Source organism: Melanotaenia boesemani, chromosome 11 (assembly GCF_017639745.1).
Source record: "Melanotaenia boesemani isolate fMelBoe1 chromosome 11, fMelBoe1.pri, whole genome shotgun sequence".
NCBI classification, from domain to species: Eukaryota; Metazoa; Chordata; class Actinopteri; order Atheriniformes; family Melanotaeniidae; genus Melanotaenia; species Melanotaenia boesemani.
Window position 1 is genome coordinate 22,510,529 of NC_055692.1, and position 251,309 is coordinate 22,761,837.

At 38.8% G+C, this 251,309-nt stretch overlaps 12 protein-coding genes and 2 non-coding genes across 21 annotated transcripts; 5 read left to right on the forward strand and 9 right to left on the reverse strand.

Annotated features, from left to right (window-relative positions):
• Window positions 1–3,551: 3,551 nt before the first annotated feature.
• Window positions 3,552–3,624, reverse strand: trnaf-gaa. Its single transcript has one exon. It is a non-coding gene; the product is annotated as a tRNA-Phe (tRNA).
• Window positions 3,625–3,668: 44 nt separating this feature from the next.
• On the forward strand, window positions 3,669–8,148 carry LOC121649019. Its single transcript, XM_041999554.1, has 3 exons — window positions 3,669–3,932; window positions 4,503–5,223; window positions 7,129–8,148. The coding sequence occupies exons 2-3, from the start codon at window positions 4,562–4,564 to the stop codon at window positions 7,805–7,807; spliced, it is 1,341 nt and encodes a 446-aa protein (XP_041855488.1). The 5' UTR covers window positions 3,669–3,932; window positions 4,503–4,561; the 3' UTR covers window positions 7,808–8,148.
• Window positions 6,224–6,297, reverse strand: trnai-aau. The gene has a single exon. It is a non-coding gene; the product is annotated as a tRNA-Ile (tRNA).
• A 198-nt stretch (window positions 8,149–8,346) lies between the features above and the next one.
• ttc37 (tetratricopeptide repeat domain 37) lies at window positions 8,347–22,420 on the reverse strand. Of its 3 annotated transcripts, none has more exons than XM_041999590.1 (41): window positions 22,379–22,420; window positions 21,859–21,951; window positions 21,594–21,737; window positions 21,269–21,360; window positions 21,040–21,115; window positions 20,754–20,900; window positions 20,455–20,553; window positions 20,026–20,134; window positions 19,216–19,356; window positions 18,990–19,088; window positions 18,670–18,794; window positions 18,091–18,177; window positions 17,803–17,906; window positions 17,570–17,696; window positions 17,209–17,388; window positions 16,956–17,080; window positions 16,611–16,861; window positions 16,381–16,483; window positions 16,091–16,273; window positions 15,747–15,897; window positions 15,567–15,645; window positions 15,434–15,495; window positions 15,287–15,343; window positions 15,121–15,189; window positions 14,737–14,811; window positions 14,390–14,531; window positions 14,178–14,271; window positions 13,959–14,036; window positions 13,738–13,862; window positions 13,510–13,633; window positions 12,540–12,764; window positions 11,957–12,029; window positions 11,769–11,822; window positions 11,443–11,554; window positions 11,062–11,190; window positions 10,858–10,982; window positions 10,612–10,776; window positions 10,119–10,271; window positions 9,375–9,505; window positions 8,697–8,826; window positions 8,347–8,487 (listed from the first exon to the last, which is right to left on the reverse strand). In XM_041999590.1, the coding sequence occupies exons 2-41, from the start codon at window positions 21,946–21,948 to the stop codon at window positions 8,410–8,412; spliced, it is 4,713 nt and encodes a 1,570-aa protein (XP_041855524.1). In that variant the 5' UTR covers window positions 21,949–21,951; window positions 22,379–22,420; the 3' UTR covers window positions 8,347–8,409. The 3 variants fall into 3 exon arrangements, with proteins under 3 accessions (XP_041855524.1, XP_041855525.1, XP_041855526.1); XM_041999591.1 differs by having other exon boundaries at window positions 21,859–21,948; window positions 22,379–22,409; XM_041999592.1 differs by lacking the exon at window positions 22,379–22,420 and adding an exon at window positions 22,080–22,285.
• Window positions 22,421–22,680: 260 nt separating this feature from the next.
• On the reverse strand, window positions 22,681–26,334 carry arsk (arylsulfatase family, member K). Its single transcript, XM_041998313.1, has 8 exons — window positions 26,106–26,334; window positions 25,789–25,918; window positions 25,536–25,695; window positions 25,027–25,309; window positions 24,743–24,914; window positions 23,974–24,198; window positions 23,637–23,852; window positions 22,681–23,530 (listed from the first exon to the last, which is right to left on the reverse strand). Exons 1-8 carry the CDS (start codon window positions 26,211–26,213, stop codon window positions 23,259–23,261), a joined length of 1,566 nt encoding a protein of 521 aa, XP_041854247.1. The 5' UTR covers window positions 26,214–26,334; the 3' UTR covers window positions 22,681–23,258.
• Window positions 26,335–28,057: 1,723 nt separating this feature from the next.
• On the forward strand, window positions 28,058–35,487 carry arrdc3a (arrestin domain containing 3a). The gene is made up of 8 exons (XM_041998836.1): window positions 28,058–28,590; window positions 30,304–30,385; window positions 30,499–30,646; window positions 30,896–30,998; window positions 31,148–31,404; window positions 32,009–32,165; window positions 32,267–32,409; window positions 32,515–35,487. Exons 1-8 carry the CDS (start codon window positions 28,311–28,313, stop codon window positions 32,581–32,583), a joined length of 1,239 nt encoding a protein of 412 aa, XP_041854770.1. The 5' UTR covers window positions 28,058–28,310; the 3' UTR covers window positions 32,584–35,487.
• An 18,092-nt stretch (window positions 35,488–53,579) lies between these two features.
• Window positions 53,580–138,499, reverse strand: adgrv1 (adhesion G protein-coupled receptor V1). The gene is made up of 95 exons (XM_042000315.1): window positions 138,314–138,499; window positions 137,639–137,788; window positions 135,186–135,281; window positions 134,897–135,001; window positions 134,622–134,735; window positions 134,006–134,236; window positions 133,509–133,846; window positions 133,134–133,404; window positions 131,179–131,505; window positions 130,540–130,716; window positions 130,176–130,399; window positions 128,893–129,019; window positions 128,433–128,618; window positions 128,016–128,196; window positions 127,575–127,738; window positions 127,351–127,474; window positions 126,967–127,227; window positions 125,964–126,090; window positions 125,550–125,773; window positions 124,661–125,395; window positions 122,528–122,901; window positions 121,491–121,661; window positions 120,892–121,072; window positions 120,487–120,680; window positions 120,242–120,371; window positions 119,865–119,945; window positions 119,171–119,310; window positions 118,721–119,086; window positions 118,339–118,582; window positions 117,998–118,213; window positions 117,675–117,890; window positions 117,333–117,577; window positions 117,025–117,206; window positions 116,409–116,907; window positions 115,960–116,269; window positions 115,645–115,854; window positions 114,848–114,978; window positions 114,520–114,619; window positions 114,217–114,396; window positions 113,932–114,095; window positions 113,584–113,671; window positions 113,352–113,375; window positions 112,562–112,640; window positions 112,337–112,475; window positions 112,043–112,184; window positions 111,512–111,777; window positions 111,182–111,357; window positions 110,895–111,022; window positions 110,629–110,810; window positions 110,370–110,516; window positions 110,213–110,293; window positions 109,849–110,113; window positions 109,007–109,129; window positions 108,004–108,226; window positions 107,717–107,921; window positions 107,427–107,573; window positions 107,039–107,294; window positions 106,315–106,517; window positions 106,047–106,223; window positions 105,656–105,838; window positions 105,356–105,535; window positions 105,090–105,254; window positions 104,839–104,959; window positions 104,587–104,710; window positions 104,331–104,469; window positions 104,050–104,235; window positions 103,694–103,929; window positions 103,328–103,476; window positions 102,958–103,156; window positions 102,642–102,861; window positions 102,301–102,540; window positions 102,038–102,187; window positions 101,694–101,914; window positions 101,337–101,607; window positions 101,051–101,194; window positions 100,188–100,359; window positions 99,807–99,948; window positions 99,137–99,705; window positions 98,775–99,038; window positions 97,371–97,488; window positions 97,073–97,244; window positions 96,673–96,915; window positions 95,289–95,696; window positions 94,984–95,156; window positions 94,628–94,874; window positions 94,325–94,464; window positions 93,332–93,492; window positions 93,060–93,160; window positions 79,130–79,246; window positions 75,521–75,699; window positions 72,262–72,419; window positions 66,311–66,432; window positions 59,953–60,138; window positions 57,305–57,482; window positions 53,580–54,076 (listed from the first exon to the last, which is right to left on the reverse strand). The coding sequence occupies exons 1-95, from the start codon at window positions 138,497–138,499 to the stop codon at window positions 53,958–53,960; spliced, it is 18,630 nt and encodes a 6,209-aa protein (XP_041856249.1). The 3' UTR covers window positions 53,580–53,957.
• A 13,233-nt stretch (window positions 138,500–151,732) lies between these two features.
• On the forward strand, window positions 151,733–156,263 carry lysmd3 (LysM, putative peptidoglycan-binding, domain containing 3). The gene is made up of 3 exons (XM_042000231.1): window positions 151,733–151,858; window positions 153,331–153,606; window positions 154,765–156,263. The coding sequence occupies exons 2-3, from the start codon at window positions 153,340–153,342 to the stop codon at window positions 155,464–155,466; spliced, it is 969 nt and encodes a 322-aa protein (XP_041856165.1). The 5' UTR covers window positions 151,733–151,858; window positions 153,331–153,339; the 3' UTR covers window positions 155,467–156,263.
• A 100-nt stretch (window positions 156,264–156,363) lies between these two features.
• polr3g (polymerase (RNA) III (DNA directed) polypeptide G) lies at window positions 156,364–159,565 on the reverse strand. Its single transcript, XM_042000232.1, has 8 exons — window positions 159,286–159,565; window positions 158,998–159,129; window positions 158,065–158,194; window positions 157,495–157,560; window positions 157,340–157,399; window positions 157,193–157,257; window positions 156,628–156,747; window positions 156,364–156,518 (listed from the first exon to the last, which is right to left on the reverse strand). Exons 2-8 carry the CDS (start codon window positions 159,106–159,108, stop codon window positions 156,429–156,431), a joined length of 642 nt encoding a protein of 213 aa, XP_041856166.1. The 5' UTR covers window positions 159,109–159,129; window positions 159,286–159,565; the 3' UTR covers window positions 156,364–156,428.
• Window positions 159,566–159,691: 126 nt separating this feature from the next.
• On the forward strand, window positions 159,692–162,936 carry mblac2 (metallo-beta-lactamase domain containing 2). Its single transcript, XM_041998300.1, has 3 exons — window positions 159,692–160,276; window positions 161,690–161,904; window positions 162,205–162,936. Exons 1-3 carry the CDS (start codon window positions 159,835–159,837, stop codon window positions 162,376–162,378), a joined length of 831 nt encoding a protein of 276 aa, XP_041854234.1. The 5' UTR covers window positions 159,692–159,834; the 3' UTR covers window positions 162,379–162,936.
• A 1,209-nt stretch (window positions 162,937–164,145) lies between these two features.
• rtkna (rhotekin a) lies at window positions 164,146–214,629 on the reverse strand. 6 transcript variants are annotated; one of them, XM_041999598.1, is made up of 12 exons: window positions 214,137–214,628; window positions 171,824–172,085; window positions 171,297–171,350; window positions 169,654–169,771; window positions 169,083–169,307; window positions 168,862–168,956; window positions 168,198–168,304; window positions 167,894–168,025; window positions 166,857–167,022; window positions 166,574–166,678; window positions 165,921–166,017; window positions 165,316–165,404 (listed from the first exon to the last, which is right to left on the reverse strand). In XM_041999598.1, exons 1-12 carry the CDS (start codon window positions 214,245–214,247, stop codon window positions 165,398–165,400), a joined length of 1,479 nt encoding a protein of 492 aa, XP_041855532.1. In that variant the 5' UTR covers window positions 214,248–214,628; the 3' UTR covers window positions 165,316–165,397. The 6 variants fall into 6 exon arrangements, with proteins under 6 accessions (XP_041855528.1, XP_041855527.1, XP_041855529.1 ...); XM_041999594.1 differs by lacking the exon at window positions 165,921–166,017 and having other exon boundaries at window positions 164,146–165,404; window positions 167,894–168,022; window positions 214,137–214,629; XM_041999593.1 differs by lacking the exon at window positions 165,921–166,017 and having other exon boundaries at window positions 164,146–165,404.
• Window positions 214,630–223,087: 8,458 nt separating this feature from the next.
• Window positions 223,088–228,362, reverse strand: smn1 (survival of motor neuron 1, telomeric). The gene is made up of 8 exons (XM_042000571.1): window positions 228,227–228,362; window positions 227,774–227,845; window positions 227,571–227,690; window positions 225,322–225,513; window positions 224,942–225,121; window positions 224,359–224,433; window positions 223,678–223,785; window positions 223,088–223,441 (listed from the first exon to the last, which is right to left on the reverse strand). Exons 1-8 carry the CDS (start codon window positions 228,272–228,274, stop codon window positions 223,385–223,387), a joined length of 852 nt encoding a protein of 283 aa, XP_041856505.1. The 5' UTR covers window positions 228,275–228,362; the 3' UTR covers window positions 223,088–223,384.
• Window positions 228,363–228,369: 7 nt separating this feature from the next.
• hspb11 (heat shock protein family B (small) member 11) lies at window positions 228,370–231,786 on the forward strand. Its single transcript, XM_042000572.1, has 5 exons — window positions 228,370–228,582; window positions 228,731–228,837; window positions 230,397–230,465; window positions 230,559–230,602; window positions 230,694–231,786. The coding sequence occupies exons 1-5, from the start codon at window positions 228,491–228,493 to the stop codon at window positions 230,793–230,795; spliced, it is 414 nt and encodes a 137-aa protein (XP_041856506.1). The 5' UTR covers window positions 228,370–228,490; the 3' UTR covers window positions 230,796–231,786.
• Window positions 231,787–234,683: 2,897 nt separating this feature from the next.
• lzts1 (leucine zipper, putative tumor suppressor 1) lies at window positions 234,684–250,739 on the reverse strand. Its single transcript, XM_041998296.1, has 9 exons — window positions 250,422–250,739; window positions 242,076–242,422; window positions 241,849–241,977; window positions 239,690–239,849; window positions 239,207–239,598; window positions 238,933–239,106; window positions 238,700–238,831; window positions 237,051–237,245; window positions 234,684–236,794 (listed from the first exon to the last, which is right to left on the reverse strand). The coding sequence occupies exons 2-9, from the start codon at window positions 242,304–242,306 to the stop codon at window positions 236,249–236,251; spliced, it is 1,959 nt and encodes a 652-aa protein (XP_041854230.1). The 5' UTR covers window positions 242,307–242,422; window positions 250,422–250,739; the 3' UTR covers window positions 234,684–236,248.
• Between the last annotated feature and the right edge of the window lie 570 nt (window positions 250,740–251,309).

Below are 251,309 nucleotides of genomic sequence, written 5' to 3' on the forward strand. Positions count from 1 at the left end.
AGAGGTCCGCCACAGCACAATAATAACCACCTATGTATTTCACTATTTCTTGAAGAAATAAGGGTATATCCTAAAATCAGAAAACCCCCGTTCAGAGACTACTTTGACAGCTACAGCTGCATTTACAGTATAATTGTTCGGCGTCTGCATAAGGTCATTTACGGCATCACCATAAATTACCTATGAGATATATATATATATATATATATATATATATATATATATAAATACACTTTATATAACTGAATAACTTACTATACTCATAACATCACAGACATCAGGGAGATGTAATAAGAAACACACTGACTGTTAAACCAAGAGCAAAATATTTGCCCTCTTTCACCCGTTACCTGTTTCTCCATATTGCTCTCTCTTTCCTCTCTCTCTTCGAAGTTCAGTAAACCCTGATCTCTGTTCAGCAGTTCTTCTTATTCTTTATGTTTTTTGGCAGTAATGTTGCCGCGCCTCCCCAGGGGGCCTGCCCCCCAGTTTGAGAACCACTGACCTATGAGCATAGGTCAGAAGAGGCTTGACACACACCTCTTCCAGACCTGATGTGCACCCCTACTTGCAGCACAGTTGCGAGGAAGTACTCCCTTCTGATTGGTTAGTTTTTGATTATGTGTTGCTGGATTTCTGGAGCTTCTCTCTAAATTCATGCAATAACCACAAAAGATAAACCACAACACGATGGTGTAACTCTACCCAAGAGCACATTTCCCCAGCACCGGCCCTACTATATGCAGATGCTGCTTGAGTATAAATCCAGTTTAGTTCAGCAAACAGTTAAGTAGATGCTATCCAGTCAGGATAGCTGAAGAAGAAAGCGAGAACATTGGACACTGGTCTGCAGGCACTTATAAAGGGTGTTGGTGCCTCCATGACAGGCATGTAAGTGGTCTGTTTTTGACAGACTTGATGGTAATGGAGCTTCTGTGATTGGTCATGCCAGAGGGCGCTCACCAAAGTGAAATACCGAACTAGGTTTGAAAGGGAAGATGTTTATCTGCAGCCTATTGATTATTGTCTTAACTGATACCAGGCTCAGCCAATCAGATACTTAAAACCCATTTCTGTGCCAGTGAATGCAGCCTCCTGTCAGAATGGAGGAGAGAAAAACAGAGGAGAGGTGCCAAGAAATTGTGCAAAAGAAAAAGAAATGATTGACATGTTTGCCACAGCAGGACCTTCATCAGCTATTGTTAATTTATTTTTATTTAACCATTATTTTACCAGGCAGATGCGTGAGAACCAATTATCTCTTCTATGAGCATGGCAGCAGTAACACAAACAGTGGCGTTTACACAGTACAATACATTACATAATCCCATCAACATGTTTGTGACAAGACTTTTAAACTGATGAAAGCTAACATGGTCTGAAGTTTAACTGTTTTTTTTATTATTATTCCATTCCAGGTAAAGGGAGCAGAGTACACGATTGCCCTCTTCCCAAACTCTGGGCACTAAGGCATATAGACAGACCTGGGATCACAGATTTTGCATTAAATTGTATTTAAACGCAAGACAAAAGCAGAAATCTGTAGGGAGTCATCCAATAATAGCTTTATAAATAAAAATGTACTAGTGAAGAAAGCTGTAGTAAGCTGCAATGCTTTCCCATCACTGAGGTTCTGTTCTGAGTAAAGAGACACATTAAACCCAATACCAGACAGTTTGCAATAAACACACTAGCTGTTTACAAAGTTACCATAAAGTGATGAAAACACGATAATAAAACAGCTGTTTTATATCACCTTAGCCTGTTTTGTTATATTTGGGAAATTGTTATGTTGGACCAGACAGGTGACGGTTTCTAGACCCACAGTGCAGACACTGAATAGCCAGGAGGCAGAGGATGATTAAGTAAAAGGGTTTTAATGCAGACGTGAAATGAACAGGAATCCCTGTTCCAAATCCGAGGACCAGAGTGGGAAATTGCAGATTGGACGGCCGGGCGAGCAGGCAGAGTCAGACGTGAGGTTGGTTGGAGCCAGAGACGAGGAAGTTGATTGGAACGGGGGAAAGCAGTCCAGGAAGTTGGCAGTCAGGCAGGCAGGAGAGGCAGGATCGGCAGGATCCAAGACACCAGGAGTCTAGACACAGGAATGGAATTATTAAACACAAACTGGTTTCAACAGAGAAACTAGAACAGCCACAATATACCAGATGGGTAACTGGAGGATCTGGCGAGGAGTGGAGAAAAGCCCTGTGTTTAAATACTGTGGTGGTGATGAGAGGATGAGGTTCTGGTGTGATGATCTGCCCAGGTGAGATGATTGCTGCTGCTGCTGCTGAACTCTCCAGGTAGGAAACAAACATGACGCACAAGACAGACAGAGGGAGCCAGACGCACACTAGAATAATCTGGGAATACATATACACAGGGGAGATAGACAGGAACCCCAACAGAAATAAGTTGATGATGTCAGTGTTTCCAGCATTTCCAGCAGGAGAACAGCTAGTTACCTGGTTGTGGTCACTAGTTAAAACAGATGATCTTTAATCTATTTCTTTCATGTCTTCCTGAGCTAAATTATCTCATTAAAAATGCAAAAAATATTTTTAACAATCATTCATCAACATTAACTGTGATGAACCGTGTGTCAGCAGGTTTCTGATTTTCTTTATTAGCCTTTTTGTTATTGGTTGTGGGCTGATAGTGGGCTACTTTTGGGTCAAAAGTATAGTAGGAGTTTATGGTCAATATACAGAAACAAAAGATTTAAGATTCACTGTTTTTTGTTATATATATATAAGTTAATTTACATGTCTGTTCTTTCTATTTTCTTTCCTTTCTCCCTCAAACATAGTAGGATTAAAACTGATCCTCTGATTGTGACCAAGTGATATTTAACCTAAAAAAAAATAATAATAAACGAACAAGAGAGTACTATGCTCGAAAGATCTATTTATTTACATCAGTGGTCTGAATGTTGGACATATAAAAAAAAAGTGTAATCAAGATAAAAGAAATTAACAAAAAAAAAAAAAAAAAAGAGAGAAAAATTACAGTTTCATTGGCTCAATGTCAAAAACCAAACTAGTAGCATGGAATTACCAAACATGACTTTCCACCAGACAACTACACGTACAACCCTCCATTCCACACCATATTCATCACTGTGCTGGAGTAGGCCCATAGATGTTTACTCTTTTTAATTAATTAAACTCTTTGGAAGTTGATAATGTCTCCCCTCTCACTGATCCCTGCTAATTCGCTGCATGGTTTTACTGGTTTTAAGAAGGTGCATGGTTGATATTCACATTTAAGGGAATTCAGAGATTTGTGGTTTGCGTGATCGCATGAGCCAATCTAGGTCCAAATGCCGGGACTTATTTATTTAGTTAGTCCCAGTCCGCCCGTGTTCAACATTAATTTTCATTCATCCATCCATTTTCTGTAGCCCACCACTTAGTCCAATTCGGGGTTGCGGTCAACATTACCTAAGCGTGTGTATTGTGTACAACATAGAATACCAAAAACATCAATTGCTCCCACGTCAACTTGAATTAGCTCCCATTTCAGCAGAGGGAACAGGAAAAACAACTTGCCGAAACCCGGGATCGAACCAGGGACCTTTAGATCTTCAGTCTAACGCTCTCCCAACTGAGCTATTTCGGCTCGTGACGTATGAAGGTGGCAATACTCAATCTCACACAAAAATTTCACGATGGTCATCAGCTCATTTTTAGTGGGTAATATGTAAAATTGCCTAGAGTACACATATATGAATCATGACTGATTTACATTTCTCGTCAGGTGTTGTGCAAAGACCGAGAAGCCTTTGCGTCATTAGCACCTGCTGAATAAATCATGAAGGCATGTTCTTCCGCATGTTATATTGACAGGTGGAAGCGAAACCAAAGAACAGAAACTGTCATAGGCTAACAAAGAACAGAAACTCAAAACTAACAAACAACTCAAAGACGGTAAGTTTATTCTTTTTTATTCAGAGCCTCGTGCTTTAATATACGTAATGAAAAAAACGAGAACAATAATCACCTATGATAATTAAGTTCTAAAGCCTAAAATCTGATAGACAAGCTAAGACAAGACAGTGAGATTTGATTTGATTTCGATTTTCTTGTCAGATAATGCGCCTGGTGGGACAAGACATGTCTCATTCACCTGGAGGGACATACAGGGGGACAATTCTCTTTCCAATAAAAGCTTAGCAGTTAGACGTTAGGCAGCCTGTGGAGGAATCTATTACAATAAAGAAACCACTGGTGTTTCCACTCAACAGTAATGTGAGGAAACAACTAAACACACAGGGCGAGGCTACCTCTGACACCATAAACAGCAAAACAATTCAGCTTGAGTAAAAATTAAACATAAATTAGTAAAGGAATAAAAGGTGATTATAATACACATAAATGTGTTTTCAAAAGAAAGGAAAAAAAATGTAAAGATTCATAATTTATTATAGTATACTAAAGTATGTGTTTAAAAATGCTGAATGCTTGCATTAATAGTATCTTTGTTTACCTTTCTCATAGAACTGCAGATTTTGCTGGACCTAAACAACATTCTTTGTCAGCCACATTCCTAGATCAGGATGTCTGTGCAGTTCTCTGGATGGGAGGTGGTCGATGATGGGGCCTCCTTTTCTGGTGTGCTATTAGAACCCTCACAGAAACCTCAAAACCAAGGCGTCTACACCATGTTCCATGGGACCAGCATTGCCAGTGCACGGCGCATTATCGCTAGTGGTTTTAAACAATCGTTAGGTGGAATGCTGGGGAAGGGTGTGTATGTTAGCCGTGATAAGAAAAAGGCGGCTAATTATCCACTAAAAAGTAACCCTTCTGACCGGGTGATCCTTGAGCTGCGAGTCCGTGTTGGCCGTGTCAAACGTATTGATAAAGATAAACATCCGTTTCAGTTCACCTGGAGCACGCAGGGCTATGACACTGCTTGGGTGCCTCCCAAATGTGGCATGAAGTCTGTGCCCAGTGGTCTAGAGGAAGACTGCGTGTTTGATCCCAAAAGAGTGACAGTGGTGGGCATTGCAAAAGCACCAAATCCCACCATACAGAAGGAACTGCAGCAGCTTCTAGAAAAAAAAGACAAGAAACCCACAGGAGGAGCTGGGGGTAGTACAGATGTGTGTTCCTTGTGCAACAGAGTGACTCAGCAGGGTTCTCCTCACATTAAGCAGCTGTGCTGGAAGTGTGGTAAAGACATCTGTATACTCATGTCCAAGCACTTCTGTCCATAGAGACCCTGACAGCATGAAAGAGGAAGCTTTAATTAATCAAGTTGAATGATCCTGATGAAGGCACAAAATTATCTCCTGTTTGATAAGATTTTATGCACATTGTTTCTGGTTGTATTTGACCTCGCTGTTGTCTATCATTGTTGCAATCATCGCATGGAAAGTCATACATTTAATGCCAGAATAATAAAAAAATAAATTTACACAAATAGTAGTGTCATCATTAAAGCTCCACATTTTGCCATCCTGCAGTTTTACTCTGCTAACTGGATATTTAAGAGAATGACAACTGAGGGACCAAAAATGACTAAGGGTCCCAAAAATGCACACAATAAAACAAGAACTAAATAAAAAAATAAATATGACAATAACACACTATGAGGATGCCAGTTCAGCTTTTTAAATTTTTATGTGTAAAATGTGTAAAAATATTAATAAATGAAAAATTATTTATAGTTGTTTATATTTTATACAAGCTTGCAGAGCTTAATCACCTGTTATATCTGCCTTATCGGCAGGAAAACGTGGCCTCGACAAGATAACTATTAGTGGAAACAATGGAAAACATGCTTTTTTTTTTTTTTTTACAAGAAGCTAATTCAATCCAGAGTGACGCATAAGATGTTGGTTCTTCCCAGTTAGCTGTTGCATCATTTAGGTACATTGCACTATGTAATCCTTTTCCAAGTTTGTGTCTGGGAACTTCATAATAACCCCTGCCTGAACCATGTTATAATGTTATAATTTATCTTATACCCAAATACTATTTCAAAGTTGAAGCAAGATAGGATGGCACTTCAACTGTTGTTTATCCACCCTTCTCATAACTAAATTGACTTGATGTATGCTAGCAATGCTGTGTTGCCTGCACAGACATTCAGTTTATGTAAAGAACACCACACATGTAGGCTTCTACATGTTTAAAATGAAAGAATTATTTGTGCTTCGTGGAACAAGAAAAAAAAAATCTGCGATCTATGGATTCAGATGAAAATAATCTTATGGCCCGTACGGGGATCGAACCCGCGACCTTGGCGTTATTAGCACCACGCTCTAACCAACTGAGCTAACCGGCCATATAAGATAACGCTCCAAAACTACTCTTCTCAAGTCAACACTGACGATATATATGCGTCTAGACACGGAGTCTGAAAGCTAGTACTCAGGACACCTATCACATTTCATTAACAGAAAGTGAAAGTTGTGCTTCAGGAGAACTGACCAAATCCCTGTGCACAAAGTCGGCTTACGAACGACGTGAAGTGGGCGATCGCAACTCAAACAATTCACATTATGTAGGTATCACAATATATGTAAGTAGATTGATGAGTTAAGAGCCTACAGACATGAGTCTCATTTTGACGTTCACTTTACAACATGGGTCTACGCCGTTGAGGTAAAACCTAGCTAACAATTTGGTTTGTTATTGGTTCCGTGTTGGGATTTTTTCCTTTTATAAAACGAATACCATTAGTTAAGGCTGTGAGACCTATTGTAAAGACATGAGTTTCTAAGAATTTTATCTGGCAACGGCAACTTTTCATAGCTTTTCTAAGCAATATATACCAAAGCTATGAATATGCCACACTTTGTACCACGTAGCTTCAGTATAAAGTAAGAGGTTTTATTCTATTTTATTGATTTATTATGTTGCGATTTCTTTTCTTTTTTTTCTGTAAAAGTTTTAGTACTTTGATAGTTACAGACCTTGAAAATTCAATGTCTCAGACACATCAATTGCTGCTGTTAGAACTATCTGTGAAGGTATGATAAGGCAAGCAGTGTATTCAAACGTTCGCACATAAAAGATACACCCAAGAGCCCTCGGATGGGTTCAAACATGACATTTCTGCCTTTATTCTTCACAGATCTGTTGGTCAGGGCCTGGACACCAGTAAGTACTGAAGCAGGATGTCACTGCAGTTTCATGGCTGGGAGGTAACCTATGATGATGACTCTCCTCGTCTGGAACTGGGAGCCTCACAGGAGCCCAAAAATCGGGGGGTTTACATCATGTACCATGGCACAAGTGTTGTCAATGCACGTCACATCATTGCCAATGGTTTTCAGCAGTCATCAAGTGGCATGCTAGGGAAGGGTGTGTATGTAAGCCGGGACAAGAATAAGGCAGAACGGTATCCACTGAGCAGCAACCCTTCAGATCGTGTAGTACTAGAGCTGCATGTTCGTGTTGGTCGTGTCAAACGTATTGACCAGGATAACCATCCAATGCAGTACACCTGGAGCACACAGGGCTATGACACTGCTTGGGTGCCCCCAAATTGTGGCATGAAAGCTGTACCCAGTGGCCTAGAAGAGGATTGTGTGTTTGATCCAAAAAGAGTGAAGGTAGTGGGCATTGCAAAGGCCCCAGACAATGCACTGACGGAGCTTAAACAGCTTGTAGCCAACAGTCTCAAAAACCCAAGTGGAGCAGCATCATATGCTGATGTTGCTGTGGTCGTGTGTTCACTGTGCAATAGAAAGGAGAAGCAAGGTTCTCCACATCTGCGGCAGCCATGCTGGGGATGTGGGCAAAACATCTGCACACTCATGACCAAGCATATCTGTTCAGCTAGAGTGTAAGAAATTGTAATGGTCTGAAAATTTGTACCACTAGGACAAAGATCCACTTCCATGTGACTAGGCAGTGTGAAAGGAAAATCTCAGGATATTCTCTGGAAACAGGGCTAAAAGTTCATCTATGCAGTATGTTAAACTAGTTACTGTCTTGAAGATCTCTGTAAAGTTTTTTTAAGAGCTAAAATGATGAAAGATCAAATGAAATGTCATTTATTCTTGAGTATGATTTTTTTATCAGCATGTGCTATTGTTATGTGCAATCAAGATTACACAATCTTTCTACTGAGTAAAATGTTTTTATTTATGCCATAATGTGGACCTGATTACATTAAATTTTGAAATATACAATACTTTGAATCTTTTTAAACTAATTTCATTTCTTGAACACAATGTAAATTTAAAAAAATAATCACAAAAAGACAATAAAATTATTATTCTGTAGTACCAAGCCCCACAATGCCCAGGTTGATAGTATTTCAGAATTGGCTGCAACATGCATTAAATCTGAAATGATGGAAAGTGTATTCTTTGTACATAAATTTGCTTTGCTTGCCAATCTTATAATGCAGCTGTACAGCAGATGCACGGTGATGTGGCTGCAACATTCAAGTTGAAGCGTTAAGCAGTGAATGAAATTCCAGCAGTCTTTGATCTTCATTCTTTTTGGCATTCTGCAAAAGGACCTGCGCAGAGATAAGATATTATGTTCACTATCAAACACAGGAAGACCATACAAAAGTAAAAACCAAAAAAAAAAAAAAAAAAGTAAAGAAATAAAAAAGCCATTTCCCTCGAGTCATTATAGGAAATTGTCCCTTAAAATAAAAACCTCCCAATGATACTGTTCCACTCTGGTAACAATGCAGTTATAAGGCAGCAATAAGGCACTCACATCAATGAGTTCCGGATCGTTCTTAGCATGCAGGTGTCTGAGGAGGTACCAGCTGGCTACCTGCACCACTGTCACTGGGAAGTCTTGGGATGGAACATAAACCAGCCTCTCCAGCAAGCGCCTAGTTTCCCTACAGAAGACACGATGCAAACGTCAGTGAATAGAATTATACTGCCTGTTGCAACAAAAAACATTTGTTTGGATTACTCCTTATAATTTAGAATTGGAAGCTTTCTGAGGTAATTTGTCAAACAGCTGTAGATGTCTGGTCTGATACCTTCACTGTGTCCAAAACTCTTAATATCATACTTGATACAGAAAAGGTTCTGTACCTCATGATGGGTTTATTAGTTCTCAGCTCTCCTACAGATGCACTCTAAGTACCTTGACAGGATTTTAGGAGGTGACCGAGCAATATGTCAAGGGAGGAAAGGTCTGCTTTGCAACTTTCTATGCAGGTTTAAAACAAAACCATTCTGACAAGACAAATGGAGGTATAAATCTGAATATTTAACATTTAGATTTATTTATCCACCTAAATGGATTAATTACACATGCCAAAATGATAGTAACAAAAACAAAAGGACATCTTAATAGAACAGCCACCTTACTGGATATGTGTACTTCGATTTGTACCATTGTCACTTCAGTGGAAACAGCACAGTGAGCAGCACTGACCTAGCAGCCATCTTGGTCACAAATTGGAGCAGGGCCTGGAACAGGAGGGCCACAGGGGAAGAGTCCAGCTTCAAGCTTTCAGTAGTGGCTTCCATCACCAGTTCCTTCCAGTCATTTCCAGGGACACCCGCCTTATAAGTCAGATCACACAGGACTCAGTATAAAATTTACTAGAAAAGCTTACGGGTACCATGACAAACCTCTGTTTCTTTAGAACAACATCGATTTAATCTCTGCATAAGAACCTTCACAAAAACAGTAGCTGTCATAAAAATGTAGGTAATGTTTACAATTTACAAGAAGGGAAGAAAAGAAATATTTCCCAGTCAGAGGTAGATCAGAGATTTGTTGTCCTGTGAGTAGTGAACTAAAAACCATATGCTGCCAGTAAAATCACAAAGGAAGCTTTTTGTCTTCTTTGAATTTTTCCTTGCTGACAGTATGATTCACAGCTAAACCTTCACTCATCTTTTATCTTTTTTTCTTTGCTTCTGCCCACTTGACAGGGATGTAGAAAGGAACAGTCTCAGGCTTTAAGTGTGTGTGTGAAATACTAAGCAACCACTTGTTCCTATAACTACAACATAACTTTTGGGGATAAAATAAAAACTTGCACTATCCTTTAGGTCTTCAAATGTTCTTTATTTATTAAAGTAGCTGTATTGCTTTTCTATTAAACTTTTTGGACCTAAAATTCTAAACATTTAGGATCTAAATTTCTATTTAGAAAGTGCAGATACTCACCATACAGGGTCCTAGAGCTAGCAGGGCAAGTCGAAGAAGACTGGCTACCTGGAAGCTGTGCATGCCGAGCTGCAAGGCTATCTGCAGACTCTGCCGGTAAGACATTACTCCCTGAACCAGCAAGCCTTGGCTACGATACACTCCAGCCAGCCACTGAGTAAAAATAAAAGAACACATATTGATGCAGTTATTTAAACAAGACAACATGATGTTGGCTTATTATAACAACATTAAGAAGCAAAAGTACTTTCATTTTGGGTAGTAATACACTGCTGTATGACTATCTGCAATAATAAAGACTCAGAAATATAATGTATATAAGATTGTTGAGCACATTCAGAGATTACAGTGAATAAATGTTTTTACAGAATGGGATATTACATATGTTACATATTATGTTTGTGAAAAGTGTTGTTTTTGAAGTTTAGCTAATCAGTTATCTACTGGAATAAAATGCTAGTAGCACTGTTTCAAAAATGTTGTATCCACTTACGTGCCATGCCCCAATGTTAGTGGGATTCATCATCACAGCTTTGTTGAGCTGCTCCAACACAGGGTCTGGCAGAACAGCACCTCTATTAGCCACGAGAAGACGCTGGTACTGTACCTGCCTTAATGACAGCATCACTGCAGGGTGTTCGGGGGACACGTTCAGAACCTGGAATTAACAAGTTAGAGGGAAATGAACATTTCTGTGAAATAAGGTTGCATGCAAATGATGTGCTTGTTTATATTTCACCTGTGTACAGAGGGCTTCTGCCTTATCCAGCTGACCATCCATCATGAGACCAGCAACAGCCTGTTGCAGTACCCAGCCTTCCAGAGACTGGGCTAGAGGCCGTTCTATCTCCTCAACGCTATGCACTATAAGCCAAAAATAGATCAGCTTTATACTCACATACACATGGAAAAAAAAACAACTACAACCCACCAGTGAACGCACCTTTCTCAGAGACTATTGACATGAGGATCTCCTCCAGGGACTGTCTGCGAGGAGCAGAACCAGAAAGGTAGCAGGAAGTGTTTTCAGTGTGACAAGCGGCCATCAAACCTGCCCACGTTGCTGGATCATCTAAAGAAAAAAAGCAGACTCATAGCCATCATATACATACAGGCATTCCCTGTAATGACACACTGGGTCCTCCCTCCTGTGGCCAACCAACTGCAGCCCAAATATTTGTGAGTACACACAGACTGTGAATGCCAACTATGGAGGCACCTATGCATGGAAAGAATTGTGTGTGTCTGCAGAGATCCAGTCGGTTTGAAGATGTGGACACAAAAACAATGAATTCCCATAAATGAGTTTTGTGTGTTTCTTTACCAGGACAGAGCAGTGTGGCTCTCTGTATAGTCTTCAGTGCATTCCTGTGACTGTCCTCTCCAGAATGTCTCCCACTAGCCAGCTGGTTCACTCCACTGTACAATAATGCCCTCTGCAGTCACACAAGTTAGATAATTTAGCTAAGTATGCAGACACTAAGTCAAAGATGCCAAGATCAAAAATATATGATGTTTTTTAGCTGCGAACATATATGACATTTAAATTTCCAACATACATTTTGATTCAACATAATTATCAATCATTAAAACAGTAAGTTATTCACATAACATCATAGAATAAAATAAGACAAATGATCAGGCTTCTACCTTTCCTTGGGTCATACTAGAGAGACAAGCAATGTGGCCAGCAACTGCACCACCCTGTTAAACCAAACAATAATAATTACAACTGTTCAGAAGCACTGCAGCAAAGCACAGGTAAATGTGTGTCAATATAGCAGATTTCTGGGTTTGTGCTAGAAATGCATGTCCTATTTATGTAAATACAAACTCACATTTGCCTTTCTAGGATAGTACTGTGGTACCACTCTAGACAGAAGAGCCCAGAGAGATGGGTTTCCAGGATTTCTGTAAAATAGCATCAAATAATAAAATAAGAGATTTGTATAGTTATATTATACATAGGTCCCTGTCCAGGGAACTGTGGACCCAACTCAAAGTGCAAAGGGGCAAAACAGAATTTCAGGGCTTTTATCAGTTTAATAAAAATGCTTAAACTACAAGCACACACTTAGTGCATGTCAATTCTTTGTCTATGTTTACATAAATCTTAATAGTATATTGTGTGGACAAGTTCATTTTAAGCCACAAACTTCATTTGATGTTCCTGCACGATTAGCAAAGGCAACTACAAGACCAGCAATTAAAAAGACCAAACAAATGAATAATTATAAATCCATACATGCAGTCATGCTTACATTTTCATATCGCCAACAATTTGCACAATCATCCACACATACACATGTAAATGTGACAATATCTCTTTTTTCTTCAGTGTAAACATGTAGTTTGATTTTTTTATTTTGTTTTTGTCATGAAACTAGGTAACTGTAGGGTACAGCACATTAGCAAGTATACCTGTGCACAGCTCTGGACGCCTCTCTTTGTACAGCACTATAATTTCCCTGCAGAGCCAGCAAGGTGCAGGTGAGCAGACACTGCTGCTCCACAACACTCCCTGAGGCTGATCCTTGCTTTAGCAGCTCAGTCAGGGCAGCAGCAGCAAGTGTAGTATCACCGTGGACCAAAGCAAGAGCACATAAACAAAGCAAAGACTCTGGGATTGGCTCTTTCAGTGCTGAGCTATAGACACAGAACAGACAGGAATATAACTGATAAATGTAATCATATAGGCAATGTGAAAATATTTTTTTAAAAGCTTATTGCATTTAATTTATCACAAGGATTTGTTTTTCAACAAAAAAAACAACAAACAGTCTTTTGATGCAGCAGATGGAAGGACCTGCGCTGAACCACTTATCGTTAACACTACACTTTGAGACAGTGCCAGCAGTGTGGTGGGGGAGTGCTGGTTTGTTCGGGCACTTCCAAATCCATAGACAGTACTGTCCACTGCAGTAGTAGCCGTAGCTGGAGCAGGCTGAAAATCAATTCCCAAACCTACTGCAGATTTCTCGATTTTTTTAAGGCTATTGTAGTGGACAACATCTATGGCAATCAAAAAATATGTTTCAATATTTACAGTGTTTTTGAAAAATGTGGTTTCATTCTGATTTTGTCTAATTCAGTAAATATAGTATACAAATAAAATAGAAAACTCACAAAAAGTAAACAAGCAAGCTGAGATTTTCTTTTCTTACAGTGTAGTTTGCATGTTATAGTACTTCTAATGCTGGCAATGCACTTTTCTAACTCAATGAAGGCATTAAAAATGAATAAAAAGGCTGGTTTTAACCAGCTTTAATACTAAATGAAGACTGGTGAAGATAACACACATCCATTGATCTGTGAAAGGTATTTTTCATTTGTGGAAAGAGATAAAAACAAACAATAATTTGATACCATCCAGACAACAAAGTGAGCTCACCATTTAAAAAGCAGAGTTTTGGCTGAGTCCAGGTTGCCCTGCCGGTGTTGCAGCATGGCTAGAGCAGTCAAAATGTAAGCCTTCTCCTTCTCACTGGAAGCAACAGCCAAGGCACGCTCGTATGCTTCAACACACACACACACACACACACACACACATTTATTTATGCCATCTTTAATGTAAAGCATAAATCCAGTCCCTGGGTTCCACATGAATCCTAATCCTTACCACTTATGCTTTCTGGAAGGAGTGCTGCCCTGCAGTAGGCCAGAGCCAGACCAACCAGGTCACTGAGCTCCTGCAGAGGAGTGGAATTGTAAACATGCACTGCCTCTTCCCACTGGCCTGAGGTACTGCAAACACAGAGTGAAATTTTGAGTAAATGGTGAGTTTAAAGTAAGCAGTAAGTAAGTACGGTTAAAGTACAACATAATGAGACAATGAGTTACCACAAAGCACGGCCATAGTTGGCAAGAGAAAAAATCAGCTCTCCTGGAGAAGACATGGACTGAAGCAGTTCAACTGCCCTGAGGAGAGAATTCGTATCAATTGTAAAACAACATGTGTAAAATTATGTTAATATTAGATTAACTATTATCCACTGAATCAGTTTCATTTCTTAAAGTTCTGGCTTATCATCAAGCAAGCAGATTCAGTGTACTTCATACCTTTGGTACGCCTGTAAGGCCTGTCTTTTTAGCTGCAGATGCTCATTAAGGTAGCCCAGCATAATAAAGGCACCAGGGTCTGACTGAATTCTCTCTGAAAAGGATGCATAAGAGATTAAAATAACATCATTTCCCTCTCAACACATGACCCAATACAGAACCAACACATCTGCAGTCCCGTGTGAACATCAGCAAACTAGTATATGCTGTACCTGTGTACTTGCTGAGTGCAACATGAGCAGCAGAAATGGCATTCATCTGAACAATGTTGTAGGAGTACAGTTCAGTGTCTCTATTGCTCTTATCCAGCAGGGTGGAACAAACCCAGTAGGCATAACCTTTTACTCCCTCCGTCTGACAAAAAAATATTAGAAACATTTTGGTGATGACAGAGCGCCAAGCTGTGAATACAGTCTTAGAAACCAAGGAAAAAACAGCATGATGTTTAACAGTATGGTAGCAGCGAAAACTCTGAGCCAAAAAAGGTGAAACAAAGGCTGTTATCATTTAGATAATTATGTGGGTATTACAACAGGAGTGGCTTTGATATGTCACATACGTGTGTGCTAAGTTCAGTGGTGTGCCTAAAAAGATCCATGGTGTCATAGCTTCCCACGCTTTCTGCTATCAGCGCCTGGTGGATGACAAAAGCAAAACACTATAATTAAGGCCGATAAGAACAAAGAGGGTAAAAGAAATCCAACGGATATGCCGGTTCTTTCAGTTTCACTAAACTCACAATTCCAACACTAAACAAACAGCCCTATTTTTTTGTCTTTAATTTTTAATCTAATGTACTTTTTAATATTTCCCCCCAAAGCATTGTAATGCTTTTAATATTTTATGTAAAGCACTTTGAATTTTTTTATACATGAAATATGCTATACGAATAAACTTGCCTTACAACATTACCGTATGATGTGTTTAAGTGAGGGAAAATTACCTGTCCAATCCAACAGTGGACATACAAAGGCTCCAGAGATTGCGCAATCTTGAAGGCCTCATGTGCAAGCTAAGACAAAAATACACATTTTAATAATGGAAATGACAGCTTGCAATGATGAAAACAAAAAATAACATCTAAGCATGTACAGAAAGTGATCACTTACCTCTATATTAGCCTTTTTCAAATACAGAGCTCCAAGGTTCGTCCAGGCAACAACATTCTGAATAATAAAATTAAAAAGCTCATGTAAAAACATCAAGACATATTTGAAAAATAGTATTAACTAATAATACAAATGCAAACAACATACATTTGGCTCAACTTGTATGGACTTGATGAAGCAGTGCTGAGACAGAGCGTAGTTTTCCAGACCTGATGGAACAAGATAAAACTGTGTTGATTTCTCTTGCTTAATTCAGAATATTTTATATTACTGTTGTTACCTTTGGTCATGGAAATCACCCCCAGGGCATTCCAGAAAGTATGGTTGCTACTTTTCATCATAACAGCCTTTTTGAAACACTGCAGAAGAAATAGAAAAAATAAAAAACAAACTAACTCATTAAGAGACTATTTCTGGGAACAAGCAAAGAAAATTTGTCATGCAGGATTCTTTGAATTACCTGCTGGGCCTTCTCTAGGTCCTGAGATGGAGAGTTCTGGTCTCCTTCTGTGGGGCAAGACATGCTGGTGGCCTGGTGGTAATAATTGAGCCCAAGATCATACCAAAGGCTGGGAACCTCTGGCATCAGCTTTAAAGCATGAACATAGCACCTGAAACAGAAACACATGCCCTTACTATTTAGTGTTTAATTACTCTGGTTATGAATATGGTACCCAAGGGCAACAGGAAACCATTACGTTATTATGACCACAATTATTCAATGTCAAGTTTGTCATAGTGTACAAATCTAATGGATGTGTGATTTGACAACAGAACAATAATATATGCCAATACTGGTCATACCTCTGGCCAACTTTAAGCATCTGGGCCTGGTTCAGTGTGTGGCTTTGCATGTTGGAGTCTAAACCAGCCAGTAAAGCTGGCACCAGAACTTGTACTCTCTTTGGTGAAACAATGCTAACTGCTGTGCAAGCATCTCCCAGCAGCTTCCACAGACAAGACAGGTCCGGTCGCAGCTGCACAGCTCTGAAGAGCACAGATATGAATGAAATTAAGGAGCAATGTCTGTAATTACCAACTAATAATTTATTTTTTTATATTAAGGTTTATAAGTAGACTAAATATCCAGTTACCTGAAAAGGCTCTGTATAGCTTGCTGAATGAGGTCAATGGCTCCTCCATCTCTGCAGTCCTCCAATAAGCTCTTTGCAAGAGCTAGCTGGCACTCCCCAAGGCCTTGACAAGACATCATAGAAATAAAACTAAATTTACAGGTTTTGAAGGATTAGTTGGCTGAAATATATGACAAAATGCACATCATAACAAGTAAAGCACGTGTTAAGTACTCTGAAACAACACTCACCTTTGAGAGCAGGAACATAGTCCTTGTGTGCTGTGATTTGCAGGTACTCCGCAACTGCCTCTTTGAACTTGCCAAGAGTCTGCTTAATCGCAGCTGCTTGGTAGACGCTGTAGATGGAGCTGGGCTGCAGCTGATGGGCCTTGCCAAAGGCCTTCAGAGCTGCTGTGAAGCTCCGCCGGTTTAGGTAGGCCTCACCTAAACACTCCCAACACACCCAGTCGTCAGGGTCTGCTCTCAAAGCAGCCTGCAAGCTATAAACATAACGTACAAATAATGCTGACCTCTTACAATAAAATGTCTAGACAAATGCCATAAGTGTATATGTCTCATTTTTTAAATGCTTACTCAGCTATGGCCTGTTGATGTTCTCCAGCTTTCAGGTAGTATAGGCCTCGTCTCATCCAGGCCCATTTAGCAGAACCTGGAGTGGCTTTCTCTATTACTGACTGAAGAATTGTTAAGGCAGTGTCCTGTGGCATTTTGGGTGAAAGGAAGAGAAAAAAAAATAAAATAAAAATCAAGGAAGATGAGAGAATGAGAGGTACACTATAGAAACAATACAACTCAAACGGTGGCTTTTTCCCCTAAGAGCACTTACCATATCCCCCTGTCCCATGCTGAGATCCACTGAAGCAGCTCCAGACTCTGCATCATCACTGTTCAATTGAAAGGCCTTCTTATAGCAGCCTTGTGCACGGCCATTATCATGCGCTACCTCCCGATAATAATTCCCGAGGTAGCGAAATGCACAGCCAAGGTGTGGATCTAATTTTGCAGCCTGAAATAGACAAATAAAGCTCAAAGTGAGATTATGTTGACCATTGAGATCAAAGATAGTTAGAATTTTTTTTTTTTTTTTAGATTAGTCGTTTAATGCTATTTTGTCACATGACGAACAACACAGTTTTACAATTATCTTTACAAACTATTCCAACATTTCAAAGGGAAATCATTATAACCTTTAAAAAGTGTGTATGGGCTTTGCTCCGGTCTTTACGAGTCTCTTCCCCCATGTCCCAGTAGAGTTGCCCAAGCAAGAAAAAATATTCTCCACTGTCTGGATTCTGGCTTGCAGCCTTTAGGAAGCTAGCAGCAGAGGAGCAAGAAAAGACAAAGTAATTTAACACTGTTGTGCCACACAAATGGACCATTTACTTGATGTGAGAAGAATGTGACACGCTTTAATGTTTACCTTTGCTCTGCCAGCTGCTGCTGACCTTCAGCTAAATGTACCAATCCTTCCAGAGCCAGTGCCTGGCCCAGGCTCGGGTTGGAGGCCACCAGCTCTGAAGACAGCTATGAAAAGCATAATAATTTCATTTGCACTCCTCAATCCTTAATACAATACTAGATGCATGCTCACCTCACACTGTATTCAGAAGCTTAGTATGCTTTCAGATATATACTTGATGAAATACAGCATTTTCTATGGTTACCGTTAACTAAAATATATTTATTTAAGTGTGCAAAAACGTTCAACCTTATGTGCTTGATCAGTCTGTCTTTTGTTGAGGTATGCATGTCCTTTGAAGGCTAATAGTACGGGGTCTTTGTCCGCTTCTGGAATCTAAAAGGAAAAAACAAGAAACAATATATTACAATAAAAATATTAAAATTTTTACATTATCAAAATACCTTAATAAGTCCCAGACCAACACTTTTAACCGAGGAATTCTCTTAAGTGGCAGCAGAGAAAACATGTCACTCCCACGTGTTTCCAAGAGTTTGACTGTTAGCAATGATGTTGACAATCGTTTACCATTTTCCTCAAAGCTTAGCAATTACCAACAGCATTTAGACATCTTCACTTGAGAGGCACAGTCAGTTTTTTTTATAATTTGTCTGTTATCTTGTTTTTTTTAAGTATATGACTGCTCAGTGTAAATGGCCATTAGATACATTTGTTAGCCCAGACAGAGATGCATCTGTTTTGCATTGTATATCAAGTAACTTAGCATTTAATTTATAATGTTTAGGTTAGAGCAAAGTTTGTTTAATGTTTAAATCTAAAATAAGAATTCAACAATATACTGAAGAAAGTATTTACCAATTTCATTACCTGTGAAAAAGTCTCCAAAGCCTCATCTGCAGCCTTCTCTTCTCTACTTCTCACTAAGGCCTCTAGCTTCAGTTTAAGTAGTTTGACTCTCAGCTTCTTGTCTTCAGAAGAACATATATTCAAACCTAGGAAAACGAAACACACAGAAGTTTAGTAAATGTTTCAGGGACTGAAATTCGAACTGCCCCTTAAGGTCAGACACTGAAAATGTGTCCACTCAAACCCCTAAGTTGCTTGTTATGGACTTTCATCAAAAATATTCTTTGCAGACAGGAATCAAATAATAACTAGAGATAGCATGTATATATGGTTAAACACACCTTGAGAGCATGATGTAGCGCTGTCAGAGTATCTGTGTATTTTATATTGCGCCTCGGCCAGAGCGAACCACCCTGCTGTTGAGCTTGTTGTCTGTAGTCCTAATGAACACACAGAACACACAAATGACCACAGTTACCACTAAATTAAAAAAGGACATTAAGTGTGTATTCAAATATGTTTTGCATCAAAAGCAGAATGCTTTATTCGTGAATTTTAAAAACTAACCTTGTGCCAAGTCAGTAATGGCATCTTTATATCTCCCTTCTTGCAATGCTTTGGTCCCTAAACCCAAGTGACCTAATCCATTGTCAGGGGCCAAAAGCAGGAGCTGAGAGAAAGAGCTGACTGCATCCTCATCCATGTTACCTTCAAAAGATAACACAGCACTGACTAAGTCATCTACCACCATGCAATTTGACATTATTTTTTATTTAGACTTTTGTAACTTTAAATAAAAGAAGAAAAAAAAGAGTCAGCAATAATTCAGTCTTTGCTTTTTTAATCAACATTAGCAGATATACTGTCATTTATATTATATTGTAAAATTAATAAAAGTGGCTTGGACTGATCCACACAACACCATTCCAGCCAACCTGCAGTAAGGATTGGTCACACACAAGACATCAGACATTTTCCAAGGATAATAACCACCTCTGGAAGCCAACAAACACAACAGAATTGGCATTTTCCTCCAAATCTACTAATATGTTCTATGTGGCTTCTATTAAGCCTGGAATTAGAGTTTAGAAAGGAAAAGCTGTATTTATGTGTTGAGTTTTTAGTGAGTTACCCCACCATTACCAGAAAGACAACAATACCTATTTTTAAACTTTAATTTTCTGTAATGTGCAACACCATAGTGGCATACAATATACTAAATAACAGCAAAAAGATAATAACAGAAAAAACTAATATATATGAAAAAAACAAACATTAATCCTAGCTTATACATGGAAATAGAAAATAAAAGGAATAAATATATATATATATATATATATATATACATATATAGCATGCAAGGCAACAATGTCTTACCTGTTTTGAGGTAGTGAAAACAAAGCATCTCTAGAGGATAACTTTGGTCGGGGTAGAGTGAAAGCATGGACTGGCATGCTTCTTTCATTTTAGCTTCTTTCTGTGGCAGCTACAGTAAGAGCAAACTTTCATTAAACAAGCCATTTAAGAAAAACAAATGTTTACATGAACAGAGCAATGAGGCGCCATATTTTGATGCTACTTCAGTTGTTCTGAAGATAAAACTAGAATGTGCAACATGTTGGACTGGCAACAGAGATGAACCACATTAACCCCCCAACTGCTCCTCAAGCGCTGAAATATGTCAGCCTACTGCTCCCTAGTAAAAATAGAGATGGGTTAAATTTCCCAATTTGGACAAATAAAGTATATACTATTATTATTATCATTACCATTATATTCATTATTATTATTAGAGGCTATACTTACTTTAGAAAGACATTTAATATAGTCAGATAAGACCTTCTTGTGTTCCTCTCCTGGTACAGGTTTGATGAGAACTATGGCCTTCTCAAATGCTGTGATTAACTGGTGATTGCAAACAAACCAACATGGTATAGAGACAAGTACAATAAAAGCAACATTAAAAATTTTCAGTTTAGGGGGGAAACTTGACTAACTGAATTACACAAAATATACAAACTAAGAGAAGTCATATGTTTGTGATCATAAAGAGAAACATTACTGAGGAAAATTACAATGTTCAGCCCACATTTGGAAAATCTTACATTTTTTTGAATTTCATTGTCCAGCTCCTCCCCATTAAGGCAGTTTGATAGAAGCTGGGTCATTTCTTGCAGCAGCTGCACCAGCTCTTTCTTATCAACCGCCTCTTCCTCTTTCAGCTGAATCAGCTGAATCCAAACCTTTGCCAGCTGTGTTCAAATACATATATGAATCAAAATATTGTGTGAAAAAGCACGGAAAAAGTCAGTTTTTATTATTTATAGATGTTTGTCTTCATATGAAAAAAATACTTTATTAATCCCAAAGGGAAATTCAATATGTACATACCTTTAAGTATTCCTTGTCAGACTGATAAATATCAGACAGTTTTTTAATCACTTCATAACATTTGTTTTTATCTGAACTGTGAATGGAGAACAGAGTGAAAATCAATACAACCAAAAATTAATTCAAGAAAAAAAAAAAGCCTTATGTAGCAATAACAAAATGCTATGAAGAATTAATCAGATTTCATTACAGTTTCAGAGTTGTGTTATAATGAAAATGTTTATCTTACCTTGCATGCAGCTCTACCAGCTTCTGGTAAACATTTGGCAGTTCATCTTTGAAATCCCACTGATCGGTCTTTTCATATAGATTTGCTAAGCCCTACAACAATATATCCATTACTGACACATAGTTTAACTTCTACAATTAGGGACCCAAGTAGCAAAACATAAAATATCATATTTAAGAACTGTCCCATTTTCCAATAGCAAGCAGTCAATAACACTTCCGCTTACTGTTCAACTTAATATTATTAGCAATTTACTTACTTTTAAGTGTATTGCATTTAAAGATTAGTGTAAATTACAATATACCTCATGAGACCAGCACCTTACCTGCCAAGCCAGCAATTGCTCTGAATCCAACTCCACTGCTTTCTTATAGGCCGTCTGTGATTGATCTGGCTGATCCAGTTCACTGGCTGCCAAGCCAATGAATACCCATGCATTGTAATTATTCTTCTCAAGCTTTAAAACAGCCTGAAAACATATTGAAGAGAGCACAGTCAGCCATACAATATCCATCTATCAACCAATTTCTTGAGAACAGATATACTTTGAGTCCACTTCGTGGAAAATTTTAGTGTGAGGAAATGTTTACCTTGCAGTGCTTTAGAGCCTCTTTGTATTCTTTGTTTTTTATAGCTTCTCTAGCACTTTTCAGTGCGGCTTTGACTTCTTTATTAGACATCTTCTGGAAACAATAAAAAAAATATTTCAAGTTAATACGGTGACAACACAAGCATACATAATGTATATCAGCCACAGGCTACGACTACATAAATTTCCAATTCATCAAGAATAAAATATCACCTTACTTACGCTGAACGTTGTTATTTTATTTAATACAAACGGTTAAAATTCCCGATTAGTTCTTCCGCATACTCATTATTCATTTAACAGGTAACAAGAGACTTCAGTATTATTTTAGCTCGTTTGTGGCAGTTTTGCTAGCGTTCCCCATAACTTAGCTTCAGCTGTTACTTTGTCAAGGCCAAAAACTAAATTTGTAGGGAGAAATAGTTTAACTCTATATTATATTAATTAGTTGTTCAATTCTGCTTATACATCTGTGACACTTGTGCATTATGATGAACGTGTATAAAACTGGAACCACTTACTGTTTACGTTGATCACTTGTGCTGCGGGCTCTGGGATGACCCGGAAGTGAAAAACAAGCACCTTCATACTTTCAAAAGAAAGTTATTTCCGGTTCAGTTCACCGAAGGTACAGATAGAAAACAGCTATGAATAAACCTTCATATTTTGAGAACAGAAAAAAAAAACAAATGTTTTATTAAAATATTTATTAGTTTACAAAACAAACTTTGAATGACAAAAAGGAATTGAATTTTTCCTGACTTTGGATAAAAGTGCCAGTGAAACTGCTCATTGTCTGCATGGAGGACATGGAGGAAAGATGCATTAATTTTCTGTGGGGCTTAGTCCAATTCAAGGCTGTGGGGAATCTGGAGCCTATCCCAGCAATTAGCAACCAAGAAGCAGGGTACAGCCTGTGTTGGCCCTGCGATAGGGCCAACACAGAAAGACAATCACATACGCTTCTCCTAGGGAGAATTTAGAATTTCAATTAACCTAACATACATGTCTGGGCAGAGGGAGGAAGCCAGAATACCTGGAAAAAACCCATTTATACACAGCAAGAACATGCAATCTCCAAATAGAAAGGTTCAAAGTAGTGACCTTCTTGCTGTGAGGCCACAGTGCTAACCTCCACACCACCGTGTGGCCCAGGTCAAAGATGTGAAAATACAAATTCAAGTTAAACTACGAGTTATGACATTATAAAAGATACTCTGGGATCATCCACTATTTAAACTGTTACACAGAAAAAGAAAGAAAAAAAAGATACAGGCAGTAAAACTTTGCAATGACTCTCTCAATTTTAAAAAGTGCATGAGTAAAATTTTCATAGTGCAAATCCATTTTATTGAAATAGAAGGCTTAAAGTTAACCACCATGATAACCCTGAAAATGTCCTTAAGAGCCATAGAGCCATTTATCAATCGCTTTCTCATTGTTTAACTTATCCTTCTGCCAATCCACATGCCATCTGAGGTTAGCAATGGTCTGGCTGTAGTTTCTCCCCAAGCTACTGCGCCATTCACCAAATGCTTTTTTATTGTAGAGATGAACAGCTGTAGAGACATTTGGATAGTCTACAATGCTGCGCAATATCTTGTCCAAATGTACCTGCACATGTGGGAATTTAAGAGCCACATTGTGAAGTTCATCCTTGTCCAGTGTTAGATCTGCAAAAGTGAAGCAGAAAAATCATAGGGCACAAAAATCGAATCATGGTGTCTCCTTCTACAACTGAAAAGTAATTGGCATTTGTGTCTGAAGCTTAGGACTCACCAAAAAGTTGAGGGGGGACACTTAGGCCATCAGCATAGGTAATATATTTCCATTTGCCACTTCTAAGCATATATGTAGAGGCATTGGCATTACAACCATGATATTCACTCAGTGCCCAGTCTGGATGTTGCTTCTTAGAAAAATCAGTGGATTTGGACAGCAGAGGAAGAAGGGAGTGGCCACTTAGGTTACCTGTAGCTGAAATACCAGCGATTTCTGTAAAACAGACACATGTATTATGTAGAGTTTAAATACTAATGTCAATATCCTCTATTGCTTTAGTAATATTACCTTTCATCAGATTATTTCAGAATTTTTAATAGATGTACCTCCTTACCCAGGATGGTTGGATAGAGGTCAACTAAAGAGACAAGCTGGTTGACTTGCAGGCCAGACATCAGCCAAGGTGCCATGATGAGCAGGGGAACATGGGAACTGCCTTCAAACATTGACATTTTATAGAATTGCCGGTGCTCCATGGCTAACTCCCCATGGTCAGCTGTAAAGATCACAACTGTGTTGTTAAACAGGCTAGTCTCTCGCAGTGCTGAAATCACCTGGCCTAGTGAGACAGAGAGGACAGAGGACAGAGAGTGGTAAACAGGAGCTCACCTCCAACAGCTCTAGGCAGAATATACACATTGGTATTAATATGCCTAATAAAAAGCATAAACTTTTTTTTATCCTAAATGTACTTTTCATCACCCAGTGATCTGACACATTAAGCCTTGAGACAGAGTTAGCAGTAAAATAAGCCACTGAAATTTGTCATGTACATTTTGGTTCCTTTAAAACACTGTATTCCCTATAATCCATCTCAGTTACTGATGTCAACAGCTTTTTCTGTCAGCAAGAGACACAAGTAATACTTGTATTTTACGCCATAACTGGAGCTTATAAAATGCTTGTGTGCATTTTTTTGTGAACCTTAATGAAAACTACTTCTTGCTCATTTGTTTTGCTACTGTAGTAATCTTGTGAAGATAACTAGCCAGAAGTTATACCATCTCTAGGACAAAAGAGCAAGGCTGAGCTTGATCTTGTCTAATCATCAAATCCTTACAGAGAAGACCAGCCTCTGGCCAATTGTATTTCTGTCAACTAACCCAACATGGCATCTGTTTCAGCACACATGGCATAATAGAAGGCCCGGATGCTTTTAATTTCCTCCTCAGTAAAGTCACCACTGCAGTTTTTTGTGAATGTGGAGTAGTAGTCAACAGGGTGCATGGCAGCCATAGGCAGCCACTTGGGAACAGAGATGAGGTCAGAGGATACCTGTACATATGTGAAAAACTGAAATTAAAATTTCACCACAGTCTAGACCAACAGATGTAAATGTTGCAACAAGTGAGAGAGAGCATGAAAAAAAAAGAAAAAAAAAGCATACCTTTTTGAGCCAGTATGGAGAGCTACGGAAGGTGGATCCACCTGCAGTGGGTCCCAGAGATTCAGTTTTATAAGGATGAGGTAAATTGAGGCCAAGATAAAGAGCAAAGGGCTGGTGTGAGAGAGCAGCTGTCTGATGGATCCACTGTGTAGCTTTATCTGTGTTTTCCCAGTCTTGTTTCATGATCCTCACAGTTGACTTATTACCAACAAGTTGAGAAACAGGCCGGCCCTCTTGTTGCAGGAGAAACGGAACATCTCGTGTCCATGCCTCAACACGATTACTGCAAGATACCCGTGAAAAGAGGAAGTGGAAAGAAACATGCAAAACAAAAGCCAAGACAATGATTCACAGTTCAGGAAAAAGACTGCACACATAAACAGTGTTTCACAATGTTTAAAAACATTATTTTTAGACGTGTAATATTGGGTATAGTTTTGTTAACAAATATAGGGTAAGACTAAAAAAAGGTACTTTCTTTAATGAGACAAGTGACAGTGTCTTCCTACCTGACAGAGTGACTCCCTGAGGTATAATCCAGCTTGCCCAACATCTTTGTGCGATAGCCATTCTTCTCCAGCAAATCCATCCATGTAGTTGTGTTTGCATCTAAGCACTTGTAATTGTTCCATGACTGAGTGAGGTGGACAAACTGACCGCTCCACATTGCTGTAAACAAAGATTGAGCAAAAACCTTTGTGTCTTCAGTTACATCTTCAGTCACATAGATGTAACGTGTATTTTCGTACTAAATTCACCTACCTGCTCTTGAAGGACAGCAGATGGGTGAGTTGGTGTAAGCATTAACAAAGGTTAAGCCAAGCTCACTGAGGTACTTTATGTAGGGAAGTTGTACAACTTTGCTGCCTGGATCAAAGGACAGCCGTCCATCCTTGAGAGAAACACATATAAGAACATGAAAAGTCTAAACAACTAAGACTAAATACACAACATTAAGAAATCAGTCAATTCCTTCATTTAATTATGATTTAGCTTTGTAAAAAAATTATAAGTCGCTGCTATTAATGCCAAGTTATAAAGTTCTAATAAACCTGTAGTTGAATTGAATTCATACTTACAAACGCATCACTCATCACCATCACAATGTTGGGTCTAGTAATATTTTGACAAACACTTTTAGCATAACTTTGGAGAAAGAAAACCAAAGTCCACAAAAACGTATTCATGACTTCTATTTACTCCCTGCAATTTAATATACTTGCTGATTTAAAACTAAGCACTTCATAAAAGGAGCAAAAGTTCAACTCTTCTTTTCCTGCCGTTGTCTACCTAGAAATGCTGGTTACGGCAGAGAGTAGCTCACTGTGATTATCAACATCCGGGTTCAGCCTTCAAATTAAAAGTATCCTAAAATGAAGCTGATCTAATACAATATCACTAGAGGAGAGACCAAACTTTTAACACACGTCATCTAAATCAATGAAAAGCATTGTAGGTATAAGCTCATGATCATGGTTGGTTTCTAACATGATCATGGTCATGGGCTGAAGACAGATCTGAACAATCGTTATGTCCTTAAGTGCCTCCCGATGTGTCAAACCCATTACAGAAAAAAAATAAAAAATAAAAAATAAAAATAAAAAGAATTAAATTCAACAAGCTGGACATGTAGTAGCATCACTGGGGGGGAAATGCCTCTTGTTTAAAAGTGGACTGTTAATGATGCAGACAGACCTTACCAGGGCTATGAATCAAGACATTAACATGTAATGACCACAACAACACTCTAGGGGGCGGGATTTATCTATGCATCTTACAGCCTGCAACTATCGCTTATTTTGCTGAGCAAGCGCTGCAGTGATCACAACTGTTGATATTTTACATTAAAAATATCACAAGCATGCATGTCTGCATATTTGATAGCAGCTAAATATTTAGTTAAGTTAACAAATAGTGAAACAGCATCACATTGTTTGTATATCACAGCATCTGGAGAAATGTAATTATAGGAGGATTCATAATATATAATATATAGCATTATTATGTTGTAATATATAGCTTTAAATATCACTCATTCAATTTAGATTTTAAAGTCTTTTAATATAGACGTTTTATTTTAACGAAATACCACTCATCTTTAATTAAATGGTGTTCCTAGAATGATCTAACTGTGGACCTATTGCTATAGATACTTTTGTATTTTAAATACCCGCTTGGCTTTACAGTAGTATTACTGACTATGCATTGCAACATTTAATCAATTAAAATGAAAACACAACTATTTAGCATAATCAAATGTTCGTTAAAAGTAATGAACATATATTAATGTGACATTCAACAGGTGATACTGCAGCAAATGCTACAGTGACATCCACAGGGTGGCGTTTTGAGCCACAGAGTTGTTTTTCTGAAAACTGGGAGTTCAACACAATGAGAACAAAATCCTTACTATGAGCACTGCTTATTTTATGCCACCACAAAACAATATATGCGATATCTGAATATATTGGAACATTTTTGCGCCATAAATCAGAATTTGTATCCAGCAATTCTGCATAGTTCTGTGATGCAGGAATTATGCAAAATGCAGCTTTGCTGGTTGTCATTGTACAGACATTGCAGTGATTCTTGATGTGATACCATCGTGTAAAACAAAACTGAAAGCTGTATGGGGTATGGTACGACTGTGAAGCAACGTATGATTTGTGAGTCGTTAATCATGCATTAAAAATTACAGACAGGGATTTAGTTTTCCATATGTTTATAGCATAGTTGTTAAATATAACACATATCTTTGGGAGCCATATTTTGTTTATTCTCAAATTTACGACTTAATTAATTTTACGGATTTTCAATAAAGCCTCTCACATAAAAAAAAAAAAAAAAAATTGCGGTGAACAATTCTTTGTGCAGTCTTTCATCTGTTTAACCCTAGTAATCTGTCTGTGGTCTACACTCCTCTAACAGCCTTGTTCCAGAAGGCGGAAGAGGGGGGCAGTGCATGGCCTGCGCATGCGCCTATGGTTGTTTTTCACTCCGGCTGTCGCTTAAAGTGAGCTGAGCTACAGGGGTTTCCTTGTCTGTGACTAGAGACCATCAAGGAAAGAGGCGGATGATAACAGCATCTTTTGCTGTTACTCAGCCTTCACACAGCTCAATGAACTGCTTGCAAAGAATCCACTGATCGTGCCTCTACTGCTTTTTGCAGGGCAGAGATACTGATCAGTGTCTAAAAACTGCATTCTTTTTTTCTATGAGATTATTTTTTCATAGACTCCCTTTTTTTTAGTTTTCAAGGTCTCTGTAGCCTATCTCCTTCCGCCATGGTGCTAGGAAAGGTAAAGAGCTTCACGGTAAGCTATGACTGTCTTAATGACAGCAATGTCCCCGTCTTCTCTAGCGGGGACTGCGTCTCAGGGAGGGTGATCATCGAAGTCACGGGAGAAATCCGTGTGAAATCTCTCAAAATCCACGCAAAGGGATTTGCAAAAGTTCGTTGGACTGAGTCAAGAAACGCTGGATCCAACACTGCCTACACGCAAAACTACACAGAAGAAGTGGAATACCTAAATCACAAAGATATTCTTATTGGACACGAGAGAGGTAAGACAATGTGGTTTAATATTTTCAGCTTAGATTTTGTAGAAACTGATTATCTTCTCGCTGGTTGGGGTTCATGTTCACTGAAAGATCTAGTTGTCTGTAATAACAGAATAATAACCTGTTTAAAAGATGGCAAACTACCATATCGTTACCCGTCTTTAAGTAAGGGTTTGGTATATATTTTGTGATATTGTCAAAGTACAGCTCCATCGTTGTTTGTTTGTGGTGAAGGTGTCAGAATACGTGACAGCTGCTGAGTCTTTCATTGTAATTCAACAGTAAACTGAATTTAAACATTTTCCAGACAAGGTGGGATAACGCTGATACTTTCAATGGCGTGTGTGCAGGTTTATTTGGAGATTTAGTCGCATAACGGCATCATATTGAGTACTTCTTTGTAGCTTCTCTTAAGTTTCCACCTATTGTTCAAAAGCGGTTCAATCCTGTTCAGAAAACTGGACCGGGAAGGGGCGGAGTAAAGCTCAAGCTGGTCCCTCGCGCGTTATGTGATTGGCTAAGGTGCTCATGTGTGGTCAATGACATCATTATCTTGCAGACTGACAGAACATTCTGCAACTTTTTAATTACGAAAACACCTGCAGAATCAGAGATAAGAGAAGCACCTGCAGCTCAGCTTTGATCGAAAATAAAGAGATGCATTGCTGATACGTTGTATTCTTCTTTGACACATTTTCCTGTGTGTTTTGTTTTTATGGAAATATGATAAAATTGAGGCCCACTGTCAGTAGCTTAGTATCTGATGCAAATGTCCTCCGCAGTTACAAATTTCATTGATATACTAGGTTAGGGACAAGTTTATATTCGACACTTGGTTTTAACTAAAGAAAACTTGGGGCGGAATAGCTGATTACCCTAAGTTTCGGAAGAGCTGTTCAAAATGAAATGTCGCTAACTGCTTTCTGTTGAAGCTTCTTAAATGTAAGTAGACAAAACGATAGCAATGCATTTTATTGGCTGTCGGAATATTTTTGAGGCTCGCTTTGCAGAGCCTTGCCTTGTAGTATTGTCTGCGGCGTCGCACAGTGAATGCGTAATGAGCTCTACGCGGCTGTGGGAAGCTGCTTGCACCGGTTTCGGCCGGTCTCCTCCTGCTGGAGTCTGCAGTTTGACTGACAGCTCCGCACTTGTTTACCACACGGCTGCTGCTAGGGGGAGGGAGTGCTGAGCTGGCAGAAGCCGCACACCCGCTCTGTCACCCAGCTTCATAGAATAAAGTCTTTATATTCCAAATAAAACATATTTTACACATTTACGAGCAGTTTTTCAGTTTTTTTTAATACAAAATCTGAGTAAAATAAGAAACAATTAAATAAGTTTATTGCTAAAGAAACCGAGATACCTTCCAAGTAGGATTTTAATTTCGGTCTTTTGATCAAGATGCCCCTTCGCATCACTTTCTATTTATTATTTTTTAAATTTTTATCTCTTTGATGATCTTTTTCGCACAAAAGCACAATCCTGTTGGCTCAGTCTCTGGCATCTCAAGCAATCTTCGTTAGTGTCCTCTAAATATTGCCCTTCTGTTTGTCTTAATACATACATTTCTCAGACACATTTTTAATAGTAAAATCCGCCTATTCTCTTTTTGTCTCCCCCACCCTGTGTTTTTTGGTATGACTTTCAGATGCCTTCGTAGAGCATTTTGTCCAGGTATGGTATACATGTGTTTGGAATATTATCCTTGTTTTTCAGACGATGACAACTCTGAGGAAGGACTCACCACTATCCATTCAGGAAGACATGAGTACGCATTCAGCCTTGAGCTTCCACAGACGTAAGTGCACTAATATTAAACTTGAACTGGATAGCATACATTGTTATTTGAATTGGGAACTTATCGCAACCTTTGTTGTTCTCTCTCCATCCTCTTTCCCATCCTCCTTGCAGACCTCTTGCTACCTCTTTCGAAGGAAAGCATGGCAGCGTGCGCTACTGGGTGAAGGCAGAACTCCACAGGCCATGGCTCCTGCCCATGAAGACCAAGAAGGAATTTACAGTCTTTGAGCACATTGACATCAACACTCCAATATTGCTGGTAATCTCCTCAGAAGTGGCTTTTTGTTTTTGATAAACATTGCATGAAATAAAGAAAACTGTAGTATAACTTATTCAAAACTATTTCCTAATTACCAGGCAATTCTGGTTGTAACTTTGATATTTTAATCTTGAGTAGCCTATACATAGTTCTCAGTCTTTTGGTTTTAGTGTTTATATATCAAACAATTTGAAATTTATTCTTTTTTGTACACATTTAAAATAATGCCTTTTCCCCCTTCTCCTTTAGTCACCACAGGCCGGCACTAAAGACAAGACACTTTGCTGTTGGTTCTGCACCTCAGGTCCTATTTCCCTAAGTGCCAAAATCGAAAGGAAGGGATACACCCCAGGTGAGAATATGTGAATGTTAACCTAATTAGTCATTTATTAACCTGATCAAGTATCACATCCTGTGTATTAGTACGTTCATTAGTGGTTATACACGTTACAAATATGAGCAAACGCATCAGTTAACGCTTCTGTTCTTTTAACTGTGTAGGAGAGTCAATCCAGATCTTTGCAGAGATCGAGAACTGCTCATCCCGCATGGTAGTGCCAAAAGCAGCCATCTACCAGACTCAGACCTTCTATGCCAAAGGGAAGATGAAGGAGGTCAAACAGCTGGTGGCCAACCTGCGGGGAGAGTCTCTGTCCTCTGGCAAAACAGAAACCTGGAGCGGCAAAATGTTGAAGATCCCACCAGTCTCACCCTCCATCCTGGACTGCAGCATTATCAGAGTGGAGTACTCTCTCATGGTAAGTCTACTCTCTCACATGCTTTGTGAACATTTAACCTCAATCCCTTTTTCTTTTTGTTTGCCTAGTTCTATTTGTCCAGAGATTAGTGACACAGAAACACAACAGTTTCTGCTTTTCATTACAGTTTCTTCCCCATGTATTTAATCATCGTGAAATATCTTTACAGAATCAATATTTCCTAGTAAGCCAATACTACTACGTGTAATGGGTCAGGCTGACTCAGCTCACTTAGCCAAATCTAGTCCTGGGATTCCACCAGGTGTTATCTCCACATGCTACAAAGAGCATTAGCCCAGAATATCTGTGGCAGCACCTGCCTTGAGGGTGCTAATAACCTCTTTATCATGTGAACAGACACCTAGGCAATTGCTCTACCTCGCTTTAAGCAGTCGACCTCAAGACACTGACCCATATGCTCTCATAGAGTCCTGCAGAGAGTACATTCGCCATAAGTTATTTGACAGGATGTTATATTTTATACTGAAAGCTCAACTTGAGCCTTTCATTAGTTCATACGTGGTACCGTAACTGATTTTTATTTTATACTTCTGAATGCGTCATGAACCCTAAATTGCTGTTGTGTCCTCATTTCTGTGCTCAGGTATATGTGGACATACCTGGGGCAATAAACCTGTCCCTGAACTTGCCCCTTGTCATTGGAACCATCCCTCTCCACCCATTTGGATCCCGTACCTCCAGCGTCAGCAGCCAATGCAGCATGAGCTGGTTGGGCATAGGTCTGCCAGAGAGGCCTGAAGGTAGGTTGGACCTTCTTCTCATGACTTTAATATATATTTCTCCTTAAATAAAGGCAAGGTTTCTTTCCAGCAGCGCTGAAATGGTTGTTATTTACTTGCAGCTCCTCCAAGCTATGCAGAAATCGTGACAGAAGAGCAGAGGCAGAGCTGTGTGGATGCTCCTGCAGTTCGAGAGGAGCTGGACGGACCTCTTTTTGCCTATATTCATGAGTTCCGCTTCCAACCCCCTCCTCTGTACTCTGAGGTAAGCACCAGATTACAGAGTAAAACCTGTTCGTTTGCCTTCTATTACAGAAATCAGCTCTTCAGAAATAACCCCATGCTTTTGCTTTTCTTTTCCACATTCCAGATCGATCCTAACCCAGATCATGCCAGACGTACAGAAGAGCGCAGGATTGATGCCTGTCCATCGCGCTGAGCACACCCTTGAAATTCCCCTGATTGATTTGGGGAGCCTAAGGAAACCTGCTTGCAAGACTCAGCTTCAAACTTTTTTTTTTCTTTCTCTCAGAAATAGGTATTCACACAATGCTGTTGATATCGAGAGAAAAACATCCAACCAGTCAACATAAGACTTGCTCACAGTTGAGTTGGCTAGGACAAACATGTTCTGCCTTCCTTCTGTGAGAGAAATGGGAGTCTCTAGTTCGGGGTATGACTTCCTTTCTGTGTCAGCGTGCTGAGGGTGGGATGTGTGCAGATGAACAGATTCAGTCCATAGGGAAATCTCCCCCACTAGTAACAAGAGCCCCGGTGATGGTCTTGACGAGGAAGAATCATCGAGGCTCGCCAAGCTCCTCTTCACCCTTGATTCTTCTGTACTTGTGGCACATAAGGACATGGCTCCTGACAGAAAGGGTGGGACTAAACATGTCCAGCTTTCAGCAGAATAATCTTAAAAATGGGATAAAGAGATGGAGAGAAAAAAAGTAACAACCTTCTAACCACCACAGTCTGTCTGACTGCTTTTAGCAGCAGCAGTCAGCAGCGCAAAGACTAGGTCCTTCTGCCTCATTTGGGATTTTGTTTTGCACATTTTATTCTTTACTTGAGTTGTGTGCCTCTGTTTAATGAGAATTCTTTTTTTTTAAATCACTAATAGGTTGGTTTCAGCTTTGCAAAATACCACACTAAGAATTTTACATAGCAGGCTTAACCTTTGAGACATTCACCTGCACAACTTTAAGCAATGCTGAGTACAGGATTTGATTTAAAAAAAAGAAAAAAAGACTGAAGAGTAAGAAAAATGCACTGAATTTGTTTAAAATGTTAACAGTTTTTCATTTTCTCATGAAGCAGTGACTAAATAAGTAGTGTGGAGTTTTGTTTTGCAGCACACTCTCCATGTCAAGGCTGTTGGTGTTGCCTCCTTAGCTTTGATTTAAGTGTGGCTTCCCTGCTCTCGTGTAGTTCTGTTATTCAATTCTTGTATTTAGTTTCAGTCATAGAATAGCTTTTGGCTTTTTTTTTTGTATGTTTTGAGGTTGCTCTGGATATGGACTAGGAGGGGTTGCAGCCCTGCATTTGCCACTCAAACAGAAGCTAACAGGAAAAGCATGTATGTGCATGTGACACAGGTTTGTACATTGTGAAGGGACTTGCCCTAAATTGCCTGCAGCCCCTCTACTCCTTATCTTAGAGCAAGCCAGGCTAGCATAACTGCCCAAAAAGCACTGTCTCAGGTGGTTTTCTCACTTGCCAAGCGGTTGGGGAAAAAAAGAGGAAAAAAAAAAAAAAAGTTAGATTTTTTTTTTTAAGTTGCACTGTTTAAAAACAATAATTTCTTTCTTCTTCTTTTTAACTACCAAAATGAGAAAACAGACCTAAAGAGAAGCAAGGCAGCTTTCTGAGATGAATCACATTCCCTTTTTGTCCTGCTGCACTTGCCTACTGCATCCAGCCAACAGACAGATTTTACCAGACCAGTGAAACCAGAATGCTAGTTAAAAAAAAAAACCAAAAAAAAAAGACAGGAAAGGAGAAAAAGATTAAGAGGAATGACAGTGCTTCTGCTTTAAAGAAGCAAGCCCAGCATAAACAAAAGCTGGAAGGGGGGGCTGAACCTCTGTTCAGGCTGGTCGGAACAAGTAGTAGTAGGTTGAAATGAGTAATACATTGGTTTTCTAACTCATTCAATACAACAGACCACCTGTAACAGAGGTTTTACGTGGTCAGGAAAAAGACAAAAAGCAGCACTTTTTTGATAAGAAAATGTTTAAAAATAGCATTCATTGGTGAAGGTCTGGAAAAATTAGCAGGTACTAACATGTAAAGGAGAGGTTTTCAGTAAGGCAGTGTCGTGTAGGACGTTAATGCATTATTCAGTCTTTTTAATATTAGTAACGTTTTCAAGTTTACATTTTGAAACGTAGCTAACACAAGCTTGTGTGTGCACGCTCTTATCAAGATCCTGCTGGCAACTAAATAAACAGCTTCTGACATTAATCAACGAACTGCAGATTATTGAAGTGATCTTATCTTAGTGGCCTTGACACAGAAAAGACCTGATCGTGAGTTGTTTTTTTTCAGTGTCTTTACTAACTCATGTTCGTGTTTATATCAACACCTATATGTTTTTGACCTTTCTGTGTTTATTCAAAAGGACAAAAAGGGAAGATAAAAAGTCCTTTAAAGCAAGTGTTGTTAAGCAGACATCTTGAAAAGGCCTCTTGATTGTGTTTTTTTGTGAAGCCGATGAGGGTCGAATATGATTTTCCATTTTTCATTTTTGGGCATTCATGCAGGTTGTTCTCCAGCAACCTTTAGAGTTAGTTTCCTTGACTAATCCTGATCCCCACCCCTCAGGTGTGGGGATGACGGCTGTTGATCAGCACACCCACCCCCTAACTCCTGAGAAATTTAGGTAACATGGGGTAGTAGACAAAACAGTTCCTTGGTGGTAAACTAATGTAATAGCTGTTTGCAGTTATTTGTTTTGGATTTTATCTTAGGGAACGAATCAAGCTACGTGGTGATAAATAAGCTTACATATTTGTTTCAGGTTGCTCAATTCCATAGTCCACTCGCTTGGGCCACAGAGTAGTCCAGTGTCAAAACTAAGCTAAAGTCCTGACCTAATAATAAAGGCAGGAGTTGAAATGTTCAGAGAACCTGGGTGATGGGATCTGAAACATTTTAGAAGCAAAGTGCAATATTACTCACTGAATTTTCTTCATTCTCCATTTTTATATTTTATCTTATTGTTTTGTCTGTTAATCATCACAATGTGTAGATATTCTATGAATATACTATGTTCTAAATGATTTAACCTTTTGTGTAGTTCTTCCTTTTGATTTAAATAAACATTTTGTTCCAAATTACAGTGGGCTGTGTTATGGATTTTTTTCTCTTCTTTTGTATGAGACTGAAGATAAGCTTTGAAATGCACTACATATCCACATAAGCTGATGTGTGTTAAATAAGTTGGAATTAGTGTAAATACAGTAAGTTAATCTTTGACAGAATTAAACAAAGCATACTTTAAACTTAAAAGCAAACAATGTTAAATTAAAATAATAATTAATCATTATCCATTGCGTACGTTCTAATAAAAATATTTGAAGTGGGTTAGTTCCCCAAGTTACTTATCAACAGGACAGATCATTTCTGAAATTTAGTGCAACACTGCCCCTAGAGGTGGTTTAAAAAATGGCACCTTGTCTAGCTGACAGGCGAAAGACAGTAAGGCTGTAAGTGGATGTGCCATGCTATTGTCATAAAAAAAACGACATAATAGAAAAGTACAGATATAGAAACTATGGCAGATATTACATATTATATTCTCTGTCAGTGTCATATCAACATTTAAAGCATTTAAACAACATTTGCAGTTTATTTTCAAAGAATAAGATTTGTAATCCCTCAGACAAAAACTGAGACACGGTCTAGAACTGTGATGCTTCAGGCTAAATAAACTCTTCAAGAGTTAATGATGGAAATGAGAAGTTTCATGTTAGCTTAAAATCTATTTACTACAAGTGAATTACAGCTACTTTGTGTCAGTAATTCAAAGAGGTAAATGATTTACTCTGAATCCTGTGACATTGCATTGAAGGTCCACTTACACAGCGCAAAATATTCTACAATTCTTCTTCTACTTCACTCCTCAAATCTGGTTTTTCTGCCCCTGAAACCAGCTATTTATGAAGTGGCAGACTAACTGTGGAAATCTTATTTTACTTAAACATTTTCAATAAACCAGACTCAATGCTCTAACATAAACAAATAAGAAAAAAGACAATTGATTTTTTTCCCTGAGTAAACTCCAGAAAAATAATTAACTCGCAAAACTATTCTTAAAGAGTCTGAGTCTGAAACAAGTTTTTGTCTAATCTGCAGCCTTGCATCGCATAACCCTTTATTAATTGTCCCTTGTTGAATGATGCATGGTCAAGACAGGACATAGTGTTCTGTTTCAGAAGTATCTGCATAAGACTTAAATGCCCTGGCCTTTTTCTATCTTTATTATTATGTTTTGTAATCTAAACTCATAATGTTCAAGTTCCAAATAAATACTTTGTATTTAACCTGCTTTATGTTGCTAATATCTACATTATATCCTGCCTTTGTCAAGCTATTTTGTACTGATAAGGCCTATTTGTAAGTTTATGTTACTTCTTTATGTTACTGTCACTGTGTAAGGTGCACTTAGCTTTTTGAATAGATTGCCAATCTCAAGTGGCCTTAAAAAGCTTTGATTGTGTCAGACTAAAGTAGATGTTTAACTCATATAAGTGACAGCTCTCTCACTTTAAATAGGCTTTCTTTCTTTCTGTTGATACATGATCTATTGTTTTGTCCGCTTGTCTGTTTTGTAAGGAGTCAATCAATTTCACTTGTAGTTCATTGACTTACATATTATGTAAGGCCCATTCTACACTAATTTATTTTTTTGTTTGTTTTTTTGGAAACTACATGCATGCATGCTCAAGTGAGTTTAGTAGATTCGATCATGCTGGCTGTGAATGACTGTTTTGTCTCTGGGAGACCATGAAAGTTGCATAACTGAACTTTGAAGATTTTAGCTTCTTAATTTTCTTGAAACAGGAAACTGTAGGAATTCTAGTCTAAAGAAATTCTATCTGTTTCTGAACTCTTATCAAAATTGGTTTTAAACTCAAAACAACAGCTCATACACTTTCACACAATTTCTCTTTTTTTTTTGCCAATTATCATGTTCAGACAGCCTCAGTGATGACTCAGCATCCCTGTTGGCTTTGACCAAGCACTTGAGTTTGCTTTGTTCACTCCTAGCGTCAATCCCCTGGCCCCTTTGTGGGTGTCTGAATCCCGTGGACTGAAAAAAGGGGAGGAGGGCATATATTGTGGCAACGTGTGTGCATTGAGGGTGATCTGCAAATGCTGACACTACACAGGCCTCAGCTGTTTCCTCTCATCAGTTAATCCTGCTATCCAGAAGCCCCAGTGATCCAAAGGTTCTCAGCAGCTTGGTGTGACCAGGCACATTCAGTATGGATGGGGAAGTTTGGACATGAGCCCCCTGAGTTCCTGCTTGCCAGTGCCACATCATCATTCTGATATAATAGAAAAATATACGCAAACCTCTTAAGCACTGAAGCAAAAAGCACTCAACATGCCTAAAAAATGTTATCTAGGAGCAGATAAGTCTAATCAATTCCAGAATTTGTAGATGCTTAGATTAAGTTGCAATATACTGTCTTAGTGATGCAACACAGCAAATCAAATTTTTTATATGCTCAGAGGTATGGACCAAGGTAGCTGGTGTATAAATTGTCATACAAGTGCAAAGATATACTAAACTATGGCACAATTCCAGTATTTGGAATGGAAGAAATCAGTGCATTGGCAGTACTGGCATTCAAGTGGCATGCACAGTATAGGAGATAATGTAACAAGCTGAACACGTTTTACACTCAGTAAATTTTCATAGAACCACATATTGGATTACCTGAGTATAGCACAGGAATGCCATGCAATTTAACTGATTTACTAGTTAGATATGATCTCTAGTGCAAAATGTTCATTATAGAGAAGCCTGTTAACAGACTTCAAACTGGAAAAAAAGGCTGTAGATTTTGATTAATTTGGTATTAACCTGCCAGTATCACACAGTTTAGAGGTGTGTACTTAAGCTAAACCATTAAACATGTGTAGGTCCAGGTTACTAGTGTGGTTCTATGATTTTATTTTATTCCTGTCTGTTATCAGACAGTTCCCAAATATCAAAGGTCCTTTTTTGATATTGTTATTGTTTGACTGATAAGGTGGTAGCTGCCCTATGGCTAAATACCTAAAAATAACCACTCATAAATCCTACAACAAACAAACAGCAACTGTGGCTCAAATGTCTTTGCAGGCAGCACAGACAGCATGCAAGAAATCCAAGGAAAAGTTGCAATCCTGACCTCACGTACATATTCAGTTAATATAATTATCAGTCATATCTCAAGGTGCAAATTATTTTACATAGATGGGTTTGTCATTTCAGTGGTTTTCTTGCCAGTCTCGAGCGATGTTTTTGTGCTCAGTACTGGAAATTTGTAGCTTCAAATACACACTCTTTGCTAGTTGTTTATGCAACATACAGACGTGGACAAAATTGTTGGTACCCTTTGGTTAATATAAAGAAAAACTTACAATGGTCACAGAAATAACTTGAATCTGACAAAAGTAATAATAAATAAAAATTCTATGAAATTTAACCAATGAAAGTCAGACATTGCTTTTTAACCATGCTTCAACAGAATTATTTAAAAAAAATAAACTCATGAAACAGGCCTGGACAAAAATGATGGTACCCCTAGAAAAGACTGAAAATAATGTGACCAAAGGGACGTGTTAATCCAAGGTTCCACTAATTAGCATCACAGGTGTCTACAATCTTGTAATCAGTCAGTGTACCTATATATAGAGCTACAGGTAGTCACTGTGCTGTTTGGTGACATGGTGTATACCACAGAGTGTACCAAAGAGTTGTCTCTGGCGATTAGAAAGAAAATTATAGACAAGCATGTTAAAGGTAAAGGCTATAAGACCATCTCCAAGCAGCTTCATGTTCCTGTGACTACAGTTGCACATGTTATTCAGAAATTTAAGATCCATGGGACTGTAGCCAACCTCCCTGGACACGGCTGCAGGAGGAAAATTGATGACAAATCAAAGAGACAGATAATACGAATGGTAACAAAAGAGCCCAGAAAAACTTCTACAGAAATTAAAGGTGAACTTCAAGCTCAAGGAACATCAGTGTCAGATCGCACCGTCCGTCGTTTGAGCCAAAGTGGACTTAATGGGAGACGACCAAGGAGGACACCATTGTTGAAAACAAATCATAAAAAAACCAAACTACATATTGACAAAGCTTCTGTGAGAATGTCCTATGGACAGATGAGACAAAAATGGAACTTTTTACCAAGGCACATCAGCTCTATGTTTACAGATGGAAAAATGAAGCATATGAAGAAAAGAACACGTCCCTACTGTGAAACATGGAGGAGGCTCTGTTATGTTCTGGGGCTGCTTTGCTGCATCTGGCACAGGGTGTCTTGAATCTGTGCAGGTACAATGAAATCTCAAGACTATCAAGGGATTCTAGAGAGATAAGTGCTGGCCAGAAAACACCCAAGAATGGCTAAGAGGAAAACATTGGACTATTCTAAAGTGGCCTTCTATAAGCCCTGACCTAAATCCTATTGAGCATCTTTGGAAGGAGCTGAAACATGCCATCTGGAAAAGGCACCCTTCAAACCTGATACAACTGGAGCAGTTTGCTTATGAGGAGTGGGCAAAAATACCTGCTGAGAGGTGCAGATGTCTCATTGACAGTTACAGGGATCATTTGATTGCAGTAATTGCCTCAAAAGGTTGTGCAACAAAATATTAAGATAAGGGTACCATCATGATCATTATTTTTTTAACAATTCTGTTGAAACATGGTTGAAAAGCAATGTCTGACTTTCACTGGTTAAATTTCATAGAATTTTTATTTATTACTTTTGTCAGATTCAAGTCATTTCTGTGACCATTTTGTCCACATCTGTACACAATAAACAAGCCGCTAATCTAAATAGTCCCACAGCCATGCTTGTGCCATAAAGAAAGACCTTATAAAGACTAGTGTGTGGAGGTATTTAATTAATATTTTTTTAAGAAAGAGGTACAGTAAAATCATTTCTGCAGTATTCCAAACATCTCCCCACCTTGCTCAAGAGTACAAAGAGAGGAAAACAGACTGAACTACTGAGAGTCTGGGTGGAGGCAGAGATAGGGGTGATAACTTTTCCTCCTTTATTTCGAAGTAGGGATTTTTCCTGGCAGTTTAAAGCTCTTGTGTATGAGAAGGCAGACAGAAGAGGTTGCTTCTTTTCCATCACTGAACTAGACTGTTTTTCAAACTTGCCAGGAGCAAGTTGTGTAACACTGGACAGCTGAAAGAGACAAACTTACCATGACACAAAGCAGGACCTACCTCTGTCTGTGTTTACCTGATTTTTGCTTTAGCAGAGAGATAACATATATTGCAAGGAAACTATTTGCCCTTGCATCCAATCACCATTAACACGTGCACACAACTTCTCAGTCAAAAAATTATTTAAATGATAGTGCATGCATCAATGTGTCAAAAACAGCAGCTTTATATGAACAGTATATGTCACTTGTTAGTTTTTAGACAGCTTGACTCTAAGTTTGTCCCTACATGAAAGACAGATGTCAGATTCCTCTTCTAATTGCAGCCACAAGTCTCACCTCATCTCACGGATAGTGTCACGCTTTCTGTAAGGGCAATGAAAAGGAATTTATTCTAATCTGTTATATGAAAATGATAGCCATCCCTGTAGTCCAGCAGCCTGAATACAAGCACTAAGTATAATTTATGATGATGGTGCTAATTGAAAATCCTTAAAGAAGTTCTCAGTGGAGCTGTTTGGTTGTTGTGGACTCACCATGTTTAGTGTGGACAGAAAAATGATAGCCAGAGTGATAGTGTGCTATGTTCCCATGCCAAGACTCAAATCCCAGTCATACCACAATCTCAGCATGGTGAGCATTCCACCTCCAGCCATCCTTCACACGCACCCCTGCAGTTACTACAGTTGGCAGAGGCCCTGCAAAGTTTGCTACTCTTTTTGCTCTTAGCAGAGATGTGGCAATAGCCACAACAAAAGTTGTTAAAAGCACATTTCCAGAAGGTCAACATAAAGAAGTTAATATTTGGTGTCCTTTAGCTGTACAAAAATAAATATTGTAATGAGGTCAGGTCATGTGAATCTATAAATGTAGTTGTGCATGCAACACTCATAACTTAGGGACATGGGCTTGTGCAAGAACAAGAAGCTTAGTAAATACAGTAGAATGCCAGCTTGATTTTTGTTATTCAGGCTGCAGAGGGATTAGAGAGCCCACTGCCATACTGTGGCATAGGTAGAATGTCAGCGATGCTCATCAGCTTAAAACTTCATTCTGGCCAGCCAGCAAATCCCAATGAGAGCCAGACCACAACAGAAAAGAGTCATCCAGAGTTCATTTTTAAAATACTGGCTTTTGGCAGATTCCTTCCTTGCTTGTTTTCTCTGTCCAGCATTTGCCATTTGCAGCAATTCATGCATCTACATCCACATTTGTATCATCCATTTACCTTCTACTTTAAGTATAATCTCATTGCCAGATGTGTTTGTAAAGCTTTGCAGACACCAAAATTACTCTGATGGCTGTGATTTTTATTAGGATGAATTTGTCAGAAAGGTTAATGGCTCTGGAAAAAAGCAAGACATGAACCCAAGGAGAGAAACAAAGTCAGCCTGACATGATTATCACACTTTTATATGTTCAAAATGCACACATATACATATACTTCAAATCTCATGTTACTTGGTTTCCTCACCGTAGTGAGCAGTGCTGCTCTGCTCTATTCTAAGGACTTGAAAGGGGGACAAGAGGATATCTTTACTTGCGATACCCTACCTCTCCAGTTATGTCACCAGCATTTAGCAGGTGATATTTTGTAGCCCTAAAAAGGAAACTGAACTGTTGCCACATAAACCATAAGTATGTTGAAGTCTGCTTCATACAGTGTCTGCAGCCTCCTTCATCAGTGCATTCAGTTATAAACTATCTGAGAACACAGAAGCCAGCAAGTATGCAAGTTAATGTCAACACTTTATGGAGATTAAGCTCTCATGTGGTTTAAATGTCCTAACATCCCTTTTTAAGGTTTAATATTAAGTCCTGTTTACTCCACTGGAAGCAAGTCAAGCATGATGTGCAAGGTGAAAAGTGACATATTTTTTTAACTCCCTCCCCATAATCTTTGGTCACCTTATGTTCTGTTTCAAGCAGATGAAAGGCTGGACTGAGGAGTGCTGTTTCACCACTTGTCTTATTTTACCCTGCTGGTCCCCAGTGGAAGTAGCTCAGCTTCCTTTTTTAGCCACGGCTGACTCATAGCATAGCTCCCATCCCCCCTCACGGCTCTTTTGCAAAGTCCCTGCTCAGCTTTAACCCTCCTTCTCTGTGGCTGCTCAGATTCTCCTGAGTCACAGGGAGCAAAGACAACTCCTCTGCCCACACCCCTTGGGGTTGTCGCGCTCCTGAAAAACAACAGGTGCAGCAGGGGCCTTCAGAGGGCGGGCTGTCTGCTGGAAAGTGTGTCCAGGCCTTCCCGTCATTTTTTTTGCTGTTATTATCCCCCTCAGCCTTCAAGCATCTAATCTCTCACCTCCTCCCTATCCTTCACCCAATCTCTCTAAACTCTCTCACCCCACATCTGACCATTCATTCACCTCTGTCCTTGAACTTGTTCCACTTCTGCCACCTCAACTGTCCTCTAATTCTTTTTATCTTCTGCCACTTGCCTCCCAGCTAGTTGCACATTCTTTCCAGGTAAATTATATAATGTCCTCCACAATACTGCTTAATATGAAGGACGACCTTCTGCTTAGAAATGACCTGTTTAATGTCAGTTTCTGAAACAAAATTTCAGTGTATCAGCGTGTTTTTTTGCTTTTTGGCACATATTTTTTAGCACTTTTTATGACTTTTACTGTACTGTCCATGTATCATCTCAGATTTTTACATCTACAGTGGTATGTGTTATATTCCTTACAAAATGCACGATTTATGAAAGTTGTTGCTTTTCCCCAACTAAAAGCTACCCTTTTGTAGGAAACTGATTTGTTGTTTGCATACAGCCTGTATGGTTTCTAGGTCATCTTTGATACTGTGCTCACAGTAGATCCAAACATCACATGGCCTTCTCTAACCTAGATGCCTCTGTTTAATATCTTGTGGGTGGTGACCCAGTGACTTCCAAAATAGCCTGGTGCCTTTGTCCACATAGTAAAATGGGATGAGTTGTCAAATATAGCTTCAAAGGGGGACACTACAGATGTATATGAGTCTAAAAACGGTTTTAGGTGGGTAAATGGAGGGTTTTTGCAGAATGTTTTCAAGTGTATCAACCATGAAGCTGTGGTAAAATAAATAAGCACCATGTTATTTTCTTTTTTTTTTAAAAGTACATCAATTAGGCATAATATGTTTGCTTTTGTCTACTTCTAATAAATATTGCATGTCCCTCTGTGCTCATGTCATAGTGACATTTTCCAAGAATGCTGATGGGCTTTAAGTAAAATTCTGTCTTGCTCTTTTAAGCTTATATTTTTATGTAGCCTATAATCATCTTTATGGTGTGTATAACTCTATAAAATATTCTCTCTGACTACTCTGAAAGTGGGCCACACCTGCTCATGAGCAGTTTGACAATAGCCTAACTTGTAGAGATAAATTAGAGCGTTGAATAAATATCTACATTAGCTAAGAGACAGCAAATGACACAAGTTCTGTCCTTATCAAACAAATAAGAGGGTTAATGAACTTCCAGAGGAAATCTCTTGCTGGGATCAAAATGTTCCGATGATGCTATCTTTAACTTAGTCACATTGTTTTAAAGCCTTCCTCTATTAGTAGAGCACAATATAAAAAAAACAGAAGACTTAAATTTCGTCTCCTGAAATTTGTTGCCAGATATCTTGGGACTTCGGCTCATGTTCCATAAGTTTCCGTCTGGCTGGTCTGAGCTCAACTGGATACGTCTGGAATTTCTCCCAAGTCCTTGGGTTTGCTCCTTGGGTTATACCGACATGTAAGCTACATTGTCTTGCATCGCAGAAAGTGCCTGTAAAGCAGAATCCAGGTGAATGGACAGGAATGACCAGGTGGCTAAACATGGAGCAAGCACACATAGACTGCTCTATTTGCACAAGTCTGCAAGCACAATCCAAACTGCATCCACATGACAATTTGATGAAAGCCACAAAAGATATTAATCATAAGAAAATGAGAGCTGCTGAAATGTTAAGGGGATTTGACCTGGCTCTATGACAACAGGGAACAAATCAGAGTTACACAACAAGTAGATGACCTGTGACAAACTGTTTCACAAAAACACACTTTTTCTTATTCTTCTTTAGATATGCATTGCATTCTCCATAAAAGTGAGTACAAAAGGTGATGTTGAGATTTGAAAAAAAAAATTCTCTTACATCCTATTTATCATAGTATGGATGGAGGCTGAATGGGTTTGTCAAGCAGTAGAGAAAGAGGTTTCACCCTTCTCTGGAACTTTCTGAGTCTTGCCCAAACACCCCAGAATTCATGTTTCTTTTCTTTTAAACATGTCGTGGTGACGTTTCAGTTGATCTTCTATTGTCAGTCAATATTAAAAACTCGTCCTATTCTTTTATTCTACTTTCCTATCTTTTTATTTCTCAGTTGTTGACTGTTCTATCATCTACACCAATCAACACTGCATCATAAGGGCCCTGTTCTGAGGAGAGGTTTATTTCAGCTGACAAATTTCAGCCAGTAAGAAAAAAAGAGGGGGAAATAACTTTCTATCTACAACCATGCTCCATCACATTTCATGTTCTGATTGCATATACCTAAATAATTTCTATTACACATGGCACAATTTAATATTTAGTGTGATTATTTTTTAAGGAACACTGTATTTAACAGAGCATTGGCCCTTTTGGTGTCAAATCTTATTTATCTCTATAATTTAAAGTTAATCTACATTTCTAAAAAGACACGTTTGTGTGCTTATTTATCCTGTGTTTACAAAAAAGACACACATGCACACAACCACAAGAATCACATTAGGACAAGGGCAGCTGACTCTGGTTTACACCAGTTCTGTGACTCATTTTAATCATACAGAGCGACTGCCCAGCATAAGAAAAAAAAATCAACACTAAAAGGTCTCTCTCATTTCATCTGAGTCAGTTTTTGGCAGCTGATCCCTTTTCCTTCCCAATGAGGAGAGCTACAGCAGTGAGCGCTGAGCAGACAGAGAGGAATGTGTGACACATAAGTACAACCGTCCTCTGACCAGCTCACTGCGCTCACCGTATGCTCAGCCTTTCCTTTTTAAAGCAATCTGGATGAAATGAGTGTTTGGTAAGGATCATCTATGAAGCAACTTGTCTATTTAATTTTACTCCTTAAAACACCCTTACTCTGTAAAATGTAATCCAGTAGCTCTATTAAAATAGATCTGTACAGATTGAGTGAAACTGGGTCAATACAGCCTAAGATGAGACTTTACCAAAGCAGAAAGCTACATAAATGTCTTTTCTTTCAAAAGGTAAGTGGCATGCACAAACATAAATCTGTTTTCATGCCTGAAACCAAAAAGTGGTTGCTTTACCAACAAACATGTACACACTAATTTAAATGTTTGCTGTGTGTATGTCTGTGTGTAGTCTGTATGTGAGTGTGTTTGGTAACTTTTTAAAAAAAGCTTGAGGTTATTGTGTTGCTGTGCATGTCCCTGTCAAGTAAATAAATTCATTCATTCATTCATTCATTCATTCATTCATTCATTCATTCATTCATTCATGTATATAGAGGCTGAATGCGCTGATAGAACACAGCAAAACCAGTTGTTTGGAACAGCTGATGCAAAGTTTGTGCAACTGGTGAAGTGACACTGCTCCATTTTATTTTCCTGTGTCTGGTATCCCTATTTTGTTATATCATGTCTGCCATCTTTTAAACTATTTTCTATTTTTAGTCATTAACATGCAGTGATAATCCATGTTAGATGATGAGGTGATTTGCAACCTTAATTCAAGTAACACTTACAGTTCGACCTTGACAGATTGTTATGGTCATTTTTACCTGCACATTCCTGGACGTAAAGTTTTTTTTAAACTTTAATTGATTGTTTTCTTATTTTTTTAATTAAGTAAAATGTATGAAATATAATTTTACTTGCTGACTCCAATAAAGGACAAAAAAACAAATCTGTTGTTATTGCTATTATTTGAAATACACCTACACAACTAGTTGTAATGCTATCGATAATGCTTTCCGTTTTTTTCTGCTCATGCAAGTATGAAAAACATAGGTGGGCAGCTGCAAACATTATGATCTGTGAAGCATGCTGCATTTAAAAAGATCACATTAGCTCAGATTAAATGCTTCCTGGTAGAGATGTTTATTGTACTCTGAAATGTTGAAGTGAGAGACCTGTTTGAAATTTGTGATAGAGAATGGCCAGGAGACAAATAAGTCACCTCTGCTTTTGTGCTTTATTTCTATCTGAATTAAACACTATTTGTACTCGGACTGTAACTGAGCATGTAACAGTCATGTGAATTGTGGGACAGAGAAGATATAATAGATATAAAACTTAATAAAAATCTAAATTGAATTTCTGCTCAGATCAGGCGTGTCCTGCTCATAACAGTAACTTTGTTGTCTGACATAGTCCATTAGCTTCCCCACTTCCAACCCTTCCATCCCACCCTAACTGCCTTGTATTTGACATTTCATTGCAAAAGCACAACAATAACTGACATTGTTCAGAGCCTAACTGAGCCAGTCACTCAGCCTCATGACGTGTTGTTGCTGCTTCTGCTAGAAATGCTGGATCAAACCAGTCGAGTCTGGCTTAATGCACCCAGGGAAACCAAAGTGACATAATGACTTTCTCCCTTTGATGTGTCACTTCCTTTGGTTTGTAAAGGTCATATGTCTCTCCACTGAGGTCACAGGTCTCCGTCTGAATCTTGTGACTTCAGCAACTATCTTCCTGATATTCTCTCTCTTCTGCTTTGTAGATGTCCTTTTCCAGTGGTCTGACATATGTAAGGCGTGTATGTAGATGATAACTGCTGCAAACAATATCTGCCTGCCTGTTTACCCACATGTCCACTCAGTGTGTTTATTCTGTGGTATTTGTGAAGTGTGCACCAACTGCTGAGGTCAAAAAGTGCTGTTCTACTCCAGATAGACAGCATTTATTCATTTGGGTGGCAAGTCAATTTCTCCTGATTTATTTGCAAGTGTTATACACAAGTTTGAACGGAGATGAAATGAAGAATTTACACTTAGTGATCAAGGGTAATGTATGTAATGTTTTTGAGATGGTAGTGGTTGTTACTGTAATCACAAAAGCATGGCCACGTTCCACAAAGCATGACAGAATGGCACAAAATTTCCCCACAGCTGCAGCAAAAGTTATTTGTGGGTGATAAACAAGAACTGGTCAGTGATCAGTGAGAGAGGTTGTGACAAAAGGTAATAGTTGCTCATCTGGCTCTTTATGCTTTTAACAAACAACTCATTTGCCCAGGCCTGATGATTCTTTAAGTCTGCTAGATTAGTTAAAAATATATGCTACTAGTAGATCATAGCAACAGGCTTAACCACAAGCACATCAAAATATATTCACTACATAAACTCTTTCATGCAATGACTTTTACACTAAAGTTATGCATACATTTAAGTGCACACACACATACCAAAAAACAAACATGCAAGCAAGCAAATACATGTATGTTAACATACTCAGTGCTAATCATGTGCAAATTGTTTTCTTGCCAAACAGGATGCATAGTGATAACAAGATAGATTGTCATCTGCAGACATCAGTTCACTCCTGCTGGCTGAATATAGTCCTGCATTGCACCCTGTTTTCAGCTAGACAGCAACTAGAGTGAACAGTATTGCCTTTCACCTTTGCAGAATCACACCTCATAGAACTGCAATAGCCTGCAGAAACTGTAAAACACAGTGCCCACTGCAGTTGGGAAACAGCAAAAGACACACACACACACACACACACACACACACACACGCACACACACAGAGAGAGAAACCGGCTAGAAGATAATAAAACATAATGCTTTTGTTTTTAACTTTGTGTTCTGTCCTCACTGCAGCTACTGTGTCATTGGTCTATGATGTCCATCTCTATAGCTCATAGAAACCCATACTGCCAGCTACATAGTCTGGTAATCTGTCTGACTATTGGAGACAGTGGATGGAAATAGTCAAAAGTCACAGCATATGATCTGGGTATCAGTTTTCAGATTCTGAATATATGAGAGGTAGCCAACCACTTAAACAAGTCAGTTTGCTTAGCAAAGACTAATTGTGACTAAGACTGTCTATAAATACATTAACCTATAATTTTCTTCCCATATTTCAGTATAAAATCAAGTTTTTACTGACCCATCATAATAAAGCCTAATATATTATTTCATATACATCGAATGCATGAAATTCTTGTTAGTGTTGAGCTTTTTAGCCTCTGGATATTAGTTCTGATTCAAGTATGTTGTATAGTAAATGTGAGCCACTAGAGCAGTTTGGTTGCAGACTTTTTGATTTCAGTATTTTAAGCCATTTTTTTTGCCAGTTCATGTAGCATCAACACAATCATTAATGAAGAAAACTGCTTTATTAACTAATTTGTCAGCTTAATGCTGGGTATACACCAAACGATTTTCACAGTCGCAGACTAAAAACGGATGTCTTTAGGAAATTTTAGGAGTTTTACTGGAGTCACAGAGCTCTCCCGTCATCTCGGTCTTTGGGTGTAAGCTGGTAATCTGTGCTGTTTAACATCAGTCTTTCCCTAGTCTTGGATCTATATCACAATATCAGACATGTTTGATATTATCGCAAGTCGCAGTGACGATACACGATCAACAACCAATAGGTGAGCTCTGACAAAACAGAAACAGGAATCCCGACAGTCAGAACACTGGCAAAAATTGAAGTGGGGGGTGAACAAGAAACTGCAATGAAACGTCATAGGTGGACCGTCCAGAAAGAGGAGCGGATGGTTATTAAGAAGTAAGCGTCTGCTGTGGATCATTTATGTGTTACAGTATAATGATCTAACAAATGAGTGGAGATGCAAAGACCCACTTAATGATGATGTGTAAATCGATCCTGGAGTGAAATTCTCCCCTTGTTTGCTTTACTGTGGGCAGATCAGCCTTGTTCCATATCAACTGTCCAACATATCACAAAAAATGCTAAAATAATCTAGCTGTAGTCTTGTAAATAGTGATTCACAGTCTTTGTCAAATCTCAGTCTGAGACTAGGATAAGACTTAAAACTCTAAACATTTGTCTTTAGGTGTGAGCAGGTGTGAGCTGGTAGTTTTCTAGAGTCTTTTGTAAATCTTTAAAAAGTCTACTGGTGTAAGCCCAGCTTAAGTCATATCAGGGCTGAAGTTTAACTCAACTATCAGAACTTCAGCCGTCCTTAATATACAGAGACATCAGATAAATGTGAAGGCTTATATGATTAATGAGGACAGAATGAAAAGGAACATTCTGATAACACAAGCCTGTGTAGGATATTTTCCTGTTTTTTAGTTTAGTTTTTTTTTTTTTTCCTTTTTTTCTGTTTCAGTTGAACATTTAATGAGTGAAAGAATACAAGGAGTTTTTAAGGAAAATTACTTTTTGGTGGTACTGTTAACTCATAGAAATGTGAGGATAATTACAAAATGTAACTGGCTTAGACATATTTTTTTCATTAACCTGTGGACCCTGTGAGAATTATGCAGATGGAGTTCAACATTTCCATGTATATGAATTTGTACATTAATGTAGGCTTGAAGTACCTCAAGTACCATAGTAAACGGACTTGTAGCTGACTGCAGTACACTTTTCTCCAATTTTGGAGAAATGTGTAGGCCTTAGTCTTCAGCGAACCATCCAAAAATAAACATATATTCAAAGTGTGACTCTCTTGGCACTGCTGAGGCCACAAGATACCCGCCGGGAGTAGTTGGTGATGTCAGAAACACCAGTGTGGTGGTGAGTGCAATGTAGTGAAAGGTAGATGACCAAATGGTTTAAGTCTCTTTGGCTTGTGCAGAAAGAGAAGCCCTCTCTGATCTTGTTATAAAGGTCATCATTTGCCATGTTACTGAAGCGTGATATAATGTGCCCATGTATGCTTGTACACTAATATTTGCATCCTGTCCTCAGAGCTTATTGTCTGTCTTTGCTTATAGATATGTGGAGGGATGGGTAGATTGCTTAAACATATGCAAACACATGTACAATAGAACCCTGTCCTCAGCTGCTTCGTTTAAACATGTTTATTACCAAACCTCTATGAGGCCCTCTGTCCTTTATCCTCACATTATTCAACTGTCGGTGCATGACTGAAGCTTCTGCTGACTCTGTACCCTACCTGTTTTTGCTCTGTGTGATTCAGGGAAGGCTGACACAAGCATGAGGAATGCGGTGGGAGTACAAGCGTCATGTGCACAATACAAGGATTCACAAATGCATACTAGAGACGCAAATCAATCGTTTTTGACCTGGACTAGATTCTCAAGTTTGAATGCTTGCTCAGCATGAGCTCTGTGGGTTATAGAGAGTGTGTTAGTTAGTGGGAGCTAGCGTTGTACTCGCAGTGTATCTCTGTCTGATGCAATTTCATTTCTCAAGTTGATCTTGGATGGTTTTTATTAACTTCCACAGTGAATCAAATGTCTATAATCAGCTTCAACACCTTTCAAATAATCTTCGAACATGCTGATCGGTTGACCAAATTTCACCTATACTGCCAAGATATTTTAATGAGACAAACTTCGGAGAAATTTGATTGAGACATTTAGTGGACAAGATGCACAGACACAGCAATAACTTGTTGAAAATTACCATCCTCTACATAAAGGCTGAATTATGTTCAGCACAATTTAATTTAGGGATGTGGAAACACTCAGACAGAGCAATTAACCACGGCAAGCGTGTAACTTCTCTGTAATTTTTTCTTACCATCTTACAGCAGAATGATGACAATGACCCCTGTTTTGGCTGAGCAACAAAGATGGAGCTCATCTTGTAGCCTGAGATGAGCTGTAGTATATTCCAATAAAAGGTCTGACCAACTTGTATTCAACTAAACTGCACTTTTTCAGAGCCTATAGAATAAAATGAAGGGATTTATTACATTTATTATGTTGCAGAGAAAAGACTGATGGAAAAAAAGAGTTAGCGGGTGACATTATCAAGTTTCAGAAGCTCACACCCTTCCATTGAATTTAAAGAAGGATATATTCCATGGAGATCGATGTTGTCATATAAACTAGTGAATATCATAGAAAGCATACAAATAAGTACAATACCATTTGTTATGCCTTTGTGGTGCAACGTTACCATGTGAATCTTATTTATTGGTGGATACTGTGAAAGACAAATACTCTCTAGCTTGATACACCTCTCTTAGAGAATTATTTAGAAGTGCAGCCTTATCACCGGTGTATCCATACAGAAAGATTGTGAGAAATTTGTGAACCAGTTATTGTCTAGTTTGCTCTTATCATATCTGTGTCACTTCTCTGGGCACGGACAGAGAGGGCCCCAGTATCTCTGGATTTCAGGCTGGTTGGTTGGAACATTAGCATGCGTTTACTACCCCTATGGTTAAAATCTCTTTCTTTAGATAATTTCAACAATTTTACTTAATATCCATTTGAAAATTAATTTTCTTTTATGAGCCACAAAATCATTGACTTAAGTTTAAAAATGTCACATCTTGTCTCCTCAGGAACATATTACACATTCAATCAGACTAAGTCCATGAGTTGAGTTTAATTTCTGACCCCCCATCATACATCACACTGTACTTGTGATGAGCATGCAGGAGCTGTGTAGATTATGTCAGTTCATCTGTATTGTTACTTGTAAAAGAGAAGATAAGACGTCTTTACTTTTATCATGTTTTACAACATGCTTATCTTGAGAAGCATGGCTCTTAAACACTTGACCCCTCTCCAGCTTAGGACTGGAGTATGGCTGCATATCAGTGGTTTTTACATAACTAATATATGCTATAAATATGCCACAACACAGGTCTCCATCAGTAAGTCTGGCTGAAGGTCAGGTGTGACCTTTGCTGCAGTTCCATGTTCCTTGTACTCTGGGAAATGAGTGATGTTGTTTGCACCATATTGCATTAACATTGTTGACATTTTACAGTTTACACTAAAAACAATAAACTCCAATGGATACATAATGAAAGTAATGTCACACTGATGACAGGCTGCATGCATACAGCATGAAAATCAAATGCTCACATTTTCATTGCTTTTCTTAATAAAACAAGGCCCACGGAAATGTTAGATGCCAATTAAAAGTGTACCAAACTTTTACAAGCTCAGCTGCAGATGGAGAAAACAAACCCAGAGGCTATTGCGGTTGGAGAACAATGTTTCTGTGCTAACAATTAAAGGGTGAGTCTCAAAGTGATGTAATAATTACCCCGGGTCAGTAATGTATAGGTGTCTGTGATAACTTTCATAACCTTCCATTGGGGTCAAAGTTTGCTTGCTGCATCTCCTTAAGTCCTGGAAAATTGCTCCAGAGACAAACAAACAAATAAGTGTGTGAAAAATTCCAGCCATTTCCAGCCATGACGCATCTTCCACTTTTGTTAGCTGGATCAATTTGTTTTATAGATCTCAGAGGATGGAAACACTGGCTCTGATTCACATCCTCAATAAAATGTATCTGCGTAACAGTGGAAATTCCTCCACAGCATCATTGCCATGTGCCTGCAGTAGAGAGAATTTGTCCATTAGGCAATGTGAAGGAGGTTTATTCAAACACAGCTTTCTTTAGCTGGTTCTTTAGTGGTAAAAGGAGTACACTCACATCCCGCTGTTGCAGCTCTCTTAATTGGTTGGGATTGTGACCTCAAACCTCCTCCATGCACCTGGAAGAGCAGCTGTGATGAGTAAGTTGCTGTTACAGTGGCTATGAGTTGTGGGTCTTTGCTGTTTGTTATATTTTTATGGAAAAAAAAATCAAATGCAACCCTTTCCTTGAATATATACTTTAAAATGGAACAGATAAGAATAGCAAATAGAGCATTTAACATAGCTACATTTTGTTTTCTAGCCATATTTGCAGATGTCTTCTAGGTGTGGAACCAGTTTGTGAAATTCCTGTAGGGTGATGATCATCCTCACAAACCATCCCTCAAGAGGGTGTGACCTCTGACCCCTAGTGAAAGCTACTTACGTAACCTTCAGAAAAATTTCCCTCCCTTGGTAAAAATCTGTCTCTGTGAAAGATTATGAGCTGTAAAAATTAAATCAGCACCTCCTAATGTAAAATATGTGGTATATTATTTATTAACAATGTTACACAATCTCCATGCTCAGCAGCAGAGGTTGTGCTTATGGAGCAGGTCCGTTTCTCCAGCTAAGCAGCTACTGGAAAAAAAAAAAAAACCTAAAAGAACAATATATACATTCAGAAAATTATTTTAGCAAGGATTTTTTTTAAAAAAAGAGATCTAGTAAAACATTTCTGTATGTAAACAGATGTGCGGTAAAAATAACATTCAGTATCAAAGATCTATATGAAACTGATCTATTAAAAAAACAGTTTTAGTGCAAAGAATTTTCCAATATAAAAATACTGTCTTGTAATTTATCTTTCTCAAATGAATAACAGAGGACACGGTATCTGTGTGAGGTGGGAAGGTTAGAGGTGTGTGTCGGCGATGGGGATTCGTCTGAGCTCAACTATCTGAGAGTTGGTTACACTCCCTCCATCGTGGCTTCCAGGAATGGATTCATTATCGCTGACATTAAGGCCGGTTCCTGAAAGAAATGAAAGCAGCGGCATTATAGTCAAATCTAAACACAGTGAGATATAAATGCAATAGCTGCAAGAATTTCTGTACATTCATTTTTCTTCACATATTAACCCCTTGAGACTTGTGCCATTAGTTTAGGCCTCTGCTCAAAAATTGCATACCATAATTAAATGAGTATATCTCGGCAACCACAAGTTCTGGTTGAATAGTTTTGGAGTCATAGCAAAGGGAACACTTGTGAGACTTGTTAAGATGTGTAAATATCAGTAAATGTGGTACTGGTGAAGAATAAATGAATATGTCACATAGAACAAATGACAGAAGCCGTATAAAAAACTTTCAGGATGAATATAAATATTCCTTTGGAATTATGCAGCTGTGGCTCTACAGCTGTATCATGTATGTGAACAGTATATCTGTAAAGGCCAACTGTGAAAAAGTGAAGTGGAACAAAATTAGAGAGGTTTTGGTACAGACAGTTAAGGAGAGGCCTCCAAAATGGCCATTTTGGCACAGTTTGGTATAGTCTGTTCTCTTCCGATTCTAAAAGATTAAACCCAGTATATCAGTATGTTAAAGAAATGTACAGCATTATCAGTTTGGTGTGTGTCTTTTGTGCTATTGTGGTATTATGTCATCAAACTGACATCATCCAGCACAATGTTTGAATGGGCACAGAGATTTGAATGTGCAGACTAATAGACTCTTATGTACAGTGAAACTAAGTGACTCATTATATTTCAAATGAGAAGTTGTTAAGCAGTCCCGCTGGTAAAACATTAACAGTGTAAATGATAAACATGTTCAGTTTTGATATTTTAAATGATATTTTTATATTTGCCTGCAGCCCAGAATTTCTGTGTAAATGGTGCAAATACTTGCAATTAAATCATGAAGTCATCTTCTTTTCTTTTTTATTTAAAGTTTTCAGTTCAGATGACTGAACAAGAGCTGTTTGGCAAGTTTAAATATTCATGTATTTGCAGTTAAGCTCATAAAAAACTGCACTGTATAATCAAAGTTGTTCTGCTACAGATTTTCTGTTGCACTGACAGTAGTATGCATGCTCTAAGCTGCTGGTATTCAGTATAAACAAACACTGAAGGTACCAAGAAAGTTACTGTACTGTATGTTTTTACTTTTGATTTGTTTTTTGTTTTTTTTGCAGGATACCTCAATAGCTCATTGTGTTCCAATGGTAAGTCAACAGACTAAGGAACAAGAGATTTTTGTGCAGAGCCAGCAAATATCTGTGACATTAAGTGGCCTCTTTCCACAAGTGTGTTAATGATCAGCTATCAGTGGTACTACAGCACATGTGTTAAGAGAATGTGTGAGCTTCTGTTTGTGTTTTAATGGTTCACTACCAAATGAAGTGTCTGAAGACCCTCATTACAACACTGATTACTGACCCTTGTCAGGTGGTGCTCCGTTATGTAATTCTGATTAGCAAATTATCTTTACTGCTGTTGAAACCAGGGAATACCTTCAGCGTGGCATGTTTGAAGAAAAGGCAGGTCAGATGTCACCAGGGAAAGTGACTAAATGGGAAAATGTCCTTGAATGTGAAGCATATGGGTGATTATATCATTAACTGAAAGTTTCAGAAGATTTCAAGAAGTTTAAAACTTGCTTTCTATTTCACACCTAACAAAGATCAAATACTGGCTGGATTTATCTTCTCGAGGCCATGCCAAAGACCCGAGAAGAGCATTAATTTAATCTTGTAAACTTGTCTCTTTGCCACTCTGAGTAATATGAATGATTACTTCGTAGTGCTGAGTTTGCCAATGATAAATTCCAGGATGCACTGGAAGGTTGAACACAACTGCAGCTCAGGGTAGCAGGTCAGAGAAAAGCATCCTGCTGCTTCACCTTTCAGTTTACTTGTGATGAAGAGCAACATGGACACACATCTCTAGTTCTGACTCACCCTGTTAAAAGAAATAAGAGGGTACACACATGTGTTTTACTGGGTGTAACACTACCCTCTCAGCCTAATCAATTTATTAACACATGCAAATCTCCCAAATCCACTCCTGCCATGAAGGAATTTCAATTTGACTATCTCCATCGTTAAAAGCTGTGTTTTATTTTCTGGAATGCTAACAGATCTCTAACAAGGTAAAATGTGTGCTGTATCTGAAGCAGTTGGCTTGGGACTGCAGTGTTTAATGTTTACCCAATATCTGTTAATAATTTCAATTTCTTTGGGTTATTTATCTTCCAAAGTCAAAAAGACATTAACTTTAACTTGAGTTGCCACAGTCATATTAACTTCAGGGTCTAAACAGGTCAGTCTTCCCCATATATACATATCCCTTATCGTTCCTACAGCAATCGTTATGAGGGCAAGACCTTTGCTTTCTTCATGAATGAGAGACTTCATGCTGGCAATAAGCATCCGGGTTTTGAAAGAATAACACATCCATTGTATCAGTGACATGCAGATGCCCAAATCACACTTAACAATATCTCAGAATTATTTTATTTCTTGTAATTAAAGCTGTGGACAATGGTTACTTATTTCAAGTAATACAGCCAAACTACATCTGCAACAAGACACCTTCTCTTCAGAAAATTTTCAGATGTATAAAAATGAGTTTACTCAAAGCAACACAGTTATTGGAAAGCATGCATGTGTGTGTATGTACTTGTAGTGGCTAAACATCAGTGAGCATATTGGGCAATGAAACATTAGAAGTCTGACTTCCATAGCAGCAGAAAACATTTAAGGTCAGCAGAGGAATGACCGTGTGTGTACTGTGTGTATGGACACAATGAAATGATACACACGCACACACGCACATGTACACATGGATATTTTGTCATTCAGACACAAAACGATTACTTCATCTCTATTAACTAAACCCCAGCTGGTTAAACTGGTTTTATTTAAAAGGATATCGTGACAAAGAGACGGGCTGGATTGCAGTGACCTTTTGCTCAATGCTTTTATTTATATCTTGTGGAAATGTCGTGCACAAAAATGTTAAATGGAAGTTTCTCATTGAATTTGGCATTAGGTTTCTGATTAACCAAGAATGTTACACATTCATTTAGGTAAATGTTTTAACATTCAAAAAACAAATGTAAACAGCGCCACAGGCGATTTTTTCTTTTGATTTTATTTTTTGTCTTTGATTAACCATTTAACAGTTCAAAGAACTGGAACCATAGAAGCAATTAGAAGCAATGCCCAAATTAAACATTATACTGTAATTATTCTTACCTGTTTTTAAGGCAAATATGAGGTCATCAAACTCCTGCGACTCCTCGTCTGCGGTGACCAGGTTGGTGTTGATAAAACTCCCCTCCGCAGTGTATGTCCCCATCACAGGACTGGGCTTAAACACGCTGCTGGGCTGAATACTGGGCCGCAAGGAAGTTCGCTCCCAGTCTGCAGATATCTGACACACATACACATCATTATACAATCCAACCAGTACTCAATATCCTGTCTGTACTCCTGCTGCCACAAACCTTGACTGAAAAAAGTAGTTTTTTCTTGTTATGAATAAAAAATCAACTTGAAATTATGCAGTATTTGGTATATATGAGCAATGTTACACAGCAGTTAAACATAAACATGTTAAATTGAACAACAAATGTATTCAATGGGAAATATATGTACATTTAAAGTCTATTTTTTGTGTGTAAAAATTAACCTGAAGATTAATGTAGCGCAAAATGAGGTCACATACACTGGAAAAAACTATAAATGTTTAATTAAAAAAAATAGCTGCATCTGTTAGCCGCGTAATCATGACTGTCATGAGTTAATGAGGCAGAGTACATGCTATCCAAGTACCTCTAAAGGTTAAGGCTTTCTCAGGGTCAAAGGGTTGCACGGGGTGAGAAGGAGGTCAATGACTTTAGGGGTTCATACTGAATCTACCACACATCATATAATTATGCTGCCAGCAGAGTTAAGCAACAGCCTGTATTTTATTTGGTGTGTCTTTGATGGAATGCATTTATGACTTTATAATGAAAAAGGGAATGAAAAGACAAAGATGGTGGATATAAATATCATAATATTATGTTTATCTCTCTGCACAAAAATGTATTTTTTCACTGTTCATTCATTATGAATGCTTCACTTGTCCATGTACATTTATAAATGTGTGTGAGCGGCTCAGTGTTGTACAAGTGTCTGAAGCCTTGTCAGGTAGTGACCGGTACAGAGTGTCCCGGTGTGGTGAATTAAGCACCACCAGGCACCTCAAATCTGTCACATTCTTTTTGAAAGCATGGATGGCTGTAATAAATGAGTCTGCCAACATGTTCTACTTATACTCATTCAGCCTCTTATACATACCTGAAATACTCACTCATCTAAAACTCTTTTCATAGGTATCTCTGCCTGTACTCTAATTTTATCTCATAAAAAAAGAAGACTATGAGGACTATGTGTGGAGTAAGATGGAAAAAGAGAAATTGAGGGGTGAGTTCCCAAGAGTAACAAAGGTAAACCGGCCTCTGTCTTCTTCCCATTATCTCTCCTTATAGGGTATTCTCCGGGGAAAAGGGTGCTGAGGAGTTACTACAGTAGTGCCGCACGTGTTTGTACAATGTGTTTTCAGTGTTTGCTCACATGCGACGTGCCAGTTTGAAAGAAAGGTCAAAAGAGGTGGAGCTGATGTGAGTGTCTGTGGGAGTCATGAAAACTGCCACACACACATGAATTTGCACAGTGTGTTACATAAGGAGATCTAGTGTGAAGGCAGTCTGAGTGAACAAGTATGAATGTTCTTAGTGGAATCACACTCAACTGATGTGAGAAATGTATGATGGAGGAACAGGAATGGACAAACAGAGCCATGGGAATGAGGGCATGGGAAAAAGAGAGGAGAGATGAAAACTGACCGAGAGAGAGACACAGAGAAGGTGAAACAAAGTGAGAGAGAGTAAAATAACAAATTTGTTGCAAATAAATTTGAGATTTTGCAAGCAGAATCTAAAAATATTTATATTGGTCTGCATTTCCATCAAACCAAGCTGTTACCTAATGAGGCAAACCAATAAGTTCTGCAGGCTGAGAAACAGATTGCAGAAAACAAGAATATATAGCAGGGATGGAAATAAGCAATCATTTTTGCCTGTAGATTGTATGTTTATTTGAATATATTCTTTTTACTTTGCCAGAATTTTAATTGCTTTCATAACAGAAAAAGAAAGAAGAAAAAAAATTCAAGGAAAAGACGTTATGTCCTGTGCAGACAGCGATTTAGCTGGTCTGTCAAATGCCAGGCGCAAGCAAACGAGATGAATCCAGACCTGATACAATATCAGATATCAAATATCAAATATTTGACACATTTGAGGGGCCAATTCAGCCGTTAGGACAAGACAGATAACAGTATTGTTGGGCATTTTTCCTTTGCTTACCAAAAATAGTGACACATGAAAATTGTTTACAATTAAGAACAACAAATGTTATTCGCTGTCAGAATAAAGCTGCAGAAAACACAATCTTTTAACAAAGGAACTGAAAACAATTTGAAACAAGTTACTATTTTCTTAAAATTTTGAATATTTTTACACAAGTGACTCTATTTTACTTGAGTCCATTGTCACCTTAATAACAGTGCTTTCCTTTTAGTTTCAGTTGAAGGCACTCCCAGTTCGGCTGTGTTTTCTAAACCGCATACCAAATTTAAAACTGTAATTGAGAGAGTAGAATACGCCTTTCTTCATCCATAAGTGTACAGAAAACTTGGATCTAGCCAGAAAAATAGGAGCTACAATTTTAAGAATTACTACCAGCATAGATGTAAGCTATAAAAAAAATGAAAGATAAGAGATTTCATTAATCTCTATTATATTGGCTCATCAAGCTCTATGTGTGTGTGTGTGTGTGTGTGTGTGTGTGTGTACCTCCTCCATGGCACTGATGAGATTTTGAGTTGATTTGCTGATATCGCCTCCTACAGTAGTGGGTCCCCCTCCCTGGTATGTAGAGTCAGGACCATCATGGCCACTCATCTCCACAGTGTAACTGGCTTTAGTCGGCCAAAACAGCTGGTTGTGCATTATGAAGTAGACCGCAAACACATACAAGCCCTGTAGAGAAAGCATTAATATGCATTAAGAATTGCGTCGCCCATGGCTCTGCCTGTTGGTTGCACATTAAACAGCTTAATTGGCCTTCTGTCATTATTTCTGTGACTGGAAAACTTATTTGACCCAATTATCAGTAGCAGCAACATCCTCTAGCATGTTTACTAAAGAATTACTTCATTGCTTGGCCATGACATCATTGGCATTTCTGTTTCCTCCACTTCCTTGTCATTACCAAATCTACTCAGTCAACAGCACCAGGCTGTGAACTACCCAAAAACACCAAGGTGCCAAATGCCACACAGCCATCCCGCATTTCACAACAGTCATCACCTGGTGATGACGTCAGCTGCAGACAGAGATGGAACGATCAAAAGAGCAAAGCACAAATGTACAAATGTGTGTGACTACAGGTGGACACAAAGACTGAATCCATACATCCAGATCATGAATTCTTTATTGTCCATGAGGGGAAATTCTTTTCCAAAGACTGAGCCCCTTGTCTCCTATCACCAAGTAGCCAGTATTGCCTACTATATAAAAAGACTGACTTAAAATGCCAAGAAATGGGTAGGAAATGGGTTCCTGGACACAACTACATGAAATTTATATTACAGTTTGCCTTCAACAGAGGGCACTTAATGCAAACTAAACCAAACTACTCTAAAGCTTAAATCTTAAGTTTGACTTTAAAGTTACATCTTCCATCAGAAACAATAGATCACATAAAGAATAAACCTGCCAGACAAAAAAAACCAAAACAAAAAACAACAACAACAAAATAAACACCACCCATTTAACCAAAGCTTACTCACACAGAACAGTGTCCGAAAACAGGATTGATGGTTGCAATCAACATTACAAGAGAGACAACTGGAACCATAACTGGAAACTGTGTGTTTATAGGTGTAGTGTAAAACTGCAGCATCTGCACCATGAAAAGGAAACAGGGCTTAAAACAGGTGAAAAACACATAAAACATTTCACAGGTCATTAGTTGTCTTTTAGCTAAATTCTTTTCTAAAACTGTCACATAAACACAAACTACAAAGACACACTGCTTCGTATCTTGCAATGTGTGAGTGTGCCTCTGAGGACAGGTAGGTGAGCTGGAACTGCAAAATGAAAACTTTACACCACGTCCCCTAGGAGAAGAGATAAGTCACTATCAATGCAAGAGGAGCTGGGTGTAGTGCTGTGCAAAGTGATTGCGCTGGCTAGGACTTTTTGTTTGTTTTTTTCTCTTTAATAAGTTATAAAAGGACAGGTACCTCCCTTTGTATGATAAGAAGCCAGGTGTGTATTCATATCTGGGCGTGCATGTTATCTACGACTACAGCTCCATCACAGTAGCACTGTGGGTGATTAGCACAGAACATGATCAAGCTGCGCAGCCTGAGAGACAGACTTTACCACCATAGTCCTGTTATGTAAGTGTTCCCTGATCATGGGAGAAGCCATGTCTCTGGGGATGGAAAGCACTACTCTGAGTAGAGCACTAAGGAAAGGGAAGGTGCAAAGGGAAAAAGGAAGCTCCATGAAAAGAAGCATTTGAGGTCAAGAAAAAAAAATTAAAGTGAATGACATTTAGATCATGAATCTAGAGAAGAAGCTTAGAAAAACACACCTCAAGACAAAAATCCCTCAAGTTTTCAAAACAGCTCTTAACAGAATACTTGACCCAAAATCTGCTATAATTCTTGAATTGGAAAAAACAAACTTTATGTTGTGTGCAAATGATTTTCTCTGATCAATAAACTATTTCTTTTAAGTATTTCCAGGTTTCACACAGCTGATGTTTGCGTGGGCACTCTTGCGGCCCTGGATATTCTTTTCCACATTAACACACACATATCCTGTGCTCTATTTTTAGAGAAGGAAGGGGGGGTGGGGGGGTGGGGGGGGGTGGGGGGGTTGTAATGAAGAATGGTTCTGTTTTACAGCTGTGGATATTTTTAACTGTTCCAATATGATGAGGTAAGGCTTATCGGCACCAGGAGGAGATAATGAGGGGTGGTGCTGTGGTGATTTAATTATTGTTTCCCTAATTCAGGTTGATGAGGAACATATGTACAACAGAAAAAGGAGCGATGGAGGTAGTATGGGTGGAAAAAAATTATTTAGGTGTTGGATTGACAATGAGTTTTTCTCAGGGTAACTTCAAAGGGGATCTGCTTTTAACTGTGGTTTTCTTGAACATGAAGCTGGAAACTACAGGTTGTTTTAACAACACTCAATGAATTAAAGAGTTCTGCATGCTGTGCAACACAAACACAACCATGCACAGCTGTAACATCTGCAACTGTTTAATATTGGTCAGCAATTAGCAGCACAGTGGTATGCCACACAACTACATCAACAATAACAGCAAGGTAAATATGGAAAATTCTTCTAACGGAAAATTCAGTGTATGAAGGAAAAAAAAAACACTTTAGATTACCTTGAAGCAGACACCTACACTGTAATAACTTCCCACTTCAAAGGGATAAAACTTAATGGAAAATGACAGCATTAAAGACCTCAGTCAAGGTTAGGAATACACGTTTAACAGCAGCAAGTGCAACAGATGCTGTGACAATGAGATGATCTTGTAGCATAAGCCTGAGCTTTTCCATACAGTGTTTGCTGATTCAAATTTTTAACACAGCTGACTAGCAGTTTAATCAGAAGGCCGTTCTGTTGCACCAAGACACATGAGTACAAAAATTCTCTTTGTGTCTTTAAAGTCCTGCATCTGATCATGATAAACATTTTCAGGCTTGTTTATCAGGATTTTACTTGCTCTCATTAAGCTTTCATTCAACTTCTCTATAAATAACACAAAATGTAACTATTCCTCATTACTGTGACAAAAATTAGGTTTGCTCCTAAAAAGCATGCACACATACAAAAATACAAATCTAATTCTAACCCTGCTTAGTGCAACACCATCTCCACAGAGTCTCTTTGTTGATACTTTTTATAAACTAGGTCAGATGAGTGTTTTGGTCTTGCTAATCAATGTCCTTGCACATGGTTAAGCTTTGGTGCTCCTCTCCTGTTTTCACGCTGATGAATCCTTTCTTATTCCTACTGCAGACCCCAGAGGCTCCCACTTTAATCACAGCTTTGAGGTTGCAATGTTCTCATCTGGACTGATAATCAATTGCTGTAGTTCTGTTCTATATTTTTTTTATCTCTCTCTTTCACAGTTTGGAAAGTTTCCTGATTAGGACAGCTTGTCATGCTTTGTGCAGGAGGATGGGCAAACTGAAAGCAATGGGAGAAAATCTTTTAGGTTTGCCTGATCCCATCAGGTTTTATGAAACTACTGTCGACCATCTGCTGTGGTGTGAGTGCACGCATGTGACATCTTTTTCATTTCCATAAAACTTGTGATATCAGTAGAGATTAGCTGTGCAACATGGTAATATTTATTAAACAGAAATGCAGATGGATAAGTTAATGTGTAATATACAGTTTCACCCACATGACCAATGACCAGGGGCACCACCAGGCTACTGATAAAGTGAGAAAACTGACCACATGATGTCACAGAGTGGGATAAACCTCATTGGAGCTGGCAAACAAGTGCTAAGTGCGACATTGACCATTGCCGTTGACATCACTTCGCTTCATTTGTCAGTGCACCAACAGGATGAGTTTACTTTGGAGCAGCCCTGTTGTCTTTGGCATGTGGATGCCACATATCACCACAGGTTACCACAGACCTTTCACTTTACAGACAGATGGTGTCTCCAAGATGATGACAGAGGAGACCACAAACATTTGCTGTCTTAGGATGATAGAAAAGAATGTATTGTGCTAAAGAAGGAGAGCCCAGAGAATTCCATGGACACCTTTATAAGAAAGACATTATGTCACTCCAGAGAAAAGGCATTCCTATACTGCATTTGGAAATTCATAAAGTTTGCTTTGCTACCAAGGCCCAGATCTTCAGTAGGAGGTACTCTTCAAAATCTTAAAAAAGGATCATGCATTCAACGGGTGGTTAAGAGGTTTCAGAGGTTTCAAAATTTTAGAGGCCTCAACAATGTTGCATTTACATCAAAACTTATAAGAGACTGTTTAACATGTAAATATATAATTATGTTTTGATCACTTTGTTAAACTAGCTAATCGAAAATTCATCAATAAACAGAAAAATTATTAGAGTGCTGAGGTGAATTGTTGTCTTCAGGTCTCGATTAAAAAAGTAAAATAAATAATTTATTTAGTCAGTACATGGGAGAAATTTGTGCTCATTGAATAAAAATCTGTTGGAGTCAGAGATAATTTAGAGCTAGTCCCTTCCTTTAGTCCAATTACATTTCAAAGATATGTCAGTCTATTATGTACTTCCAGTGTTGTGCCTGAAAGAGCTCATTGAACAATTGTTCATGAACTTGTTCATATTTTGGGGGAACGTGAACTGAACTTACTGTATTTCTGCCTGATGAACGTTATTGTGAGCGCGCTCATTCGCGCTTGTTTAAAAGAGTGCCAGGTTACCATGGAGCCCTCTAGGCAAAATCCAGCCTAAAACACATTGTAAACAGACCTTAATATATAAGTGAAAAACACCAAATCTGGGAACACCAACCACCACAGAGTCGTATGCGTCACCAAATGGCGAAGGAAGAAATCTTGCCTTTTTGTGTAAACTTTGCCCACCAGGTGTCAAGAAGCAACTCCAGAACGCCGGACATCGACAATATTAACAGCAAACCTGAAAAGGCATATTGAAATAAAGCACCCGGCTAGCCTTCCAAGGTATGTAAACTAAATATCACTAAAAACAACCTAAAGACTTGGCAATGGTGTGCTAAAGCAGATCCTCTACCACCAAAAACTAAATAACGGCATACACCAGGTGAGGTGTTCCGGGCATGTCCCACCGGAAAGGAGGCCTCGGGAAAACCCAGGACACGCTGGACGGACAACATCTCTCGGGTAGCCTGGGAACGCCTCAGGTCCTCCCAGATGAGCAGGTCATTGGGGTCAGGGAGAGGGAAGTCTGGGTTTCCCTGCTTAGGCAGCCACCCCTGCGACACGATTCCGGATAAGCGGCAGAAAATGGATAGATGGATGGATGGATGTTTTGCACTTTAAATATTGGACTTTGAAGTACATGCTTTATTCCTACTTCTGCCTGGTTCGTACCTCAGTTATTTTAATAATTCCTCATCAAAAAAAACCATTCAGGCATCCAAGCAAGTTTTTCCTCATTTTTTTTTTAGCTTTCTGCTTCATAAATGGCAACCACACATTGAAAATTAAGAAATCAGATGTTTTCCAGCTTGTGGCATCGCTTACTTTATCTTATGGAACACAGTGTTAAAGTAAAAGAAGGAGCAACCAAATGAGAGTTCGATCAAAACCCCTTCCCACACAGCTGTCACACCTCATTGCCATTAAGGAGATACTCTTGTTAAGTCACTGTTGTTCCCTCTTATAAACTCACATTGAACAAATAGTGCTGCATTAATGTACACTTACACACAGAAAGGTGGCAGTGAAAGATGTGCTGACCTAAAGAAACACCAGTCCAGCTACACAACCACCTCCACTGCTGGCTCAGAGGCATTAAGAGGGTGCATCAACTTCAACCCCTTTTTCTAATTTGTAAATACGCACGCACGCACACACACACACACACACACACTGTTTTTGCACAACAAAAACAGTCCTAAAATAAACACTGTGAAAAGGGCTAGGGAGACCACAAATAGACAAAAATGCAACTGGAAAGTAGAGACGACAGGGAGGCCTAGCTTCGCTCTTCTGAAGAAATTGTTGCTCTTTAAAGTTGGAAATCAAAGGCAGGCTGATGTTTCCTTGCCTTCATGTAATCCCTTGCCCCCACTCTTATGTCAGGAAAACACCAACACTTATGCACACACAATCTACAAAATCAGTCAATCTTACATTTCACAATCATTCAGAAGACTGCAACACTCTAGTCAAATTTGAACTCATTTTAGAGCTTACAGGCACATTTCAAAACAACTCTATAGATTGGCCACTAATTTATAAATCCACATTAGGTACTTGCCTCTCATTGCTACATTGTATGAGCACAGTTTTAATACAACAAACTTTTGCAATGCAAAGTTAGAGATGGTTGTATTTGAAAAATGCTAATAATATTGAAAGAAAAAGATAAAGCATGCACAAAAAGTAAAAATGTTCTCACCAGCATGAAGTTAAAGATGACATAGAGGATGAGCATCCACAGGTACCTGTAGCCCATATGGAGTCCTGCCCATAACCAGACCAGTGAGATGAGCAGAAACAGGTAGAGGACCAGGGGAACCTCTGTAGGACCAAATAAGACATAATACTTAAAAGCAAAATCAGTAGCAAAAAACATAAACACTGTGTGTCTGATGTGATACTAACAGTTTAATACAGATTTGTAAAAAAAGAATGAAAGCTTCTAAAGTGTGATAAACTCAAGAGCAGGGCAGTAAGGAGAGACTGAGGGGATGTTAGAGTGATTAGCAAGCCTCAGGAGCTGTTTAATGAACCAGCTCTAAAAGCCTTTATTCAACAGTGGTGTATGACTTTTCTGCTCCAACAGCCCTTTGAGTCCATGTGGTATTAATGCAGACTCATGTGGACTGAGATTAAAGCAACAGCTGCTGGAGAGGAGACACGCAAGGGCAGCTGAGAAAACCTCAGCTGCACAAACATACTTATGCATGACACTCTAGAGCTGGACTGTCCACTCAGAACTCCATCTGCTGAGCTGTTATGGTGACACTAATGCAGTGAAGTGAATAAGAAGTGCTGATACTGATCTTGCAAACAGTGAATATAGTCATTTTGCTTGTGGAAATAGTGGCAACAACTGAGGTGTAAGCATGTTTAGACTCACTGAAACAAACTGCAGTGGTTATGTGCAAAATTGAGCTGGTTATGAAAATGGTGACAGATGAACATTCTTCCAAAGCTGTAATAATTTATATTTTTAGCTTAATAGGCAACCCATATGTGTAACACGTGTGACACTAGTTAGCAAACTCTTGTAGTCCATGTTTCTGCTCTGGTGTGTGGCTGTGGTGGGAGAGCCCGTTTCCCCAACAACCAGGATCTTCACCTGCACCTTATCCATCATCAGTATTTATACCTGCTTGACCCTCCAGTCATGGCCAGATTGTTGGTTTACCCAGGGCTAACAGCATTTGGCCATCACTACATTCTGCTTGTTAGTCTTTTCCCTCAGCCTGTGTATAATTGTTGTTTGATTGCTCCTATCAGGAACCCAGGCCTGCCTGCCTACCTTCACACCATCATCATTCCTCTACTCATCTCCAGTCCTTTCCCTCTGCCAGTGGATTACAATAAACCTTTTCACCTATACTCAGGTCTGTGTCCGTGCTTGTATCCTGGTATCATCCTGAACACACAACATAAACAGTACATGGAACTCTCACACGCCCTAACATGTATACAATCCACACATCAAACAACTCACCCCACACTATGCACTGCATTGCCTAAAGTGTATGTATCTTTTATCTATGGACTGTGCAAAGTGTTTCTTTGATAAGAGGAGACCATAAAGAATCTTTTTGCAAGTGTACCAAACATGAGCTGTTCTATAGCAACTGGTGTCACCTTTTGGCCAATTACAGTTTGTCATCTTGAACAAGTAGAGATGACAACTGTGGCTCAGAACTGACCTTCTAATATCTTCTTATAACTTTTTCCTTATACTACTCAAGTTTTATGTGTCAACTCAAGAGAAAAAAACACACTAAAGCAGAGACTGGCTTGAATTACCTACCAGAGCATATTACCATTACACACAGAATAAAACTCTAGTTATTATCCTGTTTGTTTCCAGGAATTACTAAAGGATGTGATGGTACTAGCTGTTGAAAGGAATAATTATATAAATCTGATCACTGTCAACATAATCTTCAGAACACACCCTTACTGAAAGCATCAAACTTAATGTGACTGTAATGCAAGTTTGACTTTGGACCAAAGATGCTGATTAGATGTTTGTTTCAGTCTCTTAAACCACATTGTGTCTTTCGAAGATAAAGATTAAAGGCTATAACGTCCACACCCATACAGAATTAATTGCTTTGTATACATTTGCAACTCTGTTGGGCACAAAATGTCTGCAATATATATATATATATATATATATTTTTATATATATATATATATATATATATATATATATATATATATATATATATATATTTAAGGCACACTTATCAATAATTCTGTGGGTGAAAGCCTGATGTGCCATTTACAGTATTCACATATGCTCCACATGAACATATTCAACATGACATTTGGAACACAGTTTATAACATTATCTACACAAAGTACAATAAATTTAAGCATTATAAAGAAACATTAAAAATAAATACTGGCTTTAAAATGACTTTTGAATCCAAAGGGAATATTTAGTTTTAAAATTACAGTACTGAGTCACTCTAGTTGTAGTCTACTTCTACGTGTTATGTAGGACAGAGAGTACAGTTCACTTCACAAGTAGGATGGAAACACAGGGCATGGGGCCCAAGTTTACACAAAAAGCCCTCACTTAGGTGCTACTTCCATAACCCTGCCATTTTGACTCTACTCCAGGTTCTACTTCTTATCCAACAGTGACTTTACTCTGTTTGCACCCATTCTTGACACACTTCCCTATTTGTTATATTTTTGCTCACAATTTAATAAATCTATTTAATAAGATTAACTTTAGATTATTTGTCGTTTCTTTTTAAACTTTCTGGCAGCACAGACCTTGTATTACTAGAAGTACCTCTTTTCCCATCTTCCTTCCATCTTGCACTTATGTCTCCATCTCCTCCCTCCCTGGTTTGATTTTTCCAGCAATGTAAGCACATTCCAGTCTGTGGACAGAGCCGAGCTCCCACAGCAAGAACAGGTTTCCAGAGCCAAATGAAAACTGACTGTAAAATGCTGACTGACTGTTCAAGTCACTACCACCAAGACAACGAATAGGAAGCTGTTTTTCTTCACAAGCTCCTATTTACATTTGATCAGCGGGGACTCTTGGTTAACAAGACAAACCAAGAGGAGACACTGCGCTGAGGAAAAACAGTTGTGAAAGACTCAGGATGGTGCTGACATTTCTGCCACACAGAAGTGAACAGCTGCATTAACAACAAGCTGTAATAACAAGCGTGTACTGACTGGGATAAATTAAAACCAGGAATGATGAACAAAGGGAACAAATCGTACCTAAAAACAAAAACACTCAGAGAGCGCAGACCTCTGCCTAGATATAGGTTCACTCACCTGAGAAAAACCCCAAAAGGCCAAACAGCTTATCCAGTTACCAACCCATGCCAACACCCTTATGTATACTTTAAGCTAATATCAGCATGTTTCCATCATCAGAATAGGTGCAATATTTTCTGTTATGGTAGCAATCTGGCTTCGCTGTTAGCATTTAACATCTACCATGATGCCATCTTGTCATTTATTTATTTTTTTGCCAATGACTCTGGGCATTATCTGTTGAGTTAGAAGATCTAATGGCAAAATTATCCCTATCTCCCAATAGTAAAGAATCCTTTAAAAAATTCCTGGATCAGGATGGTGATCCAGATCACCCCCAAAATGCAATCACTTGCTCCTTTTTCCATCTCTGAGAATTTCTGAAAATTCAATCAAAATCCTTCCATAACATTTTGTGTTATATTGCTGAAAGACAGACAAACCAACGCTGCCGAAAACATAACCTCCTCCTTGGCGGAGGTAATACTATTAAATTTATACATATGCTCATTGTGGATTTGTTTACTCTGTACTAAATACATCTAGTAATACAAGGCATGAGAAAACGAGTTCGGTTTTGATCTGATGTAAAAAGCATTTACACAACAGTTTGAACTTAAAAGCTATTGAGCAATATGAAAATGTGTCAGTATGCACAAACAGCTGATTCAGAGACTCAAAACACATAATGTAAGCGATGCAACATTCAGTAATAAAACCTTATTCATCACATGCATTTGCTTATTTCCACATTTCCCCACCAACCAACAATCAAAGTGTGATGAGTGAACATTTGGTACAATCAAACCAGCGTCTCAAAAGAACATGGTGTATTGTAAATAAGGGTTAACTGATGATCTTTTGATATACACTACTGAGAGTTTTGCTGGCAATGTTTGCATTGGACAAAGAGGCAGAGTTCCAGTCTTCCACTGAAATACAAGTATATGTCTGCAAATGGGCTTGAGAATGTGCTCAAACAGGGCGCTGGCACAGTTGAATGATTTCACTGACGTCAGAGGTCCTGCTATATTTCACACAGTCCTGTTAGTTTTAAATGTGGGCTTCTCACATTCATGCACACATGCACAGATTAGCCCACATCTTATCTGAACAGTTGTTTGCTGCAGCAAGGAATTTGAAAATGCAACCTTTGCATTCACTGTCCAAATCAGCTATCCTACAGGTTCTGGGCTTCAACTGAGCGCAAAAAGTCAAGACTGAACTCAAATTTTAAAATGTGCTATGAAAAGTTGTCCAGATGTGTATTAAAGTTGATCAAAGAACATCAGCAAATATACATGAGCATCATTTAAGAAACTGAAAGTTGAATTTTTGTATGCTATATTTGTGTCCAAACCATTTTCTTAAAAGAGAATACATCTGCAAAAAAGGCCGTTGAAATATTTTCCCAGCACCAGTTGAATTTACCTTCAGTTTACTCAAGTATGCACTATTCTCACACAACTGGAGTTTTGGCCAGTAACTACTGCTACCTCCCCAAGGACAAGCCCAGAAGTTTCTACAGTATAAAGGTATTGCATTATACTGTATTCTCTACACTGCGTTGGACTAATATCTTTGACAATCACAATGTTTTGAGACAGTTAGGCTAGTTTATTGTTTTTGACTGGTCTGCACATGTCAGCACAGCAGGTCAGAAGTTGAGCTGCCAGCTGTCTTTCTCACAGATAAAATCAGTCAGTCTTATGTGATTGTCTGTGAGTTGTTAGTATCAGTTTCAGTGCCTCAATGTGAGACATTTGCAGACGTTTGTTGGCCTGAGTGCAGAACACTCATTGAAAATTAGTCCATGCACCCTGGTGTTGGTGTCAGTGATGATCAAAGCTGCAGCTGAATAACATTAGCAACTACAGCACAGTCGGTTAAACTGGGACTCAGTACATACTGAACACTTTGTGTTGCAGTAAAAGATCAGATGTCAGTAAGTGTAAATATGTTTTTTGTTCAGTGTAAAAAATTCCTCAAACAACTGGAATTGGAACTTGCCTTCTTTACCATCACTTTACCACCTTCTTTATATGTTTTTCTCAAAAGATTAAATACTCCAGTCAAATCAATATCCTGCAGGTTAGTCTTTTAACCTTAATCTTGTGGAAGATGAAAAATGTTTTGCTCTCTTCCAAAGAATGCACATTTTCCGTTTAGCAAAGCACTGTTTTTATTTTCTTTGCTGTTCAGAGGAGAGACTTTGTAAAGGGCAAAATGCTCACTTGCAAAGATACTGGCACCAATTCAGGCTTTGCTTTGTCATTGGAGGGCCTTGACTGAGTAAAGCAAGCTAAAGCCTGCTTATTCCTACTGATGGCCACTGATTACAGCCATAATGATGAGGGACCAAAGGGATTGGTTTGAATCTTCATGTGTGGGCTAAGAGACTGACTTCACTGAACAAATAGCACTAAGTCACGCCCATTATAAAGCTTATTTCTGTACAAGCAACTCAGCTGCATTATGTGCAAGTTTGAAATTGTTTGTACACGTCTGACAGCATTACTGCACTGTGTGTATTCAGTGTTTATAGTTAAAAGGTTTTGTAGTGTTATTCTTAGTAAAAATAAATGGAGCAGCTAAATAAAAGTGAGAGCATCAGCAGTATTTCACTCAAAACAGCAAGATGTCGAGCTTGTTAACTTGTGGTCATGTTTCTGTCTCAACAGCAGCAGAGATGGAATAAGTAAAATAAGAGTAGAACATTTTATAAAAAAAAATAGGGTCACATGCTTTTGAATTCCTGGTGTTATCCTCACAACAAGGTATAGTTATTATACTGTAAGACAAAGAGGTCAGGTCTTTTGTGTGTAAGTACATACAACATATTTACCTCATATATTATGCAGTCTTTCTAGTTACCTGTGCTGTTGGTCCGTCCGCGGTAAATGTCGTCGTAGGCCCTCCACTGCTCAGTAACCTGGTATGCATGGATGAAAACCACCACTACCGCAACTAGACAGATGAGAGGGACCAGCACCGCCGTGCACAGAGCTGCGTAGATGTTTGGGATAAAACACCTAGAGGAAAGAAATACCACAGAAATGTCATGGTTTTGGGGTAACATATTGTTGCTTTTTCTTTTTTTTTTTTTTAATACAATAAGAAAAATATAAGAAGAGACAAGGAAGGGAGAAGGGAAAATCATACTGAAATGAATTATGTAAAGCATGTGGTCAGGTCACACATAAGCTCTGGGAAAACAAAAACATATTAAATGCTTTCATTGCTCTATTTATGCCTAAGACTTTGTTGTTTAAAAAAAGGCCTTTGAGCCAACCTAAGTCTCAAGATTCTTGCTTAACAGAAGCTGCAAAATACGTATGTTCCTATCTCTGTCAGGATTGTGTTTTACTGTTACGTTGTCATATATTGTGTTTGTACCTTGTAATTCAGAGATCCTACTGGGCATGGTGGTGGTGTTAATGGAGATTCTCCTCACCTGGCAGTAATGGGAGATGCCACGCACCTGCTGCTGTCTGGCCTTACCAGCCTACTTAAGAGCCAGTTTGCAGTCTACTCGTCGCCAGATCGTTGTCTTACCCTAGTGGTACAACTCCAGCCATTAAGAGTTATTGAGTTTTGTATATAGTCATATTTGTAACAGTTTTTGTCTTGTTTACCTACCCTACAGAGGAATGCTGTTTTCCCAGTTGGAAGGACCAACCACAAGCTATTCATTCTGGTCTGCTGCCCTGCCACCACCATAAGGTCATAATGTTTTTCCTATTTAAAGCATGGAACAGCACTAAAGAACAAATAAATACACAGTTGTTGCCTACTTTTAAGGGAGATGTGCCAAGTTACTCCTCTTATATCACTTTTTGAGTTGGGTTGTGTCAGTAGTACTTTATTGTTTATTTCTCTGTTTTTCTCATGAATTCTTTCCCAGCTTCCATCAACCGGGAGTGTTTATCAAAGAAAACGGAGGGAAACATTTTTAATCTGGAAATTCAACAAACCTATATAAACTGCTACTTGTTTGCCAGGAGCTGGAAAACAAATAGCAAAAACAGTCAAGTGACTTTGTCTTTTTCACAAAACAAGCTCTGTCCTGGTTAGGTGGGAGCATCCCATACAGATAGGACATCGCAGGTTTGAGCAACCGCTGTAAAATAATTGGATCAATGGTAGCCAAAACATAAAGAGGTATGCCAAATAAAGCCTTGCATCATCCGTTTTCCACCAAGCTAGTGAGATGATGACTTGGAATGCAGTGGAATATGGACATTTGTCCTGCTGTGGCCTTGTGATGGGATGAGAGCCAACTGTACTGAAAGTCTCACATAGAAGAGAAATCCCAGGGATTCCTGTGGAGGGTGAAGAAAAATTACCCAAGGGCCTACTTCACTGACTTTATGGTTTAAAGGAGAAGAGAAAAGATAAAGAGAAGAAATACACTGAGCAGTACCTTTTATGGTGAATTTTTAAAGAAATGCTGCTGGGACTTTCTTTTTCACGTCTGGCAGCATAAAGGTTGTGGTTCACTAAGTACAAGTGCTCTGGTACAGAACACCAAATTCAAAGCTAATGAAATAAATCCAATGAGTTTAAGGGAATCAGACTTAGTGGTCACTTTCTGTTGGGATGATTTGATCACAGGACTCTCTAGCTGCAAATTTACTCCACATGTAAGACTATAAAATTATACTAGATTCTTCTTTGCTGTAAATCCAATGCTTCCTGTAAGTGTGCCACCAGAATAATTTAATGTAGTTTTTTTTTTTTGTTTTGTTTTCTCAACAACCTATCTTCTTATTGACTCCTGTCTCTGAACTGAACTCTGATTTCTCAGTTTCAGTTTAACCTACTCTTAAATTAAAGAAAGGTCTTTTAAAATTAAAACATGCAATCACAAGCATGTGCAATGGTAAACATTAAATGAGGCGCAGTAACAGGAGCTCCAAACCACAGAATATGAAACCCTGGTTCGAATTAGTAAAATATTAACATCCTCAATGCAGCGAGGCATGAAAAGCACCACAGTCATGATAGAAGATGCCAAAAATATCAAATCAAGACAAACAAAACATGGCTACTGCTGTCTTATTACACAAGTCTGCTCTCAGTTATGTACGTTCATTGTTAACAGGATCCAGCAATAATATATAATATATATGCAATAATATAACAACCAAAGTTGTTGTTGCAATATATGTTTTATTATTATGCATTATTTTATATGTTGCCATATTATATTGTATATTATGATATATATTATTTAATTATAATTAAAACATAGTTAAAATCCGTTGACGCTCTCAGACACAGTTACAACAAAAATGCCTCCTGACGTAAAGTTTGAGCTTGACACTTGTTTGTACGCAGGAAGGGCGAAACTGAGACAGCTGGCACGGTGAGAAAACAAGAGGTAATCTGTTTACTCTGATGAAGAGGAACAGAGAGGGAATAAATTAATTCAAAGGCTGTCTCACTCCCTCCTAGAGGAGGGTAAGCTCTCCGGGAAACTGAATACTCCTCTGTGTCCAGAGTGTGTACACTCACTGTCTCACATCCACCCACAGGAAACACGTATACTCACTTGATCCCAAGGATAACAGCCACACCTGAAACCACTGGCTAATATAAGGTGTGATTTAAGGGTTCAAACTTCATCTGTGTTTAACTTTGTACGTCACACACTCTCATTCACACATGGTACACATGAAAAATAAGACACAAACAAATAAACAAAACAAAATAGACACACCTGTCTGAGGACTATTCTGCAGCTTTTCTTTTATAAAATGACCTCATTGGTTTTGTTTTGAGTTTTAGGTGTACAATATGGCAAATCATTTCTAAAAGACTCCACCTCCGAAGTAAAGACTCAAGTTTCTGTGTGAGGCCACTCATGTAAACACTGAAACTCCTTCAGTTATTCCTTCAGCTGATTGGGCTAGCCACCTCCTCATATGATGTCACTGACTCAGGTGTTTTCTTTTCGCTCTCATCTAAACAGGAATTTCCCTAAGCTCAAAAAAGAACCTGCAGTCACCAAGAGGGACAATTTAACAGGCCCCTCAAAAAGACATTAAGTTAGATTTGGAGTAATTCCCTATTCCTGTCTCCAGCTCAAAAAGTCAACTTGTGTATTTATATATATGCACTGTGAACTTACACATCTCCTTGCACAAGTCCGTACACAGCATGTATGGTCCATCCAAAGCCGCCGAGCAAAACGATGACCAGGACAATGATGACCAGCACGGGAAGTCCCCAGCCCAACAGAAAGTAGAGCAAGTACTGCCGCTCTGTGTGTTCGTCATTCATCACCAGCACTTGCCAGAAGTTTACTGCCTGAGGAAACAGTTTGAGAAAACAGCTAAATTACTGGAAGGGAAACAAAAAAAGAAAGCTAAAGCCCCAGCACAAATACCTGTCATGAACTAAAATTATTCCCCTTCAACCCAATGACATAAGGGGCCCAGGGAGGCAAAATAACAGGACTTTGGAAAACTTTAATCTTTTTTAGCTTGTGAGGACATTTGGTCTTCATAGCAAGTGAAAAACTAAAATACTGTTACATCATATCCAAAATAGCTATCTTTGCTTTGTAATTTAGCAGGCTTTATTAGTCTTGTCCATCTGATACATTAAGCTGTGCATTGTTACATAAGCAGCTTTTTAACACCTGTTGATTGCAGTACAAACACAATGTCTTATCCTTTGTCAAGATTTCGACAGCTGGTGCTCTGGATAGAGGAAAGGCAGAGGGCAGTGGTTAACTTTACATTTTACAACAAGGGCGAAATTAGTCATTATTGGCAGGTGGGTTTAAAACTACTGACCTTTTATTCTATGGTAAATGGGTTATTATTCCAAACTAAACAGGGAATAACTTTCTTATGAAAAACAAACTTTGGGATCATCCCATAATCCCTCCAAGCTTTTTCACAGGTACAGTACAACAATTAACAGCTGATGACGTTTACATCAATCTGTAACTCAAGCAGGTCATTTGCACACCGGACATTGTGATGCAACTAATGACAACGGGGTAGTGGATGCTGACCTCTCCCTCAAAATAACTGTGTCAGCTGTCACCATAATCATATTGTATAACTATTGACCCAACAGATGTGGCTGCACAAATATCCAAGAATGAACTCAGGCAAACACAAACAGATACCTTACATGCAGTACACAACTGTCAGGTTCCAGTTGTGTAACTGTTTGAGTGCACTGCACGGAGGCAAGAGAGTGAAGTCAGTCAGATACAAAAGCTGCTCTTTCTTGGCTGTGAGATACAGTAAATATATAACAATTAACTGCTGAGCTGTTGCCTCTGTAGTGGCTGCATATACAATTTACTGTTGATACAGTGCATCGTGTTGCCAGTAAAAATAGCTGGCACCTGGATTAGTAGGCCTGCCGACTAAGATGAAAGAAAAAAAAAAACATCTGAAATTTTCGAGTCTGGGATAAATAAAGTACATCTAATTCTGAAGATGACTCGACGTTTGGCTGTGGCTTTGTATTAGCGCCTTACTACAGGGTTTTCTATATTTAGATCTACTTACGGTTTTATCCTTCTGTAATGTTACAGCAGCCAGTATGATGCTAGCTCTGCAACTAAATTTATTTAAAAGTTTTTTGGTGCACTCAGAGCTACTTTAGGCAAATGTGTTTCTCCAGCAATGCTCCTTATGTATAGAGTGACTTTCAATATATCATTAGCTTACAAACATTCCTTTCATGACATAGTTTTAAATGTGTTTTATTAACTTAAAAAATAAAATAAAATAAAATGTGTCTGACCAAACCTGTTGTCATACTGACTTATTCTTCTAATATTACGTTTAAATACAGCGATCTGCTGTAAACCTGGTACCTGAGACAATTATTTGACTTTCAAACATTCAGTAATAATAACAGGCACATAATATAGGCCAGCATTAACATTACTCCTTTCAAAAGTATCTATACACACATTTAGAGTACTCTAAGTTTGACTCTTTGAGCCTCTCCAGTCAAGAAGAGGCTGTCCTGGATGGAGATTGAATTATTGGCATTAATCCAGGGTATATTCCCCTGACCATTTACTTCAGATGCACATCCTCATATACACACACTGTTATTGATTAGAGTCTTCTTCTTGGTCTGAGATGGGCTGCTGGCGCCTGCTTATTTCAGTCACTTATCTGAAAGCGGCAAACTGGCAGGAGGGAAAAATGGGTAGGGAGATTTTCCGGGGGTCGATAAAGAGACTCTAGTGAGGGTTGGATGGTTTCACTGCCACATTTTAATGAAAGCTAGAGTGGTAGGAATTTTTTTCTGGTCAGCTTGTATAACTGCTGACAATCAAGAAATGACCAGAAATGCTTTTAGGCCTAGATGTAAGAACAAGGGCAATTTCTGAAAAAAGTAAATCTTAGTGAGCGTGCAAAAATAAAACCACAAAATTCAAAGTCATTGTTTTATGCATGCAATACTATACTTGCTATTTGAACTGTATAGGTTGAATCATTGTTTGTTTTTACCTCCACCAGATCCAATCACCTTTGCTTCCATACTAACTACATCCATGTGTGTCTAAAAACAGTTTGCACGTCATAACTCATTTCATCCAGATTTAAACACTTCTTAAGCCACATGAAAGCCTTTGACTCAGCCTTTAAACCTTAAGATATCACAGAAATCAGTCAGTAAACAACCTGACATGAACAAAAAACACAGCATACATTCAACATGCCCAGCACAGCCTGGATCCAGTACAACCCTGTTATGGTCAGTTCCATATGATTTTGTAATCAAATCTATATTAACAAGCTATATCTAAAAAAATCTTCTATTTTCTCACAGATTTGGAGAGAGAGAGAATCAGAGGTAAATGGTCTATACCATTGGTCTATAATGAACTCTAGAGGGGCTACTGATAAAATCCAGCCTATGTTCGTGACATTCCTGTGCTCATAAGCCATCTTTAGTCACTCTGAAGGATTAAAACAGGATTAGGAAAAATTTATAAACCCAATTTACAATGTGTAGCATGGATGTAATGTATGTTAATACAAAAATAATGAAAATTCTTTTGTATCAATGTTTTCATATCACCTCATTTGCCCTGTTGTTGGGAAAAGAGCAAAACAAAATGTGGGCCACATGGCCAAGAGAAAGGGAGAGCTGCTGAACAGAGTGAGGTGTTACTAAGTGGTACCAGCTTGTGGTCAAAGGTCATATCATGCAGTAATCTGGTACCTTCATCTCACAGCCTTGCCTTGTGTTGTAGGAATGAAGTTTAGAGGCTTATTACATAAAAACACACACTCCCTTTTAAGGAATTAAATCTAAAAATGGGAGACCTCTCTGTGCCAATTTATGAGGAAAATTAGAAAGAGGGAGGGACATGTTTCTCATATAATGTTTGGCAAAAAGAAAAATACTTGTTAGAATTCCCATTTCTCTACATAAAAATCATACCTGTTGGTAAATGCAGAAAACAGCACCAAATAAATAACTTGAAACAAAATGATCATAACAACAAAAAATAAAAATAAATGCACAGACACAGCTTCACACTTTGACACAGAATAAGTAGATAAACAGCCCTCATCTCATAGCTTTTTCCAGGCAAAACAAAAAGGTGGGAACTAAACAATAAATCAGGCCAGTGGTCTAAGACACTCTAAAATAATGACACAATGACCATCACTTCACAAAACAATAAATGCTATGTAGGGATGATGCTACATAAAGCTTTTTGTATTTCTTGTCATTTTAATGTTACCTGTATGAGCATCCAAAAGAATTGGCTGAGATGGAAATAGTGAGAGAAGAGCGCCAGAGCAGCACAGCTGTCCTCTGAGAAAAGTCTGCCCCGAAAAGCTGACACCAGGAAACAAATCTGTGGAGTTAAGAGAAAAAAGACACATTCACAGTTAGTGAAACTTTCCTCCTTCAGCCAAATAAAAGGCATTGGGACTTTTTTTTTTTTTTTTACACAATTTTTTCTCTTGTGATACTCCACTCATATTTTGCATCGCGACTTTGAACAGTGCACGCAGGTGATGCACTTCTTGCTGTGTCAGCAAATCGTTTTGCATGTGACATCATTTTCTGTTAGTTTTAGGGTTGATACCATTTTAAAAGAGATAGCAGAACCAACTCCTCCCCACCTCCTCTGCAGAATAGACATCCTTTTCTGCAGACCTGTTACATCACCATGCAGTAAGAGTCGTGTGGAGGCAAAAATAAAAACAACAACTTAAAGACTGAAAAATGTCTTTATGTTAGCTCTTACACATGTAGCACCAATGTGTAGGTGGTGCAGCATTTTTTCACAAAAATGTAAGGAAGTAGGATTGCACAATCATGGCAAAGAAACAGCTTGCTAAAAATGTGGATGCAAGAGAGAGAGAGAGAGAGAGAGAGGTGAGAGAGAGCGTTTCGTAGGCGGGAATACACCAGAGTCTAAATTCAGTATGTGAGATTGGAAGCAGGATTGTGTGATAAACCCTTGAGAGTAGCATAAAATCCTGCAGTCCTACTGTCCATCAGAGAGTTTCATTCACCTTTGGTGCCATTGCAGCCGAGCAGTTGTTGTATAACCTGCAGCTTGTTGGCTAGCTTCCAGCAGCGTGGACCAGAAAGGAGGTGAATGGAAGACAGCAGGAGAAAAGTGGTGTGGGAACACTGATAACTTGGAGTCAAATGTGCTCTACACTGTAATAAGTATACTTGGGTACATGTAGTAGCAGAGACTGCTTTAAATACATAAAAAGGTCTCAAATAAAAATGTTTTATCCTTAAGTGGCATCTTTACCTCTTTGAAGGAAGATAATATTAAGTATGGTGTCCTTTGAACTATGGTGAACCACCATTTTTTTAAACTACCTGTTTGTGCAGGTTTATGTAAAAGTAGTTACACCTCAAATCCCTTTCTCTACAGTGTGCTCCCAGTCTTCTTTTGTTTCTGCTGCTCTTTCCTAAATATTTTCCTTTTTAAAGAATTCAGAAAAAAGAACACAAAACACTCACACCTGGGTTTTTCAGGTCTTACTAACCCTGCTTCATTCTGTGAAAGGGAAAAGACAGGTACATAGGAAACATGAATCACTTTCCCATGCATGCTTTAAGCCTTGCCTGGAGGGTGTGGGTGGGAGGAAGAGCACAGGAAGGGAAGGTAACTCGTGCATGGACTACCTGGAATCCCGCCTGAACTGAGAGGCTGTTCAGGTAGCATTTTAGAACAAAGATTATGCAATGTAGCTGTGTGTTTTTGGCAGAGTTAACCAATTTGGCAGAAGGCACAGTATGACACCCATCTATTCTTGGAAAAGCATAAAAATTGGACATTTTCAAGTGAGAAAAGATCAACTGCAGCGCACAATCATAGCAAAACATGCACAACATGCAAATGTTCATAGGTTCTATTTTCACTCACATCAGTTCAGCTCACCCCTTAAATGATTATTTGGATGATTCATTAGGATTCTGGCTATATCTACAGCACATCCAGCAGTACAAGCCTGGATCAGGGGCAGTTTTGAGAAATGCCCTCACTCCAATTTACAGTCAGATAGGTATGACACAGACAAACAGCCCTCATAGGAAGAAAAAAAAAAAACAAAACCAAAAAAAAAAAAAACAGGGCAAAGGGCTGAAAAAGTACGTGCCGTAGACTGAACAAAGAGGTGGCTGTTTGTGTGTGTGAGTGTTTGTGTCCTGCACTGTACCCTGAGCAAGGAAGCATATAAGATAAGGAGTCAAGCAGACATGTGAACACTAAAGGAAACTTGACCTGACTATTACTTTTGCACCCATTACATAATGTATCTCTTGACATAGCTCACCTGGCTAATTCACCATAATTACAGACATGGACAAAATTGTTGGCTCTCCTCTGATAATGAAAAAAAAAACAACCAAAATGGTCACTGAAATAACTCGAAACTGACAAAAGTAATAATAAATAAAATTTACTGAAAACCAACCAGTTAAAATCAGACACTGCTTTCGAATTGTTCTTCAACAGAAATATAAAAAAAATAAACTAATGAAAGAAACTTGGAGAAAAATAATGGCATTCTTAATGATTTGACCATGATCATGATTGCCTCAAATGATCTTTTGAAGCAATCACAGCAACTATTTCTGTAACTGTCAGTGAGACTTCTGCACCTGTCAACAGGTATTTCGGACCACTCCTCATGAGCAAACTTCTCCAGTTGTCCAGGTTTGAAGGAGGCCTCCTCCAGATGGCATGTTTCAGCTTCGTCCACAGATGTTCAAAAGGATTTAGAGCAGGGCTCACAGAAGGCCACTTCAGAAAAGTCCAATGTTTTGCTCTTATACCAAAAATCTGTTCATGCAATAACAGACAGTCTCATTTCTGAAACAAGGCTGTAGTAGAGAGACTTTTGGATATCTTCAGATATCCTAATTATTTGTAATATAATAAAAGGTTGTAAGGATAAGGAGGAAAAAATAACAAATCAAATCATGTCTGTGGTGTAGCTACCACACCTGTTGCTTGCTAAGAAGAATTCACAAAAAGAAAAGATTACAAGAATTGAAACATTTGAGATTCAGACCTTCTGGACACCAGGACTGGAACAGATATGGATATGGCCATTATAGGAGTGTATTAATAGAAGTAGCTAAGTAGGTATGAGGGTCATGATGGCTGTTGTTGAGTCCATTGTGAAAATAACAGATATGTGTCAATTTTATAATGGTGACCTAGACTTTGTCCTTACAAATGTGTATGACAGTGTGTATGAATGTAATTTTCTTTTGTGTAAGAAATCAGGACTCAACAGTTTTAGACCTTCAGGCTATAGACTGGAAAGTCGTGCAGGAACTGAATACAAGTCTGAATAATGTGTTGAGACCTTGTTCTCTCCCAGGTAAACCAGGAAACGCCAACGCTCATGCATGTAACCCCTTAATGTCTGCTCATATATATAATTGTATCACACAAAGATAAGTGATTAGCATAGTTTAAAAAATGCTGGCAATGAGAAATTAACAAAAGAGTAAGAGATAAATAGAAAGGGAAGAAAGGGTATAATAACGTAGAAGACAGTTACAAAAAAAGTGCTTTAAAAATTTTATAGAAGTAACAGCAGCTCTGCTTTTACAGACCTTCTTAGCTGGCATGAGTCCTACAAATTAATTAGTCATTTATCTACGTGGCTAAATGTCCAGTCAGAAAACCTCAGCGGCCTTAAGACATAAAGGGGAGTCTGTTCATTTTTGTTGTTTTTTTCCTCCCAGATATATTGCTGTGTAGTGGATTATTTGAACTATTTTGGACATTATATAACTTAATTTTAAAATGATAATCAAGTCTAAAAGAATCTAAATGCTTGTTTTTTAATGTTATTTCACCACAAGAAGAAGAAAATGAAAGAAAAGCTACAATAATTTGAAATTGAGAAGAAAAGCATCAATTGAAATACAGCACATTATAAACTTCAAGATGTAAAGAAGGAAATCTGAGAAATGCTGTGACATTAGGTGGAAAAAGAGGAAATATCCTAACATGATGGAGCTGCTGATGGAGCTGTTGCTGGTTGCAGCTCATCCTCCCAGTGAGTTGTGCAGCTGATCAATAGGCCTGTGTGCTGATGCTAAGTGTACAAATATGGCTAAAAATAGCATTTGCCTGATGCATTACATCACTAAGGGAGTGTGGTCTTAGCTGTCTGCCTGACAGACTGTCCATTTAAACTTGACCAAAACACTAATGCTCCACAACATCTCTCCTTTTCCTTCCCTATTTTTTTTACCCCAACTCCATCCTTTGCTCCACCCTTCATCTCATCTCATCTCCCCTCCTCCTCTTTTTTCTTCCTTTTTCCTTCACCTCCCCCTTCTCTCTAACAGCTACCGGTCTGATCTAGCTGGCTCCAGCATCAGCCTGCACCCTGGGTGTTTCCTCTTCTGCCTTTGTTCAGAGAGATGAAGAAAAAGAGAAAAATATGAATGAGGTTATCATTCTTCTCTCCCTGCCTTCATCAATGGTCTTCAACACCATGCCTTACAACAAAAAAAGAATCAAGTTCTCACATCACAATTAATTGCTTTGTCTTTCTTCACCCATAGCTGAGAAATTCAGAATAGGGTAAGGCAATGGTGGCTTAAAATGTTCAGAATTACACACAAAGGCCAGCTGAGATCATTTTAAGCTGGAATGTGACTGCTCCAGTCAACACTATTTTCCTTTTTCCCACTACTAAATTCAGTATGTACACAATTCCTGCATGTAAAGCACGGGGGTAGCCATGTCTGAGGTGAAGGTTGAAGGAGATGGCTGATAGCTGGGTTAGTGGGCCAGTGTTTGTGTAAAAGGAGGAGAGGTAACTGATGTGACTTCACATTTGCTGACCAGACATAGAGAACGATGGTACAAAATCAGTCTAAAGTACATAAAGTCAGGTGATGATGACTAAAACCAAATATATCTTAATTGTGACAAGTGTCCAATTAGCACTATAATAAAATTTTCTTTGCATTTAAGCCTTGCAACAATTCACCATTACACTGCAAACAATGAGCAGCTATATCAAGTGTTATCCAGTTTTGTTTTCCAGCTCCAGTCCAATTACATAAGGTCAAACTGCAGACATAGAGTTCACAGTGTTTTGGGTTGACTCTTGGGTTTAAGCATACATGCTGAGCAAGCTGTTGGCGAATAAACACCCACCCCCTTCTGGTGTGTTTCACATCCAAACAACCACAACACTGCATCCACACTTGTGTACGTGAATACACACAACTATATTTCAATAGCACGTCTATGTGCGTGTGTGTAGCATTGCGTGACATTATCAAGAGCTTTTTCCTTTATTCTGGGAAGAACTGATATATTTGCAGAATAAATGACAGGTTGCAAACTGACCAGTATCATCACAGTCTTGGGCAAAGAACATCAAAGTGTATGTGACAGCCACAACAAGGGTTAAGAGTGTCAACAACTTTACAGTGTCTTTAGTGTCATTATTTCCAGCTCCAAATCCAACTTCTTTATAAAGTACTTTAAAACTACCACAGTGGACCAAAGTGTTACAAAATAAAGGCAAAAACAAAAATGTCAGCATCTCAAGAGTGTGAAAAGGCCAAAAAGAACAGGTGAGTGTTAAGAAGAAATTTAAACACAGGCATGGAGGAGGCCTGTCTGATATGCCGAGGCAGGTTGTTCCACAATCTGGGACCAGCAATAGCCAAGGCCCGACCTCCTCAGAGCTTCTGCTTTGTTCTTGGCACCAACAAGACCTGTTGATCAACTGATCTATAAGAGCGTGTAGGTGTGTAGAGCTCAGCAAGTGGTGCAAGAGCATGGAGGGATTTAAAAATAAATTAAATGAATAAATGAAACTGGGTTCTAAAACATACAAGCAGCTAAAGGAGTGGTGCTAAAACCAGAGAAATAGGTTCATGTTTACAGTACATATGCCAGTTAAAAGACTTGTGTCAGCATGTTGTACCAGCTGAAGACGTGTGATGGAATGGCATGGTCTGAGACCCAAGAAAATGTTTAAATAAAGGAACAACCCAGGCTTGTTTTGATTTTGGTACATAGACCTGTTTTACAGAATGAGTATTTCTGAAAGAACCGCTAGACAAATATTTCCACCAATGCCATTTTTGCTGTTGCTGCATCCCTCTGTCACTGCTCATAAAGAGACCGGCAGTAACACAAACTCCTCCAAACAGGCAATCTAAGCAGTGCCACCCACATGATGCACATTTAGCTGCATTACAACAGGCCCCTATTTTCTCTCATTCAGACAGTAGAGGAGTATCAGTGCTGCTTTTCATCACAACATGGCTGTTTTCAAGACGACTCTTAAATTTCCTTCCTCAGCATCTGGAGCAAAGCAGCCTGGAAACCAGACAGAGATTTCATTGCAAGCCATGACACACACACACACATACACACATGCACACTCCCACACAGATTCATGTGCATCTGCACAGCTATAAAAACACAGTAACCAGCTGTTCAAGGTCAGCTTCCTGAACACACACACACTCAATGGGCCTGCTTTGCTCCGCCACAAGCCTCTCTGTGTGCATGTGTGCCTCTGCTAAAGTTTGATTATTAAGCACAGTTGGGTTTTTTGTCCTAATTTCTGGGTATGGAGATAAAATTTTGCAACGTAGAATAGCGTGGAAACATGAACATTTGTCTCAGTCTCTTTGAGATGCATCTGCACAATAATGTGTATCATATCAAAAATCTGGCAGAAAAAAAGGACAGCAGTGGTTCACATGTTTTATATCCATAAGTACTCTGATATGATTAAGATAGTGCTATGTGAGTTACATAACAGATAAGACTATGAACAGCTAAGCAGTTAACATTTTTTTATATTAGGCCGTTGAATCGCTTCCATGGCAGAATTATTTTAATGGTTCCGTTATCATATGTGAATCAGGAGGTTACTGCTAGTGCACATCTGACCACAAAGCCAACAGGAACCTATAATTAACTGCTAAAGTAGCTTCATTCACATCTTATACAACAGGTCGTCGATGCAAGAGAGATCCCATGTCTATCAATGAGAGCTTATAAAGCCAATCAATTTGAACACTGAGCAATGATGTCTCATTGTGAGATTTAGGTTTAATTAGAAGCACAGCTGAAATGGCATGTACCTCTTTAAATCTCAGACCGGCAATCTTTATTTACTTTTGATAGACTTAGATTAAATTAAACAAGATTAATAGAACATATTGGCATATGAGTCCCAGCTTTATTTACACTGTAAACTGTTTTTGCAATTTTGCATTAAGCTGTGAAGATCAATCTGTTACATATGCTGTTATGAGTGGTCACCCAGACCTGTGCAGTAATGAGATGCATTGCACAGGTTTACTCTTCACAGGTGGATTCATTTTAAGAATTAGAGTTGGAGGATTTGACTCAGCCAATTTCCTTTTGTGCAGCAATTTCTTAGTGGGCTCCAAAAAGGTTTAGTCATAAAAAGAAACTCCCTGAGGAGCCATCGATCAGGAACTTCATCCCCTGCTGCTGTTGAACTTGACTCTGGCCATGGAGCTACAGTGACCCCTACAGGCAAAGGTATGTGAAAGTGTGTGCTTTTCTGTGCAAGCTTTTATTCCATATTTAATGTCTTTGCCTACAGTATGTTTTCCATCACTTATAATCAAAGTAACCCCAGGTAGAGTCATCATGTTAAACTCCAGTTATCTAATCAAGCTCAGGAAATACTGTATTTGAAGAAGAGCTAAAAACAAACTGAGGAAGTAGTCTGAACAAAAGAAGTCATTATAAATACATCTCTCTTAGATTACACTGCATGCTTTTTCCTTTCTTTATTCAACACTTCCTGGTGCCCTCAGGAAGGCAGGCAGCTCTGAACTTCTATTTCAGGACGTTAAGCCTGTATCACACATGCACGCAAAATCCAAAGCCACACAAACACGCACACACACACACACACACACACACACACACACACACACACACACACACACACACACACACACACACACACACACACACACACACACACACACACAGCTTTCTCTGTGACATTGTAGACTTGGCAGATGGCTTTCAGTGAGGTCTCGATCAAGTTAACATACTGCCAATCTTAACAGCAAAACTAAGTAAAAACATACTGAATAAATTCTGTCCCACATGTTACAACAACTGGGAAACATCCTGTTTGACCTAACCTAGAAAAACCACAGCAAACATCCAGTGATAATAGCAACATCACTGACCTTAATAGTTTCAGGGTAAATGCATCCGAAACATCCAAAGTTCAGTCAACTCTACACATGAAGTGCTGCCAAGATAAACTGTGAAACTCCAAAAATAGAGCAGGATACTGAGAAATTTGAGAGGCTCTCACATTCAATCATAGTGTGCCCTGGTTGAATAAGTCCAACTAAGTAACTCCACGCAATCAGGTGAAAGGTGCTTCGTGGAGCAGGGAAATCACTAACACTTATTATTACATTTTTAGACATATTTCAGAACAAGCATCTACTGGTTGAATTATCTCTATCTAATAAACCAGACAAATAGAAAGTCTTTGTCAACAAAGGATAGTTAAGTCTCCTAATTCTGAGATTTGTGAGCGATTTAATATAAAATTTTATCTAGAACTAATTTCTTTTGCTGAGCATCCATATTTACCTTAAACTGTATTTTTGGCTTAGATATCTAACCACCTTAGAAATAAAAGCTGTTAGAAAGGACAGCTAGTAAAAAGAAAAATAATAAAATAGTAAGATATTGGCTGTAATTTGTAAAGTTTTGCTTAATTTTTAATCAGCTGTTAAATGACGACTACTTTGTCCTCGTGCTCTTTCTGGAAACAGAGGAAAGTTCATGCATTTCAAGGTTCACCAGCTGTCCGGACAACACACATTTGGAAAAGATGAATGTGTAACTTCCAGAGTCCAGAAAGGTCAGAGTCTGCTGAAGCACAGCAGATGGTTTGAAGACCAATAACATTAATTCGCCTCCTGCTCTATTGGATATTAACAAATCAGCTCACAGAAGAACAAAGTGGTGACAACAGACACCTAAACATAACTGCTTTAACACCAAGCACGGAATGAGAGACTTCTCTTTCATGGGCCTCTGTCATTGTTTTTCTTTTTAATAAAGCCTGCAAAAATGGGCCAACAACAATTAAGGTAATCTGAGTACCTGTTTCATAAAATCTCATTAATCCTTAGATTCGTGCACCATTTAAACTTTGGGAAGGTCTCAGTGTTTACCATCAAAGTTTAACATTAGATGCTCTATTTACAGTAAACAACAACCCAAGCAGCTCATGGACAATGCGCTATGATGAGTTGTTGGTCAGCTTGTATTTGAAAGCCCCACTGGATACTAGTTAACACCAATTGTTATTCTACTATTGATGATGTTGAGGATCTGTAATCAGTTTATGGAGAGGCGTCATGGTCAACCTGATGAGACACACAGGATGTGGCTAGTGATCGTAATGTCTTTAGCTGCTGTCTGCTGTCCAGCTCAGGCTGGCAGCATCTTGAGATGGATGATAAATGGGACATTACTCATATTTATTTGATATAAAATTTATGTGAGTGTAAAAAAAAAGTGGGGGAAAAATCATGGACCAACTTAAGACATGAAAAAGCTAAAAAATGGGCCATCAATTGGTAGTTCAATGCTTTTTTTTAACAGCAATCACAAGAGAAAAGGTCATAGAAAGAAGATGCTGCTCATTTGAACAGAGATGGATCAGACTATGAAGAGAAGAGTCAGGGCAATACAAGGAACGAGTAGTGGGATTAGTCAGTAGAGCGTAATTTGAGCCTCCCCAGAGGCTGTCTTCACCTTTCCACTGTCTTGTCTGCACAAACACACAATAACACAGGCCTGCACTGTTGATATTTTAAAGGCGTTCATTACCTGTCTGCCAATAGTTAAAGGCTGACAGTAAAGAGCTTGGGTTGGCATTAAATTCTTATCGAGAACATTCTGTTGTCTTTGTATGGAAGCTCACTTCTTTAAAAAAGCAAAGAAAACAAAGCAAAATCCAACATCTTGAAAGTAGACAACACTCACTGTAAAGAAACATTTCTATCTAAAGCAGCAGAGAGAGCGCAAGAGAAGGAAAAAATAAACCCAATGTTTTCCTCTCACTCTTTCCCTTCTTTGGTTTTTCATTTTGTTCTAAAACTCTTTTGGACAAAAAAAGCCCAGACTACAATAAGATAAGCATGTTCTCTGACGTCAGCAAGACTCACCAACTCACCAACACACACACACAAACTCTGTGTTTATTGATTTAATGTTTGATTGGTCATGATGGGAACAGATAAACATCCTCAGGAAAAGAAGTCACTCTTTACATTAAGAGTCTTACGCTGTACACATCAATATCAAGTTCATGGATTACACAATTCAAGCATCCCCTTTGCTAGGGGGGCTGAGAAACACCCATATTTATTCATAAAACCTAACTCCCCCTACATAACACACTGACGACAGAAAATATCTTTTTAAAACCCTAAAAGCAATCACAGAGCCTCTGCATTCTGTTCAGAAATGGGAAGTGATGGCGGAGGGTGTTGCATAAAAAGGAAAGAAGATAGTGAAGTGTTTATGTGTGCTGGCAGACTGAAGAGCAGACCTCTGAATGCTGGATTCAGTCCCAGAACTAACAGGATATCCTGTATTGCCAGAACTAAGAGTCACCTAAACACCTCCCAGATACTGGAATAAAGCACCAGAACCAGTGGAGTAAACACTCACTGGCTGAGGGGCGTGTGTGACGTGATGAGTCGTTTAACCACAATGGATGAAGATTTAAATAGTTTTGTTTGCAGCAGAGATGGCGAATAGATATCCTTTCCTCATCAGCACTTGGATGTATACATACATACATGTATATGTGCACATTTAATACTTAAGAAGAAACAGAAAACTCCATTATAGCAAAAAATGAGTTTTCTTTTAATTTTTTTATGTTTCCTTTAATAAATAAATGAACACACACGTTGTTCTCACTTTTTTAATATGGGATTTATTGCAACTTGATATTATTTAATTTTTTTCTTGGTTTTTAGTTATTTATATCATATTTATATATATGGGCTTTCTAGAATAGAATAATAAAAAAAAACTATGACTAATACTGAGGACATGGGTAACTTTCCACTCAGACAAATTTCAACTCTGTTACTGTACAACCTCTGATGTGACAAAAACACACACACACTCACACACACACACACATACACACACACACTCACACAGATAAACTCACGATCATTCAATGTGAAACCACTCCTTATAGGTGATGGATAGGACAAATCATTATTATCCCTCAGCAGGAGGTCTGACGTCTGTATCCTTGTCAGTGGCAGCTCTATGTTACTTGGTGGGTTTCTTTAAACTCACATAGATAGCTTCCAACTTGTGTAACCCTCTGAAATTTGGAATAAAACTCTTTGACTAGACTATGTTAAATATAAAGTAATTTACCTACAATACTAGATAGAGGAAAATGTCTAATACTGAGGTTTACTTACAGTTTAATAAAAACTAAAACATAATTATGAGCTATGAGTGTGCTCCACTTGTGCTATAAAGAAGTCACACATCACAGTGATATCATTGCTAAATAAAGGCTTGCCGACCTGACAATGAATATACCGCATAAGAAATGGTTCCCAGTTGTTTGGTTATGCATCCCCCACAAGTTCCTGTTAATGCTGATGGTAATTTATTTCCTTTTATTTTGACCTTTTTCATGTTCCCTGACAATTGAACTTACTGACCTGTAAACCATTTATAGGAAATATTTACAAGTACATCCTAAGTACTTTTAATTTTAGAAGTGATGTTATTTTATTGCAAAAGGTCTCTATTTTTCTATTTCTGTGCAATAAGTTTGCCCATCTCCTTCCCTTGCTTGTAATCCACGTGTGTCATCTGTGAAATTTTCTAATTAAATATTAAATAGATAAGGATGGTAGCTAAAATATAGAAAGTATTATCATTTCAAAACTAGCCAAACTGAACCAGAAGCCTCCACCTTCGCATTATCTTCCACCCGGTCTTGCACTCTCACAGAGAGCCAGGATGTTATTCTAGTTCTCTCTAGCTGTTGCACTGTGAAATTAATCACCCTGATAGCTTTAATTTCCTCCACACAGAGGGCAGAGTCAATGACTAATTACGGCCACCACACATGGAAAGCCGTCTCTGTCAGAGGGGGCTGGAGCAAAATCTGACCGTTCAAACCAGAGACGAAGAATGAGCAAGACTAAGACCCACAAGTTCAAGAGACAGTCCTCCTCCAATTACTTTCTTGCCATTAAAATCCCATGATTCTTTGTCTTTTTATGTTCAAACAGGCAAAACAAGGGAAAGTTTAGTAACAAGTGAACTGACTAATCTACCAAAGACAGGCTATTTTGACTGGCTGAGAGGTGACATGGCAGCGGTTAAAGCCTGATGTTTTAGCAAGGTGTGAATACAGACAAATCCTTTCAAACACAGACTTTGGATGTCCTTCGAAACATTTCTGTTTTGGTTCTGCGGGGAGACAGAATAAGCGTATGAATTAAGAATGTGTCTGGAAGTTTCTAACACAGAGGTGTACATGTGTAATGATGAATTCTAAATGCATCAAAAAACACAACCAAACTAGCATACAAATTCAGTGTAATAAATGTAGATGTATATATATATATATGTAATATATATAATATATGTATATAATACTGTGAGAGTGATTGCTTAAAATGAATATGTTAAAACTTTATGTTGATAATTGGGAAAATAAGCATAAAATAAACTGAATTTCATCCAAAAACTGCCAGGAACAGTTTGTTTTGCTATTATTTGCCATCTCTTTCATTGTATACTTTTAACATTTCATCATACTAAAAATGTAAAAATAAAAAGCTAAACAAACTTTTATGTGGATGTACTGTGAGCTTCTTGACACAATTTTTAGTTGTTAACTTACAAGGTTTAACAATAAAAAGTTGGTTAGCCAAGAAGGTAAAATTTGATTCTTCTGATTTGGAAATAAGAAAACAGCAAATTTAAGTATTAGTGCAGTCTACAGTAATCACCTTGTAGAGGTGCTGGACACAAATAAAGATGTCAGAAACAAATCTGCTCCAACCTCCCAGACATTTTTCAGTCATATCAGTTTTCAGATAAAAAGGGAAAATTGAATAAATGTAATGTAATCAGCTGATCAGTGTATCCTGTATCATAACCACCACTTCAGCCGAAATGTTTGGGTCAGTACTAGATGACCACTTGGAGTTTACATCTTAATACCCAAATATAGTTTCAATTAGAGTTACAGGTTTTTATCAACCAACCTTGATTAGAAGGCCGTAGAATCACACAGACTGTGCTAACACATTACACTATCTAAGACACATACACATTCGAGGAAGAAGGTCTTACAAAGAGAACAGGGTGGAATTTTCCATCCAAAACCTTTTCAGGTTCAGGGGCTCTGCCTGGGCCATAAACAGGTCAAGTCTGAGGTAGCTAGCCCCCAAGGTCTGCTTTAGAAAGTGCTTGTGTTTGTTAACTAATGAGACGGGGGACCAGTGGAAAATTACCAGTCCCCCATCCACTCACGCACATGCACACACACACACGATCGGAACCAGCAGAGAGACCAACCTGTAGCTACATATCTATCTCGCTCAATGGTTATGTGACAGCTTGCGTTTTTAATGGGCATGGGTGCGGGGGGGCATGGTTGCGTTGTCAGGACGCAGTGGCCCGCAAACTACGCAACCAATGACATCTGATTATCTGTGTTCACATCCATGCACATTTCCAAGAAGATAACTGTGAAATGTCTTGTGGTGAGAGTTGGGTTAGCAGCATGTGTGTGTTTGCAATCTGAGTGAATGTTTAAACTGGATTGTATGTTTGACTGTGTGTTATTCTACCTTTAATTGGAATTTGAATGTAAAGAGGTGAGCTTTCCATTTATACATTACAGCTTTCTTAATATGTGTAATCTACACACACACACACACATCTACAGGACTGGATTTACTGTTTCCTTGAGCACAGAAAGATGAGTGCCTATACAGCATTTTCAAGTGGTCCTTCATTCATCTACATATACTGAGAAAATAAGTAAATGCAAACAGGTGAAAATGTCTAAGTTGACCAAAAGAAGAAAAGTAAATCCAAACAGTTGCATTACCTGAGTTCCAAGGCAGCCCACCATCATGTGGGTGAGCAGTTTGGCAGCAAACATGGGGAAACGGGAGCACAGTACATGGGACATGATGGCCAATGCAAACCCTGAGGAAGCATAAATGGAGAACACATAATCTTAAAGATCAATATAGCAATACAGAAAATTAAGGTCATATGCAACAGGTAGAAAAGTCAGGCATCATTTCAACTTCAACACACAACACAGAACAACACATGTATGCCGAGTAGTAACTGGAATATGTGGTGTTTTTGTACCTGAGATGCAAATAAATCCAGATGCATAAAAGGCATCGTTGTAAGATGCTAGCATGGCAAACTCAGCGTGGGCTGCATAAACAGACAAGTGGGAGCATGCACACTCCACATAATTCTCACTTTCTTTCACAATCCTGCAGTAATGACCATCTGACGACCAGCTAATAGAGAGGAGATAAGACAGAATGAGATAAGTAAATAGGACACTGAAGCAGAGTACAATACAATGTAAGTGAAGCAAATAATAGTCAACCAACAACTGTTGCCTATACCCTTCAAATATGCTGTGACCTGAATCAAAAGGTTGTTAAGTTAGAAAATAAAAGGTTTAAAGTAGTATAATGAGGATGCTTTTTGGCATAAAAAATAGTCTGCTAAAATGATGTTTAAACATGTATAAACTCAGCTGTTTTTCCCCTTCTTTTTCCTATTTGTGTTGGTTTAACTGGTAAACTTTAACACTCTTCCCATTTTGGGTTCACAGTATCACCTCTATAATCAGTCTCTTTCCCTGAGATTTATCATTCAGGTAGCCATTCCAGCCAAACCAAACCTGCCAACTCTTAACTTGTAACAGCGTGTTCCAGCCAAATCCCACTCCACATCCCAGGAATGTCCTCAGCATAACACTAAGGACATTCCTGGGGTGTGGATACAGATTGTAGGAGACTAAATATGCAGATATAAAAACAGGAATAATTTTCAGTAAAGCAAATTATACAGAGACCAAACGTCTCTTCAGTTATCAGTTTGTTCTTAGTCATCCAGTTAAATGTGGGGATGTTACATGAGTTTGGCATGCTGTACATTTGTATATGATGAATATTTGGAGGGAGTTAAGAATAAATAAAACACTCAGATGGCATACACTTAAATAACAACTAAAGAAAAGTAACCAGTGGTATAAACTGATAACACTGAAACAATCTCTTGCAGTTTTTCTTAAGGAATTGTTTAGTTTGCATCTGATTTAATGTGTCTTTGCTGCATTACCTTGCAGTGGTCTGGTTCCACAGAAGGCACACAGACTCTCCTGGTTTAACTTGCTGTCCAGGGGCGTGGATACGATATATCACCTCATTGCCATCTTCTAAGGGTCGTGACCCCCTGCCCTGGAGGCTGGCTGAGAAAACCTAAAAACAGAGGCAACAGCAGAGTTGCTTACCATTACAAATGAACGACTGGTAAATGTCAGGATAATACTGCCACCTGCTGTTAAAACAAAATAATTGTTCATAACAGTGAAACTACTGATGCTTTTCAAATGTGATTAAACTGTGACAGCAGTCCCCCTACCTTCCCGCTGACAGCTGTGAATGTATCATTGGTGAGAAACCAGTGCTCAGTTCTGAACTCAGTCAGCTGAATCCTGCTGAGGTTGCCACAGTCTGTAGTGGAAACTGCCGGCACTGGCAGTAGTGTATCTGGAAGTTGGAAGAAGTCTGCATTACGGCCTCTGAATTTGTGTCCATTAATTTGTGTGGGATACCATTGGAAGGCAGAGATGGTCATATAAGGGCATGTTTCCAAAGCAGTACCCATTCTGGAGAAATTAAACAAAGAAAAAACACCAATAATATGAAACAATATAATACACACGGTGAGGTAACATGCTCATAATTCATTTACTCATCTCTAGCACTGATACTCACATCTCACATTGGTTGTGTGTGAGGAGGGAAAAAGCAAATCTCTCTGCCACCTCAGCAAGATGGCTAAGGCCTCGAGTGTCAACTCTGGTGGGATTGGCCAAGGCACACAACAGGTCATAGGTCAAATTCCGACTGCTCTCCTTTAAGGGAGCCTGGTCTGCTTCTGCAAGCACCTTGATTGGGAGAAAGGAAAAGATGAAAAGACTGAGAAACAACATTGCATTAATGTATCTGTTATACAACTAGTAAGCCACAACAAATACATTTTTATAGGAAGTGTTACTTTTGTACACTAACCCTCTTACCCTCTCTAGAGCTTCGAGGACAGCAGTCATCTGCTCACGAGTGAGGGGTGAAACAACCTTATTTTTAAGTCCTTGCAGCACCGTATTTAATATAGTCGGGTCAAGGGGCTGATGTAGTTGGTCCAGGAAGACCCACACAGCTTCACTTGCTGCATTTGACACCACAGTTACATTTGCCAGTCCAAACTGAGAGTGAACACTGGCTCCCCCTGTGGGATTGTAGAGCTCAACTTGGAAGCGTTTCGGCGTAGGTGAGGATGAGGCTAGGTCAGGTGTCAGGTAAATGTCTAGTGATGTGGTGTGAAGCCCAACATCAAAGGTTACTTGGCCCTCCTGTTTAGGGAAGTCCATTCCTTCTTTAGCAGGCCAGATCACATAGGGACCCACCATCTCCTCCCTTGGAAGCTCCTAAAAGAAAATGAGAATATTTTGAGGGAAACTTTGATCAAAGTGGCAATAGAATGAACTTTTTATAGGATGAAAACGAATTATTCATTAAACTTCTCAAAGGCACATTTTTTATTTACCATACAGTTCTAATCAAAGACAGATGACTGAGTGAAGCTGTTATATAATATTTGTTGTGAAAGCATAGCCACATGAGGACTAGGACTTTATAATACAGAAAACCTATTGTCTAGCAGAGATGAAAGCAAATGACCCGGCCATGTGTCTGTGCGAGGTTTCTGAATGCACAAGACACTTTCTTACTTTCATCTCTAGTATCAAAAAGAGTGTCACCAGACACTGTGTGCTCATGATCTTAGTGCTGAGATCACAGATCACTGTCTCTCAGAGAAATGGAAGAGATCAAAGAGGTGAGAAGAAAACTTTTGTTTTCTTGAACTTAGTATTGATGTTTAACTTTAATAATCTATACATAAGGAAAGCATATCAAGCAGACTGAAATCAAGAGACATCATGCAAAGTAAAATACTGTGTTAAGTCTTGCTTTTAGCTCTCAAATGTCAGGTCTATTCGTACCTTTAATTACAAACAATGATTTTATTAAGAAAAAAACAATATAAAAAAATTACATGAGATATCTAACAAATATGTCTATTAAAAGCCATGAGGTATATGTATATGTATTTCAATATTATGATTTAAAAAAAACAACAATTTTTTATGATTTTTAGACATAACTGGGAATAAGAATTACTCCTATACAAAACAATAGTAAAGAAACAACTCTAAGGCACACGTGAATAAATAAAAACTGATTCTCTTAATCTTAAATATGTATATTTCGTATAACTAAACAAGGTACAACTTTCAAGAAGTTTGGCTCACTACTACATATCAGCCACTAAACCTGTTTGTGGACCACCTCTGCTGCATGGTTGGAATGAATTACTTAATTGTGGTTACTGGTAAATCTTACCAATGTACGAAATTGTAGAGCCATGGTTGAAGCTGTGCTTGCTTGCCTGTAGACCTGCAGACTGAGCCTTGTGGTCAGCAGGGTGGCGATGGGCAGTCTATGGCCTACAGTGAAGTACACAACACCTTGTGGGTTGTCGCTCTCTGCTAAAGTGATGTTGGCAAAACGAGTGGTGTCATTAATGGCAGCTCCTGCTCCCACTTGATAAATCTCCACCAAGAACCATGCTTGGTATTCTGGCTCCTAAAACAATATAGATATGAATAAACACAGAGAATGTTAATATTTCTTCAGTTTAATCATTTTGCCTTTTACGATTTAGCTAAACACATTTCAAGGTCAGAAAAACAAAATAATGTTGTATTGCTGTTTTTGCTGAGGTCCTTTTCCTTCCTCTTACCTCATCATCCAGGACCTCCAGAGTGAGGGCACAGATTATCTCTCCTCTCCTACAGATTGCCGTTCCTGAGGTCTGCACAAGCTGTGTGGTCAGGTCGACTCCGTTACTGACTAGACTTAAAGATTCTTTGCTGAAAGTAGCTCTCCAGAAGACCTGCAAATCCTCAAAGGCTCTGAGAATATGGAAAAAAATATACAAACTAATTACTAACTGGTAATGGACCCATTTTTTAGGTCACAAGTTTGTATTAACCTTAATTTTTTATCAAATGAAAAAAAAATCTGTGCATTTTAATTACCTGTTTTCCTGTCTCTGCATGTAGAGCAGAACAGTTCTATTTTCTGAATCCTCATCCAGAACTTGGCCCATCAGAGAACTAAGACTAAACCCAACAATGCCATTATGGATGTCACTCCCTGGAATGGATAAAATGAAGTACAAAGAGCAAGAAAAACAAAACAAAAACTGGTTAAAAAATAACACAAGTTAATTATTAATTATCAATTAAGTTATTTTGGTATCAAGCACAGTTTGATTTGCAGTGAGCATCGTCTCAGGATTATGTCTCCATTGCAGTGGTGGAGACCAGTGCTGAAGTCGTGCAAATCCCTGGAATTAGTGAAAACAGAAACAGACAACAAGCAGGTCTTTTTGACAGCAAATGACAAAGGAGATGGTTCAGAATACACATGAGCTAAAACAGAGGACTATTTTTCAGGCAGACTATATTGTGTTGTAGATGTTATTTTAAATTGGTAGAACTGCAATTTTACATATCTAAGAGTGTGAAAACTTTCTTTTGAAATATTTGCAACGTATTTGTGTATGTAATTATAATAATTTATGTAATGTGGTGTTTCTCAGACATGTTTCATAAATGAAATGGGAATCAAGGTTATAAGGAGAGACAAGAACTATTCCACTACTATAGCTCCACTAGTTCACTAAACTCACTAAACCACACAGTACATGGACAAAAATGCACAAGGTGTGGCCTACAGAGTAACTTTTCATTTTTGATCAAGAATATATGTTGTTTTAAGATATTGTTGCATAGCAATATTTATTTTGATGGTCCCCATTTATTTAATTTGGGCCCTGGTTTACAAAATTTGAATTTTCAGCTCCGTAAGCACTATTTTCATGTGAACAAAACATCCTAATGATGAAAAACCTTAAATGGACACACCTAAACTTGTTTTCCTGTAGACGTGACCTTAATTTTATCACAATGGATATGATCCGTCAAAGCCTTGAAGACCCCCTGTGCTTTGTGGGGAACCCTGTGGGGGCGGGGGGGTTAGGGATCAGACCATTTCTACGGTGAAGCATGGAGGACCATTGTGAGGGAGTGCTTTGCAGCATCATTGTTGTACAGCACTTGGTCAGCTGTTATGTTGTTTTTAAAGTGATTTAGAAATAAAATGGTATGGTATCAATGACTAGGAAACTGCTCCGAAGTACAGGTAAGTTATAGGTGACAATAACCATGTATAGTATACTTTCAGCCAAGATAAAGGTAATGTCTCTATTACCCCAATTATCAATGAAAGGCAAAGCTTAAGCCTTGACTTAAATCCCAGTTAATGGAAATTCACAGATGCCTCACATTTGATCTAATTTGACAGCATCATCCACTATGAATGGGATATGAATGGAATTTCTTTTTTCTTTTCTTTTTTTTTTTTTTAAATCTTCTTACCAAGAATTGTGATCTTGACAAACGCTCCAAAGCCCTGGTATGGACTGTCTGTGATCTGAGCTCCTCCCTCTGGATTACTGAGGTAGACGAAAAATACTTCCTGTCCCTCTGGCTCAGAGTCATCCAGGATAACAAGGATAACTTCTGACTCATCTTCTCCAGCCTGCAAAGACACTATAGTGGACTGCAAGCGGAAGTCTTTCTCTTCCGTGGCGAGGATCCCATTGGGTTCCAGAGCAAAGGGAGGAGATGTTGTACTTCCATCTGAGTTACACCACAAAACAATATAAGTTTGAGCTAAACAGCACATATTTTAGTACAATTAAATTACCAGTGAAAAAACAAACAAAACAAGCACACACCTCCGTACACCTGGACCCGGACCCTCACAAGCCCTGCAACACTGCCAGACCTGCGCACCCTTAGAATAAGCCTCCTCTCCTGCTGTGTTGCCTCATCTCGGTCCTCTGGTACTTGGACAAGTGAGGGTCCAATACTCAGAATTCCACCAGTTGCATCGCTCGCCAGGATGGTGACAGTGGCCACACTGTGCTGAGGGTTGAGACGAGGAGATGTGTGTGCCCAGGAAAAGTCTGGAGTAAGGACCTTAACATTTGTTAAGTTGACCTGAAAGTACTCATCGGGTTCTGAGAGAGAGTCATCAACAACTAAAAGGTGGAAAGAAGCGTTGGTTTGGTGAGGTGAGTCGAAGACCAAACGGCCATCTGACACAGGGAGAAAATCCTCCCCTGAAGCTGCAGTGCCATCTAATGTTGTATAGGACAGACGAGTAGTATTGCTACGAGACCCATAAAGTTTCTGAACATAAAGTGTGATAGTTTGGATGTCTTCTGCGATGACAAGCTGGCGGGAATCAGGGGAAAACTGGTAGATGCCCAGTGGCTCCACTTCTGCAACAGTAAAACCTGGCCTGTTCAGGGAGAGACATAAACAAGTGGCCAGTATAAGTAATAAGCTCTAATTTAAAGTTATTGACTGTACCACAGCTTATACCTATGGCCGAGAAACTACCTGAACTTGACAGTTCCACTTGCAGCAGTATTAGCAGTGGCAGGTGTGAGATGTATAGCATAAGAAGCCGTCTCTAATGCATCAGCAACAGCTGTAAATGATATGACTTTAGTCTTCTCTCCATGGGCCAGGGTCAGTGAGCCTACATATAAAGAAAGAGCAAAACCAACAGTAAATATTCAGTGAATGTGTTTAGCATAGTAGACAGACTGGAAGTGTAATATAAAACAGATAATAATTATTATATTTATGCTATGTCATGAAAGATGAATGCTCACACTGGTGTGTGTTGCTGAAGAAAGTCCTAGTGGATTTAGCTAATAGTAAGTGTCCTGTTATCAGTCAGTTATTCTGGTCTCAATACTTCTCTGGCAATGTTACCTGAATTTGGTATGATAGCCCCTGTTTGAAAACCGGATGGAGTCTGTCCTAAAGGATATCCAGCTTTCCACTGCACCCTGAGGTCCCCAAACAGCCCTGTTCGTATCACCTTTGCCTCACATTTCCCTGTTTCCACACTCGAAACCTGCAAAGCCAGTGAGGCAAAGCCAACCTGCACAACACAAATGCAACAAGTCAGTTGATAATGGATCACAAATAGAGCATATTAGAGCATTCTGTAACTTGCTGAGTAGGGTGTGTGTCCATTTATGGTGGTTAGATAAGATATGTTATGTAAATGCAAAGGTGACAGAAAATGTGGGTATAAACATTCAACAGAGGGGTTGATTATTCAGCATAATCAATCACAGACGTATATTTATTTTCTGAATAACATTAAGTATGTGGACAGATAAACGAAGAACATAAATTTAGTACATTCAGTCTTGTCCTCCAGTAATGAGGTCGTATTGCTTTGTTGTTTACTCAAGAAAATAGGTATAGAGAAAAATGGATGAAAGTTTTACCAGACGTGCGACATGGCTTTAAAGTTCTTAACTTTTGATGGTGGTCCTAATTTATTTTTAAAATTCTATAATTTTCTTATTCAGCTTTTAGTAGAAGTAAAATTACTCTTCATTACTGGAAGCAAACAAGCACAGCACATTCATGGATTTTTGTATCCATCATGCTCACAAATGATGACATTATTCAATTCAGAGAGATTCTTGTGAAACGACAAGGTGAGCGCATCACCAGCATTATCTCTAATAATGAGATGGCATTCTCTAGCTGGGAAAATGAACATTTTACTTAAAAAAAAACAAACAAACAAATAAGTAAAATAAACAAACACAGCTCACCTCTGAGCTTGCAGCTTCCTCGGGTACTGTTACCATAGCAATGCTGGCCTCATGAAGAAGGCGAGGCTCAGCGCCTTGGGTAGCACTGACTAGTCTGACATCTGTGAGCTCTGCTTTGAAGCTTCCACCGACTGACAAAAAGACCTTCAAGAAGAAAAGTGTTGAAAAGAAGGTCAACACACATATGTGTTATGTTATTTGGAAATAGATTAATTATTCACTGGCAGCTAGAGCAGTTTGTGCCAAATGTATGCCTCTGCGTGAGTATCAGGAAGCATTCTCTTACTTGGCTGCTGATGGGCACGGTGATTGTCCCAAAGGAGTGTCCCTCTCTTATAAACAGCCGTCCTTCAGCTCTTCCTCCCAGTATCTCATTAATGTCCATCTCTTCATCACTGATCCTGTAGCCCACACTGGCGTTGCCATACAGCCCAGCAAGCCGAGTTACATTCACCACCAGAACTCTAGTGATGTTAGAGCCCGAGCCCACAACTACTATAGACTGTTGCACAGGGTTCAGAGTAAACACACCATGGGGCTCATCATTAGCAGGAACCCTAGTGTTGGAAGAGGAAAATTAACAATTTAATTAAATTTTTTTACTTTTCAGATTATTTTTTTATACAGAAGCACAATAACAAACCTGATGTGGGTTCTGATCAGATTTGGGTTGGCATTTAGAGTACCACCACCCTCTACAGCTGTGAGCTGGACAATGTAGAGCTCTTCCAGCTCTGGCACAGTGTCAGGCATCAGCCTAAGAATAATCTCTGCCTCTCTTTGACCCTCCAGAATCATCACTGAACCAGCTAAGGTGAGGAAGTCTCCGATTATATCAGACTCACTTTGTATCTGCCAGTGGACCTGCAGTGAAAGTGTGGTTGTCAATTTAAACCATAACCAAAAAATAATAAATTTCAGCACGTATCTGTACACATAGCAGGCAAAGAATTACACAATAAAGATACATTAATGAAATAATCTTACTGTGATGTTGCCCACGACACCCTCTCGCCGTGTAATCAACAGAGAGATATTGCGTGGACCTTCTGCTTCTGTGGACTCATTGAGGACATGTTCTCTACGAGCATCATCAGTGAACTGGACTATACCATTTGGGTCACCAAACTTCTCTATCTGAGAGACAAAAACACAATTGAAAAGACTTGATTTCCTTCAGCAAAAAGTGATTTGACATTATAATTTTCCTAGTACCCTGATCTTAACTGAATCATAAAACAGTGAAGTACCTTGAGTTTTATGGAAGCACCCATAGGATCGACATACATCTCTCCAGAAAGAATACTGAGCTCGATAATAAAGGTCTCTTCCACCTCCACTTCTCCATGGGGGAGAATCCGCAAGTCTATGGTGCCTGTGCTCGCCTCTCCATCCCTGAAGAAGAAGGATCCATTTACAGGCCCTCTTATGTCAGTATTATTGGAGGGAAGGACCTCTCTGCTGTTAGGGCCAAGAATGACCCAAGCAACCTGTCAAAGGGAAAGAAAAACTCGAATGATGAACAGGAAAAAACAAGCCTTAACATAGAACTGCATGATGGGATTTTCTTTTACTGCCTCATTCTTCATACCGTTGCATTGCCCAGCAGGCCTCCTGCTCTCTCCAGAACAAGACTGAGTTTAAGTGTGGAGTTGGGGTTTGCCACCGTAATAAGACTCTCGTTGACAAAATGAACCACCCCACTTGGAGAGTCACTCTTCCCAATAGTTATCCTTGCAACATGCTGGGAGCCCACAACTGCTCCTCCTGTAGCTCCAACCAGCAAGATCTCAAATATCTCTGCATGTTCACTGAGGGACACAGTTTTAGTTATTTTGTGAAATTGGAATCAAATAATATCTTTTTATAATAACTGATGTGGCTAATGCAGAAGATCTGACTCTCACCTGTCCAGGTCATCAATTATAGTGACATTTATGTTGCTGATATTCTGGCCATGGAGAAATGTCACCGAGCCATTATACAGGATATAGTCGAGATCAGGGGTTGCACTCAAGCCTCTTGAAGTAAACTGGGCGGAAACCATTCCATAAGTGCCTACCCTCCTAACTACTGGGATTATTACAGTACCCACGTTCTCTTCAACTTAAAGACACAAAGCAGGAAAAAACAGAGAACAGATGTGCATAAAGTGAATACTCCTTCAATGTTTCATTTGTATCATATAGTGTTATGAAACATTGCGTAATTGTCTAATTCTATGTTTCTCTCATTTGAGCATTTAACAAAAAAAACTGCTATTGTGTTGACCCTTACCTGTAAAGTTAAGATAGCCCTGCCTGAACTCCAGGATACCTTCAACATTGTCATTCTGTAATATTACCACAATGACAGAAGAGATGTTGCCCACAACTGGAGGCTGGTCCAACTGTAGCCCAAACTCTCTCCTTGTGTAGTCCACAGCACTAACCACAAGAGGGAGACACGGGATAAAGAACAACTGATAACTCAGCTCAATACAGCAGGGTTCCGCAATGTTTATACATTACATACAGTCTTTCAGTCTCCTTTGCAGCCTGGAATCTACTTGGAAATTATATCACTATCCTTATGATGATGCTATAACAAGTATTTTAGCTAATATAGTTGCTAATCTGCTGCACCTTACAAACTATTCTTTACCTGAGATTGACTAGCTCTACATTAGTGATGTTGAGAAAAAACATCTCTGGCCCCTCTGGAAGACTGTCATCCTGAATATGCACTGTAACTTGTTTTGAGGTTTCCTTTGGGTTAAATAGCAGTCGTCCGAAAGCTGGAACAAAGTCTATTCCACTGACTGCAGTGCTTCCTGATGTCTCATAGGTCACCCACACACTGCCAAAGCTGCCAAAAGAGCGACTCACTGTCACATTGACCTGTGGAAAAGAAAGAAAATTACACATCCGTGAGATAGGCAACTGCATACAAATAACTCATTTATTAATCTGTCTTCTACTGAATGAGGTCAAATATTAGTGCAATTTTCTTGAGCTCACCTTTCCCTCCTCCTCTGTTGTTCTGAGTTTAAGATCGGTGAAAGAGAAAAGCCCAAAAGGGTTGTCGCTAGCTGCCATGGAAATCCTTGCATGTCCAGCTATGGGACTTATTTGCAGTCCTGTTGTTGCTGAAGTCAGTGAAAGCTGGTACTCACGGCGCTCTTCAGGTAGTTCATCATCCCGAACCTAACATCATTATACACATGACAGTCATTTCTGTTTGTCTCTGCTCTGCAGATAAAACCTTGGTTTTTCAGGTCATTTTAAAAACATTTCAGTACCTTCAGAGTAATGGAGGCAAAAGACTGTCCATCTTTCATTGTTATGGTGCCAGATATTTTTTCAAACTCAGATGCCACAGCTGGAGTGATATTCCAGTAGACCTGCACCTCTCCAAACAAACCGGGCCCTCGCACAAGGCTGAGGCAAACCACATAAATGCAAACAATTTTCACTTTTATGTTTGTCAATAATAAACTGAAACACTGAAATTTGAACCTGTTATATTATCTTCATTGTTCTTGATGCATATGTTACCTGACCACAGCGCTCCCATTATAATCTCCCTGAGGTTCTCCAATGAGGATGTTCCTAGATGACTCTGCTATTCCAATAATCCCTAAGGCAGCCTTGTCTGCCCTGATGGTTATGGTGGCCATAGCTGCACAGGATAGTTTAAGGAAAAGGTGACAAAGAAGGAAGAAAATGATTATTGCATCCTGAAAATACTGCACTTTTTCTCAATCAATTGAAGCACAGTCAGTTTGACATTTTTTCATGACTACAAACCATTTAAAGGGTCAATAACAGCACCACTGTCAGCAGGAAACAACCGTACAGTGAAATGCTCATCTCCTTCCAGGACATCATCAGCAAGGGCTTTAATCACAAATGACTTAACAGACTCAGTCTGTAAAATATAAAAAGAAATGTAGCCTTTAAGAAAAATCGATTACTATGAAATTCTAGATAAGTCATTAAAAAAAAACAAAAAAACATCATATCTGCTGGGATAACAATGCAACCCTTTGCTACTGTACCTCAGTGAAAACGAGAGTTCCATTGACAGGTGCAAGGTCATCTTTAGCCTGGGTTTGCAGTTGCCACGAAAGTGTCACTGCGCCCTGACCTCCTGCACTACGAAGCACTGCTAATGTCGCCACAGCAGCAGGATCATCCACAAACTCTGGTTCACTGATCGTGATCTTGGAGGAGAAAATATAATATAAGTTTGACTACAGAGACATATGACGTTATGAACACTTTCTGTGCATCTTGGGGTTGTTATGTTAGTTTGTTTAATGACCTCCAGTTTGTTGAAACCAAATCGTCCAAGAGGTGAATCGTTGGCTGGAATATTGACAGTTACAGAGGTTACTTGTCCAAAACGAGCACCACCGATCACACGCAGCAAATTTACTCTGAAGGTCTCTGAGGCCTCCACTTGTTCGTCATCCAAAATGGCAATGGCAATTTTGGCTTCTCTCTAAAAGATGAGCAGAAACACAAATTTACTCATAACACACTGTATTGAAAAGCCTCGTCTCATGGCTTGATATATTTAAGGCAGTTTTATTTCAGCTGAGAACAACAAGTCATTTATTACCTGCCCATCTTGAAAGGTGATGTTTCCTGATATGGGGCTGAAGTCATTAAGATCAGCAGTGACTGGCTCAGCCTCCCAGTACACAACCAATCTTCCAGTTGTACCAGCACGTCTCACCACTGACAGATATAAGATGTTGTCTGGTGGTGGTATCTCATAGGCCAACACACTTCCAGGGATATCCTAGACAAGGTGTTAAGCAATGTCTAATTGTCATACAATACATTTTAAAGAGAATTAATAAATAAAGCATAATTATATTTTCATTAGTTATTGTGTCAGTATTTGTTTTTAGGACTTTTCTCAAACCAAACAGGTTTCTAAAGTGGTTCATTAATTATGTTTCCATTGTTATAATTAAGATGGATTTATCTGCAAGTACTGAGCTCACTTCAGAAACATTGAACTGCAGAATCCCTCGGGGATCATCGTTCTCTTTGATGGTGATCTCCGCCACTTCCATACCAGGCCTCTTCACACTGGGCTGCCCGACTCCAGCTGACCCTCTCATTAGCTCTACTCCAGTAATATTTACCAGAAAACTCTCTGCTAGCTCTGGAATGTCATCCTGTACACACATGTATATGTACAATAAAAAGTGAAAAGACATCACAACAACAGTAAGATGACAGCAAGTACAATAAATATCTAATACTTACCGGAAGGATTGTAACAATGACAAGGGCCACAGTAGCACCATTTATCATGATAATGGTGTCATTTCTGGTTAAATAGTCTTCTCCTGCAGTGGCCTGATTGGATGGTGGCTGGTACAAGGCTGGCTTGGTCTGAAAATGGATTGCCACCTCACCTGAGGAGCCTTGCTCCCTTACAACAGAAAGAGTCACATTGACTGGAGCCCCTGCAGGGTAAGAAACACAGGATTGGGGTAACTTGATTAATCTATTAAGCAAAACACAAAAATGTGCAATAGTCATAAAAAAATTAAATCCAATGTGTGTACGTCTGAAAAAATATCTAAGACATTGGGTATACAGGTCTACCCAGGCTTCTTTAACCTGGGTGGACTCCAGTAAAGAGATTTTAGACAAATCCTCAATTAATTCACCTTCTGGAAATCAGAAAATCTCATCTTTAGGAAATCTCTAACTGTAATTACTGAAAACAAAAAAACTGCAACCTTTTTTTTTAAGTCATGGTATGAAGCAACCTCAGACTTGAGAAGGTTAAACTTACAGTGGCCATTACTGGAATGCAATGAAAACATAGCTGAGTACCGGCTTAGTTTGTAAATAATTCAGCATTAAAGTAACTTAAACAAACTATGGTACGTTGGATCTCGTTCCACTGTGATCCAGCAACAATCCACATTTACTGACTTAGCATCTGTAATTAATTTATTTCTTTGATTAAGATTCTTACTCTGTGGTTCATCTGTTAGAATAAACTGGGAGTCCAGATGCCATCCAATCACCCCATATGGAGAGCCATTGGGCAAGATGGTGAGCAGCGCTTGAGATCGCTGCTTGTCAATGACAGCAGCGTGTCTCAGGTCTTGAAGGCCCACAGTGGTAACATCCAGGATGGTAACTGTGACTCTCTCATGTAGCTCGGGGAAACCATCGGCTATCACAGCCACTGAGATGATGGCTAATGTTTGACCGTTGGAGAATGTTACCTGTGATGAAAATGATCCTTTTACACTGGCCCACATATTTGATGATATACTTAATTTCTACTAAGTTGAGACATGTTGTTAAAGCATATTGTGATGTGTCTTAGGTTTAACAGTATAGCAGGGGCTACTCACCACTCCTGATGTGGGGTAAATGTCAGCTAAACTACCATTAGCAGCCCAGTGAACAGTCAGTCTACCAAAACTCCCTCTTTTCCTCTCCAAAGTAAGAGAAATCTGATTATTTTGTTCCAACTCCTCGACCTCCATGTTTAGAGAATTCTGCAAATATAAGCAGATTACTACATCTTAGCTTAATGCTTAGAAATACGCTTTAATTAAGAAGATGTGTTAAGTGAGTAATTTGAGGTTTAGCACAATGACTGTAACATTATGTCCATTTCACACAAAATGTATCTGCTCACCAGAGCAAATCCAATGACTCCATATGCATCATCGTTGGTTGGGATGATAACTTTCACTTGACCACCAAATCCAATCTCAGCACCACCCTTTGGATTTTTCAGCTTCACCTGGAATAACTCCTCCACTTCAGGGATGTCGTCATCTATGATGTTTACTGCTATCTCCAGCTCACTGTCACCTGGAGCAAAGTTCAACTCCCCAAAACTGAATGTAAGAAAGTTAAAGTTAAAATTATTTTCTTTTCTGAGCTAAAGTCTGTTTTTCCCTTATATAATAAATCAGCTACCTGGGTATGAAATCTGACTGATTAGAGACAGATGTGAACTCATAAACAGTGGAGCTATTCTCCTCAGAGGAAGCCAAGAGGATTTTTGTGGTGTTGAGGGATGGAACCATGAAAGAGAGAAAGCTAATGGCTTGAGGGGCCCTCAGGATCAGGGTGAACAGGTTGACATCAGACCTCCAGGAATAGAGCGATGAACCATTTCTTCCAGCTATCAGCACATAAGCTATGAGAATAAAAAAAGATGACATTAGGGTTTTTGGACAACTTATTTTTTAAGTACAAGTGACAAACAAAACTACAAAAAATGCCAAAAGAAATAGTTTTGACTCTTGATTGATGGATGTCAGCTCTGGGATTGAGGTAATTCATATTTATTATATAAGTATGATTTTACATAACTGATACTTCATCTAAGAGCCTTCCAGGTCTTCACTTGTAGTTTTTGCTCGTTTTGGCCTGACTTTCACTGAGTAAAATGAACCCATCTGAAATCAGATGGTGACAAGGATATCTCAGCTGTCGATCTTGAGAAGTTCTTTGGTTGCTTTGGTTGTATGTTTAGGACCACTGTCTTGCTCAAAGATTAAATGCCATCCATTCAGTTTTGGTGCATGTGGCTGAATCTAAGCACAGAATACTCCTGCATTCTGCTGTACTCATTCTATTGCTTTTACTAGCTGTGAAATCATAGGCAAGTTTTCAACTATTACCTCTCCAATAGCTTGATAGAGTTTGAATTTTGTTTCATAAATACATAAATTCATAAATGTTTTAGAAATGTACTGTTTTTATTTGTTGTTTTTGTTGTTTTGTTAATTTTTTTTGTGTTGTCTGTTATGAATTTTAAAGTGAATCCTATAAGGTCATGGATATAAAATTGATCTATATCAAGGATGTTTATTTCTCACAGACAGTTCTTCATATACTTATTTCAACCTTAAAAAAATCACATTATTTGACACCTGAGAGATATCTGTTTATAAATTATTAAATTTAGACTTACTGATCGCAGAAGGAGCCGTGAAAGAGTGAATGGAGGAGAGGCCAGGATAAGCAATAGACTGATAAAGTTGTGGTGAAGCTCCTCCTAAACTCCACTTAAACACCTTACAGGATGGAACAAGACCTGGAGAGAAAGGCAGGCACATATTAAAAAAGAAAGCCCTCACAGATTTAAGTTTCTTCAGGCTACAAATAGCATGTTTATGTAACCACTTCTCCGACTGACACACCCAAGAGGGACAAATTACAACCTCTGTGTTCTTTTGTGGTTATGCTCTGCCCCACACTGAGGCCTTTCCCATAAACCCACAACAGGTCTGAACCAAAAAACTCACCACATATGCAGACTAAAAAGGATTGTGTCTCTTCAAAATATACAGAGCGTATAAATATGAGCTGGTCTACACTGTAAATTTTGCCATTTTAAATCCAACAGAACGAGCATGTTTGTTGCGTAATAAATACAGTTTCTGTTTGTCTTCTATGCTATCATCAGTTTTGTTTGCACTAACCTAACCAGTATCTAACCACCAAATAATCTACTAGAAAGTACACTGAAAACATAGCTACATAAAAAACAAACAAAAAAAAACATCAAATTACTGCAAAAACACAACCATCCGTTGAATACTTTAGCTTAAGTGTGCTTGACAACCATTCTAGGCCATACATAAATATTTTATCTTTTTACTAGCTGAAAATGACAAGTCATAAATTTAAAATGTACTAATTTCGCTTAACATATCAGCTCACAAGTACAGAGTGGTTGTCAGCAGCTGCAGTTGTAAAATAGATGTAACAACATTCATAAATGGTATTTTACATTAAAGCAAGTTAGACCACCTTCAGCAGCAATCAAGAGGAGAGTGTCTTTTGTTCTCGTGTTGATTGCTTCCACCTGACTGACTCTGCCTGTAACTGGGAGAGGCTGCGGGTTTTGAAATCTTCCACCAGTCCACTGAAGCATTTGGCAGCTTGCATTCTGACTGTTAATGCACAGCAACAGGTAGTGCACAGCTGCATGAGTGAATGGAGTTACACTCAGGATGTCTTGCTTAAAGTCCAGAGTCTGATGGAGTGTAAAGGAGCCAGCAGCCCAAACAAAAATCTGAAGTCATAGAAATAAAATTTTAGTTCATGCATAACTCCAGTAAGTAGCCTTTAATTATTTTTATATAATCAAACGTAGTTCAGAAAGAAATGTCACCTGGCTTGATGCTATCAAATAATCTTTGCCTGCAGCAGAGAAATGCTTCACATCCAGAGCTTCAACACCCAAAACTTGTTCCTGTAGAATCAAATTACCATATAAACCAATCCCACACAAACACTGCAAAATATATTACGTCTGGGTTTATACTTGCCAATGTGATGTTGAGGTCCCTCTGCAGTTTGAAAATGCTAAGATTGGCAGCAGGGAAAAAGGGAGGGCCACCATGTGTAATGCCTATATAGGTAGAACCATTTACTGCAAACCCAACACATGAGGCTGGGTCCTGGATCCCAACAGACTGCAAAAACCAAAATACAGATATCGTAATGCACACTGACATTCCAGTTCTTTTTGGATTTTCTGTTTAAATAAATTGACATGATGCGATATTTCAGGAACAGTGCTGTTACCTCTGTTGCCACAAAGACACCTTGCCATCGATACAGGGTGGCCAAGGTGCGCGAAGATCCAGCTACAGGCCTCCGATCTAGCCTTACAGCCATGAATGAAGGCTCTTCAGGAAGGGAGCACCAAGCAGATGTAGGGTTGTCCTCCAAGCTCTGGTACACACCCATAACCGGGAGGGGACCCTCTAGAAAATAAAAGGACAGTAAAGGAACAACTTATGAAAAGATTTTAGAAGATGAAGGTAACTTAAGATATTTATTAGTCTCACCAGATGCAGTAGCTGTGTCAGACAGCATCTCCCATTCCACACTGACAGCTGACTCCAGACCATTACTGCGAGATACAGTGAGGAAGACTGCTCTCCCACCTTCATTAACAACCACTGCTGTACTGGTTCTGTACAACAAACACAAAATGTATAGCACAATGTAAGCATGTTTTTACACAAGTGTTTTAATAGCCACAAATACTTTAATAGCCATATGTAGCAGTATATTCTGCAAGTATTATTGATTATCAAAGTTTCACATCTTTTTGATGTGTCTGCATTGAGACCTGTTCAGAGTCGGCCCAATTCGAAACAAGCCGGAAGGAGCCAAATTCTCCAGGACAGTGATGAACGTTTGGAGTTGGTCACCAAGCCTCGCCCCTCCTGTCGGGTTGGACAGGGCCACTGTGAAGGTTTCATTCCCTTCAGGTTCAGCATCCAGTACTGCCCTGACTTCTAGCATCTAAAACAACACAGACGATAAAAAAATACATTTCCTATAATACAGATCAGTAAAATTTATTATGCATCTGCCGAAAAAAGGACAGTCCTAAATGATTTTTTTTTTTGCTTTTTAAGCATTTGTTTGATATGCTAATAAATCTACCCCCCCTTACCTTAAATCTGACTCCATCCTCCAGTACCACAAACCCTTGTGTGGGCATCAGATCACCCTCTGCTAGGCTGCCATTAGCATCAGTGATGGTAAACTGAACTGACACAGTACCAAACGTGCCTTCTTCTGGGTTCCGAACCACGTAGAGGTTGGCAACACTCACACGAAGCTCTGACACAGAGGTGGGCTCTCTCAACAGGAGATGATCGCTGGTGTTAAACGAAATGACACCATGGCCATCATCACTGGCCAGGATAGTCACCGTGGCTATAAGAATAGGAACAAATATGCTCATGATATTTACTATTTAATTGTGTTTATTAAAGTATGACTACAGCCACTAAGTAATGCAACAATAGTGTAAATAAAAGTATTTTTTTGTCTTCACAACTGTTCTGCATCATGTTTTGACCATGATTTGTAGATTTTTAATTTTATATATTACCTAAATTTAAGTCAGATATTGCTATTCAAGTGTCTCAACAAGTGATCTTAACATTTAAGTTTTTTATTGTGTTATACTTCTATCTACCTGTAGTGTTGCTTCCCAGCTCCAGCCCAGGGGAAGGCTCAGACAGGATGAGCTGGAATCTCTCAGCTCCCTCTGGAATGGCGTCATTGATTATCTCCACTTCCACAAACTTATGCCTTTCACCATGAACAAAATGGAGCATCTGGGTGGACAGAAGGTTTTCAATTAAAACATTCACGCTCCTTTATGTTTGTGAAAACTCCCAGGGTAACTTTGGACGAGAAGATACTCAATTTTTATGCTATACAAAGTACAATATTAACTTAACAACCTTGAATATGATGTATAGCTAACCGTTTGACTTGTATTAAAGTCCAGTCCCTGTTGAGCTTCCAAATTTTGAGCAAAGAAGAAAAGAGAGACATTTCCATATGTCCCCTTGTTCCTGTAGGCCACTAGAGTCAGCAATCCTGTTGTTTCATTCACTTCAAACCTGGAAACCAGAGCACATAAAACATTTTAAACAGAGCATGTTCAAATTAGCATCGTATTAAACACATGAATGGATGTTGTTCTTACATGGTGTTTGTCCACCCGATGACCCCTCTAATTCCATCATTAGCACCAATGGTGATCTCTGCCACCAAACCCTGGGTATCTGGTGAAAGGACCACATGCACAGGGAAAATGTATAAATGGGATTTGGTTGACAGTTGTCTATGATATCTGTAGTATATAACTTCAGCTGCAACTAAAAAGCAAAGCAGTAAGAGCAGCTTCTGCAAGGGGATGATCTTTCATCATGGTACATTTGAGCAATGGATTACAACTAGTAAGAGCCCTGGAAGACTGAGCAGCCAAGTCTTTTGGGTGGACTGATTTATGACCCCCCTGAATAGTCTTCTCCCATTGACTCTGTGGCCAAGACACTAGGAGGCCAGCCATGGGTTTAGTTTGGCTTTCTCCCCCCTCACCACACAGGGCTACACACTGCCACCAAATCCCCAGGCTTCCTCAATCACAGAAAGCATCAATCTCACCATCCAAGCCACATAATAATTGCTGCCAAAAGAGTGGCCGTGTGTTTACCGTGTGTCTCCAGGCAGTGGGCTGATAGTATTCTGGGAACCTCCAAGAGCTGCTTTGACTGTAGTATTCTGTCAAGTCATCACTTTCTATAGTTACTCATTCATAAATTGGACTGTGGTTTGGATTCTACAGAATAAGAAGCAGGACTGCAACTACAAGCTCATGGAGCATTTAGACATTCAACAGTGTTGTAGGTTATCATATTGTAAAGCAATATTTTGCATGAAACTTTTAACATGTTAGGAAAAGCTTGTGATCACATGAATATTCATCATTTTACCTGGCAAAGTGCAATACACAACCTCTGCTCATCAAACAGAGCACATGGTGAGAGATTTCAGAAAGAAAAAAGGGAAATAGATTTTATGACATTATATGATAGCTCAGAGAAAACAGATCAAACAAATAAAAAGCCAGCAGAATTTTACATGTAATTAGTCTACACCATCTACGCTGGTTATTAAGAAACTTAGCAACAGCTACAAGATAGGTGTTGCTAAAATGACCCATACCTAGTTGGGGAACAGTAGCGAGTGTGGTGATGAGGACTGCTGATGTTATGTTGACCAAGAAGAACTCCTGCAACTCTGGAGTGTCATCCTGAAAATATGAGAAGCTTTAAATAACACAGTCAAACAAATTTGCATGGAGTAGGTTTAGTTGAGAACGAAAATAAGAACTTATACTGAAAGCTACTTTATATTTAGAAGTTTACATTATATAGCCTCAAGCGCTCCAACGGTAATTAGAAAAAAGTAAAAAAAGAAAAGAAAAATGAACAGTAGTGTGTTAAACACTGTAGTGTCATGTTCTGATAAATGTAAATAAAGAAAAGAGCAAGAAGGACATCCAGTATTTACCTCCAGTATTGTGACTGGGATGCCAACTGAAGTCTGCCCATCTTGAAGGATGACAGAACCAGTGCCAGAGATGAAGTCTAGTCCTGGGTCAGCGAGAGCACCTTCCACCTCAGACAGGTTTTGTAAGGAACCTCTTTTAACCTCATATGATATATTAACTGCCCCTGCATGCAAACATTTAAATATAAGGTCACTTGCAACTTATAGGATTAAAAAACCTAATAAACTGAATAGAATACATTCATTAAAAAAGGATTTTAATTCCTACAAACTTGGCCCACAGACCTGAGGCTCCAAACTCTCTGTTGATGTAGATGTTAATAATTTGGTCCCGTTCCTCTGTGGTCACTCTAAGGGATGATGGGGCAATAGTCAGCAGCCCAAAGGGCTGATCGCTGGTGTCCACAGTAAGCACTGCCTGACTGCCTTGAATATCCAGTGCAGCATGGCCTGTCACCACAACACCTGTGTGGAAGGTGGAGGGAGAATGATTGCTTATGGTTATGGATATTTTGATATAATTCAAGCTTTTTTTTTTTTTTTTTTTACAAATACCTGTTGCTAAGTTAGCTACTAAAAAGAAATTACCAAAAGTTTGTATGTTGGACAATGAAACTCTGTATTCGTCTTTGTTCTCTGGCGTGGCATCATCAAGAAGCTGCAAGACTATAGTATCGTTGAGTTCTCCCTGTAAGAAACAGCACAAATAAATAATTTCAGTTGGGAGATGCAACTTTACAGACACATACCACTTAAATCGAATCTCATTTTGGTAAATTTGAAGCTTATTGGTTACGTTCACTTACTCTCACAGAAAAAGAAACAACAAAAAAATATTTACTCCAAAAATGTCTTCCAAATAGTCTCCATTCTGTGCAATGAATCTACAACAAACTATCAACAATTTATTAACTACCTTAGTAAAGAAGAGTTTCCCTGAAGTTTGAGTGAACGTTCTCTGTGCAAGGGGTCCTTGTAGAGTCCAGTCCACAGTGACATTACCCAGACCTGGAGCTGTTCTCAGCACCAACAAAGAAAGTCTTTCACCTGTAATATGAAATGTGATAAGTTTAGCCAAAACATTTGAAAAGCAAAAATCTATTTGAAGGATTGAAAATTATTTTATGACATGTTTATTGTCACTATTTAAGTAAATTTGTAGTTTTTTTTAAACATGGCCATTTTTAATCACTTTCTCATGTGTGTTTCTAAATTTCTAAATGCCTTCAGAGGATCTTCAATATCTCTAATTGCATGGCGACTTCAACAGCTCATGCATATAAAATTCCCTGATAAGTGCAACCTCAGAGTCCACCTGTTGCTGCATCCTACTGCTACCATGAGTGCTTATCCTTACTAACACATTCATTTATAATTAGGACCCATCTCCAGTGACGGAAGGGTTGTGTTACAGACATTTCTCTTGTTTAAGCGCTGAAATGTTGCTGAAGAATTACAGACTTGGTGTGAGGAATCAAATATCTACTTTATGAAATATGTAAAAACTGAAGTAATTTCTGCAAATACATACACAGGCAATTTTATACAGGCATAGAGACTGGATTCATTACACAGTTAATCTTCATAGAACATAACTGTTTCACATTCAGGAAAAATTTACATAACACTTGAAAACCATAATGTGGGGCTGACAAAGTGTATAAACATGGATAGTGTACACAATGAAGCAACACATGGAGAGGGACTACCCACCTTCCCTGGCAATGACTGAACGTGAGGCTGAATCAAATCCTACTATTCCTGCAACATTATCGTTAGCTAGTATCACTATGGTTACAGTGTCTGAACTGGGCAGAATTCGACTTCCTCCCGCTGTGTTAACAAGACCAATCCTGAGGCTTTCGTTGTCCTCTGGCTCAGAATCATCCCTGATTACTATCTGTATTATCTTCTTAAGATCACCTGATAGCAGAGAGAAAACAAGCTGGTTAGATGCACAAGCTATACTTGATCAATAAGGATACTTTAACAGTGAAATTGTACCAGATAATCATAAATAACAAATACCATCAAAGATTAGAGTTCCTCCAGTCCCAGTGAAGTCAGCATCTGGTGTGGCCTGTCCTCCAACAAATCTCCATTCCACTGTGACAGTGCCCAGATTCCCTCCCCTCCTCTCTATAACTAGTGGCACTATAGCTGTGGGCTCCTCTCGAACTTCAAGATAAAGCCCATCATTGGTGGCGTTGGGACTGAGGCTATAGATCAAAAATATGCCAAAAGCATCTCCATTCATTCCAATAGTGACTGTAGCTTTGTCCGGCTGACCGATTGAAGGTTGGTTCTTCTGTGCCACAGTCAAATTTTCTAGCGCTACCTGATAAAAGGAAAAGAGAGAATAAAATTTTGTTTGTTACAGTTTTCTCTAAATCCAAGTTTAAATCTAAAATGAAATACATGTAAACCTAATTAAGCCACAAATAACAGAGCAATAGAGTATATATAACTGATTATACCTTTAATATCTGTATTGAGAAGCTCTCATCCATTTCAGGGAATTTATCGGTTAAAATTAAGACTGTGAGGTTAGCTGCCCCTGCTCCATCATCCATGAAGGCACTTTGAGCAGTCACAGGGGTGTAATCACTTCCTGCCACAGCCTGGGCACTGAACAGAACATTCGCTGCAGTGACGTTTTTTACATAAGTCAAAACTTGAGATTTAGAGCTCAGCTGGTCAGCCCCTGACGTCACCCATGTGCAGGATGGTGAAGTCACGCCTGATGACAGAGAGAAGGCCTGGCAAGCACGTTCCCTCAGACAAGCTGCAGCACATGCAGTCAAAGGGTCTCTCTGACCGGTGATGTTAACGGTCATAAGGGGGGGGGTGGCTGGAGAGCCTGGCTTTGGAGGGTCATAGTACATCAACAGGTTTTGTTTATCGGTCAGAGCCAAGCCAACAATGTCAATCTCAGAGGTGCTGTATGTGATCTCCAGGCGGCCAAAGTGACCACCTCTAGAATAAAGGCAATGGGTATGATGGAATAAAGAAAACAGGAAAGCAGAGTTTAATGTGAGTTTATACAAAGAAATGATAAAAAGAGAACCATTAAAAAAAAATGATCAAAAGTACCTCCGGCGGACACTGATATTAGCTGTATAAACTCCCTCCAGTGGCTCCTGAACACGATATACAGACTGTTCAAAGTAAACTGTTCCGTATGGGTTGTCATTGGCAGGCACTATTATGTCAACAGACCTATCAGCTCCCAAGTTTCCTCCATTACTGGCACGAGTTAGTTCCACTTTAATAATCTGAAAAACAAAGACTGAGTGTAACATTTATTACAACTAAAAAAATTCAAAGGTTATTAAAACATTTAAAAGGATATGTCATTTTCCATAATTTCACATCAACATTTTCACCCTTTGTCTTCTCACCTCAGTAATTTCAGGCACATCATCAGCTAAAATCTCCAATCTGAGTGTCTTCATGGTCTCTCCAGGAGCAAATTTCACCTCTCCTGATGTAGGTCTGATGTCTCCCTCGGCTAGTTTGCCATTAACAGTCGCCTGCCATTGGACTGCCACTGTGCCAATTGTACCAGCATTACGCACAATAGGCAATGTGACCTCAACAGAGTTGGATCCAGGCTCCTCTACTGTAATAGGAAGAGCCTGAAAGACTAGGCAGACATATAATGAAGAGAAGAATTCAATAAAGAAGTAATAGTCAAAATTACTATAGAAAGCTTAAACAAGGTCCTGATAATGCCTACTAACCGAAGGCACCAAAAGGGTCATCAGAAGGCAGTATGGTTATGATGGCACGTGTGAGGTCTCCCAGGAGAGCTCCTCCGGTCGTTTGGTTGATTAGCTCGATCATAAAGGTCTCCTCCAGCTCAGGGACCACGTCATTGATAACATAGATGGGTACAGATTTACTGGACTCCCCCTCTAAGAGGACCACATCAGTCGAGGCTACACTGTAATCTTCACCTATAAGATGCCAGACACATGTTGGATGGTTCCAGCCTCTTCACGCACCAATCACAGAGAAATATTTTCAGATTGCAATTTTCATGCTCCGTGTCTTCAGAACTTACTGACTCTGGCGGTCAAAGGCACAGCTCTGAACTTGACAGATACATCGGCAAAAATTCCCCCAACACGCGTGACATTTATTATAGGCCCAACGTAGTGTTCAGCTACACTGACAGCAGAAGCCGACAGCTGAAGGATGCCAAAAGCATCATCGCTGGCTTCCACAATCACCTGGGCTACAGTGTCCATGCTGGGGCCCAGAGAGGGGGAATTTGAGACTGAAAGGAAAATCAAGGGAATATTTTATGAGTTCAGGGTGGTAAAGTTGAGATATATGTTATTTTACATCCCAGATGATTTTGCTAAACTAAAATCTCTAACCTGATGGGTGTTAGTAACTTACTGAGTCGCTTTTGCTCTCCTCGGATGAGTTGAACACTGATCAACTTCACAAACACTGACTCATCTCTTTCTGGGTCCTCATCATCCAGCACTCTAAGACTAATATTTGCTACACTCTGATTGGCCAAAAACACAACCGAGTCGAGAAGGGAAACAAAATCCCGCCCTTCGGTGGCTCGCCCCACTCCAGGGGTCCTGTAAGGCTCTGGATCGGCCTCATTCAGTGTCCCATACACAACTTGGACCTACATGAATTAAAATTAGAAAATATTATACACATGTGGGCATCTTGGTCAAACTATTTATTTAAATAAAAATTAATTATTAGTGGTTTTCATTATCACATTTTCTCTGAAGTCTAAATCCACTGTAGCTGGACATACCTGACCCATTAGGCCTCTCTGTCGCAGAATGGTAAGGGAGGCAGTTGCATCAGATTCAGGAAGTCGAACAGACTTCGTTGCATTGGAAAATACAAAAACACCATAAGGATCATCACTGGCGAGCACAGTCAGAGAAGCGGATGTATTGTTTCCCAGACGACCGTGTGACACGTTAACCAAGGACACAGTGAAACTCTTGTCCAACTCAGGAATGTCATCTTGGGCCACACTGATGATGACGTTCTTGGACCTCTGTCCTACACCAAAGGTGATATTCCCAAACCTGCTGAGGAGCTGTCTCTCCGAGCTGGGATCAGCTTCCCAGTAAACAGTTACGTTGGAGAGGTCACCAAAAGAACGATCAACCTGTGGTAGGAGCAAAGAAAACTTAGCACAATAATCGAAAACCACTTGCTATTTCTTAATTTTCAAACTGTGTACTTCACTGACCTGCAAAATCACATGGTCATGTCCATCCTCAGGTTCTGTCCCGTTAACAGACAGAGACTGAGGGCTGAACTGAAACACTCCATGGGCATCATCAGATGCAGCGATGACGACTGTGATGCGAGATGCAACTCCTAAGCTGGCTGCACAGAAAAATAAAAAAGTGTGTCACTGTTTGGTTGCATAGAGTTGAGTTTACGTTAAAAGAAAACTAAAAGAATAAAAACTATCCGTTGGTTAGAGAACAGGAAGTAAATGAGGGATCATGTTTTATTATTTTGGATTTGAGAGAAGTAGTTGAATAATTACACAAATCTTAAGTTAATGAAGTGGAGTAATAATCTAGTGATTTACATGGCAGCATCTTATATACTGTATGGATATTGTGTATTATGTATATATTATGTAGTATCTGCAATCCAAACTTTGAGTAAAATACTACGGCATCTGACTTTTCACGTCATGTGCTTCCCTCATTCAGGCCTGTGAAAGGCTATTTGCTTTTCCCATGCCAATCCCTTGAATACCTCTCACTAGGGTCACAGCTTAGTGTAAATACACACACAAATGCACATGTGGATGCACACACACACGCATCTAAAGATGAGTGGGTGTATATATGCTTCAAAGAGCAAGTCTGAAGATGAAGGAATGGAGAAAAGCCACAGCTTGGGGAGTAAAGCAGGGGCATGCTTACCATGGTGAAGATAGGACGGAGGGAGGAAGTCATAGTCACTCTCTCCACTACCACTTCCTTCACTACGCAGAAAATGATCCACTGATGGATCACACATGAGGATCACAGGGGTGTCAAACCAGTTTAGAATCACACCAGAATAGAGGTCAAAAGGCAAATGCGAAGGAGTGTTGGTAGGTAGCACACATGTAGGCACAGGGAAACACACAGAGGGACCACACACAAAACACACAAAAGCAGTGGGGCAGAATACATAATCAGATTTTTTTTTTTAAGTAAAATTTACTGACAAAAACACACATCTTATTGTGGCACACTAATTGCAATGCTCAAAATACAATATATCAGTACTTAATTTAAACTTAGACTTGTCTCACCTCCACCATCAGCACTGTACAGCTCCACTCTAAAAATCTTGTCCAACTCAGGGACAGGATTATCTACAAGGGTCACATTGATGAACTTTAATCGCTCTCCTGGAAGAAAGTCCAAAATTCCCTCTGAATCCTGACAGCGGGATACAGAAACCAAGGGAAGAATAATAAATACATTTTTTTTATCACTGGCTTGTTTATTAGTATATCATGCATGAAACAGTAAGAAGACAAGGGTGTAAACTAACCTTGTAGTCTTCAGGGCTGGATGCTGTAAAGGGGGTTGTCCTGTATCCTACCATGATCCTCCCTAAAAGACCTTGGGCCCTGGCCACAAGTAGACGGATCTGTCCATCTTCTTCATTAACAGTGATGCTTGCAGGTTCTAATGATGGAGAGATCATACCTTCCTTTGGAGGGCTGGGCTGAAACTGCAGCAGGCCTATTTTAAGAAAGGGTGTGTGTGTGTTTGGAGATGGTAATAAGGAAGAATGTAAAGAGAAGGAAGGAAAGCAAGGAGTGAGAACAATGAACATTTAAAGTAATATTTTACAGAACAATACGTCCATTCTAAAAAAAATAATCTTATAAATTCAAATGGTTTATGCAGCATCATGGTATGTACAACAATGCTGGTTTTTGGGAGTGAATACCATATGGATGGTCACTAGCTGTTACAGTGACAGTGTTAATAGAGTTATTGGGGTCGATGCTTGCTCCACTGGTGGGGGTGGAACCTGGCTTCCCATCACCAGACTCTGCTGACACCAGCGCAACCTGAAAGGACTCTGCAAGCTCTGGGAGATTATCGTCAAGCACCAGCAGGTTCAGGACCTAAGAAAAAAAAAAGGTTGCCCAGCATCAGTTTCTTTTTCTATACCATGCTATAATCTTAACAAATAGTCCAACTTCTATCTAAGGCTGACTAAAATAACAAATTATTTCACAGTTTGTATTTTGAAGAAAAAAAATGTGGCAAATGGTCACATTAGTGTTACATTAGCCTGCTGCAGGCAGTAGGAACAGGATCCTGCAAACACCTGTTGCAATATACCAAAAACCTGCATTCAACCAACCACTAGAAGGCGCTGTTTAACAAGAAATATTACAACTGACTGACTGACAAAGTAATGTTCAAGGAGACAATAAAAATGTATTTAAAATAAGTAAATACATTATTTTCTTAACATTCTGCATGCTTTGTTACCATGGATAAAGTCTAATCAGACGGGCTGATTAGAGCCTCACACACCTCAGAGCGCTGTCCCGGCATGAACCGCACAGCTCCAGATGCATTGACAAAATCTTGATGAGCTGGACTGTCACTGTCCAGTTGGGTAACAGTGTAGTTTACAGAGACATGATCCAGAGATCCCCGCATACGCTCAATCACACAAGAGATTGTGGAGCCCTCTTCAGTGGTCTATTGAGACATAGGGATGAATAAAAACATCAGTTGATGCAGAGGCAATGGAGGACATGATCAATACAAAATAGACCTTAACATAGTTACTTACTGCAGTTACTTGTTAGAATTAACTGAGTTACCTGTGCATTAATATTGTGATTTAGGGAGTGCTTGGCAACCCACATGCCTTTATGTTTTTATCCCCAAAGGATCTAATATAATGGAGATCCTCTGGTTCTGAAGGAATGCCATCCACAGCTCTGCCATCTGCTGTGTTGATGGAAACAAGCAAGGTCTCTTATTTCCAGTGAAGAAAATCCAGATCTGCTTCCATAGGAATGCCCCACAGACATACCTACTGCTGCCTGACCAGCTGTCATTCTACCTGAGACGGTCCAGTATGAGATCCCACTCATTCAATCTAACTAAGAAGAGAGAGCATGCTCTCCCTGCAGCCAAGCATGCAGAGTGATAAAATATGCAGCAGGACAGGGACTTCTGTTTCTATGCATATCTTTACTGGTTACACACAGAGTGATGACACAAATTCTAATACTTTATTGTCATGATCATAAAGGTGTGTGCTTATTTAAAGATAGTTCACTTATTAACCAGACTTGTGGTGGAATTAGTATGTCTCAAGTATTCAACATTTATAGTTCTAGACTTAATAGCAATTTAGTTCATATTTTTTCTCATCAGTTTAAACACATGTCTTATATATAAATATATATATATATATATATATATAGTGTGTGTGTGTGTGTGTATTGTTTTATTTTTAACAGAAAAGGCAAATTAAGTTTGAAATAAAATGCAGTTTGGAAAACTTGAAAGACTCTGAAAACCAATTTTCAGCATTGTAAATACTCTGCACTTACATCAGGTATGCAGGCACCGGTGAATCTAAAAAGCCCATTGGCATTGTCACTCTTCATGACTCGCAAAACAGCAGTGGGTCTGGGAACGGGAAGGCGTGCTCCACCTCGCACTGCCACCAACTGCAGAAAAAACACCTCTTCTCCTTCTTCCTCTTCATCATCCTTGACCTCCACTACGAATGATTTCTGCCTCTCATCCTGCCGGTACCGTAGGTAACCTGAGATGTTCCGCAGGTCGGCTTTTGCAGGCTGGGCATGGAGCTCGTTGATGTGGCTGCGGTTTAGCTTAGTGTGATACAATCGGACATCCTGGAGGAGACCAGTGTAGCGCTGTTCACCATGAAGATCTGACCCAATAAACAATGAAGCAGGTCCTAAAAGAGATAAGACAAAGGAAATCTGAATAATTGCACATTGTTTTGTATCATTTTCATAATTTGGACAACAAATAGGCAAAATATTATGCCGCTTGCAAGCTGTAGAAGAAAAAAAAGGTTTAAATACAGAAAGAAAACAAATATGAACCAATACATTGATGATCTGACAATATGCCATAAACACTGATCAGTTAAGCTAAAACACTGTTAAAATGTCAATCTAAAACATTTTTATGCTGCTGGACAATGTTACACTGATTGTTTCATGCTTTAAAAGTTACATATTGATGAATAACCACATGTTTATTTGATTTAAGTAACCCCTGAGATTACATAGATTCTTTAAATAAATTTAAAATACAAGCTTGTCTCTGCCTAATTATGCTGAAACCATAGCAAATGAGTATTAATGGTAGAAATTTCACAGTTTTTAGACTTTTGTGCTGATGTTCCAGTAGCATAACAGGGGTCATATTAGCCGGGTTTTATTAATAGTGGACCTAATTTGGATGCTTTGTTTGAAAAGTACTGGGACCACAAACAGAATCTTGATTAAGGCCACCAGATGCGTAGGTCCAGCTCCCTCTCATTACTCATTTATACTCTTACACCTCTCACGCCTATCACTTTCTGTACTTGTACAAAAAGTGACAAATGCAGGAAATCTGCCAGTGAGCATGCACAAAGCCCTGACACAAAGCAGTCCATCTGTGACATGAGTTTCCAGTAGAAAACAATACCACGTCTGATTTTAATGTATAAATGTACTATGACTGGAGTTAGCAAGCTTTTGGTCAAATACAAGCTACTGTCTGCATTAATTACTGAGAACATGAAGAAAAGAAGATGCCGACTGATCTCCTTCAGCAGTAACAATGTCCTCAGGCTGTGCAGCTACTCAAGCATTGCAGAATCCCAGTTGTGCGGAACAAAGAAGTAACAACTGAGATGTGGGTGTTTGTAAAGGTCCACATGCATTTAAACACTAGAACTTCTTTAATTACATGAACAGTAAAAGAAAACTTTTAAGCCACTGCTATAGTTTTGGTCACTGGAAAACATTTTGACATTGAAGAAATAATGAGATTAAATAGTAGGTAACAATAGTTAAAATTGAACATTTTAACTATTAGTCAAGCTACAATCACCTCTCAGGATTCATTAAGAACCCTCCAGAGATTTCAGCCTCTCTCTCTGTTATACTTCAACCTTTCCAACAGCTTGGATACTGAAATTGAATTTATTTTTCTTTCTTTATTTTATTTTTTATTTTATTAAAAAAAAAATTTTTTCCCAAAAAAATGTATCCTCTTCACAAAATAAGTCTTTTTTTCTTTTTTTTTAAGCAATGCAAATAGGTAACCAAAATGAGCCACAGATGCATGTGTATGAAAAATAGTTCACAAAAAGTACCTTCTAGGTGACAGTAAGGAACACAAATCTCCTTGAATTATAAGAAAAGCATGGTATGGAAGGAACATTTCCAGAGTCCGTCAACAAATACGACATCTAAACATTTTTTTAACATGTTTAACATGTTTGTGTGATGTTTGTGGTATTGACCAGCTTATGTAATACCATAAAATGAACAGGTTATGGAGCACAAGATAATGTTTAGAGTGACTTACCCTCTTCAGACATGGAACAGGATTATGATGTGCCATAAAATACAGATTATAGAACATTAAGCTTGTTTTAAAAAAATAAGGCACAGTGGTATTTAAAAAAAATGTAAATGTTCTGTAATGCAACTCACCATCATTGATGCCTTCTCCTTTGATGCTCCTCAGGCTTCCAGGTATAGAGGTCCCATCCAAGAAGAACTCAATAATCCCATCATCAACTGTAATGATGACTTGTAGCCACATATTTTCCTCCACAAACTTCTCAGTTGTGGCCCGGGCCACTTGGGTGTTATTTGAACCTGTTACCGTATAGTACAGCATCACTGTAACATGTGACTCATTGGTGTGGACCTTCACTCCATAATACAAGCTCTCATTTTTGTTTCCTTTGGACACTATGAAGCCATCAGTGTTTGGTCTGGGCATCAGCCAAGCAGAGAAGGTGAAATTGCCAACAGCAGCAGGTGCATCTTCAGGGGAGATGGTTCCATAAGCTCCAGGATGCCCAGAGAAAAACCAAGTGTCTGTGGCTGAGTGATGTCTTCTAGCATGAGGCCTGAGCTCAACAGCATCTGGGAAAGAAGCTAGAAGCAGCAGGTCATCCATGAGAGGAAGACCCTGTGGGAAACGTCCAGACACAATTTCCCAGGAAACGCGCACGTCACCAAAAGTGCCCTGCTGTCGGAGAATGGTGAAGGAAATGACATTAGCCATATCCTCAACTGAAAGGACATCTTCAGCAACTTCTTGGTCCAGGTTGATGTCAGCAATGGCAAAGACCCCAAATGGGTCATCGTTGAAAGGGATGAGAACTGAAGTGTTCAGAGAAGTTGAGGCTAGTCGTCCACCCTCCCCCGGGTAACCCCCTTAAAGAAAAAATAAACAAAGGAATTTTTTTATTATCTATAAATATGTTAAAAAGTTAAAAACTCAAATACACTTTTACAAATACTTTCAATTTTACATTTTAACATTATGTCTCAGATCTGTAAAATCTAACGATTTCATTCTTGAACTTACCTGAGATATTTACCAGACTGAGGACAAAGAACTCATTGAACTCTGGGAGTTTATCTGAAATGGCCTCCAGGACAATTGGCTTGGTCACTTCTCCTGTAGTGAAGGTGATGGACCCAGATGTGTTTTTAAACTCCTGGTTTTCTTCAAGAGGAGTCACTGAGTCATTCGCAAACAGTTGCCAGAACACTGTTACATTACCAAAATGTCCCCTTGCTCGAAGTACACTAAAATAAAAAGAAAGAAAAAAATATCTAGCAAAAGCATACAAATGAAGTAAAACATGTCAAGTTCAAGTAGTAATTTCAATTAACAATCCATGTAAAGCACAGATAAGAAGGTATTTGCATAAAACTTCATTAAAGAGTTTTAAAACTTGTTTTGCATAAAGAAACATGCTGAAGACCTATTTCTTACTAAAAATTGTTGGTCTTGCCCTCCTCGACAGCTTTTTCAATAGATTCCAAAGAGAAAATTCCATTGGCATCATCATTGGCTTCAATCACCACAGTAGCAGTGTCTGCTCCATACACAACAGCATCGCCTGTGTGCATCATAACATCAGAGTAGATCAGATTCTGAGGTGATGCAGTGTGAATCCAACAGACAGACCAACATGTATACATACAAACAGAGAGACGAAGCTAAAACTATTATAAACTGCACGGACCATATTTTTATTGTCATGCTAAATTGCATGTACTAGAGATGGGTTGTCTTATTAACACAGGATGTAATATGTCCAAAATATAAAAGTGTCTTGAAGAAAAAGCTTGAAAACAACTGTATTTTCACTTTTGTGAAGCTCCTGCACCACTTCAAGTTTCCAGACAAGTACACAGAATTAGCCATGCGAATCTGCTCATAATTAAGTAGGAACAGTAAAAAAAAAAAAAAAAAAGTCCTTAGCCATAATATGAGTTTGGGTTACTTTAAACAACAGTGTTACTGACTTTTAACAAAATAACTGCCAGAAAAGTTCGCCGTCATAAACCAGAGGTGTAATCTACTGCATTCTAGCTCATTCAGTAAACAGACGGGGGTCAGTGGCGTTGTCACTCTTTGTGTATTCAAATGTCTGGAGTCTGGTAATTAAAGCATCCTGCTGATCTTTCACTGTGACGCATGAAACATGACACAGAGGTTATGGGAGCTTTCAGTGTTATGACAGTTTTAAAAACCCTAAGCATCTCTTGTCTATTTCTGGTTTTGACCCTAACCTGGTCTTTGTTCATTTTGTGTCTTCGGATTGCTGGAATTTTGTTTGATGAATATACTATCTTTATGGTTTGACCTATGCTTATCCATCAAAGAATTTCAGACTTTTTGTTGTCTCTGGTGAGCTGCTTGTAGGTCAACCCCATCTGACTTGCGGCACATCCCACCTTCAACTCTGTGTCTTGTTGAAACAGAAGCTCACCTGTGGCGTTGTAGAGAACAATGTAGAAAGGTTCATCAGTCTCTGGTACATCATCATTTTCAATGGCCACAGAGATGTTCTTCATCCATTCACCAATGCCGTACACCAACAGCGTGCGATTGGTCAGTACAGTGAGGTCATTTGGCGATGCACCTCGGTACTCTACTCGATACATCACTGTTGCCACAAAGTCAGCTCGCCCTGCCCTCAGAACAGTAAAGTTGGCAACCCCTCCTTCATGAACACGCACAAAAACAGGCTCTGAGGTGAATGTAAGATGTTGCAGAAGAGATGACAGACAAGAGAAAAAAATTAAATAAACATTTATGCCATTATATAGAAATAGTTTACAAAAGCTCCTTCATTGCACATTAAGTTCTTTACCAGAAAAATAAATAGGGTCATCATTCTTATTGATCCATAAACCGGCACTGAGTATGTTTCCCAGTCTTGCTCCACCTGTAGCATTTATCAGTGTGATGGTGAAATTCTCTGTATCTTCTGGTATCTAAAATTACAAATACAAAAGCAAAAATAACCAGTTACAACATTGATCAAACAGGAAAATGTAACTGCTGACTGCAATAATTTGCAAGGTAAAATTTTACCTCATCAGGTACAGAGAAGACAGTGAGGTTTTTCACGTATTCTCCTTCTTTGAAGGTGATGTTTCCCTGGAGGGGGCTGACATCCCCAGACAGGGCTGGCTCCAAGATCCACAAAACTGACACTTCTTTAAAGTGTCCTCTGTTCCTTACAACAGGGTACACAGCTGAAGGAGAAGTAAAACACACAATCTTATTTAGATCTCTCAAAGCTGGGACTACAATCTTGATAAAGAGAAACAATAATGTATTTTTGTGTTTCATACAGCTTTTTGGGTAAGGTATTTATAGTATGCTTCACAGGCTGATCAAAGCACTTATTAACAAGTTCATAAGTACTTCTGCATAGGCACTTTTGGGGGTTTTACTGACATGCACATGAGCGTCATCTTGTTCATACTGATTGTACTTGATGTGGGAAAGTATCACTTTTATTTCAAGTACCCTGATACAGCGTGTCGCCAAGGCTCTCATTGATGGTCACACTCAGTCCCAACTGGATGAATTCAATAACACCAAAAGGGTCGTCGTTCTGCCTCACGGTGATGTTGACCTCCCTATGGTTCCCTAGACGACTGGGTGGAGTGCTGTGGCTACTAAGTATCACAGAGAAAGTCTCGTCCAGCTGTAGCCACACACAAACACACACAAGCACAGACAGTTTCACTCACAAAATCCCTCCCTCGTTAACTAAGAAGATTTTAATACAAGGAAGGTAGATGGACTTGTGTAGTGAAAGAAGCTGGGAAGCCACAAAATGTTGACAAGTATAAACATTAATTAAATTAGAGAGAATAAATAAATTAGAGAGAACAAACAAACAAACAAACAAACAAATAAATAAATAAACCATGTTCTTACCTCAGGAACCCCATCAGGCCTGGCCACCAGTGCCACCACCACCTCACTCTCACCAGGTTTAAACTCCAGAATACCTGTAGCACCATAAAATTCAGTGCTGCCGGAAGGCACGACAGAATATCGTACCAGCTGTTTCAGAAGCTGTCCCTGAGCTCTGACCACGTGCAGTTCCACTGCCTCACCCTCCTACGTTTAAAATGCAAAGATTTAAAGAGATGAGAGGAAGAGAAGTGAGAAGATGACGGTCTGTTTGTCTTTGTCATTATTTCAGCCTATGAGAAAAAAAATCACACAACAACACAACATTTGGGGATAAATACAGTAAACTCTGATACTGAACTTGTTTTGAAATCTAAAAAAAGGATGATGTCACACTCTTATGCTGAGACCTCAAGGGTGTAAGCTAAACACTATTTTTATATATTTTTTTCTTTGACTGCAGTATTAAACTTTGACTTACATTGATAAACCATGGACCTCTGGAGACCTGGGAGAACTCAAACACCCCTCCAGGGTCATCGTTCTCCATGATGATTATCTCTCTGCTGGTGAAGCCAGATTTCAGGATCTGATTCTCAACATTACTCCTATGACCCAAATTCACACACAGAAATGTAGACATGAGTAATTACACAGTAATAAGTCATCGTAGCGCGTTACTATGACTAAATCACAGCAGACGATGTGGTGGAAAAAAAAAGTTATTTAATAAAATATATGTCACTCCACTGCGGTGCTGCTTTAATGAAAGCATGTAAGGCATACATATATACATCAGCTTCATGGTGCAACTGATGATGGCTCTGATATAGTAGTTTTAGTTAGAAACTTTTGCTTTAGTTAAAAGTTGTCAAACCCTACAACATTAAAAAATAATAACAAAAGCTAAAGAGCTCAATTTGAACTTCTCAATGCATTCCTTGTATTATCCTACACACATTCATTATTAACTCCATATGCTGAACTCCTGCTGTTTAAACTACTTTTAATAACAATGTCAATCAACTGCGGGTCTGAATCTTTACAACTCCACAGGGGTGTATATATGTGTGTATGCTGAGAAAATTGTAGCCAAGCAAGCATATTATAATAGGCATTACAAAGACATGACATACAAAGAAGACCGGAGCACTCCAAAACAGTCACAGCCAAATCGCTGCATGCATACAAACAACAACATCTTTAAAAGGCTACATAATCAAGGCTGTTTAATTTGAGGCAAAAACACATAAGAAGATTCTCTATTTAGCCCCAAAAAACACTCTTTTTGATCCAGCTTTTTTCACACCATTGCAGAATCCCCCACCCAATCCTTGTCCCCTCATCCCCACATTGACCAAAGACCCCAGAAATTCTGAAGTAGGCCCTTCTCTGAAAAACAAAGACCTGATTCAAGCCACACAAAAGGCCCAGGTTCACTCCACTCTCCACTTACCCAAAGTACACTATAAAGCGTGCAGTCTCCACCCTGCAGGGGACGAGTGGGAGGAAGAAAAAGCCACCATTCTCATCAAAACATGAACAAACAGATGAACCAGTCCTCTACATTCACATGTGCAAGTTTCATAAGTACACCAAAAGAGGTGCATCTGTCCAATGCAGCCCATCTGATGTAACTTGGCTCAAAAACATGCAGCCCAAACAAAATGCTGTATAACACCTATATGTCAAGTATGCCTTGATGATGAGGAACCATAATGAATTTTACACTGATAAAGCTGAGCAATTATAACTTGTCCCCACCTGTCTAGAGTGAGCAGTAAGGTCTCATTGACTTCGGGGATATTGTCAGCCATGACGGTAAGATTGATGAAGGCATCACTCTGCCCTGATCGAAAAACAACAGAGCCATTTAATGGCTTCAGGTCGTTAGCAGTCACATCCTTACGATTGGCCCCAATTGGCTGAAGGCTCCAGAACACCACAGCCTGGCCATCTGTCCCATCACGTCGCAGAGGAAGACTCACCTGCACCAAACATCACAACACACACAATACTCAATTTCTGAAGACATATTAGAGGTGGCAGCTTTAACTGTAGTTTAAAGACAAGTATTACAAAACTACTAGTGTTTGCAATACATATACTTCCAGAAGTCATATCTTACCACGCTGGTATCACTGTCCTCTGGTTCATAAAGAACCACTGTGGTGTTACTTGTAAACCCAATTTCTCCATTAGCAATGTCAGGGGTGATGGTCAAAGTCAAGTTTAGAGGTCCCCCAAACCTTGGGCTGTTTGGTGGAATTAATGGACTGATATCCACCAACTCCAGAGAATTCAGCTAGAAAAAATAGAGGAGACAACTCAATTTAGAAAAACCTCGAACAGGCTAATAAGCTGATACATGTTCACGAGGGCGAGTAGGTTTCTGTTATGCCATGTTTTATTGACTGCTCTCTTCACATATGTGTGTGTGTATGTGTTAAGTATTGAGACTGAAAGTGTGTGATGTAATTGTAGCTCTATAGATTGTCAAGAGTGCTTTTCTACTATGTTCTGCCCACTTTAAGTGCAAGCTGATGTTTGTTTGGACAGTTGAAAAATCCCATAGAACCATGCCAGACCTGAGTGCCAATGTCAAACCATTCACACATGTAAATGAGGTACTTAAAGTTTGGATAGCACTCATTTAGATAGAGGTGCAAACACAAACAAAAGGAATGCAATTTTAGATGTGAAAGCGAAATATTAATGTTAAATTAGATTTCCAATAATCATATAATGACAAAAGAGGGATTATTACCTGTACTAAGAAGTGAGCTCCATTCTGCAGAAAAGCATCATTCCTGATAGGCAAAATGACATGGACCATCCGCTGACGGGAAAACAACACATTAATAGTCCTGCTAACGTTCAGAACCTGATCCCGGGCCAAGGCTGGGTCTATGGGGCCTGCGGGAATGTAGAGGGCGGTAAGGGTCATAGACACATTACCCAGTGTACCACCATCTCTCACAAAATTTAGAGACAGGAATCGGCCTTCGGGTTGACTCTGGATGCTTTGCTCTTTGACTGGGTCAAACCGAAAAAGCCCATAGACATCATCACTGTCCTGGATGTAGAACACCACCTTGGGGAAGATTGGACAGGAGTAGGAATAAAAGAGAGGAATAAGAGTAAGACATTATTAATGTTATATTTTGACATATAAATGAATAAATTATCAAAAGCCAAACCATCATGTAGACAGCACAAATCCATCTTCACTTCCCAGTAACTGACTGCAGCTACATGAACAATTAAAATGAATCATAATTATAGCTCATCCTGGCCATTTAGTTGGCCATCTTTTTCGTTGTGAACATGTATGGAAGTATAATTGAGTTATTGGCTCAAGTGTACCTGACTCTGTGGACTTTATTGAAAAATTTTCAATACATTCTGCCACTTCTAACTTCCTCTGTGGATCATCACAGTACATCTAAGTATAGAGGAATTCCCTTGTATTCAAGTAACTTGAATAGTGAATTTTGTTATAAAATCAGGTTTATTTTATAGCAAAGCAAAAGATAGAAATGCTTTATTCAATCCCAAGTTAATACAAACTCTTAATGGTCTGTATTTCAGTCATAACCTTTGACTTGTTAGATATCTAAAAAATAATAGAAAAAAAGTTATATAAATAAGAATAACTTTATTGGAAGTTCTGGTTTTTATAACCTTAAACTTGACAGTTTTTTTTTTAAACCACAGAACTCTGAAGCTTTTATAACACGCCATTTGAGTCTCTAACTGTACACAAAAAGATTTCTCTGGAGCGGAGCAGTGAGGAAGCTGTTGATGACTCTTTAAGCTGTGAGGAGGGTAACTGAGGATTTTGTTGTGTCATAAGAAAAAAGTAAAACAAGTGGAGATGAGGAACTGAGAGAGGAAAAAATAAATAAATAAAAGACATGAGACTGAAAGCAGTAAATCAGGACCATGAGCTAACTTTAGAGAGGCATCCTCTTTAATTAATTCTGCTCAGGCTGCTAAAGTAGTTTCCATGAGCATTAAACTGTGACTCATTCACTTCCTTGTGCATTACTTTGGGTTCCTGCCTAAAACATTCACAACAGAGCACCAAAATGTGTGTCATTTCTATGTGTGTGTGTGTGTGTGTGTGTGTGTGTGTGTGTGTGTGTGTGTGTGTGTGTGTTGTACATAATCTGCAACTTTAATGACAGCTATTGCTTAAGTTATTTGTTCTTTTGTGAATAAATTTCTGCAAAGATAAATGTCTTTGCACAGACAGCATGCAGATCCTGTACTCTTATAACTTGAAGTAGTGTTCTGGTGTGCATCTGTATGTGACATATTTTGCCTTGAAAATAAACAAGACTCACATCTCTCCCCCAGCATCACATATAGCCAAGAGGCTTGGACAAAGATGGAAGCCATAAAAAAAAACCTATCACCACTTCACCCGCACTAAAAAAAGAAAACACTGAGTCACCACACACAGAGCGTGCCTGCTGTTTCCGCTTTGTTTTGATTTAACCACATTAAGGGAATACCCACAAAGTAAAGTTACGCACCAAGGGGTTGACTTTTGAAAAATGAGCCAAGTTCACAACTGTGGCTTACAGTAGAAAACACACAAACACACACATGTGCATAACACATGCAGAAACATCAACAAGATGTGTTCCCTAACAAGTGCAGCTTTTTTATCTCTCACACAAACCCTAAACATGAAAAGATATCCTCCAAACTCACCTCCATGGGTTCGTCGACCTCTGCGTTTCCAGTTACAGTGCTGGGCAGCAGTTTGAGTATAAAAGCCTCTGCTTCTTCTTGTTGATCATCTGCCATAATGTTAAGTGGAATCACAGCAGTCACCTGACCAGCAGCAAATCTCACTGTACCCTTCTCAGGCCTTAAGTCATCTGACACTGGCGAGCGATCACTGGAGTTTCTGCTGATGGACCAGTTGGCAGATACGTCTCCATAACTTCCTCCATTTCTAACAATGACGATGCCGTCAAATCTAGGAGAGAGATCATTGTGCACATAATATGCTTATTGACACAATTCAGAACAAAATGCAATACATCTAAGCTGTTTTAGAGAAATTATATGTAAGATGTCCACCTCTGTGTCAGATCTTCATTGATGCTGATTGGCTGAATGAGAGCGCTGCTGCTAATGGACAAGACTCCATGAGGCTTATCATTGGGCTCGATGGTTACTAGCACAGAGTTGGGTGATACGAGTACAGCGTCTCCCCTGACTGTATTCTCCAGCAGGACCAGATGAAAGGATTCTGCAATTTCTGGCTCTTTATCATCAGTGATGTTGAACAGAAGGCTGGTTTTGTAGACAAATGGAGGAAATGTAACTGTTCGCACTCGCTGTAGGTCGATGAAATCCACAGCTGGAGTGGCGCTACCAAATCCTTCACCAGTCACCACCATGTAATCTACAGAGACCTAAAAAAAATAGTTCACATGGTTTATATAAATCTAACTTATGCTTATTGTTTATTTTTATTTAAGATTTTTAAGTTAATAAATAATAAATAATGAAAGTTTGAAGTTTTAATAGCCAAAGGTCTAGGTTAACATGTAAATAGACTGAAATAAAGTAACCTCAGTGTCAACAGAGCCGATGAGTGGCCCATCCTCAGTCAGTCGACCACGGGTCACATTTAGGGCAATGACTGCTGCAGACTCTGGCACGACCATGATAGACTGGGAGAACCGCAGAGGGCTGTCATTTCGCCAGATTCTCAGCTGGACACTGCTGCCATTGGGCCTGAGAAGGGCTCCACCTGCCACACCCGTTAGCCTTACTGAAAACACTTCATCATCCTCTGGGATCTGGTCCAGGGAGAGAGAGAGAGAGGGAGATGCATTTAATGAATATAATATAGTTAAAAAATCAGAATAAGTAACATGCAAGAAGAAGAGGAAGAAGAAAAAGAATAGCAGCTTTCTAAATTTAAAGTTAAAAAGATGTTGTGGAGGTGATGCACGTGTTACAATCTATGTGCAGTCAGCCAAGCTTATGTAGAGTTTGCCATGTCAGTTAAAGTTTGATCCCTAATTTAGATCTTTTTAAGAGCCATGGCAAATGATCCAAGTACAAATTTCTAACTTTTTTCAGTCAAAACCCGAACCTGGTAATGTTAAAGACAACGATGGAAACACAGACAAAATTTAACCTAGGTGATCTGAAAGAAACTTTGAAAATTCAGTTCATTACCTGGTCATCCAGAATGAGGATGCTGAAGTGCACTACAGCCTGTCCTACAGGGATGGTGATGTTCCCCCTATCTGGACTGAGATCTTCAATAGCAACATTGGGACCATCAGAGATCTACAACAGCAGAACAGAAAGAAGAAAAACTAGTGATATATTTTTGCATGCTAATGTGCCCCATTTGGATTTTTATCTCTTGTTAAAAACGATTTGTCAGAGACAGATCTGCAGTGTTGTGAATGCTTGATGTAGTAAATTATTGAAGATCATCGTCCCACCTCAAAGTTGACAGTCACAGTCCCATATGTTCCCTTTTCTCTAATTAGGGTGAAAGGCACATATTGGTTTCTTCCTCTGGGTTCATTAATAACAATCTCTTCGGTCTGAGATTAAGACAAACAGATTTACAATTAGTTCACTTACAACATTCTTATTGTCAATGGTAACCAACTAAATTAAAAAAAAACTTTCTAAAATAATACAATAACAAACCAAAACCACATCACACTCACAAAAAAATTAACACAATAAAAAGTAAATATGAATTGTAGATGATTGGTTTCTTACTGAATTGAAGGCAACTATTCCAAAGGCATTGTCATTGGACAGGATGGTGATAGTTGCCTTGTTCGGTGTCCCAAGTGTCACACCGTTTGAGGAACTCTGGAAAGCGAGAAGTGAAATTGGACAATAAAACCCATCTAAATATACATTATTTATCTTCATGCTCCTTAGCCCAACCCCAACAGGTAATCCTGACACTCATGCTCATGTGAAAAGGCCAGAGGGTCAGTCTTATCCGCTGTCTTCATTCATATGCTCCCACTGAGCAGCCCTGGTGAGAAGGCACAAAGACAGGAAGCGCTGGTCTCAGGCCAGTTGATTTGTCAGGTTATCTCTCTGCAGGATACCCAGCCCAGGATTTGTGCTGTGCTTTATCATTCGGCACTAAAACCTGACAAAACTTAAAGTCTCAGCATGCTAAAAGTCACATAGATATTTCACAAAGCTTAAACTGTGAATTAAAGAATGCTAACCAGTTTTTTTCTATTAATGAGAAAAAACACAGGTGCTTTGTTGATGTAAGAGAGCTTACAAATGTTTACTTTAATTACACAGATTTTCACTAACACTTCTACAACCTCCTGTTAAAATATAAACATATTATTGCCAATAAAGATGCAGAAAGCAGTCAAATACAAGGGCCTTCTATGATAGAGCAGTAACATATAACATCTATCTTGATCTATCTCGGTCATTAGCAAAGCCACCATATCAGTATGTCTGTTAACCTGCAAACATTAAGGTAGAGGAATGCAAAGGAGAAAAGAAACAAACAGCAAAGTATTTGGGCTTCTTAATCATCTCTCTATTCAAACAAAGCTTTTATATGCTCTAAGAGAACTTTTGTTACTGGTGCTGAGCACACACACAAACACACACACACACACACACACACACACACACACACACACACACACACACACACACACACACACACACACACACCACACACACACACACACACAACTTTTCAAAACAGAGTGACGCAAAGATGCAACTTGGCTTCTTGAAAGCCAGATTTGTCAAATATGCTCTAACTTACTGTGTTTGCTCCTGCACCTGCTATAAGCAACAACATCATTTTTTGTCTCGTTGCACTTCAAACAAAACCAGAACAATTTCCTATTCAAGCAGATTTGCTTGCCAGAAATGATAAGTTTCTGCTGATTGACCCTTTATTTTGCGCTTGTGTTTGATCTGTGGCATGTCTTGCAGCGTTCATTTATCCTCCAGACAGTCCTCCGGTAAGCTGATAGGCTAGCATTTGGAGTAAGCTTTGTCTCCGCTGTAGTGTAAACAGACTGGTTGAATGGGCCTCATCTAGTCTTTTACTCTGGTAGCTAAATACAAGCTTGTGTTACTGGATTTTAACCAGATGTTAATTTAAGTGTCAAATGAAAAACAATGTGAGAAAAGTAACTCTTGCTACCCGCTGCTCAGAGTGGCTGTTGTAAGGCATAGAGCTGACAATCAGGCATTCACAATTACCTTTATCTTAGGTCTTTTAGTAAGTTGTGAGATGGTCTGACAACAAGACAAGAACACCCAGCTCATCAATCAAACCTGACAGCTAAAGTCGGTGTGAAACCATGGAGATTGTCTCTTGGTGTGAGGCATCCGGCGCTGTGGTGGTAATTTCTTTGACAAGAAAACTGAAAACCATTTTTAAACTCTGAAGAATCTGAAGTTATCGTATTAAATACTGTATTCAAGACAGACAAGCACAATAACATACCAAAACACTTACAAGACACCTGTCCAACTATTTATTAATCTTACAATAGCAATAGCACTAAAAATAACAAAGCAGTACTTTGTACCTTCTGATGACACAGAGCTCATAGTGGTGGCAAAGTCTCAAAATGCTTGGGAACATTTGAATGAACTTGGATATGAATCCCTTCATTCACTGTAACAGAGTAGGCATTCAATTCCAAAAGCAAATCAGTTACATTAGTAAACTGAAAACATCAAGAAATCAGACCAATGGAAAGGACATGCTCCATTATGTCAACAGGAACAGAGACTGAGACATAACTTAAAGTATGGTGAGGATTTGGCTGTCAATGTTGTTTCTTTTCAGAAAAAGTGTTCTTTAATAAGGGATGTCAGAGAATTACACAATGTCTGCTTCCACCCTGGACAGCCCTATGAAAAGTTCTCCACATCTCACACATCAAAGACATTGCAGCTCAGAGCCACACAGGGTTCACTGTGTGACGCCTCCAGTCCACACTGTTTAGTGGCTGGGGTTAAGCTTTAAGTCAATCAGGGGTTGAATTAGAACAGTAAAGAAACTTGGTGCTACACAGAAAGAAAATAAAATTAATCAAATGATGTAAATCAATTGGACTTTTAATGCCTCATTTCTTAAAACGGCAAGGAAAGAATTCAATTAGTGAAATCATGCACAGACACACGTACTGTAAACTTGCAGACAAACGAGGAGGATTTACCTGTAGTTTAAGGTTGAAGGTAAATGTTTCATCTGCTTCAGGCAACTCATCATCTTTCACAGCAATGAAGATAGTCTTACTAGACTCAGTGGACAGCAGGAAAGCTGCAGCATTAACAGCTTCGAAGTCCCCTGTGTCGACTCCTTCAAGCTGAGCAAAACAAATAACACTATTTAACCTCAGTAAAGGCCCTGCTTCCCTGTCTGTTTCATGTTTAGATTATTCCCACATCTATAGTATGTGGAAGTTCGAAGAATGAAAAAACAGAAGAAGTACATGAAAGCTGAATACAACATAAAATAATAAATTAAACATAGGTTTGAATCCACAACGAAGGCTCATGAAGGATTTGCTTGAACAGCTGTGTAAATAGGGTTGGTGTTCCGGTGGTTTCAGCTCTTTTTTTATGTCTTGCTCTATTTGTGCCTGCTTACTCTTGGGTTTCAGTGTGTTTATGTCTAAAATGATTAGTTCATAGTAGAGTGAGGCAAAATCTGACGAAGGGTGACTTATGTAGAGTTGTTGACTAAAATAACAGGTACATCAAGAATCTTTACTCTTATGTAAATATACATCAGTACTGAACTTGACAATTTACTTTATTAATAGAAAAAACATTTAATTATAGCATTTGGATACATAAAGAGCCATTATGAAGTGACTAGTTCAACGTACCAGCACCAAGGCAGTCACATTGACTGGGTCTCCCACTCTCTCTACAACCAGTCGGACCACAGCTGTGCTGCTCTCATTAACAACAAAGTCAGTCTGTCCCAGGAACCGCAGCGTGGCCGACTCAGAAGTAGTGCCAGGGATGGACAGAGCCAGAATCAACCCAGCTAGCAGGAAGACAGGGAGCATTCCTACAAAAACAAAAAACATATGGAGGAAACATTCAAATGTAGGAACAATAGACATCATGAATAAACTGAAAGAAAGAAGAGGCCAACATGAGTAAAAATGTTTTAAATATTATTTTAACAAGAATAGCAACAAGACACATTAACAAAGATGAGAAACATATCTGAATACAATTAGAAGAATTACTACCACCAACTTGTAATTGTGATGTGAATAAAACACTGGAGAGATAGTTTATCCACAGTAAACTTTCTACCCAAGTTCTTTACAGCAATATACTGATATTAAAATGCAAAAAGAAAATAACTGATATGATCTACAGCCAGTATTAAATGGCTAGATATTCAGGGGGTCTGCAGCCTTTGATCATGTACAGCCAAGTCAGCTTTCAGGCTTACTCAATGGTCTGAATGACTTCCAATATCATTGCATAAATCCAACTTGTTCTTAAGTTATTAAAGCAGTTATTTAAAGTGCAACAGACGTGTTCTTTACTCTAATAACGATCCTTCCTTCCTAGCTGCTTTCTTTATTTTTACATCCCTTTGCCTTTCAGTTTTTTCTTGTCATGTTCCTCATCTCTCCTCTATCATCTCCTGCTTAGCCCTCTCACCCAGAATAATCCTAAAGCTGGATGGAGCCACTGAGACAGTTGTCATGGTTAACACAACAAAACAACACAGCATGACAAGCGGGTGGAGCCAGATTAAAGCTAAATTGGAGCTACTCTTTCCTGTCTTTCCCCTCCCTGCTGCCTTTTTTTTACCCATCCCATTCATAATCTACACCACACACATCAAGAACACAGAGGATCTGTGTAATATTTGTTCTTAATTATAAGGTTAAAAATGAGCATCAGCAGCTACGAAGGATGAAGTCATTCTGAGGTTTTTTTTCATACACAGGAATACTTTTGGAAAGTTGGATATTGAAAATATCCCATTTTTCACATGTTCCATTACTGTTACATCAATTGTGACTAATTCTCAGTAGTGGGTGTTTAAATAGCAGCCATCCATCAATCAGTTTGTCAGCACAAGAAGACATAAGGATTACAAGTTGTTGGTTGATAAAAACAGAATCTATAGAAGCAGGAAGAGAGCAAATATATCTTATTTTGTGGTATAGAGCTGATGTCAAGGGTGTGTGTGAGTGTGCACATATGTCACACACATGCCAGTGCCAGCAGTGGAGAGGTTGCTGGAAAATCCATCAAAAAGGATTTAGAGCTGTTGGGTAGCAGAGTTGGACAGTGGGGAGCAGAGGGTGAGGGGAACAGAGGTGAGTGTGCTGCGTGGACAAAGAGAGGCCAGGGTTTGATTAAATCCTGTTATGTGCTCTGCTGTCTCTGCTTGGGTTTGAAACTTACTTAATCACAGACTGAAAGCTTGAGTGAAATGCTACAAATTCTGTCTTGCTCCATCTCTCTGAAACCGATGTTTTATTTCAAAGTGTGTTGACGCCTGTTTGACTTGCTGGCTCAACTGAGTTATGCTGGATGGTTATGTTACCTAATGTCTATTTCAGTTGTGGTGAGACCTAACTGGCCACGGGTTGTAAGAGAAATGTGTCATCACAATTTTATTACATAAAATAAAATTAAAATATCAATAAAAAGAAACACTATTTAACCTCACTTTTTCAGCATTAAAAAAAATAAATAAAAATGATTTCCCAGTGATTTTCTGCAGGCAATTCTATGGAAATCTTTGCACCACAAAACCTCAGTTCAGCCATCTAAATAATTGCCCACCTTTATTTAGACCATTTTCTTGATGGATTATTGCAACTATCCAACAAATCTAACCTCACATAACATGACGCCAAAACAGCGGGAGATCCTTCTTGCATCCAGTGACCTAGATGCTGAACTCCTTTCAAAGTGCTTCGTACAAACAAAAAGATGCTGTGTGGATGGTACAGGTCTGTTTTAGAAGTGGTGGGGCAGTTTTTGTGCTGGCTTCATGTGTTTTGCCAACCCTGACCCTAGGGGCTACAAGGGCCCCAAGGACCTGTCTGTCACAGTTAAAGGCAGCATGCAGTGCCTGGCGCAGACCTCTGACATTCAGAACTCATGTAGCGAGGTGCACAAATACACACATACGCACTTGCATACATGGATGGATTTTCCAAAGCTACCACATTCAGCATATGCATCCAAAATGCACATTTTCAAAGCTTAGACAGACAGCGGGGTGACGGTCCAGGACACTGGGGAGAAAAACACTGTCCATCACACATATCCTGAGCCAAGAGACCAAAGAATGATGGCTAAGCTCAGGACTCTAGGACCTGGAATGATAACAAGCTTCTGAAAACATAACTGTTCTGTGGCTTTTCATCCATCCATGCATCCATTTTCTATAACGGTTGGGACTTATCCCAACTGGAGAGAGGTGGGGTACACCCTGGACAAGTCACCAGGTCATTAGAGGATAAGATACTTTTCACCCATGAGAAAATCATATTATTACCTTTTTTCACTCTATTTTAATCAATAGAACTTTCCTTTCTAAATGTAAATTAGATGGGCTGCTTTGCCCATCAATAAAAATCATTCCCTGAAAAACTTAAAGCAAACATTAAAACACAAATAAAGAAGTAAAACAAAAACAAAAAAATAAAAATAAAATAGAAGCACCCAGAGAGCTCAGACCTCCACCAAGCCATTGCTGTGGACATTATCTTTGAGTTAGACGCTTTAATGACAAAATTCTCCCTATCTCTCCATAGTAAAGAATTCTTTTAAACAAATTCCTGGATCTAGGTGGTGATCCAAATCACCCCAAAATTGAATCGCTTATTTCTTTTTCCATTTCTGAGAGTTCCTGAAAAATTAATCAAAATACATCTAGAACTTTCTGAGTAACAGACAGACAGACGAACCAGCAAATACATGACCTCTGACTTGGCAATGGTCATGAATATCATGCCAGAGGTGATATCAAAGAGGATGGGACCAAGCCACTAACATTTCAATTACCAGAGAAAAATGCTCTATTTCCTAAACCAAAACAGTACTATTTTACTTTGTGTGACACAACCCTAACATACAATTTGCCTAATATATTATAGCATTGGCCAAACATGTAAAGCACTTCTTTGTATTCATCCACAAAAGATGCACCACACAATTTACTTTTAACAGATAATCACACACAAATGAAAACTGACCTTTGGTTACATATACAGGATCATTCTTCACACACAATTACTATAAATCCTATAAACAGGTTCCTTTACATCAGATTATTAGGTCAATTAGCGTTGAACTAAAATGTTAAATATAATATATCCAGCTGTCTTTTTTTTGGTGTAAAATTCAGTTATTTAACATCCTGTTGATAGCTCCGCTATGTATTTATTCAAATTAAATGTGAAGAGAAATGTACAAACGTCAACCAACACACGTGATTTGTTGATCAGAGCACTTTCTACTGAAAGTCAAGTCTTTTATCAGCATCTTTCTGTAACTACTGATTTCTCTTCCTTTCTTATCATTTCATTCTTGTTGGACATAAACATCTTTATCAGAATCTTTATGATACATCACCTCACATCTTCCCTGGCAAGCTCAAACAGAAAAAAGCCTATGACAAGTCTGAGGCAGTTTGACACTTTCCCCTGTCAGCCGTTTTTAAAGCTGCATGTTGGTGTCAGGAGACTGGTTTACAAAAACGTTACAGCGGATACTTTGCAGACACACCACATACACCGCACACACAACACCCTGATGCTCTGATCTATTGGATATCGCTATCAGAGGTGCTGATGAGGTGTCTGGTTGCAAGGCAACTCTCAGGGTCAGTACTTGCCCCTGATACCTCTTGGGTTTCTCCTGACAGTGGCTTCTGTGTCGTAATCTTTTGCATCAATAATTCACAGTAGACCTAGGACTTCACAGTCAGGGGATGGTAGTAATCATGACACTGCAAGATCCATAGTAATGTTCCATGTGCTGACTGCAGTAAGTCAGGCTGCTGGGTTTCTGGCATGATGAGTAAACATTATCATAGCTATGCTCTTAGAGGCTGTGGTGTTTGACAATGGGTGATATAAACTGGTCTCTTTTAACCATGAGAGAGGGCTGGAATTTATGATTTCTTAAATACAGTAACTACCATGCCTTTTTGCCACTGAGAGCTTTTTGTGGCAAAATACCATCCTCTCTAACCATAATCAAGGATTTAGCTTTTCCTTGTTATTTTACTGAGAATAGTCAGCAATGCAAGCTTTAAAAGTGGAAAGCAATACTCTAACTTCCTTTTTGGTTGAGGGTGTGTGGGTTAAGAGTCAGCAGGGTTTTAATCAAGGGCTTTCCCATGCGGCATCCCTGGCCTGAGGCTTCCCTGGTCCTGAGACGCCCATGGTGCAGAGTATGTGGTTATGGCTGGCAGTTACTCAAATGCACACACATTTGCACACAGATACACACACAGTGATCTCAAAGTTGTCTGACACTGGGAGGCCCGCAGTGGGATCTCATTCATCAATCTTACAACTCTATTCGGTGATGTGGAGTCAGTCTGGCCACAAAAAGAAATTACTCTGTCATTAAAACCAAATAGTAAAACAGTGCTACTTGAACACTTTGTCTCCTTGGCACAAATTCACCCACATAAAATAAAAAAGATCACGAAAACAGAATAATGTACTGACAAAGAGGGAAAAAAAGGAAAAATAAACAGTAGACTAACAGGAAAAAGGTTTGGTCAGCAGGTGTAAAGAAAGAAGTAAGGGGACTTCAGTCTTTACAAATAATGTAAATGTGGGGGGTAATTGGGAGGCTAATCCTTCAGAGTCTTAAAAAAAAAGAAAATAAAAGTGCCCTGTGGTTGGATGCCTAATTTCTATTTGAAGGTCGGGTTGAAAATAAACAAAATGCTCAATTTGAACTTTCAGAGGCAGAATTCAGTCAAAATACGCTACAGAAAAGTTACATGAAACATACTGCAGCTTAAAAAAATAACAACTAAATGAGCTAATAATGACAAAATAAATACCACCATGCCATTTAATGTCTGTGAGGAGAATACAAACAGCTGCTGCATTAGCTCAGTTTGCATGCCATACCATGGAGCCTCCTCTGCTCTGCTTACTGGACTGGTTTAAGTTTAAGATTTTCTCCACACTAAGTGATGCCACCAGTGCAATGTGTGTCAGGTTTTACCTCAGAAACCACGCACCGTCCGTTCTCAGCCCGGCATGGCCGCGGCAGCCATTCCCGGTCAACTCACAAGCCCATAATTGCACTTCACATGTAGTTCTGCCTCTAGTATTTTTAGATCAGTGAATGTTCTCACCATACAGAATAATTTGAGGAGAAGAAATTAAGAAACTTAATGAGCAAGTAGAGCTAAAGTATACATCATTAAATCTGGCAAAAACGCATTTCTCATTGGGTTTATTTTTAGGTAATCTAAAACAGAATTCTTTTTATTTTGAGAGGGAAAACAGAAAGGTTGGCATTTGTTACAAGTGAATGGGAGAAGGGAGATGCCTGATTTTCAACCGAATTATGCTGTTCAACATAAGGGGACCCAGAGAACAAGAATGAATAAGGCTCTAAAGAACAAAAATGGATGAGGTCAGCCCTCCAGCTATTGTCAGATGATACTTTTCAAACCAGGCATTTCTCCTTCAGGAGTAAGAGACTGCCAATCAAGTGTGCATTTCACTGTGAAAAAGAAACAGAGAGGGAGAGTCTTCCTGAGGTATTGTCCACATGGCTGTGGTCGGCTGCTCTTAAGTGGAGCCAATGGCATCTTGCATCCCCAACTAAAAACAAGACTTTTTTTTTTCTTCTTCTTATAAACCAATGGGAAGGAAGGGATTAAGAAAAAGGAAAGTGGTTCCAATTGAGCAGGAACCAGTGCATGTTTTCTAGTTTGAGCACTGGCTGACTGATTAGCCTGTATGACACACAGTAATGGAAGTAGACAGAGAAACACTCTCAGGGGATTAAACAAGGTTGTGCTCTCCATAGCCCCACAGACCAAAGGGATATATTGGAAAGCCTATTACTTCATTGCATTAAACTGGTTGGGTCTGGATGAAATGCTAATTGCATTTCAAAAGAGTTCACAAAACAACCCAGAAATGTGGGTTTCACTTGAGAAAAAGCAGAACTTCTCAATTCACTGCTCAGCACACAGTTTTAAGGAGCAGGCTTTGTTGTGTGCACATTTCTAACACTGCCACAGATATCTATTCCTTTGTTAAACCCACTTTTTGGCATGCTGGCCTCCTCTCCAATAGAATCCAAACCATCCTATTCAGACTCCCTTCTTTTCTCTCAGCTCTACTCCATCAATTCTAAACAGAGACATGCACAGTACACACATTCTCGGTACAGTAGGTGCGGGACAGCTTCTTGTTCAGGGTGCTGCAGCCCTGAAACACTAAGGATTAAGGAGGGTGCAAATTCCCACATAATAAAAACTGGATTCGTTACATCAGTTGTGCTACTTGCGTCCAATTTACTGCATCACAAATTCAGACCCCATCAATACCGAGTGTGAGAGGGTGGACATGCCACACAGTATGTGCGTGTCATGTACTGTTATAACATTTAAACAAACACAAACCATAAAATTAAAATGATTTTTTCATAGCAGTGAAGTAAAGTTTCATTCATAATTATTAATAAGAATGAAAATGTTTGAATTTGAACAAAATTTCTATAAATGGAAAAGCAAAACTGAAGGTCAGCAGTGTGCAGACCAGTCTAAAACATGTCTGCACACTAGCACAACCTCCAAAAAGTTCATTCTCTATAGCTGAAGGCAACATAATTATCCACTTTAAAGGTTCTTCTACAGATGAGGCTTTAACGGACTACATTTAAGACCCAGAAAATGTGGCTATACTCATTTAATCTATAGCTGTGCTGTAAATCGATGTACTTGTACTTGCAGACCTTTATATTTACATAGATCATCTTCACTGAATGAAAACTACTAGTCAATCAAGAAAAATTTTTTCACCACAACAAATTCTTCCTAAAGAAAAAAGAAATAAATAGATAAAGCTGTTCAAAGAGCAGAGATATCTGCTCCAGACAGAATGGAAGTAATTTCACTGCACAAACTTTTTTCTATCAGTATACATTCCATCGCAGCTGTTTTTATGATTGTATAGTCTTGATAAGACCAATGACAGACTGTGAGAGAACAGAAAATAGCATCCAGATTTTAAAGCTTTGCCATTTCCATCCAATCAGAAACATTTTTCTATTGCAAGGCTTCACAGAAAGAGGGACAAGGTTTTGATCACTAAGTCATGACAATCATTAGACATGCTTTACTTATGTTTTTTTTTTAGACTTTTGAGAATAACAGGCATTGAGAGGTATTGATTTAAGAAGTATTTTAAAACACACATCCTAATCTGAGACGGCTATGCTGGAATCCGTCACTCAATGCTGAGTGAGGAATTCTTCAGTGAGACCATCAGCAGTACAATGAAAAGTACAATGAAAGGATGCGTTCCATGTGGCTCCACGAGAAGTACAACTCTTGTCTGCACATTCAAAACACTGCATTAATGAAGAACAACCAAATATATGCCCATACTGTATATGTTCATTTATTAAAGAAGGCTGTGGAGTTCACACATTATTCAGGGATTAAATATGCTGCTGTGTGCTTACTGCACTTATTATGACTTTATTTGGCACATCTGTTTAATTGCTTGTTAAAACAAATCAGCAAAACACATGGCAGCAAATCAGTGCAGTTAGGCATGTAGACGTGGTGAAGACGACTTGCTGAAGTTCAAACCAAGTATCACAATGGGGAAAAAAGTTGATTTAAGTGGCTTTCAGCGTAGCATTGTTGATGGTGACAGACGGCCTGGTCTGAGTATTCCAAAAACTGCTGCTCAGCTAGGATTTTAATGTACAATGACCTTACGGGTTTAAAGAGAAATCATCCAGTGAGTGGCAGTTGTCTGTATGAAGCGCCCTTGTTGATGTCAGAGGTTAGAGGAGAATGGGCAGATTGGTTCAAGATGATAGAATAGCAACTGTAACTCAAATAAGCACTGATTACAACCATGTGGAAAACCATCTCTGAACGTACAGCGCATCAAATGTTGAAGCAGATGGGCTACAGCAGTAGAGGACCACACCGGGTGCCACTTCTGTCAGTTAAGATCTGACAACTGAGGCTACAATTCACACGGGTCACCCAAATTTGACAATAGAAAATAAGAAAAAGCTGTCTGGTGTGATGAGTTTTGATTTTAGCTGCAACATTCAGATAGTAGGGTTAGAATTTGATGTAGACAACGTGAAAACATGGATCCATCCTGTCTTGTATCAATGTTTCAGGCTGGCTGTGGTGATGTGATGTGTGGGGGATATTTTCTTGGAATACCTGATGGCTATTTCCAGCAGGATAACACACCATGCCACAAAGCTCAGTTCATCTCAAACTGGTTTCTTGAACATGACAATGAGTTCAATGTACTCCAGTGACCTCCACAGTCACCAGATCTAAATCCAATACTGCATTTTTGGGATGTAATGCAACAGGAGACTGTCATCGAGGATGTGCAGCCGACTAATCTGCAGCAATTGTGAGATGCTATCATGTCAGTATGGAGCAAAATATCTGAGGAATGTTCCTGCACCTTTTTGAATATATGCCATGAAGAATTAAGGCAGTTCTGAAGGCAAAAAGGATCCAGATTTGTAGCACTTAATAAAGTGGCTGGTGAGTCTGAAAAAACTTTATTAATCCCAGAAGGAAATTGTGATTTTATTGTAGTTGGAGTTTGTTTTATTTTGTTTTATTATTATTTTTTTTTAAATAAAAGGCAGGAATGATCTCTGGTAACTTTCTGTCTTGCACTGGACTTTGAGGAAGCCTCACACTGAACACACTCTATTGTTTCTTCACCGTGTTGTGTAGAGGATGTGAAGAATCATCCATTATTTTCAGCAGCTTGTGCAGAATTCTTTTTGGACAATCAGCTCCAGGGTTGTTCCCAGCAGAGATCCAGCCTTCTTGGTCAGTTTGGTCGTTCTTTTTAAGTCTCTGGCTCTGATGCTGCTGCAGCAACAGTACTATTTCTGGTGGTGTTTTTCTTGACATTTTCTTCAATTCTTTGCTATAATTGGAGAAACTAGTCATGCATTTTAATTAAAACAAACTGAGGCTGACTTATCTGGGGCCTAAACGATTTTTAACATCAAAAAGGTCAGAGTTCAGGTTTAATTCTCAAATGGAGTTGCTCAGCAGATATATAAGTGTTTAATCTTGCCTCTAAGGAAAACAGGATAGGACAACAAGTGTGTGTGCGTGTGTGTTTGTGTATGTGCATGTATGGGTGTATCTATGAGAGTTGACAGCAAGGTCGTGGTCAAGGGTTCACTGCTGTGGTTGTAGTAGAATGCTCTCACTGAGAACAATATGTGGTTGGTCAGTCTCACTGAGGAGGCCTCAGGATTGTTGGCCACAGCTGACAGTGCACCACGAAACTGTCTCGCTGCTCCAACAACAACAACTCAAACATGATATTGTCTCCTGCATGAAATAAAGTATTTAAATCCCAGAGAATATTTTAAGAAAGTTATTTATGACTTTAATTAGTCTATTTTCTAAATTTGAAGTTGCATTTTGCTGCGTTTCCATTCATTAGACCTGGAAATCTCATATCATACTAAAATAGGAATAAATGAGCTTTTTTTCCTGTGTAAGAAAGTAATAATGGAGCATGAATAGATTCAGAGGTAAATATAATAATAGTTGCTTTATATTTTCAGCCATTTATTTTTTCTCCTTTCTCCTGGAAATGGATTCCACCTGGAACCAAAAATCCTAATCATACTATCTACAGTGCATTTTCCCACCACAATGGTCAAATATCCTGAAATAGGCAACCAATAAAAAGTCAGCAAATAGAGCAAATTCATTCCTATTATAAAACAGCTATGGAAACATCTAAGTGAATTATTCCTGCACTGAAAACTGAATCTGGTTATTGTGAACAAGTTGGAAAAGGTATAAATTAAGAGCCATACAAAACAGCTTAATTCTAATAATTCTATGAAAAGTTGTGTCAAGATCACAGAGCTAAGATGTTCAGGAACTAACCTTATGACTGACTAAATATCTGTCACTTTCAAAAATGCTTTATTAATTTGATTTGGCAATTCAAATTTGTTAAAAGACAGACTTCATTGAGCATATGGTGCACCCAATCAGATCCATGATTAATGTAAGATTTGCTGTATGCATCAGGACCATTCTGCAACAAAAGGTAGTGAACTGTTCTTGTGCAAAAAAAAAAAAAAAAAAAAAAAAGGAAAGAGGTCATTTGTAGATGAAATATGTGCTTGCTTTCTCTCAAAGTGTAGAAATGAGAACCAGACCATAACTAACATGAGTTAAGGGTTCGCTGGTTTTCTCTACCTTTGTAAAAAAAATGTAAAGGCATGCACTGGAAAATTGTTTAAAAAATATCAAATTAAGGTGTGCTTCAAGTGAGTATGCGTCTGAGAAATAGAAGTGACCACTCAGGATCAGCAATGAATCACAAATATAGAAATGTATATAAAGTTTCAATTGAACTTAATGTCTCTTTTTCAACATTTGAAGACCAGCTTTACAACTTCTGCCCCCCAACAGTGATCCCAAGGTACACATATCAGTCACGGGAGGTAGCCTGTTGCAGATCTGCACCATCATTCATGGTTTCCCTATAACGTCACACACTAAGAAAGCAAGGACGTTCATCCACACTGAACATCATTCCCCTCCTGTCTGCAGCATGCAACACTTCAGCACCTTTCATAAAGAATAGGCTCCGTTTATGGTACAGCCCCCCTTTGTACTATGCAGCCAATGGAGGGGGCAGAAGGGGAGAGGGGCAGGCTGTAAAACAGTTTCCGCCCAGTGAATCACATTCAGACCCTAACACAGGCGAATGGGGGCTGACCCCTGCCAGGCAATGACATAAACACTGACAAACAAAGGACCTGAGCTCCGAGCAAGTGACAATTTTAAAGACTCCAAAGCTGCAAAAACAAACTAACATGTGAGTTAGGTATGATGGTTATAGACAATGCAGGACTGAGGTTTTGCTACTTCTTTGCCAGAGACAAAGAAGCAAACTTGATTCAACTTGACTGAACAATATCTCTCCTGTCAGCTAAGATAAATTTCAGAAACAGTTAACAGTAAATGCTGGTGCTGAGGAGGAGCAGGTGTATCTACTGAATGGATACAGAAACAGCTCCCACCCTCCCCAGTGAGAGAAAGGAATTAACTCTTCTGAGGCACCACAGAGGAGAGGCAACAAAAGAGATTTGCAAGGGAGGCACTAAGATGACATCATGTCAGATCAATTAGAGATACGGAGAAGATATTCAATTATTTAAAGACTGAAAACTCAAACCATCAACTGGTGTAATTTAGGGAGCGTGGACATATGCGTAAAATACCCTAAAAAGGAGGAGCACAACGAAGCTATATAGGCACCGCTCGTTTAACAGTAGCTGCACATGTGCGCAACTCAACGTGTGCCAAGATTACTTATGGCCCGAGTAAGCCTATAGATTAGTCAGCGGAGTCTTTATGAGAAGGTCTCCAGCTCTCTATGTGTGGCAGTTGTTTTATTTCAGTGGGAGAGGGAAAACCCACACAAAGCGTCGTAATCACACTGGAGATCCTGGATGTAACCATGGAAGCGTTTGTCTCCGTCCTCAATGGGCTGCCCGGCCATTCATTTACTGATTGCGCTGAATCAATATTTAGGCTTTTCAATTTTATTAGCTGCTCCAAAGGGGTATTTCTGGCACAGCGCAAAAAGAAATTAGCAGTGGCCAACCACTTTTAATCGTTTACTTATAGTCTCACACAATACGTCTGCTTGAGCTGTCTGGCATAATTGATGAGGTGTATCGCTACTCATTTGTTTCCTTTATTCTATGTCCTATTAATCTACCACTGGTGATAGCAGTGACTGATCTTTTTAAACTTGATTTAAAATAAATCTTATATGCATGTATCCCAAATAAACCGACACAAAGCCATATCATCGCATGCACCTTCAAGTCTTTCTGAAGAATTAATCCCTCAAAGTTTTGCTGGTAGCCACATATTCTTAATATTAGCTCATAACAAAGAACGACATAAATATATAGAAAGAGGGCGTAATATAAATCATGTGACCTTACCTGACACCTTGCTTGGTCTCTCAGTCCAAGATAATTTACTATATTATCTTTAATGCTGAGGATAACATCGGTAAACGATTAGGTCGTCAGCTCCAACTCTTCTCAAACAACAGCAGATAATAACTGCATCATATTGAAAGTAGAGCCACTGAAACGAATATCCACAGCCTTTTAGTTTCCGTGAAAAAGCATCAGATGAAGCGCGTCTGTCACCTAACGGGACTCAAGCTGGTTGAAATAACCAAAACGCAGCAGTGTTTCAGACCCTGTCCTTGCTAATCACAACTCCGGGGTCCGGTGGCCATGTGGGAACTCCTGGTACTGTACGAGCACGGTGCACTGTCCCAACAGAAAGATTAGTTTGCAGCTACTCAAAGACACAGTCTTGTCTCTCGGTCGCTGCCTAATGAGACAAGATGTTTTAATCTCATTTGTCTCTTGGGTGCACAGCATGGTGCGCCTTGTGCTGGCGGACAGCTCCACCCCGAGAGTCCATCAGGAATAGCTCTAGATGCTGTCCAGAGGGGTCTGTTGTTATTATTTTTCACAAAATTGGCATACTGAATTTTAGGCATTTAAAATCTGACTTCATTTAAATGACATTTGAAGTCTGTCCATCGCCCTTTTACAAAAGTTTTACGTTTTTTCTATATTTTAAAATCTAAAAATAGAAATAAAAAATTAGTTCTTCAAAGATGACAACAAATTTCCTATAGCAGATATTTATTTAAAAAAATTATAAGTTGTCTTTCTTTAAAAGGTGTAACATTTGAGGATCTAAACGAGTTTTTTTTTAACTGGGCTGAGGGGAATATGGCTCTTGGATTGTAAAGGTTGCAGACCTCTGCTCTACACTCTGCCACATTTTACAAGCCAAGTCCACAGATAAAGTGTGAGCTAACTTTTATTCAGTCTTACTGGTTCTCCCGCCTGGTTCGAAGCTTGGGATCGTTGCAAAGTAATTTGGCGCCACCTTGGGGTAAATACTGAGGGCCTGCGATTGGGTCCGTTAATGATAACGTCATTACGTAAGTATTCTGTTGACGTGGCGTGAACAGTGGAAACACTAGCAAGTACATAAGATAACAAACGAACGACAAGGTGAAACCGAAGGTAATCCTAAGGAATTATGGAAATTGTCGGAGACAGTTGACCGAACGGTGGTCTTTTTTCAGGTAAACTCAACTGTTGACAAGTATTTTAAAACATAATTTTGACTGCTACTCATTTGACCACAACAAAGCTGGCAAATGTTAGCCAAATATTCCTGTGGGCGCTAGTTAGCACTAGCCTAGCCTGTGCATATGGATATCAGTTTGCTAATTTAGCTGAAGAGTGTCCGATAAATATTTCGCTTCTAGTTTAACATTCACTTGACAGTTAATTTAATCCTCTGGCACAAGGCAACACGTGTACTTCTCAGTATTAACATCTATTGGTCTCACAAACGACTAAAGTAGCAAAAGATTAAGGACTGACAACGGTTTGGTTAACAACAGGTAACTGACATGTTTGTACACCATAACGCTTTTCCAGTATTAATCGCGTCCCCGTGTGCTTAAAACGAAAATGATTACAACAATGTTTATGTTTAATTCAGTTTAGTTATAGTTGTGTTACTATCGTAACTGTGTATATATATTTTAATAGACATTTGGTTTTTGTCATATACTTTAGCATTACAGCCAGCTGCAGTACCAAGGGAGAGGTCATGTAACGTTATCTGATGAGATACGCTGACGTAGGGAAGTACTGCTATTGAATAAACAGAGGACCTTCATATGTTGTCTGACTTATCTATTTTAGTTTGAATTCCCACGACTGTCAGCTGTTTTTTTATTTGTACTGAACAATTTTGTTGTCAGAAACGTAGTGCCTTCTTGCTACCTGTACTGATGTTTTTTCGGATAAACATTCCTTAATTGTATAATAAAATAATGACTAACATTTGTAGCCATCTTGATTTATTTGTAGTATGATTAACTGATGGTTTTAACTGTATTTGAAAGAGTGTTTACATCTGATATTACACTGAGAGATGTGGTGGTCCTTTACTGTGAATCTGAGAAAAGATATTCACTTTAATGTTTGCCCCTTACTTTTAAAACTAGTGACATAAAAGTCACCTGTAGGTATGACCATAGTGTTAAGAGAGCCATCTGTTATTTTGTTTGCACTAGTTGGCCAATGTTTTATTTAAAACACATAAAAAAACTAGCAAAAGAAAACAAGCACGTGGATACTCCACCACAAACGGACATAAGCAAATAAAGAAAACCAACAAGTTTAATTTAATATTTAAAAAGCAACCAAGCCCAGTCATTAACTTGTTGCTCCATAGCTTTAAGCATAAAAACGCCACTAACATACACACACACACATAGACAAACACATACATACACACATTATATATACATGCACATGAATATTTCAACAGGTAAACAGCAACATGGAATTAAATATCAGTGTTCAGTGAAGGAAGTTTGTGTATTTTGTGTGAACAAACCATATATTTTTTATGTTCTCTTCTTTTGAAATAAACAACCTTTTCCTATTTGATTAAAGCAACCTTGATGGTTTTCTAGTGTCTATGCTGTAAAAGGTCCATGATTTGGAACTCAAGCATATGTTTGCTTTTCCTATACAGGGAAGAAAAATGTCGAATAGAAGCCAGCACTATGGATTCCAGTCAGGCACGATGGTGCAGCCTGCCAATGGCGGTCATGTATACTTATTTGGAAACAATGGCTCTGAGAACGACCTATCAGAGGAGGATGGAGAAAGCTTTGGGCCTCGACCACGTGGTAGAGAGAGGATAAAGAGGAGCACCTCCCGAGAGAAATTGGATGATATCATCTACCTTACCAGAGATATCCAGGAAGGGGACACCCTAAACAGCATTGCCTTGCAGTATCACTGCTCTGTATGTCTTTTCGTTCATATTATCTACCTATCTTTCCTCCTCTTGAGAAGCACTCATTGAAATCGTGATCTGTTTTTGTGCACATATTTAATTCCTCTAAACATGCACAAACATTAAACATGGTTTGACACTATAGTTTCGTGGCAACAGCATTTTTTTTGTTTGTTTTTTTTTTTTGCTCTTACCACTTTGCTGGTCAAAACCAGATCCTGATTGTTAAATATTTTAACTCTTTGCATGGATCTAATTAAAGTTTAAATGTACAGCAAAGCGAAATGGCACATTATGCTTGCGTAAGTTATGAGGTTTTCTTTTCTCTACTTTACTCTTTGTTTAAGACAGATTCCTAGAGATCTTTCAAAAGTTGACTGTAGCCTTATTTACACTTTCTGGACTTGAATCAGCTTGACTCGTACAAAGTCTGTGTGTATTTCCACTGTGATCCACTGGTGTGCCCTCATTGTAGCTGGGATTAGTGCATCCTCATAGTGCTTCCTCGTGAAACTAATGACTAAAACAGGTTAAAGCAGTTTTCACACACACAACCACCGATGAGACTTTCAGGAGTAAATTTGAACAGTTCAGTGTGGTCTTGTTCCAGAGTTCTAAGCACATCGGATTGTGGGAGCGAGGGAGCGGGGCTGGAAGAATGTACAAGAGATGGAGAATTTAAGTCATGGAAATAGCTTTCTTTACAAAACATTGAGAATTGCACATAAAAGGTCCTTATTGTGTTATGATTATTGCACATATAGTAATGTTTCTATAATAGCAGGGAGTGAGTAAAAAGCAGTAAAAAGAACAACCTCACCAGTTAACACAAAGCAACAGCAAATGCGCTTTAATATCTGACACATTCATACACTCAGCATTGATGTTGCAGATTTTGCTAGGACCCTGAGCGGAGAATCTTAGCAGAAAGTCCAGAGCAAATGTTGAGACATTTTTCACACATATGCCTCCATGGGTGTACTCAGTCAAACCATGCTTTGGGGGAAAAAAAAAAAAAACATTGTATTTTGTGGAAGAAGTGCTCCATTAAAATGTGGTAACTTTAGCATTTAGAATATTGTCTTTTTTTTTTTTTTAACTGCCTTTTCTAAATCACCACTGTTTGTAAGCTGGTCTGAAATTGTTCTTTTTTTCTGTTATTTGTAGGTGGCTGATATTAAGCGTGCCAACAACCTCTTGACAGAACAAGACTTCTTTGCTCTGCGTTCAGTTAAGATTCCTGTGAGGCGCTTCAGTGTCCTCACAGAGACTCATAACACTGGTCCCCTTAAATCTACCTCCCCCACAGGGGCTAGACATGTGCCCCAGTTCTCACCTGTCATTTCCCTCCCTTCTGAGTCCTCCACAGACTCTTCTTCCTCTTCTACTGACAGCGTGGAAGGGTTTCTCCTGGAGAAGGACAAGGACATTGAGCAGCTGGTAAAATCTACGGGACCATCTCGGAGCAGCCTCAACGAGGTTGTGTCCTCCCTAACGGTACAGCAGCAGCCACTGCTAGGAGGAGTTGAATATAAACCAGTACAGCGAAAGGACCCTTATTATGGGGCAGACTGGGGCATGAGGTGGTGGACAGCTGTGGCCATCATGCTGGTTGTTGGCATTGTGACGCCTGTTTTTTATCTTCTATACTATGAGGTTCTTGTGAAATCTGATGTCAGTCATCATGGTGTTCCTACACAACCTCATGGGAACATCTATCATGAACAGGTAAATGGTAAAAATATGGACCTTCCTGTTGGAGACAACCGTGCAGGGGCTGGACATGGACAAGTGGTCAATGGAGATCTACAGAATCCCGGTTTGGACAATACAGCAGAAAGGGAAAATGCACGACTTAAGAAAACATAGCAGGGCATTGTGATATCACATAGTGACTAGTTTAACTTGGACTGAATAAAAATCTAGGATTTTCCCATTAAGTAGTCTTGACTTATACGTTATAATTGGTTGGATGCAAAGAGTACATTTGCCAGTTATTCTGTCCATCTAACAGGAATTAATAGACTGGTGGTCCAAATTTCTCTGCTAGTTTTGATTGCTAGGTTTCTCCCCCCAATTTAACCAGCATATTCTTTTCTATTATAGCTGATGTGATGTATTTAGTTTCCCATGATGATGCACTTTCAGTCAGCTAAAAGCTAAAATTTTCCAAGGAATCAGAAATTCCATCTTGGTTATGTGAGCATTCCCAAAGAAAACCATGAATTCTGGTTTTGTGTTAAAACAGTTTTTACTCAGTTTTGGGTGGATGTGGGGAGTGTTCACAACTTACCTCTTGTATGTATGTTGTAAAAGTATGACTGCTACCAATGTTGCATTATAAATAATTTATTTCAAGTCTGAACAATAGCATTTACTTACACTATCAGTATTTACTTCAAACCTAAATTATGTACTATATTTTCAATAAAAGTACCTTGAATGTGTCTCTTTTGCTAGACTTGAGAATTTTTAATATTTTTTCCATAATAAAAGCATGTTAGGAATATGAGAAATGTGCAGTATTCCCTCACAGTCATGCTGTACTCATGAACTTTTAGACTTTGTTATATAGCCCTTTTATCACAATGTTCACTTGATTATGGCAAAACATGTTGACAGTATGTGCCTTTCAACCTGTGGAAAATAAATCTATTTTGAGTACACTCTCTGTTGTACATTCTGCACATATTAAGGCATTTCTTATTTACAGTAATATTTCAAGAAAAAGTGTCAAAAAAGGTTACACACAGTAAAGCACAGCATCACTCTGCTAACCATTGTTCCTTCCTTATAATAAACTCTCGATTGTTAAGTAGTGCATGCTTTCTTCAGTATGTTGCTTCACCATCCATGTTCTCGTCACTATCTGCAGCAAAATCTTCACCGTTGTCAAAATAGCTTTCGATGTAGTCATTGTCCTTGGGAAGAAAAAAAAAAAAAAAACAGTACATTAAATCCTTATTCTTACACGACAGGACCGAAACAAAGAGTTCAGCAATTCAACTCTTTGGTTATTTTTAACCAAACCTCTTCAATATCCTCTTCATATTCTTCCTCTTCAATTTCTTCCTCATCCTCATTGTCTTTTTTCTTCTCAGTCTCATCATCTGATTTATCTGGGTTTGTGTCATCTTTCTTAGCCAGTTCCTGAAACATTAACAGGTTTATGCAAGTAATTTACAAGCTTATTATTACATACATATTTTGCTCAGTGCTTATACAGTGCATATGGAAAGCTTTTAGACCCTTTCAAGTTTTCTACAAACTGATACTACATGCTTGGATTTCACCACCTTTGAGATCTTAAAACACATGTCTGCCATATGTGCATCAAATTAATGTAGGAACACATGGACTGCAGTTAAGTTGCAGATGCACTGTATGAGCCACTGATACACCAGATAAGATGAGTCTGAAACTGGTAAGATGTCTGGAATTTTCTAACTGCTTTGTAATTAATTTTGTATACACTTCCCCAACTTCAAGCTCATATGACTGAGTGATGGATACATAGAAACACTGAGACAAATTCAGTAATTAATGTAATGTACAGTTATGGAAAACCAACCAAACAATTGAGGAAAAAGCTTACATCCAATTTATTCAAAACATCTACTGCAGCTTTGCGGGATTTCTTCATATTTTTCTTCTGTGTGCCTGTTGTAGTAGAGACTTTAAGTTAGAGACTTTAAGAGTGTTCAGATGATATCACATCACATACATGGTGGCTCTGACTTACCTGTTTTTGTTTGAGGTTTTTTACTTTGGGGCTTCAGTTCTTTTGGAAAGAGGTTCCAGTCTAAAAAGGTTAATAATATATGTGTCACTTTATTTATTCTTTTTTTTTGTCTTCCTAAATGTGCTCTTTTTCCATGACAATGTTTCTGTAGGTACCTGGAGTCCATTCCTCATCATCCATCTGGCTTTGCTTCAGATATCTTTCTGTGTATTTCTCTACTTCTGTTTAATATGAACAAGAGTAAACTCTGCTTAATACACCATCAAAAGTCATCATATTCAGAAGTGACCACTGATTGCTACTGTGCATTTTTAGAGCAATACATAATATTTAGCAATAAACAAAATTTATGACTGTTATAGCCATGATTCCAAGACATTGCAGTTATTATTCTTACATGGTTTTATGATTACAACGCAACAACAAAAATAGTAGAAGACATTTTGAACATTTCAAATCTACTGCTTGCTATAAATCTTTTCTGTTTAGCTGTACTGAACTCAGAGGCTTGTAATGCTAGACTAAAAGAAAAATCTGTTTAACACCCCAAGATGAGACAGCAGCTGTAAATCAATATTCTGATCCTTTCCTTTTCCTAGGTATGACCCTAATTAAACGTCTCAGTTCCTAAAAGCTGCATTATCTTCCCTAACAGCAGCTCAAATGGTCTTGCTATTGCAATTCTATTAGACGTCAGGTTGGTAATGCACCACTCTGTTCCTCACCTGTTTTGCTGGACTTGATTTTGATGTTATGTGGAAGCCGTTGCATCGTTCCCCTCATCTCCTGTTTTAAAGCCAACATGTATTCTTCATCTTCACCAGCTTTCAGTGGAACTGGTTTAAATTCAGTAGTCTAGAGTAGGAGAGATGATTTGATTAATAAAATAATTAATCTTTTTTAAATGGGTGCATTTGTTTGCCTTTGATCAACAGTGAAGCAGATGTGGCAAGATACTGAAAAGTCATACACTTACTGAGCTACAGCTACTTTAAAAATTAAAAGAGGCTTCAGCTTAAGCACAATAAGATTGATTGGTTTTAGTAAAAAGCTGTACAGAAAAATAACAGCCAAACAGATTGATCTAAACTAATTGAGAGTTTAATTTAAAGCCAAATGAAATGCAAAGTTGGAATCCAATCTCCCAAGAAAGATGTACAGCTTTATAATATATATATATATATATATATATATATATATATATATATATATATATATATATATATATATATATATGAACCCTTTTACTAAAATACAAAGGCTATATTTGGTGTCCCAAATGACTTGTCAAGAATGCTCTTAATCAGCTTAAAGATATATAGGTTTTTACAGTAATTGCTATATTTGTATATCACACAGATTATGCTAATTTGATTTATTAAAATAAAATAACAATAACAATAATAATAATAATAATAAAACCAACATTTTCTTAATTTATTATTATTGTTATTATCCTATTTTGACCTATACTTTTTTCAAAGTCCAGACACATTTCACTTGCTTATCTGAAAGTCAAACTTATGCTGGTGCAACTAGAGATTTGTACGTTTTGAATCACTTTTAGGAACTTTGACCTTTTAAAAGTGATTTTAACTAACTAAATTGTGAGATCATCATTGGCTCTTTGTGAGAGTGTTAATGTGGCTGGTACTTACTGGAAACAACGGGCTGGGCCCCACCCTGGCTTCGGGCATGCTGCCTCTACCGATGCCCAGAGCCTCAATGTTGAAGGTAAATGCAGCTATTCCACGGCCCCTTCCTGCCATGGCAATAGGGAGCTCTTGTCCCTGCAACACAAAGTCCACATGTCTTCCATCAGCGTCACTGTCAAGCACGTGTTGACACCACTGCAGGTTTAATCGTTGTGATTTCTCCGATATTGCAGCATTAGTCAGCACTGACAGGACGTCAGAGACAATCGGGCTCTAACGTTTGATACTCACTAGAAAACTGTTAGTGAATTGCTCCTTATGTGGAGACTTAATATCCAAAAAGCTGAACTCAAGGATAGACACTGTCAATGAGCTCTTACTAAAGCTCTGTTTTTAGATTTAGTTGTCGGTAACATTCAGTTGACCAGTTTTATCACTCGTTCGGAACGTGAACTAAAACGTGAAACCATACAAAAAATATAACTAAATCTAATGATTATTTGTAGAACTTTTACCGCAACCCGGCTTGGGAACGTGCTTGCACTACACAAACTAGTCAGCGTAATGTAAATGTGGCTTTAAATGGCCCCGTCTATATAAGACGTCGACAAAGGCGGGGTTTAAGTATAGCCAATGGTAAGCACTGTATTATACGCCGTCACTCATTGGGTAACCCTATCAGGCTGCTCTCCTCCAACAAGGGTGTGTCGGTGGCCACCATCACATTAGCCTCAATGAAAACACATTACACCTAGCTACAAGGCTAGTAGCGCCTCTCCGCTAAGTCACCTGACAACACAATTCCCGCTGAAGCTTACCTCGACAAGCGCATGACTTGGGATGTCTTCAGCCGACTGGTACGCTCACAAATCGCTTGGAGACGGACTGTTCTGGATCCAAGAGCGATTCTACCAGTCAGAGAACCGAGCCAACATCTGGTTGCTCCGCGGGACACACCAGGACGTGGTGATAGACACAGGTTTGGGGTTGAGGAGCCTACCTGACTACATCGACGCCAAGGGGCTGCTTGGAAAAGACCCCCAGAGAAAAAACCCGCTGCTAGCAATCGCCACCCACGCCCACTTCGACCACTCGGGGGGTCTGCATCAGTTCCAACAGGTGGGCGTCCACAGCGCAGAGGTCGATGCCCTGGCCAACGGAGATAACTTTGAGACGGTCACCTGGCTCAGTGACAGGGAGATAGCCGAGTCTCCCAGTCCAGGATGGAGGGCAAGGCACTACAAAGTCAAGGCTGTGCAGCCCACACACATACTGCAGGAGGGTAGGCACGAGATGCAGCCATTGCAGATATGATTTATTGTGGGGGTGTAAATCTGTGATCAAAAGACCAGGTCATGTAGTGTTTCTTAACCAGGTGAAAGTATTACTATAATGGATTTTATGGGCGCACCTAACTGAATTGCTAGAATTTGCACATTATTCGCTACACCGAGTCATTACCCTGCTCCATGAAATTGGCCAAACACCAAAAAATGACTTTCACACAGGCATGTCCACACAAACCCTACAAAGAAAGATAGTACCTGTGTAATAAGGAGAGGTAAATATTAAGTAGATGTAATCCTATAAACTGATTTAATCCGTTTGACCATGCACAAGCACAAATAGTTTGTTACAAATAATATTTGTGTTCCTTTTACATTTTAGGTGAAGAGATGTGTAACAGTTAGACAGTTATAATACCTTGCTACCTAACATCTGATGGGCTATGATTTCACTGACAACCCTTTTTCAAGGGAGGTCTTCAGTTCAGACTATATGGATTATTTGTGTGACAATGGGACCAAATAGCATTTGTTTTTATTAATAGATGATATCTTGATTCTCCATCCGCAGAGCTCTTCTATTTTTAGCTAATGTTCCCATGACTTTGATGGTTTCTGTTTCTTCCCAGCAGGAAGAAGACATTGCAGAGACATGTTTACAACATACTTATTGAAATCATATGATGCAGCAGCAACGAACATAAAGCAGTGATGTAACCATCACCCATCATCCTGTCAGAGGGTATCCAGATACATTTTGATTAATACTGCCCTGCCTAAAAAGCAGTTACCATGACTACATATCAATAATCTCCAAGTAATGAGCTAAATCAATTTAAAGTAAAACTTATTTTAGATCCTAGAATAATGAGGCGTATTGTTTAAGAGTAAGGATTGAAATATTTAGGGAATTATTTTAAAGTAGAACATCTCATTACAATGATGGTTGTTGTGAAATGCTTGTGTTGCATTTGGGCTGAGCAGCTTTAGATGCTGGAGTATGGTCCAAAATGTAATCTGTTAGTCTTTCTGTATTGTTGGAGAATGTAATTTCTGTGCAGGAAGTCAATACTCTGACTTATTCTGCTGTGTCAGAGCCGCTGCTGCAGTGCAGGTGGAATATCTCATTGCTTGGTGTGCCAGTTGGACCCTTTTGTCAGTCTGTGCAACTTATGCCTGGTCAAGATCAAATTGATGCCTTAGTGAATGTTCCAGACTCAACACAACATATTGATTTAAATTAACTGATGCAGAAACACTGCTTTCCAACTGGCATAATTACAAGGGGCATTTAGTTTGGATGTAAGTCTGGGAATTTTAATGCATATAGCCCCAAGACTACAACTATGTTATGGCTGTGCATGTGAATGAGTTTTAACTTCATTTAACTTTCTTTTTCTCCTGTCTAGGTGATGTCATTAACCTGGGCGACAGACAGCTGACAGTGCTTCACATGCCAGGTCACTCTCGGGGAAGCATTTGCCTCCACGACCGTGACAATAAGTTGCTGTTCAGTGGAGATGTGGTGTATGACGGCGCCATGATTGACTGGCTGCCCTATAGCCGGGTCAGTGATTACATCAGCAGTTGTGAACGTCTGGTGGGGCTAGTGGACAGCGAGCAGGTAATACTGAAACACACTAGAGGGCAGAACAGAACAGTCATTTCAGCTCAAACTGTAGTTCCATTTTTATCTTTCAGGTGAAATAATATTTGATACCACAAGACACTAAATATCAGAATTTGAAATATTTGAAATAAAACTGTCATGTTATGCTGATTATTTACTGCCTCGGGAGAATTCTGCTGCTTACCATAAGAAAATAAACAGCCCAGATTTACTCAGAGAAAAGCTGTGTGAAACGTTCTCTGTAGTGCATACTGTTCATCATCACACACATTAAATACCTGTAAAATCCAACAGGTTGACCAAGTCCTGCCAGGGCACTACAACACTTTTGGTGCTAAGCGGCTCCATCGGATCGCGTCTGCATACATCAGCAGAGCTGGAACATGCCCTGCAAAGTTCTCCACAATCGCCTGGAGAACTCTGGCCGGGTTGGCGCTGCGAGCATCCAACCCTCGCTGTGCCTGCTAATCAGAGTGGATCACGGAGCTGGAGGAAGCACAAGTGCACACACAAATATGTTTTAATAAGAAACTGAAATATTTAGGGGTGGTACCCCTCTTTTATCTGTAACTTGATGTAATGCTGTTCATTCACTTATGTAATCCAGCTAAATCCATATAATTGCCAAACTTGGTGTCAAATGCCCTTTGGGTTACATAAGTCAATAATCAGCTTCATGTAAAGCATATAATATATAAAGTATTTACAGTGATATTCTGTTATTTGCTGATGAATATGTATATGTTGGTCTTAGTATGATTATATGTATGGGTTTTATACTTTATGCAGATGTGAAATTATTATAGCACAACAATGGTACAAGAGCGCACTACAAACAGAACAGGGAGCTTTGGATCCTCTGAGGCATGTGAAACAGTATATACGGCCATAGCTTTTCTCTATGCATATTCCAATGCTCAGTGAAGACCCAATAATGACTACCTCCTATGTTTGGGAAGGTGCTTTGTATTGACTTATTTACAGCTTTGCGATTGAAACACTGACAATAAAGAGTCTGTTCTGTCAGCCTTTCTTCATTCTTCTTACTGCACAGACTTCTGCAGCTTCGTTCACATTAGTGTTCCTCAGAGGGATTTTTATGCACCAGAGAAAAATGAAAGCAGAGGTGGACAGAATATGGTCCAATAATTAATTCATAGTTCAAGTGCTTAAACAACGTTTCTGATCTGACTGAAAACTCCAACTGCACTTGACAAAAAAAAAAAAAAATCTGTGTAATCTTAAAAAAAAAACAAGATTGATACAGATGTGAAGGAAATGACACAGTTGTAAGTTGATAAATCTTTATTATGTTATATTATTTAAATATGAGATTTCCACATTTCTCATTTTATGTTCACCCTTTTTAGATGGTGTACATGCAGAACACTAAAGCCTGCTAAAAAGGGTGACTTGCAAGGTTATAACATTCAATGTTATTTATTCCTAACAGTTAAATATCTGCACATTATTTGTTATTAGCATAATCACGGTTCAATACAGCTGCATTTATAAAATCAATAGTATAACAAAAGACAACAAGAGGTTTATCTGTTAACTTATAAAAATCGATTTACAGTAACAATGGCTGTTTTTCAAGCACGAGACAAATCTTTGTAAAAATGGTTGACATGTGAGTTCCAAGGGGGCAACAGCTTCAAAGTCCACAATTATCAGCAGAAACAGAGGAAAAAAGGAAGGATGCATTTCCAAAACACAGCCAACATAAAGTAGTTTCCAAGATTTTTTTCTGTATTCATACTAGTAGAATAATGGATGTTTTGCATGTTGCTGGACTTCTCACAGGTAGGAATCACTTTACAATGACAACCCAATGCAATCCTGTAGTGAAGCAGAATTTAATGTATGGTTTAGGTTTTAAATAATACTTAAGATTTGCTTTTGTGTAAGGATTTACTACTTTATTCCAATGGCAGTTTAAGCATGTAAAGACCAAAAACACATATTTTTGACCTTGAAGAGATTGCAGTAATAATCAGATTGCTAAGTAGAGTGTTTGCATTAGGCAGAGCTTTCACCAGATTTGAAAAGATCATTAAACATTTTAACTGTAAGTTAAATCATGCATAAAACAAAATGCTGCATGGTCATTTTAGGAGACTCGTAGATCATGTTTTATGTAAATAATTAATAAGTACATTGAAGCAGATATCACAGTACAGGCAATAAACAGTAACCCTTCCCTCGACATGTCAGAGTTTCTATCATCAGAAAGCTTTTCCCCTATACTGTACGCTCATTTTGCTTCATGCTCACTGGTCTCAATGGCACACACCGCAAACCTTGACATCAACAACCGATCAAAATAAAGCTGGTTCACAGAGAGAGATGACTTCAAAACACTTGAGTGGCAAGGATTTCTGATGCAGAGGGCAAAATCAAACCATTTCCAGTTTTACAGTTAGATTAAAAAAAAGACAATAAGTATAGTGTGGTGCATATCCAAGCAAGTCTTTAATTCTTAGCAGTACTTTCTCCCAAGAGCAGGACCATCATTTCTCAAAGCCAGGAGAGTACCCCCCATTTTCACAACTGTGGAAACCCAAAGTTCCCTGCAGTGATTGTCAACTGTCTTTTTTGTTAGATGACATTCCAGTTTGACCCAGGAGGGTCTGTCATGACCTATCTCTGTCAAAGTATGCTAACAGAATCCTGCTCACATGGCCAAGCAGTTTGCCTGAGTTTAGTTGACATGTTAAGCCAGTTAAACCAGGGTTTAATGAGCACTGCTGCCTTTAAGTCTGTCAGGAAACAAGTTCACACCTGACTTTGGAGCCAGTTACGTGGGTCAAGTCTGGCCCTAAGGTTCCTTAGGCTGCGCCGAGCTGGGGATGGCCTTGAAAAAGGAGCTCCCTCAGATGACTCTGGGCTGTGGCTGCCCTCGCTATTGCTGGAGCTATTGCTTGAGGTGGAGCTGGAGCAGGAGAGCGTAGTCTGTGTGCTGTGCTGTGACCGAGGTGAACGAGAGGACGTGGGGAGAGGAGTGAGCAGCGATGAGGGAGGAGGCTGGTATGGGCACAGTAAGGTCCCTCCTCCTCCGTATCCCCTGCCTCGAAGGGTGCTGAGCTTAGCGTCCAATGAAAGAGTACGTGGCCTCAGACGGGAGGGGGAAGATGACAAAAAACAGAAGTTTGAGGAAGGCTCGGGCCAGCCATGGTGGTGAGAGCAGGGGCTGGTGCTACAGTGGCTGTCGCTGTCTGATGTCAAACTTGCATCTGATGACAACAGACCCAGTTGCGGGCAGCGGTGAGGACTCGCGGGACTCCGGGGAAAACGATGAGGAGTGCAGGGGCTGTGGCCAGACAGGCGAGAAGTACATTGTTGACGGAAGCCAGTGCTTTTTGTATTGTTCTCCTCAAACATAGACATCCAGGTGGGAGATGTGCCCAGCTGGCTGCGGAGTTCCAGCTCCTGCATCCTCCGAGCCAAGATGTCTGACACAGTGCTGCTGAGGTCATCTGATGACTCAATAACTGCAAGATGGAAGCAGCAAAATCATTATTATGCTTCGAGAGAGCAGGCTTGTAACGAGATCAGTAAATGATTTTAACTTTAAACTTTTTTAAATAAATAAATATATAAACATTTAGAATATTTCTCAGGCAATGACAAGTTCAGTGTTATTACTAAATCTACTCTTAAGTCTACTTGTATATGCATTCTGTTTGGTGTATAAACAGGTTTGCAGTTTGTGAAAAGCAAATTTCAAGCTGAAGCAGCAACATGACATTTAAAACTTGATCTTGTTGCAGTTATTACAGTAAGCAATTTTATTTCAAGTCATGCATTGTTCAAGGAGAAAAACTTCTCTCAGGATCTTCCTATCAGCATGGATCTTAATTTTGATTGCTTATCATAATAAAACAGACCCAGTCTGGTAATGTTTAGCAGCATCATCTTGCTAATAAGCTGAAGCAGGTCCTTATTTTTCTAATTTGATCCAGCAACTGTAACAGAATCTACATGAAGCCCTACACCTGCTACTTCACCTGTCGTTGTAATAGGAAGAGAGTAGAGCACGAATCTCAGCGGACACAGCGTTATCCTGCAGCAGCAGACCCTCACAGGAGGGTGTGGCAAGAGGGGCTGCCAGGAGAGGGTTAAGAAACCATGAAGAGAAGTTGGCAAGAAGGAAAAGGGTGGGGTGGACAGGTGTGTATTGATGGTCATGGCAAAAAAATTAGTAAGGTTTTGTGTGTGTTTAATGTATGAGAGAAGAAAATCAAAAGGTTCACTCAATGACAAGGATGTTTCATCCATTAAAATGAAAGTTTATGAATAGTTTTGATGAATAATATCACAAAAAGGAATAAGGAAGGACATAACAGTAAATACCACAGAACGGTGGATTTGAGACAAAGGGAAAAGCAAAAAGGACAAAAAGAAACAGAAGACAGAGTAAATCAGCTTGTCAGATAAGATCCCTTCTTTCTACAGAACAGAGAAGTAAAGCAGAATGTGAGTTTGACATATTGCAGAGGAAAATGTAATTGTGACAGCACCTCTCATGCACATGCATCGAAGCAATTAAAAGTAAACAGACACATGCGGTGCAGGTGCGGTGCCTCCTTTACCTGTTAAAAACTAACCAGAAATGCTTTTGATTGTATTTCCACAGTACATAATCATCTACATGACTCACCCATTTCATGGTAAAGAGATCCCTGTTTTGGTGTGACAGGAGCTGGTTTCCTTGGTGACGGAAGCTCAATTTTCATCACGTCATCACAGCATTGCTTCCACTGGCCTGTTTAATGCAACAGATTGTTATCTTTAATAAGCTATTTAGGTCAGATCGAAAACATGCAAAACTAAAGTTAATGTTCTTTAGAGTTCTTAAAGCAATGTTGTAAACTATGTGCACTTGCCTGTATTTAGTGGGTGTATATCACACAAACTTCCTGTGCTACAGCATAAACACTTACTCATATCGTAGAAGTGCTGCCAAAAAGCTTCCATCCATCGGTGTGTGTCCTCCCGGCTGTCTGTGGTCAAAGTGTGCATGACCTCCTCCCCCCCATACTGGTTACTGATGCAGATATTCTGAACTTTGCTGTGAGGGTCCTTCTCTGACGCACGTATTCTGGTCTCCTGAAACAAAAAATAGCAGCAAAGAACACTTGTGGTCATCTGCCATGCCATGCCCACAGCTGGGAATGAATGCCAGATCTCCTGAATGAACAAAATTATATGCTGCAACAACTGTTCATTTTGGCAGTTGTAATTGTAAATCCCCAAGGAAAACAAGCCTTCATTAATAAAGCTACCAATTAGTCCTCTTCCAAACCATTTCCCTTTAGCAATTATCCAACAAAAAAGAGCAAACTCCCAATTCCCACCTCTTTGGACTAATCCAAATGTAGCCAGGTCTATTTGTGACCACTGGATGGTAGTGTTTGCACATTTATTCTTAAGTTACGCTACTAGGCCCTCTTGGACTAAGAAAGGATTTCACACATTTGATCTCACAGGCTTAGCTTGAGGTTAGCTGTGCTAAGGGTCAGACGCCACAAAGGACTAACTGAATCACTGTGCAATGAATGCAAAACCCCACAGGCATCAACTATCAAACTCAGAAAGATGGTTGAGTAGCTGACTACCAGACTTAAATTTTTTTTTTTTTTTACTCTTTAATATATGCATGCTCATCACAAAGAATGAAAAACAACTTTTCTAATCTTGATCTCTTGGCAGCTCCATTGTGGCAGATAAAGGTCTCTTGCTAAAGGAGAAGAAATGGAGAAAGAACCCATTTCTTATCTACCTTTTCAGATCGCTATCCCAGTTGGCTTGAGATTTACATTGGCAGCAATCCAAAAGCCTTACCATCCTTTCTGCTAATGCCTTGGGTGCTGCCAAAAATACACAGCTATGGTTTCTGTCAGGTTGGATCAACATCAAGGAGGTTTTTACTGCATTCAGGATGGTTTCTCCATTTCTTAAACTGTACTCTTTTGCTTACCTTGTTGATGCCAATAGTGAAAGCTGGCTCAATATTAGCCTCCACATCTTCTTGCTGGTGGTAGCAGAAAAGGCTTGTTCCTTTTAGAACAGCATACACTTTTGTCCAACTCTGAGGGTCACCTCCACACTGCTGTCAGGCAAACGGTAACATAAGAGAAACAGAAATATGGCAACATAAGGGAGGGAGGGAGAAGTGGTGGGAGAGGTAAGGGTAAGAAATATATCAGAAACAAAACCAAAAGCTAGTGAAACCCTTTAATGAATATCTCATATCAGTAGTGCACACAAACCTGCCAACTTACCTTAACTTTCAAACATCCACTCATCATCTGTTGGGTCATACAGTGGGGCTGAGCTGCAAGGCGGCAGCACATACTGCCATAGAGCGGCAGCCAGTATGAACACTCTTCTACGGGGCAGACATGGATGGATAGAGAAAATAAATAGCATAAATAAATAAAAATATTCTGACAAGCCATACAGAATTCACACACAAACATGCTGTCATATGCACACACAACCACAGTCACACTCTTCATCCTTGTGTCACACCACCCTCCATTAACACACAAAACATGGCACTTGGGTGTAAAAGACTGGCAGCTGTAGGGAGCATCATGAAGTGCAGCTATGAAACTTTACAGCAGGCTGAGGGGCCAATGAATTAAACACAAGGGCCCTGTCTGTCTCTGAGTCTGCACCCTTGTTAGCCCACATCATTATAGCTTTACACAACAGCCACCCCACTAGTGCAGCCTTTATCACTCTGACCTTGACGATGGCTGTCAGAGAACAATGGTGAACAGAGAGAGAAGGAGGAGGTGGACCATACGCTGGTTTTAAGGATTGTATTAGATGTAAGGAGGATACGGGAGACAGTGAGGTGTGAGAGGAGGACAGTAGACAGATGGCTGATCTGGCACAGAAAGCTGGTGAGGACACAGACTGATGGGGGCTGCCACTTACCGTTGCCTGAAATGGTGAGGTCATGCGTGCGAAAGCTGTCCTGGACGTGTGACAGCGACAGTGTGGTATGAGCTAAGAGGTGGTACTTGGGGCCCCTGTTAACACACATGAAAATAGGTAAGAAAGTTATCCTGTGAGAAAGAAAAAACTATTATAAAAAGGTCTTTACATATATGCCAATGTGTGTTTGAAAGTACTCATTATTTCAAACTGAAACTTACGGTACGGAAGGAACTGGCAGCAGAAGAGGAGCTGCACCTCCATTGCTGACAGGACTGCACGGTCCGGGTTCCATGGCAGCTCGGAGCTTTCTCCCAGCTGATCGCCCCAGTGAAGAACTCAGTTTGCTGGCTAGTTTCCTTGGTGTGCTTCCTGCAGAGTAGTCATCCTCTGAGCAGCAGCTATACAGCTCAACTCGTAACTCAAAACCAGGGCTGGCTTCATTACTGCAGGATGCACATATAACAACCTTTACCATAAGCATAATTCAAAAACACAGTTGGAAAATCTTGGGAAATTACTTTGCTGCTACTGCTAATATGCTGCTTTATATTTCTCTACATTTTGGAGAAAAATGTCGCACTTCTTCAATCCAATCCACTACAAGAGAGCTGCTCTACATACAAAGCATGCATTCATCTAATATTATGCATTATTAGAGATTAGAAACCCTGCATGCTCTGATGGTGAAATGATCATGTACTTACACTAATGATGAAGTTGAACATAATTTTATAACAGTGATGGGGCAAGTGTTTTTTTGTTTTTGACTGTAATTGACAGACAACTTACAATATAATAGTGTTGTCAAAGCAAATGTCGGTGAGAGTCCGGTCCACGATCACCATTTCTGTGTCAAAGATCTCTCCTCCCAGCTGTAGCAGGCAGAACACTGCACACCTATGAAGCTCTACAAAAGGACAAGGAGACGATTCAGAACAAAAACGGGAAAGAAAATCTATCAGAAAGCACATTATTAAGAATTTTTGTATTTATTAATTCTGTTGTATCACTTGAAAATCTATTTTATACTTTAAAAATAAATATTTGCAATAATTTGCAACCTAGAGAAGGCAAGTTGTAACAAAACCCTGATGTATACTACCAGTGGTTTTCAGCACTTTGCAACACATGCTGTTGTTTTGCAATGCAAGTCCTAAGCTCAGGCAACGACCATGTTTAATGTTTAAAAGCTGTGTGGAGCCCAGCTAATGCTATACATTCTGAAAGATTTGGATGTAATTAAAACTTTGAATAGGTACAAGCATTACAATGGCAAGTGGGGACATAACAAAGGCATGACTCATTAACAGGAAGCATATAAACAAGAATATGAATAGAATGTCTAACAAGCAAGTCATGTAAACACTATAATGAGAATTTCGTCTAATTGAAAATAAAGTTAATGGCTGTGCATGTGAATATTACCTCTGGAACTAATTAAACTTATTGCAAGAATGCAATAAGTTTAGCTTGAGGATCACTTTTCTTTGGCTAAAACTAGGCTAGATAAGTTTGACTGTCACATACATTACTCCTCCATGCCTCCTGGGTTCACTTTATGTCTGTGTGTTTAAGAACCTTGACAAATGGCCTCATTAAGCTTTGTTAAGAGTATACTACCTGTCTCTAGAGTTAGTTTGTATGCACGGGTCATCCACATTAATTCTATTCAAGCTGCAGCAAGAGAACAAGCACTGAGACTTAAAATGGCTGCACAGGGGTTAACCCATATTGACTTTATCAAGGTGGCGAGATACAAAAAAAGGGGCTATATAAAAATGATAATTGTTATATTTTCAGTACGACATTGAATTTTGAAATGCCCTGAAGATATTTAAATGTGACCTGGCTGACAGTAATGTTCCACAAAAGAGTAAGTCCTTAAATGCACCACAGATTTAAATTGTTTTCTGTTACAGTACTCCCTGCTCTACTGAACCCCGTTCAGTACATGCACACTAATGCTTCTCAGGGCCAGGAGGCAAAGCCAGCAAGACTGAAAAATTGGATCAGGTTGTGCTGCCAGGAGATTCACACGTCTGAAAAAACAAGTCAAATTAAATACAGAGATCTCTGGTAAAGCTGCAACCGACTGTAAAGATCAGCTCCAGTAAGGGATACAGAAGAAATGTCATTCTGTAAGGTCTGTGCACAGTTCAGTGGGAGTCTAAGCTTAACACGCTTTTAAAACAGTGAGTGATATACTTATTTGTGCTATAAATTCAGGAGGTATTTACACATTAAAGCTCTTTAATTTATACAATAAAAATATTCCATGAACACATTCAGTTTTTCTGAATGAATCATTTCACAACTGCATGAAGCCACAGATCACTTCCCTTGCGTTCTCATCATTAATAAATCCTACACAGATAAATCATTTATATCCATCTATGAATTCCTTCACACACATACAGAAGGTAAGTCCTCACCTCCTTTGTTCTTGAAGTACTCTGTATCTTTCCACATGAGAGGGATCCGAAGATCTGGGATGACAACAAACGAGGGATTAGACCACAAAAATGTTAATCACCTCTACTGTCCAGTTGATGTGTCTGTTTATCTCCTTGCGTGCATTTCAGTCGCTGCCAGAGGTATCGACAGCTAATTAGTGACTGTGTGTGTAGTATACTCTCCAGCTGGGTTACAGACACCCCCCCCCCCCCCCCCAAAAGGCACAGATGCTCCCACCCGTCTCAGATCTCATTAATATTCCTTTCTTCACCATTATCGTGTTCCAAACTCAATAAAATACCCACAAATATTTGTTCCTATTGTTTGGCTACCTGAGGTAAACCATCTCTCTTCAGTCTCAGCCTAGAGGAGTGCCACATTTATGGTAAAAAAAAAAATAAATGCAGCTTTTCTTTAATTTCCCTAAATACTAAAGAAAATTAATTTCCCAACATTCATCTCATCGCATCACTTTTAGAAACCCACATTGTCATTCATTACATGCCTGAGATTGCCACTTTTCCTTTACAAGGCCGTCGGTCATCCATCGGCCCGGCATCTGACGATCTGCGTGGGACGTTCTGCATGACCTGAGCTTCTTTCATTCTCTGAAGCTCTGACATGTAGGCCATGATACGAGTGCTGCATGTCTGCAGGCTCTTTGCTGCCTCCAAAGCCTGATCTCTTTGCGAGCAGGCAGCCAACAATTTGCAGGCGCCATCGCGCATCCGTATCTCATGGTCAATCTTCTTCTGAATGTCACTGTCCTGCAAAGACAAAGGATAGCGGAGGAGGGAGAGGAGAAAACAGAGAAGCTTAAATGATGGACAGTGAACCATTTTATTGGACTCTTTTTTTTTATGGAAAAAGATGAAGTGCAGAGGGTTCACTTCTCGCAGAGAGTGTTACAAACACATTTCTAAGGAGAAACTAGACAATGAAGACCTAGAAAGAGTAAGTGGACTGCAGACTACATGTAAATACATGAGAGAGGTGTGTCTCTCAAAGCATTTTGGATTCTGTATTCATTGGTGCAGATGCATGATCTTTTGCCATCTTACAGTCAAGTCCACAGTCCCACTGGGCAGACATGTAAATGTTGAATCATTTAGAACAAACTTACTTACGCACCACACACATGCAGAGACAGACGCAGCAGCACATAACAGATTTGAGAATACATAATGATACTGTCAAATACTAAAAGTCTGCAGTCCAAATCACACATACACATTTGCACTTGGTAATTTCTAATGTTCTTTTTCTCCCGCCAATGTCCCAAAGGAGATAAGAGACGTTTATCACATTTGACCTGGCTTATCTAGAGCAAGAAAGCCATTCCTCATAACTATTACAAAAATACACACATAATGTTGACTTATTCATGTACATTAATAAGCCCCAGCATAAGCAAACAATAAAGTCTCCACAGTCCTCAGAACTGTCTTTCTCCAATGATGCTGTCCAGAGTTTACGCAAGTCTTCAAGCCTTATGTCGCCCTGTCAGAAGTAGAACATGCTTTTCCATGAGTTTGAACTGGAGACAATGAGTCAACTGCAGTCAGTTAAAAGAACAAGAGAAAATCCAGTGAATTCAAGTAAAAATGTCCTGACCTTGAGTGTTAATGCAGTTTTCCTCCAAACTAAAACATATGTGAACCATGAATTTGATTGAACTGGGAAATATTTATCGGTAGAGTTATCTTAGACTGATGGAGTATGTGCTTGTGTGCTCATTGTCTCCAGTGATGCATTTACATTCTCCACAATCTCTAATGCTCCTACGGTCCTTAAGTTTTTCACAGTGTACAATTCTGCATGTCCTCCAATATTTCTCATTTATGTCTCTGTCTGTCTGATTCTTGTGAATTTTTTATTCCTTTCACTTAAGCTTTTAAACATTTACTGCTCGTTTTCTTTTATCTTCACTCATTCTCCATTCATTCCACTTCACTGTCCTCAGGCTTTTCTTTATTCTATTCCACTTCGTTTTTCTCATTTCTATTCATCTTGCTCTAAGTTCAGTATGAAAGTCCACTTTTGGATGTGCAATATATATATATATATATATATATATATATATATATATATATATATATATATATATATATATATATATATATATATATTTATGTATGTGTATCTTCTTTTCCTAGTTTAGAAACTTATAGTTGCACTGTTTATCAGGTTTCGCTGCCATCCATTAATAAAAATATTGTGGTTGTCTCTAAAGAAACAATTTACTAATCTCCAAACAGTTAATCTAGAATTACAGAAAACCTAATTTTGTAATGCACTGTAAGTCATAGCTTGAGAAGCATTGCAACATTTACTGCTGTAGTAGTTTACATGATATGTGAAAGTAAAGAGAGGAGAAAAGTTTCAGCACAGAATTGAAAACTTGGCAGGCATAAATGCAGAATATAACTAAGATGATCAAACTTGCGTCATGTAAAAAAGCTACAGTGGTTATTTAATGCAAATGTAGCCAAACAATTAATACTGTCATTAAATAAACTCTTACTATGTCTGAAAGACAATTACAGCAAGGCTGATTGCGAAAGAAACTATCAAACTGCAATAACAGTGTAAACTCAGCTGTTAATTATTATGTGGTATCTGTGGAAAATGCCACTTTAAAACTAAAGTGTTTATTTATTAAAGTTAATGAGCTTTTCCTTTTTCATAAGTGTCTGTTTGTGGACTGGAGTTGATTATTTTGACTGAACATGGTTGATAAGGGAAGAAAAACATAAAAGCAAGTCAATATTCATATTTATGATTTTGATATGACTACTGGACATCCTACTTTAAGTGTGTTGCAGGTGTTGTCTGTTGTTTAGTGGCATGAGCCACACCTGGCCCGGTATGCTCTGCCTCCTATTTAAGAGCTTCACCAGCCTAAACTTGCTGCCTAGTGCAGGAGTGGCATGTTTTGGTTGGTCTTGTTTGTTTCATGTCGTATTTTCAAATACATTTCCATACATCCATGCACCACTTACATCACGTTACGCATTTTACTTGGTTTTTCCTTAATAAATGATGTTTTGGTAAAGAACTACCTTATGCCTGTCTGCCTCTTTGTTGCAGTTGTTGAACCACGCTGTAGCAATAAATGTATAATGCTAAAACTATAAAGTTTGTTTGTACTGTTGTAGAGTTATTGATAACTTTAAACAATCTGGAAAAACAAGAAAGAGACACATATGAGAGTGCTGTGTCCAAACATTTTAATGTGGCCTCAAACGATGCTCTAAGCATCAACCAAATCTTTTCAGGAAAGCACACACTCACATACACAAGCACATAATGTGTAAAGAAGTTGTCACCATAGTCCAGTTCTGCATAGTGGGTGTTAAAGTGACCTGCTGGGAGGAGGTCTTGTATTTATAGAAGCTGAATTAACAGGCTTCCCCTTCTGGGAATCTCAGAATAGTGATCGACCAGCCTAGATCTTCTAATCCACATGTCTGGCTGTGTGTCAAGCTAAAGCTGTACAACAAACTGACATATTCACGGAAGCAAGATATAAACAAACTTAACAATGCAGGCTTACATCCAAGTGGCAGTCAGCGGAGGACAAACAAATGTTCTTTTTATAATCTTTAATGCTCACATGTACAGATAAATACAACCACAGAAACACACTCACAGTATGTGCTCAGAGTGGCAGGTGTTAGACCAGTGGGCACTGTCAGGGAGGCCTGAGATGGTGGCAGTAGGCAGCAGCAAGATAAGAGGAGTCTGAGGGTGGGTTGGCGACAAGGATGCAATGCATGTTGGGTATCAAGCAGTGACACAGAGGGGATGAGGGTCTGTCAGGAAAAACAAGCAAAGGATTTGAGAAGAAAGTGAGGATAGGTAGACAGGGTGAAAGGTCTAGGTGGGAGGGGGAAAAGGGCAACTGCAAAGAAAATAGGTGGAAAGTAGCAAAAGGGTGGGAAAAAAGAATAAAAAGGCAAGAACAGCCAAAGAAGGGTGGGAAATAATATAAAATGAGCCATAATAATAAAGGCTGAACTCAAGATATGTAAAAATAAGAAAAAAAATTCTAAATTAAGAGGAAGAAGTTATCTGGTTGTATAAGCCCATCTGCTGTCAAGGTGATGAGGCATAAAGCTCTGTAACTGAAAAGGCATGAAAATAATTGGGACCGTTATTTTCTCAGAGAGGACGAGAGAAGGGGGGTGGGGACATGAGTGTCTCCTTAAAACTTGACTGCTACATTAAACAGCAAAGACCTAAACCTTCTTAATTACAATTCAGCAATTCACTTTAACAGACTGTGGTGGCTAAAGCTAACTGTTGAACACCCAGTATATGTGTTTAAAATAGTCTTAAGCCATACCAGCAGCTTTGGCAGACAGGTGTAATTCCTAAACCTTTCCACTAATTTTATGGGTGAATATTGTCAAACTAAAACTACAGTAGGAGTCCACACATTATGCCCACATTCATTATATATCTTACTTTAAATATGTGTTGACAAATGCTAGTATAACATCAATTCTGTCTGTGTCCAAATATTTCCAAAGCTAACTGCATTTCTGCCTCAACAAAATTTGAAATGCATAATGCTAATGTAACCTTTTAGCAGGTAATTTGAAGCCTCACTAGATACCAGATGGTCACCTCTCTGCCTCCTCTCTGTCTGTGTCTGTGGGTTGAGATCACAGGGATTCAAGCACACACACCTACACACACACATGCACACAAATAACACTGCTAGGGGATTTGACGCCGCTGCAGATGGTGTGTAATGGTTTGTTTACGATGTGTTGTTCTGCATGAGTAGGCTTTCCTGTTCAGATCACTGACCCTTGACCTCTGGTCCCTATCACTACACAGGCCAGACGCCTGCAGCTACACCATGGGGGTTAGTCCATAGGGTGAAGTTTAACACGCAGAAGATTTGTAAAAACATGTTGACTCAAAGAACCTGGGAATGAAAGTTACAGAGAGGAGGAGTTATTGCCTTGTCAAACAGAATAAGCCTACAACTAAAAGTGTATTTGAAGCATTTCATTTATCAGCTTTTCTTGCTGGATGCTGTGTGTCATTCAGACTGACAGACATGAAAATTAGCACAGATATTCAGAGTTATTAATGACATTACCTATAAATTTATGAGCTTCGAATTTTAAAAATGTGCTGAAATGGAAAACGTAGTAAACTTCTTCAGTGTTATACCTGCTTATTGTTACTGGAAGCATATGACCATGCTAATGTTGAGACTTCACAGAATCACTTGCAGTTTTCTAGTCTTATCAGGCTACTTTAGCAAAACCATGTACAGAATAATGCACTGTACATCCTAAATGAAGACATACACAAAAGGCATCACATAAGAGGGCACAAAGACTGTAGCAACCTTGGCTGGTTTCTTCAGCCATTTAACACCCATACCAACTTTTCTCTGATGAGTCTGCGAACTCTGTAACCAAATAAGACATCGCAGCTGACTGGCCAAGTACAAAACAAACTGGCTCGTATGACAAGAGTGAAAGTGGCTGATTAGAAGATAAGCAAACAAAGTGGACAATAACAACAGAAAGACTGCAACGCATCAGGAGAAAAAGACTTATTCTTTCACACAATCTACAATCTGCCAATCATCATGGCCAGATATGTGCAGACTGAAACAGATGCAATCTTTCTCTCTTGCACATCCACACACAAAAAACTAATACTTGCAAATTCCTGACCACGCCCATATGTTGGGACTTTACTGACCAAAGTGCTGGCTTTCAATTAGTCAGCCACAACTATGTGCCTCGCCTCACTCCACCCTCTTCCGCTACTTTCCCTCCTCCTTCCCCCTACCCAGGGTTTGGCTGCACTTAGGGATGGAGGGAGCAGTTAAGAGTACGAGGAAGCTTACACGATACATTAAAATAATAGAGAAACATTCTGATACAACAGTCAATAGCAAATTAGCTTTGGGTGGGGCAGCGTGCAAGATAAAATGAAAAATGATGATAGATGTACAACAGTACAGAATGATGAAGAAACATTAGCATGAAAACATACATGCCATAAAACAACTATCATAGTAACAAATCCGTTAAAAAAGCAGCACTTTCACACATGTACAATGCTTCACACAACTGCAGTCAGCTCGGAGTAAACAGACACAGCAATCCCAAACCTTAGCTGAACGAGTCAGAAACAATGATCCCATTCACCAAACAATGTCCCTACAGTGTTTCAGATTCCAGATGCTGGAAAGTCAGGGCACAACAACAACAACAGTAAAGAGAACTGGTTTGGTGCTGGTCATGGAAGATTGAAAGTAGGGAGGGAGAAACAGAAACAAGTGTTTGGAATTGCCTTTTATGACTTTAAAGCTGGCTACAAAGCAGTCCAAGACAGATCAATGCCAGGAGACACTAAACAAACACACAAGGGCCCTCTAAGGCAAAATGCCCCAGCGCACTCTGGTCTAGGTGCCAGGATGCTGATGTCATCACTGAGGTGATTTGTTATAGGGTTTCATCTTTAAACATGCTTGCTAATAGAGCCTGAACACTGTGAACTCTCCCTCCTCCTGACAGCTTATGAATTCAATTGTCTAGTGACAATAGAGGCTGTTTCAGCTCTGTTTGCATGGAAAACTGCTCTATGTGCATATCTGAGAAAGTCCTTGTCCACATGTGCTTGTGAGAGCTATCCAAGTGACTTTGCAGCCAGCTGTTAACACACAAAGGCAGTGTGTTGTATTGCAGTTGGGTTTTAGTGCACACTGGGCATAGCTGGTGCTGAAAGTGCTAAAGAGAGGAATAACTTTCATGTCTCTGTGTCATAAATCATGTTTTATGTAGACGCAAGAGGTGAAAAACTATGCCTGTGTATTCAACGGATTGCATGCAAGCCCTTCAGTGTATGTTTGTTCCATGTGTGCACTTTGCACTTGCAAGTGCATTTGTTTAGCTGGAGATTGGCTTTAAACTGCTGAGTGTGTATCTCAAACTATAAAACAAATTTTGTTTAAAGCTACAAGAGAGCACAAGGGGGCTTAGGGTCTGCCAAGCAGTGATTACTTGAGCAATTTATAGGCACACTAAAGCTTGATTGCTCTTACACGCTGTGCACATTCACCCCAAGTCTGTATTATCATGTAGTGGCATGCTGAAAGCTGTGAGAAGGAAAATGCAGGCAAACTAGAAATTAGAACCAGCTAAAGACAAGGCAAGGATGATATTAACAGGAAGTTTGCGTGCACCTGTATGCATGTTAGTATAGGTATTGCATAACTGTGTGTGGTCTTTCAACATATAGCTAAAAGTCCAGAAGGTATAAATTTATGAAACACTGTATAGAGGTTCCAGACCACAATCCCTCATGAATAACTCTGTGCTAAAAAAATGAATTACACTCAACTTGTGGGATAGTTTGCAATGAATAACATTGGAGAAGAAAACACAAAGCACAAAATAATGTTCAAACATAATAAACTGAACCGTAAATCTTTTATTTATAAGGGCAAATGCCAAGAAGCAGCATAACAGAAACATGCTTATCCTTCAACATCCAAATAGATCATAAAAGACTGCAGGGGAAAAAACACCCTAAATGAACCACTGTTCAAACATATTTACTAGAAATTTAGCAGTAATTGTGTTCTTGGTCAGTTCAGACAGTTTAATGGGTTTTCCAGCTGAAAAATAAAGAAAACTGAACCATATCATCAAATTGAAATGGGAAACAGAGTAGGGGTGAGAGTTGTCACCAAGCAGTTTCCTTTTACAATTAAATACCAACAACGACAATCTAACAAGAGAAGATTGGCACTCCAGACTGTCATGGAGCTGGAAGAGACAATTAATGAATTAAGAATTGCACGCACACACACAGTAATACTGTAACCTCATCAGTGTACCTTACTGGCACAGAAAGTGTTGTGCACTGCAGAATGGGGTACAGCCGCCATCTATTACACAAGCCGATACTGTACTATTAACTGATTAGCTTTCAGTGCAAGCCAGAAGAAAATACAGTGCAGGGAGAGAAGGTTTGGGAAAGAAATTATCATGAAGCAAGTCTCTCTAAGCCCTTGATCAAAGACCACTGTGATCTCTCTCAATGAGTGCATAGTCTAAGTGCATTCCTAAGTGGAAGATAAAATAAAAGGGATTAAATCACATTAATGATCATAAGGCCAAAACGAACTGAAGCAAAATTATAATCTGCACTGTGGAGGATTTTTTCACGTGTTGTTGCAGCCTCCCCTTTCTCTAAAAAAGCTACTGTTTGAGTGGTGATAGTATGTGAACAGAAGTTGTCTGTGTCACTTATCTGCTGATATAGCTAAGAGGGTTTGTCAGGTTGTGTGTTACAACACCATCCTAAAAAAATACTTTTACTTTCCTGAGAAACTCATGGGTGTGCGTGAGGGTCATGGTGATGGACAGCTCTCAGTATGACACATCACCTCACACCTCATGCAAACACAGAAGATGCAAGAAGAGTAGGACACATGGACAGGCCCTCACACGCATCCTGATTGTACTTGCTAAAAAATTTTGCGGCCATTCCCCTATCTCTCGTCACAAGTATTATATCTTCCTAAAGCTGGAGTGTTAGTTTGGTTTGCATTTTAAGACTTCTACAAGTTAGGAGGAACCAAAAACAAAACAAAAAACAAACACACACGTGTGTTTATATATATATATATGGGTGTGGGTGTGTGTGTGTGTGTGTGGTGTATTATATATATTATGTAGACATAAATAAAATTTTAAATAAATAAATTTCTCTTCTGAGTTTTCCTTGTGCAAGTTGCACTGGATAGGTGAACATTAAAAAAAATCCAAGCTACAAAGAAAAATGCTAAGTAATAGTAAGACTCTACCAAACAAAATAATATTTTCATCTCTCTTCCATTGCCTGTCACCAAACACAAAATATCTAATTAAACTTCTCAATCGGGAGGAGAGACTGAAACATGTTTCAGTTATAAAATTCATGAGAGGGGCCTCACAGATTTGATTGTACTGGTTGGGTAGGAACAAATGGCCGATGAGGAGCAACAAAGGGAGAGTTTAGAGGCCAAGAGGTCACAGTGTCACAGCTTCCTGAAAGACAGAGGCATCCCTGCTGGGTCCTGTACCATTAAGCTCCTTTACATCCTCAGTGGGGTGAGGGGTGACTAGTTATAACACTCCAACAAACCAACCCAAACACTTTGTATGCAACACGCAATGCAAATTATTTGGAAAGCTCTCATTAGTTGACTTTTGCAAATCAATGCTTCCTAACCCTATAACTCTCCCCCAACTGAACACTTTCAGCTGCCAGACACACAGACTGCTTGTCTCAATAATCCCAGGCTTTTCTCCTCTGAATCAGGATGAGGAAATCTGGGCTAATTAGCTCAGCCAGCCTAACCTGCATTTAAGCCTACCAAACTCTGCTCCTGTTGTTTTTACCTCTGCCCTCTTTTCTAGACCACAAATACAAAATGCAAATAAATTGAGAAACAAATTATTTCACTTGCTTATTCCCATTTCAATTCTTTTTTCAGATAGATGGTAAAAGTAGTAGTTGGTAGTAGCATAAAAAAGGGCCTGTTAGCTAGCCATGTTCTTTTGCTGTTTGAAATTATCTTCTTCAGTGAGGCCAAAATCAGACATTAAAATCCATTTGAATTAAGTTATTTTCTCTGTTGTATATGTAGTAACGCTCCATCTGAGTCCCGTGTCTTGCCAACTGTTCTGTGGAGGCTGTTTTTTTTATCATACTTCATTATTTATCACCACTGTTTCATTTAAAATGAACTGGATGTTTGTTTCTAACCACAAAGGATTATTGAAGTGGAGGTGAGGTTTTCCTTTGTAATAAACGCTTAAAAGACTGAAGGACAAAGATAAAAACATGCACTTGAAAGGCAGAAAATACTCTGTAGTGATGCTGTGTGTGTCTGTCCTTGAACTACTATCGACTGACAAGGGCTCTGAAGTAAACGTCGTTCATTATAATATTCATGAAGCTGCAAGATTTCTGAGCTGAGCTAGACCAAAACCACATATCATTAAACTGGCCCTCAGTCCAGTATTATGAGATAGCACATGATTAACACATCACATTATTTCTTGTGTTATCACAATTAAAATTTTAAACTCGTTTCAGGCATGTGGTCTTTTGTCTCCCCCTAACCCTTACCTTAGCTTACTCTGCTTGCTATTATTATAATTGGCTAACCCTCTTAAGCTTACTGTTTTTCAAGATTACTTCTGTAGGCACTTTTATAGCATTAAAATGACGCACAAATCCCTTGAACTGTACACATGACACCCATAATGTTTTTGAAGTGGCTTACTATTCATGTGCAACCTCAGGATATCATACTGCTCCAGCCCTTTGCCTTAGGGTGAAATCACAAAGAAATGAACAGATAACAGATATGTGGTTGAATCAGGTGATTCCAGCTTTTATGGTAATGAGAACCGCTTCCAGGCAGGTCACAAGGTAAAGAAAAAATATAAACTCATTTAGCACTAAAAATGTTCCGTACTTTGACAAAGGTTATCTGTTCGCAATCCTTTTAGATGTAGACAGACATCCAGTCCTCCAAAAATCTAACACATAGCTTATAAATAAATAAGTAACAAAGAGGATGAAGTGGAAAAACAATATGTAGCAGAGCAGTATAGGTAAAAGGCTCTGTTAACAGCTGGAGCTGACAGTTTTTACTTCACTTTATAATAAAGGATCTCACTGATCACTTTTAATTCTGCAATTTCCACAGAAAAGAGAGAAGCTAAAGGTCCAAAATCCCATCAACACAACCAAGAGCAGCTCAGACTGTTCCACATATTTCTGATACTTCCGAGTGGCAGAAAAACGCTATGACGTGATTGTGTCCCGGAAAAAAAGCCCTAATTTAAGAGAGGTTGCAGAGATATGTTCACGTCTAGAGGGAAAGGTCACCACAAAGTTCTAACCTTCATCTTGTCACAATACACAGCTCGATGGGAGTGGTCTCATATCAAATCACGTCAGATTCTTCCGTCTAAAATATGGTAGAATCTTTAGGAATAATTGTGTTTCATCGCTTCAGCAAAATTCAACAGGCTTGTTCAACCAACCAGCAAAATCATTAAAATCACCAGTCAAATAATGTGTCTGCCCCCTTCAATTCACCATTCTTTTCAGCCATGGAGACTGGACTTTTAGGGGTCTCCTGTGGTGTCTGACACTGGGATGTTCACAGCAGATACTTGAGGTTCAGCGAGTTGTAAGGTACTGTCTACATAGACTTGGCTTGTGCCAATAGACTGGGATACTGGAAGTTCAGAGTCTAACTCTTCAGGCTGTTTCCCAACAGTTTTCAAAGCGTTGCAAACACACAGTCCGGTTAGGGGTTATACTCCTGTAAGGTAGAGGAGTATACAATTCCCTAGTAATGCATTGCACTGTAATGAGATTATCAGTTTTTTGGGGGTGGTTTATTTATTTATTATTACTTTTGGTATATCTGACTGGAATAAAATAAAAGCCCAGGTGCAAAGAAGCAGGTGAACACTGGTGGACCACAATGGTCTCACATCTGAAAGAATTAGAAAAGACAAAAACTGATAATTGCTGGATTTAAATGAAACACATCTCATTCCTTTTGCACCTGCCATAATTAATGCCATTGCACAAGAACCAAGAGCTAAGCAGTATTCCCGTCACAGGATAGTAAGAGTAGTATTTGTTTCACTGCCATGATTAATGACGGTCATACTATTGTCATGGAGAACATGTGTAAGGTGAGATTCACTCAGTCCTGGAGTCTGCCATTTGGCTTCCAGCCTCTGGCCACTTTACAGCACTTATATCCAGCTCTGGTTACTAATGGTCCACATTTACCCTTGGAACCTCCTTGTGAATGTGTGTAAACAAATGTGTGCTAGATCAGAGACAGAAAGTGAGAGAAGAAGTCAGGAAGGCAAGAACGCAGATAAAAGCAACTCAGATTGAAAAGCGAAAAGAACAATAGATGGATTTTAATTAATTGCAGTAAGTGTGCGCTTTTTGCTTATCTCTGCCTTCCAGCACATCTTTAAATGTTTGGTGGTGGTGGGAGAGAGTCCATATTTTCAGCCGCATACCTTGTACACACATTTACTCAACCATTAATTTACAGAGACATCAGACATACAGATGCACTGTTCTACATTATACTAATGAGGCCTCAACAAAACAACTATGTGCTTACATGCAAATGTAGTTTAAGTTAACTGACTTTGACAGAGCTAGTCTGCCTACATAGTCTTATATAGTTCACAGGGAATCCCATTTGACTGTCTGTCCCACAAGGGAATTAGTAAACAGTAATCCCCAGAGTATACAGATATCAATCAAACAGCACACATTTGGATGCTGGAAAACATTTACCTTTACCAGACTTTCACAAAATAATGTAAAGTTAGTGGAAAATTATATTTGGGTATGGTAATGTAGTGTAGAAGCAGCAGAGATGCCAGCTGTATCCTTCATATACACAACAATCTGTAAATCCTGCTAATTTGTTCCACTATTTATTTGTATAAATATGAGAGGATCATAGCAGGACTGTCCTGAATATCTACACATAAATGGGTTTAAAAGGGGATAGGGTGATACAGACGCAACAACAACATAGTAACTAGATTTTATTTTACATCTTGCACTCTAGTTCTAGACCATTGATTATATCCAGATGTTGACTTTATTTATTTATTTTTTAAAATAGGATTGAGCTGTTTGAATATTAATTTGCATCTGGATTCTCATGGGTCAGGGCTTGAAGCATCTGGGTCAGCCTTCGCTCACATGGATGTTTAAGACATGGATTTTTAACCCAGAAATAAATAAAAAAGTGAGCCAATAGAGTCAATATTATCATCATCCTTAGAAATTCATATTTTAAGCTCATTCATTTGCTTGACTCCTTGCCCAGTCATTCTGAAAATAACAAATAATGTCCTATACTGGTCAGGTTTTTTTCACTGTATTCCAGAGAAAAAGGTCTAACAGTCAACTCTGAGCTTGATGCATAATAATAAAAGGCTCAGGCAATCTACAGAAACACATGCACACAGATAAATGTGGGAAAACATGTTTGACTGTTAGCAAATACCAAGGGTGAAATATTCCAAAACATTCTGAAGCAGTTGGCTGTGGAAAATTACATGCACAAGTTTTCTAATATTAATCAAATTGGGATTCACTTTGAAGAAGACTGCCATGTAAACAGCATTTTCTGATAACCTTAACCCAAATAAGGTCATATTCACAGTAAATTATAATTGTATAGGGGGGCATAATGAGGGAGTGAGTCAGTAATTCAAGTATGCTGCTATGTAGCGTACAATGAGGAATAGTAATGGAATATCCTATCTGCAGTTCATATAATCATAATCATAACAGCCTTGCTCATTTTTGGTTAATATCAGAATATTGTTGTGCATGTACATTAGGGTCTAACAGCTAATCTTACAGTCAACTGAGCTAAACCCACTATCTCACACTTTGTGTGATGTTGGCATTTAACCGTATCTCCCTGCCATGGAGATAAAATGGTGTGACAATCAAACTACATTTAAATTATGTGAAATGCTATAAACGGCATACTATGCTCTTGAAGTCACATTCCTTGTCAGTTCAATGATACTTAACCATATTTAAAAGTGGGTGAAGGACATGAAGAAAGAAAAGGGCAACTCCAAATTCTCACAATGAAAAAAAAAAAGAAAAAAAAAACTGAAGAATCCCAGTTAGCCTTTTACATCTTACCCTATGTCTTCACGTGGGTGGGAATGACTGAAAAGGGATAAAGTAACAAGTTCCTAAAATAAATATGGGACAGGACCTTTACTTCTAGCATCAGTAACTGAGAGCCAGTACGTGTACACTGGGCCTTTTATCACACATCTTACTAACAGCTGTATGATTTGTGCAGAACATTAGAGTGCAATTTTGTGTGAGGAAGCATTAAACTGCATCTTTGTCATTATTACTGGTTCTATATCGGCATGTTATTATTTAATCAGAGGGACAGAGGAGCAGAATGAAGGCTTCCCCATTACATGACACCTTTACAAATCTAGAGTATGTATGCACACATTTTGCAATTCAGCTCATATCATCAGCACAAGAGCAATTCCATTAAATAAACATAACCTAATCATGGATTGGCAGCACGGAGGCAGGGTAAAATGGAAGAAAACGTACACACCACTTACACACAAATGTAAACACACACACACACACACAACAACAAGTAGCAGGTATTGGGCAGGCTGTCAGACAGGGCTGTATAAATGGAAGACAGCTCAGCATCTGCTTCCTCAGTCAGACATGATAGATGGCCGTGGATCAGGTCTGAGTGTGATCCTCTGCCAGCAGCTCTGCATTAGCTGCTTGTCTGATGATGTGTCTGTGGGACTGAGCTCTTTCCTCCATCAATCACTTTACAATCTCCCGCTGCATCGTCAGGTCATCACCTCTCTCTAATTGTCTGTCTTTCTGTTTATCTGCCGGTCTCCTGTTTGTCCATCAGTCTTTTCTTTATCTGCTGAATCCAAACCATCTTTCAGTGGCAGCAAAACTATACATGCCATTCTTTATTACCCTTACAATAACATTAAAGTCATCCTTTATGAAACCTACATCATTTTTCCCCACTTTTGCTTCTCACTCTTCTTCCATTTTTAGGCGGTCTTGTCCAAACAAGAGTGACTGCCATAAAGTTTGCTTCTTAAAGGGGAAATAAAAATAGCTTTAAACATCTCCATGACAGCACTGTCATGTCAGGTCAAGGCAATCTTGACTTTGTTAGGAACATTTTTGAGTCATTAAGCCAGAATTTAAAAGCAGGAGACGACTGTGAGAAAGTATGAAACCCCAGGAGAGAGAAAGCTTGTGTATGATTAAGTTTGTGTTAAAAGATCTATAATTGGGTAGGCAGCAAGGCAATAGAAGAATATAAGTGGCTCATTTTTCATACAATGTATTTTTCAGACAAATGGCTCAAGGAGAAAGTAATACACAAATTCTTCCCCTACAACTGCTGTCATGCTGTGCAGTACTTAAGAGTAATGGGCTGCAGTTCCCACTGTGTTTCTCAGGATGAAGAGGTCCTACCTATCTCAGTCTCAGCAGCGGACTCCTGGGAAAAAATGCAACAGACAATATCAGCTGAGAAAACATAATGACCTCTACTGCAGGCACAGAGAGGGGCCAGAGGAGACGGCAAGGAAAAAAACAAAAAAAGAAACAAAAACATGACTGCAGAGGTGAACGAAGGCTTGGGGGGAGACAAGTAGGAAAGGACAGACATGCAAACAGATGAGACACTGGAGATATGCATCTTGACAGAAGAGAGACAGAACCCTGGGTGGACAGACAGAAACTTGACTGCAGGACTGCAGAGAGCTCCACTGCAGTAAGTGGTTATTGATTGTAAGACAAAGGCCAAAGAATTCCAGGGCTACTGAACTGACAAGGGATGCTGCTGACTTGTTCCTCCTTGTATAATTGCAAACGCAACAAAAAGCACAAGCAGAAATGCAACTAACAGCAAAAGGAAACGGCTTAACCACAGTACACAAAACTATGATTAAATTCAGCAGCAAACAGAGCCCTTCATATTACTAGAAAATAAATGCATGAGGACACACTGAGGAGGAGCTCGGGCAGATCATTGACCTTTTCAGTACTAATGATCAGGGATAGCTGTGGCTGTAACAGTAGAAGGGACAAAATATACATATACACACATATACTCTGCTATGTGATCTTGATGCACTGCATACACATACAGATGAAGACACATGCAGACAGCCAGTACTTACTGGAAAGATCACATCTGTCCTGCTCCTTTAGTGTCTAACTTACGCAAGTGACCTTTGAAATCTACATGGGATTTAAATCTGAACTCTTGCACTCAAACATGGACAGACACACTCACACATCAGGAAGCAGCTATTAATTAAATAGACAGAATCAAGAGTGAGATAATTTCAGCAGTTTGGCAGATTTGTAAGTTTCAGTGGTGAAAAAAAATTTGATCACAGGATCCAGCCTGAAACCAGAATAGCTGCCTGCCACACACCCAGGCTCTCTGGCAACTCTCGTTAAAGCCAAAGCATTTTGTGGTAGCTCTTCTCAGTACTATTTCTGAGTCTTACAGAGTGTATGTGTTTGAGTGGAAATCATGGTGAACGGCTTCCTGAAACTGGAGTATAAATACATGACAGACTTGTCTCTACTGAGACAGCCCAAAGCCATATGAATCAAATTAACAATACCATCTTAATGATGTTAAAATGTAACAACATTAAAAGATATTCCGACATGAAAAGGCATTTTTTATATCATTGTTCAAAGAACGTATGGCTATTTCTGTCTTCCCAAATCAAGGTGTTAAGGAAAGACATATTCACAAGTGAAGGAAACGGCTGATTAGCGGGAGCTCCAAGTCATAACTACAGGAATATTCCACATTTGTCACATGTTCACCCTCAGAGTACCATAAGCACTTTCCCTAATGTGGCTACTAAATGGCTCATTATTCCCAAAAAAGGAAATCTAATTATTTTCCCACCTGCTACCTGTACCACCTGTCACTAAATCAGCCACAAACTGGCACTTTACTCAAAATAAGAGATATGCTGTAACCAACCCGATTTAAAAATGTACAATGTATACTCTAAGAGTATATAGATATGATATATAACAATTTATTTGTCAGCGTTGTTTAAGAGTCAAACTGTTTACTTGGCAAATTAATCATTTAGAACAGGTTCAGCATTTTGGTTTTAATCTTTCACCTGGAAAACATAGGATGTCTTTAAGAGCAGTAGAAGTTCAAATATAGGAACAAAATCCTCTCTGAGGCTTAAATCAAATACAAGTTGATCAGAAGCCTCATTTATTCACAACTGGTCCAACAGATAGCTTCACTCTGGAACAGATTTGGAGATAGGAGACTTTAAAATCAGGTTTCACTGGTGGTGCAGCATCTCTCCAGCACAATATATACAGCATGCTTTCAGAGTAGACGTGATTCCATCATTTCAAATGAATGTCTCCAAAAGCTGCTACTCTCCAGCTTATCCTAGAGTCATGAAGCCTAGTGCGTTACGTGGCTGTGACGAATAAACCCAAACTGTGACGTGTATTACCAATAAAATTTTATAGAAAATGTTCAGCAATTATCTTTTCGGAAAAAAGTCAGAGATCAAATCTTACCCTAAGATTCCTTGAGTTGTTCATCATTTTCAAGGAGGGACACTTCGTTTCCCAACTCTCCCAAACTGGCAGAAGGAGCGCGTTACGCAACCACGGGGTCCAGTCTGCGTCCCACACTCAGCCTGAAAGACCTCAACTCAGTTTCTCTCTCTCGGGCACATCCATTTATAGGCTGAGAAGAAATATTCACTGAAGATCCAAAAATATCAGCCGTTTATTGACCTCGGAAATAATAAAAAACCTCGCGCGAAAATAACAAGCCCCACTCTCCGGTCAAGCGTTTGAACCCCTCTGTGTTGTCTTCATTAGCGCACCGTCGGCAGTGTCCTCTTCGTCCCAGTTGCTCCAGTCCGGACTCACACACCGCCACCTCCACCACAAGGAAGGATAAAGACTGACCGACTGATCGACCAACCAAGAGCCGCTTCTAAGGAGGCGGGTGTGTGCGCGTGTGTATGCGTGTACGTCTGTAATCTGTGTGTAGCTGCGCGCAAACAGAGGAGAGTGAAATACCAATAGACCGTGTGTCTCAATGCGGTGTCTAGCAGGGACCTTAAGGAACGTGATCTCAGTGTTAGGAAAAGTCAGCATGCTGAGAAAGTCAAAACGTGGAGTGTGATGATGTCAAATATTCTCTACACACACACGCACACACACTCCTCAACGTTTCCTTTCCCATGACCGACAGCAATGGAGCGATTTGGCAGCCCTGAGTTGGGCCAGAGTTTGAAGTGGGTTGGAGTGTGCGAGTAAAATCTACAGTGGCCACTATGTGCTTACACCGCCCACCGTGGAAAAGGACGCATTTCTTTTTTTGAGCTATGACTCAATTTTTTTTCACAAGGCACTGGGCAATATGCTATTTGTATTGCTTCCTGGTACAGTCAAAACTTCTATTTTCTCTCAAGTCGTTGCTTCAGTCATTATAATAAGATATGAAAGTGTCAAAATATCATCTCTAGAGAAATGTGCAAACATTTCAAAAGCTACTGCAATGACAAGAACCATTTATTTATTAATCGTTCCAATTTCTGGAAAAAGGTTTGCATATCTAGATTTGAAAATGTGACACAATAATGTATCAACATTGATAGCCAGTAGGCTACATCTGGCATACTGGCATACTAGCAGCACAATAGTCTTCATCTGCACTGCACATTTTCTCTCTAACCTCTCCCAGCCTATTGCATGGCCCGTATGGATGCACAGGGAAGTTGTGTGCAGCTGAGCGCATTGTTTTGTCCAGTGGTGATATATGAGAGTGATTTGTGGGCACAAAGAAGAAGAAGAAGAAAAAAAAACAGTAGTTTTACTAGAATTAGGTGTAGGAATAAACCAGGACTTAGGTTGAATCAGCTGAGAGTTTGGCACCAGGAAATCCACACTGGAAACTCATAAGGGAGTGTTTAGGACATATTTTGAAAGTGTTTCCTGCGGGAAAGAAAAACATAAAGCATCAAGTATTCTCATTTTTGTTTTAATGTTCTCCTAAATACAGGCAACTGGATATAGCATAGTCTCAGAAAAGGAAGACAAGACAAACATCATTTGTTTTGTTGTGTTGTTATTGGGCATGATGAGAAGTGGAACACAGTCCAGAGATGGAGCAGATGATGTGTGGGAGGACTAAGATGTAGGAGGAGAGAGTCAGTGGCTTGGTGAATAGCAACAGAGCTACAAAGTCCAGTAAGTAGATGAATACAAACCTTTACCTCAAGCTAGGGACACAGGACACTCCCACAGAGGTCATAAGTACAAAATACCAACATGTATGGTAACAAAGTCAAACAGTATTTTTTTTCCAAGTGTGCAACAAAAACAAGATGAGCCTCAATAACTTCAGACTTAAGAGCTGTAAATATCCCACAGTTAATCAGATTAAGGTTTATAAGCGACTGGCTGTGCAAAGGAGCCAGCCATAGAAGTGCTGCGGGATGCATATTTTCACTCTAACACCAATGCAGAAATGCACAGATTTTACAGGCAACTGTGTTGGTTTAAAGCTATCCATATCTATATTCTATACTGATCAAACAGCAATAAATACAATGAGAATGTGGGAATATTCAGGAGGTCTGGAAACAAGTATCCTTACACTAGACAGGTTCAGTTTTTTGATGTCGTGTAACTCATCTGGATCAGCTGAAGAAAAAACATTCATTGTGTCATTACACGGTATTTCTCATGATGAGAGGACGTTCCTGCAGCCAGACTAACCTACTCAGATCTCCTCCTCTGAGAATCAAGCACTTCCTATTGACTCACCAACAACAATCCCCAAACAAGCATTTTCTTCCTGCAACTGAATGTCCGTCTCAAGATTCCTTCCTTCCCAATGTAGTTAAGCACGTCATGTATCTAAATATAGAAACCATTACTGTATTGTTTCTGTTGAATTTGTAGAGTAAGAGCCTACTTGAGATGAAGAGTAACTGCACAATAAATAAGTGCAAACTGAAAAGATTTCACTTTTGTTTGCTTTGAGGAGATTTAAATCTGGTGCATTTGTTGACAGCTGCTGTTAAGAGGACAGGCTGGTGTTTCTCTTTCACATATTTTACTCACTTTGTTCACATGCACTTGTTTGATTTAAGGTCTCTGGGACCATTTCACATAAACTCAACCACAGACGGCACAAAAATGGGAGGATAGGCTTCAGAATGAAAATTCAAGATTAACCCCCATATATATTTTTTAACAACCATTTTTATAGGATACTTTCTTTTTTCTTTTACAACCATTGCAATAATATGACTAAATATCTAATATGACTTATACTATAGTATATTAAACAGAATTAAAAAAAATATCCAAACATTGGAAATTAATTTTTCAGCATTTTTTTTTATTGGTAATTTGAATTCATTGTTTGCAGTTATACCTGTGAACAATACAGACCTCCTGTACTGTTCTTTTGTAGCAACAGGGCTGAATAAGGCTCTGACTGAACTTATGTCTTTGTTTCATTGCTGTATTATGTTCAAGGTGTACAATGTTGTCTATAATGTTGCTCAGCTACTGGAACATTCTTTTTTGCATATGATTAGAAAAGCTGCTCAATATGACACAGCATTTATCAAAAATAAAACTATGAATGCAGTTTGCTTTATTTAAAAGAAAACCACTGTTTGTAACAAAGGCCATTTCAGTTTGGTGGCCTGAATTTTTATAAGTTAATCAATATGAAGTCCCAATTTGTGGGGCAACTAAAACTGAACTGTGCAGCCAAATTGTGCATCATGATGCCTCTGTTGATTAATGTTTTTCATAATTCACATTTTCACAATGAAACTCATGTTGAAGATGGTAAGCCTACCAGCCCTCTACAGGTCACACAAGTGCATGGCAACCTCTGCAGGCATTTAAACAGGACTGTAGTCACATAACTGTAACCAAAGAAATGCATTAACACTTCAACAGTATAAATTTCTGCAACAGGAGAACTCTGACAAACAACACGATGAGACATACAACATTATTCACAACGCTTCTGGTGTACTATGCATATTACATCAGCAAGGATCATATCCAGAAACACATAAATACTAACTGACAGTCCTTTTGGATCTCCCAACAACAGCTGTAATCACCAACTGTGAGGACACAAGGTGAATGTGTGTGTTCATGTGGGCCTAAAATAGCATGATAAACCCGCTTGTTACATAACCAACAGCCATTCTGTGTCCACTGACACACTGACCAATGACACAGAGGAGATTTGTGTAACAGGGGTTAATATGGGGTCTTTGGTCTGTTTAGCTTTATGTCTCAGCCAACCAAGTCCTGTTTTTTCCCAAAACCAATAGGGGGCTTTGTGCAGTCTCTGAGTCAGACGTAGTAAAGGTAAGATAGATTAATCTTTTTATTTGTTAAGGATAAGATTAGATTACATATACTGGCATACAGACACTCCCTCATGTCTGACAACCTGAGGAAGATGGCTTCCCACAAGCCACGATTTCTATCCAATAGAAGAGACAGATGGGATCTGAGTCAAAGCAGTGTGTGTGTGTGAGTGCAGAGAGCAAAGAGAACAAAAGTCCATGTCAAATTCAACCAGCCTTCAAAGGGTTTCACCCCTCCTAAAAACACACAGCCTCTCCGAATGTGACCTCGAGCCTTTAACCTCGAGTACCCAACATGACATCATCTAACTGGAGAGTTCCACTGATCTCATCATGGAGAGAGACAGAGCTTTTTTTATTATTATTAGTATTGGTGGGGGATACACAGCTCAGCCCTGTCTATCAACACCTCATAATACAATAAGAGGCTCCTTTCAGCTGTCTCGCCTCTCAGTTCTAGCTGAGCCTTAAACCTCCAGCTTCTGGTGCTACCCCCACCTCCAAACCCTGGAATTCCCCTGCGACAGGTCAGATTTAAGTTACTCACAACAGCAAAGCCTTCCATCTTCTCAAGGCGAGACATTCACCACAAGTTAATAAGCTTTCTCTGTGCAACTTAACATTTCAAAAGATTCAAATTTTGACAGCATTAAAACAACCAAGCCACAATTTACACTGTTTATTAAATCTCACAGACGCCACAGAAATTAAATATGGAGACACTAAAAGCATTGCATCATTAAATAAGACCTAAATAACTCCCTCTTATAGTTGATGAAAGCAGCTTGAACTCTCAGATGGTCTGACAGCAGCCCTGCCAAAGCGGACAGAGCTGTTCCACCTGCCAAACACGCCCACTCACCCACCCACCGATGACGCCACCTCAGACGCCAGTTCAGATGCATGCAGTAGCTCACTGGCCAAAAAGCCTGCTGTGAGCGATGATTCAATCAGACACTCTGGCTTGCTGCTTAAACACAAACTCATGCTGCTCTAAAACACACATTCTTTACATTTACAGGGTTGATGGTGATGCTACTTATGCTCTCTACTGCAGGCTGCAGGAGAATATTCACGAGGGGGATGCATCACTTTAAATGGAGGTAATTGTTGGCTTAGAGAGCTCTTGCTTAGCACTTGTTATTCGCCTCTTCAAATTTCCACCTACTCTCTGTTGCAGGACACTTTTATTCCAGAGAAACATGGGTGAGATGGACAAAGAGAAGAGAAGCAAACAAACACAAACAGATGCATTCAGGAACACCCACAAAAACACTTTACACAGTCCTCAAAGACACATCAATCAATAAAGTAACTGCATGAAGTGCTATCTTGCACGTGACTATGTTTACATAAGCACAAAATGGCATAGATTGAAGAAAATGGCATAGATTGCACGGACAAAGGCATTAATTTTGTTAACAATACAGCAACAGGTTGTCAAAAGACTTAATTAAGCACATTATCAAATACTTTTATTGACTACTTATAGTTTACCACCCAGCCCACTTCCATCTGCAAAATATTTTCTGACCTAACATAAAACATCCCTTCTGGAGAACAGCAGCATTTCGGCTTATAAATGCAAGAAGTCAACATAGATTCTAATTCAATCTGCTGACCTAAAATAAGTTTTCCAGTCGTCCAGTTTTTAAGATTTAAACTTCTAAAATGTCTTCCTCCTTCAATCTTTGCACATATCCGGCCGAAGCAGAAATAATAAAAGAAAGAGATTAGAGAGAGATTATAAGAAAGGGTGGGACAAAACTGTGAAACATAGGTTTAGAGCTGGCAGAGAGACTGAAGAACAGCAGAGCCAAACTTTCAAAAGGTTTCAAACAGAAAGTGGGAATGGGGTGAGTGAATGAAAAAATAAGGCAGGCTGAAAAGGTGCAAGGAGGCAGGTTGGTGTTCCAATAACAACACCTTTGGCTTGGTGTTTTCTGCTTCTCACTCTCCTGGCTAATGCCTGCTGTTTTTCAAAGGAAGCTGGATCAGCCTGCAGTATCCAGCTTGCTCCTGCTCACACAGAGTTCCTATTCAGACCTGTGCTGCTCCTTCTAACCACTGACTGGGTGATGGCTGGGGTGAGGACTGAGGTACAGTGGGGGGTATACAGCACTGCAGTAACATCTATGAAGGTATGGGAAATGTTTGAATGCAGAAATAAGGTGGGGTGCCAGCTGTTTCGGATGGTTGACAGAAGAATTAAAGCTAACTAGATGGCTGTGGGTTGAGAGGTATATGTGTAACTCCAAGAAGAAGAAGGCAGCATGGTGGGGAGCAGTAGGAGTGTGTGGTGTGATACAAAGCCCTCTTTCTCCTTTTCCTCATTCACCATGCTTGCTTTTGGCATGTACTGGAATAACGGCAAACTAGTATATACAGATGCCAAAGATACACAGCAAACAACCCAAAATATATGTACATAAACATTAATGCTGAATAAACATGGCTAGGTTTGTTCATTTAGGCTGAAGCAACAAGTCTTCAAAAGCCTTTCATCTAATTCAAAACAAATTAACAGAACCCATAAAAAGCCCCTCATATTGAAATTCAGGATGATAATCTTAATTCCTATAATTCATTAAAAGCTTAAACAACTTACTGTATAAGCTTATTGCTCTTTCTAAATACTTTCTTGCTCACACTCTCAGAAGCAAACAAACATTCACATGAGCTCATTTGGGAGTGGTGCACAAAGAAACTATGTGTTGTGAAGAAATACGTTTTAGCTCAGGCATGACTTCAAGAGCAGCTACTGTGAGCTTAAACACATCTTCCACTTGTTTCTGGTGTAGCTTAGTAGGCTACCTAAACAACCACCAGCTGAACTAACAAAAACACACTTTTACATAAACACACACACTTACTTCAAACTGCTAACCGCTCCATGAACTGATATATTGACCCTGATCTGCTGCATTATATATTTGTTTCATGGTAAAGTGTGTAGTTAATCGAAAACAGGTCAAATTAAGGAGAAGTGTGTGCCTTTTTCCTGTGGTAAGGCAGTGTTTAACACTGTCCAAATCCAGGCAGAGATTAACTGCTGTCCATTTGGCCTTTGCCCCTACAGGAGTCCCTGCAAGAAATGCAAGAGATTGCTGGGGTCTAAAGGGACTATAGCAGAGAATCATCTCTTACTAAGGATAATAGGGACATGTGAAAATCTTTATAATCCATAGTGAAATTTTGAGATAGCCACAGCGTGTCGTCAGGCTCATGATATCATATGTGCAACGTAACAAATTGAATAATACAGAAAATGTATTCCTGTGCAGTAACGTCAGTGCAGTTCAAGCAGAGCATGCAAGGTCTTTTTCTTTCTTTTTTTTAATAATTATTACTAAATCAAATTCTGAAATCAGTATCAACCAATGGATGTTACAACCTGCTTGCAGTGTCCACAATCTGTAAAAATATCTAAGGCATTGCCAGAGCTAAGTTTAGGGTTTTGGAGAGTGTGAGAGGTCAAGCATGAGCCAATAAATTGGCATCTGACCCCCACGTGAGCTCACAATCATCCAAGGTTAGAGATGAGCGACAGCTAAGACAGCATGCTCGGGTCAACATGTATTTAGAGACCTCTATGGAATTTGTTAAAAAATATTAAAGTTCTTTTTTATCTGCCTGTTTACTAGTGTAATAAACATATAGATTATTATAAAAGATGGTTTGATAATGCCATTAGATCTGCTTTTAGTTTTGTGGCCAATATGTAAACAAATATTTATTTTGTTAATCTTGTAGCATGGCAGTGTTGCTTTTTTGCAAAAAATTGGGATGAGATACATAACTTGATTTGTCAACACTTCCTAGTTAAGACAAAAGGCACTTGTAATCATCGGCTTGATAATATCAATGGCATGATCAGCAGCAGCCAGATAATGCACTCATTCTCACTTTGAGAACGGACTGTGATATCACAAACAAATTACTGACTCATGTAGAATGACAAGCTCGGTACAAATTTTTATGATCTGAGCAAAAACAAACTTCGGGACTTATTTACAAATGTTGACATTTAATATTGATGCAGGCTAAATATAAAACAGGGATAAAGTGTCAGTCAAAGGCCTGTATGCTGTTAATAGGAATAAGGGGCAAAGAGAGCAGGAGCTAAGCTTGGGAACCAATAAGGACTGGAAACTTGCATTAGATTTGAAGTAAAAAGTCAAAAAACAAGTGTAACTGAGTTTTTTGATAGCAGGAAATTATGTATATTCGTCTATTATTTGGAAGGTTCAGTGACATTATGTTATCTCTCCCAGTGGGAAACTGTAATTACACATGACCATTTCCTGTTTCCCATCAACCATCTCTGCTCTAAGGCAAATCCTGTATCCTGTAGCAATTTTCATTTTGTATATAACTAAAGAAGAGACTGTGGGCCTCACAAGGGAAAAAGAGGAAAGAAATGGTGCATTGGAGCCAAGAATGTAGCCATTGCTATTCTAACAGACTTGTTAAAACCTGAAGAGCAGAAATCTTACTTCCTACTGAGCTTGAAAACACAATGGCTGTTCTCCCCCACTGACACAGCAGTTAAACATGCCTGTGGAATGCTGGACCTCATGATCTTCTCTCCAAGTTTTGTTTTAAATATCTGACACCCATTTTGTGTAACAGCAACAACAAACTAATGTGGGTTGCTTTGATAAGTCATTAATGTATGTATGTTCTAGAGCAAGGCGTGGGAGATGCATGTGGATACACTGCATGTTGCTACATGGGAAATGAAAACAAGAGGAGAAAGGGTTTACAGTTTAATAACTGCAAGTCCTGATCACCCAACAGGACATTTATGAAAGACCCTGCAACTAAAAAACATCCATAGCTTGCTGAAATTACAGTTAGACTGTGGGCTATGCAGCTCGGCCACATACAAAGAATCCCTGTCTCATAAACCCACCCAGGCTGAGGAGACATGGGGGAAGGAGAGAAAGGGGAAGGATGACTGAATGAATCAACATTTGAGAGCAAACAAGTGATTGTCTAGCAACAAGAATATCCAACAAACTGAAATTTTTGTTGAATGTTGCTCCTCAGCCGCGAGCCCTCACATCTGAACTCCCCATCTGGTTAGTCTGGACTCTCATTATTACATGTCTACCCTTGTAATTGAATTAGCAAAAATTAAACTAAAGCTGAAGCAGCAGAAATGCCTAAAGCACAAAGATCTTCAGACAGAATTGCCTACATTCCACCATAATGTCAGAGATTTAATAATCAGACAAAGCACCACTTTCGAGCCTGTATCTAAGCAGTAAACAAGTTTCTGTCCATCAAAGAAAGACTGTGTGACAGAACCTAACCTGATCACTGCTTGTATATGTTGTTGTTAAGAAAGAACTTGTGATAGTCATTTGTGCCATGGGCCAAATAAAAGCTTTAAAAAAAAAAAAAAGCATTTAATCTTTGAACACAAGTGACTTGGAAGTTTAATCAGAGTTTAAAGGACACTGCAACAATTATGGAACCACAACAATCCAGGAAGAGAAACTTCACACAAGCTGATGTTGGTCTGGAGTCACTTAGTAGTCATGGGTGTGCTCCTATCTCACTAGTCAATGTTTGGAAATGTGTGTTTTTGTGAAACAACCATTTAAGGTCACTCAAACATGGCAGACGGATTTCTGTGGACCCTTTGAATTACAGTGGCAAGTTTTAAGATCATTGGACAATCGGTGGACTTGGTAGATAAATAACTGGAAAATAATATCAGGGTTAACATATCAAATGAGAGATATCACCTCCCATATAATCCATGTGCAGGCTTTTTGGACATGATTTCAGTTAACCTTGTGAGAAACAGCCTTGTTTTTTTACACCTCTTAACAGCTGCAACACAGGCAGATATCTTTTCAGATTATGGAGCCAGAAAATGCAGAAAGGTTCCATGGAATTTCCCTTTGAAATTCCTGATACATTTCCAACAACCATATGTCTCCTATTCCTTAAAACTCTTGTTTAAAAAAAAGAAAAAAAAGAGGCAAATTCTTCCACTATTTCCTCCGAATAAGTAACAAAGTTTGTGTAAATTAGCAAACCTTTCCTTTCTCAGAACACATATGAGCCCATTTTCCCTCACACACACATATGCACAATCCCATAGGGAATCATGAGGCACAAATGTGCAGCTGTGAGCTGTGTGTGAGCCCTGGCTGAAAGGGGGGACAGACAGAAGAACATGGAAGGCATGTAGTGTTGTTTTCTGTGTGCTGTCAGTGAGAGGTTGGCCATCTGTAGAGCAAAAGACCACACCGCTGCCAGAGCCTCTTGTTTGTGGCATAGAAAGATTCTTTAAGCTGCCCTTCAGTAAACTTTACAACACACCAAAGCACAACCACACACTGTGCCAGTTAACATAGAGATGTACTGTGACTAAGGGAAAACATCTGAATATTGATTTAATTTATCAGTGACAACCGAAAAAGTAAAATAGCCAGACACACGTTCTCACACACTTTCATCCACCCACCCAACCCAGTTTGCAATTCTGAGAAATTGGTCAAAAGTGTGAAATGACACCAAACACCACGCCTGCAGAAGCAAGTGATGGGTCACCTAACAACGAGATCTCTTACCTGCAAACTTAGTGCAATCTGACGGATGTACATCATGTTGAGGTCCTCTAGTATCCACAGTTTTTCCTCCATGTTTGCGTATTTGTCAGTTGGCATCCTTTTGAGCAGATAACCCACAAATACACCTCTTTTTGAAGCTAAGTGAAAAGAGTTAAAACTCTAACCCGCAGGAACCCCGAAAACTAAGTTCATCCTGGCAGCCTCGTGCGGCCACCTCTTTGCACAATCAATGCGTAAAGCTATGCGTAAGAGTGCCTCTCCTCATCCAAAACAAGGTAACTCCGGGAAAAGCAGGCTGGGGTGGAGTGGATGACAGCATCGACTGTACTGTAGTAACCTTCAGCGTAAAATCCCCCCCACAACACGTTCACAGAGCTTATTCTTCTTCTTCACTTTTCTCCGGGCAACAAAGATCCTCTCAAACACCCACAGTCTACACCCAGCGGCAGCGGGGGAAGAATGGAGCCTTTTAAAATGCAGTTCTTCTCTTTGTGTCCTTGTGTCCCGACTGTGAATGTCGTCTGTCCGCTGTGACAAGAGACCTCTCCACAAAAGGGCATCGCCTCTGTGGGAGTGATCGACACAAGTAGTTCACTGTGTGCGCCCTGGCCATCCCCTACTCAGTGCTAAATTAACCCCTACAACGCGCCTCCGGTGGTGATAATGAACTTAAAAATAAGAAAAAAGAAGTGAGTGAGCGAGAGAGATTACTGTAGCAACACCCACGCCCTTTTAAGCAAATAAATAGCAAATACCGCAGCAGCTCGCATGGCGGGGGTGGGTAACGTCTTTTTACTAGCTTTATAATAAATGAACAAATTATAACCGTGACAGGAACCACTTCTTTACGTGAAAATACACTGTGAAATGTCTGGTAAGTCGACTCTAAAACTCTAAGACAGAGTAAAATATTATATTATTTTTTGTTTTATGTTGTTTTGAAATGAAAGATTCGCGCACAGATATCTGGAAAGAAAAATAGTGATTTGGTAGGAAAAAAAGTATTTTTTTTCAAAGCCCACATTGTGTCCTTTAAAGCGCGAAGTCTCCTGGTAATTCTCATAAACATAAGACACGTTAACTTCACATTTGGAGTTGACGAGTTGGAAGAAAAGAATGAGAAAAAAAAGTTTAGTCCATGTAAGAAGTGTCTTACAATCTTCTTTTGGTCTTCAGTAGACTCACAAAAGGCAGGAGCATACTTTCCTCTAGTACACAACTGTTGTCTGTGAAATGTGTGTAGGCTTCCGCGTGGCGTAGGTGAAACCAAACTGCGCAAAGCAAAAGCCGACCCCATAATATGAAACCGGCGTCAGGTTGTGTGTTTACTGGGCCACATTAATTAATATGTCGTCTAACGGGACCGGGGTGGATTGGAGTCACTGCTAGATTTTAATGACTAATCATGAGAAGGAAGATCTTTTTTTTTTTTTTAAATCAAACTCTTCAATTTAATGTTTGCCAACATCCTCTCCACACATATGGTCCTCCAACACCCTGAAACACGTGATCTTAACTTTTTGCACATGCAAACGTTGAAAACAAAGGGTCTGTGAGAGACCTTTCACCCCTGAGGAGCAGAGCCAGGGGTGCAGGTAGCAAGCTGGGTCATTTCTCCAAGAAAAGCCTCTACCCTGAGATTTTAAATCACCCAACTAATCTGTGGCAGGCACCAACAAATGCAGCAAGACAAGAGATTTACTGCTCTGAGGTGGAAAGAGAAATAGGTGACTTAAATGTGTAGAGGGAGGGTTGCAGGGGCTCAGAAAACATTTGAGATTTTTGTGAGAGAGCAAGTCAATATTGGATACACAAGCCATAATATGTAAATTCATATTTAACCAATTCCCTCTGAGATGATCTGACAAATTGCTGAACTGTAAAAATATTAATATAACCAGAAATCAGGTTTGTTAAGCACACTGAGCTTCTGTTCGAGCAGGCTTAACTGTTTTATTGGCATTATACTGGGTTTCTAACAGTAGTTCATACTTTGCATTGAAGGATGTCTTTAAAAAGAAAAAAAAAGATTGAACAAACCACAAAACAAAGTGTGGGGATTATATATTTTGTATTATTTCAAAATTAGGAAATCTTTTTTATTTTTCGTCCAGCTATCTGTTGCAGTGGCAACTATTTGAAACAAGACAGTTTCTGGTAAATCTGCAGTAAAAACACAAAGATGAACATGACAAAAGCCTACAGGCTGAACAAAAAACAGACAGAAAATAGCCATTATCTCAATAACAGGGCTTACTGGCAGCAGGCAGGGAGGCAACCAGATCAAAAACACTGAGTGTTGCTGCCTCTTGGCCCAGAGCCACTAAGGGTGAGGCAAACTCAGGTATTTGGAGACCCTAGATTAGTGGTTGGCAGAAAGTCCAAACACCTTTCAGCTTCACTGGGATTTTGCAATGTTAAATGGCGATTAACTACTGATAGGGTACTGGATTAACGGCTTATAACTGTAGCAGAGCCAGATGTGCTAATTGGCCGCCATAAGAGAGTTGTGAAACCAATGCATTACACAATCAGTTAATACAATACCAACTCAGAAGCTTGATCACAACATGGAATATGCACACATAAGCACACACAAATACAGACTTACCCTTACATAATGAGCTCTGCAAGGGCTGCGCTGCTTTCAAGACAATACCCGGAGCTTTGTTGTTTCTAAACGGATGCATGGAGGAATATGGAAGACTTCCTGTCCACATACTTAATCAGCTGGAGGAAACAAAGTTAAGTCAGAGCTAAGGGTTAGCTGGTGATGGTGTTCCACCAAGGGAACATTGCAGGGCAGAAAAGATTTATATTTTCATTTGTAAAGACATTGTTTGCTGGTCAGTCCTAATTTGATTTGGAAAGGAAAAGACTGTCAAAATAAATTAAAACCTGTTTATGTCTAATAATAAATCATAGGCAAAAGAAAACATTCAGGTTTGTTACAACTTTACATGGTCTTTTTCTTTTCAAAAGTCACATCGGTCCATAGCAAAGTGACGTTAACACCTTAACAGGATAGACTCAGATCATGTTTTTCAAAGCCTTCAGAAACTGATTGCACACATGAATACTTACAGCAACAACAAGGTGTTCATTTTTCTCATATTTTCCATTTTGACTGGTCGTCATGACACTTTTTACACATGCTCTTATCCCCTTCTGGATAAGTTTTAAAGACAAGAAACTGAATGAGATGTTCTGTCATCACGGTGTTAACAATCCCAAGTTTTTGTCAGATTGTTCAATCTAAAACCAAAATCAAGTTATTCCTGAAATGTTTGAAACAATCACAGGAAAAGTTAGAGAGCTGACCTTTAATGTGAACATTTTATGTAACCATTCATGACTAAAAGTTTAATAAAAATGCCCTCTTTTCTATTGTAAGTAAGTTTGTCTTCTGATGTTTGTTTAAAGATGTTTTATTAATGCTTTTGAGTGCTTTCCTTTTCCACCATTACATTACAATTTCTTTAATTTAACAGAAACTTTTATCTGAAACAACTTGGAAAGTATGGACACATGGTTGGCAACGTAGAGTTCAGTATATTGCCCAGAGATACTTTGACATACATTGTGGAGTGAACCAGAAACCTTCTGAATGAAAGATAACCTGTCTGACTCCTAAGTTACAGTCACCAGTGTGTATGCAACATTTTGCAAATGTTAAACATTAATTTAAGAAAGTCCTCACCAAAGGGAGTTGTTTTCTCACACTGCAAAAAACTGCCCCAGAGCTGCCTCAAATGGCTCATCTGTAGTCCATTTATTTCACATTACAAGGAAACTCATTTACATAACGTCTGCTCAGTGCCTAGCTTCTCAAACAATTAGTAGCAGCCTAACTCATAATGAAATAATAATCCTGTAAATGAGCATTATATGGGCTCTTTACAACCTGTGTAATCTGATTTCCAGGGTGGTCAAAAATTGTCCTGCATTTCTTCTGCAGAAATGCAGGACATCCAAATCTCAGCTACTGAACTAAAGAATCAAATGATACACAAGTAGAAAAAATGACCGGCAAAGGATAAGGAAAAATAATGTAATAATTTGAATTTATTTGTTAATATCACCAGACTCCACATGTCTCTGGACAAAGTTTCCCCACGTTTAGGAAGTATTCCACAACATAAAAAAGACAGTTAACTAATGAGCGATGTTATGAAAACTGACATGCTGCACTAAATGTCATTTTAAACTTCTAATCACTCTTATTGGATCCCTATACCAAGGATCCTGCAGGCTTTACAAGTTTCCCCTCGCAACATACCTGATTCAAATCAATGGGTCATTAGCAGACTTCACATTAAGCGCTACACAAGTGTGAGTCTATACAAAAGGTTGAAAGCTGTCAGCCGCTCAGTGTGGCCATAAAGCAGGGCAGGGAAACACACCAGACCCTTCGGCAGCCAGGCCCAAAACCACAACAAAGAACCTTGACTGTCATCTAAACCCAATCTGAAAACTAAGCCCCACCACAGCTCCCAGTCATTTGAAATAGATATACAAACACAGAGCTATACTTGTATTTAAAAATACATATTCTAGATATAAATAGACTCAGACATACACATACACCATGAAGTTGCAGCAAAACGGTCTCCAAATTAAACAAATACAACTATTCAAGTTGCACAAGAGTGTGTATTTTTCAACCACAAATATCAAATAAAATGTTTGTGACTGCAGTTTCAGATCTAAACAAGGAATAATTTTAAAGTAATCAACTGAGAGAGAGAAAAAAAAAATCTGACTCAGCAGGTCTGAATGTCAGTGGCTGTTTTAAAGCAGGCACTGAGTCACATCTGCTCAGCTTGATAACATCAGCCTGTGATAAACTGTGAAACCAGACATTTCATAGAGAAATTCCCCCTGGAGGTGACTTCATGGTTTTATAGCATGAAAAACCTGCACTGAGAACCAGAAGTCTGCCTTGTTATTAGGTGTCATCAGTTACTGTGTGATAACAAGTCTACCAAAGTGATACAAGTTCTCCTCTGAGATTAAGTAAGAGATGCATCCTGCTCCATTATTAATCATCAAAGTTTGAGCAACCAAAAGATGAAAAGTCAGGAAAGGGCCCACAAATCACGCAACAGATATTTTTCTTTAACTGGAATTCTTATACTGAAAGAAAAAAATGGTCGCGTCACAGTCTGTGGGGAGTAGATCGCTTAGTCAATCTAGTATCAACATTACCCCTCATGCTGTTAACTGTGAAGGAAAAGCAGGTTCAAGTAGCTCATACAGAAACATATACACGCAAAAAAAAAAAAACAAAAACAAAACAAAGACACACCTCAGCAGTTCGCTGCTTCTCAGAATCACTGCTGACTTTCAGGAACACTACCTCAGCCGTACACAGGAGTATGCAGAAACTCATCACTCTGTGGGAGCAGACACTTCCGTGGGAGAGAAAGTCGCTCATTAGGAAATTCATCTCCATTGATTTCTGCCCTGGGGTGCAGGCTGTGCAATATCATGGAAAATAGTGTGTGGATTTGAGAGGATATGTGCACCAAGGCAATTCATTTTCACTTAAAAGTGTGAATGATGCTCTAAAAAGGACTATAAATGGCTGTAAGACATACTGAACATAATGCAATGTCAAAATTTCTAAAGGAAATGAGAACAAGAACAAAGTTGTCTCTGTGCTGTTGATGACTATGAAATGGAGCAATGGCTCCCTCTGCAGAACACTTGTAGCAACAGCAACACACACCTCCGCCTGAGATCTAGTTCAACAGCGCAAGCATAGTAGTAATAACTTCTAACTTTAGTGCTCTTGAGCATCTGCATCCAACTGTCAAATTGTATGGCATCCTATTTACTGCCAGTTAAATCCAGACATGACAATATTAACAAACATATGGGAGACAGTAAGGACATAACAAAGAAAAGACACATTTCAAACATAAACTGCAAAAACTAAGGGGAAAATTAATTCAAATACATTTATATGCCATTAAGTAGTTTCTGCCATGCTATAATAGATGTTTTTATTATAGAGGTCATACCAAGGGGCAGCACTCTGTAGTAAACATACATATGTCTAGAAACTAAAACAAGAACCTGAACTCTAAACATCTGCAGAAGCAATTCAAGAATCTAAACAGCTACAGAGAGGACACTCAGGAAGCTATAACTCAAACTGACACAAGATCATAACATCTTTATAGTTTTAAGATTTTTGCCAAAGAGAACAAGGATAGAGGTTTGTGGCAATTAGTACACCAAAATATTGAGGAAAGTGTTTATTTCTGCAATTTATTCTGACATTTTCTTTTAGATTCATGAAGATATTGTGAATTTTCTTTTTTAAAGAATAAAACATGTTCATTTCAAGGTTTCAGCATAATAATTTATCAAGATCATGTTCATGTAACGGTTTTGCTTTCGCAAACTGATCTCTAAAGCTGGTTTACCACTTGGTGGTTAACATGATGTCACACATATAATTTGTTATTTTGGCTGGTGAGTTGAACTTTGGGAAAATCCCTGGTGAGCCCCACATGCCACAGATACAAAAGGTAGCAATGTATCTCAACAGCCACTGATCAATGATCTATATTTACTACATCAGACATCAGATTTAGTATATTAAAAACCCAAACACAATGAAAATGTTTAAATTTGACTTGACTTTGTCAATTTCATATACATTAAATTAAATTCAAATTCAGCCAAACAGCAAATCAACACATTTGATCTGATGTAATTAAAGCAACAGTTGATTAAAATATAACTAGTCGATTAATTAATTAATCATATTAGTGAGAGCATTTAGGAAAATTCTGATTTGCTATATGTACTGCATACTGTTATAGGTTTTGAGCAAATTTAAGATTAAAGATATTAAATGTATTTAACAATTTAAAACAGATTTTTCCTCCACCAGAACTCTGCCTCAGCAGATGTCTTGTGTTGTTTTTAAATTTGAACGTGACGACTTGTTAAGTGTTTAGAAATGTTGCTTACTGTCTTTAAATCGGATCCATCAAGAACAATTTAAAAAATGTAAGTTTTTTGTAATAATGAATCATTCTTATCTGTCCTAAATATTCCCTACAGGACTATTACCAGCAACAGTAGCAATTAGTAATCATTCAAATTCAGCTTACAGTGAATCTTTACACTGATTTCCTTTTCTTAAAGTGTGGGGGAATAATAGAAAAGTAGCAAAAGACCAAAGAAATTTGCTGCTAAGGCAGCAGGAACAACATAATGATACAAGATCTGATATCACACCGTCTGCTTTACTGGGCCCAGTAAACACACACACATTAAAACATTAGCATGCTTGCAGGGACTACACTATGCAGCATGCAGGGAAGGCGGACATGCATAATAGAACCATCTGCTCTCATAAAGTTAAACACCTGCTCAGCATCAACAAAACAGACAACATCATTGGTGCTTGTGCCCCTTTTGCCCCTCCTCCAAACAGTCCCAACGTGTCAGCTCCAGTTCACACTATGTTGTGAAAAGTGGCCATTCATATAGTTGTGAATTCTGACTCATTTTCTGCAAACAGAAAAATGAGACCTATTGTAGATCTAATGCAGTTCACTGGAAGTGGACATGCAGGTTACTTAGTATCTAAGTGAGATTGCACAAAATGAAAACAATGGTGAAAGGGCATGTAGAACACACCTACCTTTCACACACACAAGCATATGTAATCTATTTCAGCGTCAGTTCCTTTCACCATAATTTCTTCTGTATGAAGGAGAGGCACTGACTCCATCTATTTTACAGTAAAGTCAGGTGGTCTTAGCAAGGGAGAAATGCATTGTTTGTGCAGAAGAAAATGAGAGAAAAGACTTAGAGGAAGAGAAGAAAAGGTGTAATGCACTGGGCTGACATAGGTATGCCCAGTATTCTTCAGCTTAACTGACCTGAAGGTCAGTGACTCGTCCTTAATGAAGTTAGAGGCTTAACTAAGAACATGAAATGCGTTCAAAATGACTTCTTTTCATGAAGTTGGGATCTGTGAAAAAACTGAAACCTGCCTGCTTTATATGGCAAACTACCCAACTTTGATTCACTAATTTTAAGATTTGGAGGAAAGAAATAGCATAAACTGACATAATCTACAACTATTTGCATTTCTTCACATAGAGCACATCTGTTAGAGACTTTTTTTCCCTCATAGGAATAAAGCCTCTCGTGTTTCTAAGCCCTCTGTGATAAAGGGGTTGACAGCAAGTGTTGTGCACTGTAAACGACACCACACATTGGAATCTAGTCATTCATGCGTGTTTGCCTTTTTTGTCAGTGTTTAACAGAGAAGTATTCAGAGGGGGGTCTTGTGTTCACAGGAAGAAGATACCTTTGGCATGAGACCGTCAAGATCTGCTCTGCAGTGTGTTTGAGCCAAGCTCATAGGTTAAGGCCTCTGCTGGGGTGTGTAAACAGAAATGAACAATAAAAGAAAAAAGGAAGAAAAGAAACCTAAAACAAATATTAATCATCAATGGTTATGTAGCAGCAAACACAAAGGAGTAATCCTACTGTTTAAATCTGGATCAAAAAAGTGGGTTAGCACTGAGATACATGACAAAAAGAACCCATTTTCCTAAATCATCAAGGGACTCAAACCTGATAGTAGTGAAATGGCCCATATAATATGACTCTCCTGATGAGAGAAGGTGCTGAAGATGAAAGATTCAGTTCACAGGAGATGTTAAGCAGGATCAGAATTAATGTCGCACATTAAATATTTCCACCTAATCCAGAAGAAATTACATTATTTTACTGTATGCTTTACTTAAACTAATCTACTACATTTTATCTCTCTGTAACGTCACCTCAGTGCCATTCATATTGCTTGGTAGAGCTTAGTTTGCAACAATAGCAAAATCCAAATCCTTCCATTGTAATATTTTCCCGGTATTATAGAAGCAAGTAGGGAAGTTCTGAACTACTCTGATTCAAAAGCTTTATCTATTGCCTTAACAAAGGTAGTAAGTGAATGAGACAGGTTTGATGATGCATGGAGGAAGTCTCACATCTCAGAGTGTGGGAACGTTTCCCATGATTTAGTCTCCTCCACACAACTCTACGCCTGTCTACTAACCGAGTTACTGGTAGTGATAGCCTCACAAGATAGCATATGCAGAACAGACAAAGCCAGCCTCTGTCTGATTATAAGCAATGGACCTTGCTCAAGGAGACACTGCTGCTTAGTCACTGTCTGACGTTGTGTCTGTGTGTGCATGTGTGTGCGGACGCTGTTATGCAAAGCAGCGACTGACAAACTGCTGTCATGAATGACTAATGGCAGGTTCAAAACATCAGCTTTGATTCATAACTGAATGGTAGAGAGTGGGGACAGATTGTGAATGTGCAGGACTTACATGGAGATACAAACATGTGCGAACTGAATCCTGACAGGTGTGACTCACTTCCTGTGAGTGAACATGTCTGCTGTCTATGTTCACGCCTTGTTCAGAGTGAAGCATTGTAATGTAGAAGAGTACGGAGCAGGGGTTGGGTGGGGTTCACTTGTAACTTAAGCTACAGACCCTCAGCTGTAAAACTACACCCTGACACCAGTTGCTACATAAAGATACTAACGACATACCAGAACACTTCTCCCACAACACAACAGCAGTCTACATGTTTCCATTTACATTTGCAACGATCAAGAAATAGATGACTGAAAGTGTTGTCCTTGGATCTGTGGAACAAACTAGTCAATGGTCAGCAAAAGAGGACATCCTGTACTGGAGTGTTCCTAATGCTGTGTGTATGTGACTTGATTGCATAGAAAGGAAAAGGACACAAACTTTTAGGGCCTTTGGGGCTCAACAACAAATGAACACATCAACAGTACAGCATGACTGTCAGCTGTTTTGCCATAAAGTACACAGTGAAAATAAATACTTTTTACACTGAAAGAGATTCTCACTGTACTGTGCAACAAAAATGTTAAACAAATGATAACCGATGTATGAAATTCACTAACAAATGTCTGGTCAATTGTAGTAAATAACAAATGACATTATAGCCTTGTGTTATTGCATGAAAAGATAAAGAAAATGTCCATAAGTTCAACAATCGAATGGTGAAAATGGTGTCTATTAAATACAATATTTGTACAACAAAACATATACCAAACTGAGAAAACACTCAAGTTATTGCTATGGGAGCAATAACAGGACACTGGTTAAATTTTACGCTTGTTTGAAAGAAGAGATTAAACAATTTTTTTTTTCATTTAGGGGTTGTCTGGGAAAAAAGGCTTCATACGTATATCCACAAAGCCTGTGTAATAACAAAAGTTAAATATTTGCTAGTTAAAATATCCCTCAGCATACCAAGAAAGCCTCCAAGCAGAAAACTCCAGTGGCCGGGCTTTGTTTGAGAATAAGGGTCTTAGAAGGGGTAAAATTTCCCTGGCATCTCCCCACTACCCCTGCAGTGTTCAACATGCCAGAAAGCCCTCAGGGTGCACACACACAGAACCCTATGCAGGCCAGTTTTGGCAAGGAAGTTGTTCCAGAAATCAATAAAGCAGAGTGCATCCATTCTTTAGAACCCTCAGGCCCCTGAGCCTCTTTTCCTGGTCTTAGAACAGTACTTGGTTTCAGACTACAGTGTAGTGATGTCCCATTGTTTTCTTGGTATATAGCGCTGCCTTGAATGTGAGGCTTAAGATGGTTTACCAGTAACCGTAAGCAATTCTTTTCTTAGTGGGTTTATGATTTGAGCTACTTAGCTTCTGGCAAAAAAAGTGTGGTTCTGACAAAACCTCTATGATTGCTCTCATTTTTGTGTAGGAGAAACACAGATATGCTTACATAAAAAGGCCTGGCTGATCACAGTTTCCTACTAAGCCACATTAAACACAAGCAGAAGCCACACTGAGAGGCTGCTGAGCAAGAGACTGCTTACCAACTGCTTCTGTGAACTCTAAACCATACATCTAGGCATCTGGAGAAAACATCCAGACATCTAACTTAGGAGACATCACAGCAGGATACATTCGTTTCCACTGATAAAAGACATCACAAAATAAAGAGGGAAAAAGTACTTAAAAAAAACCATAAAAACTTAAGCTGCTCTACTGGGATGATCTGTGATTTTCCAAAAAGATGTGTGAATACAATTATATGCACATTGTTTACAAAACAGTAATTTAGTAAAAGTAAGAAGTTCATATGATGCATCTGACATGATTTCTTAAAAGTTAAACAAGGGCCTATTTACCACTGTGTTGCATCATCTCAACTCGAAGAACTGATCCCATACAATCCATACCATGCAAGCTTTTTGACCTGTTTACAGATAAGCTGAATGGTCCCTCTTCACTTTAAATAGGAAAATATAAATATAACATCCATATTTTCCAAATAGTTTCACATTTTGACTGTTCAGACCACAGGACACTTTTCCACTCTACCTAAGTTAATATAAAAGGATCTTGGGTCCTGAGAAGCAGCAGTGTTTCTAGATCTTGAATATACATCATGTGTTTAAATAGTAGAGCTTGAACTTGTACTTGTAGATACAGAGCCAAATTGTGTTTGCTAAAAAAAATTTTCAGAAGTGTTCCTGAGCTCAAGCAGTTTCACTACATAATCTTGTCTGTTTGAAATGCAATGTTCCCTGAGGACATGAAGATCACAAGCATTCAATATCAGTTCTCTGCTGTACCAAGAAAACCTCTGTGCTCAGATATTGCTCTGAATTCTTTGAGACTTTCTTCATATGCAACAAACCCTGAAGTATTAAAAACTGTATGTACAGAAATGTTCATTTTAAACTATTTGCCCAGCGGTTTTTCACTAAGTAGTCATCCCAGCCTTATCTTTACTTCTAAAAGTCTCTCTGGGGGGCTATTTCCACAACTGACCTTTTTCCCGTTACCATAATTAACTGTTAGATATTCCACCAAAATTTCTGAAACCTTTTCACAACTTTTTACACTGAATTACATAACTTTTCCTGTCTTATGTTGCCCATGCCAGCGATTTTGTAAGATTTTGCTGACATTTCATAAAATCCCCAAATCTCAGCTTCATGATCTTTTATTTGTAGTATTTTCACCCAAACTGAGAATTTCAGTTATTATTAAATCAGTGCACCCCATCTTCCTTTCTAGCCAGAGTTAAGGAAACATAAATAACAACGTAAACTTCACCAAAGCCACATAAATGTTCAGCTTGGACACTTACTGGTGAGTGTGCGGATCCACAGGGTGGAGGTGGACATACCACCAAAGCAAACCACACAGCAACCCAAAACTGTTAAAGCTTTTACTTAACAGACATGGCAGATTCCCAGATCTTGCCATACACTCCCAGAGGCTGGGAAAAAGTGTGGGTGGATGGGGTGTGTCTTTACATGCACCTAACCACATCCTGGCCTTGTATAAGTCAGTGCTTGCCACAGTGGTGTGTGGACTAGTGTGGGCCATCCTTGAGTTAAACATAAGACGTCAGTGAACTGAAATAGAGGACATTCCATCCACACCTCCATAACAATAACCGCACCATCCAAAGTTCCCACTGCATGCCTGGGTGGCTTCAGCTGTGGCAGCAGCTGGTGAGGATGAAGACAGTGTGGATAGTTTAGAGACACACTGGTGGCCCTGTGGATCCAAAGGAGGGATGTAGAAAGCAGATGTGTTCTCTGCTCCCACTGAGAGCAGCAGGAGGAATGACAATAAGGCTGCAGAATATGTTTCTGGACAAATGCCGTATGAGCATTTCATTACTTGTCTGGTCTTCCTTTCTCTGACCATATTACCCTGTCAACTTGTGATATACATACACTGCAGACTGGTTAAGCATCAGTCATTTATTTCCTTTTGATACTGCAAAGACAAGCAAATTGATTTCATGAAGAAACATATTGCAAGATGTCAAAGCAGATTGCTGGAAAAATATTTTAAAAGTTTGAATTGTTTATTTACATTAGTTACATTGTTGTACTATGATTTACAATTTACAGAAATCCATGAAACAAGTAAACACACACTTGTGGTCATGAAGTGCAAAATACTTATTATTTTAAAAGATGTTGCAAGCACCTTTATCAGGAAAAAATACATCAAATCCAAATTGACAGCCTAAGCAAATAGTCTCATGCAAGAAACTAGCACCGGTACTGGAAAAAATGCCTAAAGTTGCATTTCATTTGATAATAACATGTCAGAGGAAATGTGTGTTTTGCAGGTCACCTGCAAAACACACATTTACATAAGAGGCTCAAATGTTGGAACAAATGCACAAATGTGAGAGGCCTGGCACAGTGGAAACAGGGTGCTTTCACATTGCCTCATTGAAATGCCACACACTGGCTCCACGGAGGTATTGAAAGAGCCTGAACACCCAGAGGCAGAGGAAAGTCCCACTCTCTGAAAGAGGATCATTAACATTGGAAACAAAGGCAAAGACACAAATTAATTTTATTTGAGATCTAGGAGAGAACAGATTGTAGAGTTAAGGATGCAATCATTGTTGTTATTGTTGTGGATGGAAGGAAAGTCTTTACCCTGATGGAAAACTAATATGCAAGCTGAGAAAAGGGAAGTCAGGATATACAAACAACATAATAATGATTTTAAGACAGATGTAGAATCCAAAATACCTTTAAGCCATAATTTCTAATGGTCTGTACATATAGTATATCTGAGAAAACTGATCAGTTGACATCTATTCAAAACATCATTTCTTCCATGTGGCCATTAACCACACAAACACAACTGCACCTCCAGCAAGCGACGTGTTAGTGGTGCAAACTTGTGGGCCAGATATGAGCTCAGGGCTGTTCAGACACCAGATCAGACTATTCTGACAGCAGATCGATACGATGGAGTGTGCCTGATCTCCCAGGGGTAGAAGTGTTTTCCTGTGACATGAATTACAAACAGCTTAAGCTGATGGTGTGTATGCCTACTCACACACACACATACATGGGGTAAAAACAACATTGGAGATTCAGAGTCAAAGAATGTTAGAATCAATACCGTGCCGTTTCCATTTTCTACCTTGCACAATTAACATGCCCTAAGTATCTCTTACAATTGACTCAGGCTTCTATGAGTCTTAATAGAGTCTTAATTGTCAACAGGTATCCTAGTTTCTTACTCCTGTCTGGCAAAATGAAATCACTTTCCTAAAGTTTAGAAAGTCTGCACACTACACCGGAAATGCAGTCTTACTTTTTACTCAACAGGCACAAAGCCCCCCAAACAAGAACAGAACAAAGCAGCAGCACTCTAAAATCAACACAAAGAGCAAACTGATGTTGGCTCACAGGTAAGTGTGGGAATGGAGGAGAAAGCGAATGAAAGGAGTTCGGAAGAGGGAGAACTTCCCATCAAATCAAGAATAAAGTGGGCTGTTAGTAAAAATAATTGAAGGTTAGATTAGAAGTCACTTTTGCCCTGTTGATGAACGGTGGCTAATATGAAGCAGATGCTGACATGGGAGCTTTGTAGAGAGGAAGAGGAAGGCATGCATGAAGAGAAAACAGTTCTTATCCAGTGATACAGCTGGCATACAAAGGCTACTGCTTTGACAAAGTTCTAAACCTTTGATGAAGTCTGTCTCATCTAGTCCTGTGTTTGATTAAAACTGAAGTAGGTACTGAAATAAGTGTGGGTTGAAACCCGTGTTTTAAGAAGTTTAGAAACTTTCCTACTTTATTTAAATGAAGGGCTTGTTAACAACCTAACAATATGAATACCAAGACTTAATGATTTCCGGATAATTTAAAGGTATAATTGACCTAAGTGAACTAAAAACGACCCCTTCTGATTAACAACGGTAATCTAAAACCATTTGAAGGTGTCAGCCTGATATTAAAAGTATCCTAACATCAAGAAAGACTAAAAAATAATGTAAAGTACATTTATTTCAGGACCCTATAACAAGAATATTATATATCAAGTATCTTTGATAATCATAGTGATGGGAAAGTGTATAACAGTAAATAGGAACTTTAATTAGAGGACGAAACAACAGCTCTGCAACGTACACACAAGCTCTGAACCAGATTATGTTTGCCAAATAGTTTGTATTTTTGAAAAAGATCAACCAAAGTTGTCAACAGTGAGCACTTGCTGTGTTTGTTGTTGTGTGTGAAGAGAATGGAGAAAAAGAAGCAGCGGTGATAACTGTCGGACAAAACATAGGCTTACCTGTGATGCGTTCAGGAAAACGCTCCTTCTGAACTTTCCCCGTCGTATTTCCATTTCCAGAGCAGATCCCCGAGCAACGGTGGCTCTCGCGGTTTGATTTCGGCAAAACATCGTCTCTTACTTTCTGACAACTTCTCAGACAGGACCGTCCAGTTAGTGTGAACATAAACTAAGCACAGTCGGAGTGACTAAAACGAAAACGTAAGGCAGTCCAACTCAAATCCAAGTGGCACAAAACGATCCCTACGGCGAAAACTGTCAAGAGATTTTACGCAAACCCCGAATGAAACCCTGTAGGCTATGTCTTCCTTCGTTAGGGAGGCCGCAACTGAGGCAACTAGCCTACACGTCGTGACAGAGAAAGAATTACCTCTTCATTCCCAGCCGATTTTCATTTTCGCCAACACTGACCCCGCGTGTGTTGAACAGTGACAGGGTGACACCCCATGTGGAGCGCAGCTGAGACAGAACTTCGCACCGTCCTGTATCTGGAGACCTCTACTGGTGATGACTGGCAGAGATTTACTGCTGCAATATCATTCCTTTATACAGTAGTGCAGGTCATTCAGCAGGAAAGACAGTCACTGAAACCACATGTGTGCAACAGTGTCCTTTCCATAATTTATAAGCTTTAATTAATTTTCCTAAGAAAAATAGACAAATAAGATAGAAAATATCTGTCTGTCCTGCTACTCATCAGACATTTCAGAGGTAATGAACTTTTTTTGCTGTTTAAAGGTGTATCTCTCTCTCATTGGAACTGGATAAAAGCAGATGAATTCCTTGACCTTCCACATACTGTTATTTATTATCTGTTGGCTCCGCTTTGACCAAAGGGAATTTCGATTTTCTTAAAACTAATAATGCAGTCTGTTTAAGGGGTTGTAAACTTGGCAGCGTGAGCGTTGCTTTCATCGTGCAAAATTTTATTTATGAGCATCTGCAACAGAGCATGAAAATTCAGCAGGAATGAGAATCATAACTTGTGGTGGAGTTCTGTCAAAACGTGCTACCTTGTCAAAACATCCTACCGCAGGCTGAATTTATAGGTAGCCATCTGTCGCTCTGCTGTCCTATCAGAAAAGAATACTGCTTGAATTTTTCATTCAGCTCATAATCTTGTGCTTTCAATTAAAAAAAATAATTAGTTAGTTTAAAGATTATTAATCCACATTGGTATGGTCTAAAGAAATGGGTTTCAGGGGTGTTCAAAAATCAAACAGTAATTACATTTATAAATGTAGGGTTCAGAGATGTTCACAAGTCATTTTTTTACAAGTCCAAGTCACATCTCAAATCTTATGGCTCAAGTCCAAGTCATGCCACGAGCCACTTAATTGTAATGAATAATCTGCTGTGCAACGCTTGCCATCTGGTCTGCTTAGAAGACTGAATTTAGAATTTACACCTCCCTTTCTCTACCAGCATTTAGTAACAGTATTTATCTTTAGCCTAAACTGACAAAGACTTTGTCCCTGGACCAGAGCAGAACTCCCTGAAGAGGCCTCACCTCCATCTCTAAACCTGGCTCTGTGCACCAACCTGAAGTCCAGATTTTCATGCCTTCTTTCAAGCTTATATTAATGTCCTAGGCTGTGAGCAATATTATAACTCTAACGGTGGTTTGTTTTGGAATATAGTTGAAAAAAAATAAAAATAAATCAAAAACAAAAAGCTGGGTTTTCATACTGGGTTTTACAAGTGCTCTCTGAAACTAAGCTGGTGAAGGAAATGAAGGAATGAGAAAATAATAACTTTGGATTTAACAAAACAAAATGCATAACTGAAAAGGTCTTTATCTGGAGAATAAAATCTATCAGTATGAACATTCTGCATGACTCCTTTGAAAAACTGACCTTTAAACCTTTACCTCAGTGTGTATTTGAAGGTTTGTAATTTAACAACAGCAGCGGTTAAAGACATAGGACCAACTGTTATGATGAGCTATTGATGTGGTAAGTCGTGTTACACCCACCAACTGGAGATGCTGTTAAATGTGGATAAAATAAATCTTCACCAATTTAACAATTAGATTACTAAGATATGAATTCACAGTTGTGTTTAGTAACTAAATGATCTCTGATGAAATAAATTAAATAAAAATATTGCAGCCAAAACATTCTGTAAATTAGTTTTCACAGGATGTCTATAATTGACACCAAGAGTAGCCAAGAAGAGGAAAATTGTTTTGGCTGTTGGGTAAAAACTGTTCCAAAATCTGGCAGTATGTGTCTTTAGTGACTGATACGGTTTTCCAGGAAGCAGCAGGGTGAACAAGGGAAAGGGATGTATATTGTCCTTTACAATGTTGCAGGCTCTGCTGTGGAATCTGGGCTGGTAAATGTCCCCCAGAGGGGGCAAGAGGAGACTGATGATACCCTGGGCAGTCTTTATCATCCTCTGGAGAGCTGCTCTGTCAGCTGCTGAACAGTTCCAAAACCATATTGTGAGGAAGTATGACAGTACACTTTCTACCAAATAATGTTAGTAGGACTCCAGCACTTTTGTTGATAGACCTTCATTAGTGTTCTGAAGAACTAGTCTCTGTTGGGCTTTTCTTATAATAGTAGCAGAGTTAAATCTATTTAAAGTCCTCACTGATCTTGACCCCCAGAGATTTAAAACTGGGAACTTTCACCACATGTGTGATGTATCCTTCGAGGTGAGAAGGTCTTCAATCTCTGGCTTGTAAGTTGATGCTCAAGATTTTGTCCAGCAGTCTTCGGAGAGACACCCCATTGTCTTGGAAAGAAGTTGTTTTGCTTCATTTGGACAGGGAAGCGATGTCAGGCAATTATCAACAGAGAATGACTTTAAGACAGTATTAACTACATTGTCATTCCCTTCACTTGCACGTCTCTTGAGGGCATATGTCGCACATCAGGGACTACATGTTGTGCCAAATGAGAGCACCTGCCATTCAAAAAGAGCTAGAGGCTGGCAAATACAGAGCAGGATACTAATCAATGAAGGCCCAAGAGTGTGACCTGGAGGAAACTGGTCATTCAGTACTTGCCTTGGTGGGAAAAAGGAGCAATTCGAACACTGGGCTTTCCATTATGCGCCACAAGGCGATGAGAGGTATACAATGAGTTAACTAACTCAAACATGCCCTGTACTTAGTTTAGCTATGCAATCAGTCTGATTCAGTTTGCTAATCTCAGTATTGCAGATTATTGCCAGTTCAAGGGTTTTCTCCAATTGTGCCGACAAGAGAAAACCTTTACCTTTCCTTCTTTTGTATATTCCTTTTGTTTTCCTGTTTTTCTTATGGGTCTTTTGTTCAAATAAACTTTCAATCAATCAATCAATTAATCAAATGTATGAAGCAGAGGCATCACCGTGTCTGCCAGTGCTTTTACTTTTGGTGCATCATTCTTTCTCAACAGTGGGGTGTCACAGCATTTAGTTCTGCATCTACTCGTATGGTTTTGCTCGGAAAAGGCCTTTTGGCCTCCTTATCCTGTTTTGAGTTAGTGGTCAGCTTTTTATTTCTGAATGGGAGAGCATTATCCTACCACAACTGCTCAACATGTTTTGATTCAGTTAAAAGGTTGTCTTGTGGGGTAAATAGGGACTGGATTGAATCTGCAGACTCACCACTGGTGCTTGCATTAAGGCCAACCCACCCGGATACTTACTGCAGTTGGTGCTCTCTTTGGACCATAGTGCACCTGTTAAATGGGTGTAAGGAGGAATGGATTATAAGAATGTGTGGTTGGACCTTGGAAAAGGATTTTATTGGGAGATCATGCAGGTATGAGTTGCGTTGCTTCTGTTTATCCACAGGGTAACTGCTCGACAAATACTATCTTGACAGAGGTGAATGCATTGTATATTGAAAACGTTTTAACAAGACATGAAACAGCAGAAGTCTTGAGAGTTACAGCTCTGCCTTCTAGTATTTTTGTTTGCTGTCTCACTGTGCAAAGCTTAATTTTTCCTGCCTCTCCCTCCAAATCAAGGTACTTAGCTGCACCTGGTAACAAAATAGTGCATTCAGAGTCATCATTTAAGATAGCATAGGTATCAAAGATTTTATGTTTATTGTTTAGTCTTACCTGACTACTTTCAGCATTACTTTGGGCCACGGACTTTGTGGGGCTCATATACAATATTTTGGATGTTTGACTTCTGTTTATATTATCCAGTATTTCTAAATATTGGCCATTTAATTTTGGGAAGAGCTTTTTCAAAGTGCAGTCCACAGCTTTGTGAGTTCTACTGCGTTTCAAGCATCTATTCTGCTATTTTAGCCATTTTGTCACCTCATCTGTGCTTAAAAATGTCATGTTATCACAGTTTGTAAGATTTTTGTAAGTTTGCACTTTCCTAGAAACATTTTCTTCAGCCCTGTGAAGGATGATAGCTGTTGGCAAATTATATGTTTGACCAGCGTCTTTTCTCTGCACTCGAGTAGTACCAACACGTGGGTTACTTGCTCATGCTACAACAGCTTGACATTCAGTTTCTCCTTAAAGCCATGTAGCAAAATCAAGTAAATAAAAAGTGAGCAGCAGGACTGGCTGAAATGGCATACCTGACAAAAATAGACTGGCTTTGTGTGACATTTACTCATCAAGTAATGGACATGAGAAGCACAAGTCCAAGAAGTCCAAAAGGTCCAAAAGGTCCAACAGGTCCAAGAAACTACAGCATATTAACCAGTGAGCTCACTCTAACAGCAAAATTCTAAAAACTTTCAGCATCATAACAAACAAGTTTACAGAAGTTTCAAACAGTTTGTTTCTCTTTCAGAGCAAGTTGTGGTGGATCAAACTGTTGCTCTAAAACTGCCAGACCTGTGGCGTAAGGTTGTGGATAATGAGCAAAGCAGAGTGCAATGTGGTGTATGAGGTATACGATACCGAATTGCTTGAGGGGGCAAATGCTTAGCTTTCCAAATTGCAGAGTTAAGTTCTATAGTCTTGTATGTACCTTGGAGTCATCCTCCTCTTTCTGCTCTTTTGCCAGCCGTTAGATAGAGCTGCCTCATGGTGTGCACATTTATTTATTTAATAATTTTTTTTGTCCAACGTTATGACAGCAGAATGTTGATCTGGCTTCTTTATTGTGTCAAAATAATCTGCTTTGCCAAGAGGAGCCTTTTGGATATGAGGCTCCCCTTGAATCTTAAATATTATTCTTTATTATTATTTAATTTAATTTGTTTTATTTTTTTTTTTGTGCCAAATTTACACATAATTTACACTGCTGGACCGGACTGGACAACAGCACAACAGAAGGGAAACGGTGAACAGGGAAAAGAAGGGAAGCGTAAAGAGAGGAAAAATGAGAAACAAAGAATAAATAATAATAATAATAAAAAAAAACACAACAACTGTACAATAAAACAAACAAACAACAACAAAAACAAAACACAGACAACCAGCTGCTATACGTGTAAAGAAAGAGCAAACATCCTAAAGCGTCTAAGAAAACACAGGAAACAATCATCAGGAGCATCTGTGGGAAGAAAAACTGAATACCATGAACAATGATGAACACAACAACAACAAGGCCCAGTTCAATATTTGACTAGCAGATTTCAAAGTATCTAATCCAGGGTATCGATATGCCCATAGTAGTAGCATGAATTGTTGAGGAAGGTAATTTTAATTAAGCATATCTGAAATAGTTGGGATACCCCAAAAACCTATACAATAAGCCTTGCCTGCATTTTCAGAAATAGAAAACTGAATCCACATGCTGTATGGAATAATTCGGTTCAGAAGGGTTGTACTTTTTGAGCAGGAACTTGTCTAAAGTAGTCTAGATGGGGAAAAAACATACTAGCACTTACCTAAATAGAATAATAGAAACTGTATTTTAATAATCTACATTTTGTCTGAAATAATTCAGTCCAGATTTGCAGAGTCTTGTAGTTTTTGAGGAGCATCTGGTCTAGTCAAGGTCCCCTGAAAAGCAGTTGAGAAACCCTTTATGAAAGTGCGAAAACTTCATTGTTGTGACACAGATCGACTTCATCTACAGAGGCTGATATTTGCAGCACTAGTTACTAATGCCCAAAAAAGAAACACAGATATACCATATACTGTGGCTCACATCCAAAAAAAAAAAAAAAGGTAACGCACCCAAAAGACTCTCTCTCTCTCTCTCTCTCTCACACACACACACACACACACACACACACACACACACACACACACACACACACACACACACACACACACACACACACACACACACACACACACACACACAAACAAAAACAACCTGAGGCATTTTAACTAGAAACCAGCACAGGGATCTAAAGCTTTTGTTATTGTTCTTCGGTTGTGAGGCATTAATCACCAGGATTCTTTTTCACTATTTATAAATTGACTGCTTTAATAATAGTGGGCAATTATTTATTAAAATCAACAGTAACAGTCTTCTTTTTTTAAGTTAATAATAAACAGACTTGATATTGCAATCTGCTGTCTCTCTGTTTATATTAATAACTGTAGATATATGTTTTTCTGAAATGAAAGGGACACAAATAGCTTCACATTTCAAATGCTCCACTTCAACCTAATTATTCAAACGATTGGTGCCTTGTGCTTACTGTGAAGAAAGTCTGTCATACACTTCAAATGTAGCACAGACCAACTTCTAACCAATTATGGTTAATAGTCAAAAATTGTGTTTTCCTGGGTATTATCTTCAGTAGGGGTTAACAGTGTTTGCACCACAATTTTTAACAAAGCTGTAAATAGTGACTTTGGAGAATGTTTAGAACCTTGCCTCTGTAGAAACAAAATAAAAGAAGACTTGTGCAGCCCTGTTTTTTAATAGTCCCCAAAGTCACTTCTTGAAAAAGTGGAATTTTTGTTGATGTTGGAAGCTTGAGTAAATAGCTCAAGGCCTTGAAACTCATGCAACAATGTGATCTCCTTTGGATTTTTGTCTATTTCCTAGAAGGGGCTATGTGAAATGCGGATTATGTTTACACGCCTTGTGTTTCTCTGGTCAGTAGGGGGTAGACGGTTACTGAGGAGAGCAGTGCTTTCCCCAAGCAAGGTCAGACCCTCTTTTAACTCCTCGCTGGGCTCCACTGGGCCCTTTAGGCAGCTCAGTTTGCTGCAGAGTCAGGCAAGCAATTGGCTTATATGTAGGATTTGCTGCTGCAGATTTTAAACCCATCTGTGGGGAAAAGATAGGTTTAGTTTTTTGCCTTTTGTGTATTGTGCATATTTTATTTGTAAATCACACAGACTACATTTTGTCCTGTTAATGTCCTTTTTTCCTCCCCAGTTTTTTTTTCTTGTTTTGCACAAACATCCACACAAAACTAAAAAAAAAAAAAAACAAACAAAAAAACACAAACAAAACAGGCATCAGTGAGAATCAAATACAGCTGTAAATATGGGCAGTCACAGTGGGTAATAAAAGTGCAGACCACAGTCAGTACACAAAGAGACGGGCCGCTCTTCAGTCAGAACGTAATAGCTTTGGAGCAGCTGGAGAAAGATCACATGGTATAAAAAACAGAGACAATCATGCTGTTACAGAAAACCATATTCAGTTTCCCTCTCTCTCATTTACAATCATACATGAGATGAGCAATTGCCCCCAGTTAAGAGCTAGCGGAGGGGGTGTAAGTAGGCTACAGTCATCAGAATAGGAAATCTGTTTGGCTTTCTTTTCGTGGAATGAAAGCATTTCAGGCACAGCAGAATGATTGTGGCTATTCCCACTGTAATTACATGAGGTTTTCTGAATCTAAATATAAACTTGCACAAAGTATCTGCAACCATTGCTCCACTCCCACCTCTGTTCATATTTTATTAAACCTCATGCATTCCAGCATCAGGTTTTTGGACAAAGCAAAGAAAATAAGTGGTGGTAAAATAGATTAGAGCCACAAACACTAAGAAACCTCATGCACAGCCACAGGAAGTTTAGGTATCTTCTATAAAGACATCAATGGTTCAGTCAAAACTGAGTTTGACAGATGCAAAGAAAAACTATATTTCGATGAGTCTAATGCCCAAATGATTTAAGTATCAGTATTTATCAATTCAGCTGCTTCAATATGTCATACTATCTGTAGTTGAAACTGCTTACTATCACCCTGAAATGTGCATCCATCTGATGTGAGTAGAAAAACATTATGATGGATGCGTTCCTGTACGGGCTGGTGGACAAGGGAATACCTCAGGGAAAACACAACTTGAATGCAGTGCATACACTGGAGCCATTCTCAGAATTAAATACATGGAAAGCACCAAAAAGACTGAAGTTGCACTTAAATCTGACTTGCAATCACACTGACCTGTCGTAACAGATGAACATACACGTACAGTATGCATGCAACTAAAAGTGGAAGTTGCTTCTTTGCATGGCTGTGATTTTGCATGGATAAAAAAAAACAACAAAAACAAAACAGATCAGTTCTGTGTATTGATGAGGCATGTTTTACGCTAGTCTGACTTCTGCTGGACAATATTTGCCATTACAACCACAGAGCAGTGTGGTTGTAATGGCAACCATTAATAACATTAAATGTATAAAAACTTTACCTTTTTTGGTGTGAAAATAATGGTCTAAATTCATAAAGGAAGATGTTTTATAACATTTAGAGACTTCCTAGACAAGTAACAAGAAAAGCCAATTTTCACAATGAGCCACGAGTTCCTTGATAGAGCACTCAAATCATAAAAACCTCTTTCATAATACACAGCATCTCTGGCTCAAGCAAAGGTCTACATTTTAACAATCTGATGTAAAATACCAATAAACCACATGAGAGATTTGACGCCAACAGTGGCCCAGCCAGCACTGGTTGAGCTTCATGTTTAGGAATGGAGATCCTTCCAAAAGAAGTTTGCCAAGCTTGAAGGATTATTCCCAAAAAAAACCTGAGGCTGCCATTGCTGCACAAAGTGTTTAATCAAGTAGAAAGTGGAGTCTGAGTGTTTCTGTATATGTGAAACTTCAGTTTTTTATTTAAAGAAAATGAAACCCTGCAACTTGATTGTGCTTTATGATACAATATGCTAGAGTCTGGGACAAAAAAAAAAAAAAAAAATAGAAAAACTAACATAGAAAATAATTTCTTTAACAAACAAATTGTTCTGTTAGCCTTTATTTAATCTATTTACAAAGAATACAAAACTTTTTTTTTTTCTTTCTGGTCAAAAGCACTTTTTTCTTCCGAAGGACACACGCACATCAGAACAGACTGGATGGCTGCAGCTCCATGAGACGTCCAAAATGACTAACAAAATAATGAGTTAATTATTTCATTTGTGGTGGAGTTTTGTCCACTTGGCAGCTTCTTTGCGTCCTTGTTTTAACCCCTGCAGGGAGTAAATGAATAAAAACATGTTAAAATGACATCTATGACTTCCACTGAAAACTACAACAATGATAAAGACTCTTCCAGTTAAGAGACAATAAAAAAAGAAGAAAAATAAAAAGATTACTATAAATACACAGTTTTATTATGCATGGTGCAAGAGATCCAATCCAATAATAAAACGTGTCATTTCTTTGCTATGACAGATAGTAAACTAGCTAAATTTGGTGCACATACCAGATAGTATCCAGTGTGATATCCACTCATGTACCAGGATATGAGCACACTACCCAAAGCTTCATCATCCACCATGTCAGGACTCATAGGTGGAGGTGGAGGGGTCATCTGAGGAAGACAGTGCAGCTTGAGCTTACACAAAATGCAAATGTTGATACAAGGATAAATATATACATTTAATAAACCCGAAAAACAAATTTAATATTAAAGACCTGTTCACTCTCATTCTCCTTATTCGACTTGTGAATTTAAGCCATTCCTGTAAGTCTCGTCCTCTTTCCAAAATTGTTAATAAATCCACTCTAAATTTCCACAACATATCTACTAATCTACATATCTAATAAGCTTTTTGTCCACTTTTCTTTAGCCGATTAGTGAATATTCATTGGTCTTTAAATATCAGTGTAATTCTGTCACAGTGCCTTTCAAACCATCCTTCATGCAACCCTCTCTTATTCATTGAGGACATCTCAACTGTCTCACACTGTCTCTCTTATCTCTGACCCCACTAGACTCCAGGGGTCCCGGTTTTGATCTCCTATCAATCACTGTTGCTTATGAAAAATTTTAATACAATTTTTGCTCTAAATAAATTTTATTAAAATGCAGTATGCAGAGCCAAAATAAAGCAAAATGGCTTCTGCATTTGCAAACACGAATGAAAAGATAGTGTAAACTTACAGGTGGACCAGAAGGCATCATGGGAGGCCAGGAAGGAGGTACAGGTCCATGGCTACCAGATCGCTTACTGTCCCCCTGACAGAAGACAAAAACAAACAAAAAAGAAACATAAAAAATATTATCCAGGTGTTACTAAATATTAGCCCAAACGCCTTTTCATGAACATGAAAGCTTTAACAGCATTCATCGGCACACTTGTTTTGACATTAAACAAATACAGTTGGGTGTATTTCAGGTCATGTAAATCAAACAACTGTCAAATGTATCAAATGAAACTTGGAGAGTAAGTGAGAAAAACCATTAACACAATTATCAGTTAAATTCAATACCTCTGCAATACATGACAACTCTGAGAAGTTGTTTATTGTCTTCTTTCATTGTTCTCACAGTAAAACTTTACTGTTTGCTTTTCATTTTACCAACCACAGTTAACAGCAACTGTCCAGCGTCATTCAGAAACATTAAATATTTCAGCCTCTATGCAAATATTTAGAAAACGATAGTTAAATGAAAGTCTATTTCATTGTAGTTTTGTTTACAGAATTATAGCAGAGAAAATCCTTAAAGGAGTCTTTCGTCTCACCTGTCTGAAAGCATGCATTGGAGGTGGACCTGGGGGAAACCCAGGGAATCCAGGAGACCACATAGGAGGAGGTTCTTTGTGGGTCTTGGATTTATGCGTTTTAGTGTGTGGCTGGTGTTTGAGTTGACTTGGTGTAGTTGACCTGTCACTCTCCTCTGTAGATGATTCTGCCTCATTTACCTGCAGTTGGCAGATAAATATTGGCTTGATGACTAAACAAACTCATTTCTGGAGTATCTTAAGGAAAATCTTTGAAGCAGTAAAAAAAAAAACAAAAAAACAAACAAACAAACAAACAAAAAAAAACTAACTAAAAAAAATATTTAATAAACTGGGTACAAGAAAATGTGTCTAAAGATTGTTATTTTGCTTGTCTTTACCTTGGTATTTGATTCTTCATCAGCCTCAGAAATCTCTGAGAGCAGGTCTTCGAGATTCTGCTCCTCCTCATTGCCATAGCCCGTATAAACAACAACGCAAGTGCCCTTCTTCTGGTCTATAGAGGTGATGGTCGCTGCATAAAGCTGGCCATCCTCTGACCAGTAAGCACTGCAAGAGTCTCCAACGTTCCACTGGGACAAAGAGAAAAAAACAAAAGATCAGTGAAATGTACTTTACGAATTTCACTTGATTTGTGTGATATTCCGTGCCAGCACACTTAAAACTCAAAAGTTCATGCCTCAAATTTTTTTGGAAGTCAAGAAAAGGGAGAGAGAGAGAGAGAGAGAGAAGCCAAACCAAAATTCGAAACCTGGAGGTTTGTTTTGTCTGCCTTTGATTTTCACATGAGAACAGAAATTTGGAATAATTTTACTTTTAATGTTTTGGATAATTTGCAGTCAAACAGTCTTTCCTGAATGTTAAATAGTAATCAGATTAACAAAAATGATTTTATTTTACTCTTACAGGAAGCCAATATTTTTCAACAAAGTATTTTTTTTTTTTTTACTTCTGTCTGTGTGGCGTTAACATGCTGTCCTCGTACCATATCTAGAGTTATTTGGTAATGCAAAATAAACTGTTTCTTCCCATCTGCTGTTGGACTCATCAATAAAGCTCCCCTCCATACTCATAGCTGTCACACACTGCTGTTAACTTTAAATTATTTACTTATTTATTACCCCCCAGTTCAATTACCACATAATTCCTTGTACATGCAAATTTACTTGACAATAAAGTCCCTTTCTGATTCCAATTCTGATTTTTGTACAGAAATGCGGAAGATTTAAAAGGGTCTATAAACTTTCAGCCACCACTTTAATGTAAGACAAGTGAAGATTTCTCTCTCAGGTAAAAAATTACTTGTTACTTGTAGTTCAAGGGAACAACTAAAATATATTCAGGTTATTACTGTAGGATACTGATAGGTCCTGCAAAATAATACACTGCCTGGCCAAAAAACAAAAACAAAAAAGTCTCTCACGTTATTATTTTGTTGGACCATAGCTTTAATTACAGCAGCATTCACTGTGGCATTGTTTTCAATAAGCTTCTGCAATGTAAATGGTCTGTACTTATGTCACAAGAATTATTTTTCATACAGTGTTGCATTAATTGTTCACCAAGATCTTTTGAGTCCCATGAATCCTGGCATTGTCATCCAGGAATATGCCCGTGCCATCAGGGAAGAACAAAATCCATTGATGGAATAACCTGCTTATTTACTATATTTAGGTATCAGCTGACCTCATTCTTTGGACACATAATGTTGCTGAACCTAGACCTGACCAACTGCAGCAACCCCAGATCACAGACTGCCCCCACAGGCTTGTACAGTGGGCACTACACATGACACTCTTCATTCTTCTCTCTTCTTACCCCGATGCGCCGATCATTCTGGGTAAATCAGGACTCAGACCACATGACCTTCTACCATTGCTCCAGAGTCCAAACCTTTGCTCCCTAGCAAATTGCAGCCTTTTTCTTCAGTTAGCCTCATGGCTACACAGCTATTCTAGTCCCAATCCCTTGAGTTCCCTTCCCGTTATTCACGTGGAAATGTTCATACTTTCACTATTAAACATAGCCCTTAGTCTGCTGTTGGTTTTCTTTGGTTTGATTTCACCAAACGTTTAAGTGACTGCCAAACACAATAATTAAGGATTTTCAGGACCACGTTTCTTCCTTGAAAACAACTGTTCTCCATTATCCTTCCACTTTCAATAATGCGTTGGAGAGTCCTTAACCCAATTTTAGTAGTTTCTGCAATCTCCTTAAGTGTTTTCTCTGCTTGACGCATAACAATGACTGGACCCTTCTTAAACAGACTAACATCTTTTCAAGACCACAGGATGTGTCTTTTGACATTACAATGAGAAGCTACTCATTGCATCAGTTGAGGTTAAATAACTTGTTGCCTGCTAAAAGATAATCGCAGATGCAGTTATTATCCAAAAGCTCATATGTTTTTAATCCAGGTGGAGACTTTTATTTTTGGCCAGGTTGTGTATAGTAGGTGACATGAATTGGGAGGTCTTAATGAATTGGCTTGTAATTCCCTTTTCATTAGATGCATTTTACCACACTTCACACCTTTGATATTAACGCCAAAGCTGAAGCTGACACCAGTGTTAAAATTATGACACTTCCCCTTTATCTGCAGCTACATCTTTCAAACAACTTTTCTTACCCCTTTATCTGGTGGTGCATTTGTTCTTTTCCTGCTCTGGTTCTTTTTGTTGTTCTTGCGTTTTTTTCCTGGTTGGTTTTTCTTGGAGGCCTGTGGTTCTTCATCACTTTTAAGGGCGGTCTGGAACACCAAGCGAGAACAGAATCATTAATGGCATTTAGAGCCTAGTTTAATCATTTAATCGCTATTACAGCGCAATTTACCTTGAACGATGCAACAGCCTTGTCATATGCCTTTATCAGTGCGGTGTCATCCCATATATCTGAATCATCACTCTGAGAAAGAAAATGACAAATTTAGAGCTTCAGCACTGGGCTGTTATTTCAAAACCATTTCCCTGTTCAATACCTGCATGCAAAGACCACCAACTGGATGCTAAAACTGGAAGCATAAAACATTTTCAGTGCATCTGATTTATGCAACCTTGACTTGAAGCCTACCCCTTTACACTTTGTTGTCTAACAAAACCCACCAGATGTGTTGCATGTTTCTGATTTAATTTGTTTCTGTCCATTTCATCTTTATTACCCGACTGAGCCGAACCCAACGTTGTTTGTAGGTTAGCCTCTTAGCTTGCCACCTCAAACAAATCTAATACGACAGGAAGACGATTCATATGTGTTGCAATGTTATGATCAGATGTGAGTTGAACTCGCCTGCCCAGTTCCGCGTGTAAAAAGCACTTCTTGGCATCCATTAGCCATGAGAAAGTGTGGATTTCTGTGTTAGCTTTAGTTAATTTCTGAACAACCGTCAACGTGCGTCGGAAACGGAGAAAGTGACGTATATATAATGCGACGCTGTGGTTGGCTTGGCAACGACAATAGCTTGACTTGCCTTTATTTCACGAAGACTCTCTTACCTAACAGACGATTTTTAAAATTTACTTCCAATGGGTTTCACTGTTTGACTAGCTCGAGATGACTGAGTCCACTTTAAGCTCTTTGGGTGCCCAAGTCGTCCTTGCTTCATCCAGCGATGAAAATCATCCACCCGAAAACATATTAGACGGGTGAGTGCTGCTTCTTAAGACGTTCAAAGTCATATATAGCTTAAAATGGTTTTGTCAACACGTCTCTACATAATCATATTTTTGGTGCTACAGAATAACCCTGAACTTAGATTAGTGTTAAAAATGTTGATTTGTTCTTGTCAACCAGAAACACCAAGACGTTTTGGATGTCCACCGGAATGTTTCCTCAGGAGTTTATCATTCGCTTAGCGGAACCTACAAAGATTTCTACCTTGTTTGTGGACAGCTACAATGGTTAGTAATAATAATAATACTGATGATGATGATGATTATAATTATAATAATAATAATAATAATAAATGTGATTCATATATAATGTATGCGTACGACACAGATAAAATTGAGAATTGTTAATGCAGCTTTTCCAACACCTCTGGAAGTCACAAGACTCCAAAACACATTTTTGCCCCTTAGGGTTAGTTACTGGCCGATTTTGATTAACCAGGATAGCTAGTTGTAACCTAAATTCCCAAAAAGTTGAGATGCCATGTAAAATTTTAATAAAAGTTTAAAGGAATGAGGTGCAAATCTCATAAACCCATATTTTATTCCCAACAGAACATAAATAACATATCCAATTTTGAAACTGGGTAATTTTCTTTTTCATGGCAAGTAATAGCTAATTTTAAAGTTAATGGCAGCAACACATCTAAAAAATGGAATAGGGACAGCTAAAAGTAACTGCCACAAATAAATAAACAATTGGAGGAACTTTTCACAACTAATTAGGTTAATTGACAATAGGTTAGTAACATGACTGGATATAAAAAGAACACTTTCACAAGTAAATGTTGCAGCGGTTCACCTATATGGGGCAAACAACACATAAAAATTGTGGAATGATTTCATGAAAACATACCTCCAATGTATAATATCATCAAAAGATTAAGAGGATTGGGAGGAAACTTGTGCTTGTGATCTTCAGGCCTTGAGGTGACACATGTACGCTGTGTCCTGCTTGCTAAAGAGGAAAGGGACCATCCAGGTTGTTATCAGTGGACAGTTCAAATGCTGAATCTCTGATGGTATGAGGTAGCTATTCATGGATGGCTTACACATCTGTGAAGGCACCATCAATGTGTCTTTATAGAAAGACCTTGCATATTTTAGCAGGATTGTGCTTAACCACATGCTTCAACCATCACAACAACATGGTCTTGCAGAAGAGTTTGGGTGTTCAACCAGCCTGTCTGCAGTCCAGACCTTTAACTGAAAGAAAACATTTGGTGCAAAATGAAATACAAAATACAACAACAAAGGCCCAGGACTATTGAGCAGCTAGAATCCTGGGAAAAGATTCCTCTCCTAAAACTCCAATAATTGTTCTCTCCACTTCCTAGATGTTTACAGACAGAAATGCTAAAAGAAGGGAAGCTACGGGTGACAATTCAGTTTTTTGGAGATGTATTTCTGCTATTTCTGCAAAGCAAACTAATATTTTCCATGAAATTATAAAATGTCTTAAGTTTCAACATCTAATATGTTGTTTATGTTCTACTGGGAATAAAATAGAGGTTTGTGAGATTTTCAAATGATTCCATTCTGTTTGCATTTTATACAGCGTCCCAACTTTTTTTAAATTAATGGTTGTACTTTAATAAAATAAATATAAGTATAATGTGTAGCCCAGGCTAGGTTTGGAAATTGTGTAAATATGTACAGTGAGTGCTAAACTTAGACTTAAATGAAAGGAACAGTGTTTGGCATGGTAAAGAAAACAAACAGCATAAACTGCACTTGTACACCTTCATTTTTAATACATCTTGTTTTTTTTTCTTTTTTGTCTTTTACAGTCAAACATTTAAAAATAGAAAAGAACACCTCACCAAATGCTTCTCAATTTGAGTCTGTCACGGAGAAAGGTGAGGAGCACCACTATCATCAGCATTTGTTTTCACACATGATTTTATGCCAAAAGAATTGAAATGGAGATTAACAAACTAATTGCTTTGCAGAAATTGAATGCACAGAGGGGCATCTTCAGTCAATTGCTATATCAGTAAGTCAAAATGAGGCATTCATGCAAAAAAAAAAAACTGTAATTGTGTTGAATCAGAATTAGTCAATTTTCTCTCATTTTTCTTTTTCAGCTAAATGGTGTGGGTGCAACCCACCTTCGTTTTATCATCTCCTCAGGATATGACCACTTTGTATCAGTGCACAGAGTCAGTTTAAGAAATGAACACAACTGAATTGTGAAATTGTTGCTAATCAAATCCTCATAATATACATAAATATATCCTTTTGGTGTTATTTGGAAAATCAATAAAGTAAAGTTAAAAAACAAAATGAATGTAACCTTCTTAATCTTATCAGCAAAATACATGCTGGAGACAGAATTACTGTTTAAAAGCTATGGAGCATTGCAAAATTTGGCATCTAAATCTAAGCTTTGCTTCAAGCCATTTTCACTGTCGATGCTTACATAATGCTATGGAGTCACTTACAGAGATCTTTATTCCACTTTCAACTCTTCCTGCTAATTTTACAAGCTGATGGTTGGCAAAGCTTAAGAACAAAAGAGTCAGATTGTCTTGAAAGGTAGACTTACTTACAAAGGAACTTTCTCTCTTTGTGAAAGATAGAGTTAATTAACAAATTTTAGGCTGGCATTGGCATTTGGACAACACCCCCCAACACCCCTCAGCCTTTTCCCTATGAGCAGAATATTACATCCCCACAGACATGGCTAATCATAGGTAATGCTGCAGTAGGGGCTAGGGAGCCAGATGGCTTCCCTGTCCAAAGGCTACCAGCCTATTTACACAAAATACTTTAGCCACCTCCTGCATTTATACTTCACACACACACACACACTCTCACACAAACACTGACTCCTATCTTACCTCCATTGCCATTTCAACTTGTCAGTAGCAAAGACTTCAGCAGTATACGAGGACCCTTTGGGACTCCCTCTCCAATTACTTGCAGGCTACAGAGGAGCTTGGGAATTTGCAGAGGCTGTGTTTGCTAAAGCTTGGTCTGCATACAAGGCACCAAGTAAACCAATAAAATATGAAATACATGCCTGAATAACTAGCCCCCTGATATTTTAGAACAGCTAATTGCTAAGGGGTACGGCTGGGTTATGGTGTAGTGAGTAATGAGGGCAAGGTAGAAACTGATACGGTCTTATTGAGTCATTTATTATTTACAACTATAGAATATTTACTATAATCTTAGCGGTGAAGCTTTCACTATGAAATGAAGTACAAACTCCTGTTTTGCAGAGATGCAAAAATTTTTTTTTTAGATTAATTCAAATTTTGAATGTATTACGTTTTTTTCCTAATGAACATTCTTTCGTAATAATTGTGATCAATACAAATCGACAAAAATTAACAGAAGGTGAAGGGATGTGGTTTGTTATGCTAACATACAGGAGAGAGAAGGGGAAGCAAAACAAAACAGCAGGGAGCAGGTAAGCAAATAACTGAGAGGAAAACGATACATATAGTAAACGACATACACATACACTACTGTTCAAAAGTTTGGGGTCACTTTGCCATGGGATTCAATAGGGAAGTGACCTCAAACTTTTGAACGGTAGTGTATGTAGTCCTTAGGATGGCAAAAAATTAACAAATAAATAAAAATCTCAGCTAGCTAAGACCATTGGTGGCAGGTTCATGTAGTTGGGGTGGTTGCTGCTCCGACAAGGGCGCCCCACACAGCCTGATCCCATCGCGGTACCTCATTTCCGAAATACTACCCAACACCCCCCTCAAGTCATGCTTGACTTGTGTTTGAATATTTTTATTATTATGTTTTTGTCTGTCCTAAGATATCGAGATGCAATTAAAAGTGGGCCCAGAGTGCAGCCTGTGTCCCACTCCGGGCGAGCATTGGACACCCAGCCTGTAGACCCTCCCTGCTCTATGTGTGCACTTTCTTCTTTTTCTTTTTTCTTTTCTTTTTAAAAATTGGTATGTGTGGATGTGCATGCTAATGTGATGCATTAAAATAAGGTCAGCATTTCTGGACAGCTGGGTGGCTTACGGATGGGGTACTGAGAGAGGGGAGGGCCACCAGAGGCTGACACCACAACCACCCATCTCCTGTAAATCTCCTTAAGGTTGTGCCCAGCTGGAGCCTATGGGTCTATCAGCAATAAAAATAATACTAAAAATAAACAAATAAAAAACCAAAACAATAATATTACTATTATTACCGCCATCATCATCCCTAATACTACTACTACTAATAATATCAACATAAATATTAATAACATCATTGCCAATAACAATGATTATCTATTTTTTCTATGGTAGCTGGGTTTGTAGAAATGTGTACAACTTCAAGCCCGGGCATTTAGTTCAAGCTGAAATAAGTTAAAAATTGGTTCCAGATGTCATTGAAGCAGAAGCATTGTATTTATATATGTTTTTTTTTACCCAGTATGATTTATTCTGTGAGGTTTGTCCAGTGACTGATATGTAAAGAGCTTTTGGATTTCCAGTTGTAAAGAACATATTTTGGTGGTAATTTGAGAGATAAGAAGCTGATTTCTATATTTGATTGGAAGATTGTCGACTTCCAAGTAAACAGAGTGGTTTAGGGAACGTTGAGCGTTGAATGGGTCAGTGTTAGCACCTCCCTATTTAATGAATTCAGGCCCTTTTGTGCTTAACTGTCAACCAATCAGAAGAATCACAGCATGATATCTGTGTGTTATTATCACATCACTGCAGGGTAGGCAGGACTAAATTATCACCCAGTGTCTTGTGATGGTTGCCTAACTGCTTTCTGGTCATACTGGGACATCTGCTGCACCAAAAATGTATATTCAGCTGAGCCCATTAAAAGATATGCTTATCTTTCCAAAGCTCTCCTTATTACAAGGCATCAATGGCAAGGATAGATTTGATTAAAAAGAAAAACAATAGCATCTATAATATTCTGCAAAACTAATATATATACATATATATATATATATATATATATATATATATATATATATATATATATATATATATATATATATATATATATATATATATATATATATATATATATATATATATATATATATTATTTATTTATTTGCTGTTAAAGCTCATTAGACTCAGGAAAGCGCTAGAGCAAGGACCTGTGTGTAATATGTGGATGTGTGAAGTATTGGTGACATGTCTTATATATTTATCTTGAGAAAAAAAATCCCACACCCATCCAACTCTGTTATTTGCTTTCATGCCAAACTAGTTCGTGTTATCTCTTTGATGCGGCCTCTTTCACGCCAGTGACAGAGCCACAAGAACCCACAATGGGCTTAATTTGATTTCAGTGTTGATTTGGCTCAATCAGCTCATTTATAACAGAGGCCAAGATGCAAAGAGCTTTTGTGTGAGGAAGGAAACACTGTCAAAAAGGCAGAAATGAGATAATTAGATGGGAGAGGAAAACAATCTTCCCATTATTTAAATCCAGGAGGAATGAAGAATGGTAATGAGCAATTGACAAAGAGTGCAGCTGAAAGCCTGAAATGAGTTTATATCTAGAATTTACTTAACAAGTTGGGGATCACAAAAATTACTTTACTTTATTTTTTCTAAATATAGTCCCTACATTCATTTATTACTGCAGCATTGTCTATTGCTGTGTAATCTGAAGTTTACATCAAGCTACCTTTCAACAAGAAGTGCATCAACGGCGTTAGTTGTCATTCAAAGCAAGCATATTGTTTGTGAGTCCAGTCTTTCACGTTGGAACCATCACTGCTTTCTTATTTTTGGATTTAGCATGAGCTTCAGTCATTAGCAAAAAAATTAGATTTAATTACGAGTTTATGTTAATGAGCAGCATGAGCAACAACACTTTGACACAAATATTTGTTGCTTATCAAATTCCCTCCATGTTTGTTGGTGTACATCGCCATTTCCAACTTAGCACAAAGGCTGATTCATTGAGATTTTTATCCAAAATCTGCCTTGATTTTTAGATTTTATGCATTTTTAAACAAGCAGTATGAGCTATTCATTTGCTACTTTCCTGCTTTACCACTATTCTGTGCTGAGGCTTGGAGAAAAAGATGCAAAGCACTTATAAGTCACTTGAGTTTGAGTGCCACTGGTAACAGCACTTCAGCTCCACTCAGTCTGTCTGCTTTCAAATCCGCCCTGACTTGCTGAGGTAAAATTACACAATTGTATGTAGCTTCGAAATCTAAAGCACTCTTGTTAACAGATTACTGCACATTCTTGACTAGCGCGGTGTTCGTATTCTTCTTGCACTATGTCCATGAGTGCTCGGAGCAGTTTTGTCCTTGTGGTATGTGTTTTAACTGAAGCATAAAGCGTTTGTAAATTGCTTTTTTTTTCTTTATGGTTTTTTTTGGCTTCAAGGAAAAAAAAATGCTAGGACTTCTACCAGGAAGTGTTGTTTTCCTCACAATAAAGCACTATAATCTAACTCACACAGCTATATGAACAGTTTAGGGAGACAAATAAAGATAACCCAGTGACTGCCCTTTATTCTTTGACTATTCTCTCAATATGAAATCAAACATTCATGCATTGTTTCTCTTAGAGGTGTTCTCCATATGTGTTGCATAATCTGCATTTTTGTATCAGGATTTAACATGGCACATTGGAAGTTTATTAAGCATTTTTTTCCCTAATTAGTCCAGAGTTGAAGTTTGCTTAATTACAAAGCAGTTACTTTTTACTGATCCAACAATTTGATGTCTTCCTGTCTTTGTAGAATTACTTTTTAGAATTAGCAAACAAGTTAGGACAGTCATATCAAAGATATATGTTATATGTTCACTGGAGCGAAGGTTGTTTTAAAAATTATATTAAGATTTTTACTCATCGCATTAGGAATTCATGTTGCGCCTGAATAAACAGAATAAAAACTTTCACTGGCAAAGATTTGCAAGATCATTGAAATGTTATTTATAACAAAATTTAAACTTTACAACATCTACAAGAGTGACCAAAATATACTAAAAATGTAACAGAATATAATAACTCCACTGTTGTCTGTTTGCATATTGAAAGGGTGAAAATGCATAATGGCTTAACATAATTTTAACATGTATTGTTATGTAGATAACATTTTTAAATGGATGTGGATATTTGTGCAAGAAACTATGCTCAAACCACTAAGAATAGACAGTGTAGAAACATACTGTGACATACACAGGGTCAGGTGTATTAAGGTTAAGTTACCTCCACTTACAGTAGATGATATATCACTGTCATTTAGTCATGCTGGAACAGACTGATGTTGAGATATTATCATGCTTTTTTATCATTTGTTACAATCAGACATTAATTGAAACAAATCAGTGGTCCTCTAATTCTCAACTACTGTTCAAACTACACAGCAGAGCAACAATAATTGCTCCTGTTGGACAATAAAGTTACATAAAAACACAGTTCTCATGTGAACAATAAATAACCTAATATTTACTTTTAAACAAATAAAAAGTGTTGTCAGCAGTAACTGTTTTCAGTAGTGTTTCCTTTTGATGGCGTGGACACAAAAGACAGGTTTACACATCCTAATAAATAAATCCAGGTAAAGCACAACATAACGGTGACTGATCTTTTGCTGTGATGTTGCATGCTACAGTGGGACATGTGTGTTGAATAAAAAACCAGTCAAGCTGGTATTAGTTTTGTAAAAAACATGCGAGTGCCTTTCAAATCTCAGTGGCAATAACATCTTCATAAGTTTGTAACCCTGAGCTGTAGCCTATGTCCATTTTTAGCTCTGTTCGACTTTCCAGTTCAGCTGTGAGCTCCTTCAGGATTCTCTCCAGGTCTCGGTTCTTCTTATGCATCTGCAGGTAGTTGATCTGGAGCTGCTTCTGGTATTTGATGACCCTGTCTTTCTCCTTGTTCCATGTCTGCCTCTCCTGCTCAAAGCTGCTGGCCAGCCTCTCTTGAGCATTCTTCTCCTCTCTGAGCTGCTGCTTCAGTCTCTCCACTTCTCTTTGGAGCGATCCACTGGAGATGTGTTCTCTGTTCTCTACTTCCTGGCTCCGGTCAGTCGACTCTAAATCAGGAATTGGTCTTGAGTCCTGAGTCTGGGAATGAGCGTTAAGTTCAAAACTGTGCTGTACCCTTTGGTCATTGGCTGCAGCCAGATCTTGTTTCATTCCCTCAATGTCTTTCTCCAGTTTGCTCACTTTCTCTCTAAGAAAATCAGCCTCATTCTTTTTGCGCTGGAGTTCATTTTGGCACACCTGAATAAAATGTAAAATGTTTACACATAGGTAAAGGTTAGAAAGATTATTTTGAATTATATCACAGTTGCTATTAATGTGACGTGATGTCAAATACAGTACTTATTGAGACTGTGATTAAGCCTGTTACAACATAGAAGAAGAGAATGTAACATTTGACAAGTTAAAGTCAGTTCTTCTTAGTCTCTTATAAGCACTGTTTAACTATTTTATTCATGTCTGTGTTTTATTGTCACATTTAAATGAACAGACTAACCTCAACATCCATGTTGCAAGAGTGGAGTTTGTCCTCATAGTCTTTATTCTGTTTCTCGATCGTCTCCGTTTTTGCTGTGTTTTCCTTAAGTAATGCTCTGAGGCTGACAATCTCATTAAGCTTGTGACTGACATCTGTTTGGCATTCTCTAAGTTGCTGCTTCAGTAATGAGATCTCTCCTGTTTTCTGACACACCTGCATTTGGAAAGACATGATTATGCACATGATGAGCTGGTTGACACAATGAATCATTGCCTATCATAAATCACCAGAGACAGTTAAAAAAAAAAACAAAAAACAAAAAAACAAAAATCAACATTGGTCACTCTGATACTGGTATAATAAAATATATCACCTGTTAATAATGTCAAATTTAAGGTTGGCAATACTCAAATTTGAACTTCATACGATGATAAGTTTTGGGCATAATTAATAACAGGATGTGAAAAGTCATTGTTAATGGTAAATTTTCAGAGTTCATATTCTAACTCAGTAAGCTACTTTCTACACTTACTCTGATCTAAATATTTCAGTTGTAGGTCACATGTGGTACATAGAGACATACAGTAAATTCATTGTTTTAAATTTAGTGTATAAATTGCTCTAATTACAAAACTACTGTGGCTATATGTTGCTTAGAGAAGCTACCTTGATGTCAGAGTAGAAACATTGAAGTACATCTCTTTCTGTACACAGATTTTACATTTGAGGTCATTATAAAAATTCATTAGGCTCTTACCAATGCATAAAAAAAGGGAAACTTGACCTCAGAAGAACAAGAAATCATAACATATACTGTCATTATTTCTAAAACCAAAACAAAACAAACCTAAAATGCAGTAGCAGCATGTTAAAACATGTCAGCCATCACTGCTTCCACCAGTATCAAGAGGGTAATCAGCAATCACATTCATCTAATCAAATGCACTTAATCAACTGATCATCAGAAGGTTTAAACTCTTCTACGAGAGCAGATATTTTGTTGGTCTGGAGCATTCAGGTACAGATGTGGACAAAATTGTTGGTACCCTTCACTTAATGAAATAAAAACTCACAATGGTCACATTTTTTTTCCATGCCTGTTTCATGAGTTAATTTTTAAAAATAATTCTGTTGAAGCATGGTTGAAAAGCAATGTCTGACTTTTATTGGTTAAGTTTCATAGAATTTTTTATTTATTATTACTTTGGTCAGATTCAAATTATTTCTGTGACCACTGTGAGTTTTTCTTTCATTAACTGAAGGGTACCAACACTTTTGTCACCGTCTGTATATGTTAGTACAATGTCAAGAGAAAAGATATCAGCAACAAAATTAGAGATGCAATTGTTGCTCTCCCATCTGGGAAGGGATTATAAGGACATTCCAACACAATTTGGAGTCTATCATTTGACAGTGAGAAAGATTATTCACAGGTGAAAAATATTCAGAACAGCTCAGAGGACATGCCAGCAAGTTCACCTCATGTCAGACAGTGAAATACTCAGAGAATCTGCAAAGAATAAAAACAAAGCAAAAAACCCAAGAGCAACATTTCTCAGTTAGAATGTTAATTATTATTGTTAATTAACATTAAAAAAGACTAAATATATGGCTTGCTTGGAAAGCTTTTCATATCAATTACTCATATCATCACGTATATGACTTACCTCCCACTGAGTTTCTTCAAGTGTTGGGGTGAGCTGTGCGCTTTCTTTCTCATAAGACCTCAATCTAAGCTCAACAAGTTCCTTCTCTCGATTCAGCCTGGAGACTTGTTCCTGAAGTTTCTCGTTTTCTGCCTGCATAGAAGTTTATTGCTCAGTTTACGTTTTCATGCAAATACCAATGGTCCTCTAACTAAAAATGAACATCACAGAATGTATTCAGGTGAGATTTCGACCTGGAGCTGGTTGGCTTGAAGCTGTAGTGCTTGATGTGTTTTTGCAGCCATTTGCGACACTTGTTGCAGCTTTGTGGTGCACCGCTGCTTCAGCCCCTCCATCTCCTCAGCACAGTGCCTTTGTCTCTCCTCAAACAGCTGACAGGTGTCAGCCTCCTTCTCCTCAAAACTCACCTATTTCAAAGTTGACATGTCAGACATACACAGTTGCGCTACTCATGACAGGTGCCCATCTTATTGTTCCAGGTTCTTTTGTTAAAGGACAGTTTTGTACCTGTAGCTCCTGCAGTTCAGTTTCTTTCTCCAGCAACCTCTGTTCCAAATGCCCAATCAGTAACTCGTCTGTAGTTATGGGGGACCGGATCCCACCTGCAGTGTCAGAGAGAGTGCTTGGCTCATCTGCAGACTGCGGGGAGCCAGCATCTTCATTAGCCTTAGAAGCCAACCCAACGCTGTTTAAACCAGTCCTGTAACTACAGTCAAGCTTTGTGTTATTTCTGTTGGCCCATGGAGGGAAATTGGGTTGTTGTCCTTTGCTGAGGCTGCTTGCAAGAGCTGACTTGCCATCGCTGCGACTGACAGGGCCAGTGGAAGCACTTAAACTGCCACTAGTGCTGTGGGTGGGCAGGCTGGACATGGAGTTACGCCCTGAGTCAGAAAGAGTCCCTGAAAAACAGAAATTACATAAGTAATTTGTTATTTGTTTAAATAATAAAATTTCAAGGCAATTTGCTTAAAAATACAGATGGACAAACACCTAAGGTGTCTTGCTTGTATCCAGCATTTGGACTGCTTGCTTTTCTCAGAGGACAAAGGATGTGGTCCAGACTATGGTGACCTGTCTCTGTGGAGGAAGTCCTCATGGGATTTACAGGCTTGAAGGCAGTGGAATGGACCAGCGACTTCTCAGCAGAGGTCTAGAGTGAAATTAAACACAGGAGTGCTCTTCTATGTTATTTATGTTTTTATATTCAGTGACTCAACTGACAGCATAGCAATACTTCTAACTGCACAAGGAGGAAGAGTTAGGGAACTGTTGTTCAACTAAGAAAAAATAATTCTCATATTCATACAGTAATTATTGTCACATGCTGGATGTCTGTACAAATGAAAGAGATGGATTTTTCCTCAGTAGTGTCTCTTCATATTCAATGTCATCCCAGTGAAGCGTGCAGTATTGCTTCACTACAAGCTGACATGTTTAAAAGCCACACTGCTAAAGCTGCAAGTTAAATTCACTATACTGTCTTAAAAGGAGAAAACTCATTTCTAAGATGAACTTATGCTCCACATGCCCCATCTGGCTGTCCAAGACTGTCACAAGCAGTGCCATACCTCCCCTTCTTTCTGTTCTTCTCTTCTCTCCTCTGCATCCTGCTTCTCCCTCCCATGCTGTCTGAGGGAAGATGAATAGCTCCTCTCTGTTATATTAATAATATGAACTATTGCTGAAGTGTTAGAGGTAAAGCTTGTGAGCTCAGCATTCCTCCTCTCTGACTTCATGGCTGGGATGCCTTTTCCTGTTTTTTCTTTCAAGCTGTCAAATTCCCTCTGGCCCCCGATCTCTCTCTCTCTCTCACTCTTTTCTCCCTTTATCTGTTCTGTCCCTCCCCTGAGGAATAAAGACCTATTGAGGAAGATGCAGTTTGCTTATACATTCCTGGCACAGGAATTGCTTTTTCTGAGAAGATCAAGGCATTCTTAGGTCATTAATCTGGAAGGGGTGATTAATAAGCTGGGAAGGTTCAGCACAGGTTATGAGGAATGGCTGCTACCTATTAAACTATAGTACATGCTGTGCATTTTTTTTCTTCATCCTTCACATCACTGTGAGGCCTTTAAAGTCTGTTCCACTTGTAAGAATAACCATGGCAACTATTCCAGATAAGCAATGCTCAGTTAAACCACATTTTAAGACATAAAAATCATGATCTTAGCTAGTGTGTCAGTGGAATATTTTCAAAGGAGCTATTTGACATTTTCGAAAAAAATACTGTCACTTTTCAAAAGTTCATTGAGATGATCGATATCTCTTGTCTGTCTTGTCTGAAGGCTAAATATTAGACTTCTAAAAGAAGTAAAAAACAAAAGAAAAAGAAAAATCTTCTAACACTTACATATCTGAGTCTCACATAGTAACACAAAATTTGATTAGTAGATTTGAGGAATTATGGATTGAATAATTGGTGGCCTGTAGTCGAGCTTGTGAGTGTATTACAGCATGTGAAGTTTTGCATTTTATTAATTATTTTTGCATTTAATTATAGTAACTTTACTATAAGACACATTGGTCAGTTAGCTTTTATTATTACTTTTTTTTTATTTTCTTAGGCAGCCTTCTAACTGAGTGAAGTCAGTCATTCTTTTCTTACAACCCTTGGAGAGAGAAAAATCTCTGTTCTTGTAGAGTATAATGACCTTAACTCACACTAGTAGAAGCCAATCTGACCCTTCACATTTTTTTCTGTGTTGCATAAGTTTGCTCATGAGTTCAGAAAACCATGCTTTTAGAAATGGGCATGATGCCGGCAGATTTGAATGCACAGGAGGGTGGATGTGATGTGTCAATTTAAGTGCAAACATAAAGAAACCCACTGACAAAAACCCCAATGTTTTATTGAGGTTAATCGAATATGGACAACCTGGTGGAAACATTTTTTTTTTCAGTAACAAAGTTAGTCATATTTTTCCCTGGGAGCTCAGTCTTTACTGATTACTTGGCAGCAGCTCCAAGAAGCAGTGAAATATGACCTGCTTTTTTTAATGTGCATAATAATCAGTGTCATCAACAGTTATCAAGATGTTTTTAAACAAAACAAGTCCAAAATTCAGGTATAAATAACACTATTAAATCTGAACTTTATAATTTAGATATAGAATTAGTTGACATAACAATAAACAATATACTGAGCTCACCCTCTCAGCCATTTTTCCAGGCATGTACAGCAGTTTTGTTTGTTGACGCCCATCCGATTCCCCATCTCTTCTCACTTGTTCCTCCATTGATCTTTCTCTTTGGTACACAGACCTTGGTTTATGATTCACCTTGCATGAAACAGAAACAATTTATCAAAGAAAAAAAAAAAAAAAAAGGTAAAATATGCTATATATTGTATTTGCCATTTGAGAATAGATTATCTTACCTTGATATAAAAGAAATCTTCACTTCTTCCTGACCTAGAGTGGGAGAGGCCTTTAGAGTGATGAGTAGAGGAAGATGAACCCTGAGTAAAGCCACACTTCAGTAACCCATCAAGACTGCAACCTCCACTCTTCCTATGGTGGCTTGCTCCCTCCTTTAGCCTGTTCTCAGATGCCTTGCACTGTTTACTGTTGAGACTGTTCCCATTAATGACGCTGCTCACACTACCCATGGCCCTGCAAGGATAGGCAAGGACAGGATGGGGCCGAAGTCCAGATGGTCAAGTTAGAAAGGATTGTTGGGAAGACACGTCTCATGACCCCAGAGAAGTTCTGTCCATGGCTTCATCTGCCAGACAAACAGATAATATAATGTATTGGTTTCTTTATCAGATGATTTTATCCAAGTTTATTCACATCTGTGTTCATTTTAATCATGTTCTGTTCATTCTAAACATACAATGCTGAAGCAGGTGCACTCACATTTGCAAAACAAACATGCTGGAAAAAAAACAAAACAAAACAAAACAAACAAACAACAACAACAAAAAAATAAAATAAAAAAAAAAAACATCAGCCTTGGCACTTTCCCTGCTTTGTGCATCTAGATTTCTGGCTTAGCTGTTGAATTTGACAAATAATCCTTTGGGCACCCTTCTTCTAAACAAACTGGCAATTAAGCTACTTACAGCCTACTCACCACTTGGCTGTTGCTGCCATCTGAATAACACTTGGAAATCGTTTTCTATTTCTGTTATTGTGCCATCATACTTAAATATAATGCAGGCAGAACACCAGAAATATTGAGAAATATTGGTTGCACATTGAAGTAATGGATTAAAAATATGGATGAGATTATAAAGCAAAGATTCTTCATTATAATTGACAAAGATATTTAATCAGTGAGTTGCCATCAGTCACTGGTGATGCTGTCTCACCGTTTCCACTTTCTTTCAAAGACAACTAGACCCCAGATGTTGCTATCATGATCTCTAGCCCACAGGGGAAAAGTCGGCTCAGTAGTGACTTTTAATGGCAAAGGGCTCCACACTGGCTGATCTCTGGTCCTCAAACCACCTGGTCCTAAGCCTAAGTATTTTACAATGGCCACAGCAACAAAGCATGGAACTAACTGCCTGCTGTTGGTCACATATTTGTCTGCTGCATTTTGCTTAGAGTTAATCTATAATTCTGTGTTGCTCTGTGATATTTGTAATGAAACAAATAGCTGTCATTGTTCGTCTCCTCGTCATGCTTGAGAGAGAAAATACTGAGCAAAGGTAGGAGAGACGATCAAGGCTGTCATCTTTTATCACCCTGAAAATAAGAGAATTGAGACATAGACAAAGTGGATGTGTCGCAACAAGGAGAATTGTGGCACCATTAGAGAGAAATTGCAAGTGAGAGAGGCATGCACAAAAAAAAAAGTTTTAGAGTGTTTGAGGTGTTATAGCAGAAAATAAACAGTCTCAGTATTTCTTGGCTCAGTACAGGAAGGAAAACTTTAATCACAAATTTTTTTAAAATTTCAAATCTGCTCCACAAAGTAAACAACCGCTGCAGTTTTTGTTAATGGCACGTGATGTCAAATGTGTACCTGCCCAAATTAAAACAAAATAATCCTTCATAATCATTGTGATAAACAATCTCTGACACTGTTGTTTGTGTCAGAGTCTCATTGTGTCTGTATGTCTGCCACTAAATCTCAACTAAAAGCTTCAGTATCCATCTCAGATATCAACAACCACCACTGACGAGGGACCAGTGTAATGAAAGAATAGATTTTACTTACTGCCAGGCCAAACTAAGCATCCATCTCCAGCAAAGCCCCTTTAGAGTCATCTATCCAGCCCTGAAGGAAACGGGCAGACGTGCATACGTCTGTGTGCGTATGAATGAACAAGCAGCAAATGCAAACCCTTTTACCACAGCCAGGAGGGTCTTCTAACTGTTCTGTGAAGGGGGTGGGTCTTCATGCTTGTCTAGTCAGCCTGTGCCCAGTTTTGCATCATAACTGACATGCTAATTCAGTTGTGTGTATGTGTGTGCACAAAACTATGTTTATGTGATAGTGACCTCCTACTCCTCTCAGGGGAGCCTGTATACAACATGTGCTCCCATAGAGCTGGCGTGTGCCGCTCAAGTGATTAACTCCCAGCTTTCACAAAAGATCTTTTACACCCTCGGTGCAAACCCCCGCCTCTCCGCACACTCACCCACAGACACCCCCGTTTGTGCATCGACTAACTGTGTAATAACCATTTATTCTTCCCTCTCCCCTTTATCCTTTCAGTCCCTCCCTTCATGCATCCATCACTCTTGGTGCCCTGCACCCACCCTGAACAAACAGGCCATCTGAAGGAGAAAAAAAGGCGCTCACTCTCTATCTTTTTGCTCTTTGTCTGTTGAAGTGTGCCTTCTTTGTGTGGACTCTTATGTGTTGGTTGATGTATTCTCCCCAAACAGCCCAGGACCATATTTGAGTGTTAAAAAAGTGACAAGTCCTCCCAGTAAGAGGGCTAGAGAGCATCAGTTTTATAACAATTAACCACCCTTTGGCCTTTTGATGTTTGTTCAGACAAACACTTACGAACCCATGTTTTCACACAGTTTCATGTAACCATACAATGTCCACACAGTTTTGAAGTATATTTTTAAGGCAGAAGAACATTGAACAACTCCACAGAGCACACACTGTTGACAAGACACCTTGCAGATGAAATACAATCATGCGCCATGACAGTTAAATAAAAGGCAATGTGTGCCAAATGAGTTTGAGACAACAACAGAACAGACGGAGCCTTGTTTCACTGTTGAAAAAAACAACTCTAAATCTTGTACCCCATTTTAGTAAATATCCAGTTTCTTTTAATGGGGAAAAAAAACAAATCTTACCATGTATATTAAAACAGAATACAACCTATTTTCTGATAAAAGAAAAGAAAAGAAAAGAAAAAAAAAAAAAGTTGTAAAAAAAAATATTAAACTGAACCTTTAACTAGGACAAATTTATGTCAGATTACATAATACAAACTGAAACCTTTCACATAGATAGTTTAACCCATTTATAGAATATTATACAGTATATCTGTGGATATCCCTTAATTTTTCTCAGCTGCACTGTTCACTCATTCTTGCCATTGTCCCTCAATTAGTTCCATTCAGACCCCCTCAGATTCAAAGTCTTTTTGCCTGAACAGTGATCCAATTCCCTTTCATAATTCCACTTATGTGCTACTCTCTAGTTTTCTATTTAAATTCTTCATGATGTAAAAATAGAAATGATTTGGAAGTCGTTATTGGTCCAACATTGCATGTTCTAATAAGCAAAAGTCTGGCCTTCCAGATTTTGAGTTTAATTTAGATTTCTGACGAGGTGGAAAGGGGGTGTGTAAGTTTTTGTGTGGGTGCATGCAAATGTTTAATCTTATATCTGATCAATATCTGCACAAAAGAGTGCACTCATTTAACATGTGTGTGTCTATGTGCAGGCAGGGGGTTATCTGCAGGGGGAGATTGGGTGGATGGGGTGTCGACCTCGGTTTCGAGCCCCAGCTGACCCGCCTGACACAAAACCCTGTCCCCAATAAGACAAGCTGACAATACATCCCCCGCCCTGATCCACCAAAGACACACTCAGATTTAAACACACACACACACACACACACACACACACACACACACACACACACACACACACACACTTATATATATATATATATATATATATATATATATATATATATAACAATACACAGAGATGAACACACACACTCCCAAGCATGGCTAATCCATTAGCACAGCCAGCAGTAAGCAGCAATGTGTTATAAAGGTTTAGGATTTATACCTGTCTAACAATGACCATGAAACTCTCGCTGCTTTCACTGTACTTCTACACACGGCGCTACGCCAGATGGCATTGCTTTAATTCTCACTGTCTATATGGTAATGTCCAACAGATGTATGTGTAATCTATCTAGTTCAATGTCTGTTTTTTTTTAGGTCAGTCTTGGGAAGCTTATTGTTTTTTTGTTTTTTTTTTGCACATGCACGCAGTCTTAAGTGCATCTTAAATCCTACATAGTTTCTTTTTAATTAAGGCCAAAACATGCTGAAGTGCTAATTTTCACTGCTGATTATGTATATTATGGTTCATGTAATGACAATAAATCCATTTTTAGACTCTTAAATGCAAAACCACAGATATAACTTAAACTTAAAAGGCTATGAATTGCTACCTCAACAAGCAAACTGACAGTGTGCAAAGTTAGCAGTCTCCTTTTTAATCTCCATACATTTATGAAAACATGCTACAGTTCACGTGTTCATGTGTTCTTTCAGATTTCGCTTATTACCTTTGACTTTTTAGTTTGGCATGTTTGTTCAGTTCACGCAAATCGTAAAAAACAAAAAACAAACAAACAAACAAACAAACAAACAAAAAAACAAACAAACAAAAAGAAAACCAAAAAAAACAAAACAAACAAACACTGAAAGTCATGAAGACTTTTCATTTCCTTTATTTTTTTTATGGCAACTGTTTTAGTTCTGTGAGATTATCAAAATAATCTTATAATTTCTGTATTTTGTGTGTCATTTGTGTAAAGTTTTAGTCTATATTATTTAGCAAAAACTTATTGCTGTTTATAGTTTCCAAAATACTTACAAAAAACAAAAAAAAAAAAAAAAAAAAAAAAAAAAAATTGGCTCAATAATCTACTGCATAAAATAAAGAAACAAAAACAAAACATGAGTGTATCACCAGGTCTGTTGATGTCAGTCTAAATCAATATTCATACTGTTTGATCCCATAAATGCAGAATGGTGAACATATCTGTCCCAATGTGATTTAACATATTAGATAGCTGGAATCAATATGTAGTTCACAAACTAGTTCACATGATTTGCAGGTAATGAAGTAGGCATTTCCTCTCAACTCAGGCTTGACAGTATCAATTAAACTTAAAGATTATGGTGAGAGGAAGTGGAAACCTCTCACACATGACAGTGTAGAGTATATTTTCAGAGAATTGGCTGGTAGGTTAAATTATTGAGAGGTAATACTATTTCTTTCTTTGTCATACTCTATAGCCTGTCAAGACCCCAGTTCCTCTAGCTCTGTGCTTTTCTTTCCATCTATCTATCTCTTTCTTTCTCTCTCTCTCTCTCTCTCTCTCTCTCACTCACACACACACACACACACACACACACACACACACACACACACACACACACACACACACACATGCACAGGGCTTAGTTGTGAGGATAAGTAACATGGCCTCCAGCAGAACATCAACTGGGAATGAAGAGTGGGATAGAGACAGTCATCTATCTTTCACTTTCACTGCTAACACATCTATCTAGTGACCAAGCACACACATAATCTCATACACAGACGCAAACACACAATGGCATCCAATATCAGCTAATTGGGTAATCCTTTTAGAGCATTGTAAAGGAGATTGAGCATGAATGGGGCTTCAATGGTAAAGTGCAGAACACCAGGCACTCATTACCGCCCCAGAGTAAAGGAGATGGAGTACCAGGCACAGAGTGAGAGGCATGGATAGAAAGAGAGAGAGAGGGACAGAAATGGTGAGGGAGAGATTTATATTCTGTAGAGCTAATATTGTATTATACATTGATAACTGCTGCCCAACAAACTGTCAATGCATCCTCTGTTCACAACAGAAGGGGTCAGTAGGGGGATGCAGAGAAATGCTTAATAATAAATATGAGTAAATATTTTTAACTCATTATTTTGATCCCATGTCTTCAACTGGCAAGCGCATGGCTGCTTCTTTGACAAGAGGCCAGCTTTTAGTGAAGGACCCCTGTTGAAATTAGATTGCATTCAAATGCTGTTATGTGCATCCAGATGAGACATTAGGTCGACCAAACAATCAACCTCCCTGGGTTTTAATAGATAAGGAGGTTGTCTGGATTGCTCGCTGGATTTGAATGGCTGACCAAGTACTGCTCCTGAAGTGCATACATTTGCATAACCTTGGCAGTTAGAGTATAGAGGAAATGCATTTTTAATGGAGTCTAAATGGGAGCATTTAGTGCTAAGACATGGATGGGAACTGATGCTCATAGATTTAAGGAATTGTAAGACAAAAATCTGAAATCCTTTTATCCTTATCATGCAGCATCCACCCATACAAGACTGGTACTTTACAATAAGTCTCTGTGTTTTGCTGGAATGATTAACACTCATTCAGGGCTCTGGAATCTATCCAAAAATGATTTTAAAGAGGTGAACATCTCTTCTGTTGGATAAAGCAGATCATGGCCAACTTCACTGTCATAAAATATTTACTTCGCAGGCTTTTATAAAGCTCAAAGAAGCCCAAGTGAAAGTGTATTGTAAGAAATACAGTATTTTTAGATGTTTTAAGTATTTCTCATTCATTATCCATGAATATATACTTTTTCCATTACTCATCACCTGTTTTGAACAGACTGTGCCTTGTATCCAAAAATAAGGCAACCTTGTTATTATTAAACTTAAACTTGAAATCATATTTTTTTATATGAGATTACTGTTGCTACAATAATCAGTATTCCAGTAAAGCAAGTACTCTTTGAATTTGAATTTATCACATTGTATTTAAATATATTGTTAACACACTATGCTCATAACAGGCTAGCCATTTTGTTTTTTTGCTATGGTGTTTTGTAATGATATTAAAATGCCAGATTGTATTTTTTTAAATACAAGTAAAGGATGTACTTTATTAAGTGGTGGATGTAAATAACCATTTTATAAGCTCCTACTGCCATTTTCCACTGGCATTTTCATACCACTATGTATATTTTAAAAAGTCCTTACTTGATACAGTATCATTGAATGATTATATTCATAGTTAGTTAGAAAAGAATGATGCCTTTCCTGGTACCAGGGCCCACTGGCCTGCACACCGAAGACTCAGTAATAAGGTTGTCATTCTTGAGCATAACCATCCTCCCATCCTCTAATCTGCTGTGTGTATCTAATGTGGGAGTACAAAAATACACAATGAGCTAACCTTAAGAGGTCTATGTCATCTTTTAATCAGCCGGATATATGTGCTGCAGGCAAAACCTGTGCTCAGTGCCAAAATGAACCCTTGTGACCTTGTAAATACTAAATCGTTAACTGTAAGAAAATGCTGCATTTCCAGTTTGGGTGTTATAACTGAAAATGAACCAATCACTTCTACGGAGGGAGAGAGTCATTGCTACAAAGTTCAGGACGTTGCAGCATCAGTTTGAGCAGAGAGTCACAAGGATGCAGAGATGATGTGCCCCTCTGACAGAGCCTTTATTCACGAGAGGATGCTGTATTTGGGTATCTGGGACAGTTATTTTAGGAAGCATCTCCTTTAGCAGGTCATGACAACTCCCGCTGATTGTCACTTAGTATATATGTGGAACTAAAAGTTAAAATCACATAAAACTATACCAGTACATATCTATTACAAGTGGTAGATATAGATGTGAAGGCATAATATTTAAGTCCTTCTCTTCACATTTGTAAAACAATGCTCAGCAATAAAACAGGGGAACTGTCTGTGCTACTCTTTCCCTGTGCTACCCTTCCTTCCTTGTTGTTCTCTCCATACAATGACACTATGACAGAACAGAGCAATGCTGAACATGCCTGAACAGGTGGCTTATACTTACCCACTTACCTTGTCACCCACACAATGCGGAGTAATTCATGATCTCTGCAGGTCTCAACACATACACTACTGTAAACTGTACACAGGTGTGACAGTGCTATTCTTTCATTTTAAAATACAATGGATTCCAATGAAATCATAAGGATATTTACCACTATGGGTTGTTACGTAAGGGAATTGTGGGTGGCTCATGGACAAATGTCTTATTCTTAAGTCAAAACAATTGAAATTACTCTTTCAGTTTCTGACACAACCTATTTCCTCAAATTACTGTGTATACTGTAACATTTAAACTAAGCCCCATGTTAGTCCCTGTTATTTCATACTTTTCAAAGCAATGTTTTGTCCAGCAATGACTGTGCTGAAAGTTAAAGGTACTGTTGGCAGCATTTAGCAAAGAAACAAAGCAAAAGGAAGCACTTTGTTAAGACTGTTTGAATTGTAATTTTATACTAAAAGTAAAAAAAAAAAAAGCTTGGGCTACTTTGGTTCAGTCAAAATATAATTACAACAAAACCAAATGAAAGCAAACAGCATAATTCTGTTTGATAGTAAGAGTGAGCCTGGATCACATCTTGTTGCTTATAGAGCCCTGAGTCAGACTCTGCCATCATTTATCCCATTTCAATTCCAGTCAATCAGCCATTCTTCCCTCATGTCCCTCTTGAGCTGACTTACCTCCATTATAGTCTCTCTGTCCCCATAGGAACACTCACTGCTGCTGCTGCTGTGTCTCCCAAAGCTGTGTGGACCACTGTGGACAAACCACTCTTAACTGGATACAAACTAGCAGTGTGGAAAGAAAGGAGATGTCTGCTTTTGTTGCTGATGTTCTCTCTGGATATTCTCCTCACACCTCTTTAACACTTGATAGATACAGTCAGTCCGTCCCATCTCCCACTGTCACATTCCTTCACTCTTCTTCTCTTTTTCTTTACACTATATCCTTGTTGCCTCCCTCCTAAACTCCCTCCCACTTGCTCCTTCACTCAGAACATCCACCACCCTGTCCTGTTCCTCCCTCCCTTCGCTGTGTGCCTCGGCCACCTCGTATTTTTCATTAACTGTGCACTATTTCTGTATTATTTCCATCTTTTAAAAAGTTATTCCCTTCATCTGAGCCTTTCTGTATTTAAACCTAACTGCTCTCACTTTTCAGCTTGTTTCTTGCTCTATTTTCATTTTCTTGCAAATAAATAACTTTACTAACTTTTTTTCATTTCTGGCTACTCTTTTGAGCTCCACACAGTTAAAATGATCAAAATAACTGGTGCATTGTTACACCCACTGCATTTCTTTCCTTTATTTGTGTTTCATTTGTAGTTTATTTGTGTGGCAAGACAGTCACACAAACCTGTACAGCCAATATGTGTTTATGTTTGTGCACCAACAAATAAGTATGTAGCTGCTGGGATGATGACTCATTCATCCAGTTTGCTCTAGATTTAATTCTTTTTTTGCAACTGTATTTGTTGCCTTGTAGACACAAAGGAAGCTCTGAAGTGCTTTGATTTATTTATGTACCAGATGAGTTGACTAAATCATCATGAAAGTAACATGCAGGGT

Excerpts from the sequence above, each read along its gene's own strand:
- arrdc3a (XM_041998836.1), top strand. The coding sequence starts at position 28,311 with ATGGTGCTAGGAAAGGTAAAGAGCTTCACGGTAAGCTATGACTGTCTT. Across the intron at positions 28,591-30,303 it reads TCTTATTGGACACGAGAGAG|ACGATGACAACTCTGAGGAA; the intron begins GTAAGACAATGT and ends CTTGTTTTTCAG. Across the intron at positions 31,405-32,008 it reads GAGTGGAGTACTCTCTCATG|GTATATGTGGACATACCTGG; the intron begins GTAAGTCTACTC and ends TTCTGTGCTCAG.
- polr3g (XM_042000232.1), bottom strand. The coding sequence starts at position 159,108 with ATGGCAGGAAGGGGCCGTGGAATAGCTGCATTTACCTTCAACATTGAG. Across the intron at positions 158,195-158,997 it reads GGCCCAGCCCGTTGTTTCCA|ACTACTGAATTTAAACCAGT; the intron begins GTAAGTACCAGC and ends CTCCTACTCTAG. Across the intron at positions 157,258-157,339 it reads AAAACCTCAAACAAAAACAG|GCACACAGAAGAAAAATATG; the intron begins GTAAGTCAGAGC and ends CTACTACAACAG.
- hspb11 (XM_042000572.1), top strand. The coding sequence starts at position 228,491 with ATGACTGAGTCCACTTTAAGCTCTTTGGGTGCCCAAGTCGTCCTTGCT. Across the intron at positions 228,838-230,396 it reads GTTTGTGGACAGCTACAATG|TCAAACATTTAAAAATAGAA; the intron begins GTTAGTAATAAT and ends TGTCTTTTACAG. Across the intron at positions 230,466-230,558 it reads TGAGTCTGTCACGGAGAAAG|AAATTGAATGCACAGAGGGG; the intron begins GTGAGGAGCACC and ends ATTGCTTTGCAG.
- mblac2 (XM_041998300.1), top strand. The coding sequence starts at position 159,835 with ATGTCTTCAGCCGACTGGTACGCTCACAAATCGCTTGGAGACGGACTG. Across the intron at positions 160,277-161,689 it reads CACACACATACTGCAGGAGG|GTGATGTCATTAACCTGGGC; the intron begins GTAGGCACGAGA and ends TCTCCTGTCTAG. Across the intron at positions 161,905-162,204 it reads GGCTAGTGGACAGCGAGCAG|GTTGACCAAGTCCTGCCAGG; the intron begins GTAATACTGAAA and ends AAAATCCAACAG.
- LOC121649019 (XM_041999554.1), top strand. The coding sequence starts at position 4,562 with ATGTCTGTGCAGTTCTCTGGATGGGAGGTGGTCGATGATGGGGCCTCC. Across the intron at positions 5,224-7,128 it reads TCCAAGCACTTCTGTCCATA|CAGGATGTCACTGCAGTTTC; the intron begins GAGACCCTGACA and ends TAAGTACTGAAG.
- adgrv1 (XM_042000315.1), bottom strand. The coding sequence starts at position 138,499 with ATGCTCCCTGTCTTCCTGCTAGCTGGGTTGATTCTGGCTCTGTCCATC. Across the intron at positions 110,811-110,894 it reads TGACACAGCTACTGCATCTG|AGGGTCCCCTCCCGGTTATG; the intron begins GTGAGACTAATA and ends TTTATTTTCTAG. Across the intron at positions 110,294-110,369 it reads GGGACCTCAACATCACATTG|GAACAAGTTTTGGGTGTTGA; the intron begins GCAAGTATAAAC and ends TTGATTCTACAG.
- lzts1 (XM_041998296.1), bottom strand. The coding sequence starts at position 242,306 with ATGGGTAGTGTGAGCAGCGTCATTAATGGGAACAGTCTCAACAGTAAA. Across the intron at positions 239,599-239,689 it reads ATACAAGCAAGACACCTTAG|GGACTCTTTCTGACTCAGGG; the intron begins GTGTTTGTCCAT and ends TCTGTTTTTCAG. Across the intron at positions 238,832-238,932 it reads TTCAAGCCAACCAGCTCCAG|GCAGAAAACGAGAAACTTCA; the intron begins GTCGAAATCTCA and ends ACTTCTATGCAG.
- smn1 (XM_042000571.1), bottom strand. The coding sequence starts at position 228,274 with ATGGCTAATGGATGCCAAGAAGTGCTTTTTACACGCGGAACTGGGCAG. Across the intron at positions 227,846-228,226 it reads TTACACGCGGAACTGGGCAG|AGTGATGATTCAGATATATG; the intron begins GCGAGTTCAACT and ends TTTCTTTCTCAG. Across the intron at positions 224,434-224,941 it reads CAATGCATGCTTTCAGACAG|GGGGACAGTAAGCGATCTGG; the intron begins GTGAGACGAAAG and ends GTCTTCTGTCAG.
- ttc37 (XM_041999590.1), bottom strand. The coding sequence starts at position 21,948 with ATGTCTAATAAAGAAGTCAAAGCCGCACTGAAAAGTGCTAGAGAAGCT. Across the intron at positions 11,823-11,956 it reads ACTATCCTAGAAAGGCAAAT|GGTGGTGCAGTTGCTGGCCA; the intron begins GTGAGTTTGTAT and ends TTGGTTTAACAG. Across the intron at positions 8,827-9,374 it reads GTGACCAAGATGGCTGCTAG|GGAAACTAGGCGCTTGCTGG; the intron begins GTCAGTGCTGCT and ends TGTCTTCTGTAG.
- lysmd3 (XM_042000231.1), top strand. The coding sequence starts at position 153,340 with ATGTCGAATAGAAGCCAGCACTATGGATTCCAGTCAGGCACGATGGTG. Across the intron at positions 153,607-154,764 it reads CCTTGCAGTATCACTGCTCT|GTGGCTGATATTAAGCGTGC; the intron begins GTATGTCTTTTC and ends TGTTATTTGTAG.
- arsk (XM_041998313.1), bottom strand. The coding sequence starts at position 26,213 with ATGAATACGTTTTTGTGGACTTTGGTTTTCTTTCTCCAAAGTTATGCT. Across the intron at positions 24,199-24,742 it reads TGAAACAGATGCCATGTTGG|GCCAGGTGATTTCAGCACTG; the intron begins GTTAGTTGACAG and ends CTGTCTCACTAG. Across the intron at positions 23,531-23,636 it reads TGTCCCCCCTCAACTTTTTG|ATCTAACACTGGACAAGGAT; the intron begins GTGAGTCCTAAG and ends TCACTTTTGCAG.
- rtkna (XM_041999593.1), bottom strand. The coding sequence starts at position 214,247 with ATGTTTTGCCGAAATCAAACCGCGAGAGCCACCGTTGCTCGGGGATCT. Across the intron at positions 171,351-171,823 it reads AGGAAAAGTGGCAATCTCAG|ATCTTCGGATCCCTCTCATG; the intron begins GCATGTAATGAA and ends TTGTCATCCCAG. Across the intron at positions 165,405-166,573 it reads ATCTCTTTACCATGAAATGG|TTATTGAGTCATCAGATGAC; the intron begins GTGAGTCATGTA and ends TCCATCTTGCAG.